The sequence below is a fragment of the Heloderma suspectum genome, chromosome 2, assembly GCF_057233095.1.
Source record: "Heloderma suspectum isolate Gila_16-S chromosome 2, 16-S_ref, whole genome shotgun sequence".
NCBI classification, from domain to species: Eukaryota; Metazoa; Chordata; class Lepidosauria; order Squamata; family Helodermatidae; genus Heloderma; species Heloderma suspectum.
Genome location: NC_139459.1, coordinates 270,838,304 through 271,126,661, shown reverse-complemented (window position 1 = coordinate 271,126,661; position 288,358 = coordinate 270,838,304). Strand labels below are relative to the sequence as shown.

The 288,358-nt window shown below is 44.4% G+C and overlaps 3 protein-coding genes and 1 long non-coding RNA gene across 9 annotated transcripts; 2 read left to right on the top strand and 2 right to left on the bottom strand.

The window, feature by feature from the left end:
* The first annotated feature begins 28,037 nt into the window (after nt 1-28,037).
* Nucleotides 28,038-35,631, top strand: HAND1 (heart and neural crest derivatives expressed 1). Of its 2 annotated transcripts, XM_084832442.1 has the most exons (3): nt 28,038-28,172; nt 28,212-28,655; nt 35,533-35,631. In XM_084832442.1, the coding sequence occupies exons 1-3, from the start codon at nt 28,038-28,040 to the stop codon at nt 35,629-35,631; spliced, it is 678 nt and encodes a 225-aa protein (XP_084688568.1). The 2 variants fall into 2 exon arrangements, with proteins under 2 accessions (XP_084688568.1, XP_084688567.1); XM_084832441.1 differs by having other exon boundaries at nt 28,038-28,655; nt 35,530-35,631.
* Nucleotides 35,632-67,439: 31,808 nt separating this feature from the next.
* On the bottom strand, nt 67,440-82,212 carry SAP30L (SAP30 like). Of its 2 annotated transcripts, none has more exons than XM_084839225.1 (4): nt 81,915-82,212; nt 79,112-79,234; nt 77,517-77,615; nt 67,440-67,719 (listed from the first exon to the last, which is right to left on the bottom strand). In XM_084839225.1, exons 1-4 carry the CDS (start codon nt 82,098-82,100, stop codon nt 67,570-67,572), a joined length of 558 nt encoding a protein of 185 aa, XP_084695351.1. In that variant the 5' UTR covers nt 82,101-82,212; the 3' UTR covers nt 67,440-67,569. The 2 variants fall into 2 exon arrangements, with proteins under 2 accessions (XP_084695351.1, XP_084695352.1); XM_084839226.1 differs by having other exon boundaries at nt 67,446-73,905.
* An 864-nt stretch (nt 82,213-83,076) lies between these two features.
* On the top strand, nt 83,077-105,585 carry LOC146354559 (uncharacterized). The gene is made up of 3 exons (XR_014788434.1): nt 83,077-83,798; nt 85,352-101,996; nt 103,213-105,585. It is a non-coding gene; the product is annotated as an uncharacterized LOC146354559 (long non-coding RNA).
* On the bottom strand, nt 90,064-198,376 carry GALNT10 (polypeptide N-acetylgalactosaminyltransferase 10). 4 transcript variants are annotated; one of them, XM_084839220.1, is made up of 12 exons: nt 197,988-198,376; nt 162,863-162,965; nt 160,690-160,828; nt 159,888-160,054; nt 156,466-156,651; nt 147,314-147,497; nt 145,719-145,836; nt 116,665-116,772; nt 109,887-110,108; nt 108,712-108,828; nt 101,737-101,886; nt 90,064-100,880 (listed from the first exon to the last, which is right to left on the bottom strand). In XM_084839220.1, the coding sequence occupies exons 1-12, from the start codon at nt 198,204-198,206 to the stop codon at nt 100,713-100,715; spliced, it is 1,881 nt and encodes a 626-aa protein (XP_084695346.1). In that variant the 5' UTR covers nt 198,207-198,376; the 3' UTR covers nt 90,064-100,712. The 4 variants fall into 4 exon arrangements, with proteins under 4 accessions (XP_084695346.1, XP_084695350.1, XP_084695348.1 ...); XM_084839224.1 differs by having other exon boundaries at nt 101,737-101,889; nt 197,988-198,342; XM_084839222.1 differs by lacking the exon at nt 197,988-198,376 and adding an exon at nt 183,710-197,849 and having other exon boundaries at nt 101,737-101,889; nt 162,863-164,014.
* Between the last annotated feature and the right edge of the window lie 89,982 nt (nt 198,377-288,358).

Below are 288,358 nucleotides of genomic sequence, written 5' to 3'. Positions count from 1 at the left end.
TTTGCAGGTCTCCCTTGAGGGGAACTGAAAGAACACCCTGGCGTTTGATATCCAATCAAAATGGCATTTCTTCTACCAAAGCAACTAGATTTGGGACACTTTGCTGCTAGAGCTGACAGACAAAAAAGAAACAGGGAGGGTGACAGGTAACAGCGTCCTGTTAACTGCCTTCTTGTGATGTCTATTTGTACTGTATTGTCATGACTGTAATGCGTTTCAGATTATATTTTTTCAGAGACACATTCCAGACTAATGTCCAACATGCCAGCCTTCTAGCGGTAACTGGCAAATGCAAGGTTTGTTTTTCAGCAACTGGCTGTGCTCCTTTACCCCCCAACCACTCCAGACATATCTCTTTGCAGGAAAAACAAAGGTGATGTTACAGGAGTCTTTTCAACACAGGAGCTTATCACAGTAGAACCGTGTTGTTCTACCCACACAATGCTACCGCCATCTGAATAATATTTCTGATTGACAACTGTGAATCTCAGATCCCTAAAAACAATTGCCAGTGCATTTTGTGTGTGCATGTGTGCCTACGTCCCCTTGGTAGCTTAATTCTTATTGATGACATTTGGGTGTTTTCTTTTAAGAAATTTGTCAGCCACTCTGAGTATTTTTAAAAATGGAAAAGTGGGATATAATTCTTTTAATAATAAATACATTCATGGAGATCTATCGAGTCCTGTATAAACTAGTCTATAACTGTAGCTGAATTAAAAACACACAAACCTGAAATAGAAAAGATCAGGACCTCTTTCTAAATGGAATCAGGGCACCATGCCAACTCAGAATCATTGTTCATAAATATTTCCAAACTACAGCATTGAACTTACCACTCAGTACTGATTTACAAATATTTGTCATCAGCATGATCAGAAATAATGTGTAATATCTTGCACCTAAATACATTGGGCTGGATCCAGTTTTAAGCTGGATCAACTGCTCTGGAAGAAGTGGACTTCCTCATCCCCTCTTTAGTACAGCCCCTCCAGACCCTGAAAATGGCACACAGAGAGTAAGGAGCCCCTACGGGAAAGATCCGCAGAGGATGAGATGGCTAGATAGCATCACGGATGCAATGAATATGAACGTGAGCACACTCCAGGAGAGAGTGGAGGACAGGAAGGCCTGGCGTGCTATGGTCCATGGGGTCACGAAGAGTCGGACATGACTTAACGACTGAACAACAACTGAATGGAGTAATCTGTAGTGTAGAGGGGAGAGGGAATCCCCCAAAATTGAGTGGAGGGATAGAAGCTGGAGTGGTGGGGTAGAATTGGAGGGGTAGAAGCTAGATTCAGTCCACAGTACTTAGAAATGCAGATGAATTGATGATCACTGTAGCCTCCTAATGGCCAATAAACATGAATATCAGTTTTGCTTAAATTGTAAATTACACTTTTTCAAATAAACAAGCTCTGAATATGCATTGAGGCACATCCATCTACATGAAGTACACACTGAAGAGGAAACTGAGCTGTGACTTTGTTCTGATGACATAAACATCTTTGTAAACACATTGTCATTTACAGGACTAGTAACTTAGGAGGTAAAAAATGAACACGGACAGCTAGACTGGTTCTTTCTTAGAGCACATGGAAAATGTAGTGACCTTTTTCCATAAAGCTCTGTTTGCGTTGTGATTCATTCAAACAATCAGGGCAAGTGGCTGGTTTACCATAAATAGGTCGTTTTACTTGACAGATAAATAGTCAGATATCTGAGCAATGTAAACAGTAAAAATGTCATTATACATGTAAGCTCCATCTAAAAAAATAGATATGAGCATTGTCCCGATGTCCTTCAACCTGAGAAGATGAAATACTTTCATTCATTTTCTAAACTCAGCTGGAATGTACTCTTATATCTTTCTTCAGTTTTCTGATAGTTTTGGAATGTCAGACCCAAAGGTAACTAACATCTATACTATACCTAAATCCATTAGCTCAGTGAGAGCCTTCCCATAAATTCTATAGGAAGGCTCTCATTTAGCTAGTGGGTTTAGGGTGAGAATCTGAGGTCATAGCCACACCAGACTTAAAATGGTACAGTTCTCAGCTCCCAAACTTCTGTGCACAGGATTCTGTATAGTTTGTATGGGTATATAGGCTCTACAGCTTTTCTTGTTTCATCACTTATCCTCACTAATATTTCAACAACCAGTAATCATACCAACCAGTAATCATACCAAATCAGTAATTTGCCTTCATTCTTATACAAACAAGGAAGGTACGCACATTATCCAGAAATCAAGTGGAACTAGTTTGCAAGATCCAAACAGAACATGAAGAAAAATAGCAATTGTTTGATCAATATTAAGTCAGAGGTGAGAAATATATGGAGATCTGCTTAGTGTCCTACAGAGGAAGGAATCCTAGAATCTCTTAGAAAGAGGGAGGGTTAGTCAGTCTCTTCCACATATTACCTAATATGTTGGCTTCCTTTGAAGAGTGTTTGGAAATTGCAGCAGGTTTAGAATGCTGCTGCCAGGCTGCTGTTGGGGGCCTGTTCAAAGCAGGTGAGTCCATTGTTCTTCACTCTGTATTCATTTGCTCCTGATTGGTTTCCAAGCCCAATTAAAAATATTGGTAATTACCTTTAAAACTGGAATTGTGCAATGCCATATATTCCTGCCCAATGGGATTTGCTCCTAGGTAAGCAGGTACAGGATTGGAACCTAAATACTTAGGGACTAGAATGTCAGAAGCTCTTCCCAGATTAGGGAAGGGGATATAGGAATGAAGCTCAGGAACTCAGCCAGTGCCTCAAGGAGCAGCTCCTCAACGCGCTAGCTGAGTCCCGCGTGTGTGTGAATGTGTGCATGCGTATGTGTATGAGAATATGTCTATGTGTTTATGTGTGTGCGTGCGTGCGTGTGCGCACGTGTGTCTGTGAGTATGGGGGAGGGACAAGTGCGTTGTGGGCACATGCAAGTAGTAGGGCCCCCCACCCACTTTGAGCTGTGGCCCTGCCCACTGCTGGCATGCACCCCCAGATGCGCTTGTCCAGAGCCAATTCAGCCCTCGAGGCAAAATAGGTTCCCTATTCCTGATATAAACAATACCATTAGGATTTCAATAATAGGACAAACAGCTAAGGATTACATAAAGCAAGCTGCACACACACATACACACACACCACACACACACACACAGAATACTCTCAGGGAAAGGCAGCCTGGAAGAGAGAATTTTTAATGGCTCTCTTGAAAACCTGTACTGAAAGGGCCAAGTGCGGTTCATTCAGAAGGGATATGTGGACTAATCATTGCACCCCTGTATGTATGATTGCATTTGGCTGCTGCTGATGGTATGTTGTTGTATCTTTTTACAATATTGTTTTAATTGTGTGTTTTTAAATCAATTGTATGATGCTTTGAGGTCTTTTTTTTTCCAAGACATTTTTTAAACAAAGAATAAAATAATCCCGACAGAGTAAGAAAGATTGTTTCACTTATGCTACCCTATATTTCCCCGGAGGAGCTCAGACCATTTTACATATACGCACAGCCTTCCACCCAGCCAATGCAAAGGGTTAGACCTGCTTAGAGTTAGCAGTAGAACAGCATCATGCTCCCTTCAGTAGATGCTTAAGCATGGTGATACGGAGGAGCGTGTCCTTTAGCCCCTAGTTCTGTAGCGTGTGCCAACCTCTGCTTTCTTTCTGAAATGCGAGGTATCAGAAATTAGCTTTAAAATTAGCTCTGAAGTCCTTCACTTTAATACAAGATATATGGGGGAAGGTGGGATGGTTCATCTCCTTCTGAGGTCAGCAATGGGCTGGATGATGGGGAATAAATGGAAACTCAGCCTAGACATGATAGAGTTGTTCATTGTGGGAAACCCTAATTCCAGTGGAGCGATAGAACTACCTGTTTTAGATAGCATCACATCACACACACACGCACATTCAGATTTGTAGCTTCAGAGTGCTCCTGGATACCGGCCTACCAGATGCCTAGGTTTGGGCTGCTACCAGGACATTTTATCAACTTTTACTGATTTGACATCTACATCCCTTCTTGTAAAATAAGAAACTAAACTGTGTTGCATGCTTTCAACTGGACTACTGCAATGCGTGGTAGGGGCTGCCCTGAAAACTCACCAGAAACTGCAGCTAGTCCAAAACATGGCAGCCCGGTTAGTATCTGGTGTTTGGTGCAGAGGCCATCTAACACTTGTTCTTTATGAGCTCAACTGGTTGCCAATTTTTTTCAAGGGTAAATGCAAGGTGTTGATGCTCACCTTTAACATCCCTAATGGTCTGGGCCCAGCATATTTGAGGCAGTGCCTTCTTCTATGTGTTTCTTCCCAACCAGTAAGATTTGGGGATAAGAACCTACCATCTCTTAGGCTGGTGGCCATTGTCAAATTAGCCTTTTCAGTGGTGGCCCCTATGTTTTGGAATCAGCTTTCCACTACTGCAACAGATTGAGGAGCTTACCCCTTTTCAATAGGCTGTTAAGACCTTTCTTTTTAAACAGGTCCTTTATTACTAGCATTTTATTGTTTTATTTTGTCTCTCTGCTTGTTATATTATTTATATTGTTAAATTTTAAAAGTAGTTTTATTCTTTGGGAATCAGACAGGACTGAAAAGCAAGCTACAATTAATCTAAATAAATGAATGCTTATTGATGTAGGAAAGACTCTCTGTATATGATTAGAAGTACTCTCTATCATTACTTGTCATATTCCAAGGCTGAGCTTGAGCACTGAAACAGATTCCACATTTCATCCTTGGTGCTCAAGCCCAGAGGAAGAAGCTAGGCCAGTGCTTAAGGGTGCAATCCTATGCATGTTTAGGCAGGAAAAAAGTCCTACAGCTTCAAGCATCCCTCCAGCCAGCCATGCTGGGAATTCTAGGACTTTTTTCTGTCTAAACATGCATGGGATTGTACTCTAAGTTGCTGTACCTTAAGGAGGGGGTTTAGTGAAATTATGACGTATGTGTAAGGCCCCCTATTAGAAGACAAAGAGCCCTCTAGTTACTTTGCAATGTGATAAGAAGTCATAGTACAACTGTGGGAGAATCAACTCTGTTCTCTAAGTTGAGGTAAAAGTGGTCCAGAACAGTAAAAAAGTACAGCAAAATTCCAGTATTCCATAAAATAACTTAATATTCATTGCTACATGGACAGCACCAGTCTTAACACTGGATTTTCCAGAAAATACATGATCCAATGTCATCACTTCCTCCAGTACAGGTCGATTTCATCGCTAATTTTTCTCGAGTTTTCTGCCTTGATACAACAGATCAAAATCTCACTCTCCCAGTGGTGAATTCCCTAAATATAGAGGTGCCTTCTTGGGGACTAAGTCCTGGTGGGCGCCACACCTGTGGATCCTACCGATCTTGGAACAAAACTCTGGCTCCCATAGGGGCGAGGCAAGTGCACTCTGCACATACTCAGAGGCACTCTGTGAATTGCAGGGCTGAGCACTGGCTCTTCAAGTAGCTTCCAGAGCTGAGATCCAGTTGGCCTTGGTGCCCTAACTGGAACCAAGGGAGATCCCCCCCCCCCGCTAAACGCGTTCCATTTTCATTGGCTGGTTTTACAGTATGCCCCACAAGGATGAGCGACCTGTGGCCTTCTGGTGTTTTTATTTTATTTATTATTACATTTACATTCCACTCTTTTCCTCTTGCAATGAACCCAAGGTGGCTTATATGCTCCTCCTCCTCTGCATTTCATCCTCACAACAACCTTGTGAGGTAGGTTAGTCTGAGAGGCAGTGACTGGCCCAAAGCCGCCTAGTGAGTTTCATGGCCGGCCGTGTGGGACCAGATCTCCAGAGCCCCAGTGCAGCGCTCCAACCTCTACACCACTCTGGCTATCCCTGGTTTTGACCCAGAACGCCCACCGGCCCTAGCCAGCATAGCCAATGGTGAGGGGTCACGGGAATTGTAGGCCAGAGCATCCGGAGGGCCACCAGCAGGCAGCAGCCCAGCCCGGCAGTAGGGCAGCCGTGCGCCGTCCTCGGCTTGGTGTCGTCCCTTCCTCTTCGCGCCTCGGGGCCGCCTCTTCCCCACGCTAGGCTCGCCATGCAGCCGCATAATGGAAACCAAGTGACATTATTTATGCCTCCCCAAATATGCGCGGGGTTTAGCCGTTCCTCACGCTGAAGGCTCGTGATTTACGGGACGGTGCAGGGAGACGCTAATGCAAACGACAGGGGGAAATATTTTACGGGGCTGCAATGTAAACAGCGCCGCCGCAGAGCCCCTGCTTTATGGAGCCCCTGCACCGGCACGCCGTCCCGCCACGGGCCTGATTTACAGCCCTATTTAGATAACGGTGTCCGGAGAAGGGATTGGCGTCAAGGTCACAGGACGTGCCAGGCTTGACGTTTCGCCGCGGCGCAGCGCCCGCGCAGACGCCGCCCGAGAATGCAGCCTCGGGGGGGGCCGGGAGAGGCGGGGGATCCGGGGGCGGCGGGGCTGCGCATCCCCTCCGGGTTTCAGCCAGAACTCCGGAGGAGTTATCCAAGGTGCTGCACCTATTTCGAGGGCTGCGTTCAGCACCTCGAACAGCTTTTGGAAAGAGTTCTGCCGGTTCCGACTTTAACCCAGAGCGGGTGCGTAGCCCCACTGACATCGGAGCCACCAGCCTCCACTGGCGAGGGGGCGGGAACTTCGGATCCGCCAGCGAGAACAGACGGCCGCAGTATTCTGCCGCTACCGGCCACGAGAGGCGCTGCGGAGCCGAGCCTGGCTGAGGTTTCAAATCAACCGACTCGGAGACCAGCGCTGGTGTTGGGGATTGGTTGAGACGGGAACTCGGGCGTCTCCCTCAGCGCCAATCAAGAGCGGCATTGGCTCAAGGTGGGATCACAAAGAATGTTAGGCAGCCAATCCGCTCTGTCCCCTTTTCACTCCGGCAGGAAAAAGCAGGTGGCGCTTTGGTTCGGTCGGCAAGGCGAGCTTGAGGAATTTAGATCAGGGCCGGGGAACGTGGGGCTGGAGTTTGGGTTTTCTATACCCAAAGCAAACCCTCCGGCTGGAACATCAGGCCGGCTCTCTGTTTCTCTGTGTGACGGAGCAGCTTTATTCCGTGCCTAAGGAGAAACTAAGGGAGCAAAGAATAAGGAGGGGGAAAAAGTAGAAAGTAAGCGTTCTTAAGAGAGAGCAAAAGGATCCTGAACAAAAGTGACAGTTTCTCCTACGTGTAAGGCTGCGCAGTTGAACAGGACCCCAAAAAGAAAGAAAAAGGATCTGTCACTGCTTGAAGAAATAGTTGATATTTCCAGCATTAGTGCTGCAATCCTATGACTTGGGAATAAATCCCATTGCACACACTGAGCCTAGCTGCCGAGTAAACGTGCCCAGGATCACGCTGCAATCCTATGCCCACTTATGTAGGAGTAAATCTCATTGAATTCAGCAGGATATAGGGATTAACCTGTATAGGATTGTGCAATAAATGAGGTTATATTTTTCTTTCTTTATTACATTTATAAAACGGCTCATAAAATAAATTTCCCTAGGCATTTATTGAATAGTTCATGCTCCACTGACATACCAAAAGGCCTTGAAAGAAAAAAAAAAGTGTTGAAGGTCTTGTCACTAGTTGCAGAAAATGCAGGTTTTGTATCTACAAGTTTACAACTTCAGATATATGCTGATGGGATCTGACCTAGCGGTGACTGACCAAGAAAAAGATCTTGAGGTTGTGGTGGATGGCTCAGTGAAAATGTCGACGCAGTGTGTTGCTGCTATGAAAAAGGTATATTTCATGTCAGGCATAATTCGAAAAGGAATAAAAAAACTGTCAATATCATACTTCCCTTATACAAGTCTATGATGCCACCACACTCGGAATACTGTATATGGTTCTGTTCACTGCCCCTAAAAAAGGATATTGTAAAGTTGGGAAAAGTGTAGAAAAGGGTAACTAAAATGATCAAGGGGCTGGAGCAACCCTATGAGGAAAGGTTACAACATCTGGGACTGCTGAGCTTAGAAAATAGGTGAGGAAGGGGAGCCAGGTGTACAAAATGATGCATGGTTTGGAGAAAGTGGATAGAGAGACATTTTTCTCCCTCTTTCATAATGCTAGAACCCGGTGTCATCCCAGGAAGCTGATTGGTGGGAGATTCCAGACAGATAAAAGGAAATAGTTCTTCACACAACGTATAGTTAAACAATGGAATTCACTATCACAAGATGTAATGATGGCCATCATTTTGGATGGCTTTAAAGGGGGACTGGACAAATTCCTGCAGGAGAAGGCTATCAGTGGCTACTAGTCCTGATGGCTATATGCTACTGCCACTATCAGGAGCAGTATGCCAATGTACACCAGTTCCTGAGGAACACAAGTGGGAAGGTGCTATTACACTCATATTCTGCTTGGGGGTTTCCAAGCAGAATATGTTGCACTTATGTCCTGCTGTGGATTCCCCACCGGCAGCTGGTTGACCACCGTGTGAATAAAATGCTGGATGTGATGGAACTTAGTCTGAACCAGCGTGGCTCTTCTTATGTTCTTATCTAAATGTTTTGGGCAGGGTCCAGCAAAAGCTAAAGTACATTTAAATTTCCATTTCAGCAAGTTAAGCCTGTGCTTAACTTCCCCATTGCAATCAATGGGTTTAACTTGGGTTGGCTCTGGATGACTATAAGCATGGTTAGTCAACACTAAGTCTCTTCGATTCAGATATGACATACTCCTCAAGTAAATGTGCATATGATTGCAGTGTTATTTATACATATAAAAAAGAAATGCCATGTCACATGTATGAGATAGATGCTGGTCTGCTTCAGTTGTCTATAAATTCTCACTCTTACAAGGACAGTCATGGTAGCTTTACCCAGAATGGGAAACTCTGTTCATTCACCAGCTTGTCTTCTGAGCTGGTATATGCTATATCACCTCCATTCTGCATTCTACACAGAACAAACAAATGGTCAGTCTCTATTCAAAATGGTAAATGGACACAAATCTGACCTGAGAAATGGCAATATCAAGAAACCAGTAGAAATTTTCAAACTCTCAGGCCACTCTGTCACTGATCTTAAGGTGGCCATCCTCCAACAAAGGAGCTTCAAAGGGAGACTCCAGTGTGAAACTGCTGAATTACAATTCACCAGGAAATTAAGTTCTAACACCTGTAGCTTGAATCAGGATTATGGATTTTTACAGGTTTATCAATGCCATATCAATAATGTTTGTATTATCCTGACACTGCCTTGTCACTTTTCACTGTAACTATTCTGCCTTTACATCATTACAACTGCCTGTTCTTTTTGCATTTTGTTTCCCTGTGCTCTGACATTACTGTTGGTCCATGCCAGCCAATTTGAGATTACATGTCATGCAACTGATGAGGTGAATTCTAGTCCACTATAGTCTATGCCATAATAAAAGTGTTGCTTTTTAAGCTGCCACAAAACTCTGTGTTGCTTATGAAATCTACGTAGTTGTGCCATTTTATGGGGGCAGTCCTATAAAAATTTCAGTCTCTGTTATCACCTCCACTCACTAATGGGGAGGCATAAGAAACTCAAATTTTAATCTGTGAATAAATTTTTAGGACAGACTTCCCCAACGTAATGGGAAGGGAATTATGGGTATTGCAGTCCAACACATCTGGAGGGCACCAGGTTGAGGAAGGCTGCTTTAGGCATAAATCCTCTGGGAAATTATTCTATGCAAGACCCAGGTTCTCATTGGTAACTGCACTAGAGCATTAAAAAAACCCCACACCTCTTGGCTCTAAACTGAGTAACAGCAGGGGCACTTTGTGTTAAGCCTTCTTGTGTATTTGTGTTAAGCTTTCTGCAGCTCTCCAGATATGGATTGTTCTCAAGTTGTGATTTTCGTACACAGAAAAAAATGGGCAGGAAAAGGTGTGAAACATTCATCTACATGTAGGTTTCATGTTTTCCCTCCGCTGCATCAAAGTGTGTTTGCTGTATAAAAAGCCTAGAATGTGAAGCACCCCAGATGCTGTGTAAACTAATATTGCTGGTCCATTCCACCAGCAACAAATAGTGAAGCACAGGTATGAATGAGCCAGTACGACTGCTGCACCGCAGACAGAAGGTAGCTAGTGCTGCATGTCAGCGTGTAGTGTACAGTATTCAACTGTAGAAAAATCAAGTGATACCCATGCATAACTGACCCTGGCCAAAGCTACGGTGAGCATGCAGGCACATGAAACTCTCCCTAGAAGCAGGTGTCTAAAAGGAGAGCCTTTACCCCATAAATTTGCAAGGAGAGACTTTGCCAAAGGAGCCTGAAAGGTGCTAACAAAAGCAAGCCAACTGCCTGAATTTAAAAGGTGTTGGACCAAAAAAGGTCTCTCTTCACTGCAAAGTGAAAGTTGAGAAATGTGGTTTTCCTCTGTATTTATTCAGGTGATGGCCTCCGAGGTCAGAGAATGGGGGTATGATTAAGTCATAATAGTATGGAATTCTCTTGCCAGTGGAGACCATATGATGTAAAGACAAAGCAATTTTACAAGTTGGTAAAAGGAATGAGGGCTTTTCTGTCACAATGGTAATATTAAAATACAGTTATTCCCAGCCCGTTCTAGTGTGATCAGCGTAAGAAGAGCCCTGCTGGATCACACCAGTGGCCTGTCTAGTCCAGCATGCTGTTCATACAGCGGCCAACCAGATGTCCATCAGAAGCCCACAAGCAGGACATGAACTCAATAGCTCTCTCTTGCTGTTGTTCCCCAGCAATGGGGATTCAGAGGCATGCTGCCTCTGATCCTGGAGGTAGCACATAGCCATCATCATGACCTGTTGCCATTGACAGCCTTATCCTCCATGAATGTGCCTAAACTCTAATCTCCTTTTAAAGCCACCTAAATTGGAAGCTATCACCACAACCTGTGGCAGGGAATTCCACAGATTAGCTATGCACTATGTGAAGAAGTACTTCTTTTGTCTGTGTGCACCATTCTGGTTCTTTGGATGACCCTGGGTTCTAGTATTATGAGAGAGGGACAATAACTTATCTACTCCACTTTCTCCACATCATGCGTAATTTTATACATTTCTATCAGGTCCCCTCTTAGTCACCTTTTCCCCCTAAAGTAAATAACCTCAAACATTGTAACTTTTCCTTGTAGGGGAACTGCTCCATCCTCCTGATCACTTTGATTGCCCTTTCTTGCACCTTTTCGAGTTCTACAGTATCTGTTTTGAGGCATGGTGACCCAAACTGTACACAGTATTCCAAGTGTAATTGTAACATAGATTTGTATAAGGGCACTATAATATTGGCAGTTTCATTTTCGATCCCTTTCCTAATGATCCCTAGTGTGGAATTTGCCCTTTTCACTGCTGCCACACACTGGATCAACATTTCCATCAAGCCATCCACCAGAGTCCAAGATCTCTTTTCTCTTCAGTAACCACCAGCTCAAACCGCATCAGTGAATAGGTGTTTCCCCCCCCCCCCAATGTGCTTCACTTTACACTTACACTGAACTGTATCTTTGGTTTTGTTGCCCACTCACCCAGTTTGGAGAGATTCTTTCGGAAGACTTCGCAATACGTTTTTGTTCTTTCTGTGACACTAATAAATTTGGTGTTGTCAGCAAACTTATTCACCTCACGCCTCATCCCTAACTACAGACCATTTATGAACAAGCAAAAAGCAGAGATTCCAATACAAATCTTCCTTCCTTCCATGTTATGAGAATGGTTTATTTATTCCTACTCTTTGATTCCTGTTCTTCAACCAGTTACCAATCTGTCAGAAGTCCCATCTTATCCCATGATGGCTAAGTTTACTCAGGTGTCTTTGGTGAGGTACTTGTCACAAGCTTTTTGAAAGTCTAAGGGTGCAAAAAGTTTTACAAATCCCAGTACATCCCAGCCAGCTATACTGACTGAGGAATGCTGGGAGCTGTAGGACTTTTTTCTGTCTAAACTTGCATAGGATTGTGCCCTAAGTGTACAGGATCTATTGTATCACTCTTATGCACACACTTGCTGACACTGTCAAAGAACTGTAAAAAATTAATAAGGCACGACTGTACAGAAGCCGTGTTGGTTCTTCTTCAATAAGAAGATGGGTCCTTCTATACCAGCCTTCCAGTTTGGGAGTTGAAGTCCAAATGTTTTGGACCTCAACTCCCATCAGCCCCAGCGAGCATGGCAATGGTCAGGAATGCTGGGTGTTGTAGTCCAAAACATCAGGAGGGCACCAGGCTGGGGAAGGCTGTTCTATATGCTTGATAATTTTATCATAATAATGTTTTCCACCAATTTATCCAAAACAGATGTTATACCAACTGCCTTAACAATGTAGGGACAAACTCCTGTAGTGTTAATGTGTATACAAAAACAAGACCCCAGCAAAATGCCGATTTTACTTTGCAGCTATGATACAGATTGTTTTCTGTATAATTTACCTGCCTCTTTTCTATATAACTTACAATAATTAGATATAACATATACAGATTAACATTTCCAAGCAGGCACATTCACATAGCATATTATGATGGATTGCACATTAGTGTACCTGTGTAGACTGGGGAAGTGCTTTATATTTGTGATGTCCCCATTAGTACTTGTGTGTTGTTGCAAGCATGTGGATATGTGCCATTTAATTTTGCGTCCTACTAGATGTTTGTAAATGGTGTAGTTTGTAAATGGGTGTAGGAAGAATCTAAAGCCTCAAACTGGTGCAAACTTACTAGGGAGTAAGCCACATTGACTGGAGCGAGACTCCTTTCCAAGACACCATAGAGAGGGTTGCACATTAAGGGTTGTCTCTGACTTTTCATTCAGTGCCAGGGCTCAGCTCTGATTGGAACATGTCAAATAGTAAAGAATGTACCTCTGATCATGTGCAGAGTATCTTTCCTTCAGTACCAAATATAAGCATCATAACCAACACTTATGCAAATAGGATTAAGCTTTCAGGTTCAAGACTGTTGCTTTCAGACAGTTTTCAGCCCCAGCACCTCTTTAAGAAAGGAAGGATTGGAGTTGTGCCCCTATATTCATATCCCCACATTTCTAGCATAACCTCTTGCCCCACCCTGAACTTATGTGCACAATTAATAGATTTGTGCCTTTTTCTATCAATATTCTCAGGGTGGCTTACAGCAATAGGAATAAAAAAAGAATACAAAATGCGTACAACAGCAATAAGCCAATAGGACACAAAGATTGGTATCCAATGTTAGTTTAACTTAAGTTTCATTGATTTCAACTGGCCTACTTTAAGAAGGACTAACGCTGGATACAACACAAAAGCAGCCGGTAAAACTAGCAGACATAAACTGTCACCACAAGTTATAAGTTAAGAGTAAGAAAAGTATTCCAAATGAACCTCCTGGAAGGAAATGTCTAAGATCTCAACCCCTTTGGATCATGCCTCCCCGTTGGGCGTAATGGGATCGTGCGTCATACCCCACCCCAACCGCAGTGGCCCTTTAAGACACCCCCCCCCCCACGCTTGCCTGCCTGCCTGCCTGCCTTTCTCCGCAGCAGACTGCGGCTTTCTTATCAATGAGATTCCTTCGGCACAGACTCACTCGCTGTTGCTTGCTCGGTCTGGGGCCAGCCGCTGCGATTAGATAAATGAACCTGATTAGTTCCCTTCAGAGCCGGCGGCTCGTCGTTTGGGTGAACAAACGGAGAGATGTGGAAAACTCCCAGCAGGGGGAGGGGGTCACTAGGAAGCCACCGCCCTCCTCTGCGTTTAGGCGACCGTGGGATTCCCCCCCAGAGGAAGAGAGGGCGTCCCGTGGGCAAGCGGCGAATTTTCAAGCACGAACGACACAAAAATGGCTCAGAATTGGAGAGTATCCGTTACTGGGTTGGATCCCAATTTAGTCTGAGTCATACTTAAGAGTAGATCCACTAAAAAAATGGGACTCGTTAGTCAGGACTAACTCATATCCCATAGATTTCCATAGGTATACTCTTAAGTATGACTCCGGCTAAATTGGGATCCAACTCAATATATTTTTACAATCTGTTCGCGATTATAAGTTCCTTGGGCAGAGACCTTGTGACCTTCGCTCTGTAACGTCTGGCTATGCCAATGCCACGACAGTGCCGAGCTTTAAGGGTGCAATACGATGCACGTTTGGACCGAAAGAAGTCCTACAACTCCCAGCTGGCTGGGGCACGGTTGGAGTTGTAGGACTTTTTTCTGCCTAAACATGGATAGGGTTGCACCTTTAATAGTTTTTAAAAATTGTGTACACATTACTCTGATTGTGTACACATTTACTTGGAAGTAAGAAGCCCCGCTGATTTCAGAAGGATTCGTTTTCCCATGCTTCGGACTACCAGGGATGGCGTACAAGAACTCCACAAGTTCTTGTACTCCAGCTACCATCAGCTCCAGTCAGCATGCTCATTGGTCAGGGATGATGGGACTGGTAGTCCAACAACATCTGGAAAGCCGCAGGTTCCGTACTACTGCGCTACACGTTTCTGGGAGAGCATTCCCAGGAATCCGGAGGCACAACTGCACACCCAAGCCTGAGAACTTGTGTGTGCGTGTGTGGGGAATCTCAGTTGAAATCAGTAGGGCTTACTTCTGAGTAAGATAAGAACATAAGAAGAGCCATCCCGGATCAGACCAAAGTTCCATCTAGTCCAGCGTTCTGTTCACACAGCGGCCACCCAGCTGCCCACGGGAAACCCACAGCAGGACATGAGTGCAACGGCACCGTCCTGCCCACGTTCCCCCCAACTGGTGTAGACAGGTATGCTACCTCTGATACTGGAGGTAGCAGATAGCCATCAGGACTAGTAGCCACTGATAGCCTTCTCCTTGGCGCCTTAGCTGTAACTGACTCACTCCAGCGTTTATCATATTAATGGTGCAATCCTATACATGTTTACTCAGATGCGAGTCCCATGGAGGTCTATGGAGCTTACTCTCAGGAACAGGATTGCAGCCCGATCCTGGAATGGGCGTCCTTTGCGGGGCCGAACAACTGCTAGTGCCAGGCTGATGTGACTTGCTCCAGCCAGAAGCCCTCCTCCCCTCCCACCCCCCTTCATGTGTGTGCGGAAAGCTTTGCTGGGTCGCCTCGCCTCCACCCCGAAGGTCATTTCTCTGAGCTTGGGGGGCGGACAGCTGAGTTCCCTACCTACCTGAGTTCCCTACCTACCAGCCAGATGAGAAAAGAGCCGCTGGTGGCAGCGGAGAGGTTGGACTGAGTCCAGAGAAGCGCCTTTCGCCGGGCTCTGCCGTCTTCCTTAAACCAATTAGAAAATGATTTGACTGAAGTCTTCTTCTCAAGGGGGTGGGGCGGGGGAGTCGAAGACTGGGGCAGCGGCGGCGGCGGCGGCGGGCAGAGATCGCCAGACGTTGGTCTCTTGATCCCCTGGGAAACTCTAATGAGGAACGTTTCCACTTCGAAAAGAAAACTCTGTTTCGGGTGGCTCTTTACTTTAGGAAGGTTAATAAATAAATAGAAAGACTAATACATAAATGCATAATAAATATTATGGTTTAGATCAAGACTTAGAGTAGACCCATTGAAATCAATGGGGCTTAAGTTAACCCACTGGACTCACTTAAGTCCCACTGATTTCAGTGGGTCTACTCTAAGTATGACCAAGTTCCGGATCCAACCCTGTATGTCACATGACACTTGGCTAGGAAATACCTTGAGTACCTGTGGTGGAAAAACTGGAGGGGAGGGAGAAGCCCATCATTATAGCTTGAGAAATATACCTCAGCCACATCTGATCAATATCCAGTGTGTTCTCGATATTGACCAGATAGTATTATGATGGTGATCCTGTTTAACACATCATGATCCAGCCAAAGTGAAATACTTTTATGTCCCATTGAATTCAGTTAAAATTAAGCATGCACCATTGAAGTTAAGCATGCGCCACGATTCAGACAAAGTTAAGCAAAGTCCCACTGATGGGGAGTGGGAGAGATTTGATTCTTTTGAAATCAACGGGCCTTCAAAGAGATTGACACTGCAAGTGCCCATTTACCTGGGAGTAAACCTCATCGAACTCAACGGGACTGACTTCTGAGTAGACATGTATAGGATTGCACTGTAACAGCGCAATCCTATACACTGAGTTCAATGAGACTTACTCCCAAGTAAGTGCGCATATGGTCGCAACCTAACTTTGACTGGGTCCTGATTTATAGACTTATTTATGTTATTAAGCGAAGAATACGGAACGCTCAGTTAATACGTTGCCCAGTTTATTCATCCCCCCCAGTTACCCAGTGGAAACGGGCACGTAATGAATAACAAATGTTTCCACCTAGTTCCTTGAAGGGGGTCGTAATGGGGTGCAGTGGGGTAGGGAGGGTTTATCACCGTGAAAGAACAAAGTCAGACCGAGTGTGTGTAAGAGGCGAATGGGGGGAGGAAAGTCCTGTAATACAAACCTGATTTTTCTGCCTCTTTCTTTATTCACAGGGGTGGGGGAGAGAGAGAGAGATGGCGAAGTTACACCCGGCTCTTTCCCCAGCTTAATGGCCTTTGCGACCGGCCAAATCGGATTGTTCCCGATCAGCTCCAGAGGAAGGTTTAGACCTGGGTCTTAGTGGCTTTTAAACGCCTCTCGCAACAAATAAGGAGGCAGAGCGCTCGACCTCTAAGTGGCTACCGAACCCGCTGGAGACTTCTCGGGGAGCTGTGATTGAAATAAGTCACATAAAATTTGTCGTCTTCAAAATGTAAATGGACATTAATGGTCTGTTAGGCTGGATGATTCATATAAGCGCCTGAAAACAGCCTTAAAACATTTCCACCCTAAACTACAAGATTAATCCTTTGAAAACGATTTAATCGTTAACATACCTCGCTGGTCAACTGATTTAATAAAGTGTGCATGTTGGTGTGTGTGCGTGTTACAGTCACCGTCACACTTTTTCCTTTGGCCTATTTCCGACTTCAAAATCAAAAACCATAAACGCTTTAAAGAAAACTAGGCACGACTAGCATCGGTTTGAAGGCAACCCCAGCCTCACCCTTCTGCCGGTTAGCACTAGTCTCGCTGACCCAACTCTTCACATCCATGTCTCAACGGACAAAACATAGGCACACCTCTTCTTGCAGAGATGCAGTGCAGCACATACACAACCGTTCTACGCTGGGCTCACAATTACTGCGGCAGTCCTACACACACTTTCCTGGGAGTAAGTCCCATTGAACTCAGTGGGGTTTCTTTCTGAGTAGACATGGCTAGGATTGTGCTGTAACTGTGGTGTGTAGACACACACACAGGCCTGTTTTTATATAATAATGAGTTTTCTACAGAATCATAATCTGTACCTAATTCCCCATAATCTTCAACATTGTTTGTGGGTATGCTTAAAACAGTAATATGTTTAATTAATTGAAAATACATTTTAAAATGAACCTATTAAAAAGTAAATCTCTTTCTTACACACACACACACACAGGTTGTGTTGAGAATTACTGCCTTTTAAAATATTTGTTTTATCACTGCTAAATTTAGTTTAGTTTAGTTTTTATTCTTTTTTTAAAAAAATGAGGTTGAAATATTGCAACAATCATTGGCCACAGATATTTATTTTATTTATTTTTAAATAAATTTATTAATCGCCCAACTGGCTGGTTACCCCCAGCCACTTTGGGCTATGTACAACAATAAAAACAGTTCAAAACAATAAAATTCAACATTAAAAACATCACATTTCTAAAAATTACCCTAATGCACCTGAAATGCCTGCCACGTTTTTAATGCTTGGCGGAAGGTCATACAAAACAGAGTAGTGTGTATGTGTTTTACAAAATGTTTAGTGGTAATAAAAAGGATCTATAAAACAATACAAGTTATATGTTCAACTTCTGTCCTTTCTAAATATTCTGTCAAACAGAGGTTGCTGTCCTAGCCCTAGACATTGTAACTTGGAAGTAAGTTCCAGTGATCCAGTACAATGGCTAATGGATCAAGCTGGTAAGGTTTACATCCACACCCGAAAAACATTTATTTGGAAATCAGTGGCATTTATTTCTAAACGGCAACGGCTTTACGACTGCTTTTCTCATCACACATGTGGAAATAAGTTCAATAGAAATCAGAAAGACCTAATTCCAAGTGAATATATTTCGGATTGGAGTGGTAGAGCTGAAATTTGCTTTAACCAAGCTAAAGATCTGGCTCATCTCTTCAATATGTACAGTTTAAAAGGACACAAAAGTAAGTAGTCATTATATCCATTTATTCGATTTTACCCGATACATTGAAGATACTGAAAGACTGGTAAATCTCAGCAAATTGTCAATAAATATAATTATTATATAAAGTTAAAAGACACTAAATACAACCATTTTATCTTCAGCAAATTTCTACTGCAGTTTTGTAAACCAAAAACATCCTGGATGGAAAGAAGGCGTTTATTTATTATTCAGATCCATTTGTAGCTGCCCCGATCCAGAGTGACTGGAATTCCTTTCTGGGCATCAGACGGAGTTTCTTGCCGGTTCCTTCTCCGAATGACCGAATCTATTCTGAAAGTATAAGTTAAGGCCGCCGAATTCTCCTGGCTAAACTCTCTCCATACGGAAGGACGGACTAATACGGAGTCTCTGTCTGGGCCGTTAAACGGAGGTCGTTTTGGCCCCGGCCGGTTTCGAAGCGCCTTTGAAACTACGGGTCGAAAACAACAGCCTAGCGTTTTCAAGTGGGGATGCGAAGAAGAGGAGAACCCAGTAAGGCAAGTGCCACAGGCGAAGGAAGGACCTATTGAGGTTCCTGGATGGAATGGCAAAACTTTTTCATTGACCTATATATTACGATATGCACGGAGGATGCTACCAACATTTGACCGATTTGTAAGAGTTCCTCTCAAAAACCAGGGTGAGGCGGCAATATTTAAACCCTCTGAGGCTACAGTCCTATCCACACCTACTTGGGAGTAAGTCCCATTGAACTCCCTGGGACTTACTTCCCAGTAGATGCAGGGTTGCTCTGTAACTTAGTGTTCTTCCGAGGTGGGACTGCCTTCTAACCATTTTCCTAAACGTATCCAGCGCAATCCGATGCGTGTTTACTCAGAGGCAAGCCCCACGGTGTTCAATGGCATTTACTTGTCCGCATAGGATTCTAGCCTTAGAAAATATTCGGACCATCTTACCCTGGTTCTGTATCCAGATATTGGTTCCTGAGCTGGCTTAGACCCAACTAATCAATCTATCAATCAATGGAGCCGTTTCAGTGACTATAACTGTGTCTCGGTACAGAGGACAAACTAAAGATAGGTGAGGAAAACGGCAGGTGTTCGTGTGTGTTTGGTTTCTTCTGCTGCCTAAATTCAATATATTTGGCAATTTGCCTGCAGCCTATTCCCCAAGTCAGAATTGTTGAACAAAGAATAAGAGCCTCATTCAGCTAAAGTGGAGCACTTTGAAGTCCGACTTATTTCAGTGGGAGACTTTTCAGCCACGTGTTTCACATCTCTTTCATTGACTTACAATTGCTTAACGTTGGTTGGACGGGGCCCTTTTCCTTAAATAGACAAATAGTTTCCATCACAAACAAACCTCATTTTGTCACGGGAGGCGGCTCCAATTCAAGTGCACATTTGAAATCTGGGAATTAATGGGGTCCTTAGACACACCGATTAAATATGCCAGGGTAATACTGAACAAGAACGGGAGTGTGTCAGCCCTAATCTTACAGGCTCCGGCTTTGCCCAGTTTACTGTCAAATGGGCTAACATTACAATCCTGAACTAATCAAAGAGCAGCTCAGTCCTCAATGTATTGATTCTGCAGTACATTCTATGGAGTTCGATAGGACTTCCTTAATAAGGACTTCCTTATGTAGCGCATAAGGTTGCAGCCTAGTTTATCTGTCTAGTTGTAACGTTTTGTTTAGACTAGACTTCCCCAACCTGGTGTCCTCCAGACGTATTGGACTCCGGGGAGTTCTGACCATTGGCCATGGTGGTGAGGGCTGATGGGAGCTGAGGTCCAAAACTTGTGAAGAAAGCTGGTTAGACAATTTCCCCAAAGGCGATCGACAACAATTTAATAAAGTGTCATCATACTAAGTCCCGCCCATTTGAACACTGATTCAAACGATCTACTGCCAAGTAATTTCCGTCGAAACCAAGGCAATGCGCTTCGGGATCGAGGTGTCGGGCTGCGATCCGGAGCGGGCCCGTACTAGGAGGAAATAGGTTCCATTCAGCCACACTCTGGCGCAAACGTGGTTGGCATTAGCGATGTCCTAGTGTTTAGGATCTGGGTGCTATTAACGTTTGAAGGCTTGTTTTCATCCAGAAACAGCTGTTTGCTTCGCAGATCCGGTGACAGCAGCCATACTTTGCATTTATGTAGGCATGCAGTAGAGTATATGGTATATCAGGATCTGGTGGTAGATGTCTGGATGATTCGCAGCTGATTCCCCAGTGTTTCTGACTGACTCCCAATTCTTGAACAATGGCAACAGCAAAATGACTTCCCTCTCCCTAAATGAAGAAAACTCTGGGAGGCGTGACCAGGAGTGGATATTTGTGTGAAAGAACTGTGAGCTTCAAGCAGTTCTGATACTCAAACCAAATTCCGGGGTTCACACCTTTAAATGTCTATCTTTTGTACCCGGCTCTTAAGATTCTAGTAAAAAAGCAGAGTGGGATCCCGAAAGTCTGAAATCTGCCCGCCCCACGTCCGTTGCTCCAAGCACATACATGATCTTAGTTGCCTTAGTAACAACAACCCTATCAGGTAGAAGAATGACCTGGAGAGATTAGCAGCGGGCTACCTCGTGAATTCTGGAGGAGGCGCGATTGCCGGAGACTTCCTGCGTCTGAACTTGTAGGCCGACCATATTGCATCTGCGCTACTCAGGAGTAAGCTCAAGAGGGCCTAGTCCCCAGCACAGCTTGCCTGAACCTGGTGGCCTCCAGATGTTCTGGACTACAACTCCCAGGATCCATGATCATTGTCCATGGTAGCTGGGGGTGATGGGAGTTGTAGTCCCAAACGTCTGGAGGACACCGAGTTGGGAAAGGCTGCCCTGATTTGAAAAAGAAACGTGGTTCTGTTTCATCTGGTCTCTTATATCCCCAGCGACCCGCAGCCTCTACATTTGCAGGGCCGAATTCGCGTGCCAGTCTCGCTGTATAAGAGCATATATTCGCACCCAGCTGCCCACTGGGGCAACGCGTGGACTTTCCCAGCGGATCCTGTTCCCAGCTCCCAAAAGCACTGCGTGCTCCATCTCTTCCTTGTCCACTAGAGCAGAAGGTAGACGTGGAACTTGCTGGTAGATCTCTTTGCAGTAGTTCGGTGCTGGAGAAACAAAATGACCCCCGGCCGGCCCTAAACTATACTGCTGAAATCCAGGGAGGCGGACGGGGGTGGGGAAAATAAGGAGGAGTGGATTTTTGTGTGGAAGGACTCTGAGCTCTGTTCAATTCTGGTACTCCAACCGAATTCCTGGGCTCAGAATTCCATGCCTTTTGCACCAGGCTCCAGATCCCGGGGTTCTGGGGAAAAATCAACCACCGTGGATCCCGCAAGCCTGAGGTCTGCCTAGCCCTGAACTAGAGCAGACGCTTCTGTCTGCCTCCTTTCTGGCCCCACGGACGGTTTGCCTGGAGGGACTCGCCGGGAGGTCTCCGGCTGGCTCCAGGACTTCCTGGTGGAAAGGAGAGGCTGGCGTAGGACAGGACCCCAGGACCTCTGGGAGGAGGAGGAGGGGGAGGCGGCCGCCGGGTGGGGTCCCTTAGGTACTGGAACTGAAATCTCTTGCCAGGCAGAAGCTTCCCTCCGGAATCGAACGTGCTAAGGGAGGAGAAGGAGACCCGAGCCTGCCTGGGAGATCTCAGGGTAATTGGGACTGGGAGCTGCAGCTGCTGACTGCTTGCGGCTGTCGAATACTGCCCATGTTCAGAGGCGCTCTTGCCTTTCATACAAAATTCCAGGGCTGAGTCCTGGTGTGGAAAATACGCGCCTGTTCAGAGGCAATGGAGGTGGGGTTGTTCCAGCTAAGTCAGCCTTCCCCCTCTATATGTGTTGGAGTGCAACTCCCATCACCTCCAGCCAGCATGGCTGTGGATGGTGGGAGCTGTAGTCCAACGCATCTGGAAGGTGCTGGCTTGGGTAACGCTGAGCTGAGTTCTCCTTCTTCACCACTATGAAACAGAGAAGTAACTCTTGGCGAATTTTCTGTCACAAGATGTAGGTGGCTCTCAAGAGGGGGCTTGGATAGGCCTGTCACGAACGCTGGACTAGATGGACCCTTGCTCTGATCCAGCAGGGCTCTTCTCGTGTTCCTACGAGAGCCCCAAAATGCAGAACCAGGCTTTTGAACCCAAATAAAGATGGTGCTGGAGGGCAGCCCTTTGCTTTGCAGCATGCCAGCCTCCCCGTTCATTCTTCTTATAAAATATAAAGTAAAGACCAGGAGAGGCAGGGAGCCTGGCGGTCACCAAGAAAGGCGTCCACCGGCACCACGTTGGAGACCCCGGGCAATGCGACTCTAATGCGAGGTGCTGCTGGGACAGGCAGCAAGCAGGGAAGGCTGTGGTGCCACCTGGCTGGCCAACTTGGGTCAGGCTGATACCTGAGTTCCAGGAGCCTTCGCAGACCCAGGAGCGCTGCCAGCAAGGATCTCCCCACAGCATCCCTTTGGTTCACTCACCCAAAGCCCACCGAAGCGTGCTTGTAGCAGCACGTGGTCCCTTGGCCGAACCAGCTCGGAAGGATCGGTTTGCTAAGGGCAGCCGGGAGTCTTTCGAGATCCCGCCTTGATCGGGGGTAAACTCTGCTGCCCAGCGAGGCGCCGCGTCCTGGTAGGGCGCTGGCCGGCAGGGGAGGCGGGTCAGTGAAATGGGTGGGGTCCCAGATAGAGCCACAAGGCTACCTCGCTGCCCGCTTCTCAACACGGGGCAGGGGCGGCGGAGATCCACGGAAATGCATAAACCGAACGGCAGAAGGAACGGACTTCCTCAGGACTGGGAGATCGACTGAGATCTAGGGGAGGGATGTCGCATCCCTGTTCCTTTCAAGAAACTGGCCTGATGTGATGCGTGCACTTTTAAGTTTCCCCTTCACTTTGCCTCAAGTTCTTCTTAAAGGAATTGCTTTATGGCAGCCTTCCCCAAACCTGGTGGCCTCCAGACGTGTTGGACTACAAGTCCCATTATTCTCACTCAGCATGCGCTGGCTCAGGATGATGGGAGTTGTAGACCAACACGTCTGAAGGATACCAGGTTGGGAAAGGCTGAGAAAGCATTTCTTTCCCAAATGCAGACTGTCCATTGAGACTTGGAGGGAAGGAGGGAGAGCTTAATGGGCAGGCGACTGAGGGCTGGGGCGGGGGGGGGGGGCTGCAGCCGCGGGAGAGGAGGAGCCGCAGCAGCACAGATGGGAGGTCTATGGAGGGATGAAAGGGGTGTGGGCCAGAACTCGCAAGGATGCTGTAGGCTGAGCACTGGCAAAAGGAAATCTTTCGCACGCACGAGTCATTTGTGAAATTCACTACAAAACAGGGTGTCGTGGTGGCCCATAGTTTCGCTTGTGCAAAAGGTTCTAGACAAATCAAGGGACGGGTCAATGAAACCTCCATAGCAGCAGTCTATTTCTTCTTAAACACCATGGGGGCAAATGACGGCACGATTTGTGGGCTTCTATTAAGGTTGGTCGGATCTACGTTGTTTTGTTTCCTAGAACCCCAAGATCCACCAGCCAGAGCCAGGCCCTTAAAATTAACTCCCCAGAGAGGAAACCGTGTTAGTCCGCTGCAGCAAAAACAACCAGGAGTCTTGTGGTACCTTAAAGTCCAACACATTCGGGCACAAATCTATGCAACTTTAGACAGAAACCAGTCCTAAAACCCCCAGCAGGGAACGCTGGGAGTTGCAGGACTTGTTTCTGTCTAAGGAGGCATAAATTGCGCCCTCATTCCAGCATCACCTTTCCCGGACACCGCCCACTTCATCAGAGTGCCTCTGAGCACATGGTGAGCCTAGAAATTCGTTTTCGGTGCCAGGACAGAACTGAAAGACCGACTGGCTGCCTCAAACGCTCGTCTTTCAGCAGCCCAATTTAGGTGGGAAAAGTCACTTCGTTGCTGCTTATTGTTAAACAGTTGAGAGTCGGGAATTCTTGCGGATCAACTGCAAATCACTCAGAGAGATCTGTCCTAGATCCAGATCTATCTTCTGCCCTCACTGGTTTTTGCTGTTCGTGTACCGTTTTGGTGTCTTTATTCTTTTATACTGGTTTTATGTTGGCTTTTATGTGTACGTGTGTTAAATGTAAACCCTTTAGAGATCCTAGGATATCAAGCCGTATACAAGTAATTTAAAGAATAATACATAATAGAAGCACTTGGCTGGGGCTTGTTGTAAACAACCCAAATGGTTTGGCCGTCTAGAAACGATCCTGGTTTTCACTGGAGGCGCCGGTACATTCTGCAGTGGCCCAGACAACTTCGAATGGCTTACTCATCAATGCTCCCTTGGAAGCAGGCTCTGGAAACCTGTTAGCTGGCTCGAAGAGCGCTGAACTAGCGCCGAACACGGAAAGAAAGAAAGAACGAAAGAAAGAAAGAGAGCTTCCCAGTTTCCATACTGTTTCCTATCCTTTTCAAACACGGCAAGCCAACAAACGGGGCTTTTGGCGGAGGAAACCAAGCAGGAAGATAAACTTACATATGCAAACGATGCTGGCATCCGTGGCTGAAGTGATTAGGCTCCATTTGATTGTTTCCTCCATTCGTCCCGGTTTTTTCTTCTTTTTCCGCTTCTACCTCTTTGTTGTGTGCGTGCGCGCGCGTTTGTTTGTTTTAATGGAAAACATCCGCAGGGATATGCAAAGCCACCGTATTGCTTTCCGAAACCTCGAGGAAGAGAAGGCACGTGTAGAAGATTGAGAGGAGAGAATTAAGACGCACAAACGCACACGAATGCAATTTAGTTCACACGCAAGAGGAATGCGGACAGGCTTTTCAATCCATTGCTCCGCAGCTCCAGACTGTGCAGAATAATTTAAAAAACGATCTAGAGAACCTTCCTCCCTCCAGCCCCACCTCCCCCAACCCACACGCAGGTTTAAAAAGAAGGCATCCACTTCTTACTAAGACCGTTGGGCTTTAAATGGGTTGCATCCAATATTAGTTCTCCTTAGAGTACAGCCATTGAAAGGAGTGAGATTTAAGCTAGACTAACATTCCACACAACGCAATGTTTTCCTTCCTTGCTGGCGATCTGCGCTCGATCGTTATCTGTGGACGCGATCCAGCCAGTGTCAGACACTTCCGCAGCCCGAACCCTGAGCACGTTTACGAGCGAGAATGCCCCGGCTTGGTTCAGCACCGCAGTTTTTCCGTCTCGTTGATTTCAAGGGGAGAGATTTTTCGAGAAGTTTGACTCCCATTGAAGAATCGCAGTCCTCGACAGGATTGAAAAAGCTCTCGTCTTGGGTTGGATCGTGCCCTCTGTGTTTGTTTGTTTGTTTGTATCTATTACACCCCGTAGTGCCGGGACGGCCTGGAAATGTGGATCCCCAAACAGCTGCGAAGCAAATCCATCTACCCAGGCTCGCCACGCAGCGGTTGAGTCTTCGCTGTGTCATTTATTGCATTCTAGGCAGTCTGGATCCCGCGCGGACGGATGCGGGGAAGGCGAGATTGTCCCCTCGGCAAGGCAGGAAGTCCCGGGGGGTGATTTACTTAACACGTCGATTACTCCCACGTTTTCGATTTTTATGTTTCCTTCAGAAAAGAGGTGCAGATGGAAGGAGAGGGGGAATCCCAGCACATGTCCAGCAGCATCATAAGGAATGAGATCCAGCCGATGTGTGTCCCACGTCCACCTTTACTCCTCCTCTAAACATAGTTTGTTTGCTCCCATTCATTTCGAGGATAAAGCCCTTGCTTGCAACCCGAAACTTGGAGGGTGGGGAAACAACCCCCCACGGAACCCCGTCGCCTTGTTTCCACCAGAGTACAAATCTAGGGTTGCAGCCAATATTCGTCTGTCTTAAGGCCCATTCATGTCAATGGGTCTACTCTAAGTAGGACTAACATTGGATACAACCCGTGGTGGGAAGTCCCACCTGAGAACAGAAGCTACGCTAAGCGATCTTTCCGCCGGATTCTTTGCCGGCAACTATCAACCCCAGTAGCTTATTATAAAACTTTAGCTTCAGGCAATAGAGACACGTGCGAAATGTGGGTTTCTATTAATTCAAGGGCCTGCAAACTACGAAAATCTGAGAGCCCACCCCCACCCCCCTTTTAGGCTGATAAGATGGTGTAGAATTCTACTCAGTTCAATTACACATTGTATTTATCTTATTATTATGAGATATTACGTTATATTTATTTATTTAAAATATATTTATATACCACCCTTCCTGTAAATGGATTCCAGCGAAGTTTACAACGGTACAAAAGAGCAAGCAGAAAATTAAAATCTAACACACGAAAGCAAACCAACAATACCATATGGTATGGATGTGTGTCAATAACACCTTGACATATTTGTAAAGTGGAAACCGTAGGCTTCGACTATACACCCGCTTACCGGGGAGTAAGCCTTATTGAACTCAGTGGGTTAGATCCAGAATTAGTTATACTGGACCAATTGAAATTAATGGGGCCTAAGTTGTCATGACTAACAGAAGTCCCACTGATTCCCGTGGTTGTACTCGAAGTATAATTAATCCTGGATCCAACCCAGCGGCCTTACTTTTGAATAGACGTGTACCGCTAAGAGGCATCCTTAATAGGAAGTAAGTCCCATTCAACTCAGTGGGACTTCCCTTTGAGCAAGCGCGCTTTGGATTGGTCAGCAGCGCCCAGATGGCATTTCAGAGGCCTGCCCTTGCCTCTCAGTTGCAGGCCTCCTTGCCCAGCCATGGGTCGCTAGTCCTAAAAGAAGTCAAGTCTTCCGAGGAGAAAAGCAAACGGCGCCAGCGGGGGTGCGTCTCTGGGGTGGCGGCGGTTGCTGCAGATGAAGACCGGTCGCAGATCCGGCTTTGTGTCCTCCTCAAAGCAAACCGTAGTTCTCTCAGCCAGTCCGGATAGGTGCTTTAGCTTGTGAGTTCGTCAGGGCAATGGGACTCGGCTCTCACCAAGGAGACCCTTCTAGTAAGGAGCTGCATGGGTCTGACAAGGAGTTTAACGGCTCTGACAGCAACCCGATCGCATGCATGCTTCCGCGGAAGGAAATCGCGCTGTGTTCAACGGGTTTCAGTCGCAATTCACAGGCACACTTACTCGGGAGTAAGCCTCAGGGAGCCCCGTGAAACTTTCTTCCAAATAAAAGGCCGCGCCGGCCAAGGTCGATCCAAGCCGCCCCCCAGATGTCTGGGACCACAACGCCCAGCATTCCTGACCATGGGCCATACCGGCCGTGGCTGATGGGAGCTGGAAGTCCCAAACATCTGGAGCCTCGAGGTTGGGGGAAAGCTGATCCACAGCGTCCTGGCAGTGCCCCCCGGCCACGGTGCCGAGCGCTACCCTGAGGCTGGCACCGAAGGCGGACGAGTCCCCGGGGAGCGAGCCCCGTTGAACTCCGCCCCGCGCTTCCGGGCGAGCCCGCCCCGCTGGCGCTGTGCCTGCGCCCCGCCGACGCGAGGAGACGGGCCGGCCCGTTCCTCAGCCAGGCTGGGCTGGGCGAGGCGTCTCTTACCCGTCCTGCCGCGGAGAAACCCCTGGGCCTAGGGGAGCCGCCCTCGCTGGGCGGGGGGCGCAGCTCAGGGCCCGCGAGGCGGCTCTTCCCGAGCGCGGCGGCGGCGGCGGCGGCTGGCCGGGCCTCTGGGAGGGCCCGGCGGGGCGGGCCAGTCCAGGCGGCGGCCCGGGGCAGCGCTCCCCGCCCCGCCGGCTTGCGCGCGCCGCCTTTCCCGGCCGCCCGGCCGCCCCTTCTCCCCTCCCCTCGGAGGCGCGACATCAAAGGCCCCGCCGCCGTATAAAGGCCGGCCGAGGCGCCGGCGGCAGAGCAGGGCCGCGGCGAGAGGGAGCGGAGCGGAGCGGGCCGGGGCGCGGGAGGCAGCTGGCGCGTGGCGTGTGCGCGCGCCTCGGGGCCGAGCCCGCTCGCCGCCCATGGCTTCGTAGCGCCGGGCTGGGGGCGCCGCCGCCGCCATGAACGTGGTGGGGGGCTACCAGGGCCACCCCCACCCGCACCACCACCACCCGCACCACCCGCACGGCGCGCTGCTGCACGAGCCCTTCCTCTTCGGGCCGCCGCCGCACCCGCCGCACCCGCCGCCGCCGCCGGCGCGCTGCTTCCCGGCGGCCGAGCGGCCCTTCGCGCAGGGCTGGCTGCTGAGCGCCGCGGCGGCCGAGCTGTCCCCGCCGCCGCCGCCGCCGCCCGAGCTGGTCTGCGCGGCGGCGGCGGCGGCGGCGGCGGCCGGGCTGGGTCCGGCGGCGGCGCCCGCCTCGCCGTACGGCGGCAGCCCGCCGGAGCTGGGCGGGCGGCTGGCGGGGCGGCGGCGGGCGGCGGCGGCGGCGGGCGCGCCGCGCAAGGAGCGCCGCCGCACCGAGAGCCTGAACAGCGCCTTCGCCGAGCTGCGCGAGTGCATCCCCAACGTGCCGGCCGACACGAAGCTGTCCAAGATCAAGACGCTGCGCCTGGCCACCAGCTACATCGCCTACCTCATGGAGGTGCTGGCCAAGGACGGCCCCGCCGCCGAGGGCTTCAAGGCCGAGCTCAAGAAGGCCGAGCCCCGCGACGCCAAGCGGAAGCGCGAGCCGCAGCCGGTAAGGGGGGGGCGCGGCGCTCCGGGGCGGGGGCACTCTGCACGCGCTCAGGGGCGGCCACGTCTGCAGGAGGAGGGCAGCGCCTGGGCGCCCTCCGCCCTGACGCCTGCGGATGGGTGGAGGGTTCGCTAGGGAGGAGGGCCACGGCTGCTCTGCCCGCACCGAGGGAGGATTGCCAGGACTGACAGCGCTGATCCCCTGAGCCCTGGCAGGCGCGGGAGATCGTCGTGGGTCCCCGGGAAAGAAACTCGGCACGTATTCAGGGGCGCCTCGGTCTTCAGGAGAGCTGCAAACCCAGCCGCCCTTTCAGCCCTAGGCGTGTATAGCATTGTCGGGGTTCCCCAGAAGAGGAGAGGGGCACTCTGCACATGCTTAGAGACCCTCCTTTCACAATGGTCTGTAGACTTTCAGCTTCAGGAGGAGGCTCCCTTGATTGAACGGCTGTCCATAAACTACGACCATCACCTCCCTTGCACATTAAAAACAGCAACAAAGCCCCAACACGTCGGGGAACAACGTAAGGCAGAACCCATCATCGGGTTAGATCCAGACTTAGTCGTGCCTCGAGTAGACCCACTGAAATAAGTTCAGTTGGTTTCAGTGGTTCTACTCTAAGCATGACTAAGTCTGGATCCCCTAGTGTTCTACATGGACCAAATGTTTTATGAATGGAGGAGCTTTAACCGTGGGACCCTCCTTCTTCGGTCTGAATTGGTTTCGCCCAGACCCAGGTTTACCGCCTCCGTGAGAACCAGTGAGTGTCGGGGGTAAGTTGACCTAAACCTGGGATCCTACAGGATTTACAGGCAGACCTCGCGATTTCTATTAGGAAGCTCAATGCCCCATCCATCCTAACGCATTGCTCGAAAGCAAGCACCACTCGGTTTAGGGGGCCTTCCGACCTGTACTAGCTTGGGAGTAATTCCTGTGGATTGATTTCCAGGGGAAAGCGGGTGCTCCGACGGATAGGGTCAATAGAGCCAGGAGTTGAGTGGGGCCGGGAATTGAGTGGGGCCTGACATGCCGTGGGTTGGATCCAGATTTAGTCGTACTTACAGTAGTAATACTTCGATTCCATTTGAATTAATGGAATCGTGACTAACTGAAGTCCGATTGATTCCGATGGGCCTGTTCTAAGTATGACTAAATCTGGATCCAGTTCCACTTACGCTTACCATCTACAGCCCGTTGAAGGCAGTAGCAACACACACACTTGATATTCTTAACGATGCTGGACTGGATCAAGACATCAGTGAACTAACTTCTATGTGAATGTGCTTAGGGTAATAGTCTACGACTTTTAATTGGAGCCAAAGCGTAATGACGCCCGTGGTCTGCCATCAAATGTGTATAGGATTCCAGAGTTGTACTTTAACTGGCTGATGGATTGAGATGGAGATTAAGAGGGGAACGCTGCATTAACCGTGTGTGTGGGGGGGGGGGCGGTGTCCCGTCCCCCCCCCAAGCACACGCTCTTTCTTTGCCTCTCGAGGCATCTTTCTGCATTCTAAAATGAGCGCTCAACCCTCCTTGAGATCGTCTGGAGTGAAAAAAAACCCAAGCCTTCAGTCAGTGAAAGGGCTGCCTCGGGCGTTTGGATGCTCATCCAAAATTCCTCAGGCCCTGCGGATGCCCACGCATCCAAGATCCCCCATATCCCTTGGTGGACTCGCCCGGCCAGCTCTTCCTAAATCACCGCCATTAAACTCTGCGGGGGAGGCGGCGGCGGCGGCAGCCTCTGGTCCAAGTCGACCACCCCAGCCGTGGCCCTCGAATTCTTCCGGGTAGCTGCGCTTGCGTGGGAGATCAGGCTGGCCTCCCTCGCTGGAGCAGGCAAGGGAGCCTCTCTTCCACCCGGCCTCCCCGCCGGCGCCATACTCTCCGCGGGTACTCCTCCGCCTTCGAAGAGCTGCGCGCGCTCCCTTGCGGTCCGCGGAGACTGTCTCGCATGGCGCATGGAAGCCAGAGTGCTGCTTGGGATGGACATCGCGCGGGATATTTTGGTGAAACTAAGGTCGATTCTTTCCCTAGACAAGCCTTCCCCGCCAGGATGCCCTCCAGATGGCTTGGAGGGCACAGCTCTCATCATCCCCAGCCAGCATGGCCATTGTAGGTCACCACATCCAGAGAGCGCCCGGGTGGGGAAAGGCTGCGCTACATACAGGCCAAGTGCGCTCCTGAAAGCGTTTACACGGAAAGTCGGTGGGTAGTATCCCATATCAGTTCTACATAGACTAGGCTCATTGAAAAGTGTTAGTTGTGATTAACTTACGTCCCGTTTATTTCAATGGGTCTACTCTGTGTAGGACTAACATTGGATACTGCCCATTCTTATTCGGCTCAATCAAACCAGCTCTCTAGGGAGTGAGGAAGCGCCACGGGAAGCGCTGAGGGAGGGATGGTGTGCGTGTGTAGAATCGTGTTTTAAGACCACACCCGAATTATTTTTCCGACGTAACCTCCCCGCCCCCAATACTCTGAAACCCGGCGGGTCTCGGTGCTTCGGTCTGTAACCAAGGCCAGGCCTTTCAACCTCGCCTCCACTCTGGGTTCCTCCCACCCGTCCGCGACCCCCCGCGGAGCATGTTTAGGAGTGCAGCCTGAGGCCTTAGTCCGAATGCCTGTTTGGAAGTATGAACTCGGGGGGGGGGGGGTTACTTCTGGGTAAGCGTCTTTAGCCTTGCCCTGTTTTGCTGGCCTACATTCTCTCTCGCGTGGACGAGGAGGCGTTGTGGGAGGGGAGCGCCTTCAAGGCGGAGACGACGGGCCTCGCTTGGGACGGACCCGAATTCCGCCTTGCGCAGGACTCGCGGCCCTTCACGCGGACTACTCCCTTGCAGGCAGCATTCATCGCCTGAGGCTGAGTCGGCGGCACGCGGCCTTGGAGGAAGCCGTCCAAACGTTGGTTAAGTTTGCGCCGCACCGGTCCTTCGTTTCTGTCCCGCTCCGCTTGTTTTACGCCCCGAGAAATAACTCCGGGGTTACGGTTAAGGGAAACAGACGCGGCCGATCGGAGAAGGGAGAGGGACGGACCATGCTCGTTGCTTGACGTTCTGGGCAGGGAGTTCGCGCTGAGATGGACCGCAGTCATCTTCCCCTTTCAAAAGGCGCTTCTTTTAGCTCGGACTAACCCCGTTCAGCGAACGGTGCACGCCTATTTATAAACATGCCTGACTATGAGAGACACTGTTTTGCTGTGTGCTTTCGGGAACGACTCCTCTATTGTGGCGAATGGAACGTCCAGGGGGTATTCTATTCTATATTTCAGTAGTGGACTCATTCGCCAAGCGTGGATCCTTATGTAGCCAAGAGGGCATACTACCCACATAGAAGAGGAAGGCATCAGCCAGTGGGGACAGCCCCAAGGTTTGCAAAACTACAACAAACCTTTAGGGGGGGAAAGGAGGGACTCCGCCCTCGCCAACAGATTGTTGGGTGGGGTGGGGAAACGGAAAATGTAATGGAATACTCTGAAAGAAGGCATGGCTGGCTGAAACCTTGATCGCTCCAAAGTGCAACATTTTGTTGCAGGTTCTGTTCCGTTCTTAACTGGGCAAATCACAAGCCGTCACTCTCTAACCATACCCTTTTAATCTATTCCCTGGTATATTACTCCGCAGAAATATGGAGGTAAACAAACCTATACCAGCGATGACTGTATGTAGGCTTTCGGGTTTCACAGTGATCTTCCTGCGCCAGGAAACTGATGATCTCTTCGATATCCCCCAGAGATTCAAAACTACTGCAACGCAAAAGAAACTCCCCCTCTCCTAGGAGCTGCCAAGAGGCCTTCGTTAGTTTCCCGTTCAATGCTGCGACACTTACTTGGGAGTAAGTCCAATTGAACTCCGTGGCACTGGCTTCCGAGTAAGCAGGCATCGGATCGGGCTGCATAAAAGCCCCAACCCCTATTGTAAGGGTGGCCAAAATGAAATCGTCAACTTCTCTTTCTCCCCCCCCCCCCACCCCCTTCTCTTTCTTTTGACGCAACGGGCCACAGTAAGTGCAGGGAGAGTTTATTGTGCCCCACACGTCCGCAGAGAAGGAATGCAGCTTGTCAAATGTGTCGCCGTTACCGGGTGGACCGGTGCTGAGGATTTTAAGACAGAATTATAAACCCATGAAACTATTGTGGCCAGATCCGTATTTGGCGATCCGCATAGACTGCTCTCTTTTTCGTCCGGGCTCTTCTACCCATCCATTCGCCTCGGCTCTTTTGTGTCGATTTCGCTCTCGCGCCCAACAAGGCAACACAACAGTCCTCACCCGTGTGTGCGGGGAGGGGGGAGACACGCCAAGATGTTTTCAAGTTCTCTTTCCTGGAGAAAATCAAGTTCCTCTCCTGCGACTCTCGGTTTCCTGAAGGCGCGGCGGGTTTTCAAAGTTCACGCTCGAGTTAAAGTCATTGGGGGGTGGGGGCATTTTGGGGGTGGGGTGGGGTGGGGATTGAAGATACAGCTTTGCGAATTCTCCTTTTCCAAGGCCAGATTTCCGAACACTTAAAAAAAACCTCCGTCTAAATCGGTCTTGCCTGCCGTTAGTCTGCAAAATTCTCTTGCAGACAACGTGTGTGCGCGCGTGTGTCTGGGTGTATAGGTTGGATCCAGACTTCTTCAGGCTTCGCGTAAACCCGTTGAAATCAATGGGACAAATTAATCACGACTAATCTAAGGCCCAGTGATTTCAGTGAGTCTGCTCTAAGCATGACTATGTCTGGATCCAACCTACATATATAGAGACAGAACAACGAGATCCCTGGAGGCACTTAGTCCAAAATAAGAGACAGAAGAATTTCCGCTTCTCTGCCCCCCCCCCCGTCTCGCCTCAGTAACACAGTCCCACAAGGAACGCCCCCACCCCCTTCATCAGGCTGAGTGTTGCTGCCACGAGTGTGACTGTACGGAGCTCGACCCGCGACCCTTTGGCAGTGCAAGGCTACGCTCGTCTACTCTAAACCAGACTCGCGGGTAAATGTGCATAGGAGTGCAGCCTACATCTAATGGGAGCGAAGTTGATTTTAGGCTGGGGTGGGAGTTCAGGATATTTGTTAAATATATAAATAGACTGATATGCTGTCCTTCAATAACGTGTGTTCAGTGTCCATTTGCATCCAACTTGTACGAACTTGTTGGGACTGTGAAACTTGAGTGGGGAGGGCAGATTGACAGGGGACCCAAAAACAGTCGCCGTCGCTCCGTTTTATGATCCGTTTAATGCACTGAAGTTGAGTGTAATGACCGTGTAAAGGGCCAGGCGCTCCTTTTCCCTTTGTCAGCGATGGGATTTGGCAGATCTTTTTGCGAGACTATTTCTAAGGGTCTCTTACCTTCTTGCGTTGCAACAAAAATCAACCAAATTCGATCTACACTTCGTCTCAGTTATTATATTATATTATATCATTTATTAAGACCAAAAATATCGTCCACCTTAAGGTCCATTTCGTTCATCCCCGGAGAAATCGTCCACGAGAGTTTAGTCCGCTAATCAGTGGACACATTAAAATGACGGGTTTGGATTTTTTTTTTTTTAAGATGGTATTTATTTCTTCTCTTTGGGATCACCTCTCAAATTAACTCTGACAGAGGGTGGAGAAGGCGCATTTTAAAATAAAAGTAAATGGCCCTGCTCAAAAAATAAACCCAAGGGGCGGGGAATAAATCAAATTAGCTTCTGTGAAGTTATGAGTTTATATTTTTCAAGCGCCTGTATAAACCGTGTATTATTTATTCAGGCCTGTTGCCGACGCTTTTAATGGCGCTGCCTTGGCAATTAAAGGCTCATAAGGAGCGTAATTTAGTGGAGGACTCACTTGTATTTACCAAAACACGGCCTTCGATATTTATAAAAAGGCTGCAAATAAAGGCCCAAAAATTTATTGCCTCCCCCGCCATCATCTAATACTCATAAACAGATGAACAACGCTGAGTTCTTATTTACAGCCTTCCGGGTGAAATTTACTCACAGTGGCCTGACGCACCAAAGAGTTCACCAGTCAAACGCGCCTTCCTTGTACATGTCTTCCAGGGCTCTGACAGTACATGTAGATGAAACTAAATCTACGGATTTCCTTTGTATCGGTGTTTATTGCTATTTGGCGCGATCCAGCCAACGTGAACCACTTTGAAAGACCCATTGGTAACAGTCGAGGCGTTAGGCACGAGCTTAAGGCTGCAATCCTGTACATAATTACATGAAAGCAAGTCCCATTGAAGTCAATGGGGCTTACTACTGAGTAGACACGTACAGAATTGTTCTGCAAATCACCTCCCACCTACTCCATTAGAATTGGTGTTAATTCATATCTTTCCTTTATCCTTTATTGTGTGGAATTTTGTTCTCCCTCTCCTGATGATGACTATTAAAATATAATACACTAAAACAAACCATCAAGAACACATGGTATGACTTTGTAGGGGTCTCTGTGTGCGCACATAAAAATCAAAACAGACCTTTAAATATGTGCCTCCCAGCTATGTCTTCTTTTCATTTTTACTGTAGAATAGGTGCAGGGCTCCCGATCCAGATTCTAAAAGCCTGCCCCTACCCACACGCTGGGGTCCCAATCCGGATCTGGTGCCTGTGCCTACTCTAGAGTAAAAGTGTGTGCGAGAAAAGACAAGGCTACTAGACACACATTTCAGGTAAGGTCTGTTTTGGCCCTAAGTAAGGGAAACCGTTGCAAATTCGTAAAGCTGCAGTCTTTGGTTGCAATGCTAGACCCACTCACCTGGGGGTAACTTGGGGGTTACTTTTGAGTAGATTTGTATAGGACTGCACTGTCAGTGATCGATTGATTTTTAACCATTCCCCCCCTCCTGGTTTTTGTCTCTCTCTCTCTCTCCCCCGCCCCCTTCTTCTTCTTTCTTTTCTGCAGCAGCCAGAGGTTTATTCTCACTCTTTAGGCCACGGAGAAAAACGGCTTAAGGGAAGGACTGGTTGGCCTCAGCAGGTCTGGGCGCTGGAATTAAATCAATGAAACCCGGAGTTTGAAGAGGAGAGCACGAACTCCAAATGTTTTGCGGGGCAGAGGGTGAGGTGGGGGTTCTTCTCCCTGATCTCCCCCCAAAGGAAAAAAAAAAGCCCTCATTCCCCCAAGAAGAAACGGTGGTCTGCGTCTGTTTGTCGTCTGCTGATCCGCCTTCCACTCTCGCAGCCCCCGGCCAGCCGCCGCCTCCGTGGGGAAGCTGTGCAATGAGGAGGCTGCCGCGAGGGTGTCTGCACGCGAGGATCTTACACGCCTTACGACGGAGAAGGGGGAGGCGATGGGGAGCCCTCTACTCTCCGCCCGTCAAACGAGGACGCTTGATCCGTTGCCCGCCGAAGCGGGAGAGGACTTGGACGCAAAACGCTGGACAGGCGTTTACACACACTCGCCCTGGTCCGGACAGCGCGCTCCTTTGGAAGCCACCGAGGAAGGCAAAAGCTCATCGGAAACCCAGGGGATTCCCCCCGCCCCCGTCTCTCTCTCTCTCTCTCTCTCTCTGTCTCTCTCGAATGTGTCATGGAACCAGGGTGTCTTTAATGTGTATCTCTCTCCCTCTATTGCGCGGAATTGTGCACGGCCCGAATGCGAACTTGTCTTGCACACCGAGTGAGGATCGCTCAGATGGAACTCAAAACACCCGATTCCGAACAGATGCGTGGAAGTGAGTTCGGGGGGGGGGGTGACGTTTAAGGAGCGTGTGTGTGAATCTGCTTCCACCGAAATCTTTCCGTCCACGACCTTCCAGACCTCCACCGACTTGGAGGGAAGTCTCATGGCTCTTTTTCACGCAGCTGCCCAGGCCTGGAAGCCCAAGCGTGCGGGTTTGAGAATCGCTTCCCCCACCCCCCTCTCAAACCGATAGCGCTCTTTGCCCATCCAGTCGCGCTGAGTGAGGATGCTGGGAGGTAGCACACTTTTGCAGCCCCGATCCTAACCACGTTTACTCAGAAGTAAGCCCCACTGAGAGGAATGGGATTATTTCCGGGCCAGGATGGGCTGGGGCCGTGTTGGTGCAGACACAGTGCAATCCAATACATGTCTACTCAGAAGTAAGTCCCCTTGAGTTGAGTGGGGTTTACTTCCAGGTAAGGAGATATAGGATTGCAGCCTTAGGGTGCATGTTTAGACAGAGAAAAGGCCTACAACTCCCAGCATTCCCTTGCTGGCTGGGGAATGCTGGGAGTTGTAGGCCTTTTCTCTGTCTAAACATGCACAGGATTGTGCCCTTAGTCATTAAATTCCACCTTTGGACACAATCCAGCCTAAATTATGTCCTTGGTTTCAGTGGGCGAATTAAGCACGTGCTTGGTTCTGTTCCATGAAAAACTAGCCGAATTTAGAAGCACTTGGCTTTGCTTCCACTGGGACCATCTTATGCAACTCCCAAGGTGCCTGTTGCAAAACGGACCCATCTGGGTCAGTGGGACCGTGTCGGCATAAACTGCCTGAAAGTTAGGGCTTCAAGCGGGTCAGAGGTTTGGTAGTAAGAGGCCGGGGTCCGGCCGCAGAAATTAAGGGAGTTTGGCTTTGGTTGTTTTGCCTGCCCCACAGCTTTCTGAACTCCCCTTGCCGTAGATTCACATCTCTCTTTGCTTTACACGCCCCCCGCCCCGAAGTGGCTTGGAAACGAATCCAGCTGATTCGGCCTCAAACGGGGCCCTCAGCGGCCCCGCTTCAAATCGGCGGGTTCAGGATACGGCCCCGCTACTCTAAATGCACAGTCACCGATCTGGGACTCGATTTTGGCCGTGATCGGCGGGGGCTGAAAATGCACTCGAGAGACTGCGACGGAGCGAGCGATAGGATGCGCACGAGATCTGAATGCCTTTCTTTCCCGCCCACTCACTTTCCCCCAACAGTTTGGGGAAATTGGTTCCTGCACTTCCTTCCGGGGAAATATATCTATCTATCCTGGGCTCGATCCAGCTACAGTCAAGCACTTTTTAAACGTCCATTGATTTCAACTGGAGAGCGGGGCACATGGTTAAATCGCTCCCGTTGAAATCAGTGGGACATAATAAACACGCTTCACTTGGGCTGGATTGTGCCTAGCGTTATTGTTTGTTTTTGATGTAAATAAACACAACACTTCTGGGTCCTCCTCCTCTACCCATTTCTCCGCCCCCCCCTTCTTCTCCTAATGTCGTTGGTTTTGTTTTTTGTTTTTGATGTATTTAAACTACCTAAATGGGTGCATTTGATACATTTCCTGTACCGGGTTTTCTACCTCAAATCTGTATGACCACTTGCTAAGAGAACAGGTTTGCCAAGCCAAGTATTTATGCGGATTTAAAAATAATAATAATAATAATAATAATAATAAAGAAAAGCTTTATGAACATTAAGTTTCCTTAACCTCCCACCCCCACCCCCCTCCACTAAACTGAGACTGAATCCTCGTCTAGTGGAATTGAGTGAAAACCTCTGTCTGGGACTGGACATGTTTCCCTGTTGTGCTTATGAGGAATATCAGAGAGTAAGGAAGCCTGACACGTACAAGAATAGGGCCTGGTTATATCCAGGCAGCAGGAAAATAAGCAGCAAAGTTAAAGCACAATTAAGACCCACTGATTTCAATAAGTGGACTTCTGAAGTTCTGTCCAGGAAGATGCCCCAACCCATTTCCTCCCTAGGTCAGGGGTGAAAAGACTTGTCAGATCTACTTTTTTAAAAAACAACAACTAGATTTTACTAGATCACTCGGGGTTTTTTGTTTTTACTAGAATCCCAAGTTCAGTGGCAAAAACCATACATTCAGAATGGAAGAGCAAGGGTGCCTCTGAGCTTCTGAGCCTAGGCATTTCTTTTCAGAACTGAACTGAGTTGACTCACCTTTCACACAGTAGTCCATTCCTAGTCACTCCCAAGCATTCTACATCGTGGCAGCCTAACTTAGGTGGATAAATTCATTTTGTTGCTGCTATTATTAAACAATTTGAGCCATGGAAACTCCTGCTGATCCACAAATCACCCAGAGATCTGGGTGATCTTCTGCCCACCCTTGCCCTAGGTGGCACACATCTGACACATATCTTTTATACTACTGTAAACCACCCTGGGCCTATGGGATATATCACAGGGTATAAATTCAAATAAATATGGTGTCAATCATATTTATACATACATATAAATAACACAGATTTAATTTAAATATACTTTATATTGAGAACTCTCCATATTTATTGATATTGCTAGGTGCTGTGTCCTAAACATATGTGATTTAGTATTACAGAGAAAAATGTTTATAGTTACTTGAGAGTTTGCAGCTGCAGCTGCATTTTTTCTTCCTCTTTCTTAGCAGCAGGCAGGCAGGCAGGCAGGCAGGCAGACAGACACACACACTCACTCCCCACACAGAACCTGATACACAATCCTGTTAAATATTAGTACATGGATGAAAGATGGTTTTCCCTTGAACCTAAGCACCTTTATTTGGAAGTACATTTTATTGAAATCAACAGAACTTGCATTCAAGTAAACACTGGGGCAAGATTTAGCCGAAGTTACACATTTTGGCATATTGATTTCAATGGGAGAGGGTCACATGCTGGAATATATCTAATTGAAATCAGCAGGACTTGAAAGTGATTTTAGTGGGAGACATTTAGAAATGTGTTTAACTTTCTCACTGGAATGAATGGTTTGGATCCAGACTTAGTCATGCGTACAGTAGACTCACTGAAATCAGTTGGGAGTTAAGCTAGCCCCATTGATTTAAGTGGGTTGGGTGCAGGATCTGCCTTTCAAAGACAGAAGCGCTCTGCTCATGGAAAGTGCTTCCACCCAATTTTGGAGGATTCTCCCTCCTGCACCATTCAACAGGGTCCCTTGCAGGGGTGTTGCTGGGCATTTAAAAGATATGGGGCCCAGGCCCATGTGACACAAATTTGCATAACATTTTTATACATTGCTTTATATCTATATGTACAGATGTAGAAATAATAACTAGGATTTATTTAAATTTCACAGGAAGCAAAGCTAGTCGATTAATTTCTCATCCAAATAATCTGAAATAAAAAATAAATTCTTCAGTGAATTTGCACCCTGCGCTAGATCATCCCATGGGGCATGTTGGGAGTTGTAGGACTTTTTCTGTCTAAACATGCATAGGATTGTGCCCTTAATTAACTTGCAGGGAGAGATATTGGGGAGGAGAGTGTGTTGCAGCATATGGAGAGGGGAGAGTTAACCCTTCCCTCCCTTGAAGATGGCCTCCTACATGGCAATTAAGCTAAGAGAAAAGCCTTCCATTGTAAAAGATGGAGACTCAGGGCTCCAGGAATAGATTCTGGGGCTGCATGGGCCCAGGTCTAGCAATGCCTCTGGTCCCCTGATCAGAGCATTTTCAAGGGGGTGAAGGGGGTTGTCATGGGGCAAGGTGGTCCATTTCTGCCAGCCCGATTGAATGCAATTGAGTCTGGATCCAATCTTTTATCTTTCGTACATATATATTCTTTCATATACATTATATGTATATATGTATATATATATATATATATATTCCTGTTTTCTAAGTACAGCTATTTATGTAACTCACCCCCTATTCTCAGCTGCTATCCCTCTCCATTGTTAGAGATGGTAAAAATTCATTTGTGAATATATTGTAAATAGTTCTAGAAAATTTTTGCCAATGCCAAGTTTAAGAGAAGCGAAGTCCCTTTTATTTCAGCAGGAGAAATGTGCCCCTCTAGGACTGAAATGTCTGCGCCAGGGATTTAAAAGTCTCAGCCTAGATCTTTATGCTCAGCCTGTTCACTGAACCTACTGTGACTGCTCATTGGGCTGACTGGTCCCATTGACTGTGTGATCAGCATATGCACATTACAGGCTGTTAAAAATGCATCTCCCTAGCATTCATGGGGTGTGCACACTAGGGGACAGCAGCATTTGTGTATTCCTTGAAAGGTTGGCACCTGAGGCCATAGGAATACACATGAGTAGCTGTTATATGGAACAAGGGACCGAAGAGTTCATCTGTCCTTTCCCCCATCCCACCCTGCACAGTTAAAAAACAAAACAAAAACTAGTGGAAACCCCATTAGTGCGAATGAGGCAAGTTGCATTTGCTCCCCACTCCCCCAGATGCACACACTAAGGCTTAGGGGAAAGATAAAAAAGCAGTACAGATCCTAATGAGGAGGAAAGCCCCCAAAGTCCCTGCTGCACTGGGCCTGTTGAGCCTCCAAGATTTATTTATTTATTATTACATTTCCATCCCACCTTTCTTCCATCATGGAACTCAAGGTGGCTACATGCGGTTCCCAGATGGCTTCCCCTCCAAGCACTGACCAGACCCAGACCTGCTTGGCTTCAGCAAGGTGGAGGCCTGCTATGCCTTTCTCCTCAGGCTTTGAAGGAAAGTGTTTGCTAGAGGTAAGTGTAAAACAGCCCCAAGCCAAGGATGGTGGAGGGTCCTGTTGTACTCCTTGTACTTGACTCGTTCTTGGGCGTGAGCTTTCATGCCTTCTCCAGTGGTGCAGCTAGGTAATGTTAGACCCTGGACGTCATGGTCTTACAGGGGGAGGGAGGCTTTAGATAGCCATACGTATTACTTCAGCTGTGAAGCACACAACTAACATTTTTCTTGCCCCCTCCAACCACCATCCCATGCTTTAAAACTGCTTCTACATTCCTGCTCTGTTAGAACAACCACAATAACACTGTTTGCCAACAGTGATTAAAAAACGTACTCTGACCATGTGCAGGTTTGCCTTTTAAACTTGCTGAAATCATAGCAACTTCATGACTACAGGAATAAAATGGAGTTTCCTTCCAATGCCTAGTCACCTGCCACTCTCTGGTAGCCATTTGGGGCCCTCCTGGGCTGCAGGGTGCTGGGCTTTGGCCCAAGGGTCCAGCCGTAGCTCTACCCATGGCCTTTCCCTAAGGGAAGTCTTAGGGACCACCCCCTTTCCTCCTCATATCTAGTCCCATCCACATCTGTCACTTTCCTGGTTCAGCCATGAAGCAGATCGTACAGCCAGATGCAAACATGGGCACAGATAACATGGGCCCAGAGCTGAGATGGCTAAATTTGATTATTGTGCCACTCATCTGGCTTAGCACGAAAGTGGTAGAGTTGGAAGGTGTGTGTGTCATGTTACTGTGCTCCATTCAGAGAAATGAATTAGTTCAGGGCCTAACTCATCCCACAGTAGCAATACACAGTAGCTTCATTAGCTTCAGCGGAGTCACCGTATTTATTTATTTTTTATTTGTTACGTTTATATCCCACCTTTTCCCCCAAGGAGACCAAGTCGGTGAACATGTTCCTGCTCCTCTCCGATTTATCCTCACAACAACTCTGTGAGGTAGGTTAGGCTGAGAGTCAGTGACTGGCTCAGTGAGCTTCATGGCCAAGTGGGGACTTGAACCCAGGTCCCCCTAGTCCCAGTCCAATGCTCTAATCACTACACCACAGTGGCTCTCACAGTAGTGTAAAAAGAGGAGATCGAAGGCCAACCCTTCAGCTTGGCCAAGAAAGACAGGTTCCCTTTTGATTGGCTTCCACAAGACAGTCAATGGCCTGTAGGTTCAAAGACTTCTTGGCCGATTGTCATCCTCCCCAAAGTCTGGCCTCATTGGCTTACAGAAAGCTGCTTGGTAGGAGGCAAATATTTACATCAAATGAGTCCTGTATCATTGCAAGGAGACAAGAGGCACCCACCCAATGGTGGACAGATACACGCACACACTATCAAGGCTCTTCAGCGATAAGGAGATGTCCTTCCTGTGTGTTGAATTTTTACAGCATCTGCACTTGCGGTGCTATTTGGAGGGTGGGATGTTTATATCATAGATTCTTTGTTCAGGCAGGATTCCCAGGAAACTAATGGAGGTCTTGGTTAGAGGATTTGCAAGCTGCATTTTTAAAGAAGTTCATATTCATAACCTATCCTACTAATGATAATGGAATGCAAGCCAAGCTATTTTCTCTTGGTATGTTGATCACATTGATGTTGAGATGCTGCTAGTAACTGGTTCCTTCTGGTAGTAGGACCAGAGTGAAACTACTAACAATATCACAGGACTACTGTGCATCTATTTTTCTGCGGACACTGACTGCAGTTCTATAACACAGATCACCGAGTCTTTAGCTTTAGTAACAGCAAGAACAGGAAAAGGGGAACCCTCAAACATAAATCCACATTGAGGTATAAGCCCACAGGGGTGTCAAGGTCCAGAAAATGGGGGTGGGGATGGCATTGTCAGAATATAAATCAGGGGTGGGGAACTTCAGCCCTGGGGGCCAAATCCAGCCCCCTGAGATTCCCCAGATAGCCATGCCTACTTTCCCTGACTCCGCCCCATTTTCCACAACCATGAATCATTTGACCATTTCCTGGCTTTTGCACAGTTATTTCCCCTATTCTAAAATGTTGAAATGCCTCTCCTAAGGCTTAGTTAGTTACTGGCAGGAAGAACTTGACGCTACAACATGCTGGCATTTTTTGTATTTTTGACTCCACCCCTTTCGCCTGCCCCCTTTCACCTTTGGCCCTGCCCACCACTGGAATGCAGTCCCTGAGAGCTTCTCCAAAATGGAATTTGGCCCTCAGGCTGAAAGAGGTTCTGAGCCCCTGGTGCGAATCAATTCCATTCAAGAAACCTGATGACAATTCGATGGAGAATCTGTCAAATCTATATAGAATCTGTATGCTGCTTGAAGTTTACCTGCACTTTACCTGAATAGGAGCTTAGGTCCCCATGCAAACCTGGGAGTTTGCAAACTACCTGAGCATCCACACATACTTTCCATGAAGATCTGTACCAACACATGAACATTTCTAGTCTTAGGATTTAAGGTCTTATTTTAAAAATAAGAAAAAGGAAGTAGAAGAAATAAAGATGGTAGAAGAAATAAATCAGTGAAAATACCTGGAAGGAGAGGTATGGGCACATCTCCACACTTTAAAGCAGAGGTGGGGAACATGTGGCCCTCCAGTTGTTATTGAACTGCAGCGTCCATCAGCCCTAGCCATCATGGCCAATGGTGAAAGATGCTGGGAGCTGCCGTCCAACAACATCCGGAGGACTGCACACTTCCCATCTCGGCTTTATACGGCAAGCCCAATTGCTGGGTGGTCACCAGTGCTCCAGCAGTATTTCCCCCAGCAAATGTTAAAGCCTGGATGACAGAAAAAGATCCTTATGCATCTCTGTACATGTGTCTCAGAAGCCAGGTCATTGTGCAAATAACGAATGAATGAACTGAGCTGAACAGAAGCAACAACGTCGCAAAGTTCACATAAGTGTAAAAAGCAGTTTGCTGACACTGGGAAAAAACATTTTAGGTTCGTGCTGGGGGCTCCAGCGCTCTCTCTCAAAAGACTGTGCTGTGTCAGAAGCCCCCACCCCACCAAAAATGTCTCGGAAGAGGTGATCTTCTCTGGATTTTCCAGCAGTTTGTTCTCTGTGATGGTGAGAGAATCAGGAAGTCCCTGGGTCAAATCTCACCTCCACCACGAAGACACTCCCTAGGTGGCCTTAAGCAAGCCCCCCTCTCTAACCCACCATCTACAATGTGGGCAATAATTATACTAACTGTGCTGTGTCAGAAGCCCCCCCCCCCCCAATGTCTCAGAAGAGGTGATCTTCTCTGGATTTTCCAGCAGTTTGTTCTCTGTGATGGTGAGAGAATCAGGAAGTCCCTGGGTCAAATCTCACCTCCACCACGAAGACACTCCCTAGGTGGCCTTAAGCAAGCCCCCCTCTCTAACCCACCATCTACAATATGGGCAATAATTATACTAACTAGTTGCAGACATTTTGTAAGGATTACAACTAGATCAGTGATGGGGCTTGTTAAAACAAAGGGCAAGGATTCCATTGGAAACAACAGGAACTATTGAAAGATCCACAGGAAATCATGGGGGTTGAGAATGTCTACTGACATGTCTGGGCCTCACTGAAATCAATGCAGGCTACAAATGAGCTATCAATAAATCAAGCAATGGATCCTGAAAGGAAAGGGAATGGGCCGCAAGAATAGAAATGGAATGAGATATTGCTCATTTTGTTGTATTACTTTAAATGTTAATTCAGATAGACATTCTCAGCTCCCATTGCCTCCTGTGGACCTTCTGACAGCTGCCATGGTTTCCAGTAAAAAGAAAAGGCTGCTGTGTTGACCATTAAAAAATTGCTAAAGTCCATATTAGTGTAATGCCTTTCTTAGGGCAACCAAAAGATCATTAAAAAATGCAAGCTTTCAAAGATCTCCAGGTCTCTTCATGAGGCAAGATGTTACAAAAAGAAGGGCAGGGGAGGGAGAAAAAATGCTGACTTGATGGTAGAGTCACAGTGTCAGAGTCCCCAGATAGAGTGCGGGAAGGAAGTCTGCAGACATTCAAATAGGAATCTGCAGGTCATATGATCATCACAAGGTGGGCCTGGAGCTGCCCTTAGGGTTGCTGGGAGCAAGAAAGGGAAACGTGGGATCCCCCATTTTTGAAACTATAAGCATCTTACTAGCCAAAGCATGTGGGCTCCTTTTACTGTGGTCCACAGAGAGAAACTAGGCAGCCTTTATATTAATATTAACCAAACTGAAGAAAATTTTAGATTTTAGACTAGGTTTCCAGTGGACATCTTTGTCCTTTGTTCTGGTATGTCCAAATAATGGTGGTGGTGGTGGTGGTGGTGATGCATATGAATGTGCTTAGAATATCTGAAAGTGCTTAACACATGTTAAGGATGATCATGAGAAGGATGTATGGTTCTGAAGTGGCAAATCTCTCTCCAGTAACGGGGGTGAGGAAATGGGTTTGGTAAAGGTGTGCAAACAGGAGACCATGTTACTTTCCAAAATTTGGTAAACATGCACCTGTGGCATATAAGCAAAGAAAGTACTTGTGAATGATGTCTATTCCCTTCCTATTTGGTGTAGCCCTTTAAACTGTACCTCCATGTAATGTGTAAATGCTATACGATTTCAACGGAATATACAGGGCTGCTGGATTAGTAATGCCTCTGAATTCTCTCCTTAAGTCTATGCAACTGAACAGTGCATGCTGCACTGAACATTTCAGATGCACCATTTAAAGTCCTAGTTGAAAGTTTTTGTCAGACAGGAAAGAAAAATGACCTCCCCCTCTCCATTACCCAGCTCAGGAAAGGGGCACAGGAGTATAAGGTGTGCCTCTTTGATCCTAGGAGCTAACCTTCGCCTTATATCATGTCAACACATATCCCTGTACAGCTTTAACTCTTGTCAAGGCATTTTTCAAAACCTTAGCAACCCGCTCCACCCGTTGTTGCTTAATTGTCCCTTGGGAAGGCTGAGAGGGTTTTCCCAGCCTCCCCCCACCCAGTTCCCCCCTTACCTCCATTCATGGACCTGGGAACTTGACTTTTAAAAAAGCTCTTGGTTTAGGTATTTCTTGCATGGTCAAAATCACCATTCAGACCAATAGGATTGCAGGACTACAGGGGGCGGGACTAAGGATGGCAGAAGGGAAGAACATTTCTACAGCACATCATATTCTCTGTTTCTTCATCTCCTTGAGTCACATGCCACATCCTTCCCCTTTCACTAGGGATGTCTGAATCTGTCTAGTTTGGTATTTCTCATTCTCTTATTTTTCCAGTCTTAAATTTGGCTCATCTCGAACTTTGAGAATTTCTTTAGTCTAAGTTTGGTTTGACCTGAACTTTGGGTAGTATCCACTGTTAGTCCTACATAGAGTAAACCCATTGAAATGAATGGGACTTAAGTTAGTCACAACTAATTTAAGTCCCATTCATTTCAATAGGTCTACTCTGCACAGGACTAACACGGGATACTTCCCTTTTAGATTTAAAAAAAAAATTGCATGCAAATTCATAAGCACATCTGTGCACATTTCTCATAATTCTGCATTTTTGCCTTAATGTACACATTGTTTGCAAACAATTTTCCTACTAGAATGCATAGTTGAAGTTTTTTTTGCTAGCCTACACATGTCTGTATGCATTTTTTGATTGGAGAAGCCCATTGCAAAATTCAGAAAAGGATAATTTCGAAGGAGAGCCAAGTTTTGGTTCCAAAAGGGCAACATTAGACAAGTTTGCGTTATAGCATGAACTGAGCAGATTTCTTCCCCATCCCTCCTCGGCCCTCATACAGGCTCAAATACAGCTTGAATGGTGTGATAACTATAGAAGAGCTGCTGGGCCAGAAATGTGTTCCTTGTGGGGGTATGCGAGTATGTGCATGCACAGACACATATATGCGCACACAAATGATTGTATAGAACAAACAAGTAAACACTGCTCTTCCTGATGGGCAGGCCCCTGGTGCAGACATTTACCCAGAAATGGGAACCTGGCTGCTGTTCTCCTGTCATGTTACAGAGGGACAGTTGCCAATGGCGTTGTCGGCGTGTGTGCGTGTGTCACCCATTGCTTCTTTGTCCCAGAATGCTTGGTGTTATCTCATACTTGCAGCACTGCCGGTGAGTCATCCAGTGTGCAATCACCATCTTGAATCTGACTCTGTACTGCAGCCCATGAAGCCATGCTGGCCTCGTTGTTGAATGTTTCTGTTTCTTCCCCCCATCCCCTGCCTCTTATACCAACTAGCCGGATGGAGAGTTCTGGAGGACTCAAAAGCTTGCACACTATTTTGTAGCATTTTGGATGGTCTTAACAAAGGAATTGCCTAACTGTGGATTTTGGTTTTTTTTACTCATGGAGCAGCATGGCTATCTTTGTTTTTTAGTTGCCACAGAACTTCCAAATCCGGCTCTTCTGGGGTCCAAATCTGGCCCTCTGGGGTTCCCCAGGTGGCTATGCCCCATCCTCTGGCCTCAACCCCTTTCCCCTGAACACCAGTTGTTTGGTGGTTTCCTGGCGTTTGTGCAGTTTTTTCCTCATTCTAAAAGGTTGAAATGCCTCTCCAAAGGCTTCGTTACTGGCAGGAAGGGCTTTCAGCGAAACTATCTTTGGCCACACCCCTTTTGCCTTTGGCCCCACCCACCACTGGAATGTGGCCCCCAAGAGCTTCTCCAAAACGGAATTTGGCCCTACGGCTGAAAGAGGTTCGACACTCCTGCCATAGAGATACACTCAGACAATTGTGCTCTTGCTTGGGCAGGGCCTTCTTCTATAGCACACAGGTGTTCCTCAACTTAGTTGTGTTGAGAGACACTATTTGGTTAGCTTGTTTTTTGTGGACTGCCACATGGAAGAGACTTGAAATGCTTTCATATGCAACTGCGGCATTTATCCCCTGTGACCCTGATCCAACAAACTGAGACATGTGCGCTTCTGCCAATTTTCTGAGGTTTTTAGAACAGCACATAGTTAGACTATGGAACTCACTACCACAGGATGTAGTGATGGCCACCAGTTTGGATGTCTCTAAAAGGGGGTTGGACACATTCCTGGAGGAAAAGGCTATCCTTTCATACTAGTCTTGATGGCTATCTGCTACCTCCAGAACTAGAGGCAGTGAGCCTATGTACGCCAGTTGCTGGGGAACATGGGTGGAAGGTGCTGTTGCGCTCATGTCCTGCTTGTGTTCGTGGTCGACAGCTGGTTGGCCGCTGTGTGAACAGAATGTTGGACTAGATGGACCCTTGGTCTGATCCAGCAGGGCTCTTCCTACATTCTTGACACACAGTACTGTTACATTTATTGTGGTTGTACAGTAATGCCTATATTACTGAGGTGGGCTCAAAGACAGCAACTTGCTTAATGCCAGGCAGCTGAGCTAAAATTTGACCTAGCAACTTCTAGTTCATTGTTCATGCAATGAAGTAATGTATTCTTATCCCTACAACAGCCTATTGTCAAGCATTTATCTGCAACCCTGAGGGCTAGAAACTTAATTATTTTTAATAGAAGCGGGGAATCTTCCATCTAAGTATGCCCACTGTGTGGCCAATTACTCATCCTTGCTGCACTGACAGCGCGTAAGCCCGTGCAGTGAGAAGGTAAGCAGCTAGCCCTGCGGGGTATCACCCACTCAGTGACTCATCTCTGCACTTACGTGTTTGGCCTTTTGGCAAATTATCTTGTCTCCCCCCACCCCACTGCAGCACACAGTTTCCTTCAGAAAGCCACAGTGCCTAGTTGTTGTTTTTCTCGGTATTTATGAGACTATTTATCTGATTTCAAAGGAGCCAATTCTTATCTCCAAAGCAGCAAGGAAAGGGTTAAACAGGACAGCCCGGTAGACAGCATGGAGCCAAATAAAATACCAATCTGACAAAGGGGGGGGGGGGGAGAGAAAAAATAGAAAGAAAAATAGGAGTGGGAAAGGCACATGGAAGCAAAACTGAAATTAAAGGGGGAATGTTTTGGGGTCTCTGAGAAAGCGTATGGGCTGGGCTCAAGACCGTTCAGGGAAGCATGCATGTGACCCCGTTCTGCTTTTTCTCCCCATCTTGCCTTGGAAGGACAGAACTCTCATTATCTCACCCATGTGAGAGGAAAGAAAATGAAATATGCTGCTAGCCAGGAGCCTCAGCACAGGGCCTGCTCCAAGAGCTTTCTGCAGGGAAGAGCACACACATGCCCATACAGGAGTCGTATGCAATGGGAACATTATGCACCAATATCAGGTATTTCTATCCAGGAGACTGTAGGCCCCATTCAAGTTAGTGAGTGGTGCAGACAAACATTTCCATACACTGAGGAGCCCAGGGGAGGGTTTCAAAGCAACTTGTGCATCGACAGAAAAGGAGGACATGGATCACAAAAGAGGACACCAATTTGCATTAAATTTGCATGTGCACAGGCACATTTAGAAGTAATAATTATAATTTAAACATAAATTCAGTTTCATAATAAGGAGTACCAGGTGACCTGTGTGCCTGCCTGTTCAAGCTGCTGTCCAGGTGTTAACTGCTGATGGGCATCTTCAAGGTCCCTGTACTCTCCCTTCTTATGGTTCTTCAGCTTTAAACCAGACTTGCAATGGGCAGCCTACCAGACAGAGGACACCTTGAAATAGAAGACTTAGCCCCTGCGACTATCATCCTGAAATTGTGCAGGTTTCTTGCCCAGAGACACGTCTATGATATATGCTATTTTCACACAAATTGTCAAAAATCCCATGGAGAGAGGTGAGGGGAAATGAATCACTCACCACCACCCCCAATTTGAACACCCCCTTTCCACAAAAAAGTGCTTCACCCATCCTCCTGAAATGTTTCCAGGTTTCTTAACTAGGGTCACCTCTGTGCCTTATGTTATTGTCATAACAACTGAGCACAAAAAACATAGAGGGATAAACACATCCTTTTTTGGAAACCCCCGAATTGTAAAGGCTACTCTTGCACAAAGCTCCCTGCACCTATCCCTCTGAAACTTAGCAGGCTTGACCCCCTCAGAAGGGGCAACTATTCCTGCAAATTTCATTCAATTATGCCAAGAAATTTTAAAAGGTAATTGCCAGTTCCCTTAAAAATAAAACATAAAGAATCAAAATTGAAATGTATGTAGTACAAAAAAAAACAACCCCTGCACCTATTTGTCTGAATTTAGTAGGTATAATCCCCTCATAAGGTGCTACCAGGTCTACAAAGTTTATCCAATCCTGACAAACAGAAAAACGTTATATCCATTTGTTAATTTCCAATAATAGTAAATTGGGAGCATGAAGATTTGAATTTCCAAACCAAGATTCAGGCTTGAACGTGACTCAAAGTGGGTGGTCTCCGAATCAATCTGAGCTGAATTGGGATATTATCTGAATCAGGACCTAAACTGAATCCTGTGATTGGTGTACACCCCCAGTTGAAACCAGCACTTTAAATTGGACTCAGAAATGCACTGGTAACTACCGCAACTTGCACACTATGGATGTCACATAAACCAGCTGCCTAACTCCCATCAGTTTTCAAGCATCCATATTCTGCACTGCTGCAGTTTCCAAACCATCTTTAAAGGCAGCCCCATGTGGAGCTCATCACAGTAGTCCAGCCTGGATGTCACTGGTGCATGGATAGCTGAGGCAAGGTTAGAATTCTTCAGATAGGGCTGCAGCTGACATACCAGCCTGAAGAGGTAAAAAGCACTTCTGGCCACCTTAGCCATCTGAGCGTCTTCTATTAGCAACAAGCCTAGAAGAACTCCCACACTGTGTGCTTGGGCCTTTTAGCAGGAGTGCAGCTCCCAACACCACTTGTGAACCTCCATCCAGGGAGGTTGATTTCTCTACCCACAGCACCTCCATCTTGTCTGTATGAACTCTTGGCTTGCTTGCCCTCATCCATCCCCAAACTGCCTCCAAACAATAGTTCAGGGGCTCTACAGTCTCCCTGGGATCAGTAGATGGAAATATACTCCCCCCTACACACACACTCTTCCTCCCCATCTTAGTGTGCAGGGCTGGGAAAGCTGGAGCCATGACTGTGCTGGGGAAGAGGATGGGCAAGAGAAGTCATCCCCACATGCCCTCTTCCCCAGCACAATCATGATGGCAGCGGTGATTGTGGCGCAACAGGGAAATTTAGAGGAAGCATCTGGCAGCTTGAGCACCTATGGTGGGGGCCACACAGGTGACCTTTGAGGACCACATGTGGTCTCCAGATTGTCCATATGTCCCATGGGCCATTGGCCTTGGGATGGAACAAAAGTTCCCCAGCACAACCTTCTGAGACCATTCCTCCAAGAAAGGCAGGGACAATGGTGCCTCTTAAGTACAACCCAGATAAATGATCCAGAAAGTATCAAAAGCCACTGAGAGGTCCAAAAGAACCAACAGGGTTTCACTTCCCCCATCCATTTCCTGGCTAAAGTAATCTGCCAGGGCAACCAAGGCTGTTTCCATCCCAAACCCAGGTGTTAAGATGTATGCTTTCATTTACGTGGATGTGCATGTTACACACATCTAAACCAAACACATACGGGAGGGATCTTTTGGCACTGGAATTCTGGGCACTTAGGAAAAACTGATTAACCCCCGCCCCCAAAGATGAGAGAGTTAGATACCACAGACAATGTCCTTGAAAGCAATTCTTTGTTTTATTAAAGAAGAATTTAAAATGAATTAAAATCACACAGAGGAATTAGATCCATCCATCCATCCATCCATCCAATTAGAGTAATACATCAACCCTGAGAAAATGGAAAGATAAGCTTTTAAAAACAGTACTAAAGCTGTAGCATACATAGAAAATTATGTGTGTGTGTGTGTGTGTGTGTGTGTGTTCAGAAAGGGAAGATGGAAGTGTGGCACCTTAAAGAGCACAGTTTAAACTTCTGGTGAGGTTGAATGTGTGTGTAGCTGATCATGGAGAAGGGGGGACAGGGAGCGGGGAGAAAGAAGTTTCAGCCTGGATTAATTTGAATGGGGGAAAAACAGACCTGGTTTGCATGACATGACAGCCCACAGTGAGTTGTCACCCTCGTTTGTTTCAGGATGGCTTGTTGTGCCATCTGAACCCATCGTGGTTTCCTCAGCGTGGTTTGTCAATCATGCACAAACCACTCTGAGAACCCATGGCTTGTTGTTGGGTAGTTCAGGGTGGCTTGTTTTCAGAAAGGCTTATTGTGATGTGTGAACCTGACAGAGTGGCTTATTCATGGCTTTTCAGAAAGGGCTACAGAGCTGCCTGGCAAGACCGGTGAAAAACATGGTCACTCCTTGCAATCTCACTAGTGCCACCTCCTGCCTCCATCCTCCCTTGCCATCTGTCCCTCTTCCAATACATCAGCTCCATAGTCAGCGACATCTCTCCCTTCCCCCTTTGGAGAGATTTGCACACATTTAACGTTAATTTTTTTTTCCAACTTCAGGGTGATTTGTGCAAAATTAACTTTTTCAAACTTTTGGGGAGATTTGCAGAAATTTGCAGTATCTACTGCACTTAAGCAGATTTGCATAAATCTCCCCCAAAGTTTTTCTTTTAAAAAATGTTAAATATGCAGAAATCTCCCCAAAGGTGAAGCTTGGAATGGGGTGAAATATTAGGAAAAAGGGAAGAAAAGAGAATAAGTTGAGAATGGACCACTTAGAGTAAAAATAGAAGGTAATATGAAGATTTACCTCTCCATATCTGCTGACCTGTGAAATGACGAGTTCTGCTGAGTGCCTTCTCTGGAAAAGAAGGGGAGACAGAGGGGAGGAAAGGGCATGGATTGCTCTTTCGAGTAGGAAGTGTGACACGTTTCCTTCTTGGATGGAAGGAATTCTCTTCCCCTCTCTGCGATCCAGGGATTTTGGTTGCTCTTTTTATCCCTTCTCCCAGGATTTAGTAATTAAAATAAAAACAAAACAAGTTCTTGCTTCGAGATTGCTCATCTGATGTTGGAAAATGGATTGTTAGGTGCCACAGATTGAGAGAAGGAAGAAGACAATGGCTTCCTTTCTCCTTCATGGTGTGAGGAAGAGGTGGGGGTAGTTGGGCAATTTTTGCATAAATATCTTTGGCTATCAGAGGTCCAGGGGAGCAAGAGATAGCCCGGGAGATTCAGGTGATTGACTTAAACAGAGGTGATAAACTCGAGGCATGTTCTCCCCGCATACACAGTATTGGGGGTTTAGAATCTCACAGCTTTAAAAGGTGTTGAATACTTAATTTTTCCTTCAGTCTGGCTTAAGCAGGAAGGTTATAAATCAGCATAAAATATTTCATTGTGGGTGCTTCTGTGGTCATCAGCCTGAGGCAAGATCTGAAATTTGCAAGTGTTACTACATAGGAATTAAGGCAATCAGAACACAATGGCTGGCCAGAAAGTTGTCTGCAAGAGGTCTAGTGTCACTGGGGATGTGCTAGTCCTGAATATAGAACTTGGTCTTCTTTTCTCCAAGACCAAAACAAACCAGTCCCCTTATAGACACAGGCCCCTTCTTCCCCAAAGAACAGAATGTTGGGGTGCTTTGTAACTCAGGCCTGAAAACAGATTATTTAGATGCATTGCCCATTTAGTAGATCTCCCTCTTCAGGTGCTGAGATGGAGGTCCACAGGCAGAAGAGGTTTGCCCTTGGTACCCTTCTCTGTGCAGTGTTGGGATGATCAGCTGCTGCTGTTCCTCTGCTGAGGGGGCCAAAAGGAGGTATTCTGGGGTGTGCTAGGGAGTAGTGGGAGTGATCCAAAGCCCCTCCTGTTCCCCTGACATCCCCTTGGAATGGGTGGAAAGCTATGCCAGGACTGGAGCTGGTGCAGTTTATTTCCCTCTACTTGGGAGCCACAGGAGGGAAAAACTGAAAAAAAGGGGGCGGGGCGGGAATGGCCAAATGAGACAAAAGATAAAGGAAAAACAGCATACATGCAGATCCCTGCTTTGCTGGCATGGCCCCAGCAGGGCGTAGGAAGTGGCGGTTCATTTACTACACCCTAGTTCTGCCCATATAATATATATTAATGAAGAAAGTCAACATATCTTTAAAAGAGAGGGCATCTACTAGAAGACTCCCTTTCCCCAAATCAGAGATCTATTTTTGAGCCCTGTTGAATAACTATGGAAAACCTTGAGAATTAACTGAAGCAGAATGTCTAATCTCTAGCATGAGATTCCTTGCCCTCGAAAATGCAAGTTATTCATTTTAATGATGTGTGCTGATGGGAAAGGGATACACAGGGGACAACCTAACGAAGGAGGAGATTGGTCTTGGTTATATAAAAATGTAGCAAAAGTGTGATTGCTATTCCTCACCCCCACGCCCTGGGAAGCTTTTATAAAATGGAAATTACATTGGTTCTTGACTCTAAACCATCTGAAATAAATGTATAATATGCTGGAGATGTCAGGCTCTAGGAAGAGATATTATGCATATTTTTTGGAATTGCCCACTGAAGCATCCCTTTAGGGAAGAAACACTGGAAATAGTAGTAGTAGTAGTAGTAGTAGTAGTAGTAGTAGTAATAGGAACAATATATGATATACCCCCTAAGGCTGCATTATCTGGCCATCTAAAAGATATGGTCGCAGTAGAAGATCAGTAGTAGAAGAAGAGAGATTGTGTGGTGTAGTGGTTAGAGTGTTGGACTGGGATTCAGGAGATCCAGGTTCTTTCTAGTCCCCCCGTGGCCATGAAGCTCACTGGGTGACTTTGGGCCAGTACTGACTCTCAGCCTAACCTACCTCACAGGGTTGTTGTGAGGATAAAATGGAAAAGAGGAGGACCTTGTAAGCTGCTTTGGGTTCCTTGCACGAGGGAAAAGGTGGGATATAAATGTAACAAAATAAATAAGTAGTCTTGAACTGGTTACAAATGTTAATCTCAACTCAATAAACCATTGCTGCTCACTGGAAGTCAGTAAGAACTCCTATTTTTGATTGGTATGATGTTTTTGGGCAGGAGCCTTTTTAAATGAATACATACTATTGAAGAGCTAAGAGAAACAATATAAAGATAGATTCATAGAGAAATTCAAACTTTCTATAAATAATTGGATTCACACATTTTTATGATCATGAAGCAGTGACAGATTTTATTTTCTTGGGCTCCAAGATCACCGCAGATGGTGACTGTAGCCATGAAATTAAAAGATGCTTGCTCCTTGGGAGGAAAGCTATGGCAAACCTAGATAGCATAGTAAGAAGCAGACATCACCTTGCAGACAAAGGTTCGTATAATCAAAGCTATGGTTTCCCAGTAGCAATGTATGGCTGTGAGAGCTGGACTATAAGGAAGGCTGAGCGCCGAAGAATTGATGCTTTCGAACTGTGGTGCTGGAGAAGACTCTTATGAGTCCCCTGGACTGCAAGGAGGTCAAATCAGTCCATCCTAAAGGAAATCAACCCTGAGTGCTCATTGGAAGGACAGATACTGAAGCTGAAGCTGAAAGATTTTGGCTACCTAATGCAAAGAGAAAACTCTCTGGAAAAGACCCTGATGCTGGGAAAGACTGAAGGCAAAAGGAGAAGGGGACGGCAGAGGATGAGATGGCTAGATAGTATCACCGATGCAATGAATATGGACTTGAGCACACTCTGGGAGAGAGCAGAGGACAGGAAGGCCTGGCATGCTATGGTCCATGGGGTCACGAAGAGTCGGACACGACTTAACAACAATAATATCCATATACTTCATTTTCTCTTATTTGATTAACTCTTCAAAATATTATCTTTCTGTTCTAATTTCTTTGTATTTGTTATTTCTCAGTATGACCATCTTTAGGCATTTATGTTGGTACTTCTCATTTATATCTTTGTATCTGTTATAAGGGCATATTTGCCAATATTTTAATAATAAAGAGCAGTTAAACAAAAAAGAAAGGACGGAGTTCCAAACCAGACATGATGTGGGAGATCTCCCATGGATGGTGCAGGTGGTGTGTGCATTTAGCAATGTGTGTGTGTGTTTCACTAACCAGCAGCCCAGCATTGGCCATGGCCGCTGCCATTTGTGTTCCTTATTTCGGCACGTCTTAGTCTATGTCAAGATTTACGTAGACTAAGACGGCGAAAATAAGGGGAACGCAAATAGCGTAGCACTACGCTATTTGTGTTCCCCTTATTTTCACCATCTTAGTCTAAGTAAATCTTGACGTAGACTAAGACGTGCCAAAATAAGGAACGCAAATGGCGGCGGCCGTAGCTGCCACCATTTGCGTACGCACGTGTTGTTTTTTTTTAAGTCAGCCATGATAGGCTACGTAAACATTTACGTAGCCTATCACGGCTGACTGCAGGGACGCAAACGGCGGTGGCTACGGCCGCCACCATTTGCGTCCCTGCTAGCCAGCGGCCGGATGTCCGGCTGCTGGCAGAGCTGGCTGGCGGCTCCGCAGAATCCCTGCGGAGCACAGCCGGCTGGCCAGGATTCCGGGGGGGGGGGGGGGGGAGGAACGGAGCGCCTTCCCCCCCACCATCAACATAATCCGCGAAAGGTAAGTGGCTTTCGTACATCCCTACAAAAAAGCTGCTATACCACTAACATCCTCCCCTTAGTGTCAGATGTGGGCTAGGTGCCACTTATTTTATAATATTATATATTACATTTTTCTTGTCCCTCTTCTGAGAAGCATGAACAATCCTCCTTATTTTCTCCCTCACAACAAGGTTAAGGTGAGAGAGTGGCTTACCTCAGCCACCCAGTGAGCTTCAAGGCCAACCAGGGTTTTGAACCCAGTTCTTCCTGGTCCTAGTTTGCCATTCTATTCCCTAAACTGCACTGGGTTCAAATGTGTGATTTATACTTACTTTCCAAATGTTTCTTATCAAAAGTCACTGAAGCTAGGTCTGAAGAAGAGAACAACATGGCCACTGTCCCTATCATTTGCAGGCACATGTGTCTATTTGCTTAGAGTCCAGGGGTGGGAAACCTGTGGTTCTCAAGATTTTGTGGGACTTCAGCTTCCATCAGTCCCAACCACTATGGCCAATGGTCAGGGATCCAACAACATCTGGAGGGCCACAGGCTTCCCATCCTGGTCTAGACAATGTACAGAATATAATATTAGGGAAGTGAGGAATAAAGTGAAATGAAATAAAATGAAACTAGTCATACAGGCCTGGATGCATCCATCATTATCCTCCTGATATGTATGAAACCGAGGAAAGCCCGCACAGTGTGGGGCTTTCTTCAGATCAGGCTGCCTGACCTGCAGCATGGGACAGTGGAGTACTGGGGTGGCTGAAGGAGGGGCACTTCTCTGTTGCCTCCCTTGGGAGGCAAAGTCTCACAGTGGCTGGGAGTTCCTGGCCATCACAAGACTGGAAACCAGAGAATATCGTGATGGCCAGGATTTCCCGGACATCATGAGATTTTGGCCAGGAGAGACTTTGGGGAGACCTGTATAAGTGATAGTTTACATTTGCAGGTTGGGCATCAAAAATCTAACACTCAAGAGAAAGCATTTACTTCATTCCTATTTATTTTTTTAAAGCAAAATCATTTCACTGTACATCTGTAGAGAACACAGGAAGCCGCCTTATACTTGAGGTGGCCACTTATGAATTGCCAAAAATGAAGAAATGCATCACCCCAAAAGAAAACAAAAGAGGACACTGATTTGCGTAAATTTGCATACGCTAACTGATATATGTATATGCAAATTTAGAAACAATTATTATAATTTAAATAGAAACCCAGTCCATTTCACCATAGCGACCAGACTGTGACCAGGTGACCATTGTGCCTGCCTGCTCAATCTGCTGCCCAAATGCTGTTGATGGGCAACTTCAAGGCCCAGCTCTTCCTTCTGATGGATCTTTATCTAGAAAACGGGCTTAGGCAACCCTTCATACAGAGGACAGCTTCAGAATTAGTGCTATGCCGAATCCTGCCCCTGATTTTTGGGAATTTTTTTCTCTCCCTACAAAAGAGGTGTTGTTTTTTCTGACTCTTTCTCAAAGAGGGGGACAATTTCAGAGATTTTCTCCTTGGGGAGGGGGGCAGGGTTTCCGCATACCTTTTTAATTTTGGAAGATGGCTGGAGGATCTTTCTTTCTATTTTTTTTTTTAAACTTGAAAAATGTCCCCAGCCCAGCACAAGACTCTTTACAGAGAGGCTTCTCCAGCCCAGCAGCATGTCTTGAACTCCCATGAGACAATGTGACCTCACCCTCTCCTATAGGCATCCAGGAGAAATTCCTGGGCTGCAGAAGCTTTGCAAAGAGTCCTGGGCTGTTGCAAACAAGAACGAATGGGAATTTTAGAGCTTTAGAAAAACCTCTTATCTTGCTTGCTCTATGTTGCTGCAAGGAGGAAGAGAATTTTTCTAAAGCTCTACAAGCCCTGTTTGCTCTTGCTCTGTAGAGCTTCTGCAGTCCAGGAGGCCTTCCTGAATGCCTATAGGAGAGGGAGTGGTCACGTGCTCCTGGGAGTTCAGAAACAGCTGCTGGGCTAGGGAAGCTTCTCTGTAAAGAGTCCTGGGCAGCTGCAAAGGGGGGGGGGATTTTAAAGTAAAAAAAAAAAGAAAAAAGAAAAGAAAGAGGATCATCAGCCACCACCTGCATTTTAAAAAGTAAGGGGAAATCCTGTCCTCTTCCCCAAGGAGAAAGTTACTAGAAATTCTCACCTCCTCAGCCTCTTTTGCCAGAGTTTTCATTTCATCCCTATCCCTTCACAAAATGCTGAAAATGGAAGAATCTAAATTTTCGGCACATAACCATTCAAAATAGAGGGCAATCCTCTGGCAGCCCTTCAAACAGAAGACTATCCTCTATAAAATAGAGTTTTATAGTTAATTGGTTTAAATGTGTTTTAAACTCTTTAAAATTCTTGAATGTTAAAGGTTTTATATTATGTTTTATCATCCTGTGAATTTGGCGAGCGTTGGCTTTGGCGAGGTATAGAAATGCAATAAATGAATGAGTAAATGAATGAATGGCTACCCTACTTATACTAAGTCAGGCCATTTGTCCACCTAGCTCAGCTGTGCCTACTACTTTGACCAGGAGCAGGCCTCAGGCGGAGGCCTTTGCCATCACCTGCTACCTGACCCTTTGAACTGGAGATGCCAGAAACGTGGCACTTTCTGCATGCAAAGCTTGTCTTTTGCCACTGAGCTATGGCCCCCTCACTGGAATCAACCAAGTGCACACGTGGGGAAGCAGCCTTTAGGGTGACCGCTTTGGGAAGGGCACCTGAGCTCATTGTTGTCTTTGCTCTGTGAGGATTTGGTGGACTACAACCAAGGCCAGAAAAGGTGTTAGAAAATTGTCACTCCTGAGCTTCTAGGAAGACTGATGGGATGGAGTTTTCTTGAGGACAGGCAGAGATAGTCTTAATCATGAGATTTTAAGGCAACGAGACAGTTGGCCTGCTAAGGAGGAGTGCGGGTAGACCAGTAATTATGCCAAGCTGGTTTGAAGCCCTGGCACGGCTTCCTCTTTCCTCTCTGTTCCTTTGCTTATATTTTCTTAAGGAAGCGCCTGACAGTTCTTGTCATTTAAGGTCCCCCCTCCCCGGCCTTTGGACGGCTCCTTTAGGGAGGGTAATTGGGCCATAATTTGTTTTTTATGTCAAGATGGCGTCAAAGATAAGGAAGATGTTTCTGAGTTTGGGGACTAAAGAGACAGGAGAAATCCTGACCTGGGCCCGACCTCAAAGTAATGGCCACCAGCCCCAGTAAGTAACAGTTGCAGGTGAAAGATTTACAGCCAGGAAGGCCTTTGATCCTAGGCCAGCCTGCCAGCCTCTCAGGTCCTGGGCTGGCTTTCAAATAAAGTTACGGCAATCTCTTCCTTGCATTGCCTGCTCCTAGCCTTTTCCACACAGAGGACTACTGGAATCTCCACCCTAGACACCCCCACTGGACTGATTCCCCCCTTAGCAGCTGCAAACTGCTGTGAATTGATGAGCAGATGGGAGAACGGAACACGCAATAGGGCAAATCCTTCTTACAGAAAACATACGTCACAGAGATAGCATTGGCCCGAGCATTGTTCACGAGGCTTACTAAAGCTGTTCGTAACCATTTGCGATGTTAGGATAGATTAGTCACCTGCAATGGTCTGGGAAATGGTCTAGCTGAGGCCTTACCAGTGGGGTTTGGTGGATTTTAGTGTTCCTGATGGAATGGAAGAACCCATGTCATGGATTCTCAAACCTTTCACCCCCCGCTCCACAGCTCTTCCTGCAAGCCAAGTGGGCCTATGCTGGCCAGTCATCCAAGAAAGTTTTTGCTAAAGACTACCCAGGTCTGCTCAATGCTAACACAAACATTTCCCACAATCAAGTAGAACCCCCACACAAAGGTGTTGTGGGGCCCCCAAACTGCAATGGAAGTATTGTTGAAATAGGGATGGGAGAACCAGGGCAGTTTGAGCTCACCAAAATTTTCTGAACTTTACTTTAAAGCTTGGTTTGGCTGGTTCCTGTTTTTGTTTGCGACCTGTTTTTGTTTTGTTTTGTTCATTTGAATTGGAATAATGTGCATTTCAAATGGGGAAAGTGAGCATTCTGTACACATTTTTCAAAAGTGCACACTTTCCCCCATTGATCCAAGCATGAAAATGCATATTTTTTGGAAAATGCACATTTCAAAGTGTGCATTTTTTAAAAATGCATTTTCCTAATGCACTTGCAAGTTTGGGAATGTGCGAACATTTTCCAAAAAATGCACTCCTATTTACATTTGAGGTTGCAAACCGGGCAAGTTTGGATGATTTGAGAATTGAAACAAAATTCTCATATAACCTTATGTTGAAAGCCATCATTATGGTACTTGATTATTCCCCATGACATAATCAACATTTGATAAAGCTGGCAAAACAGCAGTGATGAAAACTACTGGATGCTACTATTAAAACATGGGTAGGAGGAATGGACTGGGTGTGAGCAGTCCCGCTATTTTATAATGGGCCTGAAGCCTATAATTCCATGGCTTTTTAAAGGAGTCCATAAAGAAGCAAACTAGACTTTACAGACAAATTAGTTAAAAGAATCTTAACTACAACGAAGGCCTTTTCTCTCCAACCCAAACTTTAAGTGACACATTGGTTTATTGGAGAACATATTCTGGATTTACTGACCTCTTCCAGGCAGAGGCAGCCATCACACCAAATTTGGTGGGAGCACCTTTGCAGTATAGATAATGCATTAGTTTATCTGATAGCGGAGATCTTTGCAAAACCATGTCCTTAACCTGAGCACAAGGCAACATAGCTATACTAGATATCTTTATTATGGCTACAAAGTTAAAGATACCAGCTGACTTTAAGAGCAGATTACACTATTCAGCAATCTCTTTATCATGCCTATGAAGTTAAAGATACCAGTTGACTTTAAGAACAGATTACACTACTCAGCAATCTGTTGTCCTGCAATGCTCAAGTCCCACTCTTCCAGTTCTTCATACATGCCCTGTAATCATATTTATTTCATTTATTTGCTTTTCCATTGAATGATTATTACAGAAATACAAGACAAGTGATTAGAATGGGTTTGCATGAGCAATATTAAATGAATATGATTAGATAATCAATCCCCTTTGTTTTTGAGCATTCAGTATATCTTATTTCCCATGGATTTTTAGTTTTTTTTTCTTCCAACAATGAGGGCTAGATACATATTTTAAAAATGAAACTGAGACTTTCAGAAATTTGAGGCAATGTAACCACAACAAACCAGATATCTTGCATAACACATATTACAATATACTAGGTACGCTTCACATCACAAGTCCATGGAGTGCCTTGTGGGGAGACTGGGGTCATCCTGATATTACCTGGTCAGCAAAAAAACCTTGGACATAAATTATGTTTTTTGAGCCAAGGCTGTTGCCGGCAGAGGTTATGCATATCCACGCAGAAATGGAGGCAAGAAAACTCAGTGATGTAAGGAGTCTGGCCATGTTTTAAAACAGTCTAGATGTGGTGGCCAAGTTTTTTTTGGCAAATTAGGTCCCATTAAGATGAGATAGTGCTGTTCTCTACTGTGCTCTAAATAAATATGCAGCTCTCTGTTTTTCCCTCTAATTGAGAAGAAGGCAGCAACATAGCACTGGAGAAGCTGGAAAAAGTGCAAACCTGTGACTCTGTGCCATAGCCAGGCCCACAGGCGTTCCTTCCATGCCACAGACTCCTGCCGTCTGTGTCATTTGTCACATTTGTCGTACCCGTGCTATAGTTGCAAGGCCAACTGTAAGGTAAGGGCACAATCCTATGGAGATAGTTGGCAGCTTCTGAAGTCGGAGGCTGCCAAGTATCCAGTGCGAGGTATCCTTGCCTCTGTCCTTGCATTTTCGCTGGATGGGTAATTTTGCCTGTCTAGCTGCGGCATTTCCGAGCGGGAGGGAAGGAGGCTGGGGTGAGCATAGGAAGCTGTGTAATGCAACTTCCCTGGTCTCCTCTCCTCCCTGCCCCACCCCTGGGACTGCCCCCTTTTCCCATCTCCATGCTTCATTTCTGAGCGTGGAGACATAGCCACAACCACGCTGGCTCAGAGGGGGAGAGGGGCGTGCAGTTTCTGGGCTCTGAGGTTGGAGCCTTGTTTAGGACCTCAGATCCCAGAAACTGAACAATCCTATGTCCCCCGAGATGCTGTCTAGGGGGCAAAGGATTGCTCTCTCTGGCAATGAGGGCAACTTGGCCAGCCAGTGTGGGAGGGGGCAAGGTGGCAGAAGTGGTGTAGTGGAGCCAGGGCTTGCAGGGATGCAGTGCTGGCACCTCTTTGTTAGCAGGGGGTGTCATCTGCCACCCCATTCAGACTTCCCTGTTCCCTCTGTGCTGAGCAGCAATCATCACAGTAACTGGGAGGAGATGAATTTTCCAAGCAACAATAAATTGTTCTGTGCTGTAATGCAAAGTATTTTGGGATGGCTTGGTCTTGAATGGGCAGTTAAGACCCATTAGTTTTACAGAACACCTGCTCCTGGTGGAGATGAAAACTGCTAGAACTGGTTTGCAGGTATGGATCAACACACTTGCCTGGAATTTTAGACTCTTCTTAGAGGCGTGGCTAAGGGGACCGTCATGATAAATGCTTGCACTTCAGAATGTACCACTACACCACTGGGACCAAGAAAAATCCAGATCCAGAGTTCTAGAACTTCATGTTAATTCTTGCTGAAGAATTGAAGGTGGTGCTGGGAGAAGTGCACAGATGGTTAGGTCTGCCCTAGATGCAGAAACATCCAGCTATGACCCTGTATACCAGCCCTACCTGGTTTTGGACTACAGCTCCCAGCATTCCTGACCATTGCCCATGCTAGCTAGAGCTGATGGAAGTTGTAATCCAAAACATCTGGAGGGCGCCAAGTTGGGTGACTGTATTTTATAGCTACTCCCATATTATGTCCCCAACTCTGATAATGAGATGTTAACTTTCAGACAACCAAGCTCAAATTCACACAGCTCCACTTGGGAAGTCCCCTCAACTGAGATACTGAAGTGACTTAAGTTCACATACAAGCTGATGTGGTGCAGCCCTTGGGTGACAATATTCCTTGTGGTGTAATCTGCTTCCCATGACTGTATTTGTGCTGCTATAGCAACCATGGCTCTAAGAACAGTCTTCCCCAACCTGGTGCCATCCAGAGATATTGCAGTACAACTCCCTGGGGATAATGGGAGTTGTAGTCCAACACATCTGGAGGGCTCCAGGTTGGGGAAGGCTGTATTAGAAGAAGGGAAGCCAGAAAACAGCATTCAAAATATGTTTAAAGAAAGCTCCCCCACTCCCTGGTCTTAATAGCAGCTTGTTGTTGTTGTTCAGTCGTTCAGTCGTGTCCGACTCTTCGTGACCCCATGGACCATAGCACGCCAGGCCTTCCTGTCCTGCGCTCTCTCCCGGAGCGTGCTCAAGTTCATATTCATTGCATCAGTGATGCTATCTAGCCATCTCAGCAGCTAAGGAGGAACAAAACCTGTCTCTGAAGGCAATAGAAATGTGAACTCAACTCCAGATTTTGAATTAATGGGCTAGAGAAGCTCGTTAGTCACCCCTCATTATGCACACAAAATGTAAAACTGTGCTATTACTAGACTCAAGCTTATTTGATAACAGACTGCCTATTAAAAAAAACCCCCCAACCATTAAATCCCCATTCACTATCCTCCAATCTGCCCTTTCTAACAGGGATGTTGAGAGAGAAAAAAAATAAAAGCCTGGTTTTTATCAAACGTTATGGAAAGGATGGAGAAAAGACTCCTTCAGGGATCCAGTCCACTGTAAATGTTCCATCTCATTCTCAGACAGGACATTAAAAAAGAGCCAGTCTTTTTTCTTTTTTTTAAATTACATCCACATCCCTTAATGCGGAATAATCATACTTCCGGTTTCTGACAAGTACAACCACCTCTATGGAAAGAGCACGACTGGTGACAGGAAAATGGCTGTAGTCCTTCTAACAGCTGTGGATGTTCCTCACCCAATCAGCAAATCACAGAGCTGCAGCCAAGGGGGTGGACAAGCCATACCATGTATAGCACAAACAGCTGTGTTGCTTAGATGATACTGCCCCCCTATGGCAAAAAAGCATACAGCACTCTTCACCAAACTGGTCCCCTCCAGATGTGTGTTGGGCTGCAACTCTCAGCATTCCCAGCCTGCCATTGGCCATGCTGGCTGGGAATGCTGGGAGTTGCAGTCCATCACATCTGGAAGGCACCAGCTTGGAAACTGCTGGCATATAGGAAGGAGCTACAGAAAATGGTCACACTCCAATACGCAGATGATAATGCTTGAGAACAGCCATGTAGCAGTCTATTAGTTCAGAGGTAGTAGGCTGCCAGCTGCATGTTCAGCCTTCATTCAAGGACTCTGAAGAACTAAGCAGTGGGTTTTTAACTTGCAAGCTCTTGCATATTGCTTTCAGAAAAGGATGCAGTCATGCAAAGCAGCACCTTGGCAACATCATTCATACCTGCTGATGTTTGAATGAGGTACAGAATTCCAGTGCCTTTGGTAGATACTTCAAGAATGATTTTCAGAAGCTTCAGTGTAGCTCAGAAGTTACGATTCAGTACAGTGAAGGCAGATTTTGAAACTGTGGAAGTGTTTCCTTTTACACCACTATTGAGCTACAGGAGTCCTGTCCATACTCAAAGTTGGCAACCCACCTGGATTTCCAGTGACTAGGTTTTGAATGGCAGACCAATCCTTTAACATGTTTTAAACATTTCTTCCACAAGCTTAAATATCTATGGGTCTGGGAACAGACATCTCACATTAACCCCATACTGTTATCATCAACTGTGTATGGGTCAGGATGGTCTCCTTTCTCCTTCAAGCGCTTTTGTTCACGTTGCTTCCTGATACAAAATGTAAGGTACCTATTTAGGCAAGGCATATTTAGTTGGCTTGTGTTTAGGGGTGGGGAAGTTATTTACATGTGTGCAAGGAACAATCTTGCAGCATAGATGGAGGGACATGAACAAATTAACTTTATGTTTGCATCTTGTCCTTCCACTCCAACGAGCTGAGGGCAGCATACATGGTTCCTCTCTCCCTTTTATCCTCACAACAATTGTGTGAAGTAGATTAAGACTGAGAGTTAGTGACTTGTCCAAGGTCTTCATGGTTGAATAGGGATTTGAACCTGGGTCTCCCTGCCCTTGTCTAACCCTCTTAGCACTACCGAGCGAAATCAACAGTGTATAAAAATCAAGGCTTGTTTCTAATGTAGTAGCAGTTTAAAGTATTAGGTCAGCCTTCTCCAGCCTGGCACCCTTCAGATGTTTTGGACTTCAACTCCCACCAGCCCCAGCCAGCATGGCTAATTACCAGGAATGCTGGGAGTTGTAGTCCAAAACATCTGGAGGACACCAGATTGGGGAAAGCTGGGTTGGGTGTTCAGATAGTTCATAGGACTTGGGATTCTAACCTTTATGACACTGGAATTGCAGCAGCAACCTCAAAGGCACAAGACTACTCTTCAACAGCAGGTATTGGCCTTACTCCACTGAGAGTTCACTCAAATTTGGAGAATGCAAACACAGACTAGGGCACACTGCACAGAGTATATAACTCCAGTGTTGCACCAACTTTGTTGCTATCAATTGGTTTCAGGGCCCAATTCAAAGTCTTAGGGTTATTCCCTAAAGATCTGAACAGTTTAGGGCCAGGATAGCTGAAGGATTGCCACATCCAGCATATGCCTAGCTGTGTGCTTTTGGAGTATGACATAACTCTGCTTCAAAACATAGTGTGTTGGATCCAGGATCTGCCTCACAGACAAGACTCCTTCCATCAGCAAGAGGCTTCTGATCCAAGCAGAGGAATCCTACAGCAGAATATGTATCAGGACTGGGGCTTTTAAATTTGCTCATAAATTATCAGGAGTTACTGTTGAGCATGAGGTGGCCAAGTTTGTTGATGACACCCATTTAGGGTGGTTAGAACAGAGAGAAACAATAAAGAGTTCCAAAAAGGATCTCTCCAAACCAGGGGAGTGAGCATCAATATGGCAAATGCAGTTCAATATAAGCAAGTGTAAAGTGATGCACACTGAGGTAAAAAATCATAACCATGTATATGCTGATAGGGTCTCAGCTGGCAGTGACAGACTAGGAAAGGAATCTTAGGTTTGTGGTGGATAGCTTGATGAAAATGTTGACACAAAAAGACAGTGGCTGCTGTGAAAAAGGCAAATGTCTTGTTAGGGAATCTTAGGAAAGGAATAAAAAATAAAACTGGCAATATCATAATGCACAACTATATGTGGAATACTGTGTATAGCTCTGGTCATCACAGCCTGAAAAAAGGGCAGAAAAGGGCAACCAAAGTAAGCAAGGTGCTGGAGCAGCTCCTCTATGAGGAAAGTTTACAATGTTTGGGGCTTTTTAGCTTAGAAAAAGGCAAGTAAGGGGGTGACATGACAGCAGTCTACACAATTATGCATGGTGTGGAAAAAGTAGATAGGGAGAAGGCAGGGCCATCCAATGAAGCTGAATGGTGGGAGATTTGGGGCAGATCAGACAAAATACTATTTCTCTCAGGAAAGAATGAGCTACCACAAGATATAGTGATGGCCACGAACTTGGGCGACTTTAAAAGGATATTAGACAAATTCATGATAAGATCTAGTTTTTACAAATTTAAATGCATCCATGTGTTAGAAGCCTGTAGTACCATCTTTACTCACTAGGTGGCAGACCTCCATAACCAGGATCACAGGGCATCACAGTATTCAACTAAGGAATATTCCAGCCTACGGTAAAGCCAGATCCATTCACGAGTAATGTATAAAGTAGGGATGTGCATCAGAATCAGTCAAATCCAGTCAGGCCGCTTTGGAGAGATGTGTTGGTTTCCCGGGGTGAAGTGGGATTCCCTCTGAAGCAACCAGAACAGAATCTGCACATTCCTGAAGCTTCATGAACGCTTCAGAGGGTTTCAGAAAGGCAGACACCCTGTCTTTGAAAACATACTAGTTTACTTTCACTTTTCTATATATGGAAAATGACAGTGTGGGGAGAGGAGTTGAGTGCCTGACACATCAAAGCACTACAACAGAGTAACAATGCATTTGGTTGCTCAACTGATCATTTATTAGAAATCTCAAGCATTTATATCTTTGTCCAACAGTACAGAGTTTTAAGTCATATACACAGTGGAAGTATGCACTATACATCTCAGAGAAAAGAATTCTACAGTTCCACTATAAGTTACTAGATTGCTTTAAGAGTACACAGTTATATTTCACAATTAAAAATACAAATTTACTCAAAGCATTTGGCATAAAGATCAGTACAAGACATGAAGACCCACCACAATGAATGGAAAAGGCAGTCGTTTTCTTCCAGTAAGTCTGTTACAAGTCAAAGGGGTGTAAAAACATTTTAGTCAATATGTGTTCATATTTTTCTACTGTGCAGCAGGACAACACAGGAGGGACGAAGGCAATGCAATAAAAGGCAAACTCCATAAGCCTATGCTTGAAAGATGTAAAAAAATTAACTGCAGAAAAAACTATTGCTAAACATTTCATAAATCTTATTTCATTGAAAATCTGAGATTAAGGCATAAGCCCCTTCCCCTCCACACACACCAGAAATTTAACATCTAATTAAGAAACTGATAATGAGAATGGGTAAATTCTACAGAAGAGCAAGAATTACCCTGCACCATTAATTATCACTTTCAAAGAAAAAAAGTTCAACACATGTAGAATCATGACAGAGTAGGTAGGATACCACAAGAGACGGAGCATTGATATTCTGCTTCATCACAGTAGGACCCTTTAATCAGTTCTGAGGGCACTGAAATGCTTCTGACAATTCCTTAGTCTCTCATCTCAATGCACAGGGTGAAGTGACACTAGTGCCCTGAACACAACAGTTTGCTTTCTAAGATGAACACCTTTATCAAGATGTTCTCTTCCAGCCATGTCTCCATCTTATTTACATTAGGATTTATAAACACAAGGTAAAGTGCAAGGTTCCCAATTCCCTCCCCCATCCCCTGTATATTTGCATTTGGCTAATCATTACAAAATTGAGAATACTGTTTAATAAGTTCTCTCTCAGACAAGTCACCAGCAGCTGCATTTCTGGGATATATCTTGCTCATGGCTCTTTTTATTCTGCTTTCAAAGTCGGAAAAATACTCTTGCCATGGGCTACTTTGGCTTAAAAATGCTTTGCTGGCCTATGCAGGAAGTTTTTACTGACAAATCTTTCAGGTGGCAGGAAAACAATGTTTGTTTTAGCCTTGTGAATCCAAGACTCAAAGATGTGAGGACATCAAGACAGTATGAGGACATCTGAATAATAATTTATGTCTACTTTCAAGAAAAAAACCTCTGAAATTTAATAAGGAGTTTGATATATAATCTTTACACTGCAAAATTGTACTTGGAATCATGCACCCTCCCATAAGGGTTCGACTGCTTTATGAACGGTACCACATATTCATAAAAGTGTAATTCCAATACTATCATTGTACATTCCTCTCCCCTTGCTCTTTCCTTCATTCAGTTCAAGGGATGAACAAAAATTATTGTGCTACAGCTACTACTAGTACAACAGCTAATGCACCGCAGATCACCATCTTCAATTAAGTTAACCTAATCATAGAAGATGTGCCAAAGTAAGGTCTTCAGCTCTGATGCAAAGCCCTCTAAAACAAAAATAATGATGGTCCATTGAGCTTTAAATGAGTTCTTAAATGGCTCTGAAGGTTTCAAACAGATATTTTGGTTTGGAGTAAATTTCATTCAGTATAGATGTGGTCAGGGATATAATTCCACTAATAAGCCTTAAGTATGGGAACAGTGACTCCCAGGCCACAGTTCATCACTGAATAACTTAAACCCCATGTAAAATTTGTATTTGACTATAATCAACATAAAATACAACCCACCAGTTTGTATGAATGAACATGTCACTGTAACTCTGTTCTCACATATTCTGTTAATTTTAGCCATTGCTTAAGGATTCATACCCTTTGAAGCTCAAAAATACTGATTAAGGTTTTATTAAAACCACAAGGTTTTGGAAAGTTTCCTTAAATGGCATGCAGCATAATCTGCCATTATATGAAACAACTGCATTGTGGCATTTTTGGTGATTCAACACTAGATGTTCAAGAACCACAGGCTTCTCCCTGAATATAGATATTGCTAACAGGATTAGTTTCTAGCACAGTAAGCCATGAAAATGGCCCAACTACCCAGCAAGACATTTGCTCAACATTTGTTGGTCTAGCTGAGAATAAGGCATATTCTTTTAGATGTCTCTAAAAGACAAGAGGACTCAAGAATGATGACATCAGCAATTTGTCAGAGCCGATGGTGAGATTCTTCAATCTCCTCAACAAATAGTTTAAACCCTTGAAAAATTAGTTTTCTTGTATAATGTGTAACAATCACAATTTCCACCAATTAATCCATTTGGGAAAAACTGTTTCCTTGATTTAATCTCCAAAGCAGCTCCTGAAAAGATAGCATATGCCACTGCATTTTAATAGAGTCATTTTGATGCTGGCTGCTGAAATTCTGCAGTTAGTTGCTTTACAAAAATAAGCCCTAACACTGTAACAGTAAAAGGTGTACATGTCTGGACTCGAAGTGAGGCATATGGTGCTTGTCTCTTAGGGGTATTTTGCCATGGTCACCAAGCTGCAAACTTAAATATTTGGAAACCACAAAAAAAATCAAGGCCTCCAATTCTAAAAATTCTTTAACTGATCTGATGGCTACTTCAGTTCACTCTTTCAATGAAGGGGGAAGTGGAATCACTCTGTGAACTTTAAAATGCAAACAAACAATCTGTATTTCAGCAGTTTTTGCTTACTTATCCATGCATGTGTTAAGTATGAAATATGGACTAAATGTACATATCCTATTATGAGGCCGTTTGAAAATATATTATCTCAGATGTGGCATCCAATTAAATGGATTAATTACACATTAGTGACACTATCCATGTTTCTTGAGTATCTATTTTCAAATGAAATAAACACCAATAAATGGTTGAATATGAACTTTGTATTGTTTGATAGGGCTGTGCAGGGATCCCACGGCCTGCCTCGGATGCCGCTTCGGGGCTTCTGAGGTGGGCCCAATCCGCTTTACCTCTCCCCCACTTTGGATGTCCGAATCCTGGTTGGGACGCCCCTGCCATGTGAGCCCCCAGCCATCTTCCTCCAGGGAGTCGCTGTTTTTAAAATCCGGAAGCCCAGCTGCAACTGCCAGCTCCTAACCTGGGCCCTTGGGATGCACATTGGCAGCTGTCTCCTTCTTGCAGGGAGTCTCTATGGTGACTCCCCATATTTCTGGAAACAGATCCCACACAAATGGTGGCCATCAAGCTGCTAAATACACTATATTAACTTTGAGTACTTGACAGCTTGTGGATAGCCATCATTTGCACAGGATCTATTTCTGGAAATACAGGAAGTCACCATGTTAAAAATGGCTACTCCCTGGAAGAAGAAGATGGCTGCCGGTGTGCATCTCGAGGGCCCAGGTAAGGAGCTGGGGGCTGGGTAGTGTGGCTGGCTTCCAGATCACTCCGAAGCACCCCGAAGTGCTTTGGAGCAAGCCAAGCCGCTTCATGCCCCCTCTACCCCATCTGAGAAGCACCCCGAAGTGCTCTGCTTTGGCTCAGAGTTCAGGTTTCAGGCTGAAGCAGTGCACAGCCCTATTCTTTGAGACATATGTTAGGTCAGATGTTCTTCACTGCAAGGCCCGAAGGCCGCTGGCGGCTCCCAATAACCTCAAGTGTGGGTCTCCACCCCTCTCTTTTTTTGCAGTATCTCTTCACCCTCACTCTCTAGCTTTGCCTTCTTGTTTGCTATAGTGTTGGGCCAACTGCTGTGATCTTGGCTATTGGAGGAGGCTTGCACATGTGGAGTCAGGAGGCCTTGCCTTCTCATCAACTGTAAGGTGGCAGGGGAAAGAGGGGAACACAAGAGAAGCCTGCCAATTAGCTTAGGCAGGAAGCCCAAGAGGCAAAGAGCAACATGACTGGCTAGCTGCACTGATGCCATGTGCAGGCGATGGAGGATTGACTGTACATGAAAGAGAGCAATGTGGACCTGTGCTGGAAGATTTTGCAGCACTGAATAGAACAGAGCACCCTGTCAGTGATAAGAAAAAGATCCATGCCAATCCAAGGATTAAGTAAGCCCAATGGAACTTGCCTGCCTGGTGAGGGACTAATGAGGCCTGGCTTGGATGACATGGAAGGGGATGGGGAGGAGTGACTCGCAAAGGCCTCCAGCCAAAGCTGGTATACCATGTCACCACTTGACCAGGGGAGGAAGGGCAGATGCCCTCAGCGGCATGGAAAAAGCCCCCATGAGGCAGTTCCTGGACCAAAAGTGGCTCCTGCTTGAAAAATAGTGAAGGTCACTGGGTTAGGTTTTCACATGCTATGGATAGTATCTGTGCCCCAGTGCTAGTGCTAATGATGCTGTGCTAACACAAATGAATGCTTGAGCAATCCAACTTGGCCTAGCTAGGACAATGAAAAAAAGTGATGATTTGTTGCCAAATTTCGGTGGCAAATTGCTCTTTCCCATTGCCCTAACAAGCGCTAGTTACATTGCGCAATAACTGGTTTACACCAGCACATCATCACTGGCACTAGTGCACCATTGGATACTATTTTTTGTCAGACTAAAGCGGCTCCGGCTTTTTCCCTATATCCTTGCACAACAAATACAGTATTGAATTAAGCAGCATCTTTCCACACAGTCATTCACCAAACCTTAATTGAATTTTGGGGATTGAAACCTACTGACAGAATGCCACAAGACACTTGAATTTTTACCTATCACCTTATCGCTTGAGAAATCTTTTTTGGAGCAGACTGTTGGCATCTTACACACCATTAGACACAAGACCAATTGATTTCACTGGTGCTTAGGGCTGCAGTTTTGTTTTGTTTTTTTTAAAAAAAAACAAGGTCAAGAACTACAGCAACAAAGGACTAGCATAGTGCTGAAGGTTTCAAAGTTTACTGTGCTTTGGGTAAAGTCTTATATTAGATCATGCCTGAGTAACTTGTGACGTACCCAGCACAGAACAGTTCAGCATCCATGTAAGGCAGCCCACAAGGAGCTCAAAAACGTTTGTGCTGTCTGCCTGGGACTGCAAAGATAGGGGAGGGAAGGAAGATGTTAAGCACCAGGTCAAGGTTGGTAGGCTCCAAGTTGGGGGCCTGTTTTAGACCATAATGCTGCTGCTTCCACTGAAGCAAATGGGGAAGCTATATGCATGTGCACTGCAGTGCATATGGAGCTCTGGATTGGGGAAAGTTGGGCAGCAGCATTACATTTAAGCAACGGTAACTCTGCCCAGTTTTTAATGCACATTTCAGGGATAATGCAGGGATATCTAGAGAGGCGAATGGTTTGGTACTAATACTCATTGTCAAAAATAAGGACATGCAGAGACTGCTGCCAACACCAACTCATATTCATGAATACTGAAAACATAACTGCTATTCTGTATTGTGTGCATTCAAGCCTCAGAACATGAGACTGGCCATTAACATGAGTGGCTTGCCTAATGGCTACTTGCCTTGTCAAGATCAGATTGAGACTACAACCAAATGGCTTATGGACAATACCCAGTTAGACTTCATCTGGCATTTCACATATTTGAAGTCCCATGGCAACTTGTTAAGCCATTTTTAGCATCATGGTCAAGACACCAAATCAAAATCTACATACTAAGCACTAAAAGAACAGTGGATAGTATGTCTATATGGTAATAGCTGCTAATCAACAACTGATTTTAAAGAACTGAAATATTCAACTTATGTATATTAAAAAATAGAGATTCCAATAGAGAATAACATATAACCAAGGCTGGCCTGTTTTACACTCCTCTATCAAGATCCCCCCCCTCTGAGCCCACCCCCCAGCTAGACTTGGAGACCTCTAGCACCCCTGAAAACATTGACATTAAAATTCAAAACAAGTAAAACTGTGTGGTGCAAAAGTGGTGAGTCACAGACTTAAGATTTTCGAATCAGAACTCCAGTGCTATGCCTGATCTGTGCCAATAAGTACTATGTGGACATGATATGATCCGGTCCAAGAATGTCAAACTCATCTTGTGTGTGGCTTATATCATAATCAAAACTTACTTCAATCCTCTGAAAAGTCATTGTCTTTAGCATTTTGAGTTTCCCAGTGATCTTTATCCCTTGAGTCAAATATTAGGCTTTGCAACTGCCGAAGTCTTCACACACGTTCTGTAATCATGTATTCTAATATTCTGGACCAAGGTTTTCCACATTATTTTCATGTGTACACTTTAATTTACAAAAAGGTCTTAGTAGTTAAAAATATATTTATAATGCACCTGATGCTTCTTTAATATCACACCTGCTTGTGTCCAAAATCTACCTAGTCTTCAATCCAGTTTGCTACTTTCTGACTTCTGATCCAATCTGCTCTTGTTACTCTTTACCATGTAGATGAAGTAAGCAAGTGTCTCTTTCTCATTCACTGGGATGTTCCTGAAGTGGCGACTGACAGTCTGAAAGGACATTAGAATGCCTTGAATTATGGAGCTAGCATATGGTCTATGGTTTTTACATAGCTAGCTCTCCAAGTTCTATTGCATATCAGATATTTTTGGATATTCTCTTCATCTGAGTTGAGAAACTTAGGGCCCAATCCTATGGAGATAGTCATCAGCCTCTGAACTTGGAGGCTGGCGACTATGCAATGCAGAGTGGCTGCAGCACGGAGGCAATCCTCCCCTCCATGCTCTGGCTGCCCTGCATTTTTGGCTACACAGGTGATTTCGCCTGTCTAGCCAGGGAGCTACGGAGCAGGAGGAGGGGAGGCTGCAGGGTGCACAGAAAGCTGAAGAACAAAGCTTCTGTGGTCTCCTCCCCTCCAGGCCCCTGGGACCGCCCTCTTTTCCTCATCTCCATGTTTCATTTCCAAGTGCAGAGACATAGCTGGCACAGAGACGCAGCCAGCACAGAGAGAATTGTACTGGCTACGAGGGGGTGGGGAGTGCGGTTTCGCCTGTGTAGCCCTGGCTCAGACCTCAGTTCCCAGAAACAGAAAAATCCTATGGCCCTCTAGACAGTGTCTAGTGGCCATAGAATTGCTCCCTCCATGGTCTGCAGTTAATAAAAATAACGTCGGCCCATTTTAAACTTGGACTGAATAGGATTACCTGTTTATCCAGTTGGACTGGGACTAAGTTGTAATTTCTTTTAGTGGGCTTTTAAATTGGGCTTGGAAGCACACTGAAAGTGCTGGTTTTGACCTTAAAGCCTTAAATAGTTTGGGACCAAGTTACTTGAAGGACCGCCTTCACTGATATCAACCTGCCTGCACTTTAAGAACAGAAAGAGGCCCTTCTCATTTGCCCACCTGTGAGAGCAGTTAGGTGGGTGACCACATGTGAGAGGGCGTTCTCTGCAGTGGTCCCACACCTTTGGAACAGGTTGCCATCAGAGGTCCAACATTTTCTGTCGTTGGATGCTTTAAGAAGGACTTGAAAACATTATTTTACTGTGGCTTTCTCCTGAAATGACTGCTGTTGTTGCTGTTGCTGGTTTTATTGTAGGTTTTAATTGTTTTTATTGCTATTTAATTGTGTTTATGTTTTTATCACTTTTAATGTTTTAACTGTTTATGTATTTTATTGCTGTGAGCCACCTTGGGAGGGCTTCTGCCCTGAAAGGCAGCCAAGTTTCTTTTAAAATTATAATAAAAAATCTCTGAAGAAATCTCTCCACAAACTCCTCCAAATTTGTTTAAAAAGACACGTGAACATTAACCACCCCAAGACAACGTATGGTAGTTTGAGTTTCCCTTATGGTGGGTTAGAAGCAAATGTTTAAGACTCTTAAGCAGAAGTGATTCAGGGATGGGATCCAGCATAGGATCAAAGATGTTCAGACTTCACAGCAAATCTGGGAATTGTGTGACAATTTGTGCCTATGCTCCCCTTAATGTTAGTTATCGACTTCTGTAAGAGTTTTGAGGGAGAAATATGGGGAAGCACACAAATAATACTTATAGGAATTAGTTGATAAACCACTTAGATGGAGCACCAGAAACACAGATTGTGTGGTGAACATTTTGGCCATTATTATAGGAAGTTGTTGTATCTGCTTGCTCTATGGTGCAAAAGAGGGAGGCATCACACAAAGGTGCTAGACTGGTTGATACTCAGTGGTGATTTAAAAAAACCCTGACCTGGAAGAAGGTAAGAGGATAATTTCTTAAGAAATGCAGGTGGTTCTGCTTCTCTTGTTCACTCAAAGACTTTGGAATGGATCTGTAGTTTTGGTACTAGCCAGGCTCTTTCAAGAATGGAATCAAATTCTCATTCCAGATGAGGGTTTTATTGTGCAATTTCCCTGCCTTATTCATAGAATTTTAGAGGGGGGAAACAATGTATTCCCATTGTTTTCCCACCTCTACTTCCATGCTTTTTCTTATCAAAAAAATCTGTTAAGGAGGGAAAAAGGAATAGCTGCAAAATGCCTTTTGATGAGTAGTGCTTAGGAGCCATCCACCGGGAAGCACCCATAGAATTCCTGTGCCACTTTCTTCCCAATAAAACCCAAAAGGTTCTGGCTTACTTTTTAGTAATATGCTGGGGAAGATAAAGGACACCTCAACTTTTACTATGGCAAACCAGTCAGAGGGGTACAATTTGGACTGACCTCAACATTCAGTAGCTCCTGATACATAATGTCTGCTATGGATACTATACTTAATGTTTGGGAGAAGTTCCTGTTTCAAAATACAGGCTTGGATCCCAAGTTACTTTTCTGTTCATGGAAGGGCCCTGGCAGAAGGAGATTGTACTGATTCCCCCTTCCCCCTACAGCTCCTATGCAGCTCTGAAGGATCCCCCAGCACTCCACAGCAGATATTTGGATGGCACAGGGGGCTTCAGGGGGAAATCAGCAAAAGTCAGTTCTCTTCCTCCCACCAGCTAGAGCATCCTTTAAGTGGAGTTCTGCTCATAAGAAGTTAGGATCCAAGCCATTATTTATAATATGCACTGCAGACGTTATATATCAAGAGTTAATGTGGCTAAGATATTTGGACTGTGAACCACAACTTCCCAGTTCATATCTTGTATCTGCCATGAACCCACTAGATAGCAAGCCAATATTTCTCAAATTCAGACCACTATCTGCAATATGAGAATAATACTGACCTATCTTACAGGGCTGTAGTACACATTACTGAGATTAAATGAACCTGGAGCACTTTAAATGTGCTCAGCTACTTGCTCGTTATGTGTCCAGAATAATAACAGAATAATCCACATCTCTTCTGAACAGAAAAACATCAAGATAGATGTTTAACTTAGACCATGGGTGCAGAACCTCAGACCTATGGGCCAAATCCAGCCCTCCAGGGTCCCAATCTGGCCCACCAGGGTTTCCATTAAGGCCCCATCTCTTTCCCCCCCAATCACCAGTGGTTTGGTGGTTTCCCAGCTTTTGTGCAGTTTTTCCCGTCATTCTAAGCCTCTCCTAAGGCTTAGTTACTGGAAGTAAAAGCTTTAAGCTGAAGCATGTTGGTATTTGGGGGGGGGGGGGGGTTGGCTTCTCTCATTTTTGCCTTTGGCCCTGCCCACCACTGGAGTGCAGCCCCTGAGAGCTTCTCCAAAATGGAATTCGGCCCTCAGGCTGAAAGAAGTTATGCGTCCCTGAAGTAAGTCAGTGTAAGTCATTACATGGAGATGCCAGCTTTAAATGGAATCATAAACCTATATTCAACTCTATCCAATGAAAACAGTATTTGTTGGTGTGACATCAATAACTATGTTGTATGACCATTTGTAGTAACTAATGATGTATATAAACAGACAGACAATTTTATTTGCTAGCTGCGGGGTGTTTTTTTTTACCCAATGATAGTGGAAGAAAAGACAGAGAAAATCAACTTAATTTATAAGCTGAAGTTGCACTCCAAGGCCTTCTACATTTTCCCTATGAGAAGAAGTATATAGTTGAAGGCAGTGTGACATACTGAAAATGTATTATTGAACGTAACTAGTTCAAACTGCGAGATTAGCATATAAAAAAGAATATGCTTGGCTGGTGAAGGAAAAAGCATGTTCCATATGGTCAAAACACAGAAACCACCTAGACAACTTACTTCGGCCAGTTGAGCTTTATTGAGGCCAGGTCTGGTTTGCAACTTGTAATGCCTTTTGTACCGGCGCAGCGTGTTTACCTGAAGTTGAAACAAATCAACCTGCAAAATAGATTAACAAAGGAAAGTCAACTTTAAAAGTCATATTTACCCTATGAAGTAATGTACATACCATTTTAAAGCAATCAATTCTAGCCCAAGATACACAAAACAGGTAACTGACAAAGTAATATGCTGTTCTGTGTAAATTTTCAATTTCTAGTGCTTTAAACAAAAAACTAAAATGATAAAGAATTTGTCTAACTATGAAAGTTTATATCACAAACAGCAAGCCTTTGAAGCATTAGGCAGAAATTAACAAAAAAATATATCAATTTTGTACAGTAGCTTTGTTTCCTGGTTATGAACAATTGTGGGTGGAATTCAGGGTGAGAAGTAAACATGTAGCTTGGTGAAGCCAGGAGACAAATCTGCTGTGCAGTAGAAGTCATGGTGTAGTAAACCATGCCTCCACCAAACCCTTTAGTACCTGCTTGTGCTAGGAGGCATGCAGGTGACTAGGAGTGTATGGTATTTTCAGCATCCTTTAAAGCACACCGCTATTACATTTTCAAGCCTAACTTCAGCATCATGAAAGCTACAAACTTTCACAGAAATGAAAGCAGATATTTATATTCTAGCAACTATCTACAGGCCACAAATTAATGCTACTTACCTGTGTTTACAGAGTGTGAGAAAAAAGCCTAAGAGCACAATCCTAACCCCGATACTGATGACTGGAGTTAGGATCGCACGTTGGTGACTCTCTGCCAATGGAGGGCTCCACCGGGTGCAAAGCTGCTGCTGCTGGTTCTCCCACCAGTGGTAGCCAGTAGAAAGTTACAATGGCCCTGGAGCTGGTGTAGCTAATCCCCACCCTCCCATTGCTATCAATGGCAGTGTGTGTGCACGCGCGTGCGCACGCGTGTAAAGAAGTTAGGACTGCAAACATCTGCTGGGCTCAAAAGCGTGGCAAAACTGCTCCCTTTTTTCCCTGGCTGGTGTGAGCCGGCAGGGCTCAGGATGTAGCAGGATATCTGCTGCTCTGCTCCACTCCTCCCTGGCCCGATTTAGGATTGCTCTGCCGCACAGACAGAAAGGAAGATTGGAACAGTATGGAGCAATGGAAGTCCTGCAAAAGGCTACAAAGATTCTTTAATGTAGAACAGAATTCATTACATTTTTCAATAAAGCAGGTAAGTTGTGTGTACCTAGTATAAGAGCTCTTTGTTTTCCAAAGGTACACTGTTCTTATGATTCTTAGAGTCCATAAAAGGCACAACTTCCTGAATAATGGAGGCCATTGATGGTGAAGAGGTTCTATGAGGCATGATTATACATGTCGGCAATGTATTTACTACGCTACCTTTAGGCTGCATATCGTGGATACCACAATTCTAAAAACAAAGGTTGATCATTAATAATAATGTAATCAGGACTAGCACAGAAATAGAAACAACTCCAATTTCATTATGGAGAGGAGAAAGATCATGTATGGCTCCTTGGAGGAAAGGCACAATATAAATGTAAATAATAATAGTAATTATGATGTTACATACCTCTGGGACATCTATCTCATGCTCTGGAGAGTCTCCCCCATCATCACTGGTCTTCCTTTTCCTTTTGTTTCGAACACTCTGAATGAAGTTCTTGTGGAAATCACATATATATAAGTGTCTAACCTAAGAATTAAAAGACAAAGAGGGAGTGAAAAGGCACAGTAGTCATAATATGGCATACAAGAAAGGTACAGTGAATGATAAAACAAGTTGTTGTTGTTCAGTCGTTAAGTCGTGTCCGACTCCTCGTGACCCCATAGACCATAGCACGCCAGGCCTTCCTGTCCTCTGCTCTCTCCCAGAGTGTACTCAAGTTCATGATAAAACAAGTGGAAACCTGCAAAATTTTACCAACAGAAGTTCGGGCTTTTAATTTTTTTAAAGTCTTCACCTGTTCACTTATGGGCTGTTGAGCATCAAGAAGCTCTGTGGCGGAATACTCTCAACCCATTTAAATATCATCAGGGTTTGCGCTGCCCCCTATTGATTCCCAAGGATCAATAGCTCTTCATAAGAAAAAAGTTCCCCCCATCCCTAATTTATACCAAGCTTATTATTGTGTAACTTTTTAAGCTTATGGACTTAACACCACATCATTGAATTATGAGACTATAGCTGTTCAAATGCAGCTCAGATGAAGTGGAAGAAGTTCATTAGTCATAATTTGAAACTAGAGCACAATGTCATTGTTTCCAGAGCATTATAGTTATCATAATAATGAGATGCATCTGATGAAGTGGGCTCTAGTCCATGAAAGCTTATGAAAGAATCAGTTAGGTTTCTTTTTAAGCATCACAGGACTTTTTTCTGTGTTTGGTTTAACAGATTAACAGGGCTACCCCTCTGGAAATAATTGAAGATGTTAGCAGAACTCATTTTTCATATGTAATCAAACAGTATTTGGATTTGTTGGAAAACAAGCAAGCAATTATGCGTTATTTACCTATGTGATGAATTCCAGTTGAGTTAATGAATCTGTAGGATTGATTAATGTACAAGATTCATTACTTTTTACCCAAGTGATCATTTTAATATTTTAATATCTGCCTGCTGGGAATTCATTTCCTTACTGGGCACTTAGCTGTGACCACATTCTGATGTACGTAAGTCTATTATCTCTTAAAAACAACACCTCCTCCTCAATCATACGAACTTTTTTCTGCCATCAGTTTCACATTTTTTTTACAGTCATTCTAGTGTATCCACACTTTTTAGTTGTGATTATCTACAGAAAAGAGTCTGAAGGAAAGCAAAACCATTGAAGCTTACCATTAAATGTCTCTTCAAGCATGACTCTTGATAATTAAAAAAAACATTTCTTCTTTTATTGCTGTGACATCTAGATTAGCCTAGTAGGTAAGTACAAACAGTTTACCAGACCATCAACCAACATACTCCTTTGTGTTATTGGGCTTCTTGTGTGGTGCATATGGCAAACTGCTTGCCTGGAAGGAATTGTGACTGCAAGTCTGATCTACATCTAGAACAGTACCAAGTGACATGTAGTCAAATGGACACAATCAACAATTGTCTTCTACTCCCCCATCCCCGAACCTGGGTTTATGGTTTAGGGTTTCTGAGTAAAGCCAGGTTTAAAGTGAGGAATGCTTTGCAGAGCAATACCAGTTTATCACCGTGCTGAATGCAAGTGATCCCTACTGCCACACACAATGATGCTCCAGTTTAAAATGCCCGATGCGGCAGATGTCACTTAACGTTAACACTAATTGGCTGGCAGCATTTAAATCCGCTTGATGCTAGCCAAGAAAGAAACATGCTTGCAGTTTTCTACTTTAAAAAGATTGTTTGACTGCAGTTCAGTGCTGGAGATTTGACAGTTTTTAAATGAATTGTTTCAAGACAACCACTTGAACTCTACTATGCATATTTGTCAGTCAATTAGTAATACACACCAGCTCCCTGTAGTAATGCCGGCATTCACAGTACCAGTTAGCAGGCACACCACTATACAGCCTTTGACTAGAAAGTAGATGTTTGCTTTCACCCTTTAACTGCCAATGATAAACAATTGTTCTTTAATATGCCTGTGCTATATATTTACATAGAATTATAGGCTTCCCTACCCTCACCCTTAAGAGCTCAGGTTGGTTACAGCCTCTCTTATTTCAACTAGACACAATAATCCTGTTGTTCCAACATCACTAGTCTCTCCCATCCCCTATGTATTATTTTTCTGACCCACCATGCATTATGAACTTAGTGTGACAATTGCAAAGCCTGTCATGAAACTAAAAAAACATTTCTACTCTGAACTAAGTGGTTAACTTCTGTTGTTCCCCTTGCCCATATATCTATCATTTATTGTTTCACTGTATTTTACTTTTTTTATTCAATGAAAAACGATATTCAATATAACTTTGATAAGAAAGCCCAGAAAAAAATATGATTTTAAAGACCAAATATGCTGTTTTAGACCCATTCTGTATAACAAAAAAGGCATTGGCTCAATCTACACAGGCCTCTATGCTAGAAACAAAATTCACGACAAATACTGTAGAGGTAACATGCTTTTTTACTGCAACTCATAGCAGCTTTCAGGTTACTCTTATCAATGGCACTGAGGGGAACAAACTTTTGCACAGCAACTATTAAGCGACGCTGTCTCCAACTACAGGGGTGGCTTTTTAAAATGGCAACCAAAACTTTAGAACCCTTTAGTACAATAGCTACTAGATTAACACAACAGCCACAGATTACTCCCCGGAAAGAGTACACAATAGGAGATATAGCGTGCAGCCAAGCAAGGAAAGCTGCTGGGCACAAGCCAGTGGCCACAACTCACACTTTTGTCAATATCCAGTTTCAGCTTTTTCTGGGAGATACTCTTTTGGATCCTCTTGCTAAAGGAGGCATTGCCCGCCGGGCGGACACAGCGGTCCCCGTCGTCGATGAGGCAGCAGCTCTGTCCGTAAAAAGGGGTGGTGGGAGGTCCATCCCGGCTGTCTTCCTCCGTGCTGAAGCCATTCATCGCAGCCTCCCACCAGCCCCGGGAGAGAGGCGACGGAAGAGGCAGCGCCCCTCCCTGCCCCTAAAAACCTCCCTGCTTCCCACTTCCAAGCGCACCTTTAAGCCTTTCCCTCCCTTCCTCTTCTCCCGGCCTATCCGATCCCGTGCTACCCACCTGCTTTAAGGAGACATCTGGGGACCTTGCAAAGCAGCCCGTCAGGTAAACGTATCCCCCCACACCCCCCCCCACAACTTCCACTTTACAGCCCTTCCAGGGGCCCCCAGAAATTCTTCCACGCCGCCCTCACACCACTAGGGGCCCCTAGAAACTGCCTGTCCCCCCTCCGCCCCTCCTCCTTTTAGAAACTCACTTTCCACCCTCAGGCCAGGCACGCATTCTGTCCTCCCAGCCCTCTCCGACCGCGGCGGGGACCCACCACACCCCAGCGGAGGCAGGCGGGCAGGTAAACGGCCGCGCCGGGAAGAGGCGGGGGAAGGAATTATTCCTCTCCTCGCGTCGCGCCGACACCCCGTCTCTCCCCTCACGGCCTGTAAACGACTCCCGTCTCCCGACCCCCTGCCAACGGGCACCCGGCCGAGGAGGGCGCCCCTCAGGCTGCCCAGCTCGGAGCCTCCGGAGCCGGCAGCCCGGTACGTGACGCTGTGCCCGGCTGCCGGCCCCTTCCACCCAGCTCGCCAGGGGGACGCTGCCTGCCCTGCCGGAGAGGACGCCAGGCCAGGGAGCCAGGGCCCCTCCCCACCCGCGCGGACGCGCGCTCGCCCCCTCGCCCCGCTCCCCTGCTCGCCCCCTCGCACTCACACACAAAACCGGCCCGCTCCGCCTCCTCCACTCCGCTCCGAGCGGAAGTCCCGTCTCCGAGCAGCCATTGGCTGCCGGGGCACGGAAGGCGGGGCCGCCGCCGCCGCTCGTGCAGCCTACCGGCCGAAGCGGCTGTCCGTCTGCTGCGATAGGCTACTTCCTGCAAAGGGGGAGGAAGCCAGCGAGTGTTTGAACTCCACAGGCGCAGGCACGGCTTCAGGAGGGAGCTTGGAAGGAGGGAATTTAGGCTGCGACCGTCGAGCAAGTGTCAGGGGGCGAACGCAGAGGGGGACTTGCTTATAAATACGTGAATATGTTCAGATGTCGGAAAAGCAACTTCTGGGTAAGCGTGCGTAGGGCTGCGGTGCTAGAGACCGTAAACAAAAAGGAGTGTCTTGGGAACCGTAAAGGCACCGTAATTGACGCCGCGTCTCCGTTGGCAGTTCAGCCCTATCCACGTCTACTCGGAAGTAAGCCCCATGGCTTTCAGTGGCACTTCTGAGAAGACTGCGGCCGTATTGTCGTATTCGTGCCACGCTAGAATGCAGTGGGCTTTAAAGCAGGGAAGGTCCTGACACAGTGCATCCGTTAGCGACTGTTTTTGTGCTCCAGCGGGCTAACCCGGGGCGATCCTTCTGGATGTCCAGAGACCTACGGTAGCTGGTGAGGAAGGCAATTGGCAACAGGGGTGGAGGTGAGGAGTCGTAAAGGGGGTGGCTCGGAGGGACCTTGGCGAGGAAGGAAGGGAAGCGAGGATGGATGGGAACCAGCGGTGCGGGCTTAAAAGAACTGGCGGCGATCGAGATTCCCTGGGCATTTGGGGAAAATAAAACTCGGAGGGTAGGAAGTCAGGTTCCTGTGTCCTATGGAGCCCCCAGCGAAGAAGAACGCAACAAGCAGGTATGCTCCCTTAGGTATTCTGGCCCAGGTTGTATTGATCTTTGAAGCCAAGACTCAATTATTTGCTTTTAACCCAGAAACAAATTGGGAACCAGCGGAACTCTTGCAGCATTGGTGCTATATATTGCTCCTCAGGAGCCTGAGGTCTGGGGTGTATTTGGAGATGGGATCTAGAACAGGCAAATGGGCAAATCCTCCATCTATTCTTCCCAGTTCCAGCCTCCAGGCCTACTGCAAGATCAGACGGCTGTCTAAAAAGAAAAGTATTAATGGTCCACCTCCACCAGGATCTGGAGACTCTCCAAAGATGCTTCCAGATGAGGTTTTATTGTGCTATGTCCCTGCCTCATTCACAGAATTTTACAGGGGATCCAGGCATTGTCTTCTTCCTGTGTTTTCCCACTGCTGCTTCCTTCATTTTTCTTACCACAGAAGATCTGGTAATTAAGAAAAGGTGGAATAGGTACACAATGCCTTCTGCTTGGTAGTACTATGATGCCTCCATGTGGAAATACCCCAACAGTGAAGAATGCCATAGACATGAAAAAGCTCTAGCAGCCAATTTGGAGGGTCTGACATCTGATAAAGGTGGAACTTGCAACAGAGTCAGGCTACTAGACCTCATGAATAGACGGGTATACGTGGGGAAAGATATCCTGTACCCAGGTGGTCTAGACTGTTGAAGCCAAAAACAAATTATTTGAATTCAGCTGAGAAATAAAGTAGGATTTCTTGCAGTATTGTTGTTATATATTGTTAGCAACTAACCTGGCTGTCACAAACTGAACCAGCTGAAATTTCTGAGCTCTGTTGAAGAGCAGCCCCCTATATAGCACAGTACATTTATAACTGAGAGGATACTGTAGCATGCATAACAATGGCTGGGCCATTTTTGCCAAGAAGGTGCACAGTTCGCTTATTAGTGAGAGGTGACTGTGTGTACTCTTGCCTTTAGCCTGTCTAGGAACCCAACAGAAAACTCAGACCCTGATGCAATTTAATCCTGCCTTGCTTACATTCATACTGGAGTTGTGGTTGGGGTACACAGTCTTAGCGCCCGTCTCCAACTAAAACAAAACTTAGTGGTGTATGATTTGATTTTTCACAGTCATCCCCTGTTATCCTTACATCTCCCTTTCTCCTGCCATTGGCATTTAGGCAGCTGTACAGTTCCTACAGCAAATACAAAAAACCGTGAATAAAAATATAAGAGGCCTGCTGGAGCAGACCAAAGGCCTATCTAATTCAGTGTGCTGTTTCCCACAGTGGCCAACCGGATGATGCTAGGAAGCCCATAAAGCAGGATTTGCCGCCTTTTTTTAAAATAAAAAGCCCCAAACCTAACCTTACAGGGAAGGTGTTCCAGCACTCTGATCATTTTGGCTGCTTTTTTCTGCATCTTTTCCAGGTCTACAGCATGCTTTCTCAACTCTGCCCATTATTCCAAGTGTAGTTGCACTATAGATTTGTATAAAAGCACCGTAATACAGATTGTTTTGTTTTTAGTTCCTAGCATAATAATCCTTAGGATGGAATTTGCTTTTTCATTGCAGCTGCACACTGGGTCAACATCTTCATTGAGCTATCCACCATGACCCCAAGGTCTCTTTCTTGGCTAATCGTCACTCATCAGTGAATATGTGTTCCGAGGTGCATCGTTTTACAGTCACACTGATGCTCACTTGCCATTTTATTGTCCATTCACCCAGTTCAGATTGGATATATCCTTTTGGAGTTCTTTGGAGGTGGCTTTGGTTTTTGCCACCCTGAATAATTTGGTTTTAACTGCAAACTTGGTTGCCTCACTGCTCACCCTGTACTCCAGATGGTTTATTAACAAGTTAAAAAGGACAGAACATAATTTCTTGGGGAACTCATCTTTTTATCTCCCTTCTCTGTAGAAATTGCCTATTTATTCTTACTCCCTGCTCTGTCTTTTAGCCCATTACCAGTTCATAAGATCACCCTTCTTATCCCATGACTGCTAAATTTATGCAGGAGCCTTTGTCAAGGGACTTTGTCAAAAGCTTTTTGAAAGTCCAAGTATATAATATCTACTGTATCACTCCTATCCATATGTTTGTTGACACTCTTGAAAAACTAAAAAAGTTAAGTAAGGCAGGACTTTTCTGAATTCATGTTGATTCTTCTTCGGCAAGACTACTACTCCTATATGCTTGATAATTTAATATTTAATAATGCTTTCTGCCAGTTTATCAGGAAAGGATGTTAAATTGACCTGCTGGCATCTATACTCGGATAACAAGCCTGCATTTGTTCTGTGAGAATGTATGCTTTTCTTTCTCCCAGTTTTGATGTCAAACATAAAACTTGTAGATTATGTTAAACTTAAAACTACACAAGTCAGTAATAACATAGTGCAACATTGTGTTAGTGATTTAATTAAAGTCATACATGTATATAGGTCCATGTGAACTTTGAAGCAAAGCAGAGTTTGGATACCTTCATTTAAACAAATATTGCTGTGCTAAATGAATCCAGAATACCATTACTTCCATGACTAGAGTTTTCTCCCACTTTATGAAAAATAAGTTTAAGATTAGTAATCCAATCTAGATAATTATCCAGAGAGAAGTAGTAATTAGTAAAGCTCAGTTCGAGCCCAACGCTTTCGGAGAACGCCACATGGAAATTGAACGATTTGTTCCTTTCTACAATCAATTTAGTATTTTTTTCATTAAGGACAGTGTGTAAGGGCCAAATTCTGTTTAGGATGAATGTCCCTCTTGTAGTATGTAGCAAAGAAAAGTAGGCACAGATGTTACAAATGTATTATAGCAACAACAAAAAAGAATGTTACTTGATGCCAAAGTTTTAAAATAAACATTTTGGAAGAGAAATGTTCTTAATAATGTGCTTGTTTTGTTTTCAAGTCAAGTATAGCATTTAATCTTTTGAGAAGACTGACCCTGTGAAAGGAAGAAGCACATTTGTTTTTCAGGAGGGTTGTCTCTAGCATAGCCTTTCAGAAAATACAGTAATGGCATTAAGTAAAATTAGCAATATAGTAAACACACACACACACACACACACACACACACACACTCTCTCTCTAAATAAAATGCTGATTATAACTTCTAGAATCACTAGAAGTGTCTAGAGAGGAAAATATGTGTTTTTATTCTTTAGAGGCTAGAGAAGAATGGTGTCATCCAATTTTATTGTTTTGGCACAGGCATTTTGGATAGACAGATGTGACTAGTTCACAGCATCATTAAAGACAGCAGCCAAACATTGAGTTTACTAGATGATCCTGTATCTTTTGAAGTAAATCTCAGAGCCGAATAAAGGTGGCAGAATCCTAAAATAGCATCTGAAGATTAGGAATGACCTTGCCACCATTATGTGTGGGGCCATAGCTCAGTGGTAGAGCACATGTTTTGCATGCGAAAGGTCCTCGGTTCGATCCCTGGCATTTCCAGGTAGGGCTGGAAAAAGTGCCTGAAACCCTGCAGAGCTGCTGCCAGTCAGTATCGACAGTTGTGGGCTGGGTGAACAAATGTTCTGATTCAGTATAAGGCAGCTTCTTATGTTCCTATGCTTTAGTAACATTCAGCCTTGGCTACTGCAATGCATTATACATGAAGCCATCTTTCCAAAGTCTTTGGAAACTTCAGCTTGTTCAGACCATCAGTCAGACTGTTGTCAAGGGCTGAGAGATTGTTACATATCTGGCTAAATAACTTACCATGCAATCCTATGCACATCTACTCAGAAGGAAGTCACATTAAGTTCAATGGAACTTGCTCCCTGGTAAGTGTACACAGGATTGCAGCTTTAATTGGCTCCTATTTTTCCCCCCAGCCATAATTCAAGATGCTGGTTTTGACCTTTAGGTTGCAATCTGATGCATGTTTAGACAGACAAAGGCCTACAATTCCCAGCATGCCTCAGCCACCATGGATGGCTGAAGAGATGCTGGGAGTTATAGAACTTTTTTCTATCTAAACATGCACCTTTAAAGTTTTAAACAGTCTGGGCATAGGCTACCTGAAGGACCATCCTCCCCTGTATGAGCATCGAATGTCATTGGAGGTCTTTCTCCATATGTCCTCACATTCATAATTGTGGAATTCCCTCCACAGGAAGATTTGCCTAATGCTTTCGTTACCTTATATACTGAGGCTTTTGGTGGTTAATTTTATTGCTGTATGGTTTCTTTCAAAAACAATGCACACAAAATAGGCTGGGGGGCAAGGGCTGTTTTCCCATGTGGAACTGGTTTTCCTGGTGACTTGAATTATTGCTGCTTTTTAGTTGATTTTTTTAATGAAATCCATATTAATGTAATATCTTTATTAGGCCAACCAAAAGATCACAAAAAATGTGCAAGCTTTCAATATCTCATCAGGCAAAATGATACAAAAAGCAGGTTTTTAAATGGAGTGCTATTAAGCTTTCTTGGATGTTATCTGACAAAGGCAGTGTAGTGTGTATGATTTTGTGTGTGTAAATAGTTATCTTCTCATTGAGTCTGAAAGCCTGATCTTAAAATATATTCTTCTTTTGTTGTTGTTGTTCAGTCGTTGTGTCCGACTCTTCATGACCCCATGCTAGCATGTAATGTAAGTGGAATGGGATGTACAGATAGGCTGGCATTAGGTTTTAAAACATGACATCATGGTAGGTAGCCATCTATCACTGCCTCATGAATCCTCCAAGTCAGTAATAATTGATGTCCACCCTCCCACCCTAGCTTGCAACTGGGTGCCTAGGACAACTCAATTCACATGTATTGTCCCCTTCTTTCCACACCAGTTTTAACATGTTAGTTCATTTGTGAAATTCAGACTCCCCTCTTCATTGTCTTGTCTGTTGGGTGTCTGTATTCACTACTTGAAAGAACACTATACAATAGGAGAATTTTACCAGGTGTGACTTTTTCCTGTAATAGTACTCTGCTGCACCTAGTGACATACTTTCCATTTTCTTCAATACTAAAGAGGCACAGGAGCCTTCTCAGAGTGCAGACACGGCAGTTCTATGCTTCTCTTGTCCCTCAGTCCTCTGGCTCCAGTTCCACAGTAGAATTTTTCATGAGTCTTAATGGTGCAGGAACTCCCAGTATATATTTGGTAACCCTATCTCATCCACAGTTCCCAAGCCTCCAAACCTCTGCACATCCTCCCTTACAACAGCTTATGGCTCCTGCAGTCCATAAGCTTCATGTGAGATTTTCTCCCAGGCTTAAGTTTATTATTACATTTATATTTCATCTTCTCTCCAAGAAGTTCAGGGTGGTATGTGTAAGATCCCCCCCTTGCATTTTTATCTTCACAACAACCCTGTGATCTAGATTAGGTTAAGAGATAGTGACTGCACCGCAACCCTAGTCCAGGCTGTTAACTACATCGTACCAGCTATCAGCCCAACTATCCATATATGCCACTTGCTCTTTTGCAGCCACATTGAACAAGTAATTTTTGCTGTTTGCATATTAGCATGAGAGAGACTGACTTACTATTAAGGGAGTACTTTAATTCAGTTATATGAGTGAAGAATAGAGGTTGCAGAAAATGTATCCAAGTATACTGGGAAAGGCTAAGTGGAGGAAACAGTCAAACACTTGCTTTAAAACAAGAACTGTTACAACATTGTTGGACCCAATATTCTTATGAAAAAAGAAAAGCTGATTTAACGTAGACAAATGAAATGACAAATCCAAAATTTGATAGGTGTAATTCCTTCCAAACAGCTCCAATTTATCATGTGGCTGGCTGATGTGATAAGCAGTGATTTGCGACAACCAAATTATTTTTTATATTCAAGATTTTCAAGTGCAACACAATTTTCACAGAAACAAACATCTGAAAAAGTACTTCTTACAAAAAAAGTGATAAAAAGCAACAGGTCAATGCTTGGAATAGACAGCGGATTTAGACTGCTCCAAAGGATAGTTTAGAAGGCCGTACGATCAAAACAAACCTCTGCCTAATCCAGAATATTTGATCTGGGGAGACTTCCAGACAAAAGGCTCCTAGAGGTATGAATTGGGAGATATTGTACAACAGTTATATCTTTTTTTCCTTAACAAATCTTTGCATTATGAAAAAAGATGGAAGCGGTGGTGGGAAAACATAGGAGGGCTATGAGTGAAAGATGTTGTCTTGACCCCCCCATAAAATTCTGTGAACAAGACAGGGCTTTGTCCGGTAGTACCCTTGCTTTTTCAAAGTAATCAATCCCTCTTCTCTCATCCACAAAAATGCCTTGGCTGTTACAAAAGAGAACTCTTCCACAAGTCTTCAGAAAAGGACACAATAAAAATTTATTTTAAATATATTATAAAAGAAAGTCCATCTGGTTCTTAAAAACACTACACCTTACATCCAAATGATTTCCAGTTTATCAACGATACTACATTAAAGTGCTAGACATCCTTTACCTCCCCCAACACAACAGGACATTATCCCAAGATGCACAAAATAAATACAACAATTTATGCAGCAACATCCAATTTCAAAGAAATTGTTACGCATGCATTACAAGGTGTGAAACTAGAAACTGAAGACTGCCTCTATAATTTCATTTCCCCCCTCCTCCCTCAAAACAGATTTGGCCATTTCATACTATTGCTGGAAGAGCTAATGTTTTAGCCAGTTAACATGGTTACATACCATGCAGTGTCATGAACTTGGTTAATATAATTTTATTTGGGATAAAAAGTACCTACTCATCAGTGATAATGTAATGCACCTTTATGGTTTTAGCTGATCCAAATTAAAACCCTCTCATCTGCTAGAAATTCTGAACCATTACAGAAGAATTTGGATGGCCCAGAACAGAACGTAGTTCAAAACAGCCCACTATTAATGGGTCACAAATGAGACATTTGAAACAAATCTAAATGGTCATCTTGTTCCATATATGATATTTACGCTGACATGTGACCAAAAAATGGTTATTTACATCTAAGATTTGTAAAACAAATCAAGGACCAAACTAGATGCAACATTGGCAGCTGCGTCTCTCCACCAAATCACATCTAAAGCAGTTTTTTATTTTAAGAGCAAAATGGCAAGCCCAGTGAAAGGTGCTAAGCTGTCATCCTTCCTGCAGTGTACCTCCTTGGAGGCTGTCCCACTATCACTTCCTATATCAGAGTCTAGCTGTGAGTAAGCCTGGCTGGATGAAAAGGTCATGTAGGAATGGGCCACAGAAGGTAAGTGGCAGGTGTGGGGAGGGTTCAGCACCACCCACAGTTTGCTCTGAAAATCACCCCTTTGCTTTATATCTGGTTTGGGCAGACCTGCATGGGTGTGTTCCCATTACATCCAATTTGGACTCTGGTTACCCACAAAACGTGCAAATTCAGAAAGTTGAGAAGACACACATATGCTGGTGGTATCAGACTACTTTTAAAACTAACTCATTGGAACACTTCCTCAAAGAAATAAAATTGATGGAAAATGGCTTGGTATTTATAGCATGTTAAGGAACCTCTTTATTACTCTTCATAGGAGACAGACAGGCTGCCTAGGCCTTTGAGCAACAAATGCACACTAGGGAGTAAACCCAACTGAAATTAATGGGATTTACTTCTGAGTAAGTAGGCATAGGATCAGGTTGTACTGTAAGTTAATCCAAGACACTGAAAGTGTATTCAGCTCTTCAAGCAGCTCTTTAATAGGGATACTTCATTGTGCATAGGGGGTTATCATAGACGCCTAACACTAGTTTAGACTCTCACACACCAGTGGTGCTTATATCAATGCTAGCACTCAGTGAATACTCCTGTAAGCCATAAAGCAAGCTTCTATAAGCTGTCTGCTCTTTTTAGCTGGGAATATTCTTACATCGCAGCTCCATAAGAAAAATAAATGGTCAAAATAAATGTTCAATCAAATCAGTGAATCTATGGTTTTTATGGTAAAAAGGTTCCTTTTATACAACCTATTGATCCTTGTAAAGATAAAGTCATATCAGGCACACCACCACTATGGCCTACAGGAACAATATATTCACAGAATGTGTTGATATTACCCACAAGTTCCTACCTTTTAACAGATCTTGGTGTCTGCTGAACACTTGCTGGTATTGAGGCTTTCAGGTCCTAAAGGTTCTAGCTCTTTGTTCAGTTGAATGAAACAGATACCACTGTGAAAAGGTATTCAATCATGTACGAGGGTGGGAACAACTCTCTGACTTTTATGACACTGAATAGATATGGGCACATATGCCTCATGACCCATACCCCTTGTGGAAGCTACCCTGTTTTGATATGCCTTGGAGACTATGCCAGTGGAGGATACAATACTGTGAACATTGGATGTTTGTATGCCAACATTTGGGTTCAGTAGCCACTCAGAAAGTTCAGTCTGGATTAACCCTAATGGTGTGGGTAGGGATGCTTGCTTATTTCCTTCCCTACCATGTTTGCTTTGATTAAGTGAAACCCAGGCATTTTCTGGTTTTCTAAATCAAGGCCAGTATATTTCCATTCTACAGTGGGAGCTTGAAATTGGATATTTAAACACAAAAATTCCCCCTCCAAACATTACTAATTACACACTGCACTGAACTCTAGTATATCCCACACCCCACTCCACTGTTGTCCAGCAAGGCACTAGGAAATTGTTCAAGTTTAGGCATTTGCTGTACATTTGCATTTTAAAAGGCACTTCTTTATTTTAATGATGCTGTTAAATTTGATTTTAATGACACTGATTATTCTCCATTTTACCAAGGAGGGGGTGTTTGCATGCAAGAGTTTTCTAAAGCAGATAGGAACATTTCCTGCAGCTAGGATAATTTAGATGGCTTCCAAGGATTCAGATAGTATCACTGCTAGCAACAAGACACATTTCAACAACTACAGCAAATATTCAAAATGTGGAGTTCAGATGCCATGCTTGAATCACTGCATCTAGGTGGGGAGCCACTTCACACAAACTGCTTGTCCTATGGAACTACATTTCAAGCAGCAAATTTATGAATTGGGCCTGATTGGAAAGACAACTGAGGAGCAAGTTAACACTGGAGGATAGCAGTGTGTACAAAGACCCAGTATCAGCACAGTTGAACGGCATTTTGCCACAAGAAAGCTGCTTGCAACTTGAGGTCGAGTGGAGTGTGTAAGCATGCAATCCTATGCATGATTAGACAGAAAAATGCTGGCTGGAGAATGCTGGGAGCTGTAGAACTTTTTTCTGTCTAAACATGCATAGGATTGTACCCTAAGAATCTTACATTGTATATCCTAATAAACTTGGTTAACAAAATATTTTCAGTTAATTGATGACCTTTTCATAGGGAACACTGACATGCAGGTAAGTCTCATAGACCCGTGCTTTCAGTATTAGTATTATAATTAAAACAGGAACACAGACTAATTACAGATGAAAATGGTGAGATGGATTTTCATTTCTCAACCAGCAGGTGGCCCGCTGTAACAATGCATTTCACTAATTGGCCAGGCCTTCCAGAGCATTGAATGCATCATTAAGGTGGAGAAATAATGGAATGCCACTCAGCCAGATTAGTGGGAAAGGTATTGTCCTAAAATATTTTTTGAATAGACATTTATATTGCTGCAGAAAGGAAGCCTTTAAGATTAGAATTTTCATAGTCCTTTTAACATTTAATTTTTAGCATTGTATTTGGTTCCAGTGGATTTCTGACAATATTGCCACACTACAAAGCCAACATAGTGTAGTGGCTAAGAGTGCAAGCTGGGAAGTCCTTAGTTGAAACTTGCATTGTTAGATAGCCTTTGGCAAGCCATTAGCTTTCATCTCAGTCTCAAATGACACTAATACTGGCTGAACTTGCAGGACTGTTGTAAAGATTACTATTGTGTGAAGTGAATGTGCAACACTAAAGCATTATATAAATTGTGTATTATTAATCTTGTCTTGAAAAAAATAATCAAGCCAAAATGGCACTTGGCCAGATATTTACTGCAATTATTTCTGTGATATTTGGCTCAGTGCAAGAGTCACACCACTAAAGGGATTCTTGGCTCCAACAGTTTGATGTTTGCTAAAATCTACACAATATATAATGTTATGAGTTACTTTGACTCCAGATTCTGCACTGATGATACAATTATATTGCATTTTCTGCCAGATTTGGCATTTGCAGCTCCAGAGGACTGGAAAGGGGGAGGAGTAATGCTCTCTAATAAGACAACTCGCTAGAGACATTGGGCAACTGAAACTTGAATGCAGTTTGGCAAAAATTATTTAAGGGAGGGGGCAATCCTATGACCCCTACACATTGTCTGAGACAGCGCTCTGACCACCGACGGGGAAGTTGGAGATCCCACTGCCCTCCCCCACCCCCTTGCAGCTAGTGTGGAAGGAACTGCGCTAGCTGCCCCGAGCTCAGAAAAGTGACCTCAGAGAGGGGGAAAAGGGGGTGTTTGGGTGTGTGAGGAGGGAAGGAGACCAGAGAGGCCAGGATATGAGCTATCCTGAGGCCTCTCCAGCCTCCTTTCTTCCCCCTCCAAAGCACTGTCACTAACTGCGTAACTTTTCAACAGAGCTCTTCCCTTTCTTCAAATAACTAAAAAACTACATCATTTAGAATTCCTTCCATTTCTGAAACAGAAATATTAGATGGTGAAAACAGCTAGGTTTGTGACCTATAAGAAAAGGAAAGAGGGATGTTTATAACAGAAGCGTGAATGCATAAGTGTGGCAGAACATTACAACTTGTCTGAGCAGAAAGCTAGATTGACAGCTACAATGCAATACGCACCAACTCCGTCCATTAATCCACATATTGTAGAGCACATGCTAAAAGGATTAGGAAACAAAATTGTGTGGGCAAACATAACTTACTACCAGGAAGAATTAGGAGGGCCACTTCTAACGACGTACCCACCCCAATCTAGGATTTTTCAGGAAAGATTTATGGGACAGGAAACTAGAATCCTGCTTGTGGACATTTCCTGAAAAATCCACATGGGTTCCACATTTGTATGAGATCTTTATCATGGGTCATCCTCTATGGGAAGAAACTGTTAGAATTAGCTCTTGGAAATAATAAGAGATTCTGGTGAGTAACTAGAATGGTCTGCGATTCTATGGCTAAATAGAAAATGTGAAATATGAACTAACTGCCCTTTTGATGTTTAGATTCCTGTTACCTGGCCATCTGGTTAGCAGCCCAATGCAAGCAGTGCTACTTCCTAGATGTATTACTAACCGAAGACATAGGGGCTGCAAAATTCTTCAATGCTTATTTTGCCTTTTTAACAATCAAGAGTGGGCATACTCAGTTATCAACAAGTCTATGAAATAAAGAGTGAAAAATTCCAATTAAGATAGGTATGGAATTGCCAAAAAATATTCAGAATGCTGGAAGATCTAGTAAAGGAGGCCATTATTAACTCCATACTTGCACAAGGAAGCATTCATACCCCAAATTGTCAGGGTGGACACTGAGCCCATAGAATCCCAGAGTAGTTCTGATTCAGAGGAAGAGCAGTCGCTCCTGGGAGAGGAGTGCGCCCCTTTTTCCCAGGGCCCGCAGCTGACAGAGATTCCTCCCACCAACATTCCTAGATTAGAAAGCAGTCCAGGGAATGACCCAGCACAGATAGCAGACTGGGTGGATGCGCGGCGCAGACGCAGAGAGCGGCGCCAAATGCGCGGAAAGGAGGCTTAGTGCCCGGTTGGCGCTCAAAGAACGGTTGCGCCCAGAGGATCCAAGGGAAAAGGGGAGGGATTCTCCCTAGTCCCTATATTCAGGGGTCTGCCTGTAATTGCCTTTCAAACGGGGACCAACTGTTCCAACTTAGGGCATAGGGATGCTACTGCTCAGATCTAGTTGCTACCTGTAGAGTTGTTAAGTTGTAAAAGAAGAATAAAGCTTTGAAAAGAATCCCTTTGTCTGTGTCTGGACTTGGCTACTGGATTAGACTGAGAGAGCCCTCCAAGGAGCCCCTGACACAAATGTCCTTTTTTTCTTCTATATGGTGTTGAATGAAAAATCCCTACATGTTCCATGCACATTTCCCTTTATTGAACACAATAAATAAATCTGAGCACCGTTTGAGTGGACCAGGAGAAATTGTTTTGATAACCAGTGAAAGACTAGTGAGGTAGAAGTGGCAAACCTGTACCTGCTACAAGGGGGGAAATTACTGGGTAATTTATCAGCCTATCACTTGGGAAGTTATTAAAATAATCCACTTGGAAAAAACCTGCAGAAAGCTCCTAGCTATAGGTTTAAAAACAGATCTCATCCAAAACAAGTTGAAGAAAAATGCAGTTTTAGTATATCAAGAAAATGATATATGAGCTTTACTGAAGCTTACAGGGATGACTGATACTATTTTACAGTACAATGCTATGCATGTCTATTAAGAAATAAGTCCATTGAGTTCAATGGGGCTTCCTCCCAGGTAAACGCAGACTTGGATATCCAAAATATGGAGGTAGAAGGAACCATCATAGTTGACAGTTTAAGAAGCCATTCCCAGGATAAGGAATATTAAACTAGGACGAGGTATCAAGTTGGTTTCAGCAAAGATGCCCCACAGTGTCCTGGTCCTGTATTGCCTTACGAAGCATCTGGGCCTTACTGTACTGCTAGAGGAATCTTCCTGTGAGTTGGCCCATGCCCGTTTGCTGCTTACATCAGTAGCTGTCAGGATGGGTTAAACCGTGAGAGGCAGACCTAGCAGTAAGGCTAGATGATTTGTAAGGCAATACAGAACCAGGACAACATGGGGCATCTTTGCTGACCAAGGAAAAGTGTGGGTGCATGGAGGGTAAGTTGTAAGCAAGCACAATCTCTGACATTGCAGATCATGCCTTAACTGATCACAGTGCCCGTCAGTTAAGGCATCAGCTTCCAATGTCTAGGCTTGAGTTAATCTGAGATAGCCTTAACTCTGGTTTTAAACTGGCAGGCTTTTTCATCATTGAATTTCCCGAAGTGTTTGCACTCCTACCCTCTTCTCAATGTATTTGAATCTGCTTTCTTGCAAGTTTACCTAGATGATAAATGGGATTATAAATACTTAACTAATGGTAATCATGATTTCATTTCAAGAACCAGGATTCCAAAATCTCGGAGAGAGTTTCCACAGATAGAAAGCAACGAGGACAGTGAGGGAGGGGGTGGAGCTAACTCATCCCCACTTCCCTTCTGCACGTGTAGAGCTTGCACACTAAGAGAATGGCTGAATGGGGTTAGATTCTCACAACCATCTTAATGATGGTATTAAAGGGACCCATAGCTCAGTGGCAGAGCACATGCTTTGCATTCAGAAGTTTCCAGGTAGAGTTGGAAAAGCACCTGCCTCAAGCCCTGGAGAGCCATTGCTGCCAGTCAGTCTTGACAATACTGGGCTAGATGGACCAACAGTCTGACTGAGTATAAGGCAGCTTCCCCTGTTCCTAATGAGCATACATAGAGTCTGAAGACACATTTAGTGTAATGTGTAAATATTTCCCTATTTTGAGATCCCTGGATAACCTTGTCCTATCACACAGAAAGTAAGAGCAAGGATCAGGGCCCTTGCACTGTTTTTGTGCTTTCAGAAAGATGATGTGAGGCCCAAGATACCTAACCTATACATTTTTTTTCTTTTTTACTCAAAAGTAAACTCATGGGACTCATAGATCAGGACCCTAGAGTAGTGTGTACGGGGCTTTAACTCTTTGCCCTATGCCTGCAGTTTACCTTACAACTGAATGCCGTTTTGCAATGTAAATTGGAGGCACTGGGGGCTGGGCTGGGCTGACCCAGACTGGGACCGCAGCGGCGGGGTGGGGAGGCTTAAACTCTTCCTCCTCTCCCCACCCCAAATGCTAGGGTCCCAATCTGTCTAGTAGTGTGTGGTCTTGAGAGGTCACATTCCATAACTAAAAGAATAGGCATGGCATACAGAACACAGAACACTGGAGTACTGGCAACATTCTAGCTTCAGAATGAAACAGAATGCCTGATACAACTTTGCCAGCAGTTGCTACCATGGGACAGAAAATCTTAATAAGTTTAGAACCACTGCTCAGAATTTCACCAAACCAATGAAAGGCACATCTCCTTATCAAGCCAGAATAATGTACATCAGTAGTTTTCGCCAAAATGTAAAGAATTATATGATATGCTGCAGTTTGGGAAAAAAAAGTACAAATATGTGTATTTTCAGCACTTTTTAACTTGCTGTACCTATGGCAAATTTTATTGGACGGGTTTGAAATTTTGCACAATTGTAGCATCAGGAAGATGACAGATGCCAAGTTTCAAGTTATTAGCTCAGCAGGTGTAATTTTTTATAAGCAGCAAAATTTTGAGGCTTATAATGGCGGAAACGTTTTTTTTTTTTGGAGACTCACCTAAACAGGCTCTCTTGTGCCCCTTTCATATTGGATAAAACTACAGTTAACACAGAACTGGAGAGGCGATGTTTTAGAATTCAAAACTTGCTAATCTGAGAAGCTAAGTGGAAAAAAACACACAAATCATCTTCATTAAAGATTTTAAAGATGTTCACATAGTTCAGGGATATCAAACCTCTAGCCGTGGAGTCTCCTTGGGATCCTCCTTGCTCTTATCTTCAATGTCAGACTGGAGATAAGAGCGAGGATGCAGGCAGTGGGGGACTCAGCCAGTGCTATAAGGAGTGGCTGCCGCTCCTAGTGCCAGCCACATCCCCTGCTCTGCGCTGAGGGACCGCATGGAAAAAGGCAAAATGGGCTGGGGGATGGCGTGAGCTGGTGTGGTCACACCCACTGAAAACATCCAGTCTACGGAGGGCCCAGTGGCAAGCACTTTGGCCTCACGCCTGAATGTGGTTCTGCACCCCTGATGTAAGTTATTTGGAATGGGAATGGTACAAAAAGGGCTGAGCTCTGAAGGGTGCTGAACTATATTGATTCTTGACTACTTTTCAGTTTTTGTGCATCATTTCTGCTAAAGCTTTATTGTAGGATAATCTGTAGAATTCTATAATGTTGTGCATGTCATCCTAAATGTTGTTCAGTGTCACCTCAAATTGGTTCTATGTGGAACATAATTACATTGATAGAAACAACAGGTTGGCCACTAGAGTTACACTGCAATCTTAAACATGCTTATTTGGATAATTACTGATGTCATTGGGAATAAAATTTCATCGAGTGAACTTCTGTCTTTAGCCTTAGTTCTGTTTGTATACATGAGTCTTTTAAGGAAAAAGCTACGATGCCTGTGAACTAAACAAATTATTCATGACACAACTGATTCGCTTAACTAGTATTAGTTACAAAATGAGCTAACAAATTATGTTGCAAGTGCGGTACAAGACTGAATGGCAAAGGACAAATTTAACCATCATTTGCAGGTGCAGATCACTAATTACAGTGAACTTGCAAATCATATGCAATAGGCGAGTTTCAGGTCCTGATCTCCCCAACATCAAACCTTGTCCAAAATGAAAACTGTACTGTGTGATTCCTTGGGAAGTTACACTATAAAATGGTCCTGTATTCCAAAACTATAGTCCTACTGAAAGCTAAGCAATTATTTTAGCAGCAGGCTGTCACAGCAGTATAAAATACACTCTCCAGTTCATAATAGGCAGACAGCATGGTACGTGAATCTGAAACTGCAGTTTCTCATAACTGAAAAGATTTTATGAAGGAGGAACAAAACACTGAAGAAATCTGTGCTGTTTGGCCTCCAATTAAATGGCCAATTATTTTGTAAAAGACATAAGATGATATTTGTGTACAGCACATATTTTATTTTTTCCTCAAAACCTTTAATATTTGTCCAGAAGTCATTATTTGTTAAGTACTCAGTAGAACTAGCATAAAGCTAAAGCTGGTTGCTGTTGTTTTTGTGCTGAATATGGATCTAGTACCTAGAAATGATTAAGTGACAGAGAACTTACAAGTGCTAGTGCTGTATATATGGTGATAAGCAACAGTAGACACTGGATGGATTTATGCATCATCTGTTCAATCTGCTAAACAAGTTCTGTTGCTAATTTTCTTTTTAAAATTTTGCTATTTGAGACCGGCATTGCTTGTTTTGGTAGACCAGAACCTTTGCAGTTACAAGAACCTCAAGGTAGGAGTCTGGAATACACACATTCAAATTATAACAATTTACATAATATTTACATTTTGGCTTGTATCATCTGCCAATAGAACAGACACTGCTGGCAGAACAGATTCCCCCTCCCCCTTGCATAGGGGATCTGCTGGAGTAGATGGGGGAGGGCATCGGGGGTTGCAGGGGGAAGAGGAAGTCCTGTTATGCAAGTTAATTTCTGCTCGCATGATGTTTGATGTTGCCCTTTATGCTTCATTCACATTGTAAAACAGGAGTTTTAGAAGAGCTGTCAGGTTTTTTTAGCCACTGCTGGAAGAATGAATGAAATGTTAGTGAGAAAGAGTTGTGCAAGACAAAGACAAGGAGCTCTAAGGAGAAAGAATCTGTCCCTTGACCATTACTAATTACAGATAGAAAATCCAAGGCAGCACCCACACATCTTCTATTCCTGCTGCCTGCCACAAAAGGCAGAAGGAACTTCATACAGCCAGAACAGGCAATGTGATTAGCTGGTACCAACACTGCCCTTAACTATCTAGACACAACACTCACCCTTGGATGCAGTATGGATCCATGGACTTGGCTTTGAGACAATGCGTTAATTCGTGACTGTTGCACATCACCTCATGGGGAAAAAAGCTAGGTTGAGATGTGACCTTAATAGCGGAGAATCTTAAGATTATGAAGTGGCAACGTGGATTTCTAGACTTCCTGCTAATGGGATTTAATTACCCAAAAGATAAAGATGCAGCATCATCAAAGTAAAGACTGGCCTGATAGTCACACCCTCTCCTGAGATTCTCCCTTTTACCTTATTTTAAAAAATTATTCTTTTAAAAAATTTGTCATCTCCCCTGTAAAAACTATAGCTGTAATATATACATATATAGACAGTCTTTAAAGATCGAGGTTCTTATTAAACTTTTCCAAGACTGTTGAGTTTGTGTGTTCAAATATCCACTGCTGTGTTGAAGATGAGGGATTACATGTGTTCATGAAGATTTTTCGGTCACTTTCACTACAGTCCATACAGCTGCCACTTACTGGGTGGTAAAGGGTCTTGTCCTGAGGATGAGAATTAGAAATGAATTTGTTAGACTGCGGAATATGCCAAAGTGGTATTTGCCACTTCATTAATTATCATCTAACAGCAGCTTTAGTTCAGTAAGTAGTATTTCTTGTATTCAGCATGCTTTATTAATCCTGACTATATTCACTGTTTTTGCTTTTGGTAAGCTGACCTGAACAACTTTTAAATAAGTCTTCGCAACTGAAATATAAAAGGGTACTGATGAAGGCTGCACTTTTCCAAATCCAAACTCAACATATTATCCACTGGATCTCACTTGGAAACATGTTTTGTGGAAGAAGCATATTGTTAACTTCCTGTTATTGTCTTCCAAACTTGCTGAAGCACACACTGAAATATCTGAGCTACACTTTACCTAGCCTGGATGCATGTCTGGTGTTTTAAGACTCCTGGAAGTAATACAACATCATACATTTACTGACATTATGAGCAGAGCTTGGTGATCAGACCTGGGCCTAGAGCATCCCTGGAATGGGGTCTTGCCCAATTGGCAACCCAGTCTACCCACCTTGACCTCAGGATTCTATATTCTGTATTATGAGGCTTTATGTTCTGCTGCCATGAAATATCCTTGGTTTTGATGTTTACCTGGTTGGTTTGAGGCAAACCATCCAGTAAACATAATAACATGTGTGTTTTTAATATAGGGAGACAACTATAAATGCCCTATTTTTCTCATGGCTAATTTAAAACCCCCCATTAACAGCTCCTTTTGTGAAGCAACAATTGGGTTCCCTGCACTTGCAGCCATATGACCAAAATAGTACAATATTAATCATATTATTCAAGATGTCACAGGTGACCATAATGGTTTGACACAATTACACTCACTTTTCTGTATTTCCACAGCTGATTCCCCTTCATTCCATGACAGTCATAGAGAGTCACTGGGCTGTTGTGAAAAACAGCATCAAAACAAAATTTCTTTGTGTGCTGGGGATCTCCCGGACGGATGTCTTCTCTCCAACTGAACGTGAATACCTGCTAGGACAAGCATCAGAGGATAAAAACTCAAAGTTCTTCTTTATGATCACCCATGTCCTTCAGATAGCTACTCAGTATATGAAGAACTACAATGTCCTTAGGGCAAGGTAAGAAATTCAAGCATGTATCTAAAACAAAAAGCTGCCACCAGTCACATACAGTTTATGGTAGTAGATACATCAAACTTTTTGTGTGCTAATTTAAACTCTGATGAGATTCTAGCAGACTAGACATGTTACTTACCTGTAACTGCAGTTTTTAGAGTGGGCATCTGTGCATTCTCACCAATGGGTTCTGCATCTGTGCAGAGATTTGATCAGGAACATTCTAGAGCTAAGAAATCTTTGGTGGAGTACCCTCCTCCAACCCAACTCTTCCTGCTCAATTCCAGAGACTGCTATAGGAGCAATACGGCGAAGCAAAACAGGAAAACAAGCCAAGGCAGGCACTGAAAGCAGGGATGGGGAGTGGGCTGTGTGAATGCACAGATGACCACTCAAGGAACTCTTTATAGATAAGCAACCTGTCATCCTTCTTCATGTTCTCTGTCTATCACATACATGGGTTACTCTTGCTATATGATACTGTTTGGTCTAGGTAGAAGGCAAAAGCTCTGCAGACATCTAGTAACAAATAAATAAACATTATCTCTCTCTCTCATATGGTTTTAAGTTCTGTGAACCACCCAGACAGCTTTGGCTATTGGGCGATAAAGAAATAATATAAATAAATAGTAAGTAGAGATGTTCAACGCCAAATATGGATTAGGCAAAATACTGGTAAAATTATTTCTGCCTCACATGAAAGGAGGATGTGATGTTGGGCACAAAGACAATATCTGGGCAGAGAACCATCTTATCTCTGTGGAGGCTAGATGCAGGGGGTCAGCTCTCAAAGCACAGAGTTCACTCAAATGGTGTACAAATATGACCACTACCAAGAACGCAATCTTTTGAGTCAGAAACTGGACAATACAGGTGGCAAGAGACTCTAACAGACAAGACATAAGGCTGCTTAGGACCACTGAGAGGTTCCATGCTGGAACTGGGGGCTTATATGATGTGTATAGGTTCAGGAGGCTCTTCATGAATCTCTGAGCTATAATTTGAGAAAAAACAGAAACACCTATCGGCATGTGGCTTCTGGAAACTGCAACCAGGTAAACTTTCAGGGAAGAGACAGACAAAACAAACACAAAAACTGCAAACATATTCTGCAACAGGCAGGTGACTGATCAAAACTATGTGAGAATGCATAATGAACAAAGCACATCCACTTGGCTGCATTGGATCATCAAATAAAGGGTTTATTTGTACCTTCTAGGATTTGCGGTATGTCCTGTGACAGATCCATCAGGGGTATATCAGTCACACTGTGAGGCACCACAACTGCATGTCCAGATGGTGCACATGCTAGATCCTAAGATGGAAGGTTCGGCATGTTTGGTATCCAGAGGTATGTCCTATGTGTCCTTCATGTCCTATGAGACATGAAGAGGACCATAAACTGTGGCTGACAAGGCCATCAGGATGCAATCCGCATTGGCCTGTCCTATCTTTACTGCCTCTTGTGATCAGTAGGATTGGAGGAAAAACACAGTGGACTACAGGAACACTTCCCCAGAGAGCTGCCATCTGCTCCTGCTCTGCTGCAAAAGCAAGTGCATTTGCGATTGTGGGAGGTGGTGAAGAGATCCACCCCTAGCATCCACCGCTGTCTGAAGAGAAGGTGAATATTCCGGGAGCCAGCACCTATTCACGTGAGCATGGCCAATTACAACCGAGAAAATCTGTAAGAAAGCTGCCACTGCCAGACATATGGCAGCCAGGGGTATTCTCCAAGGTATAGATCCAGTGCTAGGTGTAACAGGTATGCAATTGCACACCCCTCTTTGATGATATAAAATACTGCAGCAATTGCATCCGAGGAGAATTAAACTGTGTGGCCCATGAGGGTGGTTCCAAAGCTTAGAAACCCTTCCTCACTGCTAATAGTTCTAGGGCCCTCATATGGAGGCTCTGCCAGGCACTATGAACCCTCAGTCACCCACAATGGGCTCTCCACTCCATCTTTTGAAGGGTCTGTAGTGACTATTTGTGACAGATGGGTTAAAACAAATTCCCCCCCCCCCCCCAAAAAAAGAAAAAAAGATTAGACTGGTAAGTCCACTGGAAGAGGAAGCATTGAACTAACTGTGGTAGGCTGAGATGGATAAATTTGGGATTCTGTGCAGGGTGCATCATGTTTAGTTGGCACACCCAGAGCTGGGCAAATGGTGTTAATGTGGTAGCGCAGGCCATCAGCCCAAGCAACCTCTGTATCCAAGATGCCACTACTAAATGAGTGCAGGAGTTGTTTACCACCATGGAGGCCAGGGTCATGGCCCTGTTAAGAGTCAGGTAAAAGTAGCATCTTGTGAAGTCCAAACATGTTCCTATACATTGAAAACACTGTGCCAGGAAGAAATGCAACTTCTCTAAATCCATATAAGACTGAGTGTTGCCACAAGATGAAGCATGTTGCTTTGACAAATGATGCAGGATCAGATGGCAGGGAACCAATCCTCAGTGTATGAAAATATTCCAACTCCCAGGAGATGAAGGTGGGCCACCACCAGTACTGTGCATTTGGTAAATATCCTTGGGGTCATTGCAAGACAAAAGGGAAGACCACAAAAATGGAAGCAGCAGCTCCCTACGACAAGACTCAGAGAATGCCTGTGATGCAGTCCGATGGATATATGGAAATATGTGTCTTTCAGGTCTATTGATGCAAACCAATTACCCTGGAGGGGAAATATGCTAGCAAGTGTCACTATGTGAAATATTTTGGGCATAATCAGGCTGTTAATATCACTGAAGTCTAGAATAGTTTGCAGTCCACTGTCCTGCTATAACACAAAGAAGCATCTGGAATAAAAACCGATGGATTCCTCCCTGGCAGGAATGGGTTCTATTACTCCCTTTTGAAGGAGCAAGAGAACCTCTTCCTGCAAGTGAGGTGGTGACATGGTGGAACAGGGCATTTCACTTGGAAGGAGTGAAGAAAACTCTGCCACAGGCAATACAAGTGATAGTAAGGACCGATTTGTCAGATGTATTGTCTTCCCAGGCTTCAGCGAAATATTGGCATCACGTGCCAAAGACATGAGTCAGATGGATGGGGGCCCTGAAGACAGGCAAAAGTGCTGCTTGTCCAGCTCTGGGGGCTTATGGTGAGACATAGGCCTGAACTTGGATGAAAAGGACCTCTCTGAGTTCTGAGATGGGAGGCTGGCGAGAAGACTGAAGTCTGTCAGTATGAAGAGTCTCTGTTCCAAGAGAGACTGTTGCATTGTGAGTCCCATTCAACAGGCTGTAGTCTTCATCTTTTGCACCTTATCTAGAGTATCATCAGTTTTATCACTAAAATGTACTTTCCTATCAAAGGGAAGGTCTCTAGCGTGTGTGGTGGCCTCCTGGGTAAGGCTGGCAGATTACAGCCAGCTATGACTCCGAACAGCTATAGCTGCAAGCCATCTCTTTAGACATGCAGACCTGATTTGCACAACATGACAGCCCACCATGGCTTAATTTACCCACAGGGGCTGGTATGTCGTGCCAGCTTGCTGTGGCTCTTTGTATTGTGTGAATCCAGGCAGCAGGAGTTGTTTGAGGGTTAGACAGCCCTCAAATAACCCATGACTTATTTTAGGGTTATTTGAGGGTTGTCTAACCCTCAAACAACTCCTGCCACCTGGGTTCGTATAACAAGCCTTGTCAAGCCAGGTGCCTATGTCTGCCATGCAAAAATGGAGCCCGTGGGCAACTGGCGCATCACAACAGCTCCTACAGAAGAATTAAACCACAGTGGGCTGTTGTGTCATGTGAACCAGGTCAATATCTGCCACATGGCAAGACTTGATTTGTTGTTTCATGAGGCCTCACTATGAAATGCTGTTGCAAGGTCCTGCTTGTCGTCAGGTAGATGATTGAATAAACTACCTTCTCCCAAATGAAATGCTGGTAGCTGGACATACAGGCCCCAAAATTACTAGTCCTGAGGGATTAGCAATCCTGAGAGCACCTGTGGAGTAAAATTTCACCCCATGGCATCTAGCTTACAGCCTTCTCTGTCTACAGGAGCTGCATGAATATTCTGCCTAGACTTGTGAGCAGCCTCAACAAGGAAGGAATTCAGTGCTGGATGTTTCAAAATAAATTCACAGTCCTCCTCCTGAACTCTGTATGAATTCTCTAGATGCCTGGATGTTTGGGGCCATGAACAATGGCTTTTGCCACGAATTCTTAAGGGTCTGCAGAAGAGCTGGAAGCACAGGGTGACTGTTGGTGCAAAGGTTGTGGTTGCTTTTTTGTTGTCGTCTTTTTCTTCTTCAGTTCCATATATAACTAAGAGGAGGGATGCTTAGCCTTAACCTTCCTAGGCTTCAAGGCTCATACAGCTGCCTGGTGTAGGGGTCATCTGAGGGTCATTGAGGCTGGCATATAGCATAGTGCTTGAAGCCAAACTTAGCAACAGGAGTGGGGTCGATGAAGACGACTCTGGAACCAGTAAGAACATGACCAGTAACACTGCAGAGTAGATGCTAAGTAGTTGTTGATCCCACATCTTATTTCTAGCCTTGTTATCTGCAGCTTGAAGGGTTTGCTCTCAGAGGAATGCATGCTATCTATAGGAGCAGTTCTGGTGAGCCTATTTAGCGTGCACCTGACAAAACTGGCAAGAGCTGTCAACATGATATTCTCCGAAACAAAGCAGGTAGAGGAAGTGTCTGTCTGTGCACGGGTGGGGGGGGTAACTTGCTCCTGCAGGGGCCTCTAGGGCTTTAAGCCCTAAGGTGACAAGGAGATGCCTAAAGGCAAAATGCAATAGATAAAAGCAATGCAAATGGGAAAGAGGGAAATGACACTAGAAGTAGATGTGAAGCAAAGAAGAAATACCCCCTCCCCCAAACCTGAGCCAGAGAAGGCAAACTCACCTCCATCTCCTCACACAACTAGATGGAGGGTGTTACCAATGATGCTGCTGCAGTTGTCAAAGAGCAATTGAGCAGGAAATGCAAGAGCCAAGCTTCTCAAGTGTGCACAGTTCAGGTGTAGGGGGTGGGCCTCCCACCAAAAGCTCTCTTAGCTTTAGAATGCTCCCAAATGGGGCTCTCTCTAGGCAAAGAACTTGTGTGCATATGTGATGTACAGAAAAACCATGAAGAAGAACATAGGAGTTATTTGTGGAACTGAAGGTCATGTTTTGCATGGAAGCAGCATAGGAGAAGCGTATTTTTTCAGCTTTTTGGAAGAGCATGACCAATAGCATACCATCAAGTGCTGCTTAATCCAGAGATGGAATTAAGGAAAAGAATGGAATTCTTTCATTTGGAGTGGCAGGAGCAGAGGATGACACAGATGGGAGGAGAACAGGATGAATATTTAGTTGGTGGCCAAAGAAACAGTGAAAGAGCAGAAATACCAAATGGGAAAGAACATCAGATGCTAGCTCCTGCTCAATCTAGTTTTTTTGTTTTTGTTTTCTTTTGGGTGTGTGGTTCTTGGTGTACCTATTGTATGTTTGTAAATGTTGTGACCTGCTTTGAGGACTGAAGCCAAAAAGGGAAATATAAATCTACTAAATCAATAAATTAAGTGAAAGGAAAGTAATGGAAGTTTCCAGTTTGACATACATTCCCTCAAATGAAACCTATTGCCACTGAGAATGGGAATCAGCAACACCAGGTGAAGTCCTTTTGTGGGATGAAAGGTTAACACACATGAAGAAAAAGTAGACAAAGCAATAAAGAGGTTTGCTGCAAAAAGAGCTATTGTATATGTTGGCTATTGGAGCTCTATGTGCATGCATTCACAGTGAGGATATGAGGGCGATCCCTTCAACTGAAATAACTCCACACTGGTTTGGTAATAAGATGACATGGCAATCCAACATATTAAGGATGCAAGTAATTGCTTCATGTTGCCACCATTAGGACTAATATAAAACAAAGGAAATCTCTCTTTATGGAGGAATTAGAACCCGCCCCTCCAAACCTATTTCAACATTCACATTAAGTTAAGCAACCCAACATATAATTGCACATGGAACAAATGGACAGAGTCCAGACATTAAAAAGAATTGGTTTCAAAGTAAATTGATTTTATTTCCAGTTTGCAGACATCAGAAATGATAAACAGCAGCCCTTCATTTTATCAAACCCATGACTTCCCAGCAGATGCTGCTATGTTTACCTAGCCTTCCTTTCTTTGCTATATTTAAAGTAACATTTTCATTCACTAAGTTACAACAAAGCTGCCGCTTCTGGCATCTCATGCATCAAGAGGACAGAAATATTGCCCGGCCAGTTTCATCGCTTTCCAGCATCTATTGGGGTGTTAATCATGTTCCAGGTGATAAAAAGTGGTTACTGAATGTGCTGGCAGATTCATTAAAATGTTCTTCCAACACTTGTTTCAGGAGATGCTTTGAACTGAATATGTGTATGCATGGTAGTTGCTTGCCCCCTATTTATTCACCCCCAAATTTGACTCTGGGTAATATTTATTTACATACTGTCTTTCTGCCAAAGAACTCAAGGCAGTATTTAAAACACTTTCTCCCTACACCCACAGTATTCCTGATTATGAACAGCATCTGTTTGTTTGGTATCCAGGCCAGCAGGCAGCCTATATTCTGCCCATCTAAGAAAGCCCCTCTTATTAGTATTACATTAATTAACCTGTTACAATATTCTAGTAATGCTGTCTTTGCATAAAATATTTGTTTATTCTAACTACTTCTGGAAACTCTAAATAATTGTTTTAAAAATGCCTGTACCTGCACATTGTTCCAGGCTGCTTCTCCTCTGTCTTTCACACAGTTTTCAATCCTTAGTGGTGAACCCAGGATGCCATGTTTGGTATCTGCGCAGAGACCAGTCCCGACGTTACGGATCTGCAAGATTAAGTCATTGATTAGCTTTGCAACTAAGTTTTGGACATACTGACAGCCAAGGAAACAGACACACTTAAGATGCCATCCCATAGAAAAAGTTGACAATGCAAAGACACAAGGTGAGGTGGCTTTTTTAAAAGAAAAGAATGCTCAAGAACTGATAAACCAAGAAAAAAAAAATCCTGAATTCTCAGTGCTTTAAAAAAAACCCAGTATGTTGAATACATATAAACTTGAGCTTGAGCACCACCAACAAGCAGCTTCATATTTCCCAGAAGAGTACATTAATTGGAATGCAGTTATCCTTCGGATTGTGCGCTTCTCTTTTGCAATGAAGTTCTCAGCAACAACAACAAAAAAACTTTAGGGAAAATGTGTCCAATTCAAATGCAATTTTTGGTGCAGCTTTTAAAACGTAGGAGGAAACAGGATGGAACAGACTTATGACTGAATACATACAAAACTGACTCAGGCTGGAAGTAAGAATGATCTGTCCATCCCTAGTTCCAAATATATATATAAAAATAGGTCACTGCATTGGATTTACTATCCATTCTTACCTTAGGGTAAACCTGGCAGTGGACCGTCAGAGTAAACTTAAGGAGCATACCCCAGGAGTTCAGTGCATATGGTTTCCTATAGTTTAGCAGAAAAATACTGAACTTCACTATGGGGTCCAAACTGTAGTCAAATCAGAGGTACATAGAAAGCCTAAATGAATGGCCCAAAATCATAGGAAAGGGCTGGGTCCTAATCACTAATATTGGCACTGACTTGTGTTCCATTTCTAAACTCTAAACTAGGTCTAGCAGTATTTTTGCATTTAAGTGGGAAAAATGCAACTGGACAGCTGAGATATTGCGAACTTGTATTTCTTGTCATATACTTTCACTGAATTCCTGTAAGCTGTTCTGTATAAATGAAACAACATATATAATGTGTTGCCTACAGTTAGGGATGGGATCAGCAGGTACTGGAAATCCACCATACACCATGGCATGGCTGAATGAGATTTCTTGATCTCATCTGATATGGGTGAGTTTCCTGAATAAACCAACCTCTCCCCAGGCAGCTGCTGGAGGCTCCACTGGTGGGTAGAACTTTCCCAAGTCCCAAGCAACTTCATTCATGAACCACTTGAAGCTTCTGCAGTTGAGATTGCTGCGAAGTTCCTTCTGAGCAGCCACATCCCCTGCTGACAGATGCCGATATTCAGGTCTCCTCTGGTAAATGTACTCTGCGTATTCATCCATCCACACCTCAGCTACACGCTTCAAGTTCTACATGGGTGTCATTATTTTTCAAAGGAACAAGTGAAAAGCAAGCATTATCCATGAGCAGATTTTGCATTAGGCAGACAAGAGAAAATTTCAGAAAAGATCCTCGTTCTTGAGCATCACCTTAGTTTTAGCAAGTGAAATCTCTACATTATTTAACTCATGATGTTTGAGATCAAGAGAAGTAATTTTATGGAGCTTAAAATGAGATTTCTAGTCGCAAAATATAGATAAACAAAGTCCCAAGGCATCTTAAAACTAAAATAAAAATCACAACGTATGCTTTTGTGAGCCAGAGTCCCCTTAGTCTGACGAAGTATACCTTGGCCCACAAAAAATTATGCTGCAATACATTTGTTAATCTTTAAAGGTTCCATAGGACTCTGCTTCTGCTGCAACAGCTTAACAAGGTTACCCTCTGGAATTTATCATGTAGATGCATAGTACATACATAGCGGATGCGCAGAAGCCAAGCTTCTCTTTTGGCTGACTGGCTGGTGCATACATGCATGTTCTGCAAGACAGGATTAATGCCTTCCTACTCAACACCCTCCTACAGCTGTGAAGCCTAGAATAGACTAGAGAATCTAGCTCATGATGGGGAATGTAGTCAAGATGTGTTTCTACACACAGACACTTTAAGAACTAAGAGGTAAGTGGGCTGCAGGAAGCCCAGGGGGCTGCCCTTTATCCTTCTGATTGGCTGTGAGCTCACCAGGTGCTTCTGAGAGCTCCAACTGAATTGGGGTGTGTGTGGCCTGAGTACTCCCAGCAGCTGAGTGGGCAGGAAGCTTCAGTCTGTTTCCCGCCTCCCAGCTGAGCAGAGCAGAGCAGAGCAGAGCAGAGCAAGCTGCTCCAGGGACTACAGAAGCAAGCAAGCTCCCAGAGAGCGAGCAACCAGAGTGAGCGAACAGGGGGAGCAAACAGGAGTTAACTTTTTTCCATTTATTTGTCTTGTAACACACACTTGCACACCAGTGGGACTCTGCTTTTAACCTCTACTGAGTAGAGGAGCAGGCACAGGCTAGTCTAGAACAATCACAAAGCTAGACACAAAAAGGGAAAAGAGGCTATGGAAGGACAAGACTCTCCAGTGGTGGTGACCTGCAAGGTGTGTGCAATGTTTGTTTTCTTGCCCGAGAACAACATGGCCTACACCTGCAACAAGTGCAAGTTGATCATGCTGCTGGAAGAAAATGTAAGCGGACTGGAGTGGCGACTGTCGACCCTCCGGGGAATAAGAGAACACGAAGAGTTCTTGGACCGAATGGGGGAACTACAGCAGCAAACGGAAGACCAGAAGCTTGAAGAGCAACAGCAAGATGAGGCAGTGGGAAATGCTGAGGTGAAGAAAAATGGAGTAGAGGATACTCCTTGGAAAAGGGTGACAGGAGAAGAAGAACTAGACGCCACTCTGTGCCAGTGGAAGCAGTGGAGCTGTGGAACTGATTCCAGGTACTTGCAGATGAGACTGGAGGACAGCCTGCAGAGGAAGAATCACAGGGGAACCTACATGAGAGTGAGCAAGAGGCTGAAGGTCAGTCAAACAGAGGCGATGAAACCCAGGCCTACAACAACAAGAAGAGTGGTAGTAATGGGAGACTCCTTGCTGCGTGGGATCGAGACCCAAGTATGTCGTGAAGACCCGTGGACTCACCAGGTATGTTGTCTCCCGGGAGGACAGATTAGAGATGTGACTGAAAGGTTGCCTGAACTCATAAAGCCCAGTGACAGATATCCCTTTCTTCTCATCCATTTGGGAACAAATGATACTGCCAAGTGGAGGTACAAAAACATCACGTCAGACTTTGAAGCTCTGGGAAGGAAACTCAAGAACTTTGGGGCCCAGATAGTTTTCTCATCCATCCTTCCAGTAGTTAGAAGGGGGATAGAAAGGGAACGAAAAATACTCTGGTTGAATGAGTATTTCATTCATGGCTACGAAGGTGGTGCCAACGAGAGAGGTTTGGATTCTGGGGCCACGGGCTATACTTCCTGGAAGATGGGCTGTTGGCAAGGGACGGGTTGCACCTCACAAAGGCTGGGAAGAATGTGTTTGGCCACAGCATGAAGAACTTCATCAGGAGTGCTTTAAACTGAATCCTATGGGGAAAGGAGATGTAATGTTGGGGGTAATAATGGACGTAGGCGCAAGCACTGCAACAGAGAGAACAGCTCTGATAGCGCCCAATAATAGTCTTCAGACACATGTAGGAAGAAGGCCAGACTATGAAGCACATGGTCTTCGATGTCTATATACTAATGCCCAGAGTATGGGAAACAAACAGAACAAACTTGAACTCTTAATACAAGAGGGAAATTATGACTTGATAGGTATAACTGAGACTTGGTGGGATGACTCTCATGACCGGAATACAGCAATTGAAGGATATAACTTGTTCAAAAAGAACAGGAGGAACAGAAAGGGAGGTGGGGTTGCACTGTATGTGAAAAATACATATCTCTGCACAGAAGTACAGGAGGATGAGCTTAGTAGCCCCATCGAGAGCATCTGGATCAAAATAAATGGAGCAAAGTATAAAAGGAACCTGGTGATCGGAGTCTACTACTGGCCACGCAACCAAGGAGAAGACGAGGATGAAACTTTTGAAAAGCAAACAGCCAATGTTTTAAGGAAGCATGATGTAGTAGTAATGGGGGACTTCAATTTCCCCGATATTTGTTGGGAGACAAATTCTGCAAAACATGACCCCTCCAGGAAATTCCTGACTTGTGTGGTGGATAACTTCCTCCTACAGAAAGTAGAGGAAGGAACTAGAGGATCAGCTATCCTTGACTTCATCCTAACCAACAGAGATGACTTAGTGGATAAAGTAGCAGTTACAGGAACTCTGGGGGAAAGCGACCATGTTGCACTTGAGTTCTTGGTTCTAAGGGAAGCAAAAGCCGAGTGTAGTCAAACGCATACCCTGGATTTTAGGAAAGCTGATTTTAATAAACTCAGAACAATGAACAGTAAGGTCCCATGGCAAGCAACGCTAACGAGAAAAGGAGTCCAAGATGGGTGGGAGCTTTTAAAAAAGGAAATTCTCAAGGCACAATCACAAGCAATTCCAACAAGAAGAAAAGGTGGAAGACAACAGAAGAAGCCAATGTGGCTTCACAAAAAGCTTAGGGATGACCTGAAAACAAAAAAGGACACATATAGGAAGTGGAAAGAAGGCCAAGTAACAAAGGAAGAGTACAGGCAGGTAGCACAGAATTGCAGGGATGGCGTCAGGAAGGCTAAAGCTGAGAACGAGCTGCGGTTAGCGAGGGATGCTAAAAACAACAAAAAGGCTTTCTTCAGCTATGTGCATAGTAAAAGGCAGAGGAAAGAAATGGTTGTTCAGCTATTAAATAAGGATGGCAAAACGATAACAGATGACAAAGAAAAGGCAGAGGTGCTCAATTCCTACTTTGCTTCAGTCTTCTCCCAAAAGAGGGTCTATGACCCCCCTGGCAAAGGCAAAGTGCAGGCCGAAGGGGCAGGATTGCAGCTTGAGATAGATAGGCATATGGTCAAGGAACACCTAATTACTTTGAATGAGTTCAAATCTCCAGGGCCAGATGAACTGCATCCTAGAGTAATAAAGGAACTGGCAGAAGAACTCTCAGAACCACTGTCTATTCTCTTTGAGAAATCATGGAGGACGGGGGAAGTTCCAGAGGACTGCAGGAGAGCTAATGTTGTCCCTATCTTCAAAAAGGGTAAAAAGGAGGAACCTGGGAACTACAGACCAGTCAGTCTGACATCAATCCCAGGGAAAATTCTGGAGCAGATCATAAAGCAATCCATCTGGAAGCACCTTGAAAACAATGCCATGATTACTCGAAACCAACATGGATTTGTCAAAAACAAGTCCTGCCAGACAAATCTGATCTCATTTTTTGATCAAGTAGCCTCCCTTGTAGACCATGGGAATGCTGTAGACATCATATACCTTGACTTCAGCAAAGCTTTTGACAAAGTGCCCCATGATATCCTGATGAGCAAACTAGCTCAAAGTGGGCTAGATGAAACAACGATCCAGTGGATCCACAGTTGGCTACAGAATCGGACTCAAAGAGTGCTTATCAATGGGACCTTCTCAAACTGGGGAGAGGTAACGAGTGGGGTACCACAGGGCTCAGTCCTGGGGCCAGTGCTCTTCAACATTTTTATTAATGACTTGGAGGAGGAGGTGCAGGGAATGCTGATCAGATTTGCAGATGACACAAAATTGGGTGGGATAGCTAATACTTTGGAAGACAGAAACAAAATTCAAAGTGATCTGGATAGACTGGAGAGCTGGGCAGAAAACAACAGAATGACATTTAATAGGGATAAATGCCAAGTTCTGCACCTAGGAAAAAGAAACCAAATGCACAGTTACAAGATGGGGGATACGTGGCTCAACAACACTACAAGCGGGAAGGATCTTGGAATTGTTGTCGATCACAAGCTGAATATGAGCCAACAATGTGATGTGGCTGCAAAAAAGGCCAATGCTCTTTTGGGCTGCATTCATAGAAGCATCGCTTCCAAATCCCGGGAAGTACTCGTTTCCTCTACTCAGCACTGGTTAGGCCTCATCTGGAGTACTGTGTCCAGTTCTGGGCACCACACTTTAAGAAGGATGCAGACAAGCTGGAGAGGGTTCAGAGGAGGGCAACAAAGATGACCAGGGGACTGGAAAGAAAGCCCTATGAGGACAGACTGAAAGAACTGGGCATGTTTAGCCTTGAGAAGAGAAGACTGAGGGGAGATATGATAGCACTCTTCAAGTACTTGAAAGGTTGTCACAGAGAAGGGCAGGATCTCTTCTTGATCATCCCAGAGTGCAGGACACGGAATAATGGGCTCAAGTGACAGGAAGCCAGATTCCGGCTGAACATCAGGAAAACCTTCCTGACTGTTAGAGCAATGCGACAATGGAACCAATTACCTAGGGAGGTGGTGGGCTCTCCCACACTGGAGGCGTTCAAGATGAGGCTGGACAGCCATCTGTCAGGGATGCTCTGACTTGGATTCCTGCATTGAGCAGGGGGTTGGACTCGATGGCCTTGTAGGCCCCTTCCAACCCTACTATTCTATGATTCTATGAACAGTTAGAGGTAAGCAATGCTTTTCTACTTAAAGCAGGGGTAGGCCCCATGGTGCCCTCCCGATGTTTTCGACTATATCTCCCCTCAGTTCCAGCCAGCATGACCAATTGTGAGGGATGATGTAGTCATATATAGGGAGCACCGCTCCCTATATATGCCTGCCTGAGGATTGAGGTATGTTGGAGATGCCTTCCTCTGCATCCCACTAGTGCAAAACATACATTATGGTGGGACGTGAGGGGGGACCTTCTCTGCTGTGGCACCCTGGTTGTGCAATGCCCTCCCCTTGGAGGCCCGATTGGTGCAGACGTTGGTTTCATTTCGACACCAAGTAAAACCATGGCTTTTTACCAAAGCCTTTGAGGGCTAAATTCATTCCCTAAAATAGCACACGTTTAAATTTTAATTGATATTAGCTTGTTTAATGTTTAATATGTTTTAGCTGTTTAAATTATTTATTGTTTTATACTGCTTAAATTGATTTTATCTGTATGCTGTCCTGACATCTTAATGATATAGGGTGGGATATAAATGTTTTAAATAAATAAATAGTCCAAAACATCTGGAGGACACCACATTGCCTACCTCTGACTTAAAGTCCCTGCACTCTTGCACATATTGGAGACTGATTAGCTGCCTTGTATGTAGGCAAGCAGAGCGAATTACTGGACTTCGGAAAAGCATTCCTCCCGCATCTGATTGGGTCTGCACATCCCAACATATAGTACTTCAAAGAACAAGTTAGATGACCAGCAAATCCTATAATGTTTGAAACAAACTAGCATCTAACCCATCAACAGGAAAAATGATTTTAAACCTGAATGTGTAATTTAGGTAGTCAACTGTAACTGAGAGGGAAAGAAGAGTTTAACTTTAGTCATCTGTTTGTTTGTTTTTTCTTATTTTACTGTCTTTTCCCACCAGAGGGAGCATGTATCTTTGGACACTAAATAAAAGCACTCCTCTTTTAACGTAAAATTCACTACAACATGAGTGGGCAAACCTTGAATTTCTGGGTAGTAGCAACTATGTTTCTCATGTGCTCATATTTTCAAACATCCTGAAAACTGGCAGCTTCTTCCTTCTAGATGTGCAAGTGAAAATTTCGTGATAGTTATACAAGTTATGCATGTGTTTATTGGGATTTTCATGCCTCTGTGATTTACTAATGCGGGTCAATCTAATTTCAAAGCCTTGCCAGTTAAAAGAAGCATTCTTTTAACGAGCCTCATCCCCTCAGTAACTCAGTTACCAGTAACCTGGCAAATAGGCCAGTTAAAAGAAGCATTCTTTTAACTGGCCTATTTGCCAGGTTACTGGTAACTGAGTTACTGAGGGGATGAGGCTCGTAAGTAAACAAGACAGCAGCAGGCTTGTCATGCTAACAGGTTACTGCTTTTACCAATTCAAATTAAGGATTATTTTTTTTCCTCTAAAAGACTGTTCCTCACATACCAAAACAGACTCTTACCCTTGCCAAGCTGACTCCTGTTGGAACCTTATAAGGAACATATTTCCTGTAGATATGGCCTACACGGGAACAAGGAATGTCTTCCATGCGACCCCCACACATCCATACCTGTGAGATGGAAGACAGAATAAGCATGTAATAATTTTTTGAATATGTTGGAAATCAAACCTTGTCAAACTACAAGGTAACAATTTGTGCCTGATCTGTACTCTGCACTTGGCTTTCAAAGTTTTACATATCTGAAATTGTAAGTCAGCAGTGCGTTAGAAAAGCACTCCCAGACCCAATATCAAGAAAGAACAAGCCCCACAACTAGTTTGCAATACAACAATTCAGAAGCAATGTACAACTATAACCTAGGCGACTCTAAGAATACTGAATATTAATGCACAGATAAACTCAACAAGAAGATGAATACTTTTGTAGATTCATATGCAGTGTTCTTATGAAGTAATTCCAAAAAGTTATCTGGGGAACAGACCGCATAATGACACCTTAATGGGTATTTTGCAAACCTGGTACCAACACACCATTCCAGTGCTGAGTGTGCAGAGAAATCTACTGTGCTATTGCACACCTGCAATTAGCAACAGCCCATAACAGATTAAAATCTTTATTTTGAATTAAAAAATTAAGCAACTATTAAATGAATGCTACTTGCAGAATTATGGCCCAATTAATGTCCAAATGAGGCCAAGAAATGTATTCTCCCTGCAAGAGACATTGAATCTGTGCCAACATTCTATAAGAACTTTCTTTCATGCTTAGATTAAATATGGATATAAGTTTTGCCAGTCGAAGTAAATGAAGTATAACCACTGTTGAGTACATGCATTCCAGTGGGCTTAAAATGAATTTAAGTGCTTTGACCAACAATAGTGTATTTAATCTGTTTTAAAGTACCATGCCTATTTATAAACAGACTGGCTTCAAAATAACTTTAAAAGATTGTCTGGCTATGTTTGCTAAGGCAAACATTCTAATGATTCAACAAAGATTTCATTAACACTACTGTTGGTTGGCTGATATTGGAACTCCGAACAGCTTCACTTTTCCAGCTTTTATTCTGTAGGAGCTCAGTATTGAGCTGTCCTTGACTTGCCATTCAAATATGAATTGAAGTGTTGCAATTACTGTTCAGTGCTAAAAATGTACTGCTGACCAGTGGTTTTGACAAGGGACAACACTTTGTCTCATGTTTTAATCAATGCTTGAATGCAAAGACAGCAGCTTCAGGAAGAGACAGTTTTTCATTAAAGGGCACAATATTAGAAGAACTTTTTGACAAGCTTGCACAGTGCTGTTTGACGATATATTTTCACTGCCCCATTACCACCATTCTGATTAGGCAGATTCCAGTGAAAATTTGTCTCATATTAACCACAGATGAATATCTCTTTCTGGAAATCTGGTACACTATTTTATCCAGCGTTCGATAGGATCCAACAAAAGGTGCCCAATACTAATCCAAGAATGTGTTCTTTTTGACCATTTTAATCAGAGATCCTGAAAGTATGTATAGAAGAAAGAAGTGTTGTTTAACAGCTCATTCAACTATATTTGAATTGATTCTCGTGTTCCTCTCATCTCATTTATAATTTCTTTATCCTCCAGTTTGGAGGTCCAAAGGAGCCAAAAAGAATACTTTTTAAGATCAACAACTTCTTCCCCGTTTCAAAATTCAGTTTAATAAACGGTTTAACTGACATTTCAAATCCACAAAAGGTCTATAGCCCAGCAAGGGAACTACAAACACTGAAGCACATTCAGACATGGGAAACAGACATTGGCACTGAAGGTAAAGAGTTCTTACAAAAAAAAAAAAAGGCTACCTCAAGGAACAGAGATCTCAGAAAGGCTACCTCAACAGAAAAAAGGCTACCTCAAGGAATACAACTGAGATGGGTTGAACTGTGGAAATTCTACACAGTTCAGACACTCAGTAAGTTTCACCCAGAGCAAGAAGATGCAGTGCTTGTTTCAAGACACCAGCCATAGCTCTCAGACTATGAGGGAGAAAAAAAAATACTCAGAGCAGATGAAAGGTAGTGAACGTCACTTAATTGTTTCAACTTAGTGTTCCCTCACCTCATGGCTTACTATCCCTACTCTTCTCTTACCCACTAGTGTTCTTACATTCAAAATCTGACCAGGCAGGGCAAGTGAACAGAAAGGTCCTAACCCTAACAGCCCCTTCATACCTCACCACTAAGCAAACATTTGCTCAAGGGATAGTGAGATTCACACAGAAATGAGTGTGCTGTCTTCCTCAACTGCAGATAGGAATCTTAACATCAAAAGAAAACAAGCAAGAAGGGTCTATTTCTCCTGCAGTACAGAAAGAAGCACCCCAGTTTTACCCATACCACAACCCCATCATACAAGTGTTACTCTACACCAGCCTTCCAAACTTGGTGCCCTACAGATGTTTTTGACTACAACTCCCAGCATTCCTGTCCATTAGCCATGCTGGCTAGGGCAGATGGGAGTCCAAAACGTTTGGAGGGCACCAGCTCGTGGAAGCATTACTTTTAAGGGATATCCCTTCTGGTTTTAAGAAGGTACACTATGCAGTAACTACAGCTTTACAATGACCTTATGCAGACAAGAGTATATTACATTAGCACCCAGGTCTGTCACCTTAACTACTGTTTTGGGAACAACTGTGATCCAAAAGAATTATTAAAGGAATTGGCTTTTTGAACAATATAATCATTTCCATTAGAAAAAAGAGTCCGAGGCATATGGATGCACAGTGAGTTTCCAATCCACAAGAACTGGCTTTTCATGGGGATGGCACATGACAATATCCCTAGCAGCAGAGGGCAATATGTACATATTAGTGTGGGCCAAGGCATGCGTGTGAGTGTGTGTGTTGGTTGTATACAGTCATCCAACTTAATTAGGCTCAGGGACAGATTTGCTGTGTCTGCGCCTAAACTTCCGCCTCCCAACAAATGCCTCAAGGATCAGCAAAGCTGATCCTTCCCTTCCAAAGTAATAATGGTGTGGCGGGGGTGGGGGAGAGATTTTCTAAATGAGTTTCACAGAATGGACATGCTTGCTTTTGCTATTTGCCTCACAGCTACAAGAAAACTTCCTTGCTAAGAACCCAAGATTAATCTCATATCAACAGCTAAAAGACATAAACATATATTTAAAAACAATGTACAAAAGCCCCAAACATCTAGAAAGATGGGAGCAGTGTTGGCTGACCTGCACAGCATCTCAGAAAACTATCTTCATCTTGGGGATTAGAGATTAACACACTCCATTAATTAAAAATACAGAAATTTTGACTACACTTAAAATATCTGCCTGCCCACTGGCTTATGAACAAACTAAATCTGTGAATTTATGTCAATGTGTCACATATCCTTCCCTCACATTTAACTAGCTCAAATCTGTGCCTTAAAAAATCCTCCATGCTTTCAACTGATGATATGGCACTTTAATATAAAACTAATTTCAAAAGGAGGCTTTCTATTCATTTTCACTGCTGCTTTGATTCATTTTATTAGCGATCCCTTTGTGTGATGACAGAATTCATTACAACTTGCATAAAGAAAATTATCAGTTCTCATCTGTGAGGAGACAGATCAGTGGAAAGGGAGCCCCTCATCCACTAGAAGGAAAAAGCAGAAGGAAGGAATTAAAATGCTGAAGGACAAAAAAATCTCAAGTGTCTGTCAAGCAGCACATCTTGGGATAATAACTAACAGCGAGAGATAGGAAAGGTCTTTCTGATTTTGCCCTTCTGTGAGAGAGCATACAGCTCACTCTAGCACAGCTTTCCCCAGCCTGCTGACCTCCAAATGTTGTGGAATTCAACTCCCATCAACCCCAGTCAGCATGGCAAATGGTCAAGAATGCTGGGAACGTAGTCCAAAATGTCTGAAAGGCACCAGGTTTGCTGCTCTAGCTTTTTAAATAAAGTACTTTTTTTGCACTTCTACTGCAGAGACAACATGACTCCACTGTTTATGAAATCACCTTGTTGCTAGTCTTCTTTTACACGAAAGGAGCTTATTGGTTGGCTTTACGAAGACCACCCAGGTGTATATGGCTGAATATGGATTTTGAGTTCTCTGATCTTGATGTCCTGAATTATGATTTATAATACTGGATTATATATTAAAATGTAAGTTGAGTTCCGAAGGCCACTGAGGTGCAGTGAATCATGCATTGTCTTTGGATATAGTAACTTCTATCAATCTTTTAAGGATCTTGGGCAAATCACTATTTGAGCAGGGGAAAATGATGAAATATTGGGGTGGACCAGTAGACATAGGAGACCTTCTCCCCCACCCCGATACCCCACCCCGATATCCAATCTCCATTCCTCTCTACATGTAAATAGCCCCCTCACCAGTTGCAAACTGGGTTGTGAGCCCAGCATTGCTTCCAATACATTTCTTCACAAGTGTTTTAACAGAGTACATGTATAGGGAGCTATAAAACGGTCTCAGATGCACATTACAACATCTGAGTAAGACCCACTGCATCTTATATGACATCTCTGACATTTATGCACTGTGTACTTTGGAATAATCCTTTCTATCTTAAAGATGTATGTCTTGAGCCATTGGAAGCAGGCCTCAGAGAGTGTGACTGTGAGTGATTTTCAGATATCATCTCCCCTTTGGCACAAAAACAAGCATCAAGGCGGTGGGGTGGGAGGAGAAATTTTCTCAGATAAAGGCAGGAAAATGCAAGTGACTCAGATTCAGAAACAACCCTGACCTCTTATAGGAAACATTTGGTTAAATCCCCCCCACCCCCAGAAGTATAGTAGCCTGTCTGTGAAGAACAGGGAGTATCAATCAAGAGGAGAGAGGCTTAATGCCCACTAAATCTGTGTTGTTAGCAGATACCACTACAGCTGCAGCTCTAGCCAACAAAACAGTATGGCTGTTTTCTGACAATTTTTCACCTGTTGCTTTTAGTGCAACTGACAAAATAGGTGGGACCTATTATGTTCATCTGATTACTTTATGAACTTAATCCACCTCAAGAAAATCTATCTTCTTGTGGTCATGCAAACTTTAGTGTCAAATGGTATTGATTAGAGTCCAAATAACCCAGGGCTAGTTTATTAGGGCTATGCATCATAACTGTTGTTTCAGACCATCAGATGGCTTGGAGAGGTGTCAGTCTGTAGCTTGACACCAATACAATCTTATTTATTTGCCTGTTTCCTGTCTCCTAGCTGAGGAGAGCAGAGGAAGCTGCTGGTCTAGGGGCTATAAGCAAGCAAGCTCCCAGAAAGTGAGTGATCAGATCAACAGGGGAAACAAACAGGAGTTTGGCAAGGGAGTTGCAGTGGAAAAGGAAACAAAGGCAAAATGGTTACTGGCCTAGAGTAAGCCCAGGGACTTTCCATTCTGAGTCGCGGTGTGTGACTGAGAGCTCCAACTGAATTGAGGGGGTGTGGCCTGATTACTCTCAGCAGCTGTGTGGGCAGGGAGTTGTAATCTGTTTCCTGTCTCCTAGCTGAGCAGAGCAGAGGAAGCTGCTCCAACTGATCTAGGGGCTATACAAGCAAGCAAGCTCCCAGAGAGCGAGTGACCAGAGTGGGCGAACAGGAAGAGCAAACAGGAGTTTGGCAACAGAGTCCAGCAGGAGAGGTAAAGGGGGAGGTCCCTAACAATTTTTTTTTTTTTTCTTGTAACACACACTTTCGTATCAGTGAGACTCTGTTGGTAACTTCCAGTGAATAGAGGACAAAACACAGGTTATCCTGGTACAATCAGAAAGCTAGAAACATAAAGGGAATAGAGACTACAGAAAGAAAAGACTCTCCAGTGCTGGTGACCTGCAAGGTCTATGCAGTGTTTATTTTCTTGCCTGAGATCAACATGGTCCAAATGTGCAACAAGTGCAAGTTGATTATACTGTTGGAAGAAAAAGTAAGAGGACTGGAGTGGTGAGTGTTGACCCTCCAGGGAATAAGAGAAGATGAAGAGTTCTTAGACAGAACAGTGCAACTACAGCAGCAAAGCAAAGTACAGCTTCCAGAAGAGCAACTGCAAGCTGAGGCAGAAGAAGAAAATGCTGAGGCGAGGAAAAATGAAGTACAGGATACTTCTTGGGAAAAGGTGACAGTTAGGAGCAGAAGAACTAGAAGCCACTCTGCACCAGTGGAAGTACTGGAACTATGGAACTGTTTCCAGGTACTTGAGGATGAGACTGGAGGACAGCCTGCAGAGGAAGAATTACAGGGGAACCTGCATGAGAGCGAGCAAGAAGCTGAAGGTCAGTCAAGCATGAAACCAAGGCCTACAACAACAAGAAGAGATTAGTAGTAGTAGTGAGAGACTGCTTGCTGCGTGGGACTGAAACCCAAGTATGTCGCGAAGACCCATGGACTCTCCAGGTATGCTCTTTCCCAGGAGGATGGGTTAGAGACAAGACTGAAGGGTTGCCTGGACTCATTAAGCCCACTGAGAGGTATCCCTTTCTTCTCCTCCATGTAGGAACAAATGATAGGCCAAGTGGAGCTACGAAGAAATCACGTCAGACTTTGAAGTTTTGGGAAGGAAACTCAAGAATTTTGGGGCCCAGATAGTTTTCTCATCCATCCTTCCAGTAGTTAGAAGAGGGACAGAAAGGGAAAGGAAAAAACTCTAGGTGAATGACTGGCTACGAAGGTGGTGGAGACGTGAGAGATTTGGATTCTGGGACCACAGGCTATACTTCCTGGAACATGGACTGTTGGCAAGGGATGGGTTGCACCTCACAAGGGCTGGGAAGAATGTGTTTGGCCATAGCATGAAGAACTTCATCAGGAGGGCTTTAAACTGAATCCGACGGGGGAGGGAGACGTAAAATTGGGGGTAACAATAGATTAAGGCTCATGCACCACAGTGGGGAGAACAGCTCTAATAGCACCCAATAATAGTCTTCAAAAACATGTAGGAAGAAAGCCAGTCTATAAAGCACATGGTCTTCGATGTCTATATACTACTGCCTAGAGCATGGGAAACAAACAGAATGAACTCGAACTCTTAATACAGGAGGGAAATTATGACTTGATAGGTGTAACTGAAACTTGGTGGGATGACTCCCATGACTGGAATACAGCAATTGAAGGATGTAACTTGTTCTGAAAGAACAGAAGGAACAGAAAGGGAGGTGGAGTTGCAGTATATGTTAAAAATACATATCTCTGCACAGAAATACAGGAGGATGAGCTTGGTAGCCCCATCGAAAGCATCTGGGTTAAAACAAATGGAGCAAAGATAAAAGGAACATGGTGGCCAGAGACTACTACTGGCCACCCAATCAAGGAGAAGATGAGGATGAAACTTTTGAAAAGCAAATTGCCAATGTTTCAAGGAAGCATGATGATGTAGTAGTAATGGGGGACTTCAATTTCCCTGATATTTGTTGGGAGACAAATTGTGCAAAGCATGGCCCCTTCAAGAAATTCCTGACTTGTGTGGCAGATAACTTCCTCCTACAGAAAGTAGAGGAAGGAACTAGAGGATCGGCTATCCTTGACTTGACCCTAACCAACAGAGATGACTTAGTGAATAAAGTAGCAATTACAGGAACTCTGGGGGAAAGTGACCATGCTATACTTGAGTTCTTGGTTCTAAGGGAAGCAAAGGCTGAGCGTAGCCAAATGCGTACCCTGGATTTTAGGAAAGCGAATTTTAATAAACTCAGAACAATGATAAGTAAGGTCCCATGGCAAGCGACTCTAATGAGAAAAGGAGTCCAAGATGAATGGGAGTTGTTAAAAAACAAAATTCTCAAGGCACAATTAAAAACAATTCCAACAAGAAAAAAGGGAGGAAGACAACAGAAGAAGCCAATGTGGCTTTACAAAAAGCTTAGAGACAACCTGAAAAGAAAAAAGGGCACATATAGGAAGTGGAAAGAAGGCCAAGCTACAAAGGAAGAGTACAGGCAGGTAGCACAAAATTGCAGGGATGGTGTCAGGAAGGCTAAAGGTGAGAACGAGCTGAGGTTAGTGAGGGATGCTAAAAGCAACAAAAACGCTTTCTTCAGATACGTGCATAGTAAAAGACTAAGGAAAGAAATTGTGGATCAGTTATTAAATAAAGATGGCAAAATGACAGCAGATGACAAAGGCAGAAATGCTCAATTCCTACTTCAGCTCAGTCTTCTCCCGAAAGAGGGTCTATGACCCCACTGGCAAAGGCGAAGTACAGGCTGAAAGGGCAGGATTGCAGCTTGCGACTGACAGGCATAGAGTCAAGGAACACCTAATTACTTTGAATGAGTTCAAATCTCCAGGGCCAGATGAACTGTGTCCTAGAGTAATAGAGGAACTGGCAGAAGAACTCTCAGAACCACTGTCTATTATCTTTGAGAAATCATGGAGGACGGGTGAAGTGCCAGATGACTGGAGGAGGGCTAATGTTGTCCCTATCTTCAAAAAGGGTAAAAAGGAGGAACCTGGGAACTGCAGACCAGTCAGTCTGACATCAATCCCTGGGAAAATTCTAGAGTAGATTATAAAGCAATCGTCTGAAAGCATCTTGAAAACAATGCAGTGATTACTCGAGGCCAACATGGATTTGTCAAGAACAAATCTTGTCAGACTAACCTGATCTCATTTTTTGATCAGGTAACGTTGTTTGTGGACTGTGGGAATGCTGTGGCCGTAATATACCTCCACTTCAGCATAGCTTTCAACAAAGCGCCCCATGATATCCTGATGAGCAAACTAGCTCAAAGTGGGCTTGGATCCACATCTGACTACAGAATCAGATTCAAAGAGTGCTTATCAATGGGATCTTCTCAAACTGGGGAGAGGTAATAAGCAGGGAATCGGAGGGCTCAGTGCTCTTCCACATTTCTATTAATGACTTGGATGAGGAGTTGCAGGGGAGGCTTATCAGATTTGCAGATGACACAAAATTGGGCAGGTTAGTTAATACCCTGGAAGACAGAAACACAATTCAAAGTGATCTTGATAGGCTGGAGTGCTGGACAGAAAACCACAGAATGAAATTTAACAGGGAAAAATGCCAAGTTCTGCACCTCGGAAAAAAACCCAAATGCACAGTTACAAGATGGGGGATACGTGGCTCAACAACACTACAAGCGAGAAGGATCTTGGAATTGTTGTAGAGCACAAGCTGAATATGAGCCAACAATATGATGTGGCTGCAAAAAAAGGCAAATGCTATTTTGGGCTACATTCATAGAAGTACAGCTTCCAAATCATGTGCAGTACTAGTTCCCCTCCACTCAGCACTGGTTAGGTCTCATCTGGAGTACTGTGTCCAGTTCTGGGCACCACACTTTAAGAAGGATGCAGACAAACTGGAGAGGGTTCAGAGGAGGGCAACAAAGATGATCAGGAGACTGGAAACAAAGCCCTATGAAGAGAGACTGAAAGAACTGGGCATGTTTAGCCTTGAGAAGAGAAGACTGAGGGGAGATATGATAGCGCTCTTCAAGTACTTGAAAAGTTGTCACAGAGAGGAAGGCCAGGATCTCTCTTGATCATCCCAGAGTGCAGGACATGGAATAATGGGCTCAAGTTGCAGTAAGCCAAACTCCGGCTGAACATCAGGAAAAACTGCCTGACTGTTAGAGCAATACGACAATGGAACCAATTACCTAGAGAGGTGCTGGGCTCTCCCACACTGGAGGCATTCAAGACGAAGCTGGACACCCATCTGTCAGGGATGCTTTGACTTGTATTCCTGCATTAAGCAGGGGGTTGGACTCAATGATCTTATAGGCCCCTTCTAGCCCTACTATTCTATGATTCGGCTAAGCGGATTCTGCAAGGTTGGCAGAGCACAGCTCCCTTTGCTCAGCATAAGGAGAGGCCTTCAACCCTACTTAGAGAACCAATGTAAATAGAAAACTGAAATCCATTATTCGTATGCACTTCTTACACACCAGCCAGTACTGGTCAGAGCTGGGGGCAAAATAACAGGCTCAGAATGGACTACTACTCTGACATAGTAAAACTCTTCTTACGTTGCAATGGACAATTTTTTTCTGTTAGATCTGTATGTGTTTTACTGACCTCTTGATTTTGAAGAAATGATTCTGTGCACACAAAGGTTGTGAATTATTACTATATAGGAATATACGACATGGCAGAATGGCTTGGATACTAGAAACCATGTTTATTGATGTATTAAGGTGTATTTAAAAACTATCAACAAAATTAATGGAACTTGCAATATAAATAGCTCAAATATGTGCATTGTTTCAGTGTATTTACACTGCTCTTAGAAGCCTTGACTAAGGAATAATCAAGTAGTAACAAATGTCTCTTATCAAAGTGCCACGATCAAAAGATGTTATTTTTTCCTGTGACCTTGTTTTTCACATCCCATTATCACAAAGCCAATGTTTCATGTTTCCATGTGGATAGTGAACTTTACTATTTGACCATTAACTGCTTGCAAAACAAGATCACTCTCTTGCTCTGTAATCACTAAATTATGGAAGGTGAGGAAAATACAGTACAGAAGATTTGTCTGAAAACATCTAAGGTTACAAGTATTTGAATTTTTATCTTGCCTTGCACTAATTAAAAATAAAGTTGCTTACAAATATTAAAAATGCATGGCAGTTAAAAGCAGAATAAAATTATTTGCTAAACATTAATAACCCTTTTAAGAGTTGCAAATATTGTCAGAAGAGTCTTCCTAAATTAGAGTGGATAAATAAAAATTGATTTTTAAATGTTCAGTTAAATTAATTTAAAGCATTTTTAAAGGAAAATCAGTTATAGTGTCTCTTTGTAAATAACCTGGTTTAAAATTATTCTTAATTTAACACAAACATGTTAAAAACTTTACTTATCTCTTCAAAACTGAATCATGACCATGGTGTGGATGCAGAGGTGTCTTGCATGAGCAAGAACATACTTCTCCTTGCACAATGCAGTTCTGCTAAATTCTTCAGATTTCCTTGTCCTGCTGCAGCCCACAAGCCCCCAATACCCCACCTATACACAGGACAGAGGCAGCCATGTATAGATCAAACATGTCATCTCAGGTGGTATGTTGCTTTCCTGGAACATGCATTCCAGATGTGATGCAGAGGCTGCCACAACTCAAACCCACAGATTACTATCCTGTCCTGCTGATACATGTGGGAACAAATGATACAGACAGAGAAAATCATGAATGGATCTCCAGGCTCTATCAGTCAGGCTCTGGGTAGGAAGATGAAGGAATTGGTGGCACAAGTGATGATTTCATCACCCCTTCCTGGTCAGGACACTGATAGGGAAAATAGGATACTGGACGTGAACAGCTGGCTAGGGAGATGGTATCACTGGGAAAGGTTTGGTTTCATGGACTCACAATATCAATATGAAAGTCTTGCAGAAGATGCAATGGACCTCAAGCGGACTGGGAAGACTGTGTTTGCCAGGAACCTCACATACCTGATCAAGAGGGCTTTAAACTAATTCCTGTGGGAGAGGGAGGCAAAAACCTGGAAGTAGCTACTGAGTTAAGTATCAGGGACAAGAACATGTGTAACAAAGGAGGAGGCAAGGCTGTGGAGGTGATGCCAAGTTAATTTGCAGGTAAATACAGTAGAGAACCCCTTCATGAATCACTGCCTTGCTGTGGCGAAGGGGCTTGTGTAACTCAGTGAAGCCATAAGCTATGCCGTGCAGGGCCACCCAAGATGGACAGGTCATGGCAGAGAGTTCTGACAAAATGTGGTCCACTGGAGAAGGAAATGGCAACCCACTCCAGTATTCTTGCCAAGAAAACCCCATGGAACGTATCACAAGGCTAAAAGAGATGACCCCGGAAGATGTCCAATATACTACTGGGGAAGAGCAGAGGGAATTTCCAAGTAGTGCCAGAAAGAGTGAAGCGGCTGGGCCAAAGCTGAAAGGACACGCAGCTGTGTCTGTGTCTGGTGGTGAAAAGAAAATCCGATGCTGTAAAGAACAATATTGTTTAGGAACCTGGAATGTAAGACCAATGAATCAAGGTAAGCTGGAGGTGGTCAAACATGAGATGGCAAGATTGAACATCGACATCTTGGGAATCAACGAACTAAAATGGACAAGCATGGGCGAATTTAATTCAGGTGACCATTATATCTACTACTGTGGGCAAGAATCCCTTAGAAGAAATGGAGTAGTGCTCATAGTCAATAAAAGGGTAGGAAAAGCAGTACTGGGGTACAATATCAAAAACAATAGAATCTCAGTACGAATCCAAGGCAAACCATTCAACACCACAGTAATTCAAGTCTATGCCCCAACCCCTGAGGATGAAGAAGCTGAGGTTGATCAGTTCTATGAAGACCTACAACACCTTCTAGAACGAACACCAAAAAAAGATGTCCTCTTCATCATAGGGGATTGGAATGCTAAAGTAGGAAGTCAAGAAATCACCGGGATAACAGGCAAGCATGGCCTTGGTGTACAAAATGAAGCAGGACAAAGGCTAATAGAGTTTTGCCAAGAGAACACGCTGATCATAGCAAACACTCTTTTCCAACAGCACAAGAGGCAACTCTACACATGGACATCACCAGATAGTCAATATCGAAATCAGATTGATTATGTCCTTTGCAGCCAAAGATGGAGAAGCTCTATACAGTCAGTAAAAACAAGACCTGGAGCTGACTGTGGCTCAGATCATGAGTTTCTTATTGCAAAATTTCAGCTTAAATTGAAGAACGTACAGAAAACCACTAAACCATTCAGGTATGACCTAAATCATATCCCTTATGAATATACAGTGGAGGTGAGGAATAGATTTCAGGGATTAGACCTGACAGAGTGCCTGAGGAAGTATGGATGGAGGTCTGTAACATTGTTCAGGAGGCAGCAACGAAATCCATCCCAAAGAAAAAGAAATGCAAGAAAGCAAAGTGGCTGTCTGATGAGGCTTTACAAGTAGCTGAGGAAAGAAGGGAAGCGAAAAACAAGGGAGAAAGGGGAAGATATACCCAACTGAATGCAGATTTCCAGTGAATAGCAAGGAGAGACAAGAAGGCCTTCTTAAATGAACAATGCAAAGAAATCAAAGAAAACAACAGAATGGGAAAGACTAGAGATCTCTTCAAGAAAATTGGAGATCTCAAGGGAACGTTTTGTGCAAAGACGGGCATGATAAAGGACAAAGAAGGCAGGGACCTAACAGAAGCAGATGAGATTAAGAAGAGGTGGCAAGAATACACAGAAGAACTATACAGGAAAGATCTGAATGTCCCTGATAGCCATGATAGTACGGTCACTGAACTTGAGTCGGACATCCTAGAGAGTGAAGTCAAGTGGGCCTTAGGAAGCATTACTAACAACAAAGCTAGCGAAGATGACAGTATTCCAGCTGAGCTATTTAAAATCCTAAAAGATGATGCTGTTAAAGTGCTGAACTCAATATGCCAACAAATTTTGAACACTCAACAGTGGCCACAAGACTGGAAAAGGTCAGTTTACATTCCAATTCCAAAGAAGGGCAATGCCAAAGAGTGTTTGAACTACCATGCAATTGCACTCATTTCACATGCTAGCAAGGTTATGTTCAAAATCCTACAAGCTAGGCTTCAGCAGTATGTGAACTGAGAACTACCAGAAGTACAAGCTGGGTTTCGAAGAGGCAGAGGAACTAGAGATCAAATTGCCAACATTCGCTAGATCATGGAGAAAGCAAGAGAATTCCAGAAAAAACATCTACTTCTGCTTCATTGACTACGCTAAAGCCTTTGATTGTGTGGATCACAACAAACTGGCAAATTCCTAAAGAGATGGGGGTACCAGACCACCTTACCTGTCTCCTGAGAAACTTGTACGAGGGTCAAGAAGCAACAGTAAGAACCGGACATGGAACAACCGATTGGTTCAAAATTGGGAAAGGAGTATGACAAGGCTGTATATTGTCGCCCTGCTTATTTAACTTATATGCAGAGTACATCTGCAACAGGGTTGTTATTGTGAGGATAGAATGGAGAGGAGGAGGATAATGTAAGCCCCCTTGGTTTCCTTGCAAGAGGAAAAAAGGTGGGATATAAATGCAATCAATCAATCAATCAATCAATCAATCATGAGAAACGCCGGGTTGGATGAATCACAGGTCGGAATGCTGGGAGAATTATCAACAGCCTCAGATACGCAGACGATACCACCCTAATGGCAGAAAGCAAAGAGGATCTAAAGAGCCTCCTGTTGAGGGTGAAAGTGGAGAGTGCAAAAGCTGGTCTGAAACGCAACATTAAAAAAACGAAGATAATGACATCTGGCCCCATCACCTCCTGGCATAGAAGGGGAAGAAATGGAAGCAGTGACAGATTTTATTTTCTTGGGCTCCAAGATCACCGCAGACGGTGACTGTAGCCATGAAATTAAAAGACGCTTGCTCCTTGGGAGGAAAGCTATGGGAAACCTAGACAGCATAGTAAGAAGCAGAGACATCACCTTGCCGACAAAGGTTCGTATAATTAAAGCTATGATTTTCCCAGCAGTAACGTATGGCTGTGAGAGCTGGAGTATAAGGAAGGCTGAGCGCCGAAGAATTGATGCTTTCGAACTGTGGTGCTGGAGAAGACTCTTACGAGTCCCCTGGACTGCAAGGAGGTCAAATCAGTCCATCCTAAAGGAAATCAACCCTGACTGCTCATTGGAAGGGTAGATACTGAAGCTGAAGCTCAAATATTTTGGCCACCTAATGCGAAGAGAAAAGTCACTGGAAAAGACCCTGATGCTGGGAAAGATTGAAGGCAAAAGGAGAAGGTGACGGCAGAGGATGAGATAGCTAGATAGCATCACCGATGCAATGAATATGAACTTGAGCCCACTCTGGGAGAGAGCAGAGGACAGGAAGGCCTGGCGTGCTATGGTCCATGGGGTCATGAAGAGTCGGACGACTTAACGACTGAACAACAACAACAACAACAGTAGAGAAACTGGGAAGGTGCAATACCCATGGCCTCTGATGTCTATATACTAACACACGGAGTATGAAAAACAGGATGAAGTTTTACATTCTAATACAGGATGGTAAGTATGGTCTGCTAGGCATCACTGAGACTTGGCTGGGTGAGACTCATTAATGGAATACAGCAATTGGGTGGTAGAGCTTGTTCAAAAGGAACAGATCTCAACAGAAAGGGAGTAGTAGCAGGTTTATATGTAAATAATGTATACACCTGCACAGAAATCTGTGACTCTGGAAATGGAAGCCCTACTGAAAGCATCTGGACAAGTGAGAAACAAAATTAATATTATCAGTATATTATTGGTGGTGGTAGAGACCTCACCCAGCCAACTGGGAAACATAGATGATGCTTTCCTGAAATAGATGAGAAAACTTTCCTGGAGGCGAGCTATAGCAGGAATGGTAGATTTTAACTCTCCTGATATCTGCTCAGTTTAACTCTGCTAAAGAATGGAACATTTAATAAATGTTGCCTTGCTTTGCTGACAACCTCATCTCTCAGAAGATGGAAGAAGGAATCAAGTGATCTGCTGTCCTGGAGTAGGATCCAATGGTGCCCTACCGCTAATGGTGAGCACCGCTGGTTCCTGGTGTTTGTGTGGCCAGTGGCGGCAGTGTGCACAGCCCCTATCACTGCTGCCAGTGGCAATACAGCACTTCTGGGGGCAAGCCCCCAAACGACCGGAAATGGAAGTTTCTGGAAGGTGCAGTCGGCCCCTTCCAGATTGGGACTGAAGGACCCAGAGAGGCAGGCATCAGAGGAGACATCCTTTTGGATGATAAGCCCTTCTCCTTAGGGAGTGATTCAGCTGTTTTTGCTGTTTTGGGAGCGTCCACCGCTTCTATAGCCCTCCTTAACAGTACCACCTTAAGATGGTCTGATCAACTGTAATGGGCTTGTTTGGAGAAGCCTTGACAATGAGTGCAGGTTTCCACTATGTGTGTCTTGTCAAGGCCAAACAAACAAAGCAAATGTCCATCTGTTGGTAGTAATTCATTACTGAATTTCAAGCACTTACAGAAGGACGCTTTTAATGCCATATGAAGTCCCTTCAGTGACTGGAGGCTGTTCCAAGTGGTCCGGAGCCTGGTTGGTCCTGTGGCTCCAGAACCACTGGAGCAGTCTAAGGCCTCCTGTGAGGCCTTGGCAAGGCACTTTGCAGATAAAATTGATCAGATTAGGTGTGTTACTCTGCATGCTGTGGATACAGTTAGTGAGCAAGAGGCGGCCTGTGGCAAACCGGTTTTGTGGGATCGGTTCCAGCTTCTTCCTCCTGATGAAGTGGACAAGGTGCTTTCATCGGTACGGCCGACCACCTGCTTACTTGATCCTTGCCCATCTTGGCTCATTATGAGCTGCAGAGAGAGACTGGGTGAGGGGATCAAGGCGGTGGTGAACGCCTCCCTTGAGGAGGGAGTGATGCCATCAGCCCTCAAGGAGGCAGTGATAAGACCGCTCTTAAAGAAGCCCACCTTGGATCCTCAAGTTTTGAACAACTTTCGCCCAGTCTCAAATCTGCCATTTTTGGGCAAGGTGATTGAGCGGGTGGTGGCGGTGCAGTTGAAGGCACACTTGGAAGAAACTGATTATCTAGACCCATTTTAGTTGGGCTTCAGGCCTGGGCATGGGACAGAAACGGCCTTGGTCGCCTTGGTAGATATGAGGAGGGCTCTGGATAGGGGTGAATGCTCCTTCCTTGTTCTCCTCGACCTCTCAGCGGCTTTCGATACCGTTGACCACGGTATCCTCCTGGACCGCCTGGAGGGGTTGGGCATTGGGGACACCGTATTGCGGTGGTTCCGGTCCTTCCTCTCCAGCAGGTACCAGAGGGTAGCACTGGGAGAGCAGGTTTCGGACCCGTGGCCACTTACTTGTGGGGTGCCACAGGGTTCCATCCTCTCCCCGATGCTATTTAACATCTATGTGAAGCCGCTGGGGGCTATCATCAGGAGGTTTGGGGTGCGGTGTCATCAATATGCGGATGACACGCAGCTCTACCTCTCGTTTAAATCTTCACCAAAGTTGGCCGTAGAATCCCTGTCCAAATGTCTGGAGACGGTGAGTGGCTGGATGGGTAGGAATAGGCTGAAGCTGAACCCTGACAAAACCGAGGTACTTTTGGTGGGAGACAAGAGGAGGCTGGGGGATGGTGACCTGGTGTTGAATGGGGTACGGCTACCCTTGAAAGACCAGCCTGGGGGTCATTTTGGACTCCCAGCTGTCCATGGAGGCTCAGGTGTCAGCTGTGAGCCGGATAGCGCTGTATCAACTCCATCTGATACGGCGGCTGCGCCCCTTCCTTCCCGACCATCTGCTCCCATCGGTAGTACATGCCCTGGTCTCCTCTCGTTTAGACTACTGTAATGCGCTCTACGTGGGGTTACCCTTGAAGACGGTTCGGAAACTGCAGCTGGTACAGAACGCGGCGGCTCGCCTGATTAAAGGCAGCTGCCGGAGAGATCACATCACTCCAGTGCTGAAGGAGTTGCACTGGTTACCAGTTGTTTTCCAGGCCAAATTCAAGGTGTTGGTTTGACCTTTAAAACCCTATATGGTTCCGGCCCAGCCTATCTTAAGGAGCGCCTCCAGCAGCACCAGACAGGCCGCTTAACAAGATCAGCCTCGGATGGCCTTCTCTCTGTCCCATCAGCCAGGACAGCTAGACTGGTGGGGACGAGGGAGAGGGCCTTTTCTGTGGTGGCCCCCACTCTGTGGAACTCCCTCCCTTGGGAACTCCGTCATGCCCCCTCTTTAATGAGCTTCCGTCATGCATTAAAAATGTTGTTGTTGAGGCAGGCATTTGGGGTGGGTTAGGGTATTTTAGAAAATGCTTTTATTGTAGAATTTTATTGTTTAAAACTGTTTTTATTGTATGTTGTACATCGCCCAGAGTGGCTGGGTGACCAGCCAGATGGGCGATTAATAAGTTTAATAATAATAATAATAATAATCAGGGTCTGCAAAGCAAGTTACGGAGAACTCTAAGTAATCTAGCTACCTTTTTTTTTTTAGAAGATAGATAAGAAAGAAATAATGACGAAATAACAAAAACTGATGAAGAAAACGCAGCTAAATATACTAAACATTCTAGAGGAGGAGAGATGTTCCCCTATGAGGCAACCAGCATGATAGCTGAAAAAGAACTGAAGAGCTGAGCGGGACATGCGTAATTGGACGGTGGGGGAGGGTTCTCACCAAAAACATTTCTCAGCTATAGAAGTTTCCTGAATCAAGGCTTTGCATAGGCACAGAGCCCATATGTGTGATGCACAGAGACCATGAAGAAGAGAAATAATAGTTCCACTCTATTCTGAATTGGCCAGGCCACATTGGACTTCTGGGCACTACATTTAAAGAAGGACACTGGCAAACTAGAGCACCTCCAGAGCATGACAACCATGATGGGAAGTGGGGCTGGAAAACAAGTCCTATGTGGAGTGGTTAAAATGGCTGGGTATGTTTAGCAAAGGGGCCGTGGTGGCTTAGTGGTTAAGACGCTGAACTGCAGAATGGAAGGTCGGCAGGTCAGCAGTTCGAGACCCGAGTGCTGTGTGACGGAGTGAGCTCCCGTCTTCACTCCCAGCTTCTGCCAACCTAGCAGTTCGAAAGCAAGAAATTGCAAGTAGATAAATAGGTACCGCCTCGGCGGGAAAGGTAGCAGCGTTCCGTGCACCTGGGTGTTCAGTCATGCCGGCCACATGACCACAGAAGCGTCTTTTGACAGCGCTGGCTCTTCGGCTTAGAAACGGGGATGAGCACCGCACCCTAGAGTCGGACACGACTGGTTGGGGACACCTTTACCTTTTTATGTTTAGCATGGAGAATGTAAGATTAAAGGGAGACATGACAACTGCCTTCAAATATCTGAAAGGCTGTCAAGCAGAAGATAGAGCAGAGTTGTTATCTGTTGCTTTAAAAGACAGGACTCAAACCAATGGGTGGAAATTTCAGGGAAGCAGATTTTGGCTGATCATTAAGAGAAACTGTGAGAGCTATTTGGCAGTGGAACTGACCTCTATGGGAGGTGGTGGATCCTCATTTTCTGGAGGCATTTAAGCAGAGGCTGGATAGCCATATGACAGGAATGCAACTGCAGATCCTGTATTGAGCAGGGGGTTGGATCAGATTACCTCCAACTTTTCAAGATTCCAACTTTATGATTCTATAATTATTGCAGATACTGCAATGGTCAGTACCACGGAAGACATGGTTGATGTCTGTTCCACCACCTGAGGGATTGGCAGAGAAACAATATATGTTGCTGATGCCACAACAGGCGTGGCTGGAATTGCTGGCTCAGGAAGTATTATTCATTTTGTAGAAGACTCTGGAGCTTTAGATACCATGGCCAAAACAGCAGCCAACACAGTAACACAGTGATGGGAGATTTTCTATGATACTAGTATTGTGGAGGTGATCAGTAGGCTTGATAATGGTCATGATGTCATGACATGCTCCAAGGCATATGGGCTTGCCAGGATTTCCCCTGAGGATTTTGGGGATCAACAGCCACAATAAACTGAAGAACAGGATCTGCAGCTACAAGATACCCAGTTCCTATCATGCTCATGACAATACTTAGTGGATATCAGCTTCTTCTATAACAAGGAGTCTATCCATTTCTACTTAAAGTTATTTTGAAGTGGTAACTGTGAAATGCCCCCAAACTATTTTCTTTAATGCAAGCATTTGCTCCAGAAGACAGACTATATTTACAATATTCCCTACCTCTTAAAATCATCGCCCAGGCAGGTATTTTTAAAAAAAACAAAGTAGGGGCGCAATCCTATGGGATGTTCCCTGGCTACTCATAAGTCTCCAAACTCAGAGGCTTTGCACCTCCTGCTCTGCATTTAAGCTAGATGGATGATTTCGCCTGAATAGTGGAGGCTTCAGGGAGGCGGAGGGAAGGAGGCTGAAGCAGCCATAGGATTTCTTGTATGGCTGCCGTCCCAGTCTCCTCCCCTCCTCACCCTTGGGAACACCACCTTTCCCCCATCTCTGCACTCGTTTTGCAAGCGTGGAGAGGTAGCTGGCATGGTTCTGGCCATGCCAGCTATGGGGGAGAGGGGAGCTTGGGGCCGGGAAACCGAACAATCCCATGTCCCCCCCTCCCAGATGCTGTCTGGGGGCATAGGATTGCATCCTAAACCTTAGGAAACATTTGTATAGTAGTTACAGCAATTCATTTCCAATAAAATGCAGTACCAGTTGTATATATCTAATATCTACCTGAAATAAACTGGCCTGACTTGTAACTAGCACGAAGTAAAAATCCTTAATGACTGACTGCAAAGAACTATGCATCCTCATCAACAGCAGGCTATCAAATAACTTTCAGGGCACCACAATCTATATGGAGAACCATGTCCTTCCTATAAGCTACATAAAAAACAAGAGTCAATTCCCTGATGTCATGCACACAAGCGCCAATGATAAAATAAAGAATTTCCCTATATTAAATCAGTGAAATTTAGATGTGTACATTTTCTCCAAATTTGAGGGATTGTTTCAAATCTAAATGCAGTAATGAATGCCATTCATTTAATTTCACTTTTTGTTCTTTCCTAGAATTGCAAAACAACAAACAAAAAAACCCCCTAACAATTTGCCCTATCTTACATACTGCTGCCAAACCAATTCCCTAGCAAGAATGTTATCTGGGCTAGATTAATGAAGAAAAATCCTCGGTTAAAAATGGGTTGCTAATTTGGTGTTTGAAATATGGGAAAAGGTTTATTTGGAAGATGCCCTAGGTCAATTCTTTGTTCAGAGAGGATTCTTTGCATCTTTTTATAAACAGATGGTGCTCTAAAACTGACTATGAAGTTTCAAAGCTTCAAGAATTCCAGTCTTCTTTGTTGTTGCTATGAACAAATCTTTTATTCTTGTAATTTCATCAGAATAATGAAATCTATCAACCACATATGAATGCATCAATTTATCTTAACTTCTGAAAATACACTCTTTCAGTTAAATGTCATTTTCTGTCACACAATACAAGAAAAAGAAGACTTTTGCTAGGATTAATTGGAGTGAATTTAACCCACCATAAATTATCATCTCTGGCCTGAAATAAAACCCTGAAATTCAGCGTGTACGTAGGCAGATGAATGAAGTTGTCTTATTTCCTGCAGATCAAGCAATGAGTGTCTGCTCCAGCATTTCAGAAACAAAGAGCTTGCAGAGTCACTGTCATCACTCTTGGAAACTACTGTTTTAGAAAAGGTCCAAGCTGGAAAAGATGAATGCTGCTTCTACCCTCTCCTGCAGAGAATCACATTATTACACCATTTCTTTGCACACAATAGTAAAAAGGATAAATGGAACCCACTGGAATCTCAAAGGGGAAACACGAAACCTCCAATATGTCTTTATTACTCAGTTTTTTATGGATAAACAATGGGAAGAAAATGTCATTTGCTGCATGTTAATTGCCAAATGAATGTACTTTGATGGGTCCTTACAACAGCATTAAGTAGTTCAGGTCTGAAAAACTACTTGGGGAAAACAGAGGACAAGAAATGGTTGTAATTATCAGGGGAGGGATGTGTTGCTGCTGGCAAGGCTAAATTATCCACTGTGTTTTTTTCTAGTCTCTGTTGGATTCATGCTGAAGCAGTGTGGCTTATTCAGCTGGACATACAGCCTACCAGAATTGATAAAGTAATAATTTATTAGAGACAACTGCAAACAGAAAACAAATCTAAAGCAAGCACAATGCACTAAAAACAGCAAATATTTTTAATTAAGGCAGCAAAGTTGTTTATTAATTTAACACAAGCCCTTTAATCGCTAGAAGTATTGTAGGGCAATAGAGATCTCAGTTGTATTTATTCAGGTTAATGAATTCTAGTAAATAAACTTATAGGTCATACAGATCAATGCAGTTCAATGACAATGAAATGTAATAAATAAAATTAGTGAAAACATTTCTCAAATATTTCAAAAAGTTGAATCTCAAGTAGATTTGACATGAGATAACGTGTCTACTCATTTGCTCACCTCATGGCACTAAAATCTTCCCCTCCCGTCCAAAAGTATGATGTCTTGCACTACTGCACTTCCTTCCAATTGCTATCACTCTGCTAACTACTGCATTTGCTCAAGTGATCAGTAATAACCAAAAAAGCTTTCTAAGATGGGTTGGTAATGTCAATATTATTTAATTTCCATGATGATTCCACACATTTATTCCCTTAAAAAAACTGAATTAGTGGTTTTAGTACAGCTGGACTTATTATGAACCTGTCCAGTAATTAAAATCTGCAGGACAGGACCTCTTGAGGATACCATTACCCACAGAGGTCCGTTTGTTGGGCACATGTGAAAGGGCTTTCTTCTGTGTTTCCCACAAACTATGGAATGCATTCACTCAAGAATTACGATCAGCCATCATTCTCTTGGCTGTTAGGTTGTGAAAACAGATTCCTTTAAATTTAGCCTTTAAAATTATGTTGTTTTAATGTTTTACTATTTTTAATATACTTCTTTCTTAGAATTTTAAGGTTTTATTGTTTTAAATTGTTGTGCAACGCCTTGTTGGCTTTTTAACAAATAAGGTGGTATATAAATGTTAATTAATAAATAAGGGACCAGACTGTTTCCATTAGACTCACCTATTGTTCCACAGTGTTCTCTAAGACATGACTGAAATATTTTAATCTGAGAAACAAGGAGAAACTTCAACAGCTTGTCATTCTATTTTTTTTTCTGTAGAGAGAGGACTTCAGTCTCTTGAATATTGATTTAGTACTCAAAACTCTACTCTTGCGTGTAAATTTAAGTGAAACCAGAGCTCAGTCTTTAAAGTTACCACAAATCCTTCTACATTTAATTGTTGATTGCTATGTGCAGTATGTACACAACATTTACACTGGAATAAAAAGTGTTCTATATTCAAAAAAGTATATAGTAACTAGCCACACTCTCACACTGCAGTTATAGGAAAGACAGGTTGCTACCTGTAACTGTAGTTCTTTGAGTGGTCATATGTGCATTCACACATATGGGCTCTGAGCCTGCATGGAGCCTCGATTCAGGAAACTTCTACAGCTGAGACGTTTTGGTGGAAACCCTTCCCCCACCACCCCAGTGTGCATGTCCCGAGCAGGTTCCCACTTATTCCCTCAGTTCACTGAGACCGACATTGTAGCCTCAGAACTGAGAGGAACCTTCGGTACCCAACATCAAACTCTAGTATGACACTGAAGAGGGTATGGTTGTGTGAATGCACAGATGACCATTCAAAGAACGACAGTTACAGGTAAGCAACCTGTCTTTCTTCTTCATGGTCTCTGTGTATCACACATATGGACGAGTAGCAAGCTGACTTACTGGAGGCAGGTTGGTGTCCTACTGCAGAATGGAGGATGGTAATGAACGACTGCATGAACGAATGCGCTGTCAGCCCCAGCCCGAACATCTAGCCAATAGTGCCGAATAAACATAGACGGCCTCGACCAGGTTGCAGCATGGCACAGGGCAGGGATGCTGGCCTCCCTGTCGAATGTGACCAACATCACTACCACACTAGAGCGAGCTCAGACTGGAGCAGACAGTTGGAGTCCAGTCACCTCATATGCTAGCCTGATAGTCTTTACAGCCCACAAAGCAAAGGGTTGCACTGAAACCCTTTGGCCTTACCACTGTAGCAGACAAAGAGGCGGGGTGACAGTCTGAACCCTTCAGTGCTCCATTTATAGAATGCCAGTGCTTGATGGACATCCAGAGAGTGTAGAGCTGACTCAAGAGGACTAGATGGCAAAGAGAAGAAAGCAAGCAAAGCAATGTCCTAGTTCAGTGAAAATCCACAACCACTTTAGGCAGAAAAGCAGGATCAGGCTGTAGAACCACTTTGTCCCTGTGAAAGGTGAGGTAGGGAGGATCCATGTGTAACGCACACAGTTCACCTGAGCAGTGTGATGATGTAGTGAACACAAGAATGCCACCTTCCACAACAAAAGGCAAAGATGTACCATTGCCAGGGGCTTCAACTGTTTGGATGAAAGCTCCTGTAGGACAATGGAGAAGCTCCAGCTCGGCACCATGCAACAGACTGGAGGTGCCAGGTTCCAGACTCTCCAGACAAACTGTTTCACTGTAGGAAGTGAGAAAATGGAAAATTCTTCAACTGGAAGGTGAGAGGCAGACACTGCAGCCAAGTAAATACGTAAAAGCGAACATTTCAAACCCCTGTCAAAAAGTGACAGCTGAAACAGTAAAACTTGGTGCAAGGAGCACCTGATAGGATCAAAGTCGTCTGAGCGGGCAAAGAAAGAAAACACAGCCCATTTCCTGGCACAGGACTGTTGTGTTGAGAGTTTACGAGCAGAACTGATGATCCTTTGGATTGGGGCCGGAATGTCCTCAGTACTGGTCACCGGATCCTCCATGCCATCATTCGGAGCATTAGAAGGTTCAGATGATGAATTCTGCCCTTCTCTCTGGTAAGGAGGTGAGGCACTGTTGGAAGCCAAAGAAATACTCCTCTTGCTGGTCACAAAAGTGGAGCAAGCCAAGGCTGGCAAAGCCACCATGGTATAATCAGAGTACTCTGTGTGCTATCTGTCCTGATCTTTGCCAGGACCTTGGTGATTAATGGACATGGGGAAAAGATGTAAAACAGGGTTCTGCTCTTAAGTTAACAGAAAGGCATCACCCACTGTAACCAGTTCTAGGCCTGCCCGGCTGCAGAACACTGGGCAAACAGCATTCTCCTTACAGGCAAAAAGGGTCAATTTCCAGTGTGCCCCAATGCCTGAAGAGGGTAGCTGGAACCATCTTTTCCATTTCCCATTTGTGGGAGGTCAGCATCATTCAGCTGTGCCAGTTGGTAAGCACATTGTCTACATTGGTCACATGGATCGCCACCAGTCCGATCTCATGGGACACACACCAGTAGACGATTTGAAGAGTAAGGGCAAGCAGGGGAAGTAATCTCATCTCTATTGTCTGAGGTTATCTGGACCAGTCTGCCCACCAAGTCCAGCTTAAATGCCCCAAGTTCCTTGTTGACTGCCCTCAGCTATAGTAAGTTGATGTGCTCAGTGCTTCTTTGGACACCCGCAGTGGGCTCCCCATCCTGAGAGCAACACATCCATAGTTACTACACAGGATGGAGAGGGCTGAAGGCACAGCACACCTTTCATGAGACAGTTTGACAATGTCCACCATCGCAGTGATTTCCTTACCTCTGAAGGGAATCGGGGTTTGGTATGGCAAGCATCCCCATCAGTATCGAAGCTGTAGGTAAGCCAGTTCTGCAGTGGTCTCATACGCAGGCAGGCATAGCGAACGACCAAGGTCATCACACCCATCAGACCGAGGAGGTGCTGGACTTTGAATGCCATTGTAGTCCTTCATGCAATCAATTCCCCCACCAAAAATGTCAAGGAGACAACCCAATTTTGGGGCAGATATGCTTAGCCCTACTGAGAATCCAGAAGTGCCCAATGAACTGGAGGCTCTGTGTAGGCTGTAGATAAGACTTCTTCCAAATGATGTAGAGGCCAAAATCATTGAGGAAACTGCAAGTCATCTCAACCAACCGAAGAAGCTGACAACTGGTTGATGCTACCAATAGCCAGTCATGTGTGTACAGGTAAATCTCCAAGCCGTGCACGTGAAGGTAAGAGTGGATCACTGCCATGCACTTTGTGAAGAGACTGGGGACAGTTGCAGCACCTGAAACTGGTAAGCACCTGTCCCAATTGTGAAGTGGAGGAAACGATGGTATGACCTCTCTTTCATAATGTGAAAATAGGAATCCTTCAGGTCAATCATGGTGAACCAGTCTCCCCCAGAGAGCAGAGGAAGGATAGATGACAGGGAGATCATGCAGAACTCCCTTGGGGTGGTGTAGGTATTGACTTTTCAAAGGTCCAGGATTGGATGGAGCCCTCCATCCTTCTTTGGTATCATGAAGCACCGTGAGTAGAACTTGTCATGGAGATGACAACATGGAATGGGCTTGATGGCACCCTTTCCAAGTGCATCTGTACTTCTCAGTGGAGGATTGGCAACAGAGCTGTGAGCTGGACAGTCCTGAGCAGAGGGAAGGCATCGAACTTGATCCTGTAGCCCTTCTGGACAATGGAGAAGACCCAAGAGTTCGATGTGATGCTTGTCCATGCAGACAGGGAAGAAGGCTGGAGAGTGCCGAAGATTGGAGGTCAAGCACATGGACGAAAAAAGAGGGTTGACAAGTCAAAAGTGATGCTTAGTACCCCTATCAACCTTGCAGCAGAAACTCTGGAACTTTGAGGAAGAGTATTATTTCCTCAGTACCAAAGGGTATTAGCACAGCAACTGCAAATAGCAACCTATTGCTGATATGGGTATTGTGTAGGAGAGGGTCAAAACCAACAGTGCTCTTTTGAGGTTGAAGGTTAAGTGAACCCCATACAGTGAACTGTAGTACATGCCTTTTTGATAGAGTCTACAGCATCACCAGTTTTGGCGTTAAACAAGGCTTGCCCATCAAATGGTAAATCACAGAATCATAGAATAGTAGGGTTGGAAGGGGCCTACAAGACCATCGAGTCGAACCCCCTTCTCAATGCAGGAATACAAGTCAGAGCATCCACGACAGATGGATGTCCAGCCTTCTCTTGAATGCCTCCAGCATGGGAGAGCCCACTACCTCCCTAGGTAATTGGTTCTATTGTTGCATTGCTCTAACAGTCAGGAAGTTTTTCCTGATGTTCAGCCGGAGTCTGGCTTACTGCAACTTGAGCCCATTATTCCGTGTCCTGCGCTCTGGGATGATCAAGAAGAGATCCTGGCCTTCTTCTCTGTGACAACCTTTCAAGTACTTGAAGAGCGCTATCATCTCTCCCCTCAGTCTTTTCAAGGCTAAACATGTCCATTTCTTTCAGTCTGCCCTCATAGGGCTTGGTTTCCAGTCCCCAGATCATCTTTGTTGCCCTCCTCTGAACCCTCTCCAGTCTGCATCCTTTTAAAAGTGCGGTGCCCAGAACTGGACACAGTATTCCAGATGAGGCCTCACCAGTGCTGAGTACAGGGGAAATAGTACTTCCCAGGATTTGGAGGCTATGCTTCTATTAATGCAGCCCAAAAGAGCATTGGCCTTTTTTGCAGCCACATCACATTGTTGGCTCATGTGATCTACAACAATTCCAAGATCCTTCTCGCTTGTAGTGTTGTTGAGCCACGTATCCCCCATCTTGTAACTGTGCATTTGGTTTCTTTTTCCTAGGTGCAGAACTTGGCATTTATCCCTATTAAATGTCATTCTGTTGTTTTCTGCCCAGTGCTCCAGCCTATCCAGATCACTTTGAATTTTGTTTCTGTCTTCCAAGGTATTATCTATCCCGCCCAATTTTGTGTCATCTGCAAATCTGATCAGCATTCCCTGCACCTCCTCCTCCAAATCATTAATAAAAATGTTGAAGAGCACTGGGCCCAGGACTGAGCCCTGAGGTACCCTGCTCATTACCTCTCCCCAGTTTGAGAAGATCCCATTGATAAGCACTCCTTGAGTCCGATTCTGTAGCCAACTGTGGATCCACCGGATCATTGTTTCATCTAGCCCACTTTGAGCTAGTTCACTTATCAGGATGTCATGGGGCACTTTGTCGAAAGCTTTGCTGAAGTCGAAGTATATTATGTCCACAGCATTCCCACAGTCCACAAGGGTGGTTACCTGATAAAAAAATGGGATCAGATTCGTCTGGCAGGATTTGTTCTTGACAAATCCATGTTGGCTTCGCGTAATCGCGGCATTGTTTTCAAGGTGCTTCCAGATGGATTGCTTTATCATCTGCTCCAGAATTTTCCCAGGGATTGATGTCAGACTGACTGGTCTGTAGTTCCCAGGTTCCTCCTTTTTGCCCTTTTTGAAGATAGGGACAACATTAGCCCTCCAGTCATCTGGCACTTCACCTGTCGTCCATGATTGCTCAAAGATAATAGACAGTGGTTCTGAGAGTTCTTCTGGGAGTGATTAGACTGATTCTGCTGAGCCTGTTTGGTAAATGCATGGCAATGCAGCCAAGATTCTAGGACATCCCCCTCTCCCAGGCAAAAAAGGCAGAGTGAATGTCCGTATGCAGCAACTTGATCCTGCAATGGACACGCTTACGAAATGGCGACATGAGGACCATCTGTGTGTTGGGCGATTGCTAGACTGTGAAACAAAAAGAAAATGCCAGAAGAGACGGATAGAAACAACAATAGACAAGATAAAGAAAGAATAAAAACCTCAGCACAATAAACAACATTTTCAGCCCAGCTGAACAGGGAGAAGTTCCCTCACAAGGCTACCACAATGGTGGTCGAAAGAGATCTGAGGGAATAAGCAGGAACTTGCTGGGACGGTGGGAGGTTTCTCAGCAAAACTCCTCAGCTACAGAAGTTTCCCAAATCACAGCCCATATGCATGATGCACAGAGACCAAAGAAAAACTGGCAGTATCCTGTGCATTCCTTCTCCAACTCTATTTCATTTGGATTACCATTGGCTACTTAATCAACGAAGGGCGCAATCCTATCGGGATAGGTGGCCGCCTCCGAACTCGGAGGCGACTGCCTATCCAATGCAGGGCAGGAGCAGTGCAGAGGGGATCTTCCCCTCTGCACTTCAGATGCCCTGCATTTACAGCTGGACAACCAATTTCAGCTGTCTAGCCATGGAAAGTCAGAAGGGGGGGCAGATGCTGGACAACACATAGGAAGCATCCGAAAGGCACGTCCCCCCGCCCCACCCCGCTGAACGCCCTCTTATGAGCACGGAGTGCGAAGCCAATCCACAATCCACGCTGCCTACAAGGCACCACGGGAGGGGGTAGAAGTCGGTTCTCAGGGAACCGACCTATCCTATGGCTGTCTAGCCACTGAGTAGCAGCCATGGGATTGTGCCCTTAGTCTGAAGTTCTATTTCCTCTATTTACAGTTTAGCCACAACAGTATTCACTATTCCTATTATTTACATAGGTATTTTTAATTCATTCTTGTAAAGTGTGCTTCTCAAGAAATACTGCAGAATTTTTTCTGACTTCCGATAGATTTCATAAACACAAACATGAAAAACAACAACAGGGGTGTAAACTGGTGCTTCATGCTTAAAGACTAATTATCCAACCTCTTTTCAAATAAAAGTGTTCAGAGAATATAGCTCACCTTAAATGATATTTCATACTGTTCTCCTCCCCATATCTCCAGGCCTGCATCATATCCACCCAGCTCCCAGAACCACTTTCTATCGACTGCAAACAGTCCTCCAGCCATTACAGGAGACCTTAAGGTAAAATCAGACTCTGTATTACAAGCATATCAATACAGTTCTCCATTACATCTACAGATCTAGATGAATTGCATTACCAACATCAGATTTCAAAATGTAATATTTTTTCTACCACCACACCTTACTGTTGCTTGCAATCTCTGCAGCGTTGTTGATTTACAGTATTTCTTTATACTATGGAACCCAGGAGAACTTGGCAGAGCTTCCTTAAGAATCAATCAGCTCCAGACTTCCAACAGGCAACATAAATAAGTTTTTAAAAGTCCATATATAATGTCTGTCTGTCTGTCTAAGTGTAGAAATATGGAACACCTTGTCCAAAGACCCAATGTTTTCTATTTTAATATTCTTCCTCCCCTTGGAAGGTTTAGCTGGCAAGAGACCCTGAATCAAACCTAATCTTCTAGATGAATGATTACTGCACTAGTTGAATGGCTAGGCCTTCAGTTTAATGATTCAGCATATTCATCAACACATAACAAGTTGTTGAATACCAGAAAGTTATTCTTCCATTGCAGAGTAATAACTGAAGTTCATTAAAATTGTTTGATAAGCTTCTTTAACACTATATAAACTTCTTAAAAGTTTTAATTCATCTTGAGTTTTCTGTAAGTAATTAAGATTTTTTAAAGTGTAATAAATTATTAAACTGATATGTGTATAAATGGTCACAGTGACTCAGTGATGTTTCTTGTCATATGGAATTAGAATTTTCATTGTTTTCATAATACACATAGATGATTTATGAAGGAGACTTAACTGAAATGGATTTTTGCTGGCTACCCATAAACAATTATATCCATCATGCAAATTTACAATTACTTTGTTAAATCACTATATTAACTTGTGAACTCATAATTACTATGGGTAATTATCCAACGTCATGCCAGCAGAAAACATTCACAGAGAGCAACTTCCTTGCCTCCCTTCTCCCTGAAGTTCCTCAAAAAGCTTCTCCTGAGGGTCAAGAGACCCTCCTGAATGGAGTGGATTGTGCTGCAGAGTACTGAATGGAAAAGCTGATCCCCAAGAATTGGATGGAGGCACCTTCTGTGAACAGAGCTCTTCTGACCCTTAGAAGAGAGGCTTTCAGGCACTCTGCGGGTTGCCAGGGGAAAGAGGGGTGGGGAAGTCACCCTCTGAATTTCTGCTGATATGACACTGGATACATTGCTCATGTTTGTTTACTTTGCATTATTTTGCACCAACACATGCTGTATGCAGTATTATTTTTATAATTTGTGACCTTTCAAATATACATTATATTTGTACATTTGTGATTGGCCTTCTTGTTTTCCTTTCTAGTTTTGCAGTCAAAAGTATCATGAAAGAAGTACAGCTCTTGAATTGTGGCCTGTGACGTTCAAGGATAGTTTCTATTTGTCTGAACGCGCCAGTGCCAGGAGCCTAACCATCTCTGTGACAGCCTTGCTTGTTAAACACCTATGCACATTTTCTTTTACGAACTTACTCAAAAGGGTCACTGGGATCAGGTTTCTGTAACTCAGAAGGAATTGGGATCCGCTTGTAATACATCTCCCAATCAAATGCTCCTCGCATTGCATCGCCAGCTTGTGTTTCATAACCAAAGTGGTCATGGTCTATTACATCAATCATTGGACAAACAATAGTTTTGCGGTTTCGAGCGATGCGGTCTAAGGAGTAAAGAGAAAGCTGTTAAGTTCCTACCTGCTGCTCCTTTCATCTGTAGCAAGAGACTGCATCTACAGTAGAACATAAATGACCTCAGAACTACTACAGCATGACTATATATAATTTTGATTGTCTTGTTATCACAAAACACACTCAGTTCAGGTTTAAATTAAGCGACTTCTCTACTAACCACAAAAAAATTAAGTTGTCTTGTTTCCGAGTACAGGAGTTATGCTTTCACCTGTGATTTCCCCCCACCCCCAATCACTGGATAAAGGAATCATTCTGTGAAGCTAACAATTGTAGAGGCAAATATACACCTTTGAGTTGATTTATTTTCTACCTCCTCAAATCTAAACTTGCTCATAAACTGAGGTAGGGAAGAGCTGATAAGTCCATTCACTGGTATCTATATTGCATTGTGCTTGTGAAATTGAAGTCTCTGGATGTATGGATGGTAAAAAATCCACTCTGTGTTTCACGGATTGTCAGGCATCTTTCATTCTGTTGTCCTCCTACTGCTCAGGGTTTTGTTTCTGAATTTGCATAAATTTGCATTTGCACAAATTAGCACATGCGACAGCGTACAAATTCCCCTCAAATGTGCATTTTCATGCTTTAGCCTATGGGGAAAATGCACGTTTTGGGTCAGTTTTTCTTATTTTGTGTACTTTTCTATGACAAAATTTGCGCAAAATTCAAGAAATTTGGAAAACTTGTCTGCAAGTCCGCGGAATCCACCCGACAGGGGAAAAGCCGGTCCACTGCAGAATCCGCAGGAGAGATGCATGAAAATCCAAACTCATTTGGTTCTGTTGTGGATTTCTCCAACATCTCTATCTCTTACACAGTTGGCTGAACTGGTAGGTATTTATGAATATCCTAACTACTCAAGGATCAGCGCTCCCAATGTCTGTAGGCTATCTTCTGCGAGGGAAAGGAATGACACCAGTTTGGCTTGGATTAGAACCTGACATGGGTCTTAATGACAGGAATAGGTTTTTTGGAAAGACTGGGAACAGATCCCATGAAGTCAGGAAGCTGAATATCTAGAAGCAAAGTGACTGAACGAGGGGTGCAGAATAAGCAATGAATTGAGGAACCAGAGCTGAAAGAAGAACAAAACAGACATGATATAAGAAGAGGCTGATCCAGGGTGGGTAACCAATCCGGCCCCAGGGTCCTGATTTCTAACCAACCCTGGGAGTTCACATGAGGGCAGCCCCTTTCCCCCAAGCCCTCTGTGATGTCATTTGACTTTTTACCCTGTGTAGACCACGGATGCAGAACCTCTTTCAGCCTGATAGCTGAATTCAATTTCGGAGAAACTCTAGGAGGATGCATTCCAGGGGTGGACAGGACCAAAGGCAAAAATGACGGGCCAAAGGCAAAAGGGGCAACGCCATAAATACAAAACATACTAGCATATTGCAGCGTAAAGCTCTTACTATCAGTAACTAAGCCTTAGGAGAGAGGCATTATGACCTGGTAACTCTGTTCCCAACCTAGTGCCTTCCAGATGTTTCGGACTCCCATCAGCCCCAACCACCATGGCCAATAGTCAGGAATGTTGGGAGTTGTAGTCCAAAACATCTGGAGGGCACTATGTTGGCAAAGGCTGCCCTAAGCGGATAATGAGGGCCAAGGAGCAGGAGCAGGTTGATTATCATGTATTATATCTGCAGGAGAAGCCACCACCACCGGGGAAGAGGCGTGCCTGCTGCTGCTGGGCCTGCTGCTGCTGCCGCCACCAACACCAGGCCTTCCCTGTGGACTTCTGCCTGGCAGACTGCCAGTCCCTGCAGGACCAGGCCCCCAGGTACCGAGCCAGCTGTGCTGCTTCGACCTACCCCTCCCTGGAGGGGCTACATAAGCTGGCTGGCTGAGGTGGCCTGGGAAAGCCAGGGCCTGCAGGAGAAGCCACCACCACCACCAGGGAAGAGGCATGCCTGCTGCTGCTGGGCCTGCTGCTGCCTGCCACCGCCGCCTACACCAGGCCTTCCCCGCAGACTTCTGCCTGGCAGACCGCCAGTCCCTGCAGGACCAGGCCCCCAGGTACCGAGCCAGCTGTGCTGCTTCCACCTGCCCCTCCCTGGAGGGGCTACATAAGCTGGCTGGCTGATGTGGCCTGGGGGAGCCAGGGCCTGTAGGAGAAGCCACCACCACCAGGGAAGAGGTGTGCCTGCTGCTGCTGGGCCTGCTGCTGCCACCACCGCTGCTGTCGCCACCAACACCAGGCCTTCCCTGCGGACTTCCGCCTGGCATTATTTTTAACGGGATTTTTTAGTGTTGTTGTTAATTTCTGGGGGATTCTGTTGTGTTTTTAGGGGTGGGTAGCCTGCCTGATAGGCGGGAGCGAGGGGGCATGTGTCCACCTGATGGAGGCAGTGGGGGGAGTGTTGGGGGCTAGAACATACCGAGGCTGGGCGGCAGGCGCTGGTGGAGCGCTAGGGGCAGGCCATGCCAGGTAAGGGGAACAAGGGAGAGATGTGTAGTATCTGTCCCCTCCTCTGGGCCTGTCCAGAGCCAAAGGATAGCTGGGGGAAGCATGACTCCATCTTCTGGCCTTTGTTTGCTGCTCTGCAATGCCAGGTCTGTTACCCAGAAAACCTCCCTCATCCATGACATGATCCTGGACGAGGATGCAGACCTAGCATGTATTACGGAGACCGGGCTGGCCGAGGCTGCTGCTCCAACTCTTGCAGCAATGTGTCCAGCTGGATTTTCGTATGCACAGCAGCTGAGGGCTGGGGATCGGGGAGGGGGAGTGGCTGTTATCTACCGAGAGTCCTTGGTCTTCACCAGACACCCTTGCCGGGAGACCAAGGTTGCTGAGTGCATGTAATGGAGGTTGGGCCCGAAGGGCAGTCTGGGGATTCTGCTCGTGTACCATCCACCCCGCTGCACGACTGACTCCCTGGCCGAGGTGCTTGAGGTGTTCTCTGATGTGCGAGTACAGTCCCCTAACTTCTTGGTGTTGGGGGACTTCAGTGTACATTTGCAGGCCATCCTCACAGGAGCACCTCGGGAAGACCATGGCTTCCTGGGAGCTGTACCATATTCTAACTGGGCCCACCCATGTAAGCCGGTCATGCACAAGACCTTGTGTTTCTGGAGAAGCGGGGAGTGATCTGGAAGTCGGGGGGATATCCACCACCCCCTTGTCATGGTCAGATCACTATCTGGTGACGTTGGACTTCTCGGTTCCACAACCCCTCCGCAGAGGTGGAGGGCCCATTAAAATGGTCCGCCCCAGGTGTCTTATGGATCCAAATGGATTCCTGAATGCGCTTGGGGATTCTCTGGAGTATGCCAACGGCCACTCGGTCGGGACCCTGGTGGGTGGCTGGAATGCCGCAATCACTGGGGCATTAGATCGGGTGGCTCCGAAACGCCCTCTCCCCCTGAACAGGGCTCGGACTGCACCATGGTTCAATCCACAGTTGCAAGCTCTGAAACAGGAGGTGACACGACTAGAGCGCCGGTGGCGGAAGTCTCGCTCCAAAGACGATCAGACACGGGCTAGAGCTGTATCTTCAGCCTATCACGTGGCGGTGAAGGCACCAAAAAAGCAAAATATATGCTGCCTCTATCGCGTCTGCAGAGTGCTGTCCCAGGAGGCTGTTCCAAGTGGTCCGGAGCCTGGTCGGTCCTGTGGCTCCGGAACCACTGGAGCATTCTAAGGCCTCCTGTGAGGCCTTGGCAAGGCACTTTGCAGATAAAATTGATCGGATAAGGAGTGTTACTCCGCACGCTGTGGATACAGTTAGTGAGCAAGAGGCGGCCTGTGGCAAACCAGTTTTGTGGGATTGGTTCCAGCTTCTTGCTTCTGATGAAGTGGGCAAGGTGCTTTCATCTGTAAGGCCGACCACCTGCTTACTTGATCCTTGCCCATCTTGGCTCATTATGGGCTGCAGAGAAAGACTGGGTGAGGGGATCACAGTGGTGGTGAACGCCTCCCTTGAGGAGGGCGTGATGCCATCAGCCCTCAAGGAGGCAGTGATATAACACTCTTAAAGAAGCCTTCCTTGGATCCCCAAGTTCTGAACAACTTTCGCCCAGTCTCAAATCTGCCATTTTTGGGGCAAGGTGATTGAGCAGGTGGTGGCGATGCAGTTTATCATTTATTTATTTATTTATTTTTATTTTATTTATTCATTCATTCCTATACCACCCAATAGCTGAAGCTCTCTGGACGGTTCACAAAAAATAAAACCAAACAACACACAATAAAACAATTTAAAATATATAGAACATTAAAACCACAATATAACAATACAACCACAATCAAACCTAGCAGCAGTGCAGGAGTTTAAAATACAGATTTTTAAAACAGCAAAGCTAAAAGTCTAGAAAGCTAAAATGCTAAAATGCCTGGGAAAATAAAAAGGTCTTCACCTGGTGCCGAAAGGAATACAATGTAGGTGCCAGGCGAACCTCACTAGGGAGCTCATTCCAGAGCCGGGGTGCCACAGCAGAAAAAGCCCTCCTCCTAGTAGCCACCCACCTCACTGCCTTTGGCAGGAGCTCACAGAGAAGGGCCGCTGATGATGATCTTAAGGTCCAGGCAGGCACACATGGGAGGAGACGATCCTTCAGATAACCTGGCCCCAAGTCGTTAAGGGCTTTAAATGTTAATACCAGCACTTTGAATTGGGCCTGGAAATGGACTGGCAGCCAGTGCAGCGGAAAAAAGTACTGGCGTAATATGAGCTTGCAGGCCAGTCCCTGTTAACAATCTTGCTGCCCTATTTTGGACCAGCTGAAGTTTCCGGACCGTTTTCAAAGGCAGCTCCACGTATAACGCATTGCAGTAATCCAGACAAGAAGTTATCAGAGCATGGGTAACTGTAGCTAGGCTATCTCTGTCCAGATAAGGGCGTAGTTGGTATATCAACCTATAAAAAGCTGATAAAAAGTGCTCCGTGCCACTGAGTTCACCTGTGCCTCAAGTGACAGTTCTGGATCCAAGAGCACCCCCAAACTACGAACCTGATCCTTTAGGGGGAGTGCAACCCCCTCCAGAACAGGTTGAATATCACCTAGCCGGGCAGACAAACCACCCACTAACAGTACCTCCGTCTTGTCTGGATTGAGTTTCAGTTTATTGGCCCTCATCCAGTCCATTACCGTGCCCAGGCACTGATTCAGAACAGCCACTGCCTCACCTGGGTTTGATGAGAGAGGGAGAGCTGGGTGTCATCCGTATATTGATGGCACCTCAGCCCACACCTCCGGATAACCTCCCCCAGCAGTTTCATGTAGATGTTAAACAGCATAGGGGATAAAATAGAGCCCTGTGGAACCCCATGGCACAATTGCCATGGCACAGAGCAATAATCCCCCAGCACCACCTTCTGGAATCAGCCATCTAAGAAGGAGCGGAACCACTATAGTGCAGCGCCTCCAACTCCCAACCCAGACAACCTATCCAGAAGGATACCATGGTCGATGGTATCGAAAGCCGCTGAGAGGTCCAGAAGAATCAACAGAGTCGCACTCCCCCGTCCCTCTCCCGGCGGATGTCATCCCACACGGCAACCAAGGCAGTTTCCGTTCCAAAACCAGGCCTGAAGCCCGACTGAAATGGATCTAGATAATCCATTTCATGTTGAAGGCACACTTGGAAGAAACTGATTATCTAGACCCATTTCAGTCGGGCTTCAGGCTTGGGCATGGGGCAGAAACGGCCTTGGTCGCCTTGGTGGGTGATATGGGGAGGGCTCTGGATAGGGGTGAATGCTCCTTCCTTGTTCTCTTCGACCTCTCAGCGGCTTTTGATACGGTTGACCACGGTATCCTCCTGGACCACCTGGAGGGGTTGGGCATTGGAGACACCGTATTGTGGTGGTTCCGGTCCTTCCTCTCTGGCAGGTACCAGAGGGTAGCACTGGGAGAGGTGGTTTCGGACCCGTGGCCACTCACTTGTGGGGTGCAACAGGGTTCCATCCTCTCCCTGATGCTATTTAACATCTATGTGAAGCCGCTGGGGGCTATCATCAGGAGGTTTGGGGTGCGGTGTCATCAGTATGCGGATGACACGCAGCTCTATCTCTCGTTCAAATCTTCACCAAGGTTGGCTGTAGAATCCCTGTCCAAATGTCTGGAGATGGTGAGTGGCTGGATGGGGAGGAATAAGCTGAAGCTGAACCCTGACAAGACCGAGGTACTTTTGGTGGGAGACAAGAGGAGGCTGGGGGATGTTGACCTGGTGTTGAATGGGGTACGGCTACCCTTGAAAGACCAGGTCTGCAGCCTGGGGGTCATTTTGGACTCCCAGCTGTCCATGGAGGCTCAGGTGTCAGCTGTGAGCCGGACAGCGCTGTATCAACTCCATCTGATACGGCGGCTGCGCCCCTTCCTTCCCGACCATCTGCTCCCATCGGTAGTACATGCCCTGGTCTCCTCTTGTTTAGACTACTGTAATGTGCTCTACGTGGGGTTACCCTTGAAGACGGTTTGGAAGCTGCAGCTGGTACAGAACGCGGCGGCTCGCCTGATTAAAGGTAGCTGCCGGCAAGATCACATCACTCCAGTGCTGAAGGAGTTGCACTGGTTACCAGTTGTTTTCCGGGCCAAATTCCAGGTGTTGGTTTTGACCTTTAAAACCCTATATGGTTCCGGCCCAGCCTATCTTAAGGAGTGCCTCCAGCAACACCAGACAGGCTGCTTAACAAGATCAGCCTCGGATGGCCTTCTCTCTGTCCCATCAGCCAGGACAGCTAGACTGGTGGGGACGAGGGAGAGGGCCTTTGCTGTGGTGGCCCCCACTCTGTGGAATTCCCTCCCTAAGGAACTCCGTCATGCCCCCTCTTTAATGAGCTTCCGCCGTGCATTAAAAACATGGTTGTTCAGGCAGGCATTTGGGGTGGGTTAGGGTATTTTAGAAAATGTTTTATTGTAGAATTTTATTGTTTTAAACTGTTTTATTATATGTTGTACATCGCTAAGAGTGCCTGGGTGACCAGCCAGATGGGCAATTAATAAATAAATACATAAATAAAATATCTGAACTAACCAGTCTAGACACAGGCTTCCAGAACTGAGTATTTATGCATTTAGAAAGCCTGTACACCTTGGTACTAGACAAAAATTAAACAGGTATTTAAGCTTCTTTTAGAATAATTATCTGGTAGTTAGCCTTCTTTTTTTGGCTCAAGTTGACAACCAGTTCAATAAGTCAGTTTGCCACTCAGCATTAATGTGTTCTCTAGTTCTGTGCCAGATTCAGGCAGATCATAAATTCAGACAATACTGCATAATATATCTTGACAAATAAAGAAACCTAGCTGCTTCTTCCCTTCGATTTATTATCACAGCTAGAGATTATAGAAAATAGCGTCGTTTGTTCCTAAATATCCAGAACTTCATAGACTAATTTTACTACTTGATAAACTGAATTTTAAAATATACTTGCTATTATTACTGCACATGGCTCAGAAATTCAATATGATGTCATACCAATTTTTTGAGGCTGGACAAACCACAGAATCAATTTTACAAATCTAATGATCTATGATTGCATCTTTATTTTATTTTAATATTTTATGTCCATTGTACATCACTCTGGAATCCACTGGAAGAAGGGCACTTTAGAAATATCTTAATTCAATTGATCAATCAACAACATTAAAAAAACTGGGACAGAATGCTTTGTCTCCTACAATAAAATAATGCAGGTTATTACTATTTGTTTTATAGATGTGTCATTTTCTGCCACAGCAACCACTCAATTCTGCTCATTCTGAGGCCCCTCTTCTCCTTCCATCACAGTTCTCCAGTAGATGTGTGTACATTTCAGCCATGATTATACTGGCAGGATACTGCCAGACCCACTATACATTGCCACCAATAACCCTTAAAGTCCTCAAAAGTAACATGGCAATCACCTCAGTTGTTCCAGCCCAATAAGCCATGAATGCTCACAGCTGGGTAGCTTATGTGCAATGGAGGAAAAAGGCAGCATAATATGGGTGATTAGTCAAGCTGCAAGATCACCTGCAGTACCCTTTCTTGTTCACTTCTGGGCTAGCTGTGCAAGTGTAACATAAAATATACATAGTCAGCAATTTAGGCTTTATTATAGTGATGCTTTCAAGGGGAAAAATTCAAGGTACACCCCATGTCTGCCTCAATCTGCTTCCTTACCATGGAGAAAGATAATGAAGGAGTCAGCTTGTAGCTTGGCTAATCCTCCATATTGTTACTTTTTTGTGTGATAAGGGAGTGGGGGAAAAGAGAGTGCCTGTGATTCTTACCAGATTAACAATCCCTTCCCTCATCAAAAGTGCCATCTGAATCGGACCTTAGTTTCAACTGAGAGGTTAAATTTATTTACCTACTGTAAGAGATAAAATCATCTGATTTTATTGTAGGTGGATGTAACTTACTTATATTTTAGTCAGAAAGGAGAATAAGTTCAGACACATTAGACACAGATAATACTTTGGGTGAGTACTGAGTTGGATAGTACTGTTTTAAGCAGTCTCAGCATTCTATGTAACTGGAGGTCATTGCCTTTCACCATTCAAACCAGGGATGGGCAATTTGTAATCCTCCAGATGCTTTGGCCTACAATTCTCATCAGCCCTAGCCAGCATAGTCAATGGTGAGAGATGATGAGAGTTGTAGGCCAAAACTTGAGGAGGACACAAGTTGCCCACCCCCTGACTTAAACCTACCTCCCACCCCACTTGCCAAAAGGGGGATCAAACTGATGGATTTATCTAAGTGATGTCAGCACTGCTTTTGCAAGTCAAATGTTACCTTTTTGTTTTTTTTAAAAACAATACTAGGGGATGCCACAGAATAAGACTTTATTAAAAAGAAAATATCCTTAGAATAAAACTCTTAAGTTAGATTTTAGGTTTCTGTGCTTCTGAATGCATTGTATATAGCTAGAAATGCCATAAAACAGTGCATCAGCATCTGTATTTCTCAGACTAAATCTATTTCAAATAGCTTGCTTACCTAAAAGAGGTGGTAACCAGTTCACATTGGCCTCACAGTGAGAATCCAAGAAGGTAATAACATCTCCTATTGCTGCAGAAGCCCCCAGCATTCGGGTTCTTATCAATCCTTCTCTTTTCTTGGTTCGGAGAATCCTCACTTTGGAAAACTGGGCCATATAGTCCTCCAAGCTCTTTTTCAGGTGTTCTGCATGAAAGAACTAATACTTTTATATTTTTACAGTTTTGATCTTTAAGAAATTATATATTTACTTACACCTAGACTATCAGAAGTACTGCCACTGAGTCAGAAACAGAACTAAATGTGAAACAACTAAAAATGCAGCAGGGGAGTAAGAGTCAAAGTGCCTGAAATCAGACAGACGCATGAACATCAGCAACACCCTTATGACTGCTTTGCAAGCTTTGATAGACAGTGGTTGAGCAGCATGGCCCAAACCATAAAAGGATACAATCTCTGTCATCTTACATTGCTAGTAAGATATGCTACTAGATATGAAACACTTTGAGATGATATATGATTGTAAAATAAGTTCTACCTTCTGTTGCTACCAGTATCATTCCTGTTTCAACTTCCAGACTTCCTAGTTATTATTACCTTCCAGAAATATGACTATTTGGTGGAAGTTGGTCTGCGGAGTCTGTATTAATAAAAGTTATAAAGGGAAGTATATTCTAGCCACAGCCCTTAGGCTAAGAAAATATTTGTGGTTGGACAAATCCTTTACTAGGCCATTAAGAGAAAAAGACGACGGAGCCAGACAGGCCAAGACCATCTCAGGCCCCTGCTCCAGCTGTGATTTCGCCTCCCTCCACAGGGCCATTTCCACCAATTGCCCTGTGGGAAGGATTCTAGGAGAGAACAGGAAGGCAGGCAAAAGCCACCTCCGAGCCTGCTCCAGTGTCCTTCTCTTCCGCACAGGGACTTCTATTATCACCTGTTCTTCGTGAAGAATCCTTATGAGTTGCTGTTTTTCAATCCTGCTTATCGTGATTTTATCAATGTTTCTTTATCTTAATTGTAAGCCACCTCGGAAGGATTTCTATCCTGAAAGGTGGGACTATAAATAGTTATAAAAATAATAAATTACTGAGTATAATTCAAGAACACACAGATGTCCATTAAAACAATACAAATGTAATTATCAAAATCTGATGTGCATGTGACAGACAAGTAGTTAACCCATAAGTGTACTATAATAAAGCAAGCAAATGTCTTCATCACTATTTTAATTAATCTGTTGACTGCAACATAAGCCCCATGCACTTTTCACCCTTGGATCCGCTTGATACTATAGTTAGGTTAGGATGCTGTTTCTTATGCAATTAGCATGGACAGATATAAATTCCTCAGGGCTCTATTTTATGCCCCATGCTTTTCAAGATCTACATGAAGCTACTGGGAGAGGTTTTCTGGGAATGTGGGCTAAGATGACATCAATATGAGGGTGACACTCAGTTTGACTTCTCCTTTTCCATCTAATACAGGTAAGGGAGCTGATGTTCTGAACCAGTACTTGACCAGGGTAATTGACTGGATAGGGGCCAAATTCAGACAAGCTGGATATACTGTGTGTGGGTCTGGTGGATTAAGTGCCATTCACCCTGTTCTGGAGGGGGCTGCATTCCCTCTAAAGGATCAGGTTCATATTAAGAGGGTGCTCTTGGATCCATCGTTGTCACTAGAGGGCCTTAGTCGCTCAGAACAGCTTTTATCCGCTTTTAGGCCTGGATAGAGGTAGCCTTGTGACAGTTACTCGCACTCCGGTAACCTCCTGTTTGAATTATTACATGTCATATGTGACGTTGCCTTTGAAAATGGTGAAACCTCAGTTAGCCCAAAGCAGGGCAGCTAGACGGTTAAACCGGCACTGGCTGATATGATCATATTATGCCAGTACTTTGCCATCTGCACTGGTTGTTAGTCTGTTTCTGGCCTCAATTCAAAGTGCTGCTTTAAAGCCCTAAACGGCTTGGGTGCAGGTTACCTGAAGGAGCATCTCCTCCCATATTTACCTATGCCTTTTCAGTATAGGGCATTCCATGTACCTCATGCATGGAATGCCCTCTCCAGAGAGGCTTGCCTAGAACCTACATTATGGTCTTCCAAGCACCAGATGACATCCTTTTCATTCTGCCAGACATTTTATCGACTATTTTAGTGCTTTAAAATATTTCCACCATTATTACTTGCTGCTGATTTTACTCTGATTGTATTGTGTGTTGCATTGTTTTTACTCCTTGCTGTAGATTTTATCCTGATGTTATTATGTGCTGCTTTTTTTCTGTTCACTGCCGAGAGAACTTGTTATTGGGCAGTCTAAAAGTGTAATAAATAAATAAATACTGTATTTTATTATTTTAAATAAAATAAAATGGCATAAAATATACTATGGCATTTTAGTTGTTTAACTAAATAAACTGTAATCTGCCCAGGGAAAATTAGTTACTGGGCAGATTAGTAATGTAATAAATAAATAAAATTCTAAGTATGGGACAACATGCAAAGATTTGTTTACATTACTAATTACTACACTGTTGTTGCAGAACTTAAGACTTAAGTCTACAGACTTAAGTCTACAGCTGTAGCAGCCCATTTCATTTCAGCAAACGGAACAGAAGATCAAAGGTACCTCTTTCTTTGAAAGATCAAAAGTTAACTGTATAATTTATTATGAAAGCTGCAATACGTGAGTTATTAAATCAACAGGCAAATAATATAACTATCTACAAGTTATGTCAATATTGAGCAGTAATTTATTTCATTTTCATATAGTTATACTCTGAAGTTAAAAGGATCTATCAAAAGTAGCTGTGAACCACCTTGGGTCAGCCTCACACATTCTCATGTGCTTATGAACCCAAGGTCTCAGCCAAAAGGCAAGGAAAGGACCTGACAAGCTCACTCACGATTTAACAGTTCTAAAATCTAATGAAAATATAACAAATATATCTCAAACAGCTCCAAATGTTTGCATGCTTGAGAAAGTCTTAGCTGTGGACTATCAATTGCAATTCCGCTTGTAAGTTACAGCTGAAGAGGATTTATAGCAGTTGGAGCTCTGTGTCTGGAAGTACCTTTAATATTAAGGATAACAATTAGAATATTCAACAGTCTTTGCAAGAAAAAAGAATGTGTTCCTTATCACTAAAAACCTGAACATGCTTAGTACACAAGATGACAGTTCTAAACCATGACTTTGGAAAACCAAGAATATTTTAGAAAAAAAACAGGAAGAATTTAAGAATCCAAGTTTTAGGGCATATTGTGCATGTATACCATTTTCTGCTATATCCCATTTGTGTTTTATTCAGTCATGTATGCCTATGTAAGTAAGTAAGTAGATAGATAGATAGATAGATAGATAGATAGACAGACAGACAGACAGACAGATAGATAGATAGATAGAGCGATTGAGGTACCTCTGTCACTGAAATCATCCACAAGCACTATTTCAGCTATCAGTTCAGGAGGAGAGCGATTGAGAACACTGTGCACTGTTCTGAGAAGTGATGACCATCCTTCATTGTGGAATGGAATTATTACACTGGTGTTGGGGAGTTTTTCCAGATATAGCTTGCTATTGCAGCTAGAAGATGGATGAACATAGTTACCAGCTTGATCAGTATATGTGAAATGTTACTACTATTATAGCAGTTCAAGTAATCAGTCTTTTAATCTCTTGTAGTAGCCAGATATAAACATCCAGTTGACTAATAGCATGTATTAAACCAATTCATGAAGGAAAGAATTGTTCTCAATGGTTCACATCAGGCAAGAGAAATAAATTTCAACGCCCATTCCCTACTACAGAAAAATAGCAGCAGCCTTCAGCTTAAAAAAGAAAGCAAAAATACGTATAGGCAACACATCAGTGCATATACACAATTACATTTTAAACTGCTGGAAGCTGTGTACATTACAACTTACACTTTATTTCTCTTTATTTATTGACTCTTAAATACAATTTAAAAAGAGCTGCTGAACTATCAGGTTTCCTGTTTAACGCATTAGATAACTCGGCCTATTAAGAGACTACAGACCTGTGTGTAATAAACAAGGTCAATGGTAGTTGGAATGGACTTGATGGTCTTATAGGCCCCTTCCAACCCTACTATTCTATGATTCTATTCTATGAATGGCACTTAAGGCAGAACACAAGAAAATCAATTCTGGAAATCAGAATGTTAAATCTTTTCAGTAATGACAAAAGTTTGTTCTTACTTTGGATGTCGTATATCTGGTAGAGAGCGATTGAGAGAAATTTTTTCGCTCACAAAAATATTAAAGCCATTTTCTCTGTATGCCTGGTCCACTCGCTCAGCATCAGTCATAGGATATGGTTTTCCTTGTTCTCCATTTCCTAGAGACACAAAGTAAGACTAGTAGAGTCATTAATGCTTATAATGTCCTAACTGGATAGACATTCGCCAACATTCTAATCTTAAGAAGCCATTTTGCCAGCCTCCTCCTTCCTTGCAGCTGTCGGCAATACTTGTTATGTCACATTCCATCCCTGGCACAGTATGATTTCCCAATAAGATACTCCACAACTGTTAATCTACCAAGCAGCTGAGAGGTAGGCAATACAATTTTAAGAACACTGAATAGTGCTGGCAATAGATACCTTGGTAACTTTAGCCCTATGCAGGTGTTTGCTGGCATACAAGTACAGCTAAAGTGCAGAGGGGGCATGGGCATGCACATACTCCATCCCCAATGTCCCTGTGCACCCAGCTGTCTTTTACATGTTGTGTTCAATGGAAAGATCTGCAAAGAGTTCTGAAAGGCCCTTTGAAGATCTGCAAAAGGTTCTGTTCAACATGCTTACAGAACCTATGCAGAATGTGAGAAGATCTAGAAAACATTTGAGAGCGCAGGGATGTTGAGGGGCACAATTTACACACATGCCCACATCCCCTCCTCACTTTAGCTTTTCTCATGCTCAGGTGAACACTTGAACAGGGCTTTTCTCATTTTGAAAAAGATCAGAAATGTAGACTCATTAGATTTCTTTCAATAAACTGAAATTTAGTATGGTATATGTACTGAGTGTTCTATTTTTTTATTTATTATTTTCTAATTTTGTTTTAACTGTACACCAGACAATGGAGACAGCAAAAGGCTATTCACCTCAACAACATTAATTTCTTCCCCCTGGTGAAAGGTTGTCTCACAAAAGACAAGTAGTGTCTTCAAAAATCTGTGGGGATTCCTCCTGCCCCTGTCCTCTATTGGCCCCACTATGTGGCTTTGGAGAACACAACACTGGTCTAGCAAATGTAAATTTCTTCATCACATCCATCTGATTATCTGCCAGCTTGTCACTCCCACCTCTTGCTCAAATGCCAAGGTAACCATATCAGATACTGCTGCTTCACCCACTGACTCTCTGTTAGTGATGCTGCTGCCACACCGCTGCCCACACAGCCTTTCCCACCTACACTAAGCTATCTCCTAACTGGTGTTATTGTGAATAAAAGCTACCGAAATCAGGGCCCACAGCTCACTTACCATGGCTGTTGTAGCTTCTCTCACATCCTCTGTTCTTCCCACAGCCCCAGCCTCTTTTCTAAGCCTAGGGCCAAATGCAGAATTGCTGTTGCCTTCCCCCAACACAACCTTGCAACTTTCAGGCCAGTCAGTTACACTTTTTACACAGTTACACAAGCCAACTGGAGCAGGAAGACATTGCATGCCTCCACATACCACATTATTTTATCTGGCTTCAAAACTACATGTTATAGCACGCGCCATTTTGCTTAACATCATTTACCATTTTTGTCCCTTCCTTTTATATTTAGTTCATGTTTGGGAGGCCTTTGCACTGAAACCCTGACCACTTAAACTTTCCAAGGAATGCTCCCTACCCAAAACTGGTATGGTATCCTTGGGGACAGTATGCTGCATACAGTTCTCCTTCCTTTCCCTGTTATCTTGTCCGCTGTGAGACTTCATACTGCATATCATTGAATTGGTTAAACCTAGGATGGGAGCAGGGAAAACAGCACACAAAAGTGGCTACCTAGGTAACCACTCCATGCTATTTCTCGTTATTTCCAAGTTTTGAAGAACAAGAGCCTCAATGCGGTACTTTCCCCAGTTCTTTCCCTTGGAATAGACAATCACCTCTGTGGACATTTGGCAATAGTTGATCATCATAAATAAAGGAAAGCATTTGGAGTAGTGGGAAAGCTTGCTCAACATATGCCCAGGGCAACTGCCATAACTTGCTCGGAAAGGCCTGCTGATTTTCTTGTAAACTGTGCCAACAGTAATTTATATTGGGTTCCATGACGTACATCCTCTCCTAATACCTTGTGCTCAGTACCATTTTATCTTTAGGCTGTGAATCACAGTACTACATGACTAATATCAAATGAGTTATTATACATACCTGTCCGTTGCAAGTCTCTTCTTATAGCATCTCTATCATGCCAGTCCTTTTTTCTTTGTCCATTACCAAGGTAAGCTTCTTTCTTTTGCCGTGCATGGAAAGCCTTTAAACAAACATGACCACTGTTATACTTTTGTAGAAGAACTCTAAAGTTCAAGTTGAATGACTGATAAATCTCACTTCCAAAATATTTTATCAGTTTCATGGAATGTTAATTTCAGCAACATTTCACTTATTTCAAACTATTCCATATCAACTTCCCACGTATCGAGTAACTGACTGAACTATGAGTTAGGAAGTCCCTGGTTCAAATCTTGCTTTTGCTATAGGTTCACCAGGTTGTTTTCAGCAAGGGGGGGGCTTCAGCCTCTACATCTACTCTATGTGGATACTCCTAATAAGCTACCTTACAGGGCTATTATATAGATTGCTTAGGTGATATGTATAATGTGTTGTGAACACATGAAGTGCTATATAAATTAGTATTATTACCATTACAAAATTATATTCTGGGTCAAATAATGACGCATTAATAGTTACCGATCTGAGTATCCCTCCTCTTGAGCATTTTATCACATTAATATAAAACCAGAATCATAATGAGGTGAAATTTTTTGTTTACAAAAATAGCTAGAGGTCCACAGAGAAGATGCAAAATCCACAGTAGGGCAATACATTTATTAGAACCAAGCAAAATGTTGCAGAATACTGAGAAAGTGTTTGACTTTTTCTGAATTCTTCATTAGATCTGTTGCATATAGTACGAAGAGTAATTCAAAAGCATTCTTATTATTTTGCAACATTTCGGATGGTTCAAATAAAGGTATTGCCTTAATGCTACATTTTTGTAGGAATAGTGTCCCACAATCCTTGACCACTGGACCATCCTGGCTGGGTGTATGGGAGTTGTAGTCCACAATGTATAGAGGGCACCAGGTTGCTTCTAGGGGTATGGTCTCAGGAACTATGGAGTCTCAGACTGATTTGGCTGAATGAAATTTAACAGACAAGTGAGAAGTTCTTCATTTAGGAAAAAGAAATCAAATGCATGGGTATAAAATGGGAGTACCTGACTTGACAATAGTACATACGAAAAGGATCTTGGAGTTGTAGTCAATCACAAGCTGAATATGAGTCAGTAGCATGATGTGACTGCAAAAAATGCAATTTTAGGTTGCATAAATAGAAGTATAGTTTCAAAATCACAGGAAGTAATAGTTCCACTCTACTCCGTGCTGGTCAGATCTCACCTCAAACACTGTGTCCAATTCTGGATACCACATTTTAAGAAGGATTCATATAAACTAGAACAAATTCAGAGAAGGGCTACAAGGATGATCCGAGAACTAGAAAATAAGTCCTATGAGGAAAGTTCAAAAGATCTGAGTATGTTTAGCCTTGAGAAGAGAAGAGACAACTGAGTGGGTGTATGACAGCACTTTTCAAATACTTAATACTTTTCAAGTACTTAAAGGATTGTCACACAGAAGAGGCCCACAAGCTGTTCGCTGTCATCCAAGCCTGTAGGACACAAAATAATGGGCTTAAATTACAGGAAGGCAGATTTCGGTTGAACATCAGGAAAAAAGTGTTGGAGCAGAATCAACTGCCTAGGGAGGTAGTGGAGGTAGTCATGCAGAGAATGGACAGCCATCTGTCATGGATGCTTTGAACTGGATTCCTGCAATGATAAGGGGGTTGGACTCAATGGCCTAAATGGCCCCTTCCAACTCTATGATTCTAGCAATCAGAATCTCATGTTGGAAATCTGAAGTTTTGTATGTCTCCCCATTGGCTATAATTGGGCGATCAACAAATGGATATAACTTCTTCTTTCTTTCTTTTTTGCTTTTTGTTGGAATTGCATGGAATTCACAGGCATAGTAGCCCCTTTTAAATGAATCCATGAAGAAAGTTCATATGGAGAACACTTATTTCATCTGAACATGAGGAAGGGAAGCAACAGAAGCTATAGAAGGTATGCAATAGCATTTTCGCCTCCCTCTCCTAACTCCCACATAGGGCAGTTAAGTCTTTCTTGGGTTGAATCTACATATAGCAGTTATACTGTTATCATAACTATTGGAACAGATGACGCCAATGGGCACCAATTGTTATGATAACGGTATAACTGCTATGTGTAGATTCAACCATGGTTGTTGTAATGAGGGACAGATCAGTACAGTTATATCAAGTGTCTTCACCTTCCTCCAGGGTTTCTCTCAACACCCACATCCCATCCCAGGCCAAATGATCAAATAGCTATAAACAGTTTAAGAGTCACACCATCACAAATGCCATACATGACCTCTTAAAAGACAGTCTTGTATTGTTAGACATTGGTAATGTAGCTCCAAACTGTTCAGCACCAACATACTGACACTGACAGAATTCCTGAACTTCACTGTCCCAAAAAGGATAGAACTCAGCTTACCTGTTCTCAGATCACAATACATACTATACATGTTGAATTATAGCAGAACAAACTACATGAGCTACAGGATGACTCTATCCTGGAGATATATCAAAGAATCTTTCAAGAACAGTGAGGCTTTGCTTGGGGTGGCATTTGAGAGTGGAAACAAGTCTCTTTAAAATTTTCTGACAAACATACTGCCTGCTCAGAAAATCATATGTATTAAAGAAAAGAAAGGGTCAATTTAAAGGTAAAGCGAAAGGCACAGAAGTATACAGTGTTTTCACATAAGATGGCCAAAATAGATAATCCACCATATTTTGCCTTTTGGTGTCTGATCAAATAGAATATCAAGAGTTCTGAGTTATATAGGTTCCATCTCTGTATGCTGATGAAAGTTTACTCAAGGATAAGCCCCACTCAGTTCAATGGGGCTTACTCCCTTGTAACTATTCTTAGGATTATAGCAACAATTTTAAAAATTTCAAAGCCACATCCTTTGCAAATAGATCTAAGCCCCAAGTTGGTAGATTAAATCATGAAGGTTTTAACCTACATGTATCATTGCTTTGCTTGCAATCCTTTTTAGAGACCAATAAAAAAGATTTAAATAAATCATGTTGCTATAGGAACTTTATTGGATTTCTTTGCTTCCCTCTAGACTACAATATTTGTATAGATTTCACATTTTGGGGGCGTACAGTTGAAAATATGTGCGAAGTTCCAAAGCCAAAAACTTTCAGGTAGATACATACTGTATGTTCTAAAGTAACGTTCTTTGTTACCCTAGACATAACATATACATCTAACTGAAAGTTGTGTAAGATTAACATTGTTCATGTTAAATCTTTCACAGAACCTATAGCCTATTCCTTTCTTTTTGTTTAAAACTGAGATGGCAAAGTGCCCTTTTTGTGTAGAATACAGTTTTCCCCCTCTCTTTCTTGGGGCTGTGATACCTGTGATGGAGAATCACTTGTGGGATGGAGAGGAGAAGCAGCTGTTGTAGCTTGCCCCACCGATTTGTATCCAGAGGTAGTGGCAGATTGGATAGTGGAGTTTGGATAGCAGAGGGTTACCATTTCCCCTTTCTATTCATAATGATGGTACTTTCATTAGTCACTTTAAAATTTAGTGGTTGTAAATCTGAACGTTTAGTGCTTACTAAATGTCTCAATCTAGAACTATGCAGGACACCATCTCCCATCACTATGGCTTACTTCCCTGGTATATGTCGGAGTGAAGATCTTGAAGCAATGGAGGTAGAGAGCACAACTGGTGAACAGCTAGTACCAAATCTGACTGCTTATGAAACACAAGCTATTTGTGGCCCCATGCAGTGATAATGATCACAATGAAGAGAGCTTCCCCTCTCCTCTCATGACTATATTCACATAGCATCCTGTTATGTAGCAAGTGGACTCATGAATCCTTAACCTCTCCATACAGAAGAAGTGTCAGTGGAACTTGCTCTGGCATCCACTTGTTCACAATTGCTTGGATGAATTTCAGTTGGTTACCTCTTTTGACATGAATTGATATTATTTCTAATGGGTTGTATCCAGTGATGGGTTTTGCACAAGTGGAAATAATTTCCACTCATACAAGATGGAACACCTGATTTTCTCCAATCCTCTCCACAACACACACACCTACTGTAGCACTGCGTGCCATTTCCCATACTGTCCCAGGGGATCTCCCAACCCTGAGGAACAGGTTTTCAGAGGGTGAAAACTCTAACTCTTCTCTTACAGAGACATAAGAGGAAACTTGCAGGCAACGTTCTACCCAGTGGCAGAGGAAGATGTGACTTGCTCCTTCTTTGCAGTCTTCTTGTGTGAAGACACTAGAATGCTTGATAAGCACTTGGAACTTAACAATGGAAAATCTTTGAAATGTTTTAGTTGACTGCCAGTTTAGTTGACTGCCAGTTTAGTTGAGGCAACAAACCAGGGATTAATTAAGCATGTATTCACAAGGTCATTCTGTTTGAGTAGTTCTGAAAAGTCAAAGAAAGATTGGGATGTACCTTATGAACAGAATGCAAAAAAAAAAAAAAAAAAGAGTCATGTTTCAAACTACTTGTTCAAGTATCCTAGGTAACAGGAGGAATTGTACTTCAGAGCAGAACATGAATAATCTTGGCCCAGATGTTCATGTTTTTCATATATGCTGTTAAGGGAGCAATCCTATCAAGATAGACAGTCACCTCCGACCCCAGGGGTGACCGCCTATCCAGTGCAGGAGGAGGGGGGAGGAACAGATCTCCTCCTCGCTCCCCCAGCCCTGCTTTCGCGGCTAGACAGCTTATTTTGGACCTTGAAGTGTGGGAAGTGGTGGCCAGATGACACATAGGATGTGTTGTACTGGATTTCCGACTTCCCCACCCCGCGAACGCCCTGCTTTTGCTGCTCCACGCTGCTCTTATGAACAGGGAGCACAGGGTTGATCCGCGCTGCCTATGAGGCAGCGCAGGAGGGAGTGGGGGTCAGTTCTCCAGGAACCAACCTTGGAGCACGGGCTCCAAGGTTGGTTCCCGGGAACTGACTTATCCTATGGCTGTCTAGCTGCTGACTAGTGGCCATAGGACTGCACTCTAAATATGTTTTGATAAAAGAGTAGACAATGTTTGGATTATTAAACTGAGAAAATAAAGATCTCCCTTAAAACTTGCAAAGTACAGTCGGGGCCAGAAACACTGGAACAAGGATAACTGTTTTGGCAGTTGGCCTCTGTACACCACCTCACTGAAGTTGAAACACACCCAGATGTGAGTGAAGTCAGGACTTTCAGCTGTAATTCAAGGGGTTTGACAAAAGTGGGGCACTAACCATTCAGGAAGGACAGCCAGTGGCATACACCCCCCCCCCCCCCGTCGTTGGTGGCTTATAAGTAATGGAACAAACCAACATTATTTCAAACTTAAGGATCGCCTTTAATACCTGGATGGAAATCCTTTGCAGTCAATGACTGCCTGAAGTCTGGAACCCATGGACATGACCAAATGCTGAGTTTCCTCCCTCGAGATGCTTTGCCAGGCCTTCACTGCAGCTGCCTTCAGCTGCTGCTTGTTTGTGGGTCTTTCTGCCTTCAGTCTTGTCTTCAGTAAGTGAAAAGCATGCTCTATTGGGTTGAGATCAGGTGGCTGACTTGGCCATTGAAGAACATCCCACTTCCTTGCCTGGAGAAACTCTTGGGTAGCTTTTGCTGTATGTTTCAGGTCATTATCCATCTGCAATATGAAGCGGCGTCCTATCCATTTGGCAGCATTTGGCTGAATCTGAGCAGAAAGTATAGCCCTATACACTTCAGAATTCATCCTGCTGATTTTATCAGCAGTCAGGTCATCAATAAACACCAGTGACCCGGTTCCATGGGCAGCCAAACATGCCCATGCCATAACACTGCCTCCACCATGTTTGACAGATGATGTGGTATGCTCTGGATCATGAGCTGTTCCTTTCCTTCTCCATTCTTTTCTCTTCCCATCATTCTGGTACAAGTTAATCTTGGTTTCATCAGCCCAAAGAATCTGATTCCAGAACTGGGCAGGCTTTTTTAGGTGTTTGCTGGCAAAGGCTAATCTGCCTTTCGGTTCTTGAGCGTTACCAGTAGTTTGCACCTTGTTGTGAAGCCTCTGTACTTACATTCATAAAGCCGTCTCTTGACTGTAGATGTGGACAATGACATGCCTACCTCCTCAAGAGCGTTCTTGACCTGGCTAGATGTTGTGAAAGGGTTCCTCTTCACCATGAGCAGAATTCTGCGGTCATCCACTTTAGTTGTCTTCCGTGGTCTTCCAGGCCTTTTGCTGTTGCTGAGCTTGCCAGTTAATTCCTTCTTTTTCAGGATGTTCCAAACTGTTGTATTGGCCACTCCCACTGTTTTTGCTATTTCTCTGATGGGTTTATTTTGTTTCCTCAGCCTAATGATGGCCTCCTTCACTCGCATGGACACCTCTTTGGACCTCATGTTGGGGGTTCCAGTGAACAGCTACCAAATGCCAATGTAACACTCAGAATCACCTCCAGGCCTTTTATCTGCTTGATTGGTCATGGGGTACCCAGGAAACAGGCCACATGTGGCCATGCAGCTGCTTGTCAGCCATTCGTTCCATTACTTATGAGCCACCAATGATGGTGTGTGTGTATGCCACTGGCTGTACTTCCTGAATGGGTAGTGCCCTGCTTTTGTCAACCCCCTTGAATTACAGCTGAAAGTCCTGACTTCGCTCCCATCTGAGTGTGTTTCCTTTCAATTTCAATGTGGTGGTATACAAAGGCTAACTGCCAAAACAGTTATCTTTGTTCCAATATTTCTGGCCCTGACTGTATATCTCTTTTTGTGGAGTAAACAAAGCTTTATTTACTTACTACAGTTCTATACTGCCTTTCAGGATTTAAAGCTCTCGAGGTGATATATGAATATATAGAACACTACAATAATAGAATTATAAAATCATCATTCTTAAAATATATACACAACTCCAAAATGAACAGAATTAAAAATCCAGAGGACAGCAGTAATAAAACAATTTTTTAACATTTAATTTTAAGATGCAATATTTTAAAAATTGAAATAAATGTTTCCAATGTTTCTTTTTAAAACAGTAATGATGGACCCGCACAGACTGCTCGTGGGGACATGCAAATTTCACAAATATGGGACCACCACTGAGAATGCCCTGCTTCTGGTACCCACTAATCTAACTTTTCTTAAAAATGGGCCTGAGATCAGGGTCCCAGACATTGATCTTAACACACAGGCGGGCTCATATGGGTACAGCTAGTCCTTCAAGTAGCCTTAATTGGTACAGAATAGGTGTAACATGTTCCATTTGCCTGGCTCTCACAGGCAACCTTGCTGCAACATTCTGTTCCAGCTGAAGTTTCCAAACTGTTACAGTTGTATAGGGCATATTTTCTGCTTGCTTTGCTTCTTCTGAAGCAGCCGCTTACTGTTGGCAAATGTGAAACCTGAAACAGGATGTAAATAAAATCCATTCATTGCTTAAGCAGAAATGGCTTAATCAAAATATTACGGTATTAATATTTTGTAATATTAATATTGCAAAATATGTAATATTTTATAATATTAAAATGTGTATGCACATTTTCAATATGTTGAAGGTAGTAGTATTGTTTAATAGCTCTCAAAAACCCTATACTGCCCTTTGAAATAATAACAACACTTAGAACAAGTATGCTATACAAATTCCACGTAAATAAGGGTGCAATCTTAAGGCCGCTACTCAGCGGCTAGATGGCCATAGGATATGTCAGTTCCTGAGAACTGAGCTCAGAGCCCATGCTCCGAGGTTGGTTCCCTGAGAAGTGATCTCCACCCCTTCCCACGCTGCCTTGTAGGCAGCACAGATCGGCCCCGCACTCCGCGCTCATAAGAGCGGAGCAGCAAAAATGGGGCGTTCCTGGGGATGGGGAGGGCAGAAGTGCCTTTCCGATGCTTCTTATGCATCGTCTGGCATCCCCCCCCCCCAACTTCCCACGGCTAGACAGCTGAAATAGGCTGTTTAGCTGCGGAATGCAAGGTGGCTGAAGGTGCTCCTGCCCTGCATTGGATAGGCGGTTGCCTCCGAGTTCAGAGGCAGCCATCTATCCCGATAGGATTACGCCCTAAGTCACATACATTAATTTGTAGCAATCCTCACAACCACCCCCTAAAGTAGATTAGTACTATCTCTTTAATATAGATGTGGCAGCTGAAGCAGACAGAGCATGCTTAAGGCCACCCAACCATGATATGAATCTTCAGATATATGTATTTTTGACAGAGTAGGCAAGTTATAATTTCTCTTTCTTTTCTGGAGGCTTGGGCAGGCCTATCTTTTTCTTAGTACAGCCTTGAAGCTGAGGCAGTTTAGTGTGTGGCTCCTCAGAAGTTAGTTTCTCTCAGGTGTATAAGACCACTGTTGTGAAATTTCTTCCCACTGAAGTGTGTTTTCTGTAGAGCAGAGCCTGGGGGTGGACTGCAAGTTGAGCAGGTAAGTTCATCCCACTATTAAACATGCCCTGGGCCATTACATTAACAAGCTCATAGCTGAGGTGAGACCTGAACTAGAGATCTCTTAGTTCACAACCTTTTCTCTTAGCCACAATGCTACACTGGTTCAATATGCTGACGAGTTAATAAATTGGGCGTTTGAACTCCTCTTTCTGTATTTATTGGAAAGAAATAGGCTTATATTGAGATTACAAGAAGATTCATGCACATGCAAGTGAAAACAATGCTGAAAGCCAAAGCTTTGTTTTTGCTACAGCAGTTCCCACTACAAAGCAACTGTTCTATCTAAATAGTAGCTTTGCAACCATACCAGGTTCTCTCCCACATATGCAGGGTTTTTCTTTGGCCTTAGCCTCTGGGTTGCCAGTTTACCTTTGTGGTTGCAGTACATCTCTCATTCCTTTTAAAAACTATTTTAACGCATAATTGCAATCCAAGTCAAAACTACAATATTCTTTGTACAGTCCCTATGGTAAAATGGATTCAGTGTTTTTCTCAGATTGTGAAAAAATGGCATTTTGCCAGACTCCATATTTCTCTGTTCTTCATACCCTTTTTCTTTAGATGAATTAACCTGGAATAATTTCCATCCTATTTTTCTGTAAACTCTTAACATTTGAAAGGTTCAGATAAAACCATTTCTTAATAATAAAATGCTATACAGCCATATTAATATATGTAATCCAAACCACACTTGGACCATTGTCAAAGCAAGTGCCTGTAGAGCAAACAACGTCAAGTTACTTAAGCAAAGAAAGAAAGTCATATTGTACAGAAGCCATTACGTAACCCAGATATTGTTGGACTACAACTTCCATCATCTCTGACCACTGTCTATGCTGTCTGTGGTGGTGGGAGTTGTAGTCCAACAGCATCTGAGGATCCATGGTTAGGAACCACTGATTTAGAGTTGCTAGCCAATCTGACCTTGTGGGAAATTCCTTCCTCAGTCTTAGTCACAAACCATTCACTGAAGGGAATTGTCATCATCACCTTTTATACAGGCCTTCCAAGTTCTGATTATACATTTTCTTGTACTGGGCTTTACTACTGAGTCTTACTGAACTGACATTGTATTCTGTGTCTGAACTGACATTGTATTCAACTCAGAAAGAACAGGAGGAACAGAAAGGGAGGTGGGGTTGTACTATATGTGAAAAATACATATCTCTGCACAGAAATACAGGAGGATGAGCTTGGTAGCCCCATCGAGAGCATCTGGATCAAAATAAATGGAGCAAAGAATAAAAGGAACCTGATGGTCGGAGTCTACTGCCGGCCACCCAATCAAGGAGAAGATGAGGATGAAACTTTTGAAAAGCAAATAGCCAACGTTTTAAGGAAGCATGATGTAGTAGTAATGGGGGACTTCAATTTCCCCGATATTTGTTGGAAGACAAATTCTGCAAAACATGGCCCCTCCAGGAAATTCCTGACTTGTGTGGCAGATAACTTCCTCCTACAGAAAGTAGAGGAAGGAACTAGAGGATCGGCTATCCTTGACTTGATCCTAACCAACAGAGATGACTTAGTGAATAAAGTAGCAGTTACGGGAACTCTGGGGGAAAGCAACCATGTTGTACTTGAGTTCTTGGTTCTAAGGGAAGCAAAAGCCGAGTGTAGTCAAATGTGTAACCTGGATTTTAGGAAAGCTGATTTTAATAAACTCAGAACAACGATCAGTAAGGTCCCATGGCAAATGATGCTAACGAGAAAAGGAGTCCAAGGTGGGTGGGAGCTTTTAAAAAAGGAAATTCTCAAGACACAATTACAAACAATTCCAACAAGAAAAACGGTGGAAGACAACAGAAGAAGCCAATGTGGCTTCACAAAAAGCTTAGAGATTATCTGAAAACAAAAAAGGACAGATATAGGAAGTGGAAAGAAGGCCAAGTAACAAAGGAAGTGTACAGGCAGGTAGCACAGAATTGCAGGGATGGCGTCAGGAAGGCTAAAGCTGAGAACGAGCTGAGGTTAGTGAGGGATGCTAAAAACAACAAAAAGGCTTTCTTCAGCTATGTGCATAGTAAAAGACAGAGGAAAGAAATGGTTGTTCAGCTATTAAATAAGGATGGCAAAACGATAACAGATGACAAAGAAAAGGCAGAGGTGCTCAATTCCTACTTTGGCTCAGACTTCTCCCAAAAGAGGGTCTATGACCCCCCTGGCAAAGGCGAAGTGCAGGCTGAAGGGGCAGGATTGCAGCTTGAAATCGATAGGCATATGGTCAAGGAACACTTAATTCCTTTGAATGAGTTCAAATCTCCAGAGCCAGATGAACTGCATCCTAGAGTAATAAAGGAACTGGCAGAAGAACTCTCAGAACCACTGTCTATTCTCTTTGAGAAATCATGGAGGACAGGGGAAGTGCCAGAGGACTGGAGGTCTAATGTTGTCCCAATCTTCAAAAAGGGCAAAAAGGAGGAACCTGGGAACTACAGACCAGTCAGTCTGACATCAATCCCTGGGAAAATTCTGGAGCAGATTATAAAGCTCTGGAAGCACCTTGAAAACAATGCAGTGATTACTCGAAGTCAACATGGATTTGTCAAGAACAAGTCCTGCCAGATGAATCTGATCTCATTTTTTGATGAAGTCACCTCCCTTGTAGACCATGGGAATGCTGTGGACATCATATACCTCAACTTCAGCAAAGCTTTCGACAAAGTGCCCCATGATATCCTGATGAGCAAGCTAGCTCAAAGTGAGCTAGATGAAACAACGATCCGGTGGATCCACAGTTGGCTACAGAATTGGACTCAAAGAGTGCTTATCAATGGGATCTTCTCAAACTGGGGAGAGGTAATGAGTGGGGTACCACAGGGCTCAGTCCTGGGGCCAGTGCTCTTCCACATTTGTATTAATGTTGGAGGAGGAGGTGCAGAGAATGCTGATAAAATTTGCAGATGACACCAAATTGGGCAGGATAGCTAATACTTTGGAAGACAGAAACAAAATTCAAAGTGATCTTGATAGACTGGAGCACTGGGCAGAAAACAACAGAATGACATTTAATAGGGATAAATGCCAAGTTCTGCACCTAGGAAAAAGAAACCAAATGCACAGTTACAAGATGGGGGATACGTGGCTCAACAACACTACAAGCGAGAAGGATCTTGGAATTGTTGTCGATCACAAGCTGAATATGAGCCAACAATGTGATGTGGCTGCAAAAAAGGCCAATGCTCTTTTGGGCTGCATTAATAGAAGCATAGCTTCCAAATCCTGGGAAGTACTAGTTCCCCTCTACTCAGCACTGGTGAGGCCTCATCTGGAGTACTGTGTCCAGTTCTGGGCACCGCACTTTTAAAAGGATGCAGACAAGCTGGAGAGGGTTCAGAGGAGGGCAACAAAGATGATCAGGGGACTAGAAACAAAGCCCTATGAAGAGAGACTGAAAGAACTGGGCATGTTTAGCCTTGAGAAGAGAAGACTGAGGGGAGAGATGATAGCGCTCTTCAAGTACTTGAAAGGTTGTCACAGACAGGAAGGCCAGGATCTCTTCTTGATCATCCCAGAGTGCAGGACACGGAATAATGGGCTCAAGTGACAGGAAGCCAGATTCCGGTTAAACATCAGCAAAAATGTCCTGACTGTTGGAGCAATACGACAATTGAACCAATTACCTAGGGAGGTGGTGGGCTCTCCCACACTAGTGGCATTCAAGTCGAGGCTGGACAGCCATCTATCAGGGATGCTCTGACTTGGATTCCTGCACTGAGCAGGGGGGTTGGATTCAATGGCCTTGTAGACCCCTTCCAACCCTACTATTCTATGATTCTATTCCTACCCCAAGGTAGGAATCCCCACAATGTGCTTAAGAAAATGTAGCCTTGGACACATATGTGACCCTTCCTTGGAATGGAATATTTCCAAACTCCTGCTCTACTAAAACCAGTAACACTGCAGAGCAGCAAGGCATGTAAAGCATTTTTAAGTTATGATATTAAACCTGCCTTGACTAGCATTTTAACAAAGAAAGTATTTGAACTGATTTGGTAAAACACTTGTGACTCAGCATTTGTTTTACAGAGCTAGGACTCCAGACTGAAAAGGTTCCTAAGCTAAGAGACAGCCTACTCTCATCTTTGTAGGAAATATAATGGCACAATTTTCCAGGATGGGCAAAATCTAAACCCTGTCATAGGCAAAAGCCTCTTCTCAAAAGGAAGAAAAAAATTCCCCCAGGGTTATAAGATCACACTCAATCCCAAACCTAACTAAAACTAGTTATCTATTAAGAGTGATTATTTTCAAAACTAACATGTGGGCTATGGAAGAAATCATGCTTTCTAAATGTCACTGTATAATGATGTATCTACAGATCTATACTGTATTGCTTGGCCCTGCACAAATTTTAGTCATGCATTAAAAATGTTTTATGATACTGATTGAAAACTGCTTTGAGAGATTTTGTGTTGAAAGGTGGCATAATTAATAATCCATTTGAAGTACTGAGGCAAGGGCTCCGTTTGATTATTAATATGAAGAGCTGAGAGCAAACAGCTGTCACGTGTCTCCTGAAGATCAGCACATACAGAAGGGGTGGAAAACCTGTGGCTCTCCAGATGGTGTTAGACTCCAACTCCCATAAACCCCAGCTAGCATGATGATCAGGGATTATGGGAGTTGCAGTTCAACAACATTCAGAGGGCTACAGGTTCCCCATCTCTGATACAGAGTCAGAACGTGCACAACTGTTCAAATCTATAATTGCTGAGGTCTTGATGATTTTTTTTTGGCACTGTGCTGCTAAGTACTTTTAATGATAATTGCTGAAGCTTTGGCAAAAAGGAGAGGCTACCGCCAGATTTCTTTTCATCCTGCCTGGATCAAGCCCTAGCTGAGTTCTTCTCTCCCTCCAAGCAGCATTTTGTGTTGCATTTTAATTATCTGTATTGGATTTTAATTTCTGTGAGATGCTTTTGAAGTTAATTTTAGGCTTAAAAGCAGGATAAAAAATATAGAGTCTGATCCATACTTATTCTGTGGAGGATTACTTCTGTGGAGAGATCAGTTTGGATCCAACTGGGACAATGAGATCAAATCCCTGACGTGCATGTGGGTGGAAAGCACTTCCCCTCATGTATTGGGGCGGGGGGCGGAGGGGGACATTCTGTCAAGTGGCAGTCTCACATGCCTTATAGGGTGCTGCTTTGGAGGGCCTCTTAACCTTGGGAGAGGGCTTTTAAGGCATGTAGGGGACTGTTGCTTGAAGGAAGGAGTTTAAAAACGTATATGTAGGAGTGGAACAGCTGCTTACGCTGGTTTGGATTCCAGCCATAACGAACAAATAATAAAAGCTATGAATAGGAGAATTCCCATCAGATACAAGGTGTCGAGGGATATTTATCTACCACATGGTTTCCATTTGTAAATGCACGAAGATGCAGATAAAACCACAGTAGGTCCCAGTCGTCTAACTTTCAGCCACAGGCAAGGAGTTTTCCCATACCACTCTCTGTCAGAAATGTAAGTAGAAACATGACATTTTCCTCAAAGCATGCCTAGATGCTGCAGGTGACTAGTTCCCACAGAGCTGCATATGCACTGTTTTAATTCACAAGCAATAATCAAGCAACACTAACATTCTAAATCTTCTCTACCATTTCATTTCACTTATTCACATTTCTATGTTTGAACAAAACCAAAAATGTACCATACCTTTCATTTTGACAATGTAGCAGTGATGCAATAGCCCTTCCTTTTATGCAAGACAGATGTAATTTATTGTTAAAAGCAAGCCCTTATGAATGCTAGTCCTTTTAGATATCTGTGTACTCGGCTAGAGAAATGTCAGGGATAGAAGACAAATACACATCTTAAAACTATACAAGGAAACACAGCAGTTTATCTTTCCTGTCAGAAAATAGGGAAGGCATCTGGTCCCAAAATCAATATGACTTTTCTGCGTGATGTGAAAATGTTTTTCAGCAACTAATTCACAAGGAGAGCATGAACATACAACTCCAGAGCTTAATTCATAAAGCCTTACTTCAATCACATCTTCAGAATATATTTATAGCCCATCCAAAGTTTGCCAAACAGCTGGCTTTTCGAAGACATTGTCAAAGCCCATTAAAAAGTGATGTCTAAAACATCTGCAGCTGGTTATAATAGATCAGGAAAATAAAGTTGCCTGCTGGACCAGTTCTTGAAAAAGAAAATCAAAAGCATATGTTTGAACAAAATCATATGCTTAGTCTGCATTTCAATAAAGGGATGTGATGTGGAGTCAATTAATTAGCCCTTAAGATTTTTTTTTCCAGCATGGGTTAAAAAGATCCCCTTTCAAACATCCATTATTACATTAAAAACCAAAAGACATAAAGGGGAAAGTATGGGTGGGGGAGAAATAGCACTCCTACTTTTATGAATAAAAAGACAAAGTTTGGAAAGGATAAATCATGGAGAAAAATTCAGATGAATACTTATGTAAAACATTTCAAATGTTCAAAGTACTTCACTCACGTAAGATGCCTCCACTCGAGTTTTAGGCATTCCCTTCACCCTTCAGCCTCACACACCACAACCCATCCCATTCAGATGGATTCCCCGACTCTCTGTGTAGTATTTTTAGGGGGTTTGGAGAAGTTAGCTTCTTGGAACTCCCTTCTGTCAGTGTGATGCTGGATGTTGTCCAATATTGGTAGTTTTGTCTTCTGGTCCAGTTAAAACACACACACACACACACACACACACAAATTGCATGCCACTACAATTTTAAGGCTTAGAATTCTAAACATTAATAACTAGGTTTCAAGTACAATTGTTGTTTAGAAAATATACGCACACTGACAGTCACACAATTTACATCGATGTGCATGCGCGCACACACAAACTTCACAATATATTCATTCACACATGCACAAGTTACACATGCACTCACACTGTCACACACACACTTAGCACATGGATTGGCACAATCATGATGTAAATCTCCACTCGCAGTCACACAATAGGTAAGTGCAGAAAGACTCTTAATCCAAAACAAACTGGTGAATGGGGGTAGGGAAGAGATCACTTGCCACAACCAGTTTTTTTTTTTCAAAAGTCTTTCCATATAAAGTGATTAGGAGTGGAGGGGGAGAGAGGAAGACATTTTCCTGCTTTCTCCAAGATGTCCCTGGGCAAGCTGCAAGATTCTAGGCTGACCAGGCTGCTGCTTGTGACAAATTCCTGGGGCATCTGGAGTCTGGACTGGCAGTGCTGAGTGGGGTCAAAGTGTCTGAACAGTATTTTTGTCACAGTGGCCAAATGTGATTCGGTATTTTGCAGACAGAAATTATTCATTTCACATTTTATTGTAAAACTATTTTATATTTTGGCTGTTCAGTTATTTTAGACAAGGCCATCTTTCTCCCTATTTTGTTCATTTGTTCCTACTAATCCTAATCCTTTAGCAAGAAACACTACCACTGGCTTTCTTGATCAAGTGATGTGATGAAATAATGTAAGCCTTCCCCAACCTTTAGATGATTTGTACTACAACTGCCATCAGCATCATCCACCATGGCCAATGGTCAGGAATGCTGGAAGTTGTAGCCCTGGAGTTGTAATCCAAAACATCGGGGGGTGGGGGAAACCAGGCTGGGAAAGGCTGATGTAAGGATTGGCAACTATAGTTTGTCAATTTTCATTTGAAGGACTATAAATATAGGATTCTTCATGTATGTCCTGATAATTCATGCTCTCTAGAAATAATTGTAGAAAGAAAAGCAGATCCTTTTTGCTCTCCCTATTTAATGCTTGAAAATATACTTCCATTGAAATACAATGAATATTGTAAGGTTAATGTTTATTGAGCTTTCATATAAACTTGCTTGCAGTTTCAAGGCAGACATGCTTCTGGGGCCAAACATTCCTGAGAATTAGGAAATCCAGTCACCTAGGGGGAGCATTTTTCCATAGTATACAAGGCTATCTTGAGGAACACAAGAAACCTTGGATCTGTGTTGGCTCTCAAAGCAGCAACTGGGATCAACCCATTCAATATCAATGTTACTCTTAAGCAAATAATGAAATACATTCCATCTAAAATAAATTTACTTCCAATAAGGATAGTTAGAATTGTAGCATTAGGAAGTCTAATGTAAGCACACTATTTCCTTCTTCTGATTTTCTGGGATTGTTGTTCAGAAGAGGTCCAGATAAAAAGAAAGATAATCAGAGAGACGTCCTGAAGAAAATCTACATGCTGCTACCTTTCTCCCTATCTTCAAATTCCTCCACAAAGCCCATGTACTTGGCTAGTTAGCAAGAAGTAGCAAGCTCAACATTATTTAATTAACATTAATTAATTATAGTAGGTGAGAAAGACAAGAATGTGTTTAGAAAGATGTGTGCATGCACCAGGAATCCAGAAAATCCAGGAATCCAGTTTGGTTTCCTGCCCAGTACATGCCTTTAAAACATGCATTTGTCTCGCATTTATGTGACAGTGCGTCAAGTGTTTTCAAATACAGCCAGATTCCAGTTTATTTAGCACTCCAGAAACTCATTTGTATTTGACTAGTGAAGCATGTGAATTCTTATCACAGATGCTGGCTACTTTCCTACTGTACTGGTACACATTTACATTATTGAAACTATACTTGTCTAGGATTCAAGAGACATAATTAAAACATTCCCTTCCTTTATGCTTTTTTCTGCCACTAAAGCATGTTTTGTTTCTGCTACTGGTTTAGTAGCTAGGGGTGGCACGTGCATTCAGAAAAGAAGTGGGGCCTACAACAAAATGTTGCAATGTGGAGTGCTCCTGTTTCCTGTTTAGAGTTCCAGCAAGCCAGCCTCTTTCATGATACTCCATTCTATCCATCTCCTCCTAGTTGTCTTCTCCTTCTGTGAACCAGTATCACTCAGCATGCTCAGTCCTCATTGAGCTGTTTTGGGGTTCCTTCCGCTTAATTCCCCCCCCCAAAAAAACTTCTTGTACTTCTGCAAATCTTGGGGTTCCCCATGCCTGTTGATACCTTTCTCTCCTGTGTGTGGATGGTACCGTTTTGGCTACATAAAGATCTCACTCAGAGGTATGCTTAGACATGTGAAGGCTCAAAAAAACCCCAGGAAAATGCCAGTTTTTTTCTGCCCCCCCCCGCCCCAACAGATTTTTCCAAAAACCTGGAAAAATTGAACAGTTTTGGATTATGAAATATTTTCTTTTAGAATTCAAGACCAAGTATTTATATATCGTTACCCAACCTTTCTCCCCTAAAATGATTTCTAAAAAACTATGTAATAAGAGCACTTTTAAAGAAAGACTAGAGATGTAAAACGTCTAGAAATAATGGAAAAATGTTTAATCCTCTCTGTAAGATTCCTAGCATAGTTGTTTCTTTCATTCCTTATTAAAATTATTGATCTAAAGTATATCTTACTGATATTTATGCTCAGTTTCCCAACATGTGAGTATGGAGTCTCCACCGTGCATTCTTCACAGTTTGGGTTTTGTTCTACAGAGTCCTGTGTTTCTGATGCTGTAGCAGTCATTTAATGTAGTTCTAATTTATTCAGATAATAATCACAAATTTACTGAGTTTACTTTTAAAGTTTTAAAATATGATAATTTTATGAGCAAATTAAGTTATACATAAAATAACATTAGGAACAGAAACACTGCTTTATGTTCCTAAAGCAGCCCTCTCTAACCTGGTGCTCTCCAGATGTTTTGGACTACAGTGCCCAGCATTGCTGACCATTGGCCATGCTGCCTGAGGCTGATGGGAGCTGAAGTCCAAAATATCTGGAGGGTACCAGGTTGGGGAAGGATGTCTTAAAGCAACAAAGTGACTCTAGATCTGTAAAGAGTGCTAAAAAAATAAATATTGCTTATTTTTCAATTTTTCCCAAAATCTTCGTGTGTGTTCCCCAAAACCAGAAAACCCCAGTTTTTTTCCCATGGCCACAAAATGTCTGGAAATTTTATATCTCTAGATTTGCTATCAATAAAGAGGATAATAACAGAGTGTGATTTGACCCAACATTCCGGAATGACACTGTAGCTTCAACACATTCCCTTGCTAACTTCTTGTAAAAAATGTAAGAGGAATGATGACTATGTTGAATAACAGGTAGCTGACTCAGCTTTCCTTATATACAAGCACTGCAATTAAAGCTTCTAGCATCTGAAGACAAACCTCATTTCAGCCAAAAAAAGAAAGTATCTTCCTGAAGATTTGACTTCAGTATGACTATTCTGCAAAATAGCCTACCTTGGTACAAAAAATACTGAGCACTCAAAGATTGAAGCCAACTCTAAGGAGGCGCTGTAGTTCAGCCGTAGACCATATGCTTTGCAGCCATAAGGTCCCCGATTTAAACCCTAGCATCTCCAGAGAGGGCTAGGAAAGAATCCTGCCTGAAACTCTGAAGAACCACTGCTAGTCGGAGTCAACAATACTGGGCTAGATGAACCAAAGGTCTGACCCAGTGACCTGGGTTCACATGACACAACAAGCCACCATAGTTGATCAGCTATGGTGGGTTGTTCTGTTGTGCGAACCTGGTGTGGTTTCCAAAGAGTGGCTTATTTTTCATGAACAAGCAACCCTGAGAACCCATCGCTTGTTGTAGGATTGTTCAAACCCATGGTGGTCCTTATGTCATCAAACCCACAACAATGTGGATTGTTGGGAATGGCTAGAGAATGGCAAGAGTAGCAAAAACCCCTACGACTTCTTATGATCTTGCTAGTGCCACTGCCATCCTCCCCCATCATTTCTCAGTGCCCTCTGCCCTGTGCTCCTGAAAACAGAGAAGGACGCCAGAGAATGTCCTGAACACATGTGCAAGTTTATTATGATTTTTGATCCTGTGCAAGCGCACAGGAGTGAATGTCCACTGCTAGGAAATGTTTATAAATTTCCCCTTGTTTTACTGCTCTGCCATGAGATTTATGCAATTTCCCCCCTCTATTTCACTGCTTTGCCATGACATTTGCATATGTTTAGCAACCCTGCTCACTGCTCTGTAATCCATATGTATATGTGACAACTAGTAATGGAGACCAGTGGAGGGAAATGACAAGCATGAAGAGGGGCAGGGGAGAAGAAAGTGGCTGCAGGAGAGAGGGAGCTTTCAGGGCAGGTGTTATTACTTCAGTGAACATGAAGTAGCCTTTTAAAAAAAGGTGTTTGCTAGGAAAAGAAGCACTGAAGTGGAGGACATTGACAAGAGGGGGATATGAGTATGTTTGGCTAAATATTGGGCAGACAGTCTTGCACTCTTGTGTAAGAGCCCAACCTTCTGTTTTTTAAAAAGAAAAAACTTGAGAATGTGTTCCTGCATTCATAAGGGCTCAAAAATTATTTCTTTTTTGCAATGTGATGCAGGGGCAGGGGGAAGCAGAAAGCAGCTGGCAGCTGCAGGAGAAAAGGGACTTTAGGGGCAGGTGTTTTTACTTCAGTGTAACCTGAAGCAGACTTTTTTTAAAAAAAGTTGTTTGCTAGCAAGAAAAGTTGCTGAAATGGAGGATGAAACTGACAAGGACATTGACAAGAGGGTATGTTGGGCTAAGTATCGGACAGGCAAGACCCTCCCCCCCAAGTTTGCGAACACATTACTGCGTTCATAAGGGCTCAGAAAATTAATTCTGTTTGGTGATCTGATGCGGCGGGGGCGGAGTTGTTTCCCACAGGAGCTGTCAACTCCAGAAGGCGAACTGCAGAAAGGATGCTGACACTGGGACAGAGGAACTGAGTTCTGCTGCAAAGGCACCTGGGATACATGTTGGAGGTGGCAGGAGGACTGAGGGGGGAAACAAAACATGGCAAGCCACACAGCGCCCGATTGCCTGTTGGTTTAGCGAGAAACAACCCACCCATGGTGGCTTATTCTCAGGGTGGCTTAGCATGATATGTGAACCTGCCCTGTAGAAGGCAGCTTCCTATGTTCTACACAAGTTGTATTACTTGTCACAATTCTGAAGGGCATTTACTGCATAATGGTTATTTAGCAAAAAGTGAGAAGTATAGTAAGAATGGTTGAGATGGGAGAGACACGACAAGCCTATACAAGTTTTAAAGCATGTCTAATAAGAACAAGTATGTGTTTATTTCATACTTATAGTTAGTCTGATCTATATAAAAATAACGCAACACAGAGTCAACATTAGTTTTTGGTCAAATTTGTTGGAAAGACAAGTTTTGAAAAAGTTTATTAGCAGAAGAATATGCTTGTTTCTACTATTAAATAGATAAGAAATTGTTGGCGCACTCAAGTTGTTAAAGACGTTTATTAAAAATGATTCAGGGGCTTTGACCTCAATAAATTAGCTAGTTTGTCATTGGCAAACATGTTACCACAGTCCCAGAGATCTAGTGAAATTTAAAAAACAAAACACCCATGAGTCGTTATATTTGGCAATCAAACACTGTACAAACCAAAGGGTTATTTATTCAAAGTATACTTACTGCAGCACACCTGGACAAGATAAAATACTCCAATGCATCAGCAATAGTTGTTCATCTTATTGTAGGGCAGCTCTTATTCTAGATATGATCAATTAGGACTTTGTTATACTATTTACTCAGTTTTAGAACATTTAACAATCTCCTCTGTCTATATATGAATAGTTCTTACCTCACTTTGTATTAAACGGGACATTCATAAACTTTCACAGCCCAGTACATATTGCCAACATTATTTCTACAAGTGCATTACTATTCTAGAAAACTTCAGAAATTCCAAAAAGTTGGGGTAGCTTCTGTTGAGTTCAAGTGCTCTGTTTTTTAATACTGAACTTCCTCTACCAAGTCCCTGATATATCTGAAGTGCCATCTCCCTCTAGCTGCTGAATAGAAAAGTATTGCTCAACCATCTTCCTTCAAGTGTGGCCAGAGTGTTGCAAAAGACAATTCTTGCTATCTCACCAAACTTGTTTCTCCCTATGTAAAGTCTTCTTTCCACCTCCCTTCTCTCCCTGCCCACCTTTCTGGCATCCCATGCAATTCAACAAAAGCACTTTCAAGCAGGGCCCAAGCATAATTCTGAGGAGCCCAGTACGAACTTGTAATATGGGTCCCCTCCCTCACCCATAACCATGATCCCATCCCATACATAAAATCTCATGAGTCATGAAAGGTTTTTAAATTTTAATTCAGAAATTAAATTTTCTACATGCCTGAAATTTTGGTTCACGCTGGGGCTTTTCTACCATACAACCCTCACGCACCCTTTTTGTTTAAGTCAACATCCAGCCCAAAGACTCCTACAAAGCTTGCTGACAATTGTGTAACTTTGTGGTTGGTCCTAATAACAGTATCCAATCAAAGTTTTGATTTTTTTACTCTAATGGACTAAGATAACTGCAAATACTTTATAAATAGACCAATTCACATTAAAGCTTTATTTTTCATGAATTATCTCCAAAAGTCAGTTTCTCTTGCAAGTTCACACTTGATAAGAAATAGCTAAGTGCCAGTGGCTTAACAGTTGTTGCAGAGTGTGTGTGTGTGTGTGTGTGTGTGTGTGCGTGTTTGTACACACAAGCAGGTGCGCTGATACATTCTGCCCAACTGATCCTGCTGTGAGCAGGAGTAGCTAAACAACCTTGGGCCTGATTTGCTCCATCCCTGGGTTGTTTGCTGTGATGTGTGAACTCGATATTCTGCCTTGTGTCTTCTCCGACAAGCCAGGCTTGTTTGACGTGAAAATGAGGCTGTTTACTCACATATATTTGGGCCTGTTAATCCTGCCAGCAGCACTGGCTCCCACTGTCCTTGGGATCCCTGATTATTATGGGTATTATTATTATATGGCTCCCACTTATTCACAAAGAACTCTGGGACTGATACTTCATGAGAGAGCATGTCACAAAGGGAAACACAATTCTCTCTCAAATTACAAATCCTAGTTTAACTACACAAGTACACGCTCTCTGTTCTAGAGAAGGGTCTGGGCTAGCAACTCACTACTTACTATGTTGGTTGTTCTTCTAACTCTGCTTCTGACTGGTTCCTATGGATCTCACAAGATCTAGGCAATAAGTACATAGATATATGGAAGTAAGTCTCCAAATATCCTCCAGCATGATCTATAATTTAGCCTCAATGATAATGAAGTTGCACCTCAGGCATGCCCCCCTGGATCTCCGGGCTCCTCTAAAGTGTACCCTTTCTGCCCAACCCCAATCCAATGCTTGAGTCCTGCTTTCAAGTAGTGACGTGACAAAGCAGCTCCACATTTTGTAAAGGAAACATATCAGTTACACAAAGACTGACCATAGAAAAACACACCTGCCTTTGAGCCATGTTTGTGCAATTCCGATAAGAACCACAAACAACTGAAATTTGCTGTTCATACATGGATGAATAGTTTCTCATTTCAGACATGGGCAATAAAATCTGTACTATGGTTGATCCTATCTCTTCTAGTGGAACAAGTAACTTGACAGGATCCTGTCTTTTAAAGCCAGTTATATGAAGTTGCAATTTAAGTAGTTCCACACTTGTTCCGACAAACATGTTTGCTGCATGTATTCCAGGGTTTCCTGCAGCACAAAGTATGACCATCATGCATCACTGTAACTGCATATGGGACACAAACCAAAATGGTTCCCAGACATGTGTAGGTGAAACTATGTTATCCATGCTTTATATGTTTTCAGCAGGAAATATTAGTGTACAAGAGGAGAAGAAATTAGTCACCTTGCCTCATTTACCACACCTATGATGTAGACCTCAAATAAATATGCTTGTTCAAAATTACAGCTTTTTATCTTAGCTATTGAAGGAGATGTTTCTCTATACTTTAAGCTGAAATCTTTATACATTTTTTGCACAGGGCCAATGCTCACAAGAATGTATCTGATTCAATATTTATTTACAGCATTTGTATACCGCTCCATAACTAAAACAGATAAAACAGTGAACATAAGTGAAAAGATAAAAAGAATTAGAACACCACTATTAAAATTGTTCTTTTAAAAACAGAATGCCAATAAAAACCGTGGCTAGTTAGTTATGGAATGCTTCCTGGAAAAGAGCTGTTCTCAGGAGGCACTGAAAGCAGCACAGCACTGGTGCCTCCCTGACCTCTGGGGGCAGGGGGTTCCAAAGAAAGGGAGCCACCACAATGAAGGCTCTTCTCCAGGTGGACTCCAATCAGGCCACAGGTCATTCATACTAAAGATTCACTTTGGTTGTTTCCTATCTGTTTATGAAGTTATTTCCCTCTTCTTCAAAACTTACTTAAAAAAAACTTCTCTGAACCTTTGTTTTTCATCTACAAGCTACCACTTGCTTACCCATGATTAGATCACCAAGAGCCAAGCTAGATGTAATATTAGGAGATCTACCACCAGACAGCCCACTGTTGTTTTTAAATTTATAGTAACCATGAGGTAGGGGTACATTAACTCTTTCCCCCACCTCATAGGGCATATAGCAGCTAGTGGGGGACCACAATCTGCATTAACAACTTAGGAACTTGGAACAAAATAGCTATTATGAGGGGAAGTATAAAAACATTAGGGCCAAATCAGAAAGCTATGCAGCATACCTTACCCGAGCATGAATGATGGTAGCCAAGCTAACATCCAGGTTAGACTATTGCAATCTGTTGCAGTGGGGTTGACTTTCAAGACTACCCAGAAACTACCATTTTGTTCAAAATATGGCAGCTAGATTGCTGACCAGGATTGATCAATTAGAATACATTTTGCCACTTTTGAAATGGCTTCACTGCATTCTTGTTTCTGATTATAGTTAGGGACCCAGGTATCTGAAGGACTACCTGATCACCAATTAAAGACATCAGAAGTCCTTCTCTGGGTTCCCCTGCCATCAGACAACAAGCAGGGAAAGACCTTTTGCATGATGGCACCTCAGCTTTGGAATGCTCTTTCTTAAGCTGTTCACCTGGCAACTACCTTGGAGATTTTCAGGTGCCAGGTGAAGACTTTTTTTATTTTTATAAGTTTTTCCATGTTTAGTCATGTTATTGTATGTTCATTGTAGTGATTTGATTACCTTGTAAGCCACATTGAGAATTTTTATGATAAGAAAGGATATAGATCTTTAAAATAAATTGGTTTGGTTTAGAATTTAAAACATTCTACATTGTAGTCAATATACCTGCAGGGAACGACTGATCACAGTGATCACACACATCACTACAAAGAACTAAGACAGAAGGAAAACAAAGAAAGGTTTAATATGAATGTAAGAACAACCTTGCTGGATCAGATCAAGCATTCTGTTTCCAACAGCAGACAGCCAATTGATTCTGGAAGATCACTAGCAAGGAACAAGGTTGATGGCCATTCCTTGTTTGTTAGCATCTGTATTCAGAAATGCAACACTTGTACATGGATGCTTATTTAAATAATGGATATTAGATATTTAGCATCATCTTGCAATAGCGAATTCCATACATTAATTATTAACTTAGGTAGCAATACTTCCTTTTGTCTGTCATAAACATACTGCAAACAAACTTCAATGGGAAACCCTTAGTATTAAAAGGATGAAAAAATCTCTAGCCAACTTAGTCACACTGTTCATAACTGCATATATTTTTTAATCAGTTTGGGTCACTACACCCAAAAAATTTCATATATCAATACTGATTCCATGGGGAACACTGCATGGGCTCCCACTCCCACACAAATGCAATACAAATTAATGGAGATATGGCTTAAGACCAAGCTATCTCAAAGACTGTCTTTTCCCATATGAGCCTGCCTGGGCCTTAAGACCTTTGGGATAGGCCCTCCTTTCGACACCACTGCCTTCAGAGGCACATTTGGTGGCGACGCAAGAGAGGGCCTTCTCGATGGCCGCTCTCAGCCTGTGAAACTCCTTTCTCAGGGAGGATAGGTTTGCTTGCTCTCTGCTGTCCTTCCGCTGGTAGGACAGCAGAGATTCAAGAAGGCCTTTGGCGTGTTAGCAAGTCTGTTGGGTTGGGTGTTGTTTTTCTTCTATTGTTGCTGTGTTTTAATGCACTGTTTTATTGTTGCTTTAATCAAGTTTTATTTATGATTGTAATTTTTTAAAATTTATTACATTTATATCCTGCCTATTTTCCTCTTTAAGGAACCCAAGGCAGCGTACATAATCCTTCTCCTCTTCATTTTATCCTCACAACAACCCTGTGAGGTAGGTTGGGCTGAGAGTCTGTGACTGGCCGCAAATCACTCAGTGAGCTTCCATGGCCGAGCAAGGACTAGAACCCAGATCTTCTGACTCCAAGTCCAACACTTTAGCCACTACACCACGCTGGCTCTCACCACCCTGAGTGCCATTTTTCTTGATAGAAAGGTGGCATACAAATCAAATCAATCAATCAGTTTATTATTTGTGAGGTGGATAGCTCCTATGAAATGTGAAATAATGATTACCTTCTGTTACAGTAATGTGCTCTGGTAAATGCTCATTGGTAGGGAAGGAGCATTTTATACACATTCTAGACCAGGGTAGCCAACCTGTGGTCCTCCAGATGTTCTGGCCTACAGTTCCCATCAGGCCTAACCAGCATAGCCAATGGTGAGGGATAATGAAAGTTGTAGGCCAGAAACATAGAGGGCCACAAGATGCTCACTCATGCAACAAAAAGTTTAGAAAGAACAAGATAATAACGTCAGAGGACAAAGAATCTCTGCACATATTTTTTCTTAGTACTGTGATCAAAGATTAACTGCTGCTTTTTCCTAGATAGCCAGCTGCAGGCTAAAGAGAATTCACTACAGTCTCATATCTCAAAGCATTTCTGCAGCCCAATGTAATAGAGGGTCAGATTGTAACTAATGAACTTTGTGTTAAATGCCTCAAACACATACACAATGTGTGAGAGGACCTTCTCAATGGCCGCTCCTAGGTTCTAGAACCCTCCCCTGAGGCTCCGCCTCTCTTGTCCTTCTGCTGGCAAGCAACAACATTTTTATTCAGGTTGGCCTCTGGCCATGTAAGTTGGTCTGCTGCAGAAGGGGTTTTTAACTGGTTGGGTGCAGTTTAGAGTGAAGTTTAGAAATAGTGCTAAGGAAATATTGGTTTATTGTGGCAAGCGTCTATTTTATCAGCTGCATTCTTGATGAAACTGCACTTAAATCAGTTGTGAATAATTGCTTGGTAGTCTAAATAATAAGGCATTTGGTAACAATTTGGAAGGAAAATATGCTACTAATTTCAGGAATGTTTTATACCCTAATGCAACTGGGCTGTCAGTTTCAACTAAGTCCTGCATAAATTTTAACTGGTAATACCCACTTCTCCTCAAAGGAATAAATCTTGATTAAACACAGATGAAAAAGCAGAATGGATAAAAATCAATGACTTAAAACATCCAGGTACACAATCCTTTCCCATGTGGCTGCAGTGACCACAAATGAGGGACTTTCCCCAGTGGTATCACCACAAGCAAATCAGCAGGTTATGCGGAATGCTTACATTAACTTGTCCGAACAGAGAGGAGGGGACAGCTGAATGGAAATATTGGAAACATACCTAGATTACCCATTCCCTAGACCTACCTGTTATGCTACTTGTGTCTGTGTTAAGAAACCCAGGAGACAGAAAACGTTGTTAAGCCAAATGCAATAAATGAGTGCTGTGCCAGTATGGGGAACAATCATGCTAAAGCTGCTTGTTTCAACCTTATTGGGATGGATCCAGGGACATTATTTAAGACAGCTTGAGGGCTGGCATAAATTTCCCCCCATGTTATTTGGGGACTGGGAAGGCTTTGGATCCTGGGGTTCCAAGGCTTCTCCAAATCCATCCACGCCACGTCTCCAGTGCACCCGTTTTACCTCTCCCAATGTTGGAGCTCCGATGTCAGGGAGGTAAGGGATGCAGAAGTTTCCACAGAGGCTGGGAGGGGGCTCCAAGATCAGATCTTTCCCTCCAAGAGAGGAGAGATCTCTCATGTCCTTCAAAGGGAGAGATCCAAACAATCCTATGGCCTATAGGATGTCCTCTCAGGGGACCATATCATTGCAGCCTAAATCGATTTTGTTTGAACAGCTTTTAAAAATTGTAAATACTAAATTTCTCTTAAAGAATTAACTAGGTTACTATTAAATAATTTGAATATAAGCATTTAAGCCACTGTCTCTAAACAGAATCAACACCTTTACCAGAGACATTGAATTAAAGGAGGCTTTTCTATGTAAATGAGGAACCAGTTTGATCATTTCTCAAATATGAATATTTATACTCTATTTACCAAACATGGGGATTTAATTTTCTCCTCATGAAACTGAGAGTTCTAGCATGCCCAGTAACAAATTAGACCTTACATCAACCTATCAGTCATAAACATTTAATTTAGTTTGTTACTTTGTTTTGTGAGAGTAAGGATACTGACAGAATGAAGCACAAAGGAACAACCCTGTAAAGGAGAAGACAAAACTGTTTAATGCGTAGGATTTTATGGGTATAATCCAACTAAAGTCCTACTTGGAGGAGACCCATTGAAATGGATGGGACTTAAGTTAGTCATGGATTCTACCCTATATTCACATAACTCACAAACTGTTATGGATGCTGGTAGCAAGAAAGCCCCTATATGGGAATATTTTTAAGATGTTCTCTCTATAGGAAAAGAAGAAAAGAAAGCATGCAAAATGCATGCAATTGTGACAGAGATGCAAAGCTAGCTGTAAGAATGAATACTAGTGAAATAAATCGTTAACATGATTTAGTGATCAGATTTGCACCGTGTAGGAAATATGAAGTATCAATGGGAAACTAGATTTACATTTTTGGCTGATTTAGGGCGCAATCCTATGGCTGCTAGACAGCGTCTAGATGGCCATAGGATTTTGGGCCATCTAGATTCCCCTCCCCACCCCTCCTCCGCTGCCTCATAGGCAGCGCTGTTTGTCCCTGGCTCCGCATAAGAGTAGCGTGGGGCAGGCAAAAAGGGAGCGTTCCCAGAGGTGGGGAGGGGAGCATGGAAGCGCTTTTACAATGTTTCCTATGTGCCATCTGGCCTCCCCCAACCCCCCAGTTCCAACGTGCCCTAGGTAGACAGCCAAAATCGGCTATCTAGCTGCAAATGTAGGGTGGCTGGAAAAGGATCCCCTCTGTGCAATGCCTGCCCTGCATTGGATAGTCAGCTGCCTCAGAATTTGGAGGCGGCTGACTATCCCCATAGGATTGCACCCTTAAACCACGATTCCAGTCACTGATTAAAACTGCCTGATTGAAGCCAATCCACCCTGCATCCTAATATGCCCTAATATGTAGTGTCTTTAATCTATACTAGAGAATGTTACTTAACTTTATAGTAGACAATCCTGTAGGAGGTATTAACACATCCAAAAGACTAGAATGCTAAAATTGGTTTTGGGATATTACTGGGAACTTCAGTTTGCATCCTCCATCACCAAGTGTCATAATGACGACAATGACAAAAGTATTATTCCTACACACTGCTTAGTCCACACAGGCTTCTACAGCAATGAACTGCAAATCTTTATTTATGGTAACTGGACAACTTTTTTAATGACATGCTAGCTACTAGTGTAAGCTAGGGTTTAGAAAATTAGTTACAGCTTTACACCAGTAATCTAACAGATGTTTTCCTAATGAGAAGGCAGATAAAAATACATTAATTATAAGCTTTATGATGCAACTGTACCCAGTTTTGTCATTCAATAATAAACTAATGTTGCAAGATAGAAGCCCTATTTTGTAGCCCCTTTGGTAATTAAATACCTGCACCACTATTTGTTTACCTCCAGTATTGGAAGTTTTCATTGAGCTATCAACCACAACCCTAAAATTCCTTTCCTGGTGGTTAGTCACCACCAACTTAGATCCCATCAATGTACATGTGAAGTCAGGATTTTTGGTCCCAATGTACATTACTTCACAGTTGCTTCCACTGAACCATACTTGCCATTTTAATGTCTATTTCCTCAGTTTAGAGAGATTGTTTTGGACTTCTTCACAGTCTATTCTTGCTTCAACTATTCTAAATACTTTGATGGTGTTGGCAAAATTTGACCAGCTCACTGCTCACCCAAAACTTCAGATCACTTAAGAACAAATTAAAAAGCACCGGTCCCGATACAAAGCCTCGGGGAACCTCGCTGTTGATATGTATTACAAGAACTGTCCATTTATTTCTACTCTCTACATCCTGCTCTTTAACCAGTTACCAATCCTTAACAAGACCTCTCTTCTTATCCCATGACTGCTAAGTTTCCTCAGGAGTTTTTGTCTAGTGACTGTCAGTTACTACAGCCTTAGGATACGGACAAGATACTTAGTCAAGTTGGACTACCTCTTGTATGCTCAACCCTTGCCCTTCATGGCTTATTACATCTAACAAGGAGAGAATATCAGTCCATCTGGATCCGAGAGGCTGTAAATGTCTTATTGAGAGAGGGAGTGGTTCTGGTTTCTTTAAAATGTCATAACTGAACTGCTCCTGAAGAAACCTAGCCTGTTCCTGGATGACAATGACAACTATAGGCTAGAGACTAACATTCCCTTTCTGGGCAAGTTGATAGAGTGATGGCTGGCCAACCCCAGTCACTCCTGGAAGAAACTGTGATCTAGATCTATTTCTATCTGGTTTTAGGCCTGATTTGGGGATGAAAACTGTCTTGGTCACCCTGTGGGCATATCTTTGGTGGGTGAAAGACAGGGAGAGCGCAACCTCAATATCTTTGACTCCTTAGTGGCTTGATAACATTGCATTATTCTGGATAGGCTGTATGGATTAGATGTAGGAGGCACTGCTTGGCAGTAGTCCTGCATCTACTTGGATGGCAGTTTCCAGAAGGTGGTGTTGGGGATTAATGCCTTGGCAGCCATGCTTTCAGGTACTGCAGGGTTCTGTACTTTCTCCCACGCTATTTAACATCTACATGAAACCACTAGGATAGGTCATCTGGAGATTTGTTCTAGGATCTGGTTTGTTACCAGTATGCAGATCACACCCAGCTTTATCGCTTTTTCATCACATGCAGAAAGAGCATCCAAGATTATCAAGGGGATGGAGCAGGAGTGTCCAACCTTTTTTGAACCCATGGGCACATTTAGGGATTTGAGAAACTGCTGTGGGCACCACCACACAATGGCTCCCATGGAAGGGGCTAGTGGGGGGCCTGGCTAGTCAAAAGAGGTGCACATGTGTGTGGGAGAAATAGTGAAGCTAGAGGCTGGTGGTGGAGAGCTAAGACAGGGAGAAAGGGAGCAAAGGGGAAAGGTCTGTGTGGATGGAAGATGACCAGGGTGGGGCCAGAAAGCAACTGTTTCCTTTTCTGCCCACTGAACAGCTAAACAGCAGCAGGTTCAGGAACAGGAAGGAAAACATGGGGCCCTAACATCTGTCAAGGTTTTTTAATTAATTTTTTTTTTGAAGGGGGCATGGAATGGAGATCTTCATGGGTGCTGTTGGAAGTTCCCACAGGCGCTGCACCAAGAGGTCCCTACAGGCACTGTGCCAGGGACCCATGGGCTGGAGCAACTTTGCTATAGTGAAAAGTTACAACATTTGGATCTCTTTTAGGTTCGGACACAACCCTAAACAACCAGGGACGGATTGCAGCAGGAGCAATTTGGCAGCATGCATGAGTACACTGCCTCATTCACAACACACAATTGTTTTTAAAAATGTGTGTTGTTGTGATGTGCAAACTGGGCGATTTTATGTATGAACTCTGAACAGCGTTTAATCTTAAGTATGGTTAATGAAAACAAGCCAACTTCATAATCTATGGTTTGAAGCTGGCTTGTTTTCACTAAACATAGTTAAGATTAACTGCAGTCTATGTGGTTTTGGATGTCACAACAAGCTGTGCTCTAAAACGGAAGCAGAAGATTCCAAATGCCCTTTCTTAGCTGCACCAGAAGAGGAGGATGGCAGAGCATGCTAGTCTGAAGCTCGCTGCAGCTTATCCTTGTAATACTAAAGAATGGTTTTGCAACCATTCTTTATGTACTAACGCTGCCATTATTTGCTACTGCTAACCAGTTTACCAAAATAGGCAAATATATTAAAGCATTTAGTTTCTTTTCATGGATTTCCAAGATTCTATATATTATTCTCATGGTTTAAGTTTCTGATACATCTAGCATCTAAAAAGATAATTTATTTATGTATTTTTAGGCAGCCTTTTAGGACATAGCCCTCATAAAGTAGTGTACACAAAACTTAAGATGCATTAAGGTACATTAAAATGATCAGAAAAGACCACACTGAACAGCTTAAGAGTGTAGCTTGTAAGACAAACCCAAACCACATCACAAAGATTTACCTAAAACACATTACACCAAAAATACCTTTAGGAGAATGCAGCCTGGAACAGCTAAGTTGTAAAGGCTGCTTTAAAAGCCTGCATTGTAGGAGCCATGCTTAGTTAGTAGAAGGGAGTTCCACAACTGTGGGTCCACCACTGAGAAGGCCCTACCAGTTGCGTCCGCCAACCTAATCAATCTTATCACTAGTCAAATGAGCAGCGCCTCCAAAGATCTTAAAAGGGCAAGATCGTATGGATGAAGTTGGTCTTTAAGATAACCTGTCCTGAAACTATTCAGGGCTTTACAGGTTAACATCAGGCCTCTAAGCTGGATCAAGAAACACACTAGTAACCAGTGCAACTGGTGCAAAATTGTTTTGTTTCTGAAATCCTGGTCCTCATCAATATCCAGGTGGTTGCATTTTGGACTAATTGAAGCTTCTGAACAGTCTTCAAAGGCAGCCCCACATAGAGGGCATTGCAGTAGTCAGGCCTGGATGGAACTAGCATATGAGTAATTGAAACAAGGCCTGACTACATAGGGACAAAGCTGGCAAACGAGCTGGTAAAAAGGTGTTCCTGGGTACCAACACCAGCTAGACCTTCACAGAAAGTGATGAGTGCAGGAGAAGCTGTGAACTTATACCTTCAGTGGGTGCACAACCTCATCCAGAATCAGTCACATATCTCTGATCAGATCTATTGATTCAGACTGATGAATTGTATATGCTCTATTGTTTTGTCTTCAGTCAAAAGCTAAACTGTATCCCAAAGAAAATGGCAAAGTCACCAGATTTTAAGTTAATGGCATGACATATTTTATGATTTGTTGTTTTCTAGTTTTCATTAAACTGCTACTCAGAATTTTACTTCTCTAACCTCAGATTAAAATATAGCCAATGGAGAGGCTTGAAACAAGACTGAGCATAACCGTGGTCATGAATAAGGTGGACAGTTTTCTCAGATCTCTCTGTCTGGATCACTGGGTATCTTTCCATTATTCTGAAACCAAAAATTCTATCCTGAATGTACACTTTCAATGGCTGTTCACATCTGACATCTACCTGGCTTCTTCTATTACTATATTTAAATACTTTTTAAGACTGACTTCTCCACTCTGTCAAATTCAAATACCTGGTTCACAGTAAGCCACCAATCCTGGCTTATAAAGCCTCACCCACAGTATAACAAGCTATGTTTGTACATACTGGGAAAGGGGAGAGAGTTTGGGGTGGAAGATTATTCTACCAGAGAGATTTGTTACAATGGCTATGTTAGAACGATCAAATACTGGCCTCAGTCTTGAGCAGTATGCATCCCTTCACTTCTCCTTCTGCACAACTGAAGCAAGAAGTCAGAAAGCTGGACTTAATCTAAGCTTCCCAGTACATGTGAACCAGAAACAATGGTTAAGAACTTCCAAGCAAGCCAGGATTTATAAGCTAACTTTAAACCGTAGTTTAAAGCTGACTTCTAATTTTGGCTTGTTTTGAATATATTAGCCAAAGGTGATGTAATGAGAAACTACAATTAAGTTTGGGTTCTAACTTGTTTTGTTGCTTGTGAGAAGGAATGAGTGAAGCGGCTGCAAAGGACCGTGGGTGCATGCCGCTCATGCATATCCTGACTTAATAAGCCAGTATTTGATCACTCGAATGCAGCCATTGTGACAAATCTTTCTGATAGAACTCCCACCCCAACTCTTTCCTCTTTCCCAGTGTGTACAAACATGGCTTGTTAGGCTGTGGGTAAGGCCTGTGCTGTTAGTTTATATACAGTGCCTAGTTAGTCACTTTTAAGATCACTATTATTTCAAGAGACTTGAAAACCAGTAAGCAAAATGAAATGTGAAAATAGGACAAAAAAAGCCCAGGCATGAGACAAACAACAGTAGGGACCCAACTTTAAAGTACTGAAGACACAGGAGTTTTTTAAATGGCATGCTATAGAAACATTCCATTTATTATTTTCGACAGTTCTTGTATATTTATGTTTCATGGCATTTTGTCTTGAATAAAAAGGCCTGGCCTCTCATTACCATTAGGAAGAAACAAAGGATGACACAGTTATCACAGCTGTACAATACAGCATTAAGGTGTGTAATGAATATTTCCTTCTTTGGGAGAAAAAAATTAGCTTATGGGTCTTAGCTGCTTAAATAAAATGTGAAGATTTTACTGGGGTACATCACTGTATCAATAAGACTTGCAAAAATGTAAGCCTGACCAACTAAATCTGAATGATATTTACTCAGAAATAAACCCCACTCACTTCAATGAGACTTACTCTTGCTAAAACAGTGAGTCTTGTGGAAGTTTAAGGGCAAACAGATTTATTATGGCATAAGAGTCCAGTTCATCAGATGCATGATGAAGCCCTTATTTCCAGGTTAGATACATACAGGACTGCAATCTTACATTCTTAACTGTCTAAGGAGACGTGAACAATGAGAGCCTTACAACAAAGAAGCTCAGTTAGCAGTGACAATTCATGCTCTTTACATTCTAGCTCTCATTAATTACAGAGTGCCCAAATGTCAAGGACGCCAACCATACATTAAGTGAAAAAAGAAATCCAGGAATCCTTAATGCAAAGGATGTCTGATAAGAAAGGTTTGGAATCCCACTTTATCTAGAGCTCCTGCCCACTTGAAAAATCACCCTATGAATCCATCTCATTCAAAAAGGAAACTATGATTTCCCCAAAGAGACGCGAGTGCATGCAACTCGGCTTTACTTACTCTAGCTTCAAACCTTTCACTGCAAGCAGCAGAATATGAGGCTCATTGGGCCATTATGACCCCAAATTTTACCTGATAAAAAAGAGGACACTGATCACTCAAATCTATTCCAGGAAGGGGAGGGGAGAATGGCTATGGAGTACAGCCTGCCAACAGAAAGTTATTTGGTACGGGATGGGGGAGGAGGTTCCACACTTAAGGCGGCAGCTGTAATCACCTCTCTTTCCTTTTGTATTTGTTACAAAGGCTAATGTAGCAACACACCCCAGCCCAAATATTTATCCTTGGCTTTTCCTTGCTTTACCACACCAGCCCCAACACCCTCTTTGTGGATTATGTATTGTCTCTTGTGCTCTTACTAACCTAAAAGAAAGCCCTGCTTCCTTCCTCTGCCCTCCCTCAATTCCCAAAGGCTCTTCACCCCTCATCCTCACACATTCAGCTTCCATCGCCCTCGACCTCATGGCGTGCGCAGCACGGGCAGGTCTCTGCTGCCCCCCGCCACGGTCTCTGTTAGCCGAGCCACCCCTTTTCCTTTATATCCAGCGGCCCTTCACCCCGAAGGGAGAAACGGCTTCCTCTTCCGTCACCAGGCCGTAGAAACGGGGTGAAATAAGCGTCAGTGGGGAAGAACGAGGTCCGAGCCATCATCACGCCCGCAGAAGGACCCTCCAAGGAGCCACGGCTCTTCCCCGGAATACTCACAACGGCGGGGGGGGGGGGAGGAGAGAGAAGATGCGTCCTCTCCACTTCTCACCTGTGCCTCCTCTCGGGCTGCCGCCGCCGCCGCCGCCGCCGCCATCACCCCGCGGGCTCCCCCCGCGCCGCCGCCTCCTCCGCCTTCTCTTCCATCACTGCCGCCGGCGTCCAGCTGCCGCTCCCGGTAAAGGGACCAGAGCCCCACGTTAGGGAGGAAGACGAGGGCGGCCAGCGCCAGCCCCACCGCCTGCAGCAGCCGCTTCTGCTTCCGCCGCATCCGAGACGCCGCCCGCGAAGAAGGAGCCAGAGCCCAACTTTCCTCACGGGCTGAGGCGGCGGCGGCGGCGGCGGCTTCTGCGGGAGCGCGACGCGCGAGACACCCGAACGCCGAGCTCGCCCGCCCGCCCGCCAGCCAGGCACTTCCGCTCCGAAGGGGTGGGCACTCCCACTCCCACCGCGACGAGGGGGGGGCTCAGTTAGGGCCCCGCCCACACCTCGAGGCAGGCCACGCCTACCCGCTGGTGGCCGGCGGGGCGAGGAACCCGGAGCGTGACAACTCGCCCTCCTACCCCCGCCGCCTGCGAATGGTACTGGCCTTCGCCTCTGCCTTCGGGTTGGTGGAGCTACAGAGCCCGAAGCGAAAGGCAGAGGGCGGGCGGGGTGGCGCCTGGCCCCGCCTCGCTCTCTCCTTCGCCCCGCGCCCGCGGGCAGCGAGCGAGCGAGCGGCGCGTTATTCAGCGCCGAGGAGGGCGGGCTGAGTGGGTGCCGCGAAGAGGCCCGTCTGCTGGGCGCCCGCGAGGTGCTGCTGCCTGCGCGTGTGGGGTAGACGGCGCGGGGTTAGGCGATGGCAGAGGAGAAGGGGGCAGCTCGAAGGCAGTGGCTGCACGGCCCTCTACGCGTCTGCCCAGAAGTAAGTCCCACGGAGGTCAATGAAACTTACTCCCAGGGAAGGGGGCGCAGGACTGCGGCCTTAAAAAAAGGACGGCACAAAGCGTGAGGGAGCGCAGCTGTGTAACCCCGTAGTTGCCTGGGGAGTACAGTTGAGGGGGAAGTTTATAGTTTTAAGAAGTGGAACAGAAAAAATAAAGCCTCAAGTGGCGTGACTGTCGGCGTGCTAGGGAAGTAACGGAGCAAACAAGAATTTAAACACTAATGGACGTGGCGTGGGGCGGGAACGGCTTTGCCAGGTGTGCTTACCAGCAGCAGCTGATAGGAACGTAGATAAACAAAAGCAGTGAGCCCTGGTGGCCATGGAAAGGAGCCTTCTCGGCCCTTTCCAGAGGGGCTCGGGGGCTGCTTATACGCACGAAGGACAAAACGATGCCAGTCGAGCCTCTCTTGCTTTATGCGGAAGTGAATTGAAATAAGTGTGTGAAGAATTGCACTATTAAAAGTGAAGTTAAGATGCAGACGATGTAGGAATTGACAGAGTTTTAAGGCAGGCAAGTGTGGGCAGAAGGTAGATCTGAATCTACTGGTGATCTGCAGTAGATCGGCAAGGATTTTTGGCTCTCAGTTGTTAAACAATAGCAGCAACAAAAATGATTCCCCTACCCCCAGATTATATTGCTGCAGTGACGGAAGACTGGGGTAAACCAGGCGTGGATTTGTGTGTGGAAGGATTGTGAACGCCATTCAGTTCTAGTATGCAAAACAGGTTCCTGGGCTCAGAATGCTTTAATTCTGAGCGCATGTCTTTTTGCACCAGGCTCCATTTGGTGGATCTTGGAGTTCTAGAAAAAACACACACACAGATCCTGCAAACCTGAAGTCTGCCCAGCCCTGGTTTAAGCTTTATATAAGTGCAAAAAGTACTAGTTGACTTAAATTAGTACTTTGCACCTAAGTTTTTATGCCCTAAACTCTGTCATTCCCCATATCAAGTTTTTATGCCCTAAACGCTGTCATTCCCCATATCATCTCCGTTTTAACTTCACCTTTAATACTGCAAAGTATACAATTTCATTGAGTGATAAAGCTGAAAGGCTGAGGTTAACTAACATGAGCAAAAGATATCTACAAAGGTGCTGCTTTTAAGTATCTGCTAATCACAAAGCAGTAACTGCATCCTTCCAGCTTAACTGCCCGGTGAAACTGTACGTTTAACCATCTTCTTCTTGTAAATACTTTTGTTTGCCAACTGCAGCATTTTTTCTTTCTTTTCCAACTCCGAGGTTTCTCATGTTCAATAGCTGAACATTCTATTTTGTCTTTATAATTATGTCAGTAATTATAGTCATAATGGGAATTTTTAAAAAAGCTTTTCACCACCACTGCTAGGAGACATAAATAACTTTAATTACCATAAAACTGTTATGCAAAACAAGTTAGTGTCTTTGAGTTTAAAAAAAAATCTGCTGCACCAGAAACAAAATAACTTTATAGTACAAACTGACCTGGTTTACACGATCGTTTTGACCCACAGTGGCAAAATAAATGGCTTAAATAAGCCACTGTGGTTTGTAGCACTTGCCAGGCGCCCATTCTGTAATCCAGCCCCCGCTTGTAGGTTGCCGTGCCTGAACCCAGTGAGGGTGGGTTGCTGGCATGGTTAAGAAACCACCCACAACCCTAAAACAGCCCATGGGTTCTGGGTGGTTTGTTAACCACTCCAACTACCCACCTTTGCAAGGTTTGGGCAATGTGACAAACTATGAGCGGGGGTTGGGGTACAGAATGGGTGCCTGCTTAAATAAGACACCATGGGTCAAAATGATCGTGCGAACCCCCAAAGCTAAGGAATTTTTAGTTTATGCAAAAGTGTAAGTCTGCTTACTTGTGGATTACAAGATTAAAAACACAGCTTAAAAACTGAAACGTCCTATTATCAACTGGTTATGGCTCAGCTTCTTTAATGAATCTTATGTAGAACAATAATACACAATCTGGAACTACTTGGCGGTCTGATTTCTGGCACGACATTATTTTAAAAATACCCAAGATTCTGCAATAAATGCTGTTAATATGAATCATTGCACCTTACAATGATGAATCAGAACTTCTTCGCAGTGGGAATTTGCTCTACAAGCAGATAACTGAGAATCTTCGCTCACATGTTGGGGTCTCTAGTACTTCCAGACCCAGGGAAATCTATGTTATTTCCTTCTCATTACTAAATCTTGAATGTCTATGATACAGAACACATGGTATGATGTGCTGTTCTCCAGTTATGTTTGCAGCAGTAGTATTAATACAGAGCACTGCAGGTGAAATCAGTTCAGTATTTCAGATTCATTTTCTAAAGGTCACTGAAAGAAATCTACAGATAGTGCAAGCTGAGGAGCGGCTTCCAAATTTCAGTCCCAAAGCAATGTAAACATCTATTTTTTTCACATACAGACTTGCATGAATGAGCCATGAAATAATTTGAAGCACATCTGAAATGAACTATATGTAGTTAGCAGCAGTAATACAGTATACTGAAAGCAAAGAACAGTTTTACCATAAGATTGGAGGGGAACAGAGAGCACTTTTGAAGTGTCTGGTTTTCTCTGGCAAAGATGTGCGTGCTAATATCACTCGAAAAATTTAGTGTGAATTGTTAGGTACTGTATTGTTTCATGACATGCTCAAAGTGGGAAAAAGAATGTCTTGAGACGAGAAAAGCAGATATTTAAAATCAGCCATACAGGAAATGGCATGTTAAAATAACATGGTCTTTCAGGGAGCAATCCTATGGCCGCTGGTCAACGGCTAGATGGCCATAGGATACGTTGGTTTCCAGGAACCGACCTTGGAGTCTGTGCTCCAAGATCAGTTCCCTGAGAACCAACCTCTCCCCACCCCCTTGTGCTGCCTCGTGGGCAGCGCGGAACAGCCCCACGCTCCACACTTGGAAGAGCAGTGCAGAGCAGCGTAAAAGGGGCGTTCCCAGGAGCGGGGTGGGGAGGGCAAAAATGCCAGTACTGCCAGCCCCGCTCCACCTTCCCGCGGCTAGACAGCTGAAATCAGCTGTCTAGCCATGAATGCAGGGCAGGAGAAGCATGGAGGAGATGATCCCCTCCATGCTTCTCCTGCCCTGCACTGGATAGACAGTCGGCTGCCTATCCCCATAGGATTGCGCCCTTAGGTGCCAAAAGAACAGTGCAATCCTATATGCTGTTAACTGGGAGGAAGTCCCATTGAACTCAGTGGGGCTCACCTCTGAGTAGACATCCATAGGATTTTGCTATAAGTTGTGTAGACTTGCTACAATTGCTCCTGCCTTTAATTCTTTGTTTGGCATCCAAAGCTTCCTAGCAATTGACACAGTTGACATTAGCATTTGTTCATCAGCCTACAACTTAAGTGTATTCCACCATATCAAAAGCAAATAAAGGCTTGGCCATGAGACAAGAATTTCAAACAACTCTTCTTCCCTGCTTCATTCATTCCTTAACTGTACAATCCTACTGCATGTTTACTTAGAAGTAAATCCCACTATGTGCAGTGGGTCTTACTCACTAGTAAGGGTGTATAGAATTGCAGCCCAAGTTAAAAACAAACAACTTGTATAATTATGAAGAGTTGTGATGAGCTACAAAAACAGTGTTAGGCTAAGGTAAATCGCTGAATTGTGGCAAAACCCATCTTACTGGGTTTGCAGCTTAAATAATATGTCTCTTGCAGCTAGAATACTGCATTTTATTTTTTATTGTATTATAAAATATTTCTATTTTTAAATTCAAAGATGCATTTTCTTTGTCTCCTCAACGTATCTTCTCTCCACACCCTCCTGTGAAAAATATAAATTTAAACTCAGCACATAAATCCACTAGGTGGCAACCTTCCAGCCAAACGTTTAATTCATCACATGCCTGCTAAATAATTCAAAACAACAATTAAATCTCAAATGCAAGTTACAGCACCTACATCAAGTATAGTCTGTTATTTCAGTTTAGATAGGCTTTGGAGTTTTTCACAATTTCATTTCTTCCTTAAAATCCAAACACCTTCATTGTTCTTTGGCATATTAAGGGGAGAGCTCCCCATGGATTCATTTCACTCCCCTCCCACTCTCTGTTGGGGCAGTCTGTGTTAATTTTGTTATCAGTGTCTCATCCTAGTGATGCAGCGAATAATAATTTTCCCATTGGTGGATAACAGTAAAGGAAAATATATAATATATTATCTTTCTCTAGGAAAGAGGCACACGACTTAAATTGCTGTGGGGGTCACTATTATATTTACTATGTTATATTTATCAACTTGAGGGAGATGCATCAGTATGTTAGGGCACAATCCTATGGGGATAGGCAGGTGCTTTCGAACTTGGAGGCAACCGCCTATCGAGTGCAGGGGAGGAGAAGCACGGAGGGGATAATTCCCTCCGCGCTTCTCCTCCTCTGCATTTGCGGCCAGACAGTCGATTTCGGCTGTCTAGCCACGGGACTGCGGAGCGGAGGAGGAGGCGGCTGCTGGATGACACATAGGATGTGTCATACCAGCATTTCCACTTTCCCTGCCCTGGAATGCCCCATTTTGGCCTCTCTGCGGTCCTCTTCCAAGTGTGGAGCTCGGGGGAAAGCGGGGAAGGTCAGTTGTCTGGGAACTGACCTCGGAGCGCGGGCTCCGAGGTCAGTTCCTGGAAAACCACATATCCTATGGTCATCTAGCCATGGTCTAGCAGCCATAGGATTTCTCCCTCCACCAGTGAAAGCATCTTTGCTACACGTGTTTTCTCAAACTCAGTGTTTTCTTTCTGTTAATCCCGCTTTTATCTCTGTGCCCGATAGTGTGCACTCTCCTCTCTCTGCAGACCTATTACAGATGTCTCGGAACCCTCCTCTCTTAATTCTCCTTCCTTTTCTTTTTGCTCCAAAGTACACTCTGTTCTCTCTCAGCATCCCATAGCATGCAGCTTCCTCTCTGCACAAACACAGGTTTGCACCCCCATCTCTTACTCCGACTATTTCCCTGCTCACAGCTCTCTGTCTGCAGCCCCATTTCTCAGTTACTATGTATTTTCATCTATGCATCTCATAGATCCCTACTTTCCTTGCGCCACCACAGCGCTCTCTTCATCTTTATCTCCATCTCTCAGCTGTCCTCTCATTCCTCATCCCACAGGTCTCTCTGCATCATCACCAGTCATGTTACATTGCCATCTTTGGCATCTCTTCTTTTTCTCTTTCCCCACCCCAGAGATCCTTTTCTCCCTGCAGACATTTTGTTCTGTTTCACCCACAACCTTATCTCTGTTCCTTGTAGAGTTCTGCACACAAGGGCTTCACTCTCCCAGCTGTTCACATGCCAAGGAAATCTTAGATGTATGTGGGCCATGCAGCATGGTTAGAACAGGTTGGAAAATAAATATAGAAGACCTCTCAACCATCTGCTGTCCAGAACATCCTTGCCCTCTTTCTAACAGTGAAACCTTGTAAAAAAATAAAAAAACCTTTGGCCATTGTGATTGCTTTGGGAGACCAATACATCCACTAGTGGATGACCAAATCTGTGGGTGATGCTGTTGGTCTTTAGAAATTATTGTTCTTGGCCCAGGTCTTGCACGTTTCACCAGCCAGCCTTAGAATTTAGAACTCCCTGCCGATGTTCTACATCAGAGACTAGAAGTGTTTCTCTGTCCAAGTCAGTAGAAGGACCGATTCCTGAACTGGGAGCATGTTATCTCCTTGCCTGTCTGCATGTGTCTAGGCCAAAGGTAGAATCCAGCATGGGAGTTGGAAGGTCTTCAGTTAAAAACTTAAATTTGCATAGCCTTTGATGATGGAGTAAGTGGATAGTAGTACCCATTCTAGAATGCCTTGCTCTACTGACTGAAAAGCAGGCATTCTCCTTGCCTACCTCCTATTATAGAATAGGTGCAAGGTCCCTGATCTGGATTGGGACCCTAGCATGGGGGTAGGGCGCTTTTAAGATCCAGATTGGGCTCCCTGCACCTACTGTAAAGATGGAAAGAAGACATAGCTGCTAGATATACATTTAAATTAATGTTTGTTTTGGCTCTCAGATGTTGCAACAAAGATGTAGGAAAGGGTTATTTGGAATTTCTCAGGGGACCACAAATAAAGAGGCAGCCATTATTGGCTTGTGGGCCTTATGTTGTGTAGGCCTGTTCTAAGAGAACCTTGGTTACAGAAATGCAAAAGCATTTCTGATTTACATGCAACGTTGTGCTTTGCCTTATGCTTCTGTGGGCGCCCTTATTATAATGTATGTGCTTTGACTTGGGAGCACACTTCAGTAAAAAGGATGTGGCACAGCATATAGCCTGATGGCTATGCAAAAGGAGCTTATTCTGCCCTTGGCAGAACATCGTTATCTATAAATTGATATGACAGTGACAGCATTTCAGCACTGGCTAATGCAGAAGTATTCACTTCTTTGACACATGGTTAAGATTTAGGAACTCCATATCCAGTTATGTCTTGAACTGGTTAACTGAGTCTTCTGGAGTGTGATGGGAGTAAATGTGAACAGCATCCACCATATGCAAATCAGAATTAATCCCTTGTGTTTCACACATGCTTTCATGTTTGTGACGCATCAGAAACGGCAGCATCAGTCATATGCATCCTTGCACAGAAAATCAGCTAGCACATGGATTGTTCTCTCCAAAGTGATTAAATTCCTTCAGAAATCCTGGTTTTATTCCGAGCTACCTGATCTTTGGATCAGGTATTTATAAATATGGTTGGCTTGCTAGTGCTTACATTTTATATTTATAGAAACATCAGCAAATGCCCCAGAGTATAACGAACAATAAATTAAATTAAGGATCTACCCTATCCAGTCAATTTATTTTCCACTGACAAGAAATGTTCATTTCCAGCAAGTCTTCTTAAATTAATTAGTAATCGTGAGAGCAAGCCCAATTAGCTTTGGGCTTAATTTTAGAATTTGTCGCCTAAGTCCCAAAATAAGATTTTTATTGCACTAACTAAATCATGCAGTAAATATTATTTATTTTATTTTATCTAAGATATTTCTATATCACCTTTCTGAAACCCAGCAAGGCAGTGTACAAAAAAGTCATATCATAATACAATAATCAGATAAAAACATAATAAAACAAAATTAACACTAAATGCATAGATAACCCTATTGTCTTAATAATTAGCCCAGAAACTAGAGCACATTAAAACTATGTTCTAGATCAGATTTTAAATACAAAAATAATACTATGGGACTGTGCGTTCTCTTCTGTGGAGATTCATGGAATGATTGTGTTTTGGAATATGAGATTCTGTCACATCCATGGGCCTCTAATGTTCCCAGAACAGGAGCTCTGAACAATCCTAATTCTGTTCTGGAATCTATTAGCTCCATTTTTGATTGGACAATAGGTGCCACAGGGTAAAAAGTAAACAGGAATATTTTGCCTTCAGTCAGCACTCCAGGCAGCAGCTAGGTAACAAATTGGGATAAATCTCGCTGGAAGACTTTGTCACACTTCAATTCTGTGTTAGGACTACTGATTCTATTACTCATTATGCAACCAAAAAAAGTTCCCAATTCAAAACCAAATTCTGCTATGAAGAAGTGGGTGAAGTCTTCCCTTGTGCTCAGGCATAAGCCAGTACCAAACCCAAAGATTGTCATTACAGGTGTAGGTTCTTCAAACATTAGGAGTATGCTCTTGTCCATTGTTTCTGTCGTGCAAGAACGGGAGCCTGTGCCCCTCCTGATGACGTTGGAATACAACTCCCATAATCCCTAACCACTTGCCTTGCTATCTGGGGGTGATGGGAGTTGGAGTGTAACAGCATCTGGAGTAAAACAGGTTTTCCACCCCTGCTATAGTGAGTAAACAGGCAACAACATTCTTCTGTTCTAATAAGCTTTTTTTTTTCACATCAAATTTTATGGCTAGTTTTATGACACTGTTGCAAAGCACACACAAAACCCCCAACTCAAAACCAAACTGAGCCAGGTTCTTCGAAGCAGGAACTTAGAGGTTACATACTTCACAGTGGAATTAATGCTTTTCAATTCAAATTTCCTAGTCATTTGTTTTTCATACAATGATTTATTTTTCAACCCCCTCCTCCTAAGGCCTTGTTATGTTTATGCACTAAACCCTTTGCTTGAATCAATAAATGAGTCAATTTTCAAATATTGGATGAAAATATTCAGCTGGTGCTCTAGAATATTCAACGATCTTGTTTTCAAAATTATTTGTTGTATTTCTTTTTAACTAGCTTGAGTTTGCCTTCCAAACCTATTTGCCTTCCAAAACTATTTGCCTTCCAAGCTTATTTGTCTTCCAAGCCTATACTCCGGGGATATATGCTTCAGTTCAAATGCTCCTGTAACGTGAAATGAGTTTTGTTACAAATAAAATATCTTATTCTGTAGAATAGCATTTGGAGTCCAGAACTCTTTTCTCACTGAACATGTGCAATATCTTATGTGCTGGAGTTCTACCATGTACTTCAGAGTACATAATTCAACTTAAGGATTCCACTTCCTTCCAGCATAGGATCCGTCATCAGCATGACTGAGCAAGAGCTTAGGTTGGATCCAGACTTAGTCATATTTAGAGTAGACACATTGAGTTAGATCCAAATTTAGGTGCAACTGAGCTGGTGTAAGTGGACTTCCTCCACCCTATTGCTTCCCCTCCAGCCCTCTGAAAATGCAACACAGAGGATTTGGGACACCCTGCTGAATGGGGTGACCTGTGGGGTGGGTGGGAAGAGGGAATTCCAAAAATTAGGCAGAGCTACCTTCTGTGAGGAGAGCCCTTCCATCCACAGAAGGCAGATGATGGATCCAACTCATTGAAATAAATGAGACTTCAATTAGTCATAACAAACTTAAGTTCCATTCATTTCAATAGCTTTACTCAAATTATGATGCTACCTACTTCCAGATTAGGCTTTTATAGTGCCATCACCCTGCTCCATACATAGAATTTTATGAGGTGTTCAGACATTGTTGCCTTCCTCTTGTAACCCTCCCATGTTTTCTCACCACTTCTTCCATCTTTATTCTTAATGCAGAAAATCCGTTAAGAAAAAAGAAGATGGAATTGCTGCACAATGCCTTCTAATTGGTAGTGCCAGAAGCCCTATGTGTGGAAGCACCCTAAGTCTGGATCCAAGCTTTAATTACTGCACCACTGCAGTTAGTAGGAACAAGGGTCCTTGCTCAGTATGGGCAAGGAGTAGATAGGGATAGCAATGGCTATACACATTGTACCTTATTTATTTGAAATACTTATATACAGCTCAATATAATAACATCTCTAAGTGGTTCACATATAAATATTAAACATCACATCCATTTGTGGTACACCATTGAAAACCATTTTAACTGAAGTAACAATACAAGCTACATTTAAAATACACCATTGAAAACAATTCCAACTTCAATAACAATACAGAACAATCAGGGATGGCTCAGGCAACCGATTCTGTCTGGAAATCCAGCAGAAATCCCCCTGCCGATGCCCCCGAACTGTGCTCTCTGAGTCCCTGCCCCACTTGCCTACCCCCCCACTGCTTGGCAAGCTGCCCGCACTCACCTGTGCCCTGTTCTCAAGCTCCGTGATTGCCATGGGGGGGGGGGAATGCCAATTGTGAAAATGAGCATATTTAGATATACCCAAAATGGGGCTATGAATAGTCCATATATGCAAGATTATAGGTGTTTACGGAGAACCTGGCTGGGGGGCACCTGTCTATCTCTATAAACAATATCAGGAACAGTAAAATGGAACACCATATAATTAATTGCAATGAATTGCAAGCCAGAGAAAGCCAGGGAGAACAAGTGAGTTTTCAGGAGGCTTTAGAAACATTCCACACTTCACACTTCCCAAACTGCATGAGAAAGAGTTTTCCAGAGGGTGGGTGCCACCACCGAGAAGGCCCTCTGTTGAGGTATTGCATGGCAATATTCCATTAATTTTGGAATGACCAGCAAGGCCTCCTCCAAAGACTGGCTGGGTGTACATAGGGGAAGGTGGTCTGCTAGATATCCAGGTCCCAAGTTGTTTAAGGCTTTGTATTGTCAACAACCATAAGGGCTATTTGAGCGATCTAGATTCCTTACCATGGACACAGTCCTCTATTTGTTGTTAGGTGTGTGTTTTTTTTAAATAATGTAATAATAGCAGCAGCAGCAGTAAAATAGTTTGCTAGCAAGGTAAGGCCGCTTTTTGTCTGCCTTGCTTGCCATGTTTTGTGTTTTGCTTCAGCCACTGTTTACTGCGTCAGCTAAAGAAGCTTTGCAGAAATGGCTGCTACAAGAACCAAAGAATGGTGTAGCACCTTTGCAATTTGTTTGACATTGTTGTTGTTTAGTCATGAAGTTGTGTCCAACTCTTCGTGACCCCATGGACCATAGCATGCCAGGCCTCCCTGTCCTTGTTTGACATTACAGGGCAGATTACCTCAGGAACTATTAATCGCTTGGAGTAAATGCTGCTGTGTTGTTTCTTAAATACATAACTCATTGGCATGTAATTTCTTACTGTTCTCTTTGGGTTCCAGGGCAGCTCTTCCAGCCTCAGGTATTCCAAACTAGCCTTTCTGCACCCCACAGCTAGCATGTAGCATGTCCCAGCTGGCCTTACCCAGAAGTTTCTAAGCAACCATTTGCTCCTCTTAGCCTCTGCCTTCCCACATCACGCAGGAAGCTTGTCAAAAATGTCTAGGATTCATTAGCTCTGTGGAATCAAAGCACTGGGAATAATTAATATCACCTTAGTTTAAACTCCTCTTAAATCACATAGCACATCAATTCTAACATATGATCATGAAACCTGAGCTTATTAATGAAGGCAGAAGGGTTGAGTGGGAAGGAGAGGAGGATGCACAAAAATAGATGCAGAATACATGTTTCTACCATCACCATCTACTATAATTCACTGTTCAGTCTTCCCCAAGTGGAACCAAAACATCAAGTGGCCTTGGATTCAGCTATCAACAACATGAACCTTTGGTGGAGGATCTGATCTCTTATGTAAAGTATCAAAAATTGTAATCCATCTCCAAGTATTTTATAGGACTTGTTGTACTTTTATAGTTAAGATGGCACCTCTCACCATTCAGAGAGACCATTTATATTTAGTTTCCCAAAACCTTGCTAGGAAAAAGACTTAAAAATTGAGGGAAGTCACCTGGAGATCGGTGCTAGAGGGAAAATATACTCAGATTGAGATTAGGGGGAGAAGAGGAAGAGATCTTGAGAGCCAGTGTGGTGTAGCAGGTAAGAGTGTTGGACTGGGACTTGAGAGATCTGGGTTCTATTCCCCACTTAGCCACAAAGTTCACTGGGTGACTTTGGGCCAGTCAGTGACTCTCAGCCCAGCCTACCTCACAGGGTTGTTGTGAGAATAAAATTGAGAGGAGGATGACCATGAAAGCTGCCTTGAGTTCCTTGCAAGAGGGAAAAAAGGTGGAATATAAATGTAATCATTATCATTGTCTATGGGTATGAAAACCAGGCTACATTACAGTGCATGCAACATTAAATACAATAGGTTGGATCCAGACTTGGTCATGCTTAGAGTAGACCCTTGAAATCAGTGGGACTTAGGTTTGTCATGATTAACCTAAATCCCACTGATTCCATGGGTTGCACTCTTAAGCATGACCAAGTCTGGATCCAACCCAGTGACTTGAAACCTTACTTCCCTTCCATGAACGGAACAGAATTCATGTTTGCGGGACAAGGCTTTCTTGCTTTCCCTTTTCCCCTGCACCCCCTAAAGTTCTGCCCCTGAGGGTTGGGGTTCCCTTGGGAACAGTGTGGAAGGCTGCAGATGGAGGGGGGAGTTAGTGAAAATCACCCCCCCACACATGAAAGGAGGCAAAATTTAGGATCCAACCCATTATGAGATGCACTGTGCAATCCTATGGGGCTTAATCCCAGGTAAGTGGATATAGGCGTGCAGCCATAGCCACCCAAACATATAAATATTGAGAAATCGCTCCAACTATAAGTGCAATGCCACTGGCACTTTCAAGACTTACTGCTAACTATGGCCAATATCAACTACACCTTGAAAATTCAGGAGGGGATATTAGTTCACAGTGGGGAAAAATATTTCTTGCCTCCCACATCAGTCACATGCTCAAACTCTAGGGCCTTCAGTGCCCTGTATAATGATTTCTGTTTGAGAGTACTTCAACAAAAGTGAAATTGACTAGGTAGGTATTGATTGTTCTGGATGACATTCTAGAAATAGGGCATGACAAAACTAGCCCTGACTCAGGATGCATATTATTGCCGGATTTTCTTTCTTATCCTACTGGATTATGGTTGTTTACAGTAGTAAAACATATTCCAAAAGTCAATGTTAGCAGCTGCCTTAGTTTACTTTTAACAAGCCCCGGCTTATATTGGTGGAAATTAATGCCCTGCTCACTTAAGTCCCCTTTCCCTTTGAGAAGCCATGTCTTTAAAGCTATTTAGCTGTCTGTTTAAGGGGCAAGGAATATCCCTCTCTTCAAACAGGGCCTCATGCAGTTATACTTTTTGTGGTCTAGTGGCAAGACAGAAAAAAGGTGACAAACAATTGCACAGATGTGGCATGTGTAAAAGCGACGTATCTGTTGGAAGAGCTTCCTGGTGCATAACTCTTTAGCCCAATTCTATTCTTTGTATTAGCCACATTTTATTAGATGATCTCTAAGGGCAGGCAGAGACTTCAGCTGTGTAGGCTTAAAACAGCTCACTGGGAAGTGACTCACTTGGAGGTTAAACGAGGAAAGGGGATATATTCCACACTGGGCTAGCAATAGAATTGACACAAGGAAACAGTTCATTCTTCATCATAAGCAAATTTTATCTCTTTTTCCTTAGCAGTTCTTGAATAATAACTTGTGTTATTCAGATTTGTACCATTCTTGCTGCCTGCTCTACATGTGTGTATAAACTATGAAAGAGGGAAGAGAGTGAAGCATTTTCCATAATGCATAATGTGTCTTCAAAAAGGGAAGTGAGGCACACTGGAGATATTCACACCGTGGCCCTAAAACACACATTTTCTGAAGTATGTAGGCCATACTTTCAAATAAAAGTGTTTAGGATCCATCCCATTGAAGAAATGCTGCAAATACTTGCTTCTGGGTTTGAGATCTTCTGGAGATGCAGATACATTTCATTGTCCGATATCTTGTTTAAATAAGCAAAACAGACTATGGATGGAAGTCTGCCAAAGGGTGCACAACTGTGGGTGTTGGGACCAAGAAAAGCTGGAGACAGACTTTATGATGTCTTGCTGTGAAGAATGCTGTTTGAGTAGGCCTCATAGATTTCTATAAAGATCAGGAATAGTACAATCATGTTCGGAGGGTACAAAGTTTCAGCCTATGTTGCACTGGTTAATGTTAGCAATAAGAGCCTTTGATAGGTTGCTCAGACTTTCACAATTGTGTCAGATAGGAAACAATATCCATAGTCTGACTACAGCTAAAACAGGTTGCATCCATGATCTGAGATATGCCTGCAAATTTCAGAGTTTCCTCCAAATTGTTTCTATAATTAGAATCCTTATGATCCTTATTTTGTCAAGAGAAAATAGTTCAGAGCTGGCAATTTGATTCTCACTCAACTCCTCCTTGGGAAATACTCTGTTTTGCTCTTGAACCTACAAAATTTTAAAGGGCACCCCCATAATCATCATCATAATTATTTATTTCTTTTCTATACTGACGCACAGCCAAAGCTCTCTACGTGGTTTACAACAATTTCTAAAAATACAGCAGCATTACAAAATACAATATAATAAAAAGGTCTAAAATTTTAACACAGAACAATTAAAACAGTGTAAACAGCTAAAAGCAATTTAAGTAAACAATATTTTCCTAATAGACCTGTTCAAAACAGCAGACATAGATGCCCCATCATATACCATTAAATGCCTCAGAGTAGAGGGTGATCTTAACCTGGCGCCGAAAAGGTAACAGTGTTGGTGCCAGGTGGACCTCAGTGGGGAGCTTATTCTATAGTTGGGGGGGGCACCACTGAGAAGGCCCTCTCCCTTGTTGCCACCTTCCATGGAGGTGGCAGTCGGAGGGAGGCCCCAGATGTTGATTGTAGTGTCCAGGTATGTTCAGGTTGGGCGAGGAGTTTCATCAGGTATTGAAGTCCCAAGCCACGTAAGGCTTTGAATCGGCAGCCAATGCAAGTGAGCCAAAATTGTTCTTATATGCTCAAACCTTCTGGTCCCAGTAATTAATCTGGCAGCCGCATTTTGCACAAGCTGCAGTTTCTGAACAGTCTTTAAGGGCTGCCCAAAGTAGAGTGCATTGCAGTAATCTAACTTGGAGATTACCAGAGCTTAGATTACTGAAACTGGGTTATGCCTATCCAGATAGGGGCATAACTGGGCCACCAGCTGAAGCTGGTAGAAGGCATTCTTTGCCAATGACACCACCTGAGCCTCAAGTGACAGAAATAGCTCCAGAAGAACCCTCAAGCTACAAACCTGCTCCTTCAAGGGGAGTGTAATCTCATCCAGAACAGGTTGAACACCCTCCATTCGGTCAGAAGAACCAACCGCTAACAGCATCTCAGTCTTGTCTGGACTGAGCTTCAGTTTATTAGCCCTCATCCAGTCCATTGTCGCAGCCAGGCACTGATATAGCACATCCACAGCCTTACCTAATGAGGACAAAAAGGGGAAATAGAGCTGTGTGTCATCAGCATACTGATGACAACACACACCAAAACTCCAGATGACCCCACTCAGTGGTTTCATGTAGATGTTAAGTAGCATGGGGGACAAAGCTGACTCCTGAGGAACCCCATGTTGGAGAATCCATGGGGCCAAGCAGTATTCTCCAAGCACCATCTTCTGGAGCCAGCCATCCAAGTAGGAGTGGAACCACTGCAAAGCAGTACCCCCAACCCCCAGCTCAGACAGTCACCCCAGAAGGATACCATGGTCAATGGTCTCAAAAGCTGCAGAGAGATCAAGGTGTATCAACAGGGTCATCTCTTCCCCCATCTCTCTCTCGACATAGGTCATCATACAGGGCAACCAAGGCTGTTTTCATGCTAAAATGTGGCCTGAACCCCAACTGAAATGGATCCAGATAATCGTTCTTATCCAAGAGTGATTAGAGCAGGTTTGCCACCACCCACTCAAGGATCTTGCCCAGGAAAGGAACATTTGCCACCAGCCTAAAGTTGTTTAGATCTTCTGGATCTAGAGAGGATTTCTTCAGGAGTGGTCTCACCGCCACCTCTTTCAGGCAGGCTGCAATCTCAATCTCTCTCTCTCTCTCTCTCTCTCTCTCTCTCTCTCTCTCAAGAAGACATTAAGTACTTCTCAGGCCCAGGTGCCTGTTCCCCCCCTGCTAGTTTTTATTAGCCAAGAGTGGCAAGGATCCAGCATGGAAGCGGCCACACAAACCTAAGCACCTTGTCCACATCCTCGAGATGTACCAGCTGAAACTCATCCAAGAAAACTGGACCAGGCTGTGCTCTGGACACCTCGCCTGATTCACCTGCAGTAACACTGGCATCTAAATCCTGGTGGATGCAAGCCATTTTATCCTGGAAGTGCCTAGCCAGTGCATTGCAGCGGCACTCAGATGGGTACACAGTGTCCTTAGGGCCAGCGTGTAGGACAGCCCTAAAAAGCTCCACTTTGGGAAGGCATATGGAAGATTGAATAGAGGCAGTGAAAAGTTTTTTCCTTGCCACTCTCACTGCCTTTGAATATACCCGGCCCTAGACAGACACCAAAGTTTGATTGCATCCACTAGGAGTTCTTCTCCACCTGCGGTTTTTCCCACCTCCCAGCACAGCAGAGCAGAGCAAGCTGCTCCAGCTGGTCCAGGGGCTACAGAGAGTGAGCAACCAGAGCGAGCAACCAGGGGGAGCAAACAGTAGTTGGCCAGGGGAGGTCAAGGGGGAGGCCCCTAACATTTTTTTTCTTTTTGAACTAACTTTTTTTTTCATTTATTTGTCTTGTAACACACACTTCCACACCAGTGGGACTCTGCTTTTAACCTCTACTGAGTAGAGGAGCAGGCACAGGCTAGTCTAGAACAATCACAAAGCTAGACACAAAAAGGGAAAAGAGGCTATGGAAGGACAAGACTCTCCAGTGGTGGTGACCTGCAAGGTGTGTGCAATGTTTGTTTTCTTGCCTGAGAACAACGTGGCCTACACCTGCAACAAGTGCAAGTTGATCACGCTGCTGGAAGAAAAAGTAAGTGGACTGGAGCGATGACTGTTGACCCTCCGGGGAATAAGAGAACATGAAGAGTTCTCGGACCGAATGAGGGAACTACAGCAGCAAAGGGAAGACCAGAAGCTTGAAGAGCAACAGCAAGTTGAAGCAGAAGTGGGAAATGCTGAGGTGAAGAAAAATGGAGTAGAGGATACTCCTCGGAAAAGGGTGACAGTTAGGAGAAGAAGAACTAGACGCCACTCTGCACCAGTGGAAGCAGTGGAGCTGTGGAACCGATTCCAAGTACTTGCAGATGAGACTGGAGGACAGCCTGCAGAGGAAGAATCACAGGGAAACCTGCTGTCAAGGGCTCCTTGGCAGCCTCTTTCAGTCTAATCCAGTAGCCAAGTCCAGACACAGACAAAGGGATTCTTTTCAAAGCTTTATTCCTCTTTTACAACTTAACAACTCTACTGTTAGCAACTAGCTATGAGCAGCAGAGTACCTATGCCCTCAGTTGGAACAGTTGGTCCCCGTTTGAAGGAGAATCACTGGCAGACCCTGAACTTATGGGCTAGGGAGAGTCCCTCCCCTTTTCCCTTGGATCCTCTGGGCGCAGCCATTGTTTGTGCATCAACCGGGTGCTACGCCTCCTTTCCACGCCCCCCATTTGGCGCCGCTCCCTGTGTCGGCGTCGCGCATCCAGCAAGTCTTCCCGCGCTCTCTCACTCCCGGGACTGCTATCTATGCCAGGAATGCTGGTGGGAGGAATCTCTGCCACCTTTTGGCCCTGGGAAGGATGAGCGCGCTCCTCTCCCAGGAGTGGCTGTTCTTCCTCAGAATCAGAACTACCCTGGGATTCTATGGGCTCAGTGTCCACCCTGACACCTATATGAGAGCAAGCAAGAGGCTGAAGGTCAGTCAAACAGCGGCGATGAAACCCAGGCCTACAACAACAAGAAGAGAAGAGTGGTAGTAGTGGGAGACTCCTTGCTGCGTGGGATCGAGACCCAAGTATGACGCGAAGACCAGTGGACTCGCCAGGTATGTTGTCTCCCAGGAGGACGGATTAGAGACATGACTGAAAGGTTGCCTGCACTCATAAAGCCCACTGACAGGTATCCCTTTCTTCTCATCCATGTGGGAACAAATGATACCGCCAAGCGGAGCTACAAAGAAATCACGTCAGACTTTGAAGCTTTGGGAAGGAAACTCAAGAACGTTGGGGCCCAGATAGTTTTCTCATCCATCCTTCCAGTAGTTAGAAAAGGGATAGAAAGGGAACGAAAAATACTCTGGTTGAATGACTGGCTGCGAAGGTGGTGGCGACGTGAGAGATTTGGATCCTGGGACCACAGGCTATACTTCCTGGAAGATGGGCTGTTGGCAAGGGACGGGTTGCACCTCACAAAGGCTGGGAAGAATGTGTTTGGCCACAGCATGAAGAACTTCATCAGGAGTGCTTTAAACTGAATCCTATGGGGAAGGGAGATGTAAAGTTGGGGGTAACAATGGACGTAGGCTCATGCACTGCATTGGAGAGAACAGCTCTGATAGCGCCCAATAATAGTCTTCAGACACATGTAGGAAGAAAGCCAGACTATGAAGCACATGGTCTTCGATGTCTATATACTAATGCCCAGAGTATGGGAAACAAACAGAATGAACTTGAACTCTTAATACAAGAGGGAAATTATGACTTGATAGGTGTAACTGAGACTTGGTGGGATGACTCTCATGACTGGAATACAGCAATTGAAGGATATAACTTGTTCAAAAAGAACAGGAGGAACAGAAAGGGAAGTAGGGTTGCACTGTATGTGAAAAATACATATCTCTGCACAGAAATACTGGAGGATGAGCTTGGTAGCCCCATCGAGAGCATCTGGATCAAAATAAATGGTGCAAAGAATAAAAGGAACCTGATGGTGGGAGTCTACTACTGGCCACCCAATCAAGGAGAAGACAAGGATGAAACTTTTGAAAAGCAAACAGCCAATGTTTTAAGGAAGCATGATGTAGTAGTAATAGGGGATTTCAATTTCCCCGATATTTGTTGGAAGACAAATTCTGCAAAACATGACCCCTCCAGGAAATTCCTGACTTGTGTGGTGGATAACTTCCTCCTACAGAAAGTAGAGAAGGAACTAGAGGATTGGCTGTTCTTGACTTGATCCTAACCAACAGAGATGACTTAATGGGTAAAGTAGTAGTTATGGGAACTCTGGGGGAAAGCGACCATGTTGTGCTTGAGTTCTTGGTTCTAAGGGAAGCAAAAGCCGAGTGTAGTCAAATGCGTACCCTGGATTTTAGGAAAGCTGATTTTAATAAACTCAGAACAATGATCAGTAAGGTCCCATGGCAAGCGACGCTAACGAGAAAAGGAGTCCAAGATGGGTGGGAGCTTTTAAAAAAGGAAATTCTCAAGGCACAATCACAAACAATTCCAACAAGAGGAAAAGGTGGAAGACAACAGAAGGAGCCAATGTGGCTTCACAAAAAGCTTACAGATGACCTGAAAACAAAAAAGGACACACATAGGAAGTGGAAAGAAGGCCAAGTAACACAGGAAGAGTCAGGCAGGTAGCACAGAATTGCAGGGATGGCGTCAGGAAGGCTAAAGCTGAGAACGAGCTGAGGTTAGTGAGGGATGCTAAAAGCAACAAAAAGGCTTTCTTCAGCTACATGCATAGTAAAAGAGAGGGAAAAAATGGTGGTTCAGCTATTAAATAAGGATGGCAAAATGATAACAGATGACAAAGAAAAGGCAGAGGTGCTCAATTCCTACTTTGGCTCAGTCTTCTCCCCAAAGAGGGTCTATGACCCCCCTGGCAAAGGCGAAGTACAGGCTGAAGGGGCAGGATTGCAGCTTCATATCGATAGGCATATGGTCAAGGAACACCTAATTCCTTTGAATGAGTTCAGATCTCTAGGGCCAGATGAACTGCACCCTAGAGTAATAAAGGAACTGGCAGAAGAACTCTCAAACCGCTGTCTATTCTCTTTGAGAAATCATGGAGGACGAGTGAAGTGCCAGATGACTGGAGGAGGGCTAATGTTGAAGATGTTACCCTATCTTCAAAAAGGGTAAAAAGGAGGAACATGGAAATTACAGACCAGTCAGTCTGACATCAATCCCTGGGAAAATTATGGAGCAGATGATAAAGCAATCCATCTGGAAGCACCTTGAAAACAATGCAGCGATTATTCAAAGCCAGCATGGATTTGTCAAAAACAAGTCCTGCCAGACAAATCTGATCTCATTTTTTGATGAAGTCACCTCCCTTGTGGACTGTGGGAATGCTGTGGACATCATATACCTCGACTTCAGCAAAGTTTTCGACAATGATATCCTGATGAGCAAACTAGCTTAAAGTGGGCTAGATGAAACAACGATCCAGTGGATCCACAGTTGGCTACAGAATCGGACTCAAAGAGTGCTTATCAATGGGACCGTCTCAAACTGGGGAGAGGTAACGAGTGGGGTACCACAGGGCTCAGTCCTGGGCCCAGTGCTCTTCCACATTTGTATTAATGACTTGGAGGAGGAGGTGCAGGGAATGCTGATCAAATTTGCAGATGACACAAAACTGGGTGGGATAGCTAATACTTTGGAAGACAGAAACAAAATTCAAAGCTATCTTGATAGACTGGAGAGCTGGGCAGAAAACAACAAAATGACATTTAATAGGGATAAATGCCAAGTTCTGCACCTAGGAAAAAGAAACCAAATGCACAGTTACAAGATGGGGGATACATGGCTCAACAACACTACAAGCGAGAAGGATCTTGGAATTGTTGTCGATCACAAGCTGAATATTAGCCAACAATGTGATGTGGCTGCCAAAAAGGCAAACGCTATTTTGGGCTGCATTAATAGAAGCATAGCTTCCAAACCCTGGGAAGTACTAGTTCCCCTCTACTCAGCACTAGTTAGGCCTCATCTGGAGTACTGTGTCCTGTTCTGGGCACCGCACTTTAAGAAGGATGCAGACAAGCTGGAGAGGGTTCAGAGGAGGGCAACGAAGATGATCAGGGGACTGGAAACAAAGCCCTATGAAGAGAGACTGAAAGAACTGGGCATGTTTAGGGTTATGATCTTTTCTTAAAAACAAAACTAGTTTCCTTAGAAAAATGAGGATCCTTTTTTTAAAATAAATTCCAAAAGAGACTGCATTTTTATTACATAGGTTTGTAGGTAGAGCTCCTAATACTGAGAGCATCCGTGACAATGTTGCATGTCACCATGCCTTCAATAAGATATTGTGTGTCTGTGTGCAATGGGGAGGATCTTCCCCTTCTCTTTCTGTAGTTTGCTCTTATAGTTCAGGAGTGGGGAACCTGTGGCCCTCTGGATGTTGTTGGACTACAACTCCCATTGTTCCCAACCAACATAGCCAAATGGCCACGGATGATACGGGCTGGAGCCCAACAGCATCCAGAAGGCCACAGGTTCCCCACCCCTGTTCAATTTCCTCATCTTTGTCTCCTCAAGCATTCTTCATATCCACAAAGGAGCCTGCCGCATGCTTGCAAAACCCTGGGCCAGAGCGTGATTCCGATGCAACAGGATTCCATGGCAACCACTGTCAATTCCATCCTCATATACCTGCATTCGGCACTTTGGATCGCTGTTTTATTCTCATCTGGACTGTTTAGTCTTCAGGGTGAAATGAAACATGCCCACAGAGCATCGATTTCTGTGGCACTGAGTTGTTATAATCAATTCATTATACACACATTTCGAATACAGACCTTTAATAAGTTTGGAATTGGATCTGTCCCTTGTGAAAAGGTGACGGATGCTGCTGTGAAAAATCAGCATCGCAGAGCATCACTTGATTAAGGCCCAGGCCCGCAGACATGTGTGCAAACTTAGACATACCTCTGTCTGAGTTGTAATCCCCCATTGTATTGAGTTAGCTGTAGGGTCATGTGTAAAGTCTACAGAGTTCTTGGTGAAAATTGGGAAGGGGAAGAGGCTGCAGCTAAGTACACACAATCTATAAAAAAGGCCAGCAAATCTTGCTGCCAGCCCTGTTCAGACATGCATTTTTTTTTATCTCCCCCCACTCCGGCTGCAAAGCATGGCTTGTTTGCATCGTTTAGTCAAGAGAAATGTTCATCTGAACTGAGGTGTTATTTTTTCTATTCAGACAATTAATAAGTTACTTGCAATAAATCAGAATTAAATGACATTTTTGTTTAAAAAGTCCTTTAACTGAATAACAAATCTTTGCTGTTTTATTACCTCTTCAGTATTTTCAGTTGCATTTTTACAGCCAGCACTTCTGTGTTGGAATGTACTGCTTATAGCTTCAGCCATAAGTAAAAGAAATAGAAACTGAAAGCAGGAAAGGATTTTTACACTTTCTGGCTTGCAAAGGATAAGTAAAGGAAATGAATGCATCCATCAAGAAAGAGAGAGAAAAATACAGAGATCCTTGTTTCGTCTTAGCAGCCACCAGCTGTGCCAATTCTGCTTAGGAGAATTCTGAAGCAAACTGAACAGGGTTGCTGGGTGAGCTTGTTTGCATGTCAATGTCTAGAAACATTTCTCTGCTCACAGTTATTTCCTAACTGAACTAAATCGGAGCTCTGAGGATAAATGGAAAAGGCTGGACACCCAAGAGTGCGCTTCTCTCTCTCTCTCTCTCTCTCTCTCTCTCTCTCTCTCTCTCTCGGTGCTTCCATACAGACAGCTCCTACTGCTACCAGTCAAAAGATATTGTGCAGCTGTTCTGTCTCTCTCCTGAGCAGATTTTCTGTGGTAAGAAAAAAGATGGAAGAAGCTGTGGGAAAACACGGGAGGGATACAAATAGAAAATGATTACATCTGGACCCCTTGTAAACACCTGCAAATGGGCCAGGCCAGGCAATTGCACAATAAAAGCCTCATCTGAAAAACTCTCTGACTTGGTTCACATGTTACGATAAGCCACCATGGGTTAATTAACCTATGGGACTCCAAGATGTGTTCCGGCCGCTATGGGTTGTTCTAGGGTTATCTGAGGTTGTTTAACCCTCAAATAACCCACAATACCTGGGTTCACATGACATAACAAGCCGCGGCTTGCATATTCAAAATGGCAGCTGGCACCCATCTCAGAGACCCACAGGTTAATTATCTCACAGTGGCTCACTGTGACATGCAAACTGATCCCCCCCCCTCACTTTCACTCTCTCACACACACCAAATGTATGGGAAATGCTCTACCACTCATTTCACACAGGCTTTCTATTTCACTTCTGAGCCACTGTGGCTGGTGAAAATAGTGATGGTAGGAGGCAGCTACCCCCAGTTGTAACAAAATACCCTAATTCATGTTAGTTGTGATGTATGAGGAAACTAGAAGCTGAAGAAGCAGTGTAATATCTTGTGAGTTATCACAACAAATAAAAACCAACCTTTCCCATCCAGGTGATGAGTATTACCTCTTTACATTTAGCTTCCTTGCTTACATATATGCTTTGTTGCTTCTTCTTTTCTTTTTTTTTGCCAACTAAGGCCTGGTTTATTGGCTTTTCTAATTTTATGATTCCCTAAGCAAGATCAAAGTACAGATTTCAGGAAATGCAAATGGTGGCTGAAAGTGCTTGAAAATGTGTGGGGGTTTTGGTTAATATCCCTGTTTTACTTTTTCTCCTTTCAGTCTCCCCATTCTCTCTATCAGCTTTCTGACCTTCATGATCTCGCCATCTTTGCTACTGAAATTTAATCAGAAGGTTGCAGCCCAGGTTTCATTGACTGAGTATGGCTTTTACAGTGAGATCAGTGCATGCTTATGGGAGAGAGGGGCAATAAATAAACCAAGATTCTCAGAAATAATTACTGGATTCGAGTTTCAGCCCTGGTGTTAGATTTTCATTTTGAATGATGCTTCTAGAAGGAGAAGGGCATGGAGGATATGTAAATATGCTGACTCCCCAAATGTGCAAGACACAGTAGGTTTTTCACCCTGCAGGACAAAGAATCAAACTGTATGTTACATTAATGATATAGTGTGGAGCTGCCCATCTTTTTTTTTTTTTAATTCCAAAGTAAATTTGCTGGACTCCTGGGACCACCATGTGCAGAGAGGGGAGGTTTAATCCTTCCCTCCCCAGTCACTTCCCTCATGAAATCACCCCTCCCAGTACAACAGTTTTAAAACGAAACAACCCTCCATTGGTGCCATGCATTCATCTCCTTGTTAATTAAAAAAAGGGGGGGATTAATGGCAAAACAGCTTCAGGGAGGAAATTTCTTGGTGACATTACAGAGGAACAGCCAGTAAGCATCATCCACATCTGGCTTCTGCTGCAAACATGCAGAACCACTTTTTTCAGAACTTGGTCTGACTCTGAAGAGAAAAAAAGTACGACCTGAAGACAGTGAGGATACTTCCAGAGAAGCCGTGCTGCTCTAAACATGATAGGTTTGTCTCCACTCAAAGGCTGTTTTGGTCTTAAAGGTCAAGGGCATATACTTCTGTGATCTGGAGGAGCCTGGTTACTTGCAGTGGTACTACTTGCTAATGCTACAGTGCAGAGTTTGAGGATTACAGCCACAAACAATTAGAGTTCTGGCACTTAAGCTAATTCATATCACTGTTCTGATGTTACAATACCTCTACAGAGAATTGGGTTGTGCTGGAATGGAGAATTCATATAATCAGGTCTTGCGTTTGTGGATCTCCTCTGCAAAATCAATGTGAAGCTCATCCTGCCCTGTGTTCTAGAGATGGAATGCTGGGCCAAAGGATCAAACCATTAGTCCTATTTAATAAATCAGGTAATAATGATGATAGTGATTAATGATGATGATTATGATAATAATGCCAATGGACTTGCAATGGGTTAAGTACTACTACCTCAGCTTCAGTGACTTGGGAGCATCAGCCAAAGCTTGCAATTGTGTGGCTTCAGTTACTGTTTAATTGGCTTAAGGCGTTGGAAGGCCTAAATAAAAGTCCTCGGGGCTGGCTGCTATGTCGGCACTGGTCAAGAAGAGAGTCAAGAAACAATCAAGGTTCAGCCGGCCGGCCCTGTGTAGTGTGTTCCTTGTTGAATGTGCCATGTGTTGACCTTCTCCGGGAGTTTCAGCGATTAGGCTGGACTGTGTGGCTGGCACAGCATGCAAACAAATGCAGCTGCAGGAAGGAAGGCTCCCTGGGTGCTTCTGTTTCTCTGCCAGTGATTCATTTCTGGCAAACACCGATGTACAGCATATGCAGGGAGTAAGGGAAGGGAGGGGGCAGAGCCAAGCGAGGAAGCAGCATTTCCAAAGCGGCTGTAAAATGTTAATGCATTTGGAGATTAGACAAACGGAGGTAAATCCAAGCAATGTGAGCTGTTCTGACAAACCTCTCCCTATTTGATGATCCTGGGTCTACTTTGCAAAGCAGGAAGACAACCACAACCATCCATCAACCTATTTTAAATTGTCTGTCTGTCTGATCTATCAATCATCTATCATGTTTTTATACCACCCACTTCTCAAAGTTCTCTGAGCAGTTCTCAAAAACTAAACTACAACACGATAAAACATAATATACCATCTTCAAACGTTTTAAACAGAATAAAGCTGAAGTAAAAACCAGAGCAAAAGCCAGCAGCAGTATAATGAGCTAAAAATGCAAGAACACATTAAAAAAAACAAAAACAAATTGTGGTTTTAATTTCTGTGAACCACCAGAGAGCTTCAGCTATTGGGCGATACAGAAATGAAATGAATAAATAAACAAAATTGAAGGACTAAACAAAACTGTGACGTATTTGATTCACTTGATTTTCAAATATATGTGACACCCTCCTCTCCCCATTTTAAAAATTAGTGTCTAACAAACCCATCCTGTCAGATGACTTTCAGGCCCGATTCTCTTGGGCACTGGTGTCATTTGATTTCTCTACGCTTGATGGCTGTACTCTTGAGCTGACTTGAGCCGAATGTGTGAACTGGCTCCTTTTTAAAAAAAACTGCACTTAGGTCATGTGAGGAGAATGGAAAATTCATCTGTGATGTTATATTGGCTATGGGCAATGGTCTGAGGTAAGGACCAGGAGCTGTGGGATGGAGCTGGTAGCAGTCAGGACCAAATGAAGAAATTTGTGAATTTTGGTAAATTCCTATTAAAAAAAAGCCAACCTGGAACAAAATTCTTACCGATCTCTAGTTTCTTTGTCCTTAAAAGCCAAGATCATGTATGCACAGAGGTTGACCGTGCAAGCTGCATGCACTAGCCCAGCTGCGTATAAATGAGTTATTGTCTAGGCTGAATTTGGTAGGGTCTTTTCCAGATGTGGCAACATAAACGCAATAGCTATCTGTGTAGTTATTTTTCTGCTGACTGGAACAAGACCAGACAATGGCTTTTGTCTTATCTCCCAGCAAACAGTGAGTTTTCTTTTCACAGCTAAGCCATCCTTCCCTACCCTATCTCCCTCGCGATGTTTTGGCCATCAGCCACACTGGCTGGGGCTGACGGGAGTTTAGTCCAGAACCAAGTTGAGGAAGACTGAGCTAGACATTTGTTTGAAGGAGAACTGAGAAGGAGAAAGGCTTCAGAGTCTGTATGCTATTTCTATGAGCCATGCAGTCTCCTTCTGTCCTGAGCACACAGCTGGAGCAAGGTAGTTGGAGCTCACAGTGCTCAGGATCTGTGTTGTTCCAACAATGGCTAGACTAGCACTGAAGGCTTTGATCAGGGCTGGCCCTACCATTAGGCACAGTGAAGCAACTGCCTCAGGGAGCAAAAGCTGGGGGTGGGGGGAGCAGTGACAGCACCCTGACTGCTCCTCCTGAACCCCCCAGGCATTCCCCTCTATTGGAGGACAGAGCTGTGTGTGCCATGTGTAGGGATGGTGGAGAAATCCGCTGCAGATTCAAATCAGGCTGGATTCTCGAGTATCCAACCTGTGAAGTCCACAGCAGACCACGCCCCCCCCACCTCTGGGTCCGTCAGATTTCCCATGGGGTGGTTCTCCAGCATTGTTGGTGCCACCGAGGCCCTTCTTCTCCATGCTGGCCGTCAAGGACTTCCTTAACAGCCAGCGTAGGGAGGAAGGGTCCTGGCATGGCCAGGAGGAGAGCCTCCCTGTAAAATCCGATGGATGTAGTAAGGCTCTAGGGAAATCCACAGGGCCCTGAGCGGCCTGGATTTCCCCACCGTGAACCCGCCCCAAACCAGAAGTTGTGGGGTTCATATACCCCTAGCCATGTGATCTTCCCTGTGCCCCCTAAGCTAGCCTGCAGCCCTCAGGCATGGACCAGTACTGAAGGAAGATTCGACGGCCAGTCTGGTTGGCTTCTGTTCATGGAACATATTTTTCCAAGTCTGTCAGACTATGCTTAGCAGCTCTTTCACAATGAATTGTTTCTGTAATAGATATGAAATACGTGTGCTGAAATAGGGATGTTTTAGAGAAATAGATACGCTGCCTCAACATGCCTCATTAGAAGGTGTTATTCCCCCCTCTTCAGAGGATTATTAGGAGCCTCCTGGGCCAGACATCCCCAGAGAAACAAGGCTCTGCAGCATAAAACCATGTCAGTTTGGATCTGCGGGGACAGCATTGTACATTGGGGTACAGAAGCATGCATTATGGAACAGACCGGGCATCAGTTTAGGCCTACATCAAGGGATAAGGCTTACTTGGCTGTGTTGGAGGAGCACGCTCTGCGATGAATTGAAACCAGTGGTGTATGGGCACACTGCGATGCATAGCTACCCTGACGCCATCATCATACAGTTGGGTGCGAATGATCTAGGGGCACGCAAGGGGCTTGATTTGGTCAATGTGGCTCAGAGAGACATCCTTGACAGGGCTGGCCCTACCATGAAGCAGCCTGATGTGAGCGCATCAGGCGGTGGAATATGGGAGGAGTGGCGAATTGTGCCGCTCTCCCCCTTCAAAGGGCCCACCGATTCTTGGTCCTGCTTGCTGCCTGCATGGCCAGCCAGCCAGCCAGCCATGTGGGTGGCCAGCAGGGCCAAGAAGCAGCTGCTCACGTGCTCGCCCACATGCCTCCCCCCCTCTGCTCATTGGACAGCCAGCTGGCTGGCAAGCAACTCAGCTGCCCACCCCCACCCGCCCACTGGCTTACTTTTTTGGTGCACACATTCACATGCCAGCCTCAACACCCCTCCCACCTGTCAGCTGCTTCCACCTGGTGCAGCAGCCCCTGGGAGAAGTCGGCCAAAGTATCACAACAAGTCCCCAAATTCTTGCGATACTTTGGCCGACCTCTTGTAGGCGCCCCACAGCCTCTGCACAAGGTGGAAGCAGCTGACTGGCAGAAGTGGTGGCGAGGTGGGTATGCAGACACGTGCACCAAAAAAAGTAAGTGAATGGCCAGGCACAGCCAGCAGGGTTAGCTGCCCACCAAGCAGATCAGGTGGGAGGGTGGCCGGCAGCGATGGCACAGCCTCCACTGCCAGAAGAAAAAGAAATGGGGCGGTGACCACGGGTGCTCACTTCAGGCAGCAACCTGCCTTGGGCCGGACCTGATCCTTGAGATGCAGCATTATCTGCCAGGTGTAACTATAATATGGCCAGAACTGCTGGAAAGACACATCTGGGGATGAGCCAAAGACCTGGCAAAAGTTGGTGTGGCCAGAAGGAAAATGAACAAGGCCATGCGATGTTTCATGGAAGCCCAGGGTGGATGGGTCACTAGGCCCCATAGCATCACATTTAGCAAGGAAGAACTATACAGGCCAGATGGTGTACACCTCTCTGACAGGAGCAATTGGCTCTAGTTAGATGACATCCAATACTGCATCAAAAATTGGCTACAGCTGGAATAGGTAGGGGGGATGGTAAGACATACACCCACATGCCTCTTGTGGCATAAGCATTGGGCTGGATCAATTTGGGAAGGAGAGCAGGATTAGGCACCCCGCTCCCCTGCAGTAGGGTCCCCTGAAAGGATCTGAGTGGATGTGGTACCAAGACCAGGCCAGCATGGTGGCTGCAAGCATGCCACATCCAGGGTAGAGGGAAAGGGGTTCACGTTAGCATTCTGCTCCATGGAGGGCCTCTGACCCTTCCACCCACCACCAACACTCTTGGCAGGCAGGCCAGGAAGGAAAATCAGACAGCAGCCAGGTTACCCTATGGTGGGATCCATGCCCCATGCCTCCACCAATTCTATTCAAAATTAATAAAGTTGTGGTGAATTTAATGATTTATTTAAGTTGGTGTCTCTGGTTTGTTCCTTTCATCCACTGCATGGACACAATTTACATGCTGTGCCACACAATCATAAGCCATGTTTTATTATTTGGATGTCACAATAGACAAACCATGGATGGAGGATCCATGGTTTGTTTAGCTACTACTGCTTGCAGAAAGAACTAACCAAGAGCAACTAGGCAGCATGCATGTGCCAGGAATCTCCTTCAGACAACTGAATCTGAATGCGACCAGTATGTTTATCCTGCTATTTTGTTTGTAAAACTATGATGGGTTTGAAAGGATGTCTGTTTAAGAAACTTGTATCATCCTTGGCTGTTGCCACCATACTGAAGCATTTCTTATGCTTTCAGGTATGTACCTTCACAAACCTCAGGAAGATAGTGAAGGATATATATGGCTCTGCCAGATAAACTTCTCATAGGCATTTAACGAACGGAAGAGCCCAACAAACTGGTTGAAGGGTCTGAATCAAATTATGCCAATGATACCAATAATTTCTTGTTGGTTGTTTCCTTCCAGGAAACAAGCGAGACAAAGTGAATCAGGATATTTTCCAGCCGATTGAATATAAACCAAACATGATGTGTCAGAGAGTTCAAATTGTGAAGATTATTTTGCGAACTGAAAAGGGGTTTGTTGGCTTAAGTTTGAATTTCAAACTTTACCTAGTGGCCAGTGGTAGAGCAGAGCCAGGACTTGCAGGGACATAAGCTGGCACTTTTTGATTAGCAGGTATGCCCAGAATTTCCTGTTACCTCAGCTGCAATCTTCACAGAAGCTGTGTGTGTGTGTGTGTGTGTATTTTCCCAGCAGCAATGTATTTTTCCCTGCTGTAATGCAGGGAAGTTTGGGGGTGAATGGTCTTGAATGGGCAATGAAGACCCATTCGGTTTACAAAAGCCCTGCTCCTGGTTGAGATGAAAAAACTGGTAGAGCTGGAGCTCAAATATTTTGGCCACCTAATGCGAAGAGAAAAGTCAATGGAAAAGACCCTGATGCTGGGAAGGATTGAAGGCAAAAGGAGAAGGGGACGGCAGATGTTGAGATGGCTAGATAGCATCACCGATGCAATGAATATGGACTTGAGCACGCTCTGGGAGAGAGTGCAGGACAGGAAGGCCTGGTGTGCTATGGTCCATGGGGTCACAGCGAGTTGGACACGACCAAAGGACTGAACAACAACAACAACAACAGAGCTGGTTTGTTGATATGGATCAATGCAGCTCCCTGAATTTTTGGACTCTCCTTGGGGGCTATTGGGGCTGTCATGATGAGTGCCTGCACTTTACTACACCACTGCTAGGGGCACTCAGCTGAAAATCCAGCAACTCCCTGAGTCCGCAGAGCTCAAACGAAGGCAAAAATTTTAAAGTGTTAATAAAAATAAATAAATAAACGGGACCAAGCCTTTTAGTTGTGAACAGAGTTTTCTGCATATGTGTGGCAGCAAAGATGAGGAAGAGGGTGACAAGGGTGGGGAGCAGGCTATGTGGAGAAACCAGGAAAAATGGATAGACTTTGACGGCTCTTGAGCTGTCAAATAGTGGAATGCTGGCAATGATTTACCAAGTCTTTTAGTTTTTAACTGAACTCCAGCCAGTACTCCTCGGAGGCACAGCAGCACATGTTTCAATCCTGTACTGCACAGCCAAAGAGTTGATTTCCTACCTCTCTCCACAACCCAGTACTTATGAGCCCAAGGTTCTTTTCCCTTACAGCTGGTGAAAGAAAGTCTGACACTGATAACCTCCGCCTTTTTCAGTTTCCTTTTGTGGAAAGGTACTCAGTGCCACATGTTGTGTTACTGTGGCCTCACTCCAGATACAGAGATGAATGCCAAATGTGCTTCCCGCTCCTCTGCTTCTGTAGCTGAGACTAGGGTGACCACTTATGCCTTGCACAAAAAGAGGAAATGCATTGCCAAAAAGAGGAACCAATTTCCTTCACATTTGCATATGACCATTTATATGCATAAATGCAAATTTAGAGATAATAACTATAATTAAAATAGCAATACAATACATCTCACCATAGTGGGGAAGACTGTGACCAGGTGACCTGTGTGCCTGCTCAGTCTGCTGCCCAGGTGCCAACTCTTGGTGGGCAGCCTCAAGGCCCCTGCTGCTCTCCCTTCTTATGGTTCTTCAACTTTAAACCAGACTTGGTCTGGGCAGCTCATCAAACAGAGCAGGGGTGGGCAAAAAGTGTTTTGGACTTTAACTCCAAGAAAGCCCTGTCAGCATAGCCACTGGTCAAGGATGCCGGGAATTGAAGTCCCAAACATCTGGAAATCTACTTTCTACCCACCACTAAAATAGAGGACACCTTCAAATAGAGGATTGTCCTCTGACAGCTGCTCAAATAGAAGACTGTCCCTCCTTAAAGGAGATATCTGGTCACCCTAGCTGAGAGGGCAGGATAATGAATGGATGAATGAACAAGGCAATGCCATCTGTCAAAAATACTGTGAGAGAGATGACTCCAACCAACTTGGTATGATAACTCTGTCTAATGGTGTATAGTAAGTATAATGAATTGCTGTCATAAGCTGATGCAGGCAACCTAGCGGCCTCTGTATATATCACTCCTCAATACCTTGAAGACAGAAAACAAATAATCTAATTAGGATGACAGTAAATCATTCTGCAGTTCCACCGCCACATGCAGGAATTAAAGCCGTGCGTTAGCTGAAAGGTTTGCATTCACCAGCCACAGTCTGCAAAGCCTCCTGCTGGAACCTTTTCTTTCTTTCGTTCTTTTTTAATTTGAAGTATGGAAAGAAGCCGTTTCACTCTCTGTAGGCACATAATTTGTGCATCCCAAATTTGGCTTCCTTACAACACTGAACTTGCCCTTGGCTGGAAATGCCAGCTTTCTGAACAAATAAAAGCCAGAGCAAAGCTCATTAATAGCAATGTGGAGAAATGCTGGAAATGAAAAAGGAAGACGAAGGGTGGAGGTTGGAGGGAAGAAGAAGAAAAGTTTCCTGAGGCTAATGTAGGATTTTCTACTCTCTCTTGGAGTAAACATATGGTAACTGTACATCCCCATAAATATAAATGGTTTTCCTTATTTATTATTTATTTATTAAATTTCTTAATCGCCCATCTGGCTGGTCACCTGGCCACTCTGGGCGATGTACAATAATACAACAGTTTTAAACAATAAAATTCCACATTAAAACATCGTATTTCTAAACTTACCCTAACCCACCCCAAATGCCTGCCTGAACAACATGTTTTTAATGCATGGCAGAAGCTCATTAAAGAGGCGGCATGGCGGAGTTCCCTAGGGAGGGAGTTCCACAGAGTGGGGGCCACCACAGAGAAGGCCCTCTCCCTCATCTTCAGCAGCCTAGCTGTCCTGGCTGATGGGACAGAGAGAAGGCCATCTGAGGCTGATCTTGTTGAGCGGCCTGTCTGCTGTTGCTAGAGGTGCTCCTTGAGATAGGCTGGGCCAGAACTGCATAGGGTTTTAAAGGTCAAAACCAACACCTTGAATTTGGCCTGGAAAACAACTGGTAACCAGTGCAGCTCCTTCAGCACTGGAGTGATGTGATCATGCCAGCACCTGCCTTTAATCAGGCTAGCCACCATGTTCTGCACCAGCTGCAGATTCCGAACCATCTTCAAGAGTAACCCCACGTAGAGCACATTACAGCACAGAATCCCTTAGGGGATTCATCAATAATTCTAATTGACTGTATTTCCTCTTGACTGCCCCTCTTATAAAAACAAAAACCTTTCACATTTAGGATTTATTTATTTATTTATTATTAAATTTATTAATTGCCCATCCGGCTGGTCACCCAGCCACTCTGGGCGATGTACAATGTATAATAAAACAGTTTAAAACAATAAAATTCTACAATAAATTTTTTTTCTAAAATACCCTAATCCACCCCAAATGCCTGCCTGAACAACCACGTTTGTAATGTACGACGGAAGCTCATTAAAGAGGGGCATGGTAGAGTTCCCTAGGGAGGGAATTCCACAGAGTGGGGGCCACCACAGAAAAGGCCCTCTCCCTTGTCCCCACCAGTCTAGCTGTCCTGGCTGATGGGACAGAGAGAAGGCCATCCAAGGCTGATCTTGTTAAGCGGCCTGTCTGGTGTTGCTGGAGGCACGCCTTAAGATAGGCTGGGCCGGAACCATATAGGGTTTTAAAGGTCAAAACCAACACCTTGAATTTGGCCCGGAAAACAACTGGTAACCAGTGCAACTCCTTCAGCACTGGGGTGATGTGATCTCGCCGGCAGCTGCCTTTAATCAGGCGAGCCGCCGCGTTCTGTACCAGCTGCAGCTTCCGAACCATCTTCAAGGGTAACCCCACGTAGAGCGCATTACAGTAGTCTAAACAAGAGGAGACCAGGGCATGTACTACCAATGGGAGCAGATGGTCGGGAAGGAAGGGGTGCAGCCGCCGTATCAGATGGAGTTGATACAGCACTGTCCGGCTCACAGCTGACACCTGAGCCTCCATGGACAGCTGGGAGTCCAAAATGACACCCAGGCTGCGGACCTGGTCTTTCAAGGGTAGCCGTACCCCATTCAACACCAGGTCAACATCCCCCAGCCTCCTCTTGTCTCCCACCAAAAGTACCTGGGTCTTGTCAGGGTTCAGCTTCAGCTTATTCCTCCCCATCCAGCCACTCACCATCTCCAGACATTTGGACAGGGATTCTACGGCCAACCTTGGTGAAGATTTGAACGAGAGGTAGAGCTGCATGTCATCCACATATTGATGACACCGCACCCCAAACCTCCTGATGATAGCCCCCACCGGCTTCACATAGATGTTAAATAGCATCGGGGAGAGGATGGAACCCTGTGGCACCCCACAAGTGAGTGGCCACGGGTCCGAAACCTCCTCTCCCAGTGCTACCCTCTGGTACCTGCTGGAGAGGAAGGACTGGAACCACCGCAATATGGTGTCTCCAATGCCCAACCCCTCCAGGCAGTCCAGGAGGATACCATGGTCAACGGTATCAAAAGCCACTGAGAGGTCGAGGAGAACAAGGAAGGAGCATTCACCCCTATCCAGAGCCCTCCTCATATCATCTACCAAGGCAACCAAGGCCGTTTCTGTCCCATGCCCAAGCCTGAAGCCCGACTGAAATGGGTCTAGATAATCAGTTTCTTCCAAGTGTGCCTTCAACTGCATCGCCACCACCCGCTCAATCACCTTGCCCCAAAATGGCAGATTTGAGACTGGGCAAAAGTTGTTCAGAACTTGAGGATCCAAGGAGGGCTTCTTTAAGAGCGGTCTTATCACTGCCTCCTTGAGGGCTGATGGCATCACTCCCTCCTCAAGGGAGGCATTCACCACCATCCTGATCCCCTCACCCTGTCCCTCTCTGCAGTCCATAATGAGCCAAGATGGCCAAGGATCAAGTAAGCAGGTGGTCGGCCTTACAGATGAAAGCACCTTGCCCACTTCATCAGGAGGAAGAAACTGGAACCGATCCCACAAAACCGGTTTGCCACAAGCCGCCTCTTGCTCACTAACTGTATCCACAGCGTGCAGAGTAACACTCCTAATCTGATCAATTTTATCTGCAAAGTGCCTTGCCAAGGCCTCACAGGAGGCCTTAGACTGCTCCAGTGGTTCTGGAGCCACAGGACCGACCAGGCTCCGGACCACTTGGAACAGCCTCCTGGGACAGCACTCTGCAGACGCGATAGAGGCAGCATAATATTCCTTTTTTGCTGCCTTCACCGCCACGTAATAGGCTGAAGATACAGCTCTAGCCCGTGTCTGATCGTCTTTGGAGCGAGACTTCCGCCACTGGCACTCTAGCCATTTCACCTCCTGTTTCAGAGCACATAACCACGGATTGAACCATGGTGCAGTCCGAGCCCTGTTCAGGGGGAAAGGGCATTTCGGAGCCACCCGATCTAATGCCCCAGTGATTGCGGCATTCCAGCCACCCACCAGAGTCTCAACCGAGTGGCCGTTGGCGTGCTCCAGAGAATCCCCAAGCACGTTCAGGAATCCATTCGAATCCATAAGACACCTGGGGCGGACCATTTTAATGGGTCCTCCACCCCTGTGGAGGGGTTGTGGAACCGAGAAGTCCAACGTCACCAGATAGTGATCTGACCATGACAAGGGGGTGGTGGATATACTCCCGACTTCCAGATCACTCCCTGCTTCTCCAGAAACAAACACAAGGTCTAGTGCATGACCGGCTACATGGGTGGGCCCAGTTAGAATATGGTGCAGCTCCCAGGAAGCCATGATCTCCATGAAGTCCCGAGGTGCTCCTGTGAGGATGGCCTCTGAATGTACATTGAAGTCCCCCAACACCAATAAGTTAGGGGACTGTACACGCACATCAGAGACCACTTCAAGCACCTCGGCCAGGGAGTCAGTCGTGCAAAGGGGTGGACGGTACACGAGCAGAATCCCCAGACTGCCCTTCGGGCCCAACCTCCAGTACATGCACTCAGCAACCTTGGTCTCCCAGAGAGGGGGTCTGGTGAAGACCAAGTACTCTCGGTAGATAACAGCCACTCCCCCTCCCCGATCCCCAGCCCTCGGCTGCTGTGCATATGAAAATCCAGCGGGACACATGGCCGCAAGGGTTGGAGCAGCCGCCTCGGCCAGCCAGGTCTCCGTAATACATGGGATGGGATTCATTATAGCCCAGTGCAATCCATATGGTATCCAACATTTGATGAACTCTGAGACACCATGCATGCAGCAAGCAAAATTTTGTGCAGCTTGCCCAAAGAGTTAATTTTGCATGCATGAAAGCAACTGACTTTATATGCAGCAACCATAGACTAAAAAGCCAATGAGGAGGGATTATAGCTCAGCAGTAAAGCAGATGCTTTGCATGTAGAAGGTCCCAGGTTCAGTCTTTAGCATCTCTAGTTAAAAGGATCAGCCAGCCAGTGATAGGAAAGACCTGAGACCCTGGAGAGAGTTGCTGTCAATCAAAGTAGACAAGATTGTGCTAGATGGACAAATTGTCTGACCTCGTATAATGAAGCCTCCTATGTCCCCTATGATGTACTGTATCTATGATTGAAATGCACATATGTCAAGGCATTCAGGACCTTTGTTGTTCAGTCGTTCAGTCGTGTCCGACTCTTCGTGACCCCATGGACCATAGCATGCCAGGCCTTCCTGTCCTCCGCTCTCTCCTGGAGTGTGCTCAAGTTCATATTCATTGCATCAGTGATGCTATCTAGCCATCTCATCCTCTGCCGTCACCTTCTCCTTTTGCCTTCAATCTTTCCCAGCATCAGGGTCTTTTCCAGTGACTTCTCTTCGCATTAGGTGGCCAAAATATTTGAGCTTCAGCTTCAGTATCTGTCCTTCTAATGAGCAGTCAGGGTTGATTTCCTTTAGGATGGACTGATTTGACCTCCTTGCAGTCCAGGGGACTCGTAAGAGTCTTCTCCAGCACCACAGTTCGAAAGCATCGATTCTTCAGCGCTCAGCCTTCCTTATAGTCCAGCTCTCACAGCCATACGTTACTACTGGGAAAACCATAGCTTTGATTATATGGACCTTTGTCGGCAAGGTGATGTCTCTGCTTCTTACTATGCTGTCTAGGTTTGCCATAGCTTTCCTCCCAAGGAGCAAACGTCTTGTAATTTCGTGGCTACAGTCACCGTCTGCGGTGATCTTGGAGCCCAAGAAAATAAAATCTGTCACTGCTTCCATTTCTTCCCCTTCTATATGCCAGGAAGTGATGGAGCCAGATGCCATGATCTTAGTTTTTTTAATGTTGAGTTTCAAACCAGCTTTTGCACTCTCCTCTTTCACCCTCAACAAGAGGCTCTTTAGATCCTCTTCGCTTGCTGCCATTAGGGTGGTATCGTCTGCGTATCTAAGGTTGTTGATAATTCTCCCAGCAATCTTAATTCCGACCTGTGATTCATCCAACCTGCTGTTTCTCATGATGTACTCTGCATATAAGTTAAATAAGCAGGGTGACAATATGCAGCCTTGTCGTACTCCTTTCCCAATTTTGAACCAATCAGTTGTTCCATGTCCTGTTCTTACTGTTGCTTCTTGACCCTTGTACGGGTTTCTCAGGAGACAGGTAAGGTGGTCTGGTACTCCCATCTCTTTAAGAATTTGCCACAGTTTGTTGTAATCCACACAATCAAAGGCTTTAGCGTAGTCAATGAAGCAAGTAGGAACAATGCAAAGAAATTGAGGAAAACAATAGAATGGGAAAGACTAGAGATCTTTTCAAGAAATTTGGAGATATCAAGGGAACGTTTTGTGCAAAGACAGGCATGATAAAGGACGAAGAAGGCAGGGACCTAACAGAAGCAGATAAGATTAAGAAGAGGTGGAAAGAATACACAGAAGAACTATACAGGAAAGATCTTAATGTCCCTGATAGCCATGATACTGCCGTCACTGAACTTGAGCCAGACATCCTAGACAGTGAAGTCAAGTGGGGCTTAGGAAACATTACTAACAACAAAGCTAGTGGAGATGACATTATTCCATCTGAGCTATTTAAAATCCTAAAAGATGATGCTGTTAAAGTGCTACACTCAATATGCCAACAAATTTGGAACACTCAACAGTGGCCACAAGACTGGAAAAGGTCAGTTTACATTCCAATTCCAAAGAAGGGCAATGCCAAAGAGTATTCAGGACCTAGATAATGTTTAATATCAGAAGTATGATGATGCAAGGGGAGTTAGGAAGGCTTTCTGTGGAAGTGGTGACCCTTTGCAGATAAACAGATTTCACAGAATTCCATTCGTTGTGCATGCGTGTCCTCGGTCACATGTGTGACAGTGAGCATGTATGTATAAATGCCTAACTGTCTGACACATGCTCCCAGGATCTTGGCCTTAGAGTTACAAAGGTCCACAGGGAAGTTGCCTTTTGTATTTATACCAGGGGACAATTAACAGTGCACTACAGACCAAGGTTTAGATAATGATTATGTGTTTTATTACAAAATAGGGATTAATGAATATGAATAGGTATAATAACTATACGGACTATAGCGAAGACCAACAGGTTAGAGAGCAATCCTATGGGCCCTGGGTGAGGGATCATAGGTTAGTTGGGTTCCCCCACTCCCCGTTGTCAGAGACAGAGCTCCAACCTTGGAAGGGGGAGTCAGAGATCTGAACCCCTCCCCCATCCCTTTTCAGCCAATGTGGAAAGAACCATGCCAGATGCCTCTCCAAGGTCACAAACTTGACTTTGGAGAAGGGGAAAAGGGGGCATTTCAGCGGGAGGGGAGCGGGGGGAAGACTGGACAGGCCAGGATACAATTTATCCTGCGTATCCTCTGGCCTCTTTCCTTCCCTCTCCAAAGCACCCTCACTAGACTAGCAGAGTCTGCAAGGCAGGGGAACAAGGTGGTGAAGATCACCTCCGCTGCTCCTCCCACTCTGCACTGGATGATCAGAAGCCTCTGAGTTCAGGGGCTTCTGTTCATTGAGGGCACTATCATCAGGACTGCATCCTTAATTGAATAGACCTATAGAATGGAGAGACAGAGAAAGAGAGAGAGAGAAAGAGAGATGGAGGTGGATGAGTTACAGAAGCCATTTAAGGAAGTGGAGGGCGCTAGAGATCTGGCAAACTGTACATTAGGCCTAGCTGAAACAGGGCAAACTTGAGATGTAAATGACACAGGGTTGGGCAACATGAGGGGTAAAACAGAGTGTTGGAAAAGTGAGATCTGGAAAATTAAAGAGAGAACGAGGCTGAAACACAGATATCCTTTACCGGCAGGGAAGGAATTTGAGGAGGCTCTCCACTGGAATAGGTTATCGAGGGGTTCTTCAAATGGACCAAATGCCAGGGCTAAAAGGATCATGCTTTCTGGATTATGAAAACAAGCAGAGAGTTGCTTTTGTTTCCCTACAGGCAAAGACAATGAAGGGGGATCAGAGGTTTGAATGCCAGCCTTTTTAGATCATCCTGAGCCCTGCAAAGTTCAGCACCCAAAACAAAAGCAAACTGGTTCTCCTTGATCTCTTCCTACTTGGTAAAGAGAAGCGGACTTAACACAAACTCAGTTGGAATAGAACAGCCTTTTCCTAACCTAGCTCCTTACAGATGTGGTGGACTGCAACTCCCATCCCCCTAGGCAGCAGGGCCATTTGTGGGGATGATGGAGGTTGTAGTCCAACACATCTGGAGGACACCAGGGGCCAATATACATTGTGCCCGCCATCGCAATGAATTCAGTGTCCCATCGGGTTAAACGCTGTCGCATTAAAACGTGATTATTCACACTCACCCATTTTCCCAGTTGCAGTGCTTCATCGAATGCGCAAGCTCGGTTCACACTCGAGCACTGTGCTGTTTTCCTGCTGTTTTCCTGTGCGCACTTGTCTGATCTCAGATGCTAAGCGGGGTCAGCCCCGGTCAGTAGTTGGATGGGCGACTGCCTGGGAATCAGGCTTCCTGCACTGGGCAGGGGGTTGCTGTATCCCTTCAAATGAGACTAAGTTTTACCCCCTCCTATCCCCCGCTCTGGATGTTTTTTTTTAAATTAAGGCATTATCCTCGCAGAATCGGGGCTTCTCTGCAATGTTTTTTTCCCTAATTCAGACATGATCTTGTAAGATTCGAAGCTGTGAAGCTTCACGACTTTGAATCTTCGAAGATCATGCCTGAAGTAGAAAAAAAAAAACATTGCGGAGAAGCCCCGATTCTGCGAGGATAACACCTTAATTTAAAAAAAACATCTGGAGCTGGGGATAGGAGGGGATATAATTTAATCTCATTTGAAGGGATAGAACAACCCCCTGCCCAGTGCAGGAAGCCTGATTCCCAGGTGGTCGCCCATCCAACTACTGACCAGGGCCAACATGGCTTAGCTTCTGAGATCAGACAAGCGTGTGCACATCCAGTCCTTTGCTTGTTGCTGAGGAAGCAGGGGCTGCTGAGGAAGCTATGAAGCCAGAAGAAGACATGGGGCCATTGAGAACTGTGATTGGGCTGGAGGGAAATACAAACACCGCCCTATATGGACAGGCAGGGGAGGGGACTACGACCGGATATGGTAGCGAAGGTGGAAAATCAGAGCACGTTAAGGGGAAATACTGGGATATTAGGGTATTGAAACTGGGAGCACGGAAGTGGAAAATTCCAGTTCCAGTCTGAGGTGGGTACTGTGTAGTTTTAAAGGCGGGCAGTGAAACCTCATTGGAAGTGAAAAAAGGGAGTAAGTGTAGATCCAGCCCAGGATGGGGAAGGCTGGAGCAGAGGCTAGCCAAAGATGAAGACTAACCAGCTTGGGTGCTAAGATCAGCAGGGAGGCTCTGTTATAATTTGTGATTATTTATTTATTTATTTTGTCAAGGAAGGAAAAAGAAAAGTGACTGAGCTAGAGAATCAATGAGCTACCAGCATGATGTGAAATTGCTTTCCCCTGAAACCACATTGAACTGCTGGAATTATGTACAAAAAATTATATAAAGAATTATATAAAACTAGCAGATTACCTCTCAACACATCTGTTCAAAATAAGTGTTTTTTTCACTAGCTGTAGAAGATGTTTTTACAAGAATACACAGTAAAAGAGTTATTAAAACAAAGCAGCAATAAATCATGAATGATATGTGTAGCAGAGCAAGAGGAAGAGTGGCACAAAGCTGGATATTAAGACTATTGAGGGCCAGTTCTACCATTAGGTCGAGTGAGGTGGCCGCCTCAGGCAGCTGGTTTGGGGTGTCATGAAAAGGCAGCAAATGTTTAGTTGTTGATGATGATTTACTGATAGGGAGTGGGAGGGGTGCTTTTGGGATTTTTTTTACCTCAGATGCCAAAATAACTTGATCAGCCTTTGTTACTATGTGCTGCCCTTGGCTTGAGGGAGGAGGTGGCATTTGCTGCCCCACCTCGGGCAGCAAAATACCTTGGGCCAGCCTTGAGGCAACTGCTGCAAACTGGTAGCCCCTTCAAGAGCTTCTGTGTGTACAAAGGGCTTCATCAGGGCCAAGATCCCCATTCACGTCTGGGGGTTGGGGAGTGGGGGACAGTTTCATAAAAGCAAAGAGATATATGAGGAGAATGCCAGGAAAGCGAGTTCATTTCACCAGCTCCTAGTGGTTACTTAAAGAACGGTGACCTGAGGAAAAGGTAGACAAGATCACCAGTGGCCTAAAATAATTCTGCTCATTTGTTGTATATCATTTGTATTTGTTTTAGTATTTTAAATTGTAAGCCACCTTGAGTGTTTTTGGAGAAAGGCAGTAAATACATGCAACTATTCAGTATGAATGTACTGTGAACTTCTCATCCAGCAACCCGAAAAAACATACATGGAGGTGTTTTGGCATCATTTTACAGCCCGAAGCCATTTCCCAATGTATCCTGGGGGTGGTAAAATACCACACAATCTCAAATGTGTCTGTGGTGTTAGAAGAAGTGTGTTTTAAACTCAAAATATTAGAATAATATCATAAACTGTTGAGGTAAAATGTTAGGCAAAACTTTATTATTTTACTAAAAACTAATGTTTTTGGTTGTTTGGGGTGTTTGTCTAACCCCATAAGACATCTGTCTCTGGTGAAGTAAATGTTCCCCCATGGGATAGTTTTCTATTGACACCTAAAGCATTTAAGCCTGCTTCCTTAGACTAGTTTTCTTTGGAAAAATCCATGGGACATTTTTACACTCCAGGACATTGCTTGTGTTTGGGACATAAAGACATTCAATGGCAAAATCAATAGATTCTTGGGATATTTTACGCCCCGGGTGTGTTTTTGTTTCTGCAAAGTAGTAAGAGGGTGAAATTTGGGAACATTGTGCAGGTAACAGTACCCACCAATGTCATGGGAGCACTATGTTGTAGGTCTACCTCTGTGTACATTCTGCAATGAAAAGTGGCCTTGGGACCACTTTTCATTGTTTGTCACCCTGCCAAGTCTAATGAATGGGAATGCCCATTTTATTTGTTTGTTTGTTGTTCATTTATTTTATTAAAAGCATTTGTATACCACCCTTCAACCAACAGATTCCAGGGCAGTTAAACAGCAAATATATCATAAAACATTAAAATATACAATAAAACCATAACATGAGCAATAAAACAAGGCAGGCAGCAACTATAAAACACACAGTAGGCTAAGGCATTTCTCAAATTAAAATGCCTGGGAAAATAAAAATACATGCAGGAGTTTCCTATGCACTTTGGAGCAACTACAGATGTCTGAATCACAACCCCCCCTCCCCAAGCATTCTGAACTTGTCTCTTGTCCAGATCGTTCATTACAGCTTTATGATATCGTTATTATCTAAAGAAGATTGTAATGTTGTAATGTTATGTGATGATGCTACACCAGGGCTGTAGCTGTTGCCTGCTGCATGCATGCTGTTCTCAAATCTCTGACATATGATGTATGCTCTTTTAAGCTAGGTCTTCCTTTCTGTTCTATGATTTTACCCCAGTTCCTAGCACAAAGTTGTGTTGTTAGGATATTCTTCAACACTGCTCTAAGGCAATGTGTGAAAGTAAAAGACACCACATAACTGACCACACATTAATGTTGAGATACTTGTGTTTTACATTTGCATCTGCGGTTCTCCACTGGATGTGCACAAGAGGCTGGATCAGATATATATAATTTATCTACACACGGTTGTTTTCTAATGCATAATTTGCAGCTAACTAAGCAGATTCCATTGAAAAGTACTGCATTTGAGGTGTTATGGAAGTTCTATCTATGGCCTAAGGTGTACGATGTCTTATTCACACATGCATGTCATTACTTGATGTTCAATTGATGGATGTGCGCTGGTGAACTAGCCCAAAGGGTTCTTGAAAAAGACAAATGTTTCTTTCTCCAGGGACATCATCATGCCAGCAATAGGAAGATGGATATGAGGAATACAGTTGTTCCTGTCGGTTGTGTGAAAGTGCTAAAGCCTGGTGAGAATTATGGAAACATGCTACAGGAGTGCATCCAATTCCCCAAATAAGCAACATGAAGATATGCCCTAAGAGAGGCTTGTGAGTCAAAGTGCTTCAGAAGCAGCAGTGAATACAGCATGCCTGCGCGTGCGCACAGAGTTATGCTGCTCTTTTACTTTGAGTCAGCAAAATCATATTGGAAGTAATTATTCTACTCTCCTTGGCCCAGGTTAAGCCTTGGCTGGAATGCAGAGTCCAATTTTGGGGCTTCATACATTTTAAAGAAAGATACTGAGAAACTGGAAAAGGCTGCAGAGGGGAAAAAATATATATTAAGAACGAGAGACCTGTGAGGATAGTTTGATGGAACTGGACTTATTCCTCAAAGTGGAGGTAGAACATTTTCCAGGTCCAGCAGCACCTGAATAATTTGGGTTGTACTAGAGACATGAGAGGTAAAAACTATGTGTATAGTCCAGCCAAAAGTTAAGTACCACTGCCTCTAGAAATTCACAGTGAGTCTTGGGCTGCTTCCCACACGATGGATGTTACTTCTTTCTACAATCCAGCTGTGAGCATTTAATGCAGGGCAAGGCCCTCCAGCACCAATCAAAAGCACAGCCATCCCACTTTCAGCAGGAGGTCTGGCAAATGACTTATTGGACAGAAATGCAATTTACCTGTCTGCACATTAAATAGTTGTGCCAGGGGTGAAACAGGCTTTCCTTTTTATATTGTAGAAACTGGGGGCAACGTTCTGTAGTCAAAGCTAGCAAAGTCCATGTTATTAAAGCGACGCGAGCATTAACCCCCAAGGAAAGGGGAGCAATATAAGTCATGGAAATGAAAAGTGAAGTATTTTTATATTATGATTGGATTCTGGCTTTCCTGAATCCATTTTTTTCTCTCCCCAGGGATGTCTCATGAACATGTAATTTTGGCTGTTTTCATAAGCCCACGGGGCTCTGTAAAATGAAACTCACTCCAAAATGTAATAGGCAGACCAACTGCAAGAAGAAAAGAGGAAGATAATGCAGTTAGTCCTGGTTGGAAAGAGCTTGTGCATTGAACCTGTTTCATTTGCTTTTGGGTTGATGTAAAGGAACAGAACTACCTTCCATTTTTGTATTTAATTAGGTTTTAGGATATTACGGAGTTAAATCATTTTTGTATATGTGTGGAAAGGACGCTAGTCAGTTTCAGCCAGAAGGTTAATTGTTTAGAAGTCAAACTTTTAGTTGGAATGTAGAGGTCAGAAAGTTGTGTTCAGAAGAACAGGAGATTATAAAGTTCAACAGAAGGTCAGAGGAAGAGAGAGCAAGGGTGAGAGACAGAAGTTTCAACTCAAGAAACAGAAACTTAGTTCGCAGAAATGAACAAGAAACTACCCTCCTGATTGGCTGGATTTGGGGAGAGATTTTCTTTTCTTTTCTTTTTTTAATATAAGCCAGAGGCGGATGGGTAGACAGAGGGAAGGGGAGAGAGAGAGAGCTCAAAAGAAAGAAGGAAAAAATGCCCAGAGTCCTAAAGGAAGGAAAGAATCAAAGCTGCTGGAGAGGGAGAACTGGCTGAGAGAGCTGGAACCATGACAGTAAGGGCACAATCCTATGGGGATAATCGACCGCCTCTGAACTCAGAGGCGACCGACTATCCAATTCAGGGTGAGCAGAGCACAGAGAGGATCTTCTATGTGCTCTGGCCACCCTGCATTTGTGGCTAGACGGCCAATTTCAGCTGTCTAGCCAGGGGACCTCAGAGTGGGGGGGTGGAGGCCGGATGGTGCATAGGAAGCATCGTAACGGTGCTTCCGCCGTCCCTTCCCTGCCCCCAGAAACACCCCTTTCCAGCTGCTTTGTGCTGCTCTTGCAAGCACAGAGCTGGGGACAAACCACGGCACCTACAAAGTGGTGGGGGAGGTAGTGGGAAGTCAGTTTTCTGGGAACTGACCTCGGAGCACTGGCTCCGAGGTTGGTTCCCAGAAAATGAAAAATCCTATGGCCACCTAGATGCTGTCTAGAGGCCATAGGATTGCATCCTAAGATATTTTTTGGATAAGAGACCTGGATAAAATAGGGACATAGTCTAGTGAGATTAGCTGGATGCTTTTAGTCCTGGTTGTTTTATTACCCTATTGCTCATATACTCATACCCTATTGTTGTTTTATTGGTATGTGTTTTATTAATATTGTAAGCTGTCAGTGCAATCCTATGCACATTTACATGGAATCAAGTCTCAGTGATATCAATGGGGCTTACATCTGCGTAAAGCTGCATAGGAATGTGCTGCAAAACATCCTAACACATATCGACACCTAGATTTTAGTACAGTTTATTTTCTGCTCCTTTTTGTTGAACAGGATGCTTTCTTTGTGGTTATGTAAAACTTTGTAAAGGGCTTTATTTTTGGCTTCTCCAGTTTCTAATAACTACTCCAAAGTTAAGAGAAGTTAATATTATCAGAGGCAATGCTACTGGGAATTAAGTGCTATGTAGTTCAGTTTCAGTGGTATCATGTGAACAGCTTTCATCTTGGAGATGCTCTCCTATGACACAGGAGTTGTTTATATATTTTTATGTAAATGGTTTTCGCTTTATATAATGTAGTCTTAATGGTTTTTAATTTTTGTGAACTGCCCAGAGAGCTTCAGCTATGGGGCAGTATAAAAATATAATAAATGAAATGAAGTAACTCCAAATACATTCTGCAGAATTTAAGGTGCAGTCCTACGGGTTGTACCCTTGATGATCATAAGCCCCTGAACTCGGAAGCTTATGATAATCCAGTGGAGGGTGGGAGGAGTGGCGGAGGTGATCTTCTCCTCCCCATCCTCCTGCCCTGCATTGGTTGCTAGACGGGCTTTTCTGCCCATCTAACTGGGGCGCTCTGGAGTAGGAGGAAAGCAGGCTGGAGAGGCCTTAGCGTGGCTCATATCCTGGCCTCTCCAGTCTCCTCCCCACCCACCAGCACGCACCCTTCTCCATGTTTGAGTTCCCAACCCCACAGGACAGCCAGAACAGTCCTTTCCTCACTAGCTGTGAGGGGGAGGGGGGCAGAGCTCTGATTCTCCCCTCCGAAGTTGGAGTGCTGCCTCCGACTTCAGATCAGGAAATCTAAAATATCCTATGGCCCCTCAGATACTGTCTAGGGGCCAGAGGATTGCTTCCTTAATTTCACGAACTTTTGTTCCAGGGTGGAGAGAGGTAATAGAGGCAGTAACAAGCAGGGGATACTAAGAAGTATTCTATTTATTTATTAGAATATGTTATACCACTCTTCATCTACAGATACCAGGGCAGTATACAAAAATGTAATAAAAACTAATACAATAGAATAAAAACAATAAAACATAAAATAGGGTAGTATCCAATACTGCCCGCATGCTGGTGGGACCTACCACTACCACAATAGGAAGCTAGCAGTCCCTGAAGCAATGGGAAGCAAGCCAAAGTGCTTAATCTCTGGAATGGGGCTGCTCACAGAAGGGAGTGTCACCGACCGGCCCAGTCTATCTCCACTCATTTCCAGGGTAGCTTTAGGAAGTGCTAGTTCCTGTTGCACTAGCGGTTGGTCCCAGGGGCACAATGGGACAAGTGGAGGTGCAGCATTGGATTGGATACTGCCCATAACAGTATTGGATACTGCCCATAACAATCAAGGTCAGGAAATACATAGAATAGATGCCAAGGGCAGGAAATACATAGAATAGATGACCCACATAAGCAACTCAAAATGTCTGGGCAAACAAATATGGTTTGACTTGGAGCTGAAAGAAGTACAATGTTGGCTCCAGTCACACCTCCATGGGGAAGGTGTTCCACAATCAGGGTGCACCAGTAGAGAAGGCTCTTCCCCCCTGTCACGTAATGTACTCAAGATAATTGGGGAAGGACATCCCTGGATGACCTTAAGGCATTGGCAGGCTGATATAAAGCCTTTGCACATGAGGCTGTTAACTTGCTGCATCTACTTTCAGTTTTGTTGCAGAATCCAAGCACTATATGAGGAGCATTCCCTTTCCTACTTTTCTGCTACATAATCTCTAGGTGGCACTGTGGTATAGCAGAATAATGCAACAAGAGGAAACCACACTTTCTTTTGACATCAGAAATAATACCCAATTTTCCCTGCTCTTAAAAAAAAAAAACCTCATGGAAAGTGCTATTTTCAAACAGAAGAGAAACTGGAAGGTCACGACATCATCTAAAGAACATGTAAACAGCCATGAGTAGGGAATGATGAGTGTACAACAAATGCCTTGTGTAGAAAAGCACACAGGGAGAAGGGCTCCTGCAGATATTTGGGTCCCAACCTATTTAGGGTTTTACAGGTAAACACCAGTATTTCAAATTGGGCTTGGAAGCAAATAAGCAGCCAGTGCAGCTGCTTCAGAGTTGGTGTAATATGATTTCACCTGGGTCTACCAGTTATAGTTCTGGCTGCTACATCCTGCACTAGCTGAAACTTCCAAAGCTTCTTCAAGGGTGGCCCCACATACAATGCATTAAAGTAATCACTTGGGATGCTACCAGAGCATGAATTTATTTATTTAGCACCTGGCAGTAGAGAGGGTCCCAAGCATGGCCTCTACAATCCATGCTCCCAGGCAGGATTCAGGATAAGACAAGGAGTCAGGATAGTTCCAGGCAGTTTCTTAACAATACAGTGTTTAAACAGACAAGGTTCCAGATTTGTTGGAGAATCCAGATGAGAAAGTGCAGCTCAGACAATGAAAAGTCCAGGCAGAAAGAGTTTCAGGCAGAAAAAATGGAATGTTCCCAGCAAATGCTCTGCAGCTTCTCCCCCAGTTTATATACAGGGGAGTCTAGCCAGTAAACCAGCAGTATGTTAAAGAAGGTGTTTCTATTCTGCCTTCTATAGATGCTTCAGTTCCCAAGAAACAGGTTTGAAATGCCTCCTCCCTTAGCCCAGTCTCCCCCTGTCTGCTTGATTCCCACAGAGAGGCTATCAGCTGCAAGTTTTGACCTTGAATGACATATCTATATCTATCTACTTGAAGCTGGTCAGGAGTGTTCACTCCCTTGGGCTCCTCCCCTCTGTGAAAGCAGGCAGAATTATACACTCACCATTCTGACATTCCAAATCCTGAGCAGGCCCAAACCAGCCACCCACCCCTACCCCCACCCCCACCCTGCTATCCGATAAAAACTAGGCTGTCAAGTCCTGGGCTACTCATGACTGAACAGGATTCTAAACCATCCTGCTCCACTTCTTAATCAGATTCTGACTCTAAACGATAGGACCCACAGCTGTGCTTGGGCTAATTCCAACCATCAGAGGTAGAAATTATTTACTGGAATGAATAACAATTGTAAAAATTGACCCATTTACCATATATGGGTCTGTAATAAACTATGCTCCAAATCTCGAATAACGTTATTTAATGGAATTCTTTTTTTCCACTGATGTCAAAGGATTTTAGGTGCATAAATATCTAACTATTACTGTCAGCTAAGACCAAACCTTCAGAGGGAAAGCACAATGAAATTTCTGACAAAGAATGTCTTCCAAATTTCATTTAACTACAATGTCTTTTGAAGAGACTCTGAATTGAGCAGCACAAGCTTATTATTATTTTCTTGTGTATACACTATGGACACAATTGCACTGAGGGTGGTTGAAATGAAATCACCAGGATGGAAACTTGAGAAATTCTTTATGTAATTACGCCTATAAAAAAATAAAAGCATTTCCCTTGTTTTACAGCGAAGGGATTTTTTATTTTTACAAACAATGCTCAGGTATGATGGCAGACTTGCTTTGTTATCAGCATCATCATATTGAAGGTATTTCAATACCTTTGCACATTTCTGTTTACACAATAAATAGACATGTATTCAACCTGGGCTTTCAAAGAGATTGAAACCATACCTAGAAAATTTTGCCTATGGATTTAAGAAAAAGATATCAGGTTGGATCCAGGATCTGCCTTCTGTGATAGGAAAGGACCTTCCACAAGAGGAAGAACTCTACGCAGAGAAGGTCCCTCTGCTTGATCTTTGGGGATCCCCCCTCCTCCCACAAAATAGCTCACACTATTAATCAGGATTTCCTGACTCTCTGTGTAGCTTTTTCAGGGTGCTGGAGGGGCTGCCATGGAATGGAGGCAGCATCGGCATTGGCAGGGGTGGGGGGTGGGGAGAAAATCAGCTTCCACCAGCGCAGTTGATCCAGCTTAAATCTGGATCCTATCCATAATTTCTAGTCAATCCTATGATTTGTATCCAGAGTTCATGTGAGTAGAACTCTACTGCTTGAATGCTCCCACTGAAGAAAGAGGGAAGGATGTGATTTTTGCTGGTTCCTCCTTCCCCTTGTGCCCCCCCCGAAAAGCAGCTCTGGAAGTTTGGGGGCCAGGTTGGAGTTGGTATTGACGGAGATCTGCAGGGGTAAGTAGAATTGGTGATAATTGCCTCCCCTCTTCCTTCACTGGGAGCCTCTTCTGGATTCCAGTCATCTCTGTGAATGGAAGGATGAAGGAGCCCTTCCATTTGTGGAAGGGACCCACTGGGTCCAGTCTTAATCAATCCACAGCATCTCTAGGTAGGACTGGGAAGCACTCCTACCTGAAACCCTGTTGCCAATTGACGTAGACAATACCGAGCTAAGTGGACCAAGGGTCCGACTCAGTATAAGGTGGCTTCACATGTTCAAATTATCATTTTTAAAATTGATTTTGGGCTGAATTCTTTGTAATTGTATTGATGCTGGACTGAAATTTACAAAGCAATTAGCTTTGGGGGGATGCTGGGAGTTGTAGTCCAACACACCTGAAGGGCACTGGGATGTGGGAGGCTGATATAGAACTAGGTCAAAGCCCATCTTGAAATCTAGAAATATCAACTGTGTTCCCCTTTCATTTATTATTTTTTTATTTCATCCCCCCTTTTTTACTGACATTTTAAAATCATTGGCAAGGGCCACCCACACATTTACATTTACACAATAGTGTAATAATGGAATCCATTGTGAATGTTTCACTGAATGCACAGAGGGGCCAGTGGGGTCATGTGGGCTGGTTCTGCCCACCACCAGTACCGTGTGTCCCCTGATGAAAGTCTGGTGGACATTTCTGACAAAGAGTTTTCAACTCCTATACTTGAGGCAACACCAGAGTGTCAGGGTGGACACGGAGCCCATAGAATCCCAGAGTAGTTCCGATTCTGAGGTGGAGCAGCCACTCCTGGGAGAGGAGCGTGCTCATCCTTCCCAGGGCCAACAGCTGGCAGAGATTCCTCCCACTGGCATTCCTGACATAGATAGCGGTCCCGGGAGTGAGAGAGCGTGGGAAGAGGGCTTGCTGGACACGCGATGCCGACGCAGGGAGCGGCACCAAATGGAGGGCGCAGAAAGGAGGCGTAGTGCCCGGCTGGCGCGCAAGCAACGGTTGCGCCCAGAGGATCCAAGGGAAAAGGGGAGGGACTCTCCCTAACCCATAAGTTCAGGGTCTGCCAGTGATTCTCCTTCAAACAGGAACCAACTGTTCCAACTGAGGGCATAGGTACTCTGCTGCTCATAGCTAGTTGCTAACAGTAGGGTTGTTACGTTGTAAAAGAGGAATAAAGCTTTGAAAAGAATCCCTTTGTCTGTGTCTGGACTTGGCTACTGGATTAGACTGAAAGAGGCCGCCAAGGAGCTCTTGACACAGAGTCCCTCTTCTAGTCTAGTTCTCTGTGTGTTCATCTATAGGTTTAGAGACCTCTTACTCACAAATGTCCACTGGGCATTCATGGGGGAGGCATTATGTAGTTCCAGCAGTAGTCAGGGCTAGCCTGGCCCTCTGTGCATTGATTGAATGTGCGGGGGGATGTATGACCCCCCCCAGTGGAGGCTGGTGGCTCCGATTGCAGTGGGGCTATAAATCCATTCCGGTTTCAGTCAGAACCAGCCAGAACTCTAAAGGAGCTATCCAAGGTGCTGAACCCTACCCCCAATAGGTTCAGCACCTTGGATAGCTCCTTTAGATTTCTGGCTATTACTGACTGAAATCCAGAATGGTTGCTCAGCCCCACCAAAATCAGAGCCACCAGTCTCCATGTATTTTTATGTGTGTTAATTGCAAACATCCGAACTGCATTGAAATTGCATTCACTGACTTGCACATACTGATAGATACAATTCTTAGGACTTGTTCACATGGTTACCCAGCCAGTCATCCTCCTCCACGCATACACAGCTGTCCCCATATACATAACTTAATGTGTGACATTGCCATGCCACACAGTGGCCTGTACTTGCAAAGGTCCAATTGAGGCATTTCTTCCCCAACAAAAAAAGCATGGTGGTGGGGAAACAGCTATAAATTCTGCACTCTGGACTGTCTTGGAGAATAGAAGTCTGCTGGGAATAAATGCAGAGCTTCCAAACATTTAAAGGGACAGTACATCACTGCCTCAATCTCAAATGCAGAGCAATATTGTTACTAATCGCAGTGCTAATAAAAACTCATCTTTGATGCACAGAAACTCCTGAATGGGAAAGAAGCGATATATGCACCATCAATTCCATTATCTGGGGCATGCTGTTTGCATTTCTCTGCCTAACAATTAATTTAACTAGTGTGGACATACTAGGAATAAATTATACTTCTTCATATACAATCAAGTAAACAGCAACTACTGCGGAAGAAAGTATTGACCCAGCTGAAGCATCTAACCCACCATAGGTAACTCACTATGAGCCTAAGTTTAATGCAGTGTGAAAATGTATTGGGCAGCATTTATGATCACATTCAATACATAACTGGCTATTGTGTTGATTAAATATTTATTTCGCTGCCTATTTGCAGTGATGCACCGTTAGGCTGCATAGAATTAAACTGTTCCTGGTATCTCCTTTTAGATAAAATTTGTAATTCATGGTTACTTTAAACATAATTGCAAAGCCCTATTAAGGTTACATTTCCAAGGGATGCCAAAGGGAAAATTCAAGCCAGTTGGAAGAAGTTGTGAATATTGGCTACATGCTGGAATATAAATGAGACTTAGCTTTTTGATAGCAAAGCACTGACTAAGGACACATTTCACAGACTACTGAAGCCACCATAGCTATTTTAAGGAGGCCATGTCCAGCTGAAGCTCAACATTATCAATGCAATCATGGGCTCATTCACCTACCTATCCACTTTTATCATGTATACCAAGGATGGGAAACTGCACGAGGTCTGGGGGGCAGTTTTGCCCCTCCTAAACCCCTTTCCCCATCAGCTGCACTCCATGGGGCACTGTGCAAGTCTGCAGAGCGCCTTGAAAACAATAATTTTAAAAACTGTGTGAAATTCAGCAATACAAGAGTTAAATATAGCTTGTGTACAAGCTAAGCATGCTTTCGAACTGTGGTGCTGGAGAAGACTCTTACGAGTCCCCTGGACTGCAAGGAGGTCAAATCAGTCAATCCTAAAGGAAATCAACCCTGAGTGCTCATTGGAAGGACAGATACTGAAGCTGAAGCTCAAATATTTTGGCCACCTAATGTGAAGAGAAAACTCTCTGGAAAAGACCCTGATGCTGGGAAAGACTGAAGACGAGACGCAGGAATCTCTTAACTTGTCAACAAAGGCTAAGGTCATAGCGATACGTATATCATGTTCTCTGCTGTTCTCTGCTTATCATGGCTACCCTATAACCCATTTCTTGTAATATAAACAATGGTGCTAGGAGAAGAAATGTTGAGGACTGCAACCCCACACGGGAGGAGCCGTTTCATATGTGTCATAATGTCTATAAAAGCAATGTGTTAATGTGCCTCGGGGCTTTTGGCTCTTTGGAAGTGATTCCAGCCTTAAGCCCGCGCGTTAAATAAAGAAAAACTCTTTTTCCTTCACTCCGTGGTCTCTCTGACTCTGCGTTCTGCAACAAGAGAACATAGGATTGGTTAGAGCCCTCCTCCCAAGCCGTAGACATTGCTATTACTTCAGTAGGGGGACTCTAAATTCTGATCCTCCTCCCTTGCCCTCTCGCAGCCACCATGGGAAGAACCATGCCAGCTGTTTCCCAAGATCAAAAATGCAAGCTCAGTTTCTTCCATCTATGGGGGTTAGAGTCAATGGGGGAGGTGGTTTGGACTCGATGGTCTTAAAGGCTCCTTCAAACCCTACTACTGTATGATTCTATGCAGCTCTTCATGGAGCTGATGAGGTGGTGGCAAAGGAGAAGGCACATGATGAGAGAAACAGAGGGCGAGCAGTTGCTCCATGGCAAATGCCTCGGTGGGAGATCGACTGGCGGGGCTCTCCAGAGCAGGCGCTGGTGCAGAGGTGGTGGCAGGCCCTCCTGGTGGGGGCGGGGGCAAGCTGTTGGGTATCTTTCAGTAAGTTTTTCAGCCCTGCCCCAAGAACCGGAAAACAGAACCAGACTGCATATCAATTATCACCAGTGGCTTCCAAATGCCAAGACCAGAAAACAAAGTATACATAGGAACTTTTATTCCTTACTCTGTGATTTAATGGAAGTCTAAATTGTAAAACCTGGTGTGTTTTATTTGGATATGGCACAGATATTTCCAAGTACTCTTATTTATACTTTGAAACATGTATATTCCATAAAGGGTGACATTTGGTTCATTAATTTTGCAATCCTATACACACTTACCTGAGAGTAAGTCCCATTGGACTCAGTGGGGCTTACTTCTGAGTAGCCATGTAAATGTCTGTGCGAAGGAGAGTGGTAATCACCCACATAGATACTATTACATATTGTTAGAGTGACATAACCCTTCCTTAGGTCTGTCTGCCTCCACTTTGGGACAGCTGTCCTCACTGTCCCACAAACTTAGGCTTGTGGAGGATTACCTGGATTTTTTCAAGGGATCAGCTTTGGTGCACTTGTGTCTGTGCAGGGCTCCATGAGCGAGTGCACTGCACCAGTATAAGTCGCTTCATAGAACATACTTCTGGGTGGGGTGGGGTGGGGTTTGGAGTGAATGTTATCTGACTAGCAGGGGCTGCTCAACCAATAAGAGAGGCTTCCCCACCCATCCAGGCTCTCTCCCCCTTTCTCCTTTGATAAAATCCCGAGGTTTTCTCCTGTACCTTGACAAAAATCATTCTCCTTCTCTCTCCCCCCACCCACATTACTTCCTTAAAGCAACAATCAATACAGGAACACAGTATTCCCCCTGCCTTGAAGCTGCCAAAGCTGCAAACAGTCTCCTTCTCCCCCCCGCCCCCGCATTACTTCCTCCCTTAAAAAAACAATAATTACAGGTCAGGAACACAGTGTTCTCACTGCCCTGCTGTGATCAGTCAAAGCTTCGAAGTTTTGACAGGCTCTCTAAATACGTTATTTCAATTCATGGGAATCTCAGTAACTTCAGGAGTGTGCATTCAGGGGACAAGCCTCATTGACCACAATGGGAGTTACTTCTGAGTTGACATGCATATGTCTGTGCTGGGAAAGACAGGGAGGGGAAACAAAGGGATGGGGAACCAGCCCCCCTTCTAACCTGGGACAGGAATGAAGGTCTTAATTAGTTACTTCCGAAGGCAATAAACCAAACAAGGGAGAATCACAGCTTGGGGAAAGCGTTTTACACCCTTCAGGGAATTAGTGCTTTAAAATGTGTTATTTCAATTGAGGGGGGTCTCTGGTGTGCACATTCAGGGGACAAGCCTCACTGATCACAGTGGGAGTTACTTCTGAGTAGACACTAATTGGTTTGTGCTGGGAAACACGGGGCAGGAAACACCCCTTGACTGGGGTCACGGTGAAAGGCACAGCCCTGGGCAAAGCATTGTTGTTGTTCAGTCATTCAGTCGTGTCCGACTCTTTGTGACCCCATGGACCATAGCACGCCAAGCCTTCCTGTCCTGCGCTCTCTCCCGGAGTGTGCTCAAGTTCATATTCATTGCATCGGTGATGCTATCTAGCCATCTCATCCTCTGCCGTCCCCTTCTCCTTTTGCCTTCAATCTTTCCCAGCATCAGGGTCTTTTCCAGGGACTTTTCTCTTCGCATTAGGTGGCCAAAATATTTGAGCTTCAGCTTCAGTATCTGTCCTTCCAATGAGCAGTCAGGGTTGATTTCCTTTAGGATTGACTGATTTGACCTCCTTGAAGTCCAGGGGACTCGTAAGAGTCTTCTCCAGCACCACAGTTCAAAAGCATCAATTCTTCGGCGCTCAGCATTCCTTATAGTCCAGCTCTCGCTGCCATACATTACTACTGGGAAAACCATAGCTTTGATTAGATGGACCTTTGTCGGCAAGGTGTTGTCTCTGCTTCTTACTATGCTGTCTAGGTTTGCCATAGCTTTCCTCCCAAGGAGCAAGTGTCTTTTAATTTCATGGCTACAGTCACCGTCTGCGGTGATCTTGGAGCCCAAGAAAATAAAATCTGTCACAGCTTCCATTTCTTCCCCTTCTATATGCCAGGAAGTGATGGGGCCAGATGCCATGATCTTCGTTTTTTTAATGTTGAGTTTCAAACCAGCTTTTGCACTCTCCCCTTTCACCCTCAACAAGAGGCTCTTTAGATCCTCTTTGCTTTCTGCCATTAGGGTGGTATCGTCTGCATATCGGAGGTAGTTGATAATTCTCCCAGCAATCTTAATTCCGACCTGTGATTCATCCAACCCGGCATTTCTCATGATGTACTCTGCATATAAGTTAAATAAGCAGGGTGACAATATGTAGCCTTGTCGTACTCCTTTCCCAATTTTGAACCAATCGGTTGTTCCATGTCTGGTTCTTACTGTTGCTTCTTGACCCTCATACAGGTTTCTCAGGAGACAGGTAAAGTGGTCTGGTACTCCCATCACTTTAAGTATTTGCCACAGTTTGTTGTGATCCACACAATCAAAGGCTTTAGCGTAGTCAATGAAGCAGAAATCGACGTTTTTCTGGAATTCTCCTGCTTTCTCCATGATCCAGCGAATGTTGGCAATTTGATCTCTAGTTCCTCTGCCTCTTCGAAACCCAGCTTGTACTTCCGGTAGTTCTTGGTTTGCATACTGCTGAAGCCTAGCTTGTAGGATTTTGAGCATAACCTTGCTGGCATGTAAAATGAGTGCAATTGTGCGGTAGTTCAAACACTCTTTGGCATTGCCCTTCTTTGGAATTGGAATGTAAACTGACCTTTTCCAGTCTTGCGGCCACTGTTGAGTGTTCCAAATTTGTTGGCATATTGAGTGCAGCACTTTAACAGCATCATCTTTTAGGATTTTAAATAGCTCGGCTGGAATACTGTCATCTCCACTAGCTTTGTTGTTAGTAATGCTTGCTAAGGCCCACTTGACTTCACTCTCGAGGATGTCCGGCTCAGGTTCAGTGACCGCACTATCATGGCTATCAGGGACATTCAGATCTTTCCTGTATAGTTCTTCTGTGTATTCTTTCCACCTCTTCTTAATCTCATCTGCTTCTGTTAGGTCCCTGCCTTCTTTGTCCTTTATCATGCCCGTCTTTGCACAAAACGTTCCCTTGAGATTTCCGATTTTCTTGAAGAGATCTCTAGTCTTTCCCATTCTGTTGTTTTCCTCGATTTCTTTCCATTGTTCATTTAAGAAGGCCTGCTTGTCTCTCCTTGCTATTCTCTGGAACTCTGCATTCAGTTGGATATATCTTCCCCTTTCTCCCTTGCTTTTCGCTTCCCTTCTTTCCTCAGCTACTTGTAAAGCCTCATCAGACAGCCACTTCGCTTTCTTGCATTTCTTTTTCTTTGGGATGGATTTCATTGCTGCCTCCTGAACAATGTTACGGACCTCTGTCCATAGTTCCTCAGGCTCTCTGTCTATCAGGTCTAATCCCTGAAATCTATTCCTCACCTCTACTGTATATTCATATGATTTAGGTCATACCTGAAAGTTTAGTGGTTTTCCCAACGTTCTTCAATTTAAGCCGAAATTTTGCAATAAGAAGCTCATGATCTGAGTCACAGTCAGCTCCAGGTCTTGTTTTTACTGACTGTATAGAGCTTCTCCATCTTTGGCTGCAAAGGACATAATCAATCTGATTTCGATATTGACCATCTGGTGATGTCCATGTGTAGAGTCGCCTCTTGTGCTGTTGGAAAAGAGTGTTTGCTATGATCAGCGTGTTCTCTTGGCAAAACTCTATTAGCTTTTGTCCTGCTTCATTTTGTACACCAAGGCCATGCTTGCCTGTTATCCCGGTGATTTCTTGACTTCCTACTTTAGCATTCCAATCCCCTATGACAATGCAGGGGTTGGGGCACAGAACAGCTATACTGTGGAGAATCCAACTTAAGGAAAAGAATTGGACTTTAAGCAGTCTCAGGAAATCTGTTTTTTCCCTGATAAGCTCTAGGGTGGCTGCTGGATGGCCATGACGCCATGTATCCCTAATGACCTCCAAACACAGCCAGCTTGGAGTAAATTGCTGGTGGAGACACCCCACAGTTAGACAGTGAGGAGCATTTATTAGGATAAATTACAAGGGTATATGTTACTGCAGCTGGTGAGTCTTCTAGAGATCTTGTTCACTAGCATGGTTGGCTGAAACATTTTGCTGTCTGAGACGGAACATCAAATGCCACCCCCCTCTCCCTGCAAGCCAAACTTAGTGCATAGGAACCCAAGCCAGTTAAGTTACTTTGGCACCTAAGGTAGAAAATCCCAGAACTGCTTCTTCTCCTCCCTGGTAGTAAAAATACAACAACAACAACTTAAACAATTTACAATTTGATGCCCTTTCAAGACATCCAAAATCAGCTGCCTCACCCTACCTAATGGTAGGGGAAGCCCAAGTTCTACTAGCTTAAGCAATACATATATATTGGGTGAGGGGTGGGGGGAGTCATCGCTACCCCCTGAGCTATTCCTGCCCCAGCAACAGCAGTTAGCTGATCCAGTTCCTTAAAGGTTTCATGAGACATTTTCAGTTTGTATAGGTTTGCGATTAGTATGTTGTGGGAATGCGATAGGCCTGTTATGAGAACCACTTCAGCTTACTGTTCACAGCCAGCTTAATCATAGCATATTCTAGTGTTATTCCATCTCTGGAAATGCAAGAATTTTCATAAGATGGCTCCTGCTATAAAAAGGCTGAAGCCTGATTAAGACTCCTGCAAGCAGACTGATGATGGGTAATACTCTCCATGCAGAAATTGTGCTGTTCTCTGTTCTATACATAACAGCACAGTTTGGTTGGAGAAATGTTCAACAGTAATAGCAGCATGATACATGATCAAATCTCTGGTTTAAAATTCACCTCAGATATAAACTCATTGGGTGGGCTTCAGCTGCATCACTACTCTCGTCTATCTATCTGTCTAATCTAATTCATGCATTGGGAACATGTACAATGGCCACTTATGAATTGCTGAAAAAGAGGACATGCATCACCAAAAGAGAAGACAAAAGAGGACAGTGATTTGCATAACATTCGCATATGCTAATTTATATGTATACAAATTAGGGATGGGCGGGTGTCCTCCATCTGTGTTCTCCAGATGCCCACCCAGCCCAGACCTGTTGCTCACAGAGCTGTCTGCACTCACCTGGGTGTCCTTGTTGAGCTCAGCAATCACCATTTAAAAAAAATTAAATGGCAATCGCGAAAATGTGCATATTTGTGTATATGCAAAATGGCGCTGTGAATTGCCCATATAGGTAAGATTATAGGCATTTGCTTGCCTGTAAACCTGTGTATCCCCTTCATGGATCACTGCCTTGTTGTGGCGAAGGGGCTTGCGTAACTCAGTGAAGCCATAAGCTATGCCGTGCAGGGCCACCCAAGATGGACAGGTCATGGTGGAGAGTTCTGACAAAATGTGGTCCGCTGGAGAAGGAAATGGCAACCCGCTCCAGTATTCTTGCCAAGAAAACCCCATGGAACGTATCACAAGGCTAAAATGAACTTCAGCACACTCCGGGAGAGAGTGGAGGACAGGAAGGCCTGGTAGGCTATGGTCCATGGGGTCATGAAGAGTCGGACATGGCTTAACGACTGAACAACAAAACTTGTGTATATGGGCCATTCCCAGCCCCATTTTGCATATACATGAAGGTGCGCATTTTCGTAATCGCCATTTTTTTCTGAAAAATGATGATTGCGGAGCTCACTGCTGCTGCCTGGGTGAGTGGGGGCGGCTTGGTGAGCATGGGCAGAGGGTGAGCAGGGGCTGGGGGTTGGTGAGCGCGATGGACAGCTCCTAGCTCCTAGCATTCTGGCGCACGGGCGGGGGTTCCGCCGTATTCCCGGATGGAATTGGGCACCTGCACTATCCCTAATATAAATGAAGTGGAAGTGAGGACCCGGTGACCTATGTGCCTGCCTGTTCAGTCTGCTATTCGGCTGCTAACTATTTCTGGGCCACAGTTCTTATGGTTCCCTATAAACTGCATTTGGACAGAAGAGCCCTTCAAACAGAGGACTGTCCTCTGTGAAAGAGGACATCTCTGGCCAACCTAGAGATGTGTGCTCCTCCAGATGTTGGTAGACTGCAACTCCCATCATCCTTTACCACACTGCCAGCTCCAGGCTTTTGGGAGACCTTGGGCAAGACACCCTTAATAGCCCCCCTCCCTTAGCGAGTCTCCCTTTTCATTGCCATTGTCACCAGCCTGTTCTGCCCTGCCTCCTGTTTTCCTCACCATTGCTATCGTGTGCTTGCTTGCCAGGCAGAGAGCCAGGGAGCTAGCAGGCAGTGGCATCTACTGCACCCCCTTCTCACCACCATCAGGGTCTGGGCCAGAGCGAGAGGCAGGTGAACAAGCAGGTGGCAATGATGAAGATGAGGAGCAAGTCCAGGGGCTCTTGCCAGTGGGCCTCCTGCTGGCATGTGGGCCCTCAGAAAGTGCCTGACCATGCTAACCCTTGGCGCTGGCCCTGCCTCACCATTGGCTATGCTGGCTAGGGCTGATGGGACTTGCAGTCACCCCAAATCTTGTGGTTCCCCACCCCTGATCTAATTCATAACTCATCTATAAGGTCATTTTAGAGCTTACTCTGTAGGGGTTATGGCAGTAAAGAAGCAATCCTTTGCCACCATTGCATCTGCACAATATTTTTTAGATATACAGATTGACATTGTTGGTAATAAATATAGGGAAACACTCAGCATAATGATGCAAGACAAGGTAGGCAACCTTTTTGGACCTCTGGGCACATTTGGCAATTTGGGAAACTGTCCTTGGCACCACCACAAAATGGCTGCCATGGGAGGTGTGGCTACTCATAAAGGACAAGTAGCCTGCCCAAAAGACTGAGTTCAAGACAGAAGTGGGGGCTGAGCCTTAACACACTAAACAACTCCTTTGAACCCACAATTTTCAGCACCAAACTCGTCGTCTTTCCCCTCACTCATCTGCTCATCAGCTTATTCCTCCCTATCTCTTTCTTTTTCTCACCCTGGATCACCATTCATAGATGTGCTCTCTCTCTGTCTCTCCCTCATTCACACATGTACAGGCACACACACCTATCCTCCATCCATTCACATACACACGTTGCTTTGAAGTGATCCCTGCTGCTGGTTAGAAAACCTGTTAATTCAAAAAATAAAAAGTGGGAGGGGTCAGGCACCTTGACAGGCATTGAGAAAGGTGTTCACAGGTGCCCACAGGTATCATTTTGCCTATCCCTGATGTAAGGACATATGATACATTTTATGACATGTTATATGGATGGGGAAGGAGAACATGACACAGAGGTACCATTTTCAGGAGCGGTCCAGTATTGTTTGTAATGTGCACTTCTTCTCCTTCAGCCTAACCAACCTCACAGGGCTGTTTTGGTGGGAAACTGAGATAAGCCTATATACATATTACTGATCTCCTTGGGAGAAGTACAGAATACAAATGGAAAAATAAATACAAAATGGGCAATATGCAATACAAAATTGCTATCCAGCTAGAGCATTGTCCTTTTAAATGTGCATGCCATTCTGAATTTTGTCTCCCCTTAATGCCTTGGGAGCAATAATTAAGTATCCCAATAGCAGGCAAAGTATTTTGTAACAGCAAAATCTCTGCCTCATTAACCATGTCCAGCATTTAATGTTTTTTGCATTTTTCACTGGGCTAATTCATGTTTTACTTGCTGTGTTATAAGGCATTAGGGTAGATAATTTCACACAAAAATATATGACCTGGAGACTTCTTCACTTTGAAGAATTTTTCTACTTGTGTAGTATCTAAGATCCCTTGCCTGCTGGATAGGACCCAGATGCCCAATTCCACAGCCACTGTGAAGATTCATGAAGATTTATTTATGAAGATTTATTTATCAGCAGGATCCAGCTGAATTGGCTTGAAATTTATTGCTTCCTTCCACAGCAGGGCAGATCAGACAAGCGGCAGAGTTCATCTTTAATTTATCAATGGGCAGAAGCAAAGGAGCTCATCCTTCTAAAGAGCTGGGTATATCAGGGAGCCCTCCTTCCAGGGTTGCTCCTGTGGTTTCGTAATGAAGTTGAGCTGCTCAAATATTCGGAGCTCCAGATTGAAGAAGAAGACGACGACGAAGAAGAAGAAGATACAAGAGGAACAAGGAATTCTGGTACAACATCTTTCTGTGCCTGAGGTTTGGAGATATTCATGTATATCAAAGGAACTGACCAGCAGTGGGGACTAGATAGGATTTTTTTTTCTTTAAAAGGCTTATTCAATAATATATCTTCCTTTGCATATTCCTTTAAACAACAAAAAGAGAGGCTCTGGCCATGTGTTCATTGGCATTTTAAAAAATTCCTTGCATTTATTCTCTGTTTTAATGACTGGAAGGCATACCTGATACTATGACATTGGCTAGGGAAAAACACAAGATAGTTTGAAGTAGTGTTGTGCACACAAGGTCTGGGTAAAATATAAATTTCTCACTTGCTTGGATTTTCCAAAAGCCAAACCAAAACCTTTATTGTTTAGCCAAAGGCTATCACCAATAATAGAATAAAAAGGGGCATGTTGTTGTTGTTGTTCAGTCGTTCAGTCGTGTCTGACTCTTTGTGACCCCAGGGACCATAGCATGCCAGGCCTTCCTGTCCTGCGCTCTCTCAAGTCCATATTCATTGCATCAGTGATGCTATCTAGCCATCTCATCCTCTGCCATCCCCTTCTCCTTTTGCCTTCAGTCTTTCCCAGCATCAGGGTCTTTTCCAGGGAGTTTTCTCTTCGCATTAGGTGGCCAAAATATTTGAGCTTCAGCTTCAGTATCTGTCCTTCCAATGAGCAGTCAGGGTTGATTTCCTTTAGGATTGACTGATTTAACCTCCTAAAAAGGGGCATACATTGTTAAAAATATAATTAAGACATAGCCTAACATAGTCCACTACTGTGGGCAGTATATATCTAATATCTTATATAATGGTACAGGCTACAACAAATTATGGCAATGACTAACAGTAACAGAAAAATAAAATCAATATCAAGACACAACATAATGTAGTAAATATATAACAACTAAAGGAACCCTAATATTCCCAACAAGCTACGTTAGCAAAAATAGCTCTGATGTCAGAAGTATTCACAAAAAAAAGAGAGAGAAGAAGTTCTGCCCTTTTGTGATTGACACAACTATTAAACATTCTTCATCATTCTGAGTCATACTGGTAGTCAATCATATGAAATTCAACCCATTCCTTTTTGATGGACAGTTTTTTGTTTGGAGTTTGGGCCTGAATCCTGAAATCTCTTCTGAGACAGATGTGCAGTTTGGGAGTATGCCTGCCACTCTTTGTTTTCCTCTCCTCACCACCTAAACTGGACCAGAGAGAACTCATCAGAATATGGAGACTTCTGACATGCTTTTAGAAGGCCATAGCACGGTTGCCAATCACCCACAAATGACTTGAGGTTCCATTGCTGAAGTTGCCATTGGAGTCCCTTTCATGTGCAGGTAGGGATGTACGAAAGTCACTTACCTTTCCATGGATTATGTTGATGGTGGGGGGGGGAGGCGTTCCGTCCCTCCCCCCGGAATCCTCGACAGGGGGGGAGGCGATCCGTTCCTCCCTCCCCAGAATCCTCCACGGCCGGCTGTGCTCTGCAGCAGCTCCACGGAGCAGCCGGCCAGGCCCAGGCCAGAGCCGTCCGCAGCCGGATTTCCGGCCACGGAGGGCTCTGGGTAAAAAAACAAAACAAAAACCGCTACAGCTGCTGCCATTTGCGTTCCTTATTTTTGGCCGTCTTAGTCTACGTACATATTTACATAGACTATGACAGCGAAAATAAAGGGGAATGCAAATAGCGTAGTGGGCGCTATTTGCGTCCCTTTTTGATTCACCGTTTTAGCCTACGTAAATATTTACGTAGGCTAAAACAGCGAATCAAAAGCGGACGCAAATAGCGCCCGCTACGCTATGTGCGTTCCCCTTTATTTTCGCTGTCATAGTCTACGTAAATATTTACATAGACTAAGACGGCCATAAATAAGGAACGCAAATGGCGGCGGCCGTAGCCGCGGCCATTTGCGTACGCATTTTTTTTTTTTTTACCCAGCCATGATAGGCTATGTAAATCTTTACGTAGCCTATCACGTCTTGTTAAAAAAACAAAACAACAAAAACAAGACTGCAAATGGTGGCGGTGGCAGCCAGTCGGAAGACCAGCTGCCACCGCCGCCGGAGCTGCCGCCGCCCGGAACATCCGCCCCAGGTAAGTCTCGTCCCGGGGGGGATCCGCAGTGGGGCAGGCCGTTCCGCCACAGATTTCAGGGGGCCGATTGCACTGGCATTCGGCCTCACCGAGATCTGTGGTGGAATTCTCTGACATCCCTATGTGCAAGGAATAATAGTTCTTCAACATATTTGAGGCATCCTTGGACCACTGGAACTGCCAAAGCACACCAGATTTAATATGTGTCAGGATGCATTTTGGATCCTGTAGATCCTCTGGAAGAACAGAATCTACAGGATCCAAATGTATTTGGAAATATGGGCAAAGGTTTGGCAGAAATCTGGATTGAAACTCCTACTGTACCAAACTTTTTTCAGCATGGAACTCAGGGTGCTTCCAGATTAAGGATGTTGGAGAAATCGAATGTGACGGAACCAAATGAGTTTCAATTTTTATGAATCTGACCACGGATTCCGCAGCAGACTGGCTTTCCCCCTGTCAGACAGATTCCATGGACTTGCGTTTTTCTAACTTCCTTGAATTTTGTGCAAATTTCATCATAGAAACACACACACACACACACACAGAGCCAAAAATGTGCATTTCCCCCATAGGCTAAAGAATGAAAATACGCCTGGGGGGGAGGGGGATTGTACATTTTCACATGTACGCATTTGCGCAAATTCAGAAACTAAAAAAAAAAATCAGATTCTGCCAGTGGGTGGACGGCAAAATGAAAGCTGCCTGACAATCCATGAAACATAGATGGAATGGATTTCACACAATCCGTACATCCATATTCCAGATGGACAGCTCCTAGCACTACTTGTCAAAAAACACTGTGCAGCTGTTCTGTCTTTTTCTCCTTAATATATTTTCTGTGTTAAGGAAACAAAAGAGGGTCACAAATAGAAGATGACATATGGAACCCTCCTCCCCCAATAAACATCTGTAAATGGGGCAGGGTGATGGAGCCATAAAAGCCTCATCTGAGAGTACCCTTATCTCCAGAACCCATCTCTGCTTTGTAGAATCTACCCTGTACTTGTTTTGGTTGTTACCAAACTTGGTATCTGCTGTAGAAATGTCCACTTACAGTATTGTAATTCTGCTATTACTAATTCTGAATTACTAATTCAGAATTACTAATAAGTAATTCTGCTATTACTACACAACACTCTTCCTCCCCAACTAAGAAAGGTGGGGGACTAGGTGTTTTCAAATCTACTTAGTAGTCAAGCCCTCGAACCTGCCAGCTTCAGCTGAGACATTGCCCTGTCTCCACATCCATACTTCTTGTGGTCTCAGTATGCTTTTGCCACATGGCCCACCTGTACTTCAGATCTGCACAAAATATTCTGATATTCTTTGTGTTCCTCAGTCTAGTGTGCGCTCTCTCTCTTCCCCTCCTCTCCACTTTTACATCTTTAACCATTGTTTGTAAACAGATTTAGAGCATCTCTACACCAGCCTAAAATCCCGCATTTAAAATGGGGCTTTCTGCTTCTGTTTTAAATGCAGGATCACAACGGACTCCCTTTACATGAGCTTCCTTTCCCCCCTTCCCTTTCCCCCACTTCTCCCCCTTATCTGAGTCTTCCATATGTTACATTGATCTAGCTCCTCTGACCGCAGCTTTTGCTTTTTCATGGAGGGAACGCAAGTGAAACACAAACTTCGTAATTTGATACCTCATTATCTCCGATCTATTTAAAAATGGAATAAATTTTCCCAGTGCAGAAGTCGCCCTGGAGGCTGACGACATCATCTAAAGGGCCCACAAACTTCTGTGAGTAACCAGTCTCAATAGCAGGATAAACGCTCAGTGTGGAGAAGCCCTTTATGTCAAATTGCATTTTACTGTGCTGCGGCATATTTTAGCAAAGAACCTTCAAATGTTGATTTGGTAAATGGAATACAGTGCCAAGTTGTGGTGGAGGAGCATTATATACATGACTGGCATCAAGGGTAAGCATGGTTGGGCACCTGCCGAGGGCCCACACTCCAGCAGAGGCCCACTGACAAGAGCTCCCTGGAGTTGCTTCTCCTGTTCCCCATTGCAGCCTGCTTGTTCATCAGTCTCTTGCTCTGGCCCAGACAACAGTGGGGGTGAGAAGGAGGTGCCACTGTCTGCCTGCTCCCTGATTCTCTGCCTATCAAGCAACCAAGACAATGATGAGAGAGAGGATCGGGAGCAATAGCAGCTGGTGACAATGGTGGTGAGAAGGTAGCCTCACTGAGGGAGGGCACCCATTGAGGACATCTTGCCCAAGGGGCAAGGGCCCTCAAATACCTGGAGCCGGCACTGAAATTATATATAGGTGAAATCATTTTTAGATTAAAACAGTACAAAACATCCCTATCCAGTATTGTGAGGGCACCAAAAGGCAAAATGTGGCTGGTAGCTTTGCAGCCAAGCTGAGTGTAATTCCACCCACACTACTTTGCATATCCCCATCCACTTTCAGCAAGAATGTTCATGACTCAGTAAAGCCAGACAACACAGTAGGTAGGACTCTCTCCGGCTAGAAACTTACCATGAGCAATTTTGGGGGAGTGTGATTTTGCTAAGCTACTTCACCTCATTCTTGATTATCCCTTTGCCATGGCATTGGCAGTCACTGAGTCAAATGTAGTCAAATGCGTACCCTGGATTTTAGGAAAGCTGATTTTAATAAACTCAGAACAATGATCAGTAAGGTCCCATGGCAAGCGACGCTAATGAGAAAAGGAGCCCAAGATGGGTGGGAGCTTTTAAAAAAGGAAATTCTCAAGGCACAATTACAAACAATTCCAAAAAGAGGAAAAGGTGGAAGACAACAGAAGAAGCCAATGTGGCTTCACAAAAAGCTTAGGGATGACCTGAAAACAAAAAAGGACACATATAGGAAGTGGAAAGAAGGCCAAGTAACAAAGGAAGAGTACAGGCAGGTAGCACAGAATTGCAGGGATGGCGTCAGGAAGGCTAAAGCGGAGAATGAGCTGAGGTTAGTGAGGGATGCTAAAAACAACAAAAAGGCTTTCTTCAGCTACGTGCATAGTAAAAGGCAGAGGAAAGAAATGGTTGTTCAGCTATTAAATAAGGATGCCAAACGATAACAGATGACAAAGAAAAGGCAGAGGTGCTCAATTCCTACTTTGTCTCAGTCTTCTCCCCAAAGAGGGTCTATGACCCCCCTGGCAAAGGCGAAGTACAGGCTGAAGGGGCAGGATTGCAGCTTGAGATCGACAGGCATATGGTCAAGGAACACCTAATTCCTTTGAATGAGTTCAGATCTCCAGGGCCAGATGAGCTGCATCCTAGAGTAATAAAGGAACTGGCAGAAGAACTCTCAGAACTGCTGTCCATTCTCTTTGAGAAATCATGGAGGACGGGGGAAGTGCCAGATGACTGGAGGAGGGCTAATGTTGTCCCTATCTTCAAAAAGGGTAAAAAGGAGGAACCTGGGAACTACAGACCAGTCAGTCTGACATCAATCCCTGGGAAAATTCTGGAGCAGATGATAAAGCAATCCATCTGGAAGCACCTTGAAAACAATGCAGCGATTACGTGAAGCCAACATGGATTTGTCAAAAACAAGTCCTGCCAGACAAATCTGATCTCATTTTTTGATGAAGTCACCTTCCTTGTGGACCGTGGGAATGCTGTAGACATCATATACCTTGACTTCAGCAAAGCTTTCGACAAAGTGCCCCATGATATCCTGATGAGCAAACTAGCTCAAAGTGGGCTAGATGAAACAACGATCCAGTGGATCCACAGTTGGCTACAGAATTGAACTCAAAGAGTGCTTATCAATGGGACCTTCTCAAGCTGGGGAGAGGTAACGAGTGGGGTACCGCAGGGCTCAGTCCTGGGCCCAGTGCTCTTCAACATTTTTATTAGTGACTTGAAGGAGGAGGTGCAGGGAATGCTGATCAAATTTGCAGATGACACCAAATTGGGCTGGATAGCTAATACTTCGGAAGACAGAAACAAAATTCAAAGTGATCTGGATAGACTGGAGAGCTGGGCAGAAAACAACAGAATGACATTTAATAGGGATAAATGCAAAGTTCTGCACCTAGGAAAAAGAAACCAAATGCACAGTTACAAGATGGGGGATACATGGCTCAACAACACTACAAGCGAGAAGGATCTTGGAATTGTTGTCGATCACAAGCTGAATATGAGCCAACAATGTGATGTGGCTGCAAAAAAGGCCAATGCTCTTTTGGGCTGCATTAATAGAAGCATAGCTTCCAAATCCCAGGAAGTACTCGTTCCCCTCTACTCAGCACTAGTTAGGCCTCATCTGGAGTACTGCGTCCAGTTCTGGGCACCACACTTTAAGAAGGATGCAGACAAGCTGGAGAGGGTTCAGAGGAGGGCAACAAAGATGATCAGGGGACTGGAAACAAAGCCCTATGAAGAGAGACTGAAAGAACTGGGCATGTTTAGCCTTGAGAAGAGAAGACTGAGGGGAGATATGATAGTGCTCTTCAAGTACAGAGAGGAAGGCCAGGATCTCTCCTTGATCATCCCAGGGTGCAGGATACGGAATCATGGTCTCAAGTTACAGGAAGCCAGATTCCGGCTGAACATCAGGAAAACTTCCTGACTGTTAGAGCAATACGACAATGGAACCAATTACCCAGGGAGGTGGTGGGCTCTCCCACACTGGAGGCGTTCAAGACGAGGCTGGACAGCCATCTGTCAGGGATGCTCTGACTTGGATTCCTGCACTGAGCAGGGGGTTGGACCCGATGGCCTTGTAGGCCCCTTCCAACCCTACTATTATATGATTCTATGATTCTATGAGGGCTAGTGTGCCTTCTCCTCACCTCTCCCACAATGCTAGTGCTGACCCGGCCTGGCTGCTCTTACTTGGGTGGTGAGTTTGTGAGTCATCCTGGAAGTCGGCTCACAAAGATGGGACACTGGGAAGAGGAGAGGGGGCGTGGCCATCTGTCAGTGATGGATATGTACCGGTGCCCAGTAACTAGTAGAAAATAAAAATGTAGATTTATATTAAGGACATTTGGGAGGTATATTTGGATGGGATGCTCCTCCCCCTGGAACATACGACACATGGGCAAATAAATACACATGTTGCTGAGGGTCCAGATATTAGGTAAGTGGGTATACTGTAATGCCCTAGAAAGCAGCGTCGCTCAATGTTAGAGAAGGCCACGAGACAGCAAACAATATAGGCTAAGAGCTTCAAAGGAAATATTTGAGAAGGAACTGATTGCATACAGGCAGGCAGCAGAATGGTAGCAGCAGGAGTGACCTTTTAAGACAGAGGATAATGTCATCAAGGAGAGAGCCTCCAGTATCCTCCACTGGCACAACAGGAGAAATGCAGATTGTGAACTTTGGCTCTGTCCAATGCTTCTGTCAAATGGCTTCCACTGCACAGAAGCATCTTGTTCACAACACATGTTTTTTCCTCCACTCGGGGACACAGAGATTGCAGCTTCATGTTACAGAGAAATCAGGAGACCAAAGGACAGCCACTTCTCCACCTTCCCCACTGGCAGGGGAGACAGGCTCGCTGGCTCCATCTGTTTTATTGTCGAATCTATGTCAGATGTGAGCCCTGAAAGGGAAATGTGTTTTTGCCATTTTTCTAAAGACCCCGTACATCCTAGTAGGAACATATGATTTATCATAATCAGATTATGTTTAGTAAGGCTGATAATGTTAGCATTATATATTATAGATGAATCACATGTTCCCATACAATGTAGATGCTGATGTTAGCCCTATCCCCACCCCCAAAAGGATCCGTAAAAATTCCACATTTTTATGGCATTGGCCTTCATTTTCTGTCATGTTAGACCTGTCTGGAACAAGGGCTGCCAGAAAACCATCCTCTCTTTGAAAGTCTCCTCTGTTTGAAGGGCTGTCCAGTCCAATTTTGGTTTCAAGATAATGAGCCATATGAACTCTTGTCCATCACCAGTTAGCACCTGGACAGCAGACTGAACAGGAGGCACCCAGGTCACCTGGTCTCAGTCTTCCACACTATGGGTGAGCTGTACCACATGTCTATTTAAATTATAATAATTATTTCTAAACTTGCATATATACGTACAAACTAGCATATACAAAAGTTATGCAAATCACGTAACGTAACTTTTGACCTCTTTTTTGGTGATGCATTTCCTCTTTTCTGGTGATTCGTAAGTGGCCACCCTATACCTTAACAGGGCTAGGGACGTCTCGTGCAGGGAAATCCGGCCCTCTTGGGGCTCAATAGATTGCCCCTGAGCTCCCAGCTCAGCTTGTGTTAGCGAGCCAAGCTGTGGGCTCCCTGCTGGAACTCATGGACTCCCATGGAGCCATGGAGGGACCGCTGTGTGAGTGTCTCCTTCTCCCTTCCAGGCCCCACTGTGAGCAAGACCACGAGAGGGAGAAGGAGATATATGTGCACAGCGCTGGTGGCAGCAGCAAGGACTCCTGCCACTGCTGCACACCCCCTGCTGCCACTGCACGCAGACCCCTGCACTCTCCTTGCTGGTGCCAGAATCTGCAAGGACAGCACAAGGGGTCTGTGCATGGTGGTGCCGGCGGTGGAAGTCTGCGAGCTGTTCTCATTATACAAGAATTTGGGAGTTAAAACAGTAAACAACATTTAAAAAAAGAAGAAAAAAGAACACTCGGGTCTTTTCTATTTATACTAGTTTTTCATTGTTGCCTAGAAACCTTAAAACACACTGTTTTTATAGTAATGTAAGTTGTACATAGTTATTAAGCTGTAAGGCTTGGAAATTGCATAGAGAGACTGGCAAATAAGACACACATCCACATGATGCTGCTAGCTTGGTTGCCACCGAGAAGGCAAACCATGTTGGGTGTTGGCATGTTTGGTGAAAGCAGCTCCCCCTTCAAATGGACTGAACCTACATGGCTGGTTCAGTCAATCTGAAGTCACATCAGCAATGTTCTTTTTCAGGAGAAGTGCCTTGTTTCACTGGCCTGAATTATGTGAAAGCTTGCTTCACAGAAATGGGCCTCCATGCAAAAAAAGTGCCCATGAAGCTTGCATTCATGGTATAGCCATGCCACTAGTGTAATGTGTGAAGAACATAACCTTGTTTTTCCTATTCCAGGAGGAAGGTTCACAAGACTGCTCTCACGTATTGAAGACCCATATGAGGGAGCTTAACCAGCTAGCCCTGATCATCCCAGCTGCTGATGCATGTATTGGCCACACCCTGGTTACCTGTGCATAGGGGCCCTATGTGTGTACTGACATAGAGAATCATAGAATCATAGAATAGTAGGGTTGGAAGGGGCCTACAAGGCCATCGAGTCCAACCCCCTGCTCAATGCAGGAATCCAAGTCAGAGCATCCCTGACAAATGGCTGTCCAGCCTCGTCTTGAAGGCCTCCAGTGTGGGAGAGCCCACCACCTCCCCAGGTAATTGGTTCCATTGCCGTATTGCTCTGACACTCAGGAAGTTTTTCCTGATGTTCAGCCGGAATCTGGCTTCCTGTAACTTGAGCCCATTATTCCGTGTCCTGCACTCTGGGATGATCAAGAAGAGATCCTGGCCTTCTTCTCTGTGACAACCTTTCAAGTACTTGAAGAGTGCTATCATATCTCCCCTCAGTCTTCTCTTCTCAAGGCTAAACATGCCCAGTTCTTTCAGTCTCTCTTCATAGGGCTTTGTTTCCAGTCCCCTGATCATCTTTGTTGCCCTCCTTTGAACCCTCTCCAGCTTGTCTGCATCCTTCTTAAAGTGTGGTGCCCAGAACTGGACACAGTACTCCAGATGAGGCCTAACCAGTGCTGAGTAGAGGGGAACTAGTACTTCCCGGGATTTGGAAGCGATGCTTCTATTAATGCAGCCCAAAATAGCATTTGCCTTTTTTGCAGCCACATCACATTGTTGGCTCATATTCAGCTTGTGATCGACGACAATTCCAAGATCCTTCTCGCTCGTAGTGTGGTTGAGCCACGTATCCCCCATCTTGTAACTGTGCATTTGGTTTCTTTTTCCTAGGTGCAGAACTTGGCATTTGTCCCTATTAAATGCCATTCTGTTGTTTTCTGCCCAGTACTCCAGTCTGTCCAGATCACTTTGAATTTTGTTTCTGTCTTCCAAAGTATTAGCTATCCCTCCCAATTTTGTGTCATCTGCAAATTTGATCAGCATTCCCTGCACCTCCTCCTCCAAGTCATTAATAAAAATGTTGAAGAGCACTGGGCCCAGGACTGAGCCCTGCGGTACCCCACTCGTTACCTCTCCCCAGCTTGAGAAGGTCCCATTGATAAGCACTCTTTGAGTCCGATTCTGTAGCCAACTGTGGATCCACCGGATCGTTGTTTCATCTAGCCCACTTCGAGCAAGTTTGCTCATCAGGATATCATGGGGCACTTTGTCGAAAGCTTTGCTGAAGTCAAGGTATATGATGTCTACAGCATTCCCACGGTCTACAAGGGAGGTGACTTGATCAAAAAATGAGATCAGATTTGTCTGGCAGGACTTGTTTTTGACAAATCCATGTTGGCTTCGAGTAATCACGGCATTGTTGTCAAGGTGCTTCCAGATGGATTGCTTTATGATCTGCTCCAGAATTTTCCCAGGGATTGATGTCAGACTGACTGGTCTGTAGTTCCCAGGTTCCTCCTTTTTACCCTTTTTGAAGATAGGGACAACGTTAGCCCTCCTCCAGTCATCTGGCACTTCCCCGGTCCTCCATGATTTCTCAAAGAGAATAGACAGCGGTTCTGAGAGTTCTTCTGCCAGTTCCTTTATTACTCTAGGATGCAGTTCATCTGGCCCTGGAGATTTGAACTCATTCAAAGTAATGAGGTGTTCCTTGACCATATGCCTGTCGATCTCAAGCTGCAATCCTGCCCCTTCAGCCTGTACTTCGCCTTTGCCAGGGGGGTCATAGACCCTCTTTTGGGAGAAGACTGAGCCAAAGTAGGAATTGAGCACCTCTGCCTTTTCTTTGTCATCTGTTATCATTTTGCCATCCTTATTTAATAGCTGAACAACCATTTCTTTCCTCTGCCTTTTACTATGCATGTAGCTGAAGAAAGCCTTTTTGTTGTTTTTAGCATCCCTCGCTAACCTCACCTCGTTCTCCGCTTTAGCCTTCCTGACGCCATCCCTGCAATTCTGTGCTACCTGCCTGTACTCTTCCTTTGTTACTTGGCCTTCTTTCCACTTCCTATATGTGTCCTTTTTTGTTTTCAGGTCATCCCTAAGCTTTTTGTGAAGCCACATTGGCTTCTTCTGTTGTCTTCCACCTTTTCTTCTTGTTGGAATTGTTTGTGATTGTGCCTTGAGAATTTCCTTTTTTAAAAGTTCCCACCCATCTTGGACTCCTTTTCTCGCTAGCATTGTTTGCCATGGGACCTTACTGATCATTGTTCTGAGTTTATTAAAATCAGCTTTCCTAAAATCCAGGATACGCGTTTGAGTACACTCGGCTTTTGCTTCCCTTAGAACCAAGAACTCAAGTACAACATGGTCGCTTTCCCCCAGAGTTCCTGTAACTGCTACTTTACCCACTAAGTCATCTCTGTTGGTTAGGATCAAGTCAAGGATAGCCGATCCTCTAGTTCCTTCCTCTACTTTCTGTAGGAGGAAGTTATCCGCCACACAAGTCAGGAATTTCCTGGAGGGGCCATGTTTTGCAGAATTTGTCTCCCAACAAATATCGGGGAAATTGAAGTCCCCCATTACTACTACATCATGCTTCCTTAAAACATTGGCTATTTGCTTTTCAAAAGTTTCATCCTTGGCTTCTCCTTGACTGGGTGGCCGGTAGTAGACTCCGACCACCAGGTTCCTTTTATTCTTTGCTCCATTTATTTCAACCCAGATGCTCTCGATGGGGCTACCAAGCTCCTCCTCCTGTATTTCTGTGCAGAGATATGTATTTTTCACATACAGTGCAACCCCGCCTCCCTTTCTGTTCCTCCTGTTCTTTTTGAACAAGTTATATCCTTCAACTGCTGTATTCCAGTCATGAGAGTCATCCCACCAAGTCTCAGTTATACCTATCAAGTCATAATTTCCCTCCTGTATTAAGAGTTCAAGTTCGTTCTGTTTGTTTCCCATACTCTGGGCATTAGTATATAGACATCGAAGACCATGTACTTCATAGTCTGGCTTTCTTCCTACATGTGTCTGAAGACTATTATTGGGCGCTATCAGCGCTGTTCTCTCCATTGCAGTGCATGCGCCTACGTCCATTGTTACCCCCAACATTACATCTCCCTTCCCCGTAGGATTCAGTTTAAAGCCCTCCTGATGAAGTTCTTCATGCTGTGGCCAAACACATTCTTCCCAGCCTTTGTGAGGTGCAACCCATCCCTAGCCAACAGCCCATCTTCCAGGAAGTATAGCCCGTGGTCCCAGAATCCAAATCTCTCTCGTCGGCACCACCTTCGTAGCCAGTCATTCACCCGGAGTATTTTTCGTTCCCTTTCTATCCCTCTTCTAACTACTGGAAGGATGGATGAGAAAACTATCTGGGCCCCAAAGTTCTTGAGTTTCCTTCCCAAAGCTTCAAAGTCTGACATGATCTCTTCGTAGCTCCGCTTGGCGGTATCATTTGTTCCCACATGGATGAGAAGAAAGGGATACCTGTCAGTGGGCTTTATGAGTGCAGGCAACCTTTCAGTCATGTCTCTAATCTGTCCTCCCGGGAGACAACATACCTGGCGAGTCCACGGGTCTTCGCGACATACTTGGGTCTCGATCCCACGCAGCAAGGAGTCTCCCACTACTACCACTCTTCTCTTCTTCTTCTTGTAGGCCTGGGTTTCATCGCCTCTGTTTGACTGACCTTTAGCCTCTTGCTCACTCTCATGCAGGTTCCCCTGTGATTCTTCCTCTGCAGGCTGTCCTCCAGTCTCATCTGCAAGTACCTGGAATCGGTTCCACAGCTCCACCGCTTCCACTGGTGCAGAGTGGCGTCTAGTTCTTCTTCTCCTAACTGTCACCGTTTTCCAAGGAGTATCCTCTACTCCATTTTTCTTCTCCTCAGCATTTCCCACTTCTGCCTCATCTTGCTGTTGCTCTTCAAGCTTCTGGTCTGCCCTTTGCTGCTGTAGTTCCCCCATTCTGTCCAAGAACTCTTCGTGTTCTCTTATTCCCCGGAGGGTTGACAGTCGCCGCTCCAGTCCACTTACTTTTTCCTCCAGCAGCGTGATCAACTTGCACTTGTTGCAGGTGTAGGCCATGTTGTTCTCAGGCAAGAAAACAAACATGGCACACACCTTGCAGGTCACCACCACTGGAGAGTCTTGTCCTTCCATAGCCCCGTTTCCCTTTTTGTGTCTAGCTTTGTGATTGTTCTAGACTAGCCTGTGCCTGCTCCTCTACTCAGTAGAGGTTAAAAGCAGAGTCCCACTGGTGTGGAAGTGTGTGTTACAAGACAATTAAATGGGAAAAAGTTAGTTAAAAAAAAATGTTAGTGGCCTCCCCCTTGACCTCCCCTGCCGAACTCCCCTGGCCAACTCCTGTTTGCTCCCCCTGTTCGCTCACTCTCTGGGAGCTTGCCTGCTTCTGTAGTCCCTAGACCAGCTGGAGCAGCTTGCTCTGCTCTGCTCTGCTCAGCTGGGAGGCGGGAAACAGACTGAAGCTTCCCGCCCAGTCAGCTGCTGGGAGTACTCAGGCCACACCCCTCCAATTCAGTTGGAGCTCTCAGAAGCTCCTGGTGAGCTCACAGCCAGTCAGAAGGATAAAGGGCAGCGCCCTGGGCTTCCTGCAACCCACTTACCTCTTAGCCTCTGTCTCCTTTGTCTCCTTTGTCTCTTCAACCACTGCAACTCCCCTGGCCAACTCCTGTTTGCTCCCCCTGTTCGCTCGCTCTGTTCGCTCGCTCTCTGGGAGCTTGCCTGCTTCTGTAGTCCCTGGACCAGCTGGAGCAGCTTGCTCTGCTCTGCTCAGCTGGGAGGCGGGAAACAGACGGGAAACAGGCGGGAAACAGACATATATGTGTATGGCTCCTGCATTTGTGTGGGAATTCTCTTTGGCCCATGTGAGGGGGAATCCTGATTGGCCCAGAGTCCCAATTGGCTCATGTGAAGGAGCCCTATTTATGGAAGTTGGTACTGTGTGGTTTCCTTCACATGGATCACAAGGGGCATGGCTGGTGCACGTGGTTCAGGACAGGGCTAGCCAGCAGAACCCCACAGCTTTTGCTGTGTGAGGGGGTTGTGTGAACCCGCTGTGGTAACTAACAGTGACAGGACATAAGAACATAAGGAGTGCCATGCTGAATCAGACCCAGGGTTCATCAAGTCCAGCATTCTGTTCACACAGTGGCCAACCTACCAGCTGCCTATAGGAAGCCCACAAGCAGGACCTGGATGCAATACACCCTCCCGCTCGTGTTTCACAGCAACCAATATTCAGAGACATGCTGCCTCTGATACCGAAGAGTCCCAAGGAATAGGAAATCAAATGAAGCTTCTTTTTTGCCCACTGAAAGGTTAAAGCCATTGTTCTTTACAGTTTAATTAAGGATGAATTCGAAAGTTTTCCTCCCTTCCCTGGAAGTTGGAACACACAGGCAAGCACTACAGAATGAGTGATTTTGTGAAAAGACATTGCAATATGCACTGGATGTAGCTGTTCAGAAACACCTTGCTTAGCACCACTTCTTGAATTATGAAACACTTTATAAATAATGCTTCTGGGCATCTGGCCCCTGCTGTCATCCATGAATTCTTCCTCCATTCTCTACCTGTTTATCCTGCCTGTCTCTGGAAAAAAAAAAATCTGTGGTCTTCAGACTTCAGAAAGGCTTTGTTCAAGTTGCCATGACAGCCCATCACTTGATACAAGCTGAGAAAACTGTGCAGTACCACCCCTAGCTCTAAATAGGACGTTCAGATATGCACAGGCAGTTACCAGTGATGTGAAGATCAGCTTATGATGGTTGCAAGTGAAATCATACAAGAACCATTTACAAGGTCAGTAGTACAGAACTTCAAGTCGGTGGGCCAAATCCAGTCTACCTGGGGTCCCAGTCCTACCCTCCAGGAATCCCCAGATGGCCATGCCACTTCCCCTAGCCCCACCACTTTCCCCTAACCACTGATCATTTGATGGTTCCTTTGTGCATTTCCCCCCTCATTCTAAAAGATTGAACTGCCTCTCCTAAGGCTTAGTTGCTGCTGGCAGTAAGAGCTTCGAGCTTCAACCTAAAATAGGCTGGTATTAGGGGTCTTTTTGGCCCCACCCCTTCTGACTTTGGCCCTACCCCGTTTGTCTTTGGCCCCACACACCACTGGAGTGCAGCCCCTGAGACCTTCTCTGAAATGAAATTTGGCCTTCAGGCTGAAAGAGGGTCCACATCCCTGTACTAGGTAGCATCATAGAATGGGCACCATATATAGAATGGGCTAGTATAGTGTAGTGGTTGATTTGAACCTGGATTCATATCTAATCTCAGCCTTCCTATTATTTGGAAACTTTAGATAACAAAATGGGATATTTTTTCCATGCTGCTGAAACTAGGGATATCAGAGAAATCCATTTGGGGGATGAAGTTTGACTAGTTTTCCTAGGCTCAGCCCAATGGACTTAATATTGGTTCCTGCTGTGGTGCCCAACTTCATCTGCAGTGAGCTGGGTCTGTTAGTGGATTTTCCAGGAATTTTGTGCATTTGGGGGGAAGGTTCTGCACTTTGTGCATATTTCTGAGCAATTTACACAAAATACAGTCGAATTTGCACATATTCAGCCATAATTTGTGCAAATGGCTCAAAAATTTGTGCAAATTGCAGAACTTTCCAAAATGAATACGCAAAAGATTCCTGGAGTTTGGGGAACAGCCCACAGCTCAGTTCGCAGATGCAAAGTGAGTTGTACATACCATGGAACTCCATCGAGCCACAAAAGAACCAACTTTCCCAGTAAGAGTATCAGGGCCCAGCTTCAGTACTGCAGTGGGCCTTGTAGGTTACAGCCAGGATTTGATTAGAAGTAGCCTGGAAGGGCTTGGGCCTATTCAGCCTCTGGAATGTCAGAGTCTGTGTGAGCTTATCTCTGTCAGTGTTCTCAGAGCGGAGCCAGGGGAGGGTCACCCAACTCCCTGTCCACCTGCTGGTCTGGCCTTGGCAGGCAGGGGAGCTGTCCATGAGAACCTGACAGAGGTGGGGAGGGGTTTGCAGAAGGGTCGCCCAGGTTGAAGCATCACTGCTGGAGGGCTGAGCAGTGACGCCCTGTTTAGACAGGGGCCTTGCTGTAAGGCTAAAGGCTCTTGTCTGTCAAGGGATCCAGAAGGGGTGTCTTACAGCTTCTCTTTTAAGCTGATGCAAAGCCAAGAGCCTTTGCTAGGAATGTCTCGTCTTCATTGCCTGAAGCCTTCTCTGTTTGGATCCATCATTGTCTGGGCTTTTGGAGGCACTCTGCACACGGACTGGAACTTTGGATTGTTAAGGACTTGCCATGAAAAATACTGTGAGGCTTTTCATAGACTTGAACTCTCATTGCTGTGGATTGTGTGTCTGTGTTTGTGGTCAGCTTAGTGTACAGCAACCAGGGTTTGATGTATGACTTTTGGACTTCCCTCTGCCAGAACTCATGCAGTGTGGAGTTGCCAATGTGAAAGCAGTGGCCTGGAACTCCTTGTATGTGGGGGTATGCCCTTCCCTTGATCTTGATGGGCCTTGACCATGTTGTTGTTGTTCAGTTGTTCAGTCATGTCCGACTCTTCGTAACCCCATGAACCATAGCACGCCAGGCCTTCCTGTCCTGCGCTCTCTCTTGGAGTGTGCTCAAGTCCATATTCATTGCATCGGTGATGCTATCTAGCCATCTCATCCTCTGCCGTCCCCTTCTCCTTTTGCCTTCAATCTTTCCCAGCATCAGGGTCTTTTCCAGGGACTTTTCTTTTCGCATTAGGTGGCCAAAATATTTGAGCTTCAGCTTCAGTATCTGTCCTTCCAATGAGCACTCAGGGTTGATTTCCTTTAGGATGGACTGATTTGACCTCCTTGCAGTCCAGGGGACTCATAAGAATCTTCTCCAGCACCACAGTTTGAAAGCATCGATTCTTCGGCGCTCAGCCTTCCTTATAGTCCAGCTCTCACAGCCATACGTTGCTACTGGGAAAACCATAGCTTTGATTATATGAACGTTTGTCGGCAAGGTGATGTCTCTGCTTCTTACTATGCTATCTAGGTTTGCCAAAGCTTTCCTCCCAAGGAGCAAGTGTCTTTTAATTTCATGGCTGCAGTCACCGTCTGCGGTGATCTTGGAGCCCAAGAAAACAAAATCTGTCACTGCTTCCATTTCTTCCCCTTTTATATGCCAGGAAGTGATGCTCTTTAGATCCTCTTCACTTGCTGCCATTAGGGTGGTATCGTCTGCATATCAGAGGATGTTGATAATTCTCCCGGCAATCTCAATTCCGACCTGTGTGATTCATCCAACCTGGCATTTCTCATGATGTAGTCTGCATATAAGTTAAATAAGCAGGGTGACAATATACAGCCTTGTCGTACTCCTTTCCCAATTTGGAACCAATCAGTTGTTCCATGTCCGGTTCTTACTGTTGCTTCTTGACCCTCGTAAAGGTTTCTCAGGAGACAGGTAAGGTGGTCTGGTACTCCCATCTCTTTAAGAATTTGCCACAGTTTGTTGTGATCCACACAATCAAAGGCTTTAGTGTAATCAATGAAGCAGAAATAGACGTTTTTCTGGAATTCTCTTGCTTTCTCCATGATCCAGCGAATGCTGGCGATTTGATCTCTAGTTCCTCTGCCTCTTTGAAACCCAGCTTGTACTTCTGGTAGTTCTCGGTTCACATACTGCTGAAGCCTAGCTTGTAGGATTTTGAGCATAACCTTGCTGGCATGTGAAATGAGTGCAATTGTACAGTAGTTTGAACACTCTTTGGCATTGCCCTTCTTTGGAATTGGAATGTAAACTGACCTTTTCCAGTCTTGTGGCCATTGTTGAGTGTTCCAAATTTGTTGGCATATTGAGTGCAGCACTTTAACAGCATCATCTTTTAGGATCTTAAATAGCACAGCTGGAATACTGTCATCTCCGCTAGCTTTGTTGTTAGTAATGCTTGCTAAGGCCCTCTTGACTTCACTCTCTAGGATGTCCAGCTCAAGTTCAGTGACTGCACTATCATGGCTATCAGGGACATTCAGATCTTTCCTGTATAGTTCTTCCATGTATTCTTTCCACTTCTTCTTAATCTCATCTGCTTCTGTTAGGTCCCTGCCTTCTTTGTCCTTTATCATGCCCGTCTTTGCACAAAACGTTCCCTTGAGATCTCCGATTTTCTTGAAGAGATCTCTAGTCTTTCCCATTCTGTTGTTTTCCTTGATTTCTTTGCATTGTTCATTTAAGAAGGCCTTCTTGTCTCTCCTTGCTATTCACTGGAAATCTGCATTCAGTTGGGTATATCTTCCCCTTTCTCCCTTGTTTTTCGCTTCCCTTCTTTCCTCAGCTACTTGTAAAGCCTCATCAGACAGCCACTTTGCTTTCTTGCATTTCTTTTTCTTTGGGATGGATTTCATTGCTGCCTCCTGAACAATGTTACGGACCTCCGTCCATAGTTCCTCAGGCTCTGTGTCTATCAGGTCTAATCCCTTAAATCTATTCCTCACCTCCACTGTATATTCATATGATTTAGGTCATACCTGAAAGTTTAGTGGTTTTCCCAACGTTCTTCAATTTAAGCCGAAATTTTGCAATAAGAAGCTCATGATCTGAGCCACAGTCAGCTCCAGGTCTTGTTTTGACTGACTGTATAGAGCTTCTCCATCTTTGGCTGCAAAGTACATAATCAATCTGATTTCGATATTGACCATCTGGTGATGTCCATGTGTAGAGTCGCCTCTTGTGCTGTTGGAAAAGAGTGTTTGCTATGATCAGCATGTTCTCTTGGCAAAACTCTATTAGCCTTTGTCCTGCTTCATTTTGTACACCAAGGCCATGCTTGCCTGTTATCCCAGTGATTTCTTGACTTCCTACTTTAGCATTCCAATCCCCTATGATGAAGAGGACATCTTTTTTTGGTGTTAGTTCTAGAAGGTGTTGTAGGTCTTCACAGAACCAATCAACCTCAGCTTCTTTGGCCTCAGTGGTTGGGGCATAGACTTGAATTACTTTGATGCTGAATGGTTTGCCTTGGATTCGTACTGAGATCATTCTATCGTTTTTGAGATTGTACCCCAGTACTGCTTTTCCCACCCTTTTTGTTTACTATGAGTGCTACTCCATTTCTTCTGAGGGATTCTTGCCCTTATAATGGTCACCTGAATTAAATTCGCCCATGCCTGTCCATTTTAGTTTGCTGATTCCCAAGATGTCGATGTTCAATCTTGCCATCTCATGTTTGACCACCTCCAGGTTTCCTTGATTCATTGATCTTATATCCCAGGTTCCTAAACAATATTGTTCTTTACAGCATCGGACTTTCTTTTCACCGCCAGACACATCCACAGCTGAGTGTCCTTTCGGCTTTGGCCCAGCCGCTTCACTCCTTCTGGTGCTACTTGGAAATTCCCTCTGCTCTCCCCCAATAGTATATTGGACACCTTCCGACCTGAGGGGCTCATCTTCCGGCGTCATCTCTTTTAGCCTTGTGATTCGTTCCATGGGGTTTTCTTGGCAAGAATCCTGGAGTGGGTTGCCATTTCCTTCTCCAGTGGACCACATTTTGTCAGAACTCTCCACCATGACCTGTCCATCTTGGGTGGCCCTGCACGGCATAGCTTATGGCTTCACTGAGTTACGCAAGCCCCTTCGCCACAACAAGGCAGTGATCCATGAAGGGGACCTTGACCATGTAGCCTGGAGTTATCAACAAAAGATTCAAAGCTGGACTCTCTATGGGTGTGGCTTGTTTAGGCCTTTCAAAAAATTATCCCTTGATTGCCTGTTGGGTTCATTCCAGGAATCATTCCCTTTCCATGTCCAGGGTTGGAACCCCATGAAAGGATTGTCTGGGTTGGGTACCCAGGAATCCAGCGTTCCTTCCCTTGTGTTCAGAACCATGGAGATGGCAATGGAGAACCCATGCTGATGAGGATCTCAGTCACGGTAGTAGTGTTTAGCTTTGGACCATTCTGGAATTACATACAGCCTATAGCTACTGACCATCAGCTATATGATTTCTGAAGAGTGACCATTAAGCTTTTGCCATGGGATTCCCTGCAATAAAAAAATCTCACTGATTTGGATGTCCCATGTCAGATTGCCTGAGTGTGTGTGCTGGAGGCATCGGGAAGCCTGACACAAAGACATTCCTAGCTGAAATCTTTTTAAAAAAAGTTTTCAGTGATGTGGAAAAAATTACTCAATGCACATGACAAGTCACTTCACATGAATGGCTTGCTTAAGGAAAGGGATGCATGAGGCCCTCAGCTCAATTTCATGTGACTCTCCACCTAATTTCAAAAGCTCTCTGCTGCATGTGATTAGTATAGACCTCTGGCAAAAGTGATCTGTCCCTTCCCTGGCAGCCCACTCAGCAGGAAGGAAGGGGGGGGGAGAGAAAGGAGTGGTAGAAAGAGAGAGAAAACAGAATGGCAGGAAGAGAAAGGGGGTAATGCACCCATATTTGGTTCTGGCCATGCCCACTACTAGCTTTGGTTCTGCTCGCCACCAACATGTGGTCCCCAACAGAGTACCTGTGAGGGAATGCAACCCCTGGCATTAATAATGAGCCTTTCTACACAAGACTTTTATTGTGTGCTCATGATTCCTCAGTCATGGTGGTTTGCGGGTGCTTGACACAACGTTGTCATCCTCCAGAGCCTCTCCCATGCTTTGCAGTCAGTATCACTTTTTTTTTTTCTAGTGAGGAAAATCTGGTATATCCTGAATGGTGGCATTTTGTATTTCTGCAATTCCACAGCACCACCTAGTGGTTGTGTAATGGAACGTATAGAAAGGTAGACAAAGAAAACCCCTGGGGGGAAAAAAACCACATGTAAAGGAGCCCGCCTTAATCCCACAAAGAATCCGGAAGCAGAAGCCTTGGTAAAGTGGTGGGTTAAAAGCCTCATATAGAAAAGCCCAAGGTTGCCCACCTCTGCTTTATGAGGAGAGCCACCGTAGAGAGCAATCTGAGGAGCTTCCATGTGGGAGCCATTTTATGAGCATTAGCCCTTAACTCTTAGAGTGTTTCCAGATTGACACCTTTGCACTGCCCATTCATTGCAGTTTCACTGTAAGCTATGTGCGGTATAGCAACTGACTTTCATACTTTGGGAGAGAGGGTATCATGCTTTTGGGGGGATGTGAGTATGGGGGTTGGACTTGATGGCCTTGTAGGCCCCTTCCAAACCTACTATTCTATGATTCTATGATTCATCCTGCTGAATTTCATCCATGCTAGTGGCAGATGAGTGACAATGCATCTAAGCATGCCATGTGAGCAGTGTGGTTAATTTTAAAATCTGTGCTAAAGCACTTTTTCATTTAACCGGTAAGTAAAGGTTTTTTTTTTTTTTTAAACCCATCATGCTAAAATGGCACTGACTGGGAAGATGTGCTAAAGTGTGCTGAAGTGTAGACACATGGTGACAGGCACAACTGCCCGTGGAACATCACTGTACACGTCAAAACCACACCCTGTTAAAAAGATGGAAGACGGCCACTATGTTCAACTGTGGAGATTGAGCTATGCTTTTATTCTTAAAAAAAAGAAGTCTGATTTTTTTGTTTCTTTTCTTTCAGATTAAGTTGCATAATAGCCCCCTTATCTTCCTGTATGTGGACTTCACATGGCAATCTCCCCTTCTTGTGTTGACCGTGAATGCTCAAGAGTCTTAATATCCATGCATTAATGTTGGGGAAATGACACACCGCAAAATCTGCCTCCAGACAGAAGCACCTGCTTCCATAATGAGGACCTCAGGGAACTATTGTGTAATGAAACCCCAGTTTAGCTAGTGATGTGATGGCACTTCTGACAAGGCCAGAGTGAAGCAAAAAACCTGTTCATTGTTCTTACAGATGCCCCTTCAATGAATTGCCTTTCTGAGATGGCTTTGGAGAGGAAATTCATATTTAATTATTTACCTGTTTTTACTATTTTATAACCTACCTTCTTTTCTCTCTCTTTTTAAATAAGTTTAATAAAAACCCTGAACACGGTGCTCACAAAATAGACAGAGGAATGGAGTATATTGTACTTAGGAATACGCCAGGAAAACTACTGTTTTCCCCAGATTTTCCAGCTCTGCCTGACTCTTAAATGGAAATGCAGCTCTTTATGCTGTTCTCAGATTGGCCTCTGACAACTGATTAATCAAAATCCTGATTGGCTTAGCACTAAGTAGATTTCAATCCAATGCATTTTTAAAAAAAACTATGACGTTTAAACTGTTGTTCTTATACTATGGAATGCACAGCAGGGTTCAAGAATTAATCACTATGGGTGTGTCTGTATCTGTGTTTATATCTATATTGAGAGAACAGAAAAGGGAGAGAGAAATCTGTAGCAAAACATGAAGCTGTTCCACCATTACCCACTCTCAGAATCTAACCACAAGTCCAATCATATTGGGTCTTATCTTACAGATGCAGATTGTGGAATTATACAAATCTTGCCTAGAAGCATTTGTGTATGCTATGATGTTTGCAGTGTGTAGATCTCCTCTGTTTCTCCTCCTAGGCTGTGACTTTTATCTGAGTGGCTGATTTCCTTCCTTCCTTCCTTCCTTCCTTCCTTCCTTCCTTCCTTCCTTCCTTCTTCTCCACTCCCCCTCCTCCTTCTTCCAGAAATCTCCTGCTGCATGTGACCCCCTTCCACCCATGAATTCCTCAAGCAAATCCCTGGTTCCAGGTATTTGAGCTTTTATCTCAAAACTGAATCACAGTTCAATTAATATGAAACTCAGAGAAGTGGCAAAGGATGAAGTGCCTTATTTCCCAAGATGTTTTTGTGTCATTTAGAAGGTACAGCCTGACAGCTGCCTCTTATATTTCAGCTTTTAAAAAATGTGTTTACGTGTGTGATGACAATCCAACCCTATCTGTATCAAAAAGAAAAGAAAAAAATCACCCCACTCCTCACCCCTTTCCTTCAATTTTCAAGGTTTTGCATTCATATGGGCCCACTCGCATGGGTCACCATGGTAGGTGTGGGCCAGTCACAAAACACCCATTTCCTAGAAGGCTAGAAGAAAAGTAAAATGCCCCCAAACCTAAGTACAAGGCAGAAGTGGAGTCTGAGCTCCAAAACACAAAGACACTCTTTTGAGTGTCTTATACTCTTATACTCATGGGAGTTGGTCCAGTAAAAAAATATGTCACCCTTAGATCCAGTTGCTTTTTTCTCTTCAGCACTGCTGATGGAGGGCCAGACTACATGTGATGTTAACCATGTGGTTTGCCCTTGAGTGCAGGATTTTTCTTTTGAAACAGCCAAATGCAGGGGCCTTATCTGGATCAGGACCCCCCCCCCCCCGCCCCATGGGTGCTTTTTGTATAGGGGTGGGGGAAACTTCCATTGAAGCAAGTGGGAAGTCTCCCTGCCTATGCAAATTGCAGCTGTGGTCCCCTGTTCCTAACTGGGACTGCAGCAGGGGGCTAGGGTCCTGATCTGGATTGGACCTCCTGTGCTGACTGTTTCTGAAAGGAAGATCCTGCACTCCAGTGCAATCCACGTGTTTAATGGCATGTGTAGCTTGGCCCTCATGAGTCTGGAGAGAAAGCTGGGAGGTTGGGGATGGAAAGGTATTGTGGATGCTACCAGCTCCAGGTGTCTGAGGGCCCTTGGGCAAGTGGACCCCCTCCCTCAGTGGACCCCCTCCCTCAGTCCACCTTCTCACCACCATTATTGTCACCAACTGCTATTGCTCCTCATCCTCTTTCTCATCATTGCCACCACTTGCTTGTTTGACAAGTGGGTAGTGGCATCTACTGCTCCTCTTCTCACCACCACTGTTGTCTGGGCCAAAGCAAAAAGCAGGTGAACAAGCAGGTTGCATTGGTGAAGGGGAGCAGCAAGTCCAGGGGGCTTTCATCAGTGGGCCCTTTCTGAGGTATGGGTCCTTGGAAGATGCCCAACCATGCCTACCCTTAACGCTGGACCTGCATTGGATCAACTGAGATGACAAAGAGAGGAAAGAGTTACTGTGTTGTGACTGGGCATTCCAAAACCAGTTTAGGAGAGGAACTCACTTTAGGAGAGGACCTGAATGCTTTCGCATTCAATCCAGTCAAAAGCCTGGGTGAACAAATAAGTCTTTAGTTGGTGCTGAAAGCTTGAAAACTTGACACTGACCATGTATGACAGGAAATGGAGTTCCACGGTCAGGGTGCCTGTATCGACAATGCCCTCCCTTCAGTTGCTGCATATTGAATGCTAGTCAAGTGCGGCACTGTCAAGAGGGCATCCCCACTCTATCTTAACAGGACCAGCCAGCCCATGAAGCAGGGGGAAGCTGCCCTTTCAGGTGGTGGAGCAGGACGAGTCGCAAAGGGTGCCCCCCCCCACCAGGAGAGCCTGCAACCACCTCCAGCAGGTGCTCCGGAGAACCCCGCCAGCCGCAACCCTACCATGGCGTCTGCCACAGCGGGGGACCCGTGGGGCTCTCCATAGCAGCTCTCCGCCCTCAGTTTGAGCAGAACCGTCTCAGTGCAAGCCAGAGGGCGGGCTCTCTGCAGAACCCTGTTGGCCAGAGGAAGCGGCTGGTGTGGCTCAGGCCCCAGTGCTCGTCTCTGACGGGGTCCTCCCACAGAGGAGGTGTCCCAGGAAATCACCTGAACCATGGTACGGGAGATCTCCTGGGATGCTGCCTCCCACAGTGCCGGGCTGAGAGGAAGGGACCCCCTTGGAGCCATGTATTTGGGCCTCGCCGGTTCTTCGGAGAGTCGTAGCAGCAGCGGCAGTGGCAGCAATGGAAGGGTAAGGGGGGGGATGCGGTGGGTGGGCATGTGGGAGATGTGACTGGGGGTGGGGGAGGGGGGAGTCAAGCAGATGCTTCCCCACCTCAGGCAGTGGGAGAGCTTGTGCCGCTCCAGATCTTAATATCCAGGAGGTACGTCATAGCATGATATGGAACCACCATTCAACAGTTTACCTGGGCCCCACCAGTGAGTGCAGGAGAATAAGGGAACACTCTTGGGATTGTGATAGTACAGCCGCTCAAAGCTCTGCTGCTCAGAAAACCTGGCTGCTAAATCATACCGAGTGCAAAGTTTTTATCCGCCCCACCTAACTGCAGGTTTAGTGCTTGGATGGCTCATTAACTAATAATAATGAGTCAGAGTGCTGAGCTCGTGGGCATTGTGAATGATACAGTGTTGGGAAGACACCGTGAGGATGCAGAATTGCAATGAGGCTGATCTAAGAAACACCAATAAAATGTCACAGTTTATCCCTACGCTGTGAAACAAACAATACAGCCTAATGAAAAGACAGCAGCTTCTGTGCCTCTCTGGCTTGGATCACCAAGCAACTGAGCCAAGGCCCTTCCTCAGTCTAGTGCTTTCTGCCCAACATTGCATACTAATTATGTTTAATATGTGGCCATCACGTTCATTTCAGTTATTAGGGTATGAGGTTCTTTGCCATGTTCCTCAAAGACACATCAAGGAATCGCAAAGACACACCGAGGGACCTCTGATTCTCCGATGCATCCTGTATGTGGCAATATTTATTTAACTGGTGCTATTATATTCCTTATTTTTCAAAACCATAATTGAGGTGGTCTCCTGCTATCCTGGTGAGAGGGAAGGGATAAATAAGACAAAAACATGTTATAAGAATGGGAATGCATTTATTTATATTTATAAAATTTATATTTATATTTATAAATATTCATAACATTATATATACAATTGTTGGAATGCACATTTTAATCAAAACATACCATTGTTTTAGTTTGTTGTTGTTATTATTATTATTATTATTTTCACAAATCACAAGATATAACAGGAAAAAAAGAGAGACATAACATATCAAGCATAACATAAGGACTCGAACCATCCATGAACTTAGGATGCCAGTTCATTATGAAGAGTGACCAGTTCTGAATAAACTTGTTTACAGAACCTTGTTCTTTATATCTTCTTAAATAAGTCAATTTTATCATGTAAACTGTGTTGAGACCTTCTGGAACCAATCTTCATTAGATGGAATTTTGGACTTCTCCCAGAAAGCAACTATCAGTATTTTACTAACTGTTAAAAGGTTAACAATAACCTCCAAGTTGCAAGTTAAATTTAAGTCTTTAAGGGTGCACTCCTATGCATGTTTAGACAGAGAAAAGGCCTACAATCCCAGCTTCCCCCAGCCAGCAAGGCTGGTAAAAGATGTATTGTTTAGATTTAATTGAAAAGAATTAACTGTTTATCTCTCTCCTTTGGTTCTCTTTCCACACAAATGGAATGTTCCTTTCTCTTTAAAAATTAATTTAAAAAACCATGCCCAGTGTCTGTTCTTAATAGTCCTGACCTGCTTTGCTAATACCAAGTTTACCCGAGCGTGCTCTGGTTTGCTGTCAAGGCAGGTTGCCAGCTCTTCTGTGGACACTAAGTGTTGGAGGATGCCTTAAATCTCTGTCTGTTCTCCATGATGACAATAGGACGATAATGTATGAAATGCCAGAAATAGTTCACACAGACTTTATAAGGGCAGCCCAATCATGCTGCGTTAGATTTATCTAGGCATTAAAAACACATTTTCAAAATGCCAATGGCCCTTTCAGTGACTGATCTGGAGAGCATTGGAGTCGCATTGTAATATTTCTCTCAGCCTGAGAATGTGAGCAAGCACGGTTAGATGGTTGTGCAATAAAGTTAAGCAAGCACGAATGTATGAAAGATGCAGTGAATTAGCAGCTAATTCAGTGGGATAAACAGAGGCATAGAAAGGGGGTAACAGTTTCACCCCTTAGCAAGTTCCTACATGGAAGGCGATGTGTGTATGAATTAATGTGAAAGCCCTGTGTAGAATATAATGTGTGGCAGTGCTACACAAGGGTTTTTCTGCTGTGTGTACACCAGTTCATGCCAAGTTCATCCTGAAGGCTCAGTACAAGGGCAGGGAACCTGTGGATCCCCAGATGCTGTTGGACTTCAACTCCCATCAGCCCCAGCCAGCAGGGCCAATGGGAGTGATGAGAGTTGTCGTCCAGCAACATCTGGAGGGCCATGGGTTCCCCTGGTTTAGTCTCTGGCTGGAAACGGGGGTGACCCTGACCTCCAAAAACCCTACCATGTCTGGAAACAAACCCCGAAGGAGCAAAAGGTCTATTAGCTGGCAGCACATGATAGATCTGGCCTCCAGGGAAGCTGTAAGCCAAGTCCTGAGGCGGCAACAATTTGCCCCAGCAGCAGTGGTAGTCAACCTGGCCACTATGAAAAACTATTGCTGCTATAGGAGACCAGAGGAGGCGTACCTAAATCTTATAGAAATCAATGGGCATTAAGAGTACAGTTCATTCATGAAGCTTTGCTGACTTCAGTGGCGCTTAACCACTAAAGCACAGTTATTTTTTATTGGATTGTGTCCAAAGACAGCTGCCTTGGAATACAGCAGGAGCTGGTGCTGCAGGTCAGGAATGAAAGAGAACGGAGGCCACAGCTAGAAAGAAGGTGGGAATTTATTTGTCAGCATTTGATATAGAAGCAGAGAACTGAGAAGCCTGCAGACAGAATGCCTCTTCTGTTCCAGCCTTCTTCAGCTGGAAGAGAGAAAGAGATCTAATTTCTATTTCAAAAGGCCTTAATTAATTAACTTATTTGGTGTAAATAATTGATTGCGTGTCCTGCCCATTGGCAAGGAGGCACCTGAGCCTTCTTTTGTGAAAGGCTGTTGTTAGTTAATGAAGAATCAGAATCAGGGATCAAAAGAACACTTAGTGCCATGAAAATTTAAACAACAAGTGCACTGAACTACAATGCCCCCTGACCCTCCTGCTTTCCCATTCTCACTTGAGCTTTTCTACCAAGCCTGTTAAACGGCACATAATCCGCTGTATCTACTTTGGTTTTCATCACAGAACTGAGATCCAAGCACTGCACGAGGAGCATTTCCTTTTCTGCTTTTCTGCTATATAGCCTCTAAGTGGAACTGTGGTATAGTGGAACAGTGCAAATGCACAACTGGAAATCGCACTTTCTTTTTCTTTCACAATTAAATGCTGCATTTTCCCTGCTCTAAACAAAACTTGCCCAATGTGCTGGTTAGACAGACGCGAAACTGGAGGGTCACGATGTTGTCTAAAGAACCTGTAAACAACCATGAGTAGGGCATGATGAGCACACAATAAATGTCTTGTGTAGAAAAGTGCTGATACTCCCAGCCTGTGCTGGAAAGAGTCCAAGTGGCCAATTCATCTTGGGCAGCAGAGAATGCTTCTCAAGAGAGTGTTGTGCCAGGGGTATCAGCAGCTTTCCCCAACCTGGTGCCCTCCAGATATGTTGGACTGCAACTCCCATTAACTTCAGCCAACATGGCCCTTGGAAGGCTGGCAGGTAGGTGCTGAATGGTCATGGCTCTTGACAGCTGTAAATCTAAGAAATATAAATAGATTAATGAAATACAACCCGAGGCCCAATGGCAAACCTTTGGTAATGTTCTACAGTGTAGTGTCTGAACGCTACAATGAACAATATGGTGACATCTGGAGGGCCACACATTGCCCTTCGATATACTAGGGCAATAGGAGGATGTTGTCTCAGCAGGGAGCTAAAACCAAATGAATCCTTATATAAGCTGACAAGACCTGTTATGTGGTCAGCTCTGCCCCTCCTGGCGGACCTGACTGGACTGTTACAGGGCCCTTACCAGAACTTGCAGTCATAGACTTCTATGAGACTGAGGAGATGGAAGTTCT

What these genes read in the sequence shown, in the direction of transcription:
- HAND1 (XM_084832441.1), top strand. Translation starts at nt 28,038, where the DNA reads ATGAACGTGGTGGGGGGCTACCAGGGCCACCCCCACCCGCACCACCAC. An exon ending in GGAAGCGCGAGCCGCAGCCG is followed by an intron (nt 28,656 to 35,529) that starts GTAAGGGGGGGG and finishes TCTTTTCTGCAG; the next exon opens with CAGCCAGAGGTTTATTCTCA.
- SAP30L (XM_084839225.1), bottom strand. Translation starts at nt 82,100, where the DNA reads ATGAATGGCTTCAGCACGGAGGAAGACAGCCGGGATGGACCTCCCACC. An exon ending in AACTGGATATTGACAAAAGT is followed by an intron (nt 79,235 to 81,914) that starts GTGAGTTGTGGC and finishes TTTAATTCTTAG; the next exon opens with GTTAGACACTTATATATATG. An exon ending in ATGAGATAGATGTCCCAGAG is followed by an intron (nt 77,616 to 79,111) that starts GTATGTAACATC and finishes TCTATTTTGCAG; the next exon opens with GTTGATTTGTTTCAACTTCA.
- GALNT10 (XM_084839224.1), bottom strand. Translation starts at nt 198,206, where the DNA reads ATGCGGCGGAAGCAGAAGCGGCTGCTGCAGGCGGTGGGGCTGGCGCTG. An exon ending in CAGGAGTCAGCTTGGCAAGG is followed by an intron (nt 110,109 to 116,664) that starts GTAAGAGTCTGT and finishes ACACCCATGTAG; the next exon opens with AACTTGAAGCGTGTAGCTGA. An exon ending in AGCTGTGGAAATACAGAAAA is followed by an intron (nt 100,881 to 101,736) that starts GTGAGTGTAATT and finishes TCTCATCCTCAG; the next exon opens with GACAAGACCCTTTACCACCC.